The following is a 248,463-nucleotide window of genomic DNA, read 5'->3' as shown; positions in this document are numbered from 1 at the left end:
TGCAAAGAAATTTGTGTACTTGACAGGACGGTTACGTCTTACCATCATTACCCAACAGCTTCCAGTAAATGGTGCTGTAACCACCAGAGCACCATCAACAGTATCCAATGTGAACCCACATTTAGAGTACTCTAACAGCAGAGGCTGCCATGATCCATCAACTAAAAGGAGAGGGGAAAATCCTCACAAACCAGTCAAGTTTAAATTCACTCAAGAATTGAAACCAAAAACTACCTTTGATCTTGACCGTATCAGCCATGAGTCCAAGCGAGATAACCATTCCAGTGGGCAAGCAAGAAAATGTAGGAAGGGGAGAACTCGCAGGGCATGACGCCTGCACTTGTGCCCCCATTAGAATCAGAGACAGAATATAACTTCCACTCTGTCAGAAGAGAGAAACGATTAAGCCCCATTTGCACAAAACAACTGCAGCAAAGTAATTTTAAGCATGGCAGGTGCATGCACTGACCTGTTGTCGGACAGGACAGCCACGGAAAGGAACAGAAAACGATACATCACGACGAACCCTCTTCACAGAGATACCGCAGCTGGCTGGGATTTCAGACAGAGGCACTGGAGAACCCACTCCTATTTAAAAGAAACCATACCATAACGGATCTTATAAAATGTGAAAAGGAAACCAAAAGGTTGGATAGGCTTACCTTTATCAACCAGGAAGTGGGGCATTCTTGGGCCAGGAACACGCAGGGTCATGGCATCATTACCACAGTGCACAGAAGGACCCAGACGTTTCACCTTAGTCTCAGCTAATTGGAATTGTGCTTAATTTAGTTAAATAAGACAAGTCAACCAGTTGCCCATTTATATAAAGCTGCAATTTAAACATTTACAAATTAACATACCTTGTTCACCAGGCCAGTATACATTAGGCTGTTCTCCTTGTCTATCAGCAGAATCATTGGATACACCACTGCCAATAATAAGCTTGCCAAAATTGAGCGTTCTGTTGGCAATGGTGCCATGAGAAAAACCCATTCCTGAAAAAGCAGCATGACCAATCCTTAAACAGCTTGCTGTCACCACAGTCAAGCCAAAAAGTAAAAGATCTCTAAGCCCCAGCATCACAAGGGCAATACTCTAATCTACTCCACTTGTGAGTGCCACTGTAACAACTCAATTCAGTTTTTAAAAAATCCTGCTTAACTACAAACGTCAAAAAACTTATTGAGACAGAGTGTGCTATTTGTACTCAAGTTTTGTATTCAATCACTTGCTAATTTACATGGCTGACCAATCAAATCCGTCATCTGTGTTATCAATCATCACTAAGCCTTTTGTTTTCACCTGTGTCTCATTACGTTGTGAGTTAACACAAGAAATGCAAATATCTGGAAAATTTGAAGCCTGTATTGATAGACATTCTTTTTTATTCTAGTTTTAATGATTAACAATGCAGTTTTATTGGATTTTATTTTTGTTTGGTTTTCTAGTTTGTCAAAACAAAGTTGCTTCACAATACTAGTTGGGCAGGGTGATGTGATGTTACCCTCAAATGCTCCCTCATTTTGGTCCCAAGAGGGTGGTGATTAAATAGATTTAATCATATCATACATCATGTCATGTCATTTTCAATTCATACAGTCCAGAATAGGAATCTTAGTTTTCTAAAAAAATAATTAATGTGAACTGCATATATACATTAACAGTAATATAATCTAATTTTCTATTCTTCAGATGAAAACTGTTAAACATTACAAATTGTTTAAAGACTAGTAACATCATCCCCACTAGCTTTGCTAGCCCAGTCGTCATCACCAATGATTTTTTGAATATCTATATCTCTCTCCCACACTTTTCTAATGGTCTCCGGAGTAAGTGATGCCAGGGGCTCAATCATAGACACATGAGCCTGTTGAACGGCAGTCCCAAAATGATGTGTGGACGATCTAAAGTCCACCTGTAGACTCTGTTAGTTGGGCAGGGTGATGTGATGTTACCCTCAAATGCTCCCTCATTTTGGTCCCAAGAGGGTGGTGATGTTACCTACTCAGAGCAAGTGAGCATGATGGAGGGCACTACCCATACTGTTACTGAGGTTAACATGTCGTCACCTTGGAATTATAAGGGTCTATCTGTGGTCAGAGTAGTTTGAGATTTAAAGTTTTTGCATTTCATATAGGGATGCACCGAAACGAAAATTCTTGACCGAAGCCGAACATGATGTGAAACACTTGGCCGAAGGCCGAATAATACCGAACACCGAAAATTGTTTTTTGCATTTCTTCTATTTATTAAGCTATTTTTTTCACTATTGCACAAACTGAATAGTCAAAATGTGCTTTTTATAATTTGTCTTGCTTTTCAATAAAATACAATACAACTTAATATAAAATTGAGCAAAACAAAGTAAATTCAAACAAAAAATTGAGCCCTCTCCCTTCATGAATAGCCTATATTAATTAGGCCTATAACTGACTGCTAAAAGAATGTAATGTAAGTTACTCTGTACCCCTACAACAAAACAGTTAATTAAAAAGTGTCATTCCACATTAGGCCTATAAGCTAAAAACACGAATAAACTAAAACTGTTGGATTATTATAGGCTACATTGCAAAATGATTTGAGAAAAAAAAAAATCCAATGCAAGCAATTCTGACTGATGCTGACTGACAACCATTTCAGTTCATGTCTCTCCTCCAAACTCCGCCCACAAAAGATCAGAATCAGAATCAGAATCAGAATCAGAAAGAGCTTTATTGCCGAGTATGTTTGCACATACAAGGAATTTGTTTTGGTGACAGGAGCATCCAGTACACAGAAACAGCAACAACAGTACACAGAGACCATAACACAATAGAATACAGTACACAATGATTTAAATAAGGGCCTATGGGTATAAAAAATTAAGAAATACAATACAATAAACATAAGATAAAGATATGTAGAGTAAAGCTATGTATGTATGTAAATATGTACAAGTAAAAAATAAGAATAGACTATTGTAGTACAAGGTATGTGCTATATACAGCAGAATGAATGAAATATAATTTACAGAAAAAGTTGTATATAAAAATAGATAGTGTATTATCTGGAGGATATAATTAATATTGCACTTAATTATTATTGCACAAAGTTATTAATTGCACGGTGTGTAAAAACATTTAACTGTTCAAGAGGTAGATGGCCTGAGGGAAGAAGCTGTTTTTGTGTCTGGTTGTTTTGGTGCTCAGTGCTCTGTAGCGCCGACCAGACAGCAGCATTGTGAAGAGATGATGGCTTGGATGTGAGAGGTCCAGGGTGATTTTCTGAGCCCTTTTCCTCACTCTGGATGTATACAGTTCTTGGAGGGTGGGCAGGGGAGCACCAATGATCTTCTCAGCAGTCCGAACCGTCCTCTGTAGTCTTCTGATGTCTGACTTTGTGGCTGAGCCAAACCAGACAGTGATGGATGTGCAGAGGACAGACTCTATGACAGCTGAGTAAAACTGTTTTAATAGAGTTTGTGGTAGGTTGAACTTCTTCAGCTGATGTAAGAAGTACAACCTTTGCTGGGCTTTTTTAGCAATGGAGCCAATGTGATTGTCCCACTTCAGGTTCTGAGAGATGGTGGTGCCAAGGAACCTGAATGACTCCACTGCTGCCACAGTGCTGTTCATGATGGTGAGAGGAGGGAGTGCAGGGGGGTTTCTCCTGAAGTCCACAATCGTCTCCACTGTTTTAAGCATGTTCAGCTCCAAGTTGTTATGACTGCACCAGACAGCCAGCTGCTCAGCCTCCTGTCTGTACGCAGACTCATCACCATCCTGTATGAGGCCAGTGAGTGTGGTGTCGTCTGCGAACTTCAGAAGTCTGACAGAAGGGTCCTGGGCAGTGCAGTCATTTGTGTACAGGGAGAAGAGCAGTGGGGAGAGAACGCAACCCTGGGGGGCACCAGTGCTGATTGTGCAGGTGCTGGATGTGAGTTTCCCCATTCTCACTAACTGCTGCCTGTCTGTCAGAAAGCTGGTGATCCACTGACAGATAGAGCCAGGAACAGATAGCTGGGTTAACTTTGTCTGGAGCAGTGATGGGATGATGGTGTTGAAAGCAGAGCAGAAGTCCACAAACAGGAAACTCACATAGGTCCCTGGTCTATCCAGATGTTTCAGGACAAAATGCAGCCCCATGTTAACTGCATCCTCAACAGACCTGTTTGCTCTGTAGGCAAACTGCATTGGGTCCAGTAAGGGTTCTGTGATGTCCTTCAGATAAGCCAGTACCAGTCTCTCGAATGACTTCATGACCACAGATGTGAGAGAGACGGGTCTGTAGTCATTCAGTCCTGTGATTTTGGGTTTCTTTGGGATGGGGATTATGGTGGAGCGCTTGAAACAGAAAGGAAATGTGCACAGCTACAGTGATCTGTTGAAGATCTGTGAGAAGATGAACGCCAGTTGAATAGCACAGCTTTTAAGACAGGCTGGGGAGATACCATCTGGGCCTGGTGCTTTTCTTGTCTTTTGTTTCCTAAAGACTCGGCACACATCCTCTTCACTGATCTGAAGTGCAGGAGGTGGGGTGACTGAAGGTGATAGGTGTTGTGTAGAGAGAATGTCAGAGTTGGTGTGAGGTGTAAAGTTAGCATTTTCAAATCTGCAGTAAAAGTCATTCAGATCATTGACCAGGTGTTGATTGCCTGCAAAGATGACTGTTCTCTAAGAAGGTGCACAGAACATACTTTGACAAGTTGTTTAGTACAGGGAACTGTGTGCACGCGACCACTGTATGATGTCAAAGGATTAATGACCAGACAGCCCGCTTCCGTCTGAAGTAAAGTTACCAACCGGTAAAGATGCTTTCATTCGGAAATTTACTTCCGTGCGGCAAGTCCCGTGCTGTGTCTTTCTCTGACACCTTAAAATGCTCCACACACACGCACGCACGCACGCATGCACACCTATGTCTGGTTTATTATCTCTGTGGGGACAGTCCATAAGAGTAATGAGTTGTTTACTGTACAAACTGTATATTTTATCCCCTACCCCTAACCCAACCCCTAAACCTAAAGCTCATAGAAAACGTTTTGCATTTTTAGATTATTAAAAATGATTTTTCTGTACATTTGATAAGCTTTTGTGCTCACGAGGACCTCAATTTTGGTCCCCACAGTGACACGAGTCCCCATGAGTTGGTGTGCATTCAGATTTAGGTCCCCACCGGGATATACAAACATGAACACCTAGACACACACGCACTGCCAAAATGTTTCCGGCAGTAATAAAGCGCACTCTCTCTCTGCGCTGGTTGCTGCTTGATCGTATGACGAGTTGCGTTTTTTGCAATTTTCGGCCGAACATTTTCAGTGGCCGAACATTCGGTGCATCCCTAATTTCATATATCAAAAAAGACATGAGGAACAAATCTCTTTTATACATGGAGACCCTTAATGTATATTCCAAATGTACAATATCAACATTTTTTTTAATTTGTAAATGGGTTTTTTTGGAACCGGTCAAGCGCAGATAGAACCTTCAGATTCTGAAAAACCGAAAGTGATTTTTCAGAATCTGAAGGTTCTATCCGCAATACATTCATTAAAGTAACACATTTTCAAGCAAAACTAACAATTAACTTATAACTTAACATGAAATTAATGTATAATAAAGTAAAAAAGTACATTTACATGGTTTATGACCCCTATTTCATATTTTAGGATGCTTTCTTGTTCAAGTTAAGCTGGATGTTTTATCCACAGAAGGAGGGACAGATAAAATTACTTTTAGAGATGAGTATGGCTGAAAAAAACAATTGTTTATTTTTGTAATTAAGACTCTTGACATTGTTCACTATTTGGCATTAACTGCATAAATATTAACTGCATTATGACAGTCTATGTAAACAGCATAACGTCAGTTTTGTTGTCGTTAAAATTAAGTAAATTTAGTGCCATCCAGGCCTTGATCTCCTCAAGGCAAAGCATAGTGGCGCAAAAAAAGCCACGAGTCAAACTTTAAACAATTCATAGAAAAACTGTAGTCATTCAAGCTTTATTAGGTTTGTTCAAGAACCTGAAAGACACAAAACATGATATTCCAGCATCAATAGAACAACGATTTAAGAACTTCGTGTGGCCCAGGCCCGTGTGGCCCAGATCCAGGGTAAACTTTTAGGGGTACTTGAGGGTCAACAAAAGGTAAGGTGGGGTCAGCTGTTGAATGCCCAAGCCACCCGGGTCCAGGTCTAGGAACAGATGGATACCACCATTGGAAAGTTAGGGGTTTTTGAGGGTCAGCAGAAGGTACGGTCGTGGCAGCTGTTAGCAGAGTCAAAGGACAGGAAAGAATCACTTCTCGGTCATGGTATAGCAAAGGGAGATACCTTTCCATATCCTGAGACAGACAAAATCTCATTAATATAGGCTTTCAGAATATGAAACGATCCGGTTTGTAACATACAAAAAGAGCAGCAAAGAAATTTGTGTAGTTGACAGGACGGTTACGTCTTACCATCATTACCCAACAGCTTCCAGTAAATAAATGGTGCTGTAACCACCAGAGCACCATCAACAGTATCCAATGTGAACCCACATTTAGAGTACTCTAACAGCAGAGGCTGCCATGATCCATCAACTAAAAGGAGAGGGGAAAAGCCTCACAACCCAGTCAAGTTTAAATTCACTCAAGAATTTAAGACAAAAACTACCTTTGATCTTGACCGTATCAGCCATGAGCCCAAGCGAGATACCCGTTCCACTGGGTTCCACTCCATGACGCCTGCACTGTAAAATCAACTCTGAGTTCAAGATTTAACCTAGAGTTGGTTGAACCTCCTTATTGAAATGGGCCCCTGCTCTCGTTGACAAGAGTATAAATAAAACAGTCAACCTTGAGGTTTCTTTTAAACATTGTTTTGTGTTGCACCGTTTCCTCAGATATTCCCGTCACGGAGGAGTCCGGTCACATGACAAAGAATGCTGATCCTGATTGGTCCTCTTGTGTGCATTCAAAGTGCTGATTGGCTCTTGCAGGTTTTCACACATAAGGGTTTGTTTCGAAACCTGGTGCGTTTTCTCTCTTGGTTCGATTCGTTTAGGCATATGTGAACACGGCAATCGCGCTAGGATCCGCCCCAAAACAATCGCTCGAGACCGCCTGAACAAGGTGGTCTCGACCCGATTGCAAACGAACTCTGGAGCGGTTCGGTAGACGTGTGAAAGCCATCCGACCCAACAGACCAACGAACCAGACTGTATCACAATGTATGATGGGTAATTATGTAAAGTTGCGTGACGCAAAAGAGGTTGTTTTGCTAATGGCTGCCTGTAATAATGTTCAAAGTAAGGAAGGAAGGAGGCAGAAACCGGCGAACGTTAAACCAAACTTTTAATAAAATAAACAAACAAAACGAAAGTAAAGTGCTGACAGCTCCCTCACAGTCGACTGCCGGCCACACAAACACAATAAAACATAACAAAAAATCCGGCCTGGTTCTCTCTCGTCCTTCTCCTCCTTTTATGCTTCCCGAGCTCTGCCGTGAGATACGCGAGACAACGCGCAGCTGACGCTCATTATCACTCGCGTTACTGGCCGGAAAATAAACAGATGCACTCTGACCAATCGAATGAGAGTTTACTCGCACGTGACTTATATTAACAAAGTTTGGTCCGTTAGGAAATATTGCCTTGTGAATGCGAACCGAACTAAAATAAATTTAAATATTGTAGCGATTTAACCCCCGGTTTCGGAACAACGCAATCGATACACAGGTGTGAAAACGCTAGAACCTTTTTGTTTTCTTTAAAAAAGTCCCAAAAATGCACACTTAAAAAAAACCATGGCATAATGTAAATGAGCTGTGAAAAGCTCAATTTTTACGAAAATGTCAGATAGAACCTTATAATTCTAAGGCAACGTTATGTTGTTGGATTGCTGTCCCTGTTAGACATGTTGTCTTAAATTATACCTTTGCGGTCATTAGAAGTGATAGGCTCTGCCTACTGAGCAGGAACACTAAAAGGGTCCCTTGTTTGAAAGTGACATGATATTATCACTGCTTTTAAGATTTTAATAGTAAAACACTGATGAGGATTTAAAAGAACTAGGTCACCTGAAAATGATAATTCTGTCATCATTTATTCATACCCATGTTGTGTGACCCACTCTCTAGTTGTTCCAAATCTGTATAAATTTCTTTGTTTGGTTGAACACAGAGAAAGATATTTGGATGGACGATTGTCCCCAAACAGTTCTTGGACCCCACTGAGTCTGAATTCAATTTAGGAAAAAATTACAATTGTTGTTAAAACTGCCCCAGAACTGTTTGCTGTCCTATATTCTTCAAAATATCTTCTTTGTGTTCAACAAAACAAAAAATTATAAAGTAACTACTATTTGGACTACTATGGTAGTCAATGGTGGTCAAGAATTGTTTGGTTATAAGCATTCTTCCAAATACCTTTTTCTGTGTTCATCAGAACATAGACATTTATACAGATTTGAGACATTTATACAGATTTGTAACAACTCCAAGGTGAGTAAATGATGACAGAATTTTCATTTTTGGGTGAACTGTCCCTTTAAACAATGCATGTCTAAACGATGCAGCAAAATATAATTAATGCTATATCATTCCTGACAAATTACTTGCAAACGAATATTTGGTGAAGAGAACCAGCAATGTCTTCTCATTAGTTTTCTCAGTGTTTTTAAGTCTGCCACATATCATTGTCTTCCATTACAAACATTTGTGGTGAGAATGAGCACAAAACATTCCTCATCACTGACTACATTCTGAGAATATGTAGTGTACACATGAAACAATTCACACTTGAATTAGAACGTGGTTTATGGGATTAACCAAATATGCAACCAGGCTGGTTCTGTAACAGTTTAAGAATAGCACAGTTCAATCTATAAAGTCTGAAACCATTTCATAGACATTTTATTGACATGTTTTACGAACATCCTTTATGGTTCATTATTGTGTTGTAGGGATATGAAGAGTACATTATGCTGAAGAGTACACATAGCCGTAGGATGGAATTAAAATGTGCTCTGACTAGTGTGAAGAAAATGTACATGCTGTCCTGAAATGAAAATTGCTTCAAAATGTCCAGTAGTATTCCAGTAGTATTCTAAACAACTTCCCCGTTCCCACGCTTTAGTGAGAAAGTAGCAGCATTATAAAAGACAGTCATACAGATTGACCACTAATTGCTGTTGATTGTCTTCTAATAAGATCATTTAGGTTTAATTACAAACCTAAAACAGCGACTTTAAACTTAATATTCTGTTAATCCAATAAAGCCTAACTCATCCATGCAGAAAGAAATTGTATACCAGCAGAACATTAGTCAACACTTGATTGAAATAAGATTCTTAATACATAAGCATATAGTGTGGATGCTCATGTTGATCTCAATGTAATAGATTTATTATAAAACCTGTCAGTGAACTAAACTGGTCTAACATTATATTTTAATAGAAAGTTGACATGAAAGGTGACTTCTTATGCTTTATTAGTTGACAAGTTCACAGTAATAATTTATATGAAAACCTGTATATTTTATGTACAATTAATTTATAAACTTTGAGATAATATAAATAAGAACCAGAGCTATCCTATACATGTACTGTATGTACTAGTATATGTATGTATATGTTTTTATTGCATTTAAACAACACTGACATGATGTTTCATCATACACATACATCATATTTCAGCTCAAAGAAAAACATGAGGTTACGACACAGACTCCAAACAGATTTTGCAATAGTGGAGTGTAAAAAATGACGCTGCTGCATTATTCAAGATGGTAGGCCTATCTGTGGTTTTGAGCCATATTTTTTTTGCTTTATGATGTTGTTTTGTCTGCATCTTTCTGAGTGTATCAAAAGGCATGTTTTTTGCTCTTGTGGTATAAACTCAGGTGTGAGTCATTTGGTGTGAGCACAGATGACTGGTATTTCCTTAAACTCAGGTTAATTTCAGGTTAAAACTATTCAACAATGCTTCATTCAGCTCAAGCTCAACCTCACCTTGATGTGTTAAAAGACTACAAGATTTAAAACACCAACGCCTATGCATTACTTTATACATCACGGAGACACGGAGAATGGCATGCATGAGACATTAAAAAAGCTTTTCATTGTTAGTTTGTGATGCCTAATGCAAATAAGGTAAGGCATTAATACAGAACATTAGTGTAAGGTTTACAGGAAATTTGACGCTCTTCTTTTGATTCTTTTGAAAACTACGGATTGTAGTTTTCTCTTGGTCTGTGGTGCCATCTACTGGTTTAGATGTGGTAAGCATCCGTTCACTTTGGAATTCATGAGTAGATACATTTGAGTTATACATCGTTTACGTACACATTTCTATTGAACATTGATTCAATCTGCAGTCAGATTTGGAGAAGGGGTGCAGATTCAATTTTACTACATTTTCAACGCAATGACAAGGATTTCTATTTGTTTTTTATTGTTGCTTTTTACATTATTTTTGGGATGTTTGTTTCCTTCATAACTTGAAATGGTCGGAAAAGAAACCGAGCTTGCAATTATTTTTGTTAGAATTGCAATGTTATTATGATTTGGTGAAGTAATGTAGTAACACTAATGCCAAAAGATTTGTTAATTTGTTAATGATTCATATATAAAAACTCATATTTTTTATTTTATTTTATTTTTTCCTTATATATGGTTCTGTTGAGTATACTTTTTTCACTCAAACAAAAAACGTTCTGTCAACCTCATATGGCTCATAAGAAACAACAACAGTTTTACACACAAGCCTAGTAAGAAAAAACGTTGTTTCATCTATTTCGTATTAAATACATTTTTCGGTGTAAACTTTTAAAATATATTTATATTTATAGTGCACTAATATTTACAACGCAACACATGGATTTGAATTATTCTAATAAATGAACAACCATGTTTTCGAGTGCAATGATCATAATGTCATGAGTCATGATAACGCTAGGGGGCTGTCGGGAGCACGCGTTATCCGTCTTTCCCACATTTGGTAGGAAGAAACCGGGATTGCTGGAGAAATCCATATTTATGCAGTACCCTACGCTTCCGTGGGTCGGAGTGTACTGCAGTTTTCTTTAGAAACTTGGGAGCTGCGCGCGATGGATGAATGCTGAAAACGTCGTTTGTTTGTTATTTTACGATTTATTTTCTTTTATGTACAGATAAAAGCGATTTAAACTGTAGTGTCTCAGAAAGTCAACGCTTTACAATCACACGAACATATGTCCTTGCAGAGGTAAGCACACGTTTGTTTGTAGCAACAGTGTTACCGCTTTAATAACAATGTTACGAAGTAGTACGGATTGTGTACTAGGAAGAATGGGTTGAAGGTTTTGTTTGTTTTTGGTGTCCAATTTTCCGATTGAAATGTGTATATACATCATACACTATCACAAAACTCAATACTTACAAGTTTAAAATGTTTAAAAAGTAAAAAGTATGTAGCTGTGTAGGATGCAAATGACGCACCGACAAGATGAAAAAAGTCTGTATTTGTGACGTTTCTATAGTCAAGAAACATCACAAATACAGTAAAACAAATCAAAAGTCTCGAATTAGCAGAGTTTCTTTGTTCTCAGATTTACTGAGGATTAACGAAATCCAGATTAGCGACTCATCGTCCAAACTGTGGCCGAGTTCTCTTTGAAGTAAATCTTAACGTTTTCCTACACTCTTGTTTTGTTTAATTCGGATTCGTATCACATCTGCACATCATGAAACTTTTAAGCCCTATATATGAAGGTCATATTTTATTATTGCGCAAATTTACTCTTGACCCACAGAGCCAGCTGAATGTCTGAACAACAGACATTACTCATTTTTCCCGTTCGGTGTCTTACAAAACTTCAAACTGTGATTTATTCAACACTCTATTTCTTCTGCAGGAAGCCCATCATGAGCGTGCTCCCCCCTGTGCGAAAAGACCGCATCATCGGCCAGCTTCCTAAAGTACATGCTTTACATATAATGCATTCATGCGTAAATTATCCACAGTTCTCCACTGGACCATTTCCTCTCAGTTTTAATGCCTCACGTTGACTCCTCCCAGAGATCATGAATTTAGATGTTCTCTCCTGTTACAGTGTTTCAACAAAAGTGCTGCTTTGCACACAGAAAATGAATTCCACAGCAAGGTTAAGACGGCTTGTCAACAACAGAGAACAGGAACAGTGGGGTGAGATAAATAATCATTTCATATTAACATTAATGCATTTATCAGGCACTTTTACATAAAGTGACCTTAAGTGAACTTAATATTTTAGAATGGCTGGAGGGGATGTGCAGTTTTGCATAATCTGTTGCTCTTTCTCTTGTTTGACTAGTAGGTTTAAAATCTCCAAAGTCATCGTAGTTGGTGATCTGGCTGTCGGGAAAACCTGTTTGATTAATAGGTGAGCAAATTTGCTGAGTTAAATACTTACAGATTAATGTTTAATATTTTGGGGAAAAAAACGTTTGAGGAAAGGCACATTCTTATTTCATGGTCATTTTCACTTTAGATTTTGTAAAGATGCATTTGACAAGAACTACAAGGCTACCATTGGTGTGGACTTTGAGATGGAAAGGTTTGAAGTTCTTGGGGTCCCTTTCAGTCTACAGTTGTGAGTATGACCCACACTTTGTTTTAAGTCTCTTAGCACACTAGTCATTTCCATAGTTATTTTTAAATAATGTTTGTTTTCATTCTTCAGGTGGGACACTGCAGGCCAGGAAAGGTTTAAATGCATCGCCTCTACATACTACAGAGGAGCTCAGGGTAACAAATAATATTGACTAAACCAGAAAATAACGTAATATTCAATACATTTTTAAATAAGCTTTAATAAAAATAACATGACAACTAAATCTAGTTAATAAAGCTTATTTTACCAAATGAAATATTTGTGCGTTCACTTTTGATGAAGCCCATATATTTTATCTCTTCCTGTTTACAGCTGTAATCATTGTGTTTGATTTGACTGATGTTGCATCACTGGATCACACAAGGTAAGTGACATCATCACTTCCATCATCCTCTGGATTAAGAATTACATGGTAGTCTGTGGTTAAAATATCATTGTGCCCTGTAGGCAATGGTTAGAGGATGCAATGAAAGAGAACGACCCTACCAGTGTATTACTTTTCCTGGTTGGCACGAAGAAAGATCTGAGTGTGAGTGGCATTGTTATTGTCAATAAAAAAAATATAAAAAAAATATAAAAAAAACATCAATATCTGTATCTCCTCAGTCTCCTGCACAGTATTCTCTAATTGAGCAGGATGCCATTAAACTGGCAGATCAGATGAAAGCAGAGTACTGGGCTCTATCTGCTTTAACTGGTGAGTACTTTATAAAATAAGGGATCTTTATACGGTATTATTTATTGCAGTGGTTCTCAAACTGGGGGGCCCCAAGATGGATCCAGGGAAGATGGATCCAGGGGGGCCACAGATTTTGTGGTATTTTATGAATTATATGAATTTATCATATATTTTATGCAATCAAAGATCAGTAAAATAAGACCACCAACCAAATTTATGTTCAATTGTTGTATAACTGAATACATTTTTGGTTTGATTAAAATTCTAGGTTTAAGATTATTTAGATTATGAAGTCTTTATGTGAGGGGGACGCAAAGGGGGCCTTACAACAAAAAGTTTGAGAACCACTGCTTTATTGAACAATATTGTAATAATATTACTGTACATGTAACATGTGTCTGTTGCTAAGTTGCAATGCTCCTATTTTGGTGTACATTGTGGTTTTAAAGTCTCTCATATGAATGTCAGTATTTAAAAATCCTATTACTTTTACATTGTTTCATTATTGTTTTTTTGTAACTGTAGGTGAGAACGTCAGAGAGTTTTTCTTCCGAGTTGCATCTTTAACATTTGAGGCAAATGTAATGGCAGAACTGGAGAAAAGTGGATCCAGACGTATTGGGGAAGTTGTTAGTAAGTAGTGAGTCACAACACTGTTGCAATGCAGAAACAAAAGAATATTCATATAGAATTGGTGTTATTTAAATCATGAAGTTTAGAGAGATCTGTGAGTTAAACACAGCGCAAGTACCTTATGAAATGAGATGCATTTCTAAATATAAAAGATGATCTATATGAGAATCTATAATATATGAAATATACAATGCATAGTCAGTCAGTCAATTGCAGTATGAATCCAGACAGGATCATCACCTTTTGTGATAATGACTGGCTTGACTGTGGTAAATTGAGTACTAACTTACTAATTTATTCTTACTTACTCTACCACAACATATATAATATTCTATATACCTAAATCTAAATTTATGGACATAATATTTTAGAATTTGACTGGAATATAAAAAGATGGATATGATATTATTGGCTAATTGTATGTATTATTTACCATTCCTGAGCGATGTGGTTACATTTAGTTTCATTAACCAAGAGGGTTATTACATTTTGATGAACATTTTCTGTGCACAACACGCTGAGGGGTATCATACTTTTTAAGACATTTATGAAGAAAGTAATGTATGATAAAATGAGATAACTCTGTTTTAAATCTTTCAAAAATCATGTTTTTTATTATGTTATCATGTTTTTATTGTGTTAGTTAGCTGTATTCTTTTAGTTATTATGGCTTAAATCAAAACAAACTAACTGCAGTTTGATTGATATTAATTGGAACGCACAATAAAAAAAACATGATTTTTGAAGAAAGAGGTGGGTAGTAACGCGCTACATTTACTTCGTTACTGTAATGATATACCCAGACGAAGAACGATACCACAAAAGACGGAAGTCCAATGTCAATTGTGAGTTTAATAAATACAGGGGGGTTGAGAAAAATCCAAAATAATAATCCACAGAGTCCAACAGAAAAACATCCACGGAAACGAAAAGATCAGGGTAATCCAAGTAAATCCAAGGCAAAGTATAAGCGGCGCAAAATACGTTACTACTGGACCTGGATAAGACAAAACAAAAGGTTTAAATAGAGTCCATGGGATGTGTTCAGGTGGAGTGCAATAAGAATCAGGTGCAGGGTGATCAATGATGTCAGAGGGGTGCAGTGCATGATGGGAAGTGTAGTCCTGGGGTTAAAAGTCCGGTGAAAGTGAACGGGTGAAGCGGGTAGATGACTCTGGTGCGGGGGGCGTGGTCAATGAGGGCGGAGCTGATGTTACAGTTACATTTACTTGAGTAACATTTTGGAAAATATGTACTTTTTAAGTAAAATTAAAAGTGTGAACTTTTACTCTTACTTGAGTAAATTTCTAATAGAAAATCTGTACTTTTACTTCGTTACATTGCGTGACGTTCCTTCATTTTAAAATATGCTTTTTAAAACGCGTTGTTTATTTCGAGGTTGTCGTCTCTTTTTACGGGCATTCCCGAGTGATCGATTCTTTTGAGTCGATTCTTTTCAAAGCATTATTTGAACAATGGGCAAAACCATTTGAATAGGCTAATGAATCCGTTCAAATGATTTGTTCAGTTTGCAGCACGATCTGAATCATCTGAAGCATTCTTGGATTACTCACTCCTCGTAGCGCGAAATTTAAGAACACGCAGAACACAAAGAGCGTTGGATGAAGTGGATATTAATCTATATCTATACAATCAAAACTGCAAATGTGTCATATTGTTTGCCAGCAATGATAAATGCCCGCCATATGCGCGCACCCGTGCAACCTGTTCGTCAGACACAGCAACATGCGCGTTACCTGTCAGACACAGAGACGTGGGCTTGCAGAAATATACATTTGAAGAACAGAAGGAAGAAAACTTGTTGATGGGCGTGTGGTTCACTGTTTACTGTTTGTTTACAAGTAAGAGCGTTTCACAACACACACGTGACACAACATGAGAAAACACGAGCTTTGTTCAAAAAAGGGTATTTCATTTAAGACATTAGTGATGGCCGGTTCGCGAACGAATCGTTCATTTGAACCGGTTCTTTTTAGTGAACCGGTTCACCAAATCGGACTGAATCGTTCGAAACGGTTCGCGTCTACAAAAAGCACTTATCCACAAATTCCTTCAGTTACTCACTTTTGACATGCATGACAACCCATCCGACTCAAAATAAATCAACCAGTATCAACGACTTTTCAGTAAATCCAACAGTACACTACTACATGCTGAACTGAACTGTTAAGCACGAGCGGAGAAGCTATTCAAGTTATAGCTAAGCTAGCTGATATAGTGAGCATGCGTGCAGTGGCGTTCTATCGAACGCTCCGCCTAGAGCGATCCTCGTTCTCGATTCAAGAATCGGTTGCCACAGTTTTCGTATCACCACTGAACCAACCGAGAGCTGTGTTTCGGACACGTCCGATTTGTGAACCGGTTCAACATATAAGAAACTACATTTGCAACATGAACATAAACATTTGAACACAGATCACACTTTTTAATGGTCATAAATATTTGTACAAACATATTCTTTATATTAATGTTGCTTAAAATGCATTACAGAAAACGTTTGTGCAGTTGTGCTTTTATGTTAATTATTGTAAAGGTTAAAAATAATTGTTTGTAAAAATAATAAACTAAACATTTATTTGTTTCATAAGTAATCCATGGTGTTTTCATGAACATCTTATTTCATTTCTAAACAAGATTATATAAATCTAAACGTTTCCTTGAATCGCTCTCGCAGACTAGAAGAATCTAGAGTCACGAGAACCGTTTCTGTCGGACATGTCCGATTTGTGAACCGTCGAACCGGTTGCCGGTTCGCGAATCGCTTCTTCTGACACGAACCGGTTGCAACAGCTTTCGATTCACGAAACGAAGAGCCGCTTCTTCGGACACGTCCGAGTCGGTTGTGAGTGAGAACCGATGAGCTAATGATAGTGAGCATGCGTGATTTTATTGCGTAAGTTTATTTAATAACACATAAATCGTATTGAAATATGCATGGATCATATAGTTTGTGTAAAATGCTGATGAAGATTAATTATTCACTTTTTATCTTTAAGACTTAAAATGTCATAGTTTGCTGCACTTCACTGTGCCTATTTGGGTGCACAAGAAACGTGTCAGATCGTGACAGAAGTTTTGATTACTGGTTGTGGTTTATATTTGAATATGCCGAGTGTATTTTCATCCCAGCCGGTCGGGATGATACTAGAGTCTAGACTTTTTTTTTTTTTTCTTTTTACTGGAGTCTAGACTTGACGCGTTTCGTCAGGGCGAGTGACATCATTACGTCAGAGCGTAAGAGAATCGGTGAACCGGTCTTTTGAACCGGTTCATTGAAACGAACTGTCCGAAAGAACCGATTCGCAGAAAAGAGCCGGACTTCCCATCACTATAAGAGAGCACTGCAGATGTTCTCAATATTATCCGACTGCAATATCGGAGGCTGCACTCTAGGACCCTAATTGGTTTTTACAGCGCCACCTACCGAATCGGAGTTAGGAGAGAACCGTATTTAGGTCCCTAGTTTTTGAGGACCGAAAAAGTGCAACTAAGACAGTATATCCACCCAATTCTAATTACTTAGTTTTTAAAAGGTTTATTACACCATAGGCGTAATTTGCGGGTGGATGGGTGGGTCATGTCCCCACCACTTTTTGCCAAAGTCAATTTTGTCCCCACCACTTATTGTAAGAAATAAAAAATACGGAGCGTCTATTTACCGTGCAAGTAGCCCGCTTTGTAAGCAGAGGCTATTTATACTAACTTCGCCCATCAGTTTCAGATTGGAATAGACAAAATGTAAGAAAGGCACGCGAAGCTTAACTGCACCCGTGGTGTAGAGTGTAAAGCGTAAAGCAAGTGTTACCTGCTTCATGTCGTCGTGGGTTCGCGACTGCAGTTTGCTGAACTTTTTCCCTATCACATATCAGATTGTAAAGGTATTTATTTTTAATAAAATGATGAAAATATTTGAAAATGGCTGTTCAAGTCATACATGTACCAAACATTTTGCGCTTAATTGCACTTTGATGCTATATATTCGTCCTTATTGTTCTCGACATGCGGTTGCTATCGCCTATTGCAAAATTAATTACATTTTGATACTTGATAGAAAACTCCAATAAATGGAAAAAGTCACAACTTTGTAGTTTCATGAGATAGAAAACTCCAATAAATGGAAAAAGTCACAACTTTGTAGTTTCATGAGTTCAAAACAAAATTTAGAAAGTTTGTTGTATATTTGTAGCCTATCAGGCAATGCCCGTAGTAATTAGTGAAAATAAGATTTTTTAAAGATATTATTTTCCATCTGTTTCCCCTGTATAGACTTGAATGTTTGACTGTATAGACTTGAAAATAGACTTGAATGTTTGTCCTTATTAGCAGGGGGTTGTCAAACACCAAATTTTTAACATGGGGAAAACACACATTCGTTTCAGTAGTTTTTGTTTCATCACGAATTAATACGTTTAATTACATACGGCAACAGCCATCCTTACATAAAATAAAGCACAACATGCTTTAAATGATCTAATGATGAAAACATGATATAGTTTAAAAACAAATGGAAGCAGATCTGATATGTGAAAAATTAGAATAGTGAGATCAGCGGATTCGAACCTGCTTCACGGCAGTGTCAATATTACTTGTTATGCGTCTTTCACACTAACGTTACACCACTGAAACCGTCGATAAATCGGCACAGTTTTTATACTGTTTTCTAGAGGAGTCACCTACATGTTTCGCGCTTGTGACGTCCATGAATATTCCCAACGAGTTCTTACAGAAACAATTTATTAAAGTATTGTTTGTGTCGTCTTTGTCCCCACCACTTTTCAAAACAAAGTTACGCCACTGTATTTCACACAAATACTATATTTCATGCAATTAAACATTATTGGTAACAGCTGAATGCTGAGTAATTATTGTGACTAATTAGCATAATATAATAAGTATGAAAATTTAAATAAACAAGAAATCATGGTATTCCCTTTTTAGTCACTAGATCAACCACATTTCAAGTACAGAGTGAAGACACAATGATGACTCTGGGCGCAGATTTATGATAGTGTTTATTTAAAATCACAACTGAACAGTTGAACACACACACAAAAACAAAAAAACAATATAAATAAATAGACTTAAATTAGGCCGAAGCCTAGTACTTGACCAATTTATTTATTCATCTTTTGTTATACTACTGCCTGCACTGAGATGTGTCCTTGAATAGACTACACAGTACATAATCTAGCACATGGTATTTTAACAGTCAATTATTATGATGTCATATGTAACAATCAATATTATAGAAACAGTGTCAAAATGAAGAGACATGCATCGTGGGATTAACAAATTGACTGTGAGCACGAGACAATTACAACATTAAGATTCATTTAAATGACTTAAAATGGAAAAACAATGAGTAATTAACAAGGTTTCACAACGAAGAGTGCTACAGTTTATTGTGCTGGCTAGGTCTAGAATTAATAATCATCCCATAATCACAAAATCAACATACGCTTGCCAGTCGTGCTACAGTTTCGCTAAACGAATATACTTACAACTCGTTTTACAGCATTAGAAGCTTATATTGTGGCTATATATTGCATTCAAGACTATTTAGCAACTCACTTCGGCTACATTAACTTTCCAATAAAATGTCAAATGTTTTTAATGTTGAACTAATAAAAATTAATTTAACACACTCTGATTGTCGTCCATTCTGGAAATGCACTCGACTCGTCACTTCCGTTGTCGCAGGGTCCTAGAAATGCATCCCCAGAAATGCAGTCCTGAGAGTGCAGCCTCCGATATTGCAGTCAGATACTACTCGATGTTCTAGATCATGTTAGGAAATGCTCTGAGTTTAGTTAATGCATTTTAAACGCAAAATTCTGCAGGTTCACTTTAGTTTGACATGGTCTATTATTCTAAATAAGTTGTGTAAACTACATTGACATCAGGACTAGGTGAAATTTACAGAAATGCTTGTCTCTTCTGTGTTTGTCTATTCTTTAGTCTCTCTAGTATATTGCAAAGATATCTGCTTATGATAATTTAAAATATTGATTAAAATGTAATATTAAAATATTGGCATTAATATTAACTTTATGTAGTAGGCCTATATAATCAGATACAAAGTAACTAAGTAACTAGCTACTTGAGTAGTTTTTTCATTGCATACTTTTTTACTTTTACTCAAGTAATTTTTAAAATAGTGACTTTTACTTTTACTTGAGTAACAATTTCTCTAGTTACTTGTACTTTTACTTGAGTAAAGATTTTGGCTACTCTACCCACCTGATCAATGTTCATTCAGATTCAATCTATACATTTCTTTCTCCACAGAAATCAACAGTAACCCAAACAACTTACATGCAGCTTCCAAGAAGAAGCAACCCAACTGTTGTCAGTAAAGACTGATCATGTGGAAACACAAAAAATTTGCACGGACGAAATTGGGACTGACACATTTCATCTAAAAGAATGTACAGCTAAAGCAGTGTGGTTTATTATTATTAGGGTGGAGCTGATTTTCTGCTGGATGAAAGACTACATTCTTTTGTTGCTAAACTCTTCACAAGAGGACTGTGCACAATTTTTGTATTTCCTCCAAATGTATTTTTATCAGTGATTATTATACTGTTATTTACAAATACAGTTTAATTATATTTCACATTATTAGTTTACAGTCAGCAGTGATTTTAAAAGGTACACATGATGACTATGCATGAGTTGCACAAAAGCAATGAACAACAATCATATTTTTATATAAAAAAAAGGGTAAATAAACTTTTCTCATCATACTATATGTGTTGGTCGGACACCCTCTCAGCGGGACCGTCTAGAAGAATACTACAGTATATGTGATGTAAAGTGTAAGTATTAGAACGTAACACAGCTGTATGAATAGTTTCCTTTGCTTAACATTTTTTCGAAATAAAATTGTTTCACAATTTTTCTTCCATTTCTTTTAAAACCAAACCTCCCATTTCCATTTTTCAAGTTGAATTTAGAAATCTCATAGTGACCTCTAGTGGTAGTTTGTGAGCATTTGGCTTAACTTTCAGACATTTGCCATACTTGAAACAAAATCTTACCTAAAATACCCTTTTAAGTTTACAAAACAAAATCAAACTTTCAAATCCATATCTGTACACGTACAAAAACATCACAGCCCCTAAATAATTTTCTAGATTTGCAGAAAATTTTGATTAGCTGATTTCATATTCTTTATGTTCCTACTTTCCTGATTTCCAAATGTTCAGTTGAAGTTCTTAAAAAAATCCAGCTGTTGATTGTCTATTTGAGCTTGAAGGTCATTTGGAATGCAGTGAGAGTACTTATAGTTTTCCTTTAGCCACTTCCCCCCCTCACTGTTCTCAATGGCCACAGCGGCAATGCCTATAAGGAATAAAGACTTTTTTACAACAGTCCATTGAGAACACTGATTGTTTCCAGTAGCTATTTGCTGAAGGAGTCAAAAATGTCCTCAAAGAAGCCACCTGTCCAAATATTGTGTGTTGTAATTTGCATGCATAAACTTGGGTCAACAACCTTACAGTAAAAAGAATGTCAATAAATTTTGATGGTGGCTCTGAAAAAGGATGATCAAAAATCACATAAATATGATTTTGGGTGGAGAGGGAAAAACCTCTCATTGTTTTTATTTTGCTTGATGTGTTTGATGTTTACCTACAACTGTAGCTCCTTGATTTTCCACCAGTTTGATGGCTGCCTTCATAGTTCCTCCAGTCTCAATCCACTGGTCTACTATAAGAACCCGATGACCTGTAAAACATCATAACATACCATTCCATTATCATTTTTTTCATTACTGTACAAAAGGTTGCATAAGAACTAAAACATACTTTTTCTTTACATAGTTAAATATAAATATAAAATGTTTAACAAATTAACAAACACTTCAGTTAACAAAAACAATTGTTTAGGTGCACAAACAGTACAGCATTTACATACATCAGTACCTGGCTTTAACACATCAACACGCACTTCCATGACCTTCTCACATCTGGAGTAATCCGTGTATTCTTGCGTGCGAGTTTGAACACACAAGTGTCCTGCTTTTCGGATGGCCAGAAATCCCTTTCCTAATGTTGTGGCCACAGCTGACCCTAAAAATGTGCAAAAGCTAGTCAAAATAACTACAATGTTTGATCTCATTGTCAAGCATCAAATAAGCAAAGGGACTCTAAGCAAAGGGGAAATGATCTTCATATTGTTCAAAGCAAGAGTGGCAACCACATATGCTCTGCAGAACATGGAGCCTTCCAATTAAATCAAAAAACCATTATGAATGGGGTCCTTTCAAACCCCTCTTGAAAGTCTTACAGTATATGCTGTTCTATATTTAGCATCTTTGCCCTGGAGTTATATTTACTTTTCCAGCAACACATGAACTGAGCTAAAAATATTGCCTCTTAGTCTTTCCTCAGTCTTTCCTGTACAGCACTAGCTACAAAATAAAAGCATTATACCCAGAATGAAGCCCATGGCATCTATTCCAGCCACCAGATCAATCGTCTCATTCTTGAATGGTTTGAGAAGGTCTTTCACACAATCTGGCAGTGCCTGGATCAGTCAAAAAGTGTTCAATTAAAACTATGGCTAAATCCAAGTCTAAAAATACCTCATTCTATCATTCAGACTTCATGATATATGACTGCAATGCTAGATTATTCAATAACGTGCTGTGACGTAACACATGGGCAGCGTAATAAAAAAAGTTTACAGTTTTCAACATGCAAGTCTACAGTAGGCCTACCTGTGCATTACAGTAGAGTCTTGATGGGTCGAGCCAGGCAAACTTTGGTCCTTTTGTGTTCGGTGCCATAAGTGACAAGTACCAGCCATTTCTTCTCTTTTGGGGAATAGCTATCCCATCCATTTTGGAAAGGCAGACTGAGTTATAAAACTCGGTAACCACATATGTGTGGTGTCAAGTGTAGCTAGTCCAAAGGGGGCGTTTCAGTGTCTCTCTCTCTCTCTCAGAGTAATCGCTTAACCATTAGCTGCAAGTCTGTCAGATCAAGAAACCGTTTGTGCTGAATGAGCATAAACGAAATTCAGATTATTTAAGAAAATTTAGTAAACATATTAATATGAGTAATTATTGGATAAATACTAGTAGGCCCAACTACTAGATGTGCATGTAAGCTTTTAAACAGCTTTAATGCCAAACAATAAAGGGGAGACTGAGCGAATTCGGACCAAATCTTTGGTATTAAAAATCTTTTTTTAATCAAATTTGATAGCTAATCATGATAAAATATGAGGATTTAAAAAAAGATTGTTTACATTTACTCACCTTCGAGTTGTTCCAAATCTGTATAAAATTCTTTGTTCTGATGAACACCGAGAAAAATATTTGGAAGAATGCTTATAACCAGACAGATTTTGACCCTGTGGTCAAAGGAAAAAATAAAATGGTAGTCAAAATAAAGTCAAATATATGCAAGTGATACTTTGAGCCCTTTTATTTCGTTCCTTTGTTGCAAGCAAAGACTAATTTTGACTAACTAGCTAACTAGACATATCTGAAATAGTAACAAAATAGGAAATATTGTGTTAACAATCTTAATCAGAATGTTAGTTTTTAAAAGCTGAAGTCAATTGTATAAATTACATAATGTGTTGGGCGAAATGTCAATTCTGTAAATAGGCCTATTTGGAACAAACGGGGATTAAAATCCCTGCAAAAGTTTTTAATGAGCAAAGCATTGAATTAATAAAACATTCAGCGGATTTTCCAACAATGTTGCATGTTGCCTCTGGTGATTTACATCATTTGTTTCCAGCCCCCACCGATCCGATTTCTTTGCAATGCCCATGGGTCGCCCTCAATGGGTGCTCTTTGAAAGCCGACCCTAAATATTTTGCATTTGGGCCTGCACACTCCCTAGTTCCCATTTAGCCTATTTTGTTATCTTCCTAATTTATGTGAGCAATTTTAACCACTAAAAATACAAAATCTGGACCTGAGAGTTTGTACATAATTCTTTCTATCTTTCTTTTTGAATTTACTCCGGTTTTTTGACAAGTGCACAATGCACTAGTAGGCTATAAAACACGTTTGCTTTATCGCGTGCCTGCACATTTTAGTTAAAGCAAATATATTTACATATGGATAAAACGTGCAGTCTCTCCTCAGATGACTCTTTTAATCGTGGTGGCGCCTAAGATACAATTAAAGTCTCCTTTAAAATATCCTGAATTTAAAATCCATGTAACCTAGGAAAAGATGGAGACACTGACTTATGTGCAGAACAAATGCAACTGCACGGTGATCTTCATTCGTCTGCAGTGAAAAAGTCCACTGTTTCAAATTAGGTCACTACCCATTCCCTTTGTGAAATTAGAATGCCCAATCTCGTTGGGTCGTAAGAATCACCCCATCTCTTGTTACTATGGAAAGCGCGACAGGAACCTCCTCCTTGCTGCGTCACCAAAGTAAATCTCTAGGTGTGGGAAGGGATGGAGGTTACTTGCGGTCAAAACGCAGATATTCATTACACCCTAAATCCAGAACTAATGCACGTGCACGGGACAAAAAAAGTTTGATAAAAATACAAATGATATATTTCTTTGTATTTAAAATATATGTAGCTGGAGGTTCGATTTTGTAGATATAGTTATTTGCTCCTTTCTTTCTTTGTTTTCTATAAATAGGCCAATATATCGGTGATACTTATGTCTTTTGTATTTTGCTTCGAATATTAGGCCTATGTCATGTTTTGCGTTGACTAAAGATGTAAAATAAAACTGTGGTGATCCTAAAACGCACGTGTAAATATTTTTCAAGTGAAGTTAACTTTTGGTTTGTTTCCTGCAACATTTACCTTTTGCAAATAAGAGAAAGATAAATTTGCCTTTTGCAAATTTGGCTGCATCGGAAGCGCATGAAAGATTCGCATGTAAAGGCGCTATTGGAAATCACTGCACATTGTTCATGTGTCACGAGACGACAGGAGGAGAGAACAGATGTACACGGGTTATTCCAGTTCATTCGTGGAGGAAAGGGTTAAATAAATAACAAACCCCTCCCATTATTGACCGGCAACATATTAATACCAACAGCAGACTTTGAAGTCGCTGGTCGTTGCGGAGGAGAGGCTGCCGTGCTGTCTGAGACTTCGTGGTGCTGAAAGTGCCGCCCGCCGCGATGTGGTCCGTGTTTTTCGTCTTTCTGTCCTACCTCGACAGAAACTTTGTCAAAGGTGAATTCTTAAGCTCACTGGACGCAGAAAAAGAAAGCAAAGAGTTGTTTTACATGCTCAACAACACTCTCTGCGCCAGAACTTCAGTCGCAGGACGGTATCATCTCCATCACGTCACCGACGGGGTCGAAGAGGTTCGCTCAGTGCATGACTCTCAAGGCCGTCTGGTCGATTGCTCTGTGATCCGAAACGAAATGCAAGTCAAATCCTTCATGCACGTTTGCAGAATTGGTTTAAGAGACCAGAAAACGAACTCCGATTTGAAGCGCAGTTTGACCGGGGTGTCGGAGGCAAAGGCGAGTTGTAATAAGTTGAAATCTAGAAACGTGATCGTGACAACGAAACAACCAAAAGAGGCGAACTCGGATGCTGCAGACAATAACAAGACGCTCCGTCGGTCCAAGCGAGGTTTCACCTATCCCGGGACACTTTGGTGTGGTGCAGGAAATATTGCGGAACACTATGATCAGTTGGGTAAGTGGACTTTAATTCACGTGCTTGAGAATAGTTTGATGTCACTTTAAACTTAAAGTTAAATAAAGAACGTACACGTGATAATTCTGTAACTGTGCGTCTGATTACTCTGCAGGTGAATTCGCAGAAACGGACAAGTGCTGCCGCGTTCACGATCACTGTCCTTATGTCATTCATGCATTTTCCTCCAACTACGGATACACCAATTTTAAATGGCACTCCCTCAGCCACTGCGACTGCGACAACGCGTAAGTTTAATATGTGGTCCAGATATGCAAGTGTGATGCTGACAGACATGCTACATTTCATCTGACTATTTGATACATTTTTTTCTCAATCTTGTGTAATTGCTAGCCTACACGTTGTGATAATAATTAAGCGGTGTCATAAGGAAAATGCATTTGTCACGCTGACTGCAGGAGTAAGGGGAATCACAGGTTGAAAGGTTATGAAATTGGGAAAATTATGAAATGTAACCAGCAGCTACTGTACCTTAAATATAGATTAGATTTTTTAACAAAAGTATACATTTAAATCTAAAACAAACGTAAGATATTAAACTCTAAGAGTTATTTATAATTGTCAACTAGAATTGAAATTTGTATTGAACAGATGTAAGATGCAGATGTGATACACTTGCAATTTATCGAACATCCAAAATCAGCTCTTAAAAAAACTGTTCTCAAAAATCTAACAATGCATTTATTAATAAATTGCCATAAAAATACGAAATATCTTAATATTAGTGTTCCTGTAGTTCAACTGGTAGAGCATTGCATTACTATAAAGTCAATGTAAAATGCATACATTCAATGTGAATTTATTTATGAGCACTTATGTATCGTACAGGTTAAAAGAATGCCTGAGACTAGTCAATGATACATCATCCCGAGTGGTTGGACAAGCCTTCTTCAATGTGATCGAAGTGCCTTGCTTTGAGTTTTCATATGAAGAACAGTGTGTAGAGCGTCACTGGTATGGAATGTAAGTATCAACTCTACATTTATATGGTCATCTCCCAATGAGTGTGAAAGTGGCTGAACAAATTTCATTTTTCTCTTCTTTCTATCAAAGGTGTAAAAGGTATGACAAAGTTCCCATTGCAGTGATCAGAGAATCTATCCCTTATGACTTTGGGGGCATTGATGTCATTGATGTATTGACTATAGCGCCTCCTAAGACCAAGGGGTCGGACGAAGAAAAGCAGGATGAGAATAAGGGCGCCGAGAGCACGACACAATCTACGTTGTCCAAATCGAAGACCACCGCCCCCGAGGAGCCCTCGCTCACAAATGTGGTGACGGCCGCAGAGGATTTCATTAAAGTGCTTGCCACGGTCTCCACTTCGCAAAGCTCATCCGCAGAGGCGGGAAAAGGAGAAACGCTGTCGGAGAGGAAAAAGAAGAAAAATTCAGGCAAGAAGAAGAAAGAGAACAAAAAGAAAAGAGGAAAGGGGAAAGGCAGAAAGAAAAACCGAAAACCCGATGCTGTGTTGAAGGTTGATGAAGGTACGTCAAGTGCGCCCTCCACCAGTCAAACAGAGGAGGTCATGGGTAAGAACATATTGGTAGAGGGTCATGCAAAAATAGAGACATTACGAACAAAAGATGACAATTTCATAAACAGCGAACTCCACACTGTGGGTAACGGTCCGCTTTCTAATAAGATGATGAGAGACGACCCTCCACGGACAGTCAATGAAAGTCAGGAGGTTGTGTCTGCTTCAGCAAGTACAAAGAAAGAAGAGATACTAGAACGAGCAAATAACACAGAATCCATCGCACCAACTACACGTGATATGCCCATTATCCCAAAACTAAGACACAGAAGTCAAAAGAAAAAAACAAGAAAAACCATTGCCGACACCAAGGCTAGTCCAGCCGAAGGTGTTAGCCTGCCAGCGTCAATGACAGAGAGTCCCATTATGGCAGTAAGAAAAGAGATGCTACACAGTACAGAGCACAAGGAAGAAAGGGGACCTGTAGTTGGCACATTCGCTACGCAAAATACACCCATTGTGAGAACCAAGAGGCCAAATTCAAGGCAGAGAGAAGGAAGAAAGAAAATGAAGAAAATCTTCGCTCCCTCTACAGAGCCCTCTCAAGATCTCACCTCGGGAGATTCCCAACCGCTCCCAGGTTCAGACACTAGGGGGGTGACAGACGAGGAAGCTCGGGTGCTTGAGAGATTAGGTTTAGACCGGCTTGAAAATTTAGAGAGTTTAGTGACATCATCAGGTGCACCTGTTGGTACTCCAAAGAACAGACTACAAAGTTTACAGGGCGCTACGGTAAGAAGGAAATTTGAAGAGGAACACTCCAACCCATCCAATGACAGACGTGTTATCAAAATCTGTTATGAAGTCGTTTTGCCCCCTGAAACTGACCAGTCAATGAATCCTGAGACTACTACAGCCCCGACATTTATTCTCGCTCAGACTAACACTCCATCAACGGTGACTCGCACTCCTAGAACCACAAAGATGAAGAGAACCAGGGAGCGAGGAACTAGAGAAAAAAAGAGGAAAAGTTAAGAGAGAGTGACATTCAATAGCTCTGCTGTGATTTAAGTTGCTACATGATACGAAGCTCTTTTTAATAAGAAGCATGTTTTTATCTACTCTGTTTTTTTAGATCCGGTAGATTGGCAGCCAGATCAAATTTATGAAGCATATGTTTCTCAACATGATTTCTGAATAAAGTCAATAAAAGCAGTGTCTGTTCTCCCGTAGCATGATTTAGGAAAACATTCCTGTGCTCCACAGTGTGAGGTTTTGTTTTTATTACACGCTTTTTGTGTACTTAGGTAACCTGATAAATTATGGTATTTCCCTCCTGTAGGTTACTGTTAAGAAAGCAAGCCGAGTACCTGTGGTGCTTTGAGTATTTTATATGGGACTTTGGTCCTTGCCAGGGGTCTGAGTGGAATAGGGTCACATTCTTCACAAGGATAATGTGCTTTAGGTGCCTCACACAATCTCCACAATTAAATAAGCATTGTAACACTCAAATCTCCCATCAGCTGATCCTCACATGATCTTGTTGGAAATTGAGCCTTTTAGAGAAGAAGTTTAACGTATGCATACTGTAACACCGTGTCTACAACGGATGCGACCGGGGCGACACGACAACATCTTGTTCTTGATGGGTTTTGTCATGTTGCGTCGCGCCGCATTCAATGTGGACAAAATTTTAAATTATAATGGGTTCTAATGCGTTCTATTGTCTTATCCTGCCGCGTTGAGCCGCGTCTGGTGTAGACACAGTGTAAGAAAGAAGGGAAAAATGTCAATGATCAAAACCACAAAGTCAGGTGGTATAAATATGCAAATTACATTTTAAATTAGAATATTATTACTTTATTGTAAAACAAAATCACTTCATCATAGTTTTATATAGTACAAATTTATTTCAAAACCTTTAGTATTTTATTTAAAAATTATACAATGTTTGCCTAAATGCACTGGGATATATATATAAAAACATTTGATTAAGTAAAATGGACTTCCAAAGATTGCCCCTCAAAAATGTTAATATATAAAATAATTTCTTGGTCTTCAATCACACACATACACCAAATTGTAGGGTTTAATGTATTTTTATGTGGTACAATATTATTGGTAACACTTTACAACAATTGGTTGTAAATGCATAATAGTAAATAGTAAACCTTACTGTAACATGTTACCAAATGATCTACATTCAACTCTTTCTTATTAAAGCGTAAGACCTACATACTGTACAGAATACAAACTATAATATACTTTAGTTGGTTAAACTATTTCCATTATTTAAATGACGGACCACCCAAATTTATTCAAATTATGGTCTGAGCCGAACATCACACCATTTTACATCACACTGACTTCCTTCTCCGTGACCCCTGCTGTACTCAGCAGATCTAGAATGAGCACATGAAAACAATGTGGAGTCTCACACCACATCTCTGGTTCCCAGACATGCAATAATAATCTAGCATTCAGAGGGTGTAGACGTTATGAAATGAAATGCATTCCAAAACAGTACAATAGTATCACTTTCAAAGCGCTAAAGACAATTCGCGATTGATTTCAATGCGTTCCATGCTGTTACGGTCATGGAAATGGGGTTAAGAGGGCGAGTCTCCGTTCCCATGAGAGTGAGTGGCTTTTGCTGAGTAACCACACGCTTGTGTCCACATGCAGGGTAGAGAAGCGAGGGGTCGCCTCAAGACTGCTGTGAATGCAGAATTAATGAGTTGAAGGAGAAAGTGGCTAGATTAATATCTAAACAACTGTATATCTGAATAACTATCTATGAATTAAAGGTTGGGGTAGGGATTAAAAAAAGGCTCATGTTTTCTATTGGCACGCTGCAACGGTGAAACAATGGGTACTTCATGGAAGAACACATATTTTATCTTCTGCTCTGAACTTTTCAGGTTGCTAGGAAATTTTCCTCAAGCTGCCATTCATGCATGAGAAAACATGGAGCCCCAAGCGGCTGTCAGATCTTATAATTAATTCATATGATTAATGCAAAAATTAGTTTTCGTCATTTATAAAAACACTAACTAGTCATCTCTGGCTGGACAGTGGACACCCACAATATTTGGCCGAGATACAACTAGGCCTATTTGAAAATCTGGAATCTGAGGGAGCAAAAAATCTAAATACTGCATGAGAAAAGGGCCTTTAAAGTTGTCCATCAGAGGAGCTGTAGCAGGCTGTTGCTAAGAAGGAACAGTTTTGTTTTAACGCTCTCTATTGGCTTACCGCTGTAATGACGTTGTGGAAAGTAGATGAGCCTGAAAGCAGAAATTCTAAGCTTTACATAGATACTAAACTTGAGTGGGTAATTCCCAGAGAGCGGGTAGCAGCGAGCGATGTTTGTCGATGTGTTTCTGGCTATTTTTGTTTGCGATTTTGCTGCATCCACTCTCAAAAATGAAATTTTGATATATTTACGGTAGGAAATTTACTAAATATCTAAATGGAACATGATCTTTATTTAATATCCTAATGCTTTTTGGCATAAAAGAAAAATCGATAGTTTTGACCCATACAATGTATTTTGCGATTTTGCTGCATCCACTCTCAAAAATGAAATTTTGATACTGTTGCTACAAATAATACCCATGCAATTTATGACTGGTTTTGTGATCCAGGGTCACATATATTAATGATTTTTTCATCTGGATATTCTATGATTGGCAAACTTGCATGCAATAGGAAAAAGGATATCACTATGAGAAAAAATGTTTGCCCCATCATGTTGTGAAATGTTGGTGCATTTTTACACTTTTACATTTTGCCAAAGCCCATTATTTTTCAGTCCTGTTAGATAGATTCCTGGCCAGCATTTCAGAAATGCTGCGTTTTTAGAGAGTGTTACAAATACATCTGTTCCAGAGGCATCACCTGAAGGTCTCCAATCTACAGAAAAGAAACCCACAATAACTAGCCATCATTCAAATTTTTATTTTTTTCTAATGCACAAAAGGACTCATAAAACAAACGGGCACAAAACAATAACATAACACAACACATAACAGAATATTTAATTTTCTCTTGCTACAGCCTAGATTATTCAAATGACCTCATAACTAGACAAAAGCCTGACAGACAGCAAACATTAAGATCAATGCAATAATACATAATATATTCTCCAACAACGGAGTCTCCTTACCTGGACATGAGAGGGACCACTCAGAACATACACCAATGCATTAGCTATGTCTTCTGCCTGTAGACACTGTAAAAATAACACAGATCATTTGAAAAAGTGGACCTACAGCCATGGAAACATGATACATGGGACTGGAATTGTCACAATATATGCAGAAATGCTAAATAAAGGCAAATTTGGAATGGTCCCTTAATTTTGTGTATACATACATTTTATTTATTGGTTATACAGCCGCAGAAAAAATTAAGAGACCATTTCGGAGACTGATTTTCTGATTTAAAACATACTATTTCTAAGTATATGTTTAGGTAAAATGATCATTTTTGTAAAATATTGTTTCTGTTTGCATTTATTTGCAGAAAATTAAAACTGAGAAACAGGTGAAAATAACAGAAAAGATGCTCTGTATTTTTTTAAACCTCAAATACTGCAAAGAAAACAAGTTCATATTCACTTTTAAGCAATACAACAGTAATATTTCTACATATATTTAGGAAAAGTTAATAAAGTAATTTTTTATGCGATAACCTCGATTTTTATCATTTACATTTAGTCATTTAGCAGACGCTTTTATCCAAAGTGACTTACAGATGAGGGAAGTTTCATGTGTCTTGTCTTGCTGTCAGTCTTTCACATTGCTGTTGGATGACTTAATGTCACTCCTGAGGTTTGATTTTGTTAAAATTCAACAGACACTGGACTGGGAACAATACATCTACAGTAGAAATGCTGATTTGAAATGCAAATTCAGTCTGGTCTCTTAATTGTATATATACCTTTATACTTCTATAGGCAGCAGCTGCAATTTCTGGCTTGTCACTGTAAAACCGGGTGGTAAACGTTGTCTCCACTAAACCAGGTGATATACTCTGTCAATAAATAAGCATTATTAGTGCCACCATAATATTTGGACATGTTTTAAAATCAATAATGAAATCATAAAATTTATATATTACATGAAATGTATTAATAAGTCTTCATAATCATTAGTTCCTATTAGTTTATTGGCAATGGTTGCGGTGGTAGCACTACATTTCATCTCTTACTGTGGCACGTATGTGGCTCTTGGTTTCCCGTAGCTCTTGTCGTAAACCTTCTGTGAGAGCAGTCACAGCATATTTGGTGGCAGTGTAGAAGTGTGCATCAGCGTGATTCATGACTCTGTGTCCGCACATGCTGAAACACATTTTGAGACACATTATGATGCTTTGGTACAGGCAGGAATATGACTGCAGGTAAAAATATCACATAAAACTATTCTGTACCTGTTAATGTTAATGATATGGCCGTCATCAACATTTCTTTCTTTCATAGACTGGTAAGCCTCACGGGCGCACACCGACAGTCCAATCACATTTACCTGCGAAATGTCATGTTCGTACACTTTAAAACGTTGCTGTAATTTTGCAGCAGGTTTGCCAGTAACTTACTGTAGATTTAATTTACAATTTTGTTTTAAACATATACTTTCCTAGTTCTTTTTCTTTCCTAAATATCTTAGGTCACTTTTCTTGCTATGTAAATGTTTTGTAATTTAAGAAGTTTTAAATAGTTTTACAAGAAAACAAGACAAAAATGCTTAGGAAGAATGTCATTTTTTAGTGTTGCTGTGCTAATGCCAGCTCGTTTTGAAAGGAAAGTAGTAATAATTAATTATATTTAAACCTGCTGCAAAACTACAGCAAAGTTTTACAGTGTGCGTCATTCATTCCCTGTTGCATGTCAGCAATAAGTGGTTATCAGTTTTGTGAGTTACTTACATCCAACATAGTCCTCCAGTAACTTGTTTTGCCATGTAATAGAGGCTCTGGGAAAGCCAAGCCAGCGTTGTTGATGCACACCTCAACGCCATGATGTTGATCTTTGATCCAGGCAAACATGGACAAAATCTCCTCCTCTACAGACAGATCGCATTTGTATGGAACCAGAGTGCCACTGAATCCATTACGTACGCATTCTGATGCCAAGTTCTGTGAAAAGAAAAGCGTTCACACTTAATCGCTTAATGAATGCTGTGTTAACTAAACATTATTTGTAGCAATGAAAAGCCAAGATAAAGTCTGCTCTCCTGCATTCTAAGAAGATCAGGACATCCTGATCTTCTTAGAATGCAGGAGAGCGGACTTTATCTTGGCTTAAATTTTCGTAAGGGACTTCTGAAAATTAACCACGGTTTAAAACAACAACAAAAAACATAGTTTTACTATAGCTGAAAGCAAAAAAACATGGTTACTGTATAGGCAAAAATTACCATGGTTTTGAATACCATGGTTTTCCTGAGTGTTTTCTGTCACGGTCCTGCATTCTTTGTTCTGTATTTCTAGTCATGTGGCAGGATCGGGACGGAGCCCTTAGGTTCTATGTGAGAAAGCCATGAGATGTTTATGTTTTTGACATCTCATGTGTTTTCTCGTGTCTTGTCATTGGCCCCGCCCCTCTCGTTTCATGTATTGCTTCCCTGCCGTGTCTAATGTTTCCCACCTGCCCTGTGCAATTATCCCTCGTTTGTCTCACCTTTAAAAAGCTCTCTTATTTCATTGTCTTGTTGCTCGTGTATTACGTTTGGTCAGCGTGCTGTGTTCTTGGTTTTTGTTATACCCTGTGCTCACCTGTTTTCCCGTGTCGTGTTCCTGTTTGGATAGTCCTGTCAAGTCTAGTGTTAGTTTAGTTTGTCAAGTTATGTTAGTTTATTGGTTAGTTTGTTACGTCCCTGTTTACTTGTATTGTTTTCTCGTTCTTGTTTACAACCCCTCGTGGGTTTTTGTTTTGTTTTATTTTGTTAAATAAAATCTCTGTTAACCCCTTCACTGCCGCTGCCTGCATTTGGGTTTCTTCCCACCGTATTCCGTGATAGTTTTCAAAAACCATAGTTAAAACGTGGTTACTATAGTAAATAACAATAGTAATTAATGCACCAAAAAAAAACATGGTTTTACTACACTTTTAACACAAAAAAACATGGTTAATTTTCGTAAGGGATTGCATTCAAATGTTGTCAAATTAATAAGAAAACGATAAATTCCTTGTGCGAGTCATGAGATTCATAACTGCACTTTTGTTGTTATAAACAATTATAATTAATCATGTTATTTTATTGCTGCGTTTCGCTGGAGCGAGGTGCGACACGCGCCATATGACAACATGCCCCAGTAGATGAGTTGAGTTGTCACAAACTGCGTCAACAACGTGCAAATAGTAAAGGTCAGGAGGTATGAAATACAAAACAATAAATGAGACGGCAAAATTGTAAAATAATAATATAAGTGAATAAATAAAGTAACGCCCAAAAAGACCAACTCATTATTTTGGGTCATGTGGCAACAAAGTCTCCAGTGAATTATTATTCAGTAGTAAACTTTGTACTAGGCTAAGTATTTATATTTTAACAAGCACATTTCGAAATGAAGTGTTTCCCTCAACATGTTTGTTACAATATTACACAGGCTGTACAGAGCACGATGCCACATGCGTTAATAAGTTACCAAATAAACATATTATTCAATTTTGGTTAACTTGTTTCTAAAAACATTAACTTTGCATTTCACAGCAGCTTGAGAAGCATCATCCACGAACTTTGATTTCTATATTATAACTGTGCAACTAACTTTGACATAGTTAGCTTACCTCTATTTGTTCTACGTTCCTGGCACATCCAATCACTTTCATGCCATGCTGGGATAATGATTTAGCGATCGCAGCTCCGATGCCCACTGAAGCACCAGTGACAAGAGCAACTCTACCCCTCCATCGATCCATCATCACTATCACAAAACACAGCTGAGCATCTCCTCTTAGCTTTTTACTGCAGTCCCTCCTCTGCCTGACTGTAGGGCCAATAGAAAGGCACGTCCGATACACAAAGCCTCTGTTTTTTTACTAGCCGTGACCAAAAACAATTTAGTTACCTTGCTCGTTTGAAAAAAATGTGGTGGTGCGTGTAGCAATATTTACAAAAATAGCTTTGGTTAGTAGCTTAGTGCAAAAACAATCTTCAAACTGATTTTGTATTGATCATCTCTGTGATGTCAAGCACTATGCAAACTTGATTTTTTTAAACCTACTTTAGTGTTTAGTAGGCTACTTGCAACATTTTCTCAAATGCTTATTTTAGTTTCTCCTATAACATTAACAATAAACTGAAATGTTACAGTAAATAAATTAAGACATTCTACAAATGCAGCATTTATTACAAATAATTACATTTAATTGAAATTCGTTTACAACAAATCGAAACAGATTTTGCCACCAATCGGTCTGTAAGCCTATATACTGTATGTTAGGAATATATGTTTGATTCTGATTCTGAATGATTGATACTTTTATTAACTTTAGTTATGTCAGTTGTTCCACAGGCCTCATCTGAATGTCACCAATCTAAAGAGAATGAGGGATAACACAGTTATAATAAAAAGTAATAATTACTGTCTTTATCTTATTGAAGAAAATTCTACAATGGGGTTCAGAAGTCCACATATAAAATCTTGGATTGAAAATCAAATTTAAACCTGGAAATAAAATGCAGTAACTGGATTATCAGTTTTGGCACAAACATGGGAAGTTCGTGCCAGCATGTTGCTTTTTAAGTGAACTCTGAACTTGCATATAATGCAAAAACAAAGAAGCATTTTTAATGATGTACTCAGACTCAAACTACAGAATGAGTCCAGCTTACCTGAACATGTGGAGGAGCACTTAAAACATACACCACTGCAGTGGCTATATCATCAGCGTGCAGACACTGTAGAAACATCATTTAAATATTCCATAAACACTGAGCTATTATGTATTGTGTAGAAAAGCAATAGGGTTTGTCTATACCTTTATACTTTTAAATAAAGCTGTAGCCTTCTCTGGCTTGTGTTCAAAAAGCCGATAGGCAAACTCAGTCTCCACATAACCAGGAGATATGCACTGATAAAGAAAAAGCACAGGACCACCATAGTGTTTCATTATGTTTTAACAGTCATGCACCTCTTTATTCTTCGTTAGCTTTATCTTACTGTGGCACGTATGTGGGTCTTAGCCTCCCGTAACTCTTGTCGTAAACCTTCTGTGAGAGCAGTCACAGCATATTTGGTAGCAGTGTAGAAGTGTCCATCAGCATTGTGCACAACTTGGTGTCCACACATGCTAAGGCACATATTGGAAGATGTTTAATGCTTTGGAGATATAAATATGTGCAAATAAAACTTTTACTGTACCTGTTAATGTTAATGATATGGCCGTCATCAACATTTCTTTCTTTCATAGACTGGTAAGCCTCACGGGCGCACACCGACAGTCCAATCACAATGCTTTTTGGCATAAAAGAAAAATCGATAGTTTTGACCCATACAATGTATTTTGCGATTTTGCTGCATCCACTCTCAAAAATGAAATTTTGATACTGTTGCTACAAATAATACCCATGCAATTTATGACTGGTTTTGTGATCCAGGGTCACATATATTAATGATTTTTTCATCTGGATATTCTATGATTGGCAAACTTGCATGCAATAGGAAAAAGGATATCACTATGAGAAAAAATGTTTGCCCCATCATGTTGTGAAATGTTGGTGCATTTTTACACTTTTACATTTTGCCAAAGCCCATTATTTTTCAGTCCTGTTAGATAGATTCCTGGCCAGCATTTCAGAAATGCTGCGTTTTTAGAGAGTGTTACAAATACATCTGTTCCAGAGGCATCACCTGAAGGTCTCCAATCTACAGAAAAGAAACCCACAATAACTAGCCATCATTCAAATTTTTATTTTTTTCTAATGCACAAAAGGACTCATAAAACAAACGGGCACAAAACAATAACATAACACAACACATAACAGAATATTTAATTTTCTCTTGCTACAGCCTAGATTATTCAAATGACCTCATAACTAGACAAAAGCCTGACAGACAGCAAACATTAAGATCAATGCAATAATACATAATATATTCTCCAACAACGGAGTCTCCTTACCTGGACATGAGAGGGACCACTCAGAACATACACCAATGCATTAGCTATGTCTTCTGCCTGTAGACACTGTAAAAATAACACAGATCATTTGAAAAAGTGGACCTACAGCCATGGAAACATGATACATGGGACTGGAATTGTCACAATATATGCAGAAATGCTAAATAAAGGCAAATTTGGAATGGTCCCTTAATTTTGTGTATACATACATTTTATTTATTGGTTATACAGCCGCAGAAAAAATTAAGAGACCATTTCGGAGACTGATTTTCTGATTTAAAACATACTATTTCTAAGTATATGTTTAGGTAAAATGATCATTTTTGTAAAATATTGTTTCTGTTTGCATTTATTTGCAGAAAATTAAAACTGAGAAACAGGTGAAAATAACAGAAAAGATGCTCTGTATTTTTTTAAACCTCAAATACTGCAAAGAAAACAAGTTCATATTCACTTTTAAGCAATACAACAGTAATATTTCTACATATATTTAGGAAAAGTTAATAAAGTAATTTTTTATGCGATAACCTCGATTTTTATCATTTACATTTAGTCATTTAGCAGACGCTTTTATCCAAAGTGACTTACAGATGAGGGAAGTTTCATGTGTCTTGTCTTGCTGTCAGTCTTTCACATTGCTGTTGGATGACTTAATGTCACTCCTGAGGTTTGATTTTGTTAAAATTCAACAGACACTGGACTGGGAACAATACATCTACAGTAGAAATGCTGATTTGAAATGCAAATTCAGTCTGGTCTCTTAATTGTATATATACCTTTATACTTCTATAGGCAGCAGCTGCAATTTCTGGCTTGTCACTGTAAAACCGGGTGGTAAACGTTGTCTCCACTAAACCAGGTGATATACTCTGTCAATAAATAAGCATTATTAGTGCCACCATAATATTTGGACATGTTTTAAAATCAATAATGAAATCATAAAATTTATATATTACATGAAATGTATTAATAAGTCTTCATAATCATTAGTTCCTATTAGTTTATTGGCAATGGTTGCGGTGGTAGCACTACATTTCATCTCTTACTGTGGCACGTATGTGGCTCTTGGTTTCCCGTAGCTCTTGTCGTAAACCTTCTGTGAGAGCAGTCACAGCATATTTGGTGGCAGTGTAGAAGTGTGCATCAGCGTGATTCATGACTCTGTGTCCGCACATGCTGAAACACATTTTGAGACACATTATGATGCTTTGGTACAGGCAGGAATATGACTGCAGGTAAAAATATCACATAAAACTATTCTGTACCTGTTAATGTTAATGATATGGCCGTCATCAACATTTCTTTCTTTCATAGACTGGTAAGCCTCACGGGCGCACACCGACAGTCCAATCACATTTACCTGCGAAATGTCATGTTCGTACACTTTAAAACGTTGCTGTAATTTTGCAGCAGGTTTGCCAGTAACTTACTGTAGATTTAATTTACAATTTTGTTTTAAACATATACTTTCCTAGTTCTTTTTCTTTCCTAAATATCTTAGGTCACTTTTCTTGCTATGTAAATGTTTTGTAATTTAAGAAGTTTTAAATAGTTTTACAAGAAAACAAGACAAAAATGCTTAGGAAGAATGTCATTTTTTAGTGTTGCTGTGCTAATGCCAGCTCGTTTTGAAAGGAAAGTAGTAATAATTAATTATATTTAAACCTGCTGCAAAACTACAGCAAAGTTTTACAGTGTGCGTCATTCATTCCCTGTTGCATGTCAGCAATAAGTGGTTATCAGTTTTGTGAGTTACTTACATCCAACATAGTCCTCCAGTAACTTGTTTTGCCATGTAATAGAGGCTCTGGGAAAGCCAAGCCAGCGTTGTTGATGCACACCTCAACGCCATGATGTTGATCTTTGATCCAGGCAAACATGGACAAAATCTCCTCCTCTACAGACAGATCGCATTTGTATGGAACCAGAGTGCCACTGAATCCATTACGTACGCATTCTGATGCCAAGTTCTGTGAAAAGAAAAGCGTTCACACTTAATCGCTTAATGAATGCTGTGTTAACTAAACATTATTTGTAGCAATGAAAAGCCAAGATAAAGTCTGCTCTCCTGCATTCTAAGAAGATCAGGACATCCTGATCTTCTTAGAATGCAGGAGAGCGGACTTTATCTTGGCTTAAATTTTCGTAAGGGACTTCTGAAAATTAACCACGGTTTAAAACAACAACAAAAAACATAGTTTTACTATAGCTGAAAGCAAAAAAACATGGTTACTGTATAGGCAAAAATTACCATGGTTTTGAATACCATGGTTTTCCTGAGTGTTTTCTGTCACGGTCCTGCATTCTTTGTTCTGTATTTCTAGTCATGTGGCAGGATCGGGACGGAGCCCTTAGGTTCTATGTGAGAAAGCCATGAGATGTTTATGTTTTTGACATCTCATGTGTTTTCTCGTGTCTTGTCATTGGCCCCGCCCCTCTCGTTTCATGTATTGCTTCCCTGCCGTGTCTAATGTTTCCCACCTGCCCTGTGCAATTATCCCTCGTTTGTCTCACCTTTAAAAAGCTCTCTTATTTCATTGTCTTGTTGCTCGTGTATTACGTTTGGTCAGCGTGCTGTGTTCTTGGTTTTTGTTATACCCTGTGCTCACCTGTTTTCCCGTGTCGTGTTCCTGTTTGGATAGTCCTGTCAAGTCTAGTGTTAGTTTAGTTTGTCAAGTTATGTTAGTTTATTGGTTAGTTTGTTACGTCCCTGTTTACTTGTATTGTTTTCTCGTTCTTGTTTACAACCCCTCGTGGGTTTTTGTTTTGTTTTATTTTGTTAAATAAAATCTCTGTTAACCCCTTCACTGCCGCTGCCTGCATTTGGGTTTCTTCCCACCGTATTCCGTGATAGTTTTCAAAAACCATAGTTAAAACGTGGTTACTATAGTAAATAACAATAGTAATTAATGCACCAAAAAAAAACATGGTTTTACTACACTTTTAACACAAAAAAACATGGTTAATTTTCGTAAGGGATTGCATTCAAATGTTGTCAAATTAATAAGAAAACGATAAATTCCTTGTGCGAGTCATGAGATTCATAACTGCACTTTTGTTGTTATAAACAATTATAATTAATCATGTTATTTTATTGCTGCGTTTCGCTGGAGCGAGGTGCGACACGCGCCATATGACAACATGCCCCAGTAGATGAGTTGAGTTGTCACAAACTGCGTCAACAACGTGCAAATAGTAAAGGTCAGGAGGTATGAAATACAAAACAATAAATGAGACGGCAAAATTGTAAAATAATAATATAAGTGAATAAATAAAGTAACGCCCAAAAAGACCAACTCATTATTTTGGGTCATGTGGCAACAAAGTCTCCAGTGAATTATTATTCAGTAGTAAACTTTGTACTAGGCTAAGTATTTATATTTTAACAAGCACATTTCGAAATGAAGTGTTTCCCTCAACATGTTTGTTACAATATTACACAGGCTGTACAGAGCACGATGCCACATGCGTTAATAAGTTACCAAATAAACATATTATTCAATTTTGGTTAACTTGTTTCTAAAAACATTAACTTTGCATTTCACAGCAGCTTGAGAAGCATCATCCACGAACTTTGATTTCTATATTATAACTGTGCAACTAACTTTGACATAGTTAGCTTACCTCTATTTGTTCTACGTTCCTGGCACATCCAATCACTTTCATGCCATGCTGGGATAATGATTTAGCGATCGCAGCTCCGATGCCCACTGAAGCACCAGTGACAAGAGCAACTCTACCCCTCCATCGATCCATCATCACTATCACAAAACACAGCTGAGCATCTCCTCTTAGCTTTTTACTGCAGTCCCTCCTCTGCCTGACTGTAGGGCCAATAGAAAGGCACGTCCGATACACAAAGCCTCTGTTTTTTTACTAGCCGTGACCAAAAACAATTTAGTTACCTTGCTCGTTTGAAAAAAATGTGGTGGTGCGTGTAGCAATATTTACAAAAATAGCTTTGGTTAGTAGCTTAGTGCAAAAACAATCTTCAAACTGATTTTGTATTGATCATCTCTGTGATGTCAAGCACTATGCAAACTTGATTTTTTTAAACCTACTTTAGTGTTTAGTAGGCTACTTGCAACATTTTCTCAAATGCTTATTTTAGTTTCTCCTATAACATTAACAATAAACTGAAATGTTACAGTAAATAAATTAAGACATTCTACAAATGCAGCATTTATTACAAATAATTACATTTAATTGAAATTCGTTTACAACAAATCGAAACAGATTTTGCCACCAATCGGTCTGTAAGCCTATATACTGTATGTTAGGAATATATGTTTGATTCTGATTCTGAATGATTGATACTTTTATTAACTTTAGTTATGTCAGTTGTTCCACAGGCCTCATCTGAATGTCACCAATCTAAAGAGAATGAGGGATAACACAGTTATAATAAAAAGTAATAATTACTGTCTTTATCTTATTGAAGAAAATTCTACAATGGGGTTCAGAAGTCCACATATAAAATCTTGGATTGAAAATCAAATTTAAACCTGGAAATAAAATGCAGTAACTGGATTATCAGTTTTGGCACAAACATGGGAAGTTCGTGCCAGCATGTTGCTTTTTAAGTGAACTCTGAACTTGCATATAATGCAAAAACAAAGAAGCATTTTTAATGATGTACTCAGACTCAAACTACAGAATGAGTCCAGCTTACCTGAACATGTGGAGGAGCACTTAAAACATACACCACTGCAGTGGCTATATCATCAGCGTGCAGACACTGTAGAAACATCATTTAAATATTCCATAAACACTGAGCTATTATGTATTGTGTAGAAAAGCAATAGGGTTTGTCTATACCTTTATACTTTTAAATAAAGCTGTAGCCTTCTCTGGCTTGTGTTCAAAAAGCCGATAGGCAAACTCAGTCTCCACATAACCAGGAGATATGCACTGATAAAGAAAAAGCACAGGACCACCATAGTGTTTCATTATGTTTTAACAGTCATGCACCTCTTTATTCTTCGTTAGCTTTATCTTACTGTGGCACGTATGTGGGTCTTAGCCTCCCGTAACTCTTGTCGTAAACCTTCTGTGAGAGCAGTCACAGCATATTTGGTAGCAGTGTAGAAGTGTCCATCAGCATTGTGCACAACTTGGTGTCCACACATGCTAAGGCACATATTGGAAGATGTTTAATGCTTTGGAGATATAAATATGTGCAAATAAAACTTTTACTGTACCTGTTAATGTTAATGATATGGCCGTCATCAACATTTCTTTCTTTCATAGACTGGTAAGCCTCACGGGCGCACACCGACAGTCCAATCACATTCACCTGCAAAATGTCAAATAGTTGTTGAACAGTTCACCCAAAAATGAAAATTCTGTCATCATTTACTCACCCTCGAGTTGTTTCAAACCTGTATACATTTCTTTGTTCTGATGAACTCTGAGAAAGATATTTGGAAGATTGCTTGTTGTAACGAAAACATTTCTTAGCTACCATTGACTACCATAGTGGGTAGTGAAAAGCGCCCTAGAGCTGTTTGCTATCCTACATTCTTCAAAATATCATCTTTTGTGTTCAACAGAACAAAAAAATGTATAAAGCAATTTTTCCTACCATGGTAGTCAATGGGGTCCAAGAACTGTTTGGTTACAAGCATTCTTCCAAATATCTTTCTCTGTGTTCATCAGAACAAAGACATTAACACAGATTTGGAACAACTCAAGGGCGAGTAAATGATGGGAGAATTTTCATTTTTGGTTGAACTTTTCCTTTAAATGTGTCAGTCTAAAAGCGACCATTTTGAGAATGACTAACTAGCGCCTGCTAGCGACCCATACTGGAGTGACATGGCTGTAAGTGAGCGGGGGATTATTTGTTTCTGACAAATTTCAGTTTGTTACACAGGTGTACTATCTGTGAGTTACTTACATCCATCATAGTCTTCCAGCCACTGGTTTTGCCACATAATAGAGGCTCTGGGAAAGCCAAGCCAGCGTTATTGATGCACACGTCGACGCCATGATGTTGATCTTTGATCCATGCAAACATGGACAAAATCTCCTCCTCTACAGACAGATCGCATTTGTATGGAACCAGAGTGCCACTGAATCCACCACGGACGCATTCTGATGCTAATTTCTTTAAGACATAAGAAGATCTTATAAGATATTACATAACTATATCACCATAAAGCAATTTCAGTTTACTTTCTGTCTTGCTCATATTTGGCATAAATACCTCGATTTGTTGCACGTTTCTGGCACAGCCAACCACTTTCATGCCATGCTGGGCGAGAGACTTTGCTATTGCAGCTCCTATTCCCACTGAAGCACCGGTGACAAGAGCAACTCTCCCTTTCCAGCAATCCATTACACAAGTTATACCAAAGATGATAGATATATTAACAAGACGTGCCACTGCTGTTATGGTCTAAAGGAGAAAGTTCCGCCTTCCAGTAAAAAGAGCTAATCGCAAAGCTGACATTCTCTGGGGAGGGGCGTCTAGTGAGGGGTGTTCGACTCCGGGTTTTTTTGGAGTCGACTCCAATTCTCGACTCCCACTTTTGGAGTCGAAGTCGATGGAATCCATTTACTGTCATTCAAAACGGGCTCAGGAAAGCGAATATAAAATAAATGAATGTAACTTCACAAGTTTGGGAACTTTTTTTTGGCAACCAAACCCTGGACCTTTCTGGTCCTTAACACGCAGTGCAAGGACACTTCTAACCGTATCAGACTTCTGGTAAAGCATTTCGTTTCGTTTATTATTTTTTACATTTTTATATTGCATCGATTTTGCAGAGTTACAGTCAAACAAATGAAGTTATGTACTTAAAGACACCGCGTTTCATTGGGCTCTGTAAATGTGCGCTAAACATTTTTTATTTATTTTCGTTTAAGAATTCATTAATATATTCACCCGCTATAAGTTCAACACTTAAAAAAAAGGAGAAAAGACGTTGAGCCTACCTATGTTCTTTTCTTAATGTAACTCATTGCGTTTATGTGTTGGGCATTTAACAATAAAAAGTATTGTAAAAGATCAACTTGTCATTTTAAAACCAACAATATATGCTATAATAATTGCACAGCAACAAAGAACTTAATGTATGATTTGTGACTTCCTTGCTGTTGCTGATTTTTTACGCTTTTAAGATGGATGAAATGCTTTATAATTTGTTTCCACAAACTTGATTTTGATTTGTGTCCAGTTATGCGCACAGACTTAAGCGCGACGCTTTCATTCCAAGCAACTTCCAAGCAAGTCTTAACAGTTGTTTAGAGAAATAAAAGCTTGAAGAGGGACAGACGAAATATAGGAGAATTTTTAACAAGAATGTGAGAATTTAATGTGATCGGATTGAAGGTGAAGAATGAACGGGAAACATTGCGTGCCCGTTTGTGAGAGTACCAGTAGGCGTCGCTCGTGCTCTGATTACAACGGTGTTTGGGATCGGATGTAAACGTGTAGGCTACAGTAAGAGTGGAGGTATGACTTTTACCTTAAACATGATTGTTTTAAAATATTTTTCCGATTTACAATTTAACCTATTTGAGTCAATGACAACATAAAAAATTACGAAATTCGAAATTTAAAGGAGTCGATGAGAGTTTACGTATTCCTGTCTTGGAGTCGAATCCTACTTTAGGACAGTAGTCGACTCCCCATCCCTACGAGGCACTTGCCATCCAGTGCGCATGCACAGTAGCTGAAGCGAGCTCAAAAATGAGGTTTTAGAGCAATTTGAGCTTACGAAACGAAATATATGATACAGTTAATGTCAGGTTTAATTGTTGGTTGGAAATGTGTTATTTAATTGTGATTTTAGACTAAGACTTTAGATATATCGGTATCCCCCCCATTCAAGTACATGACTCAAGGCTATTGCATGATTAAAATAGCTGCCCGGAGTTGTTGCAAACATGGCCGCCGAGTGCCGCGACTTCCCTAAAGGACTTTTAGGTTATACAAGCTTGAACTCATTTATTACTGTAATTAATTAATTCATTTATTTATAAATTCATTAACTTTCTTTTTTGTTTCCAACGTTGTTGTTAGCTATAATAATTCCACAGTAAACCGAACTGTACAATAGGCCTAATACAAATTGGATACCATAAATGAAAACAAAACATTTTCTTGTGCAATAATAACAGATGAACAGGCAGGCAGAGATAGAATCCATAAGTCAATTTGTGTGAACATAGAGGGTTGTTAAAACTGAGCTGACAAATAACATAGTGCTAACATAGAAAATATAACTCCCAGAGTGATACACCTCACGTCCATACCGCGGCTGAACGGGTCGGTAAGTGTTTATCATCGCACTCCGATTGTTAAACCGCAGATTTGAAAATGCAGAAAGCTGAAAGACAAAGATGAGACATCAATCAATGTTATTCTTGCATCTCTGTTTTAAAAAAGATCACAGTATATCATAATTATACCTGTTCTTTGCTGAGCGGTATGGTTTGCTCAAATATTGTCCAGACAACAGCTTCAGAGCAGTCTGGTGTGGTGAGAGACCCCTGGTAGCGAAAGTATTTTTCCAAGGTATCATGGGATGGAATGAGCATATCTACCGACACAGCCTCAAGTGTTGCATTAGTGCCTTTAAAACAATGTTTCATGAATTTGTATAAAAACCTTTATATTATTTCTAAATCTAATCATCTTAAAAATATATTTTTAAACATTGAAGTAAAGTAAATAAACTTACCAGGAAATGTAATATTATTCAGAGAATTTATGAAGGGTTCATATTTTTTATTGGCAGTTTCTGATTCCTGTGAAACATGACATATACTGAGAAGCTATTGTAGCTGTAATAAAACGTGTGTTGTGTATGTATTTACCTCATAAAAAAATCCAAGTACAGCCACCCCAGAAGGGTCACCAACAGCCTCTTCCAGAGATTTGTAATTTTCTCTAACATGGACAATATGAAGCTGTAAAATTGGATGTAGGTTTAGTTCCATATAAACAGGAAAGTGAGTCAATACTTTTAATGCCACATGCCGAATACCTCCATTGGATATTGCTCTCCATCTATAGTATGTTCTGATCCATGTCCACCATTCTTACCCCAATGCAGGTGGCATTGATGGGTTTTGTAAGCAGCTCCTAGGTCAGCCCCGTTTATTACGGCACTGTTGGGCAAATTAACTTGCACTACAGAGACAAAATGCATGACTATAAGAAGCATTGAACCTCAAAAAGAACTAATAGTTATTTTATTATAATAAAACAGAATAATATAACATTTGTAAATGTACCTGTGTGCCCATTGTTTAAAATGACACTACTGAATGTCTCTTGGTAGCCTTTAAACTGTACTGGGGTCAGACGATGGTCTGGAAGGACTTGATTTGTTACAATGTTAATGGGTGATTGTTTTCTTTGTCCACACATTGGGATTATTGTTGCCCATTCTTCTGGTCCTATACAGATTTATTCATGTTATGTCAGTATAAATCATTTACATTAAGTTATTTCATTCAGCATTATTAAGAAATCAATTACTCACCTTTGCATGTGTTGTTGCAAGATACTTGGGACTGATAGCACCAGTCTGAAAGAAAACAAAATAGTCGTAACCTGTTATTTTGTGCATCTATATCAAATAAAAGCACTTTTTGCCCACCTACCTGAGCTTGTTGTAACCGTGCATAAATTAGTGAGCAGAATAAAAAGATGCAACATATTCCTTAACTTATTTGGAGTGAAGAAAAGTTCAACCTGAATGATCGCGACATCACCTAAAGGGCGAATTTTATGATTGGAAACTTTGGTGGTGCATTTTGTATCAGTTTTATCAGTGACCCCTCCTTTCATGTTTTATAGATGACCGCAGTGATGTATTAAACCTGGCGGCTATAAAACCGGTGTTTGTTTTGGAGTGTACAAATACCGCACTGTAAAACTTTGCTGTAATTTCGCAGCAGGTTTGCCAGTAACTCACTGTAGATTTAATGTACAATTTTGTTTTAAGCATAAACTTACGTAGTTTATATATTTTTCTTTCATAAAACAAGACTAAATATCTTGGGTCACTTTTCTTGTTATGTAAATGTATCGTAATTTAAGAAGTTTTAAATATTTGTACAGAAAACAAGAGAAAAATGCTTAGGAAGAATGTCATTTTTTTTGCAGTGTTGCTGTGATAATGCCAGTCTCTTCTTGCTCATTTTGAATCTCAAATGTCAAAGCGTTTTAATTTTGATTAAAGTAATTGAAAACAGCACTAATTGGAAAGTATATTAAGTAGTAATTAAATCTACAGTAATTTACTGGCAAACCTGCTGCAAAAACTACAGCAAAGTTTTACGGTGTGGTTAATTATGGCCAATCAAATGCATTAGAAATCATTCAGCAATGCAGATTTTAAACCAAAAGATTATGTAAATCTAATTGGGTGCTGTTATCATCCTGAAACCGTTGAAACCCATAACCTTTAATGAGCACATGTAATTGGTATCCATGTGACTGAACTAGCATGCAAATGTAGGGTTCAAGGTTTAAACACCATATGGGGAATGTGGCGATACATATACATATTTGATTGTTCTATGGTAGCATAAGTCATTCCTGAAATCATCCACAATCATTCAAATTTTCATGCTTTTCTGTTCGGATGTGGTTCACTGTAGTCTTTTAGACTATAACATATTCCTTAACTTATTTGGAGTGAAGAAAAGTTCAACCTGAATGATCGTGACCTCACCTAAAGGGCAAATTTTATGATTGGAAACCTTGGTGGTGCATTTTGTATCAGTTTTATCAGTGACTCCTCCTTTCATGTTTTATAGATGACCGCAGTGATGTATTAAACCTGGCGGCTATAAAACCGGTGTTTGTTTTGGAGTGTACAAATACTGGCTAATTATGGCTTATCAAATGTATTAGAAATCATTCAGCAATGTAGATTTTAAACCAAAAGATTATGATTATGTAAGTCTAATTGGTTGCTGTTATCATCCTGAAACCGTTGAAACCCATAACCTTTAATGAGCACATGTCATGGTATCCACGTGACTGAACTAGCATGCACATGTAGGGTTCAAGGTTTAAACACCATATGGGGAATGTGGCGATACATATACATATTCGATTGTTCTATGGTAGCATAGAACAGTATATAATAGTCACATTCATAAACTATACACTTTTATAATTATAATTCTATAACCACAAAGTCACATTTTAATTTCCAAAGTACTGTTTTGAGAGTAGAGTTTGACAGCGACAATAATGAATTGTTGAATGATGTAAAATCAATTTGTGACCGGGATTGGTCACATAGGTGTAACGGTCCTGTCTGCCCCCTTGTGTTCCTGCCAGCTTTCCCCGTGTTTTCACTCCATGGACTCTTATTCACCGCACCTTTAACAGTCATGGACTACACTCCCCATAATCCTTTGCACCAGTTCGTCACCATCTTTGATTACACCCGCACCTGAGATTCATGATTGCACCCACACCTGATCGTCATTCCCTGGACTCTTTATATTACTTGCGTTTTGTTCTGTTCTTGGTCAGGTCTAGTTGTACTATGTTTGTTCTAGCTCAGACTACTTTGTATTCCGTGGCTGTTACCGGTTGTCTCTTGGATTATTTACCCGTGGATGTTACCTGTTGTTTTTGGATTTACTTACCCGTGGATGTTACCTGTTGTTTTTTTCAGGATTTACTCACCTGTCTTCTGTTCACCTATTCCCTGCAATAAACTATCACCTGTCCCCTTCAGTTCCCTGTGTGGCATTGTCCTTCCGTCTGCTTATGTGAAAGTGTTATAGAAGACCTGACCTAACTACGATGTTCACTCTACAACCGGACCTGGACACCAGGATGGGAGGTCTCTGTAGACATACGTGGAGGACTTTTTGGAGGCGTGCAGACTGGTGAGTTGGAGCAACCCCGAGTTTAACCATTTGTTCCTGACTGGGCTTGATGATGAGTTGCTCGCTCTCATCATGCTCCCAGACGCAGATGCATACCCCTTGGAGGATTTTCTCAACCTAATCCTCCAGGCTATGGGGTGTGAACTCTGCGTCAGGGAGAGTGATGAGAGTGGGCATAGTAGTTATCCAGTCCCAGTCGCAAATGGGGAGTCTGTTCCAGCTCACATGGGGTGCACGCCTCAGTCCTCCAGTGCCCAGCACTCTTCCAAAGCCTCACCGCCATGGGAAACGGCATGGATGCCGTAGCACGTCCTCAAAGGGCCTTGAGCCGGTCCTGTCTGGCATTCCAGTGTCCTTCAAGCCGGTCCTGTCCGGCCTTCCAGTGTCCTTTGAGCCGGTCCCGTCCGGTCTTCCAGTGTCCTTCGAGCCGGTCCCGTCCGGCCTTCCAGTGTCCTTCGAGCCGGTCCCGTCCGGCCTTCCAGTGTCCTTCGAGCCGGTCCCGTCCGGCCTTCCAGTGTCCTTCGAGCCGGTCCCGTCCGGCCTTCCAGTGTCCTTCGAGCCGGTCCCGTCCGGCCTTCCAGAGGTCTTCGAGCCGGTCCCGTCCGGCCTTCCAGAGGTCTTCGAGCCGGTCCCGTCCGGCCTTCCAGAGGTCTTCGAGCCGGTTCCGTCCGGCCTTCCAGAGGTCTTCGAGCCGGTCCCGTCTGGCCTTCCAGTGTCCTTCCAGCCGGTCCCGTCAGGCTTCCCAGAGTTCTCGGAGCTACTAGTGCCTGTTTTGGAAGTGACTCCAGAGATCACAGCTGTGATCCTCATCTCCATGGCTGTGGCGTGCGTCAGGGCAATACGTGCGACTGAGAAGCTTCTCCCAGAGCTCAGTGCCATAGCCGCTTCCCCAGTGTTCCCCGAGCCGGGTCCGTCCAGCTTTCCAGAGTTCCCCAAGCCGGTCCCGTCCGGCGTTCAAGAGCCCTCGCCTGTGTGTCTCCCAGAGCCCTCGCCTGTGTGTCTCCCGGAGCCCTCGCCTGTGTGTCTCCCGGAGCCCTCGCCTGTGTGTCTCCCGGAGCCCTCGCCTGTGTGTCTCCCGGAGCCCTCGCCTGTGTGCCTCTCGGAGCCCTCGCCTGTGTGCCTCTCGGAGCCCTCGCCTGTGTGCCTCTCGGAGCCCTCGCCTGTGTGCCTCTCGGAGCCCTCGCCTGTGTGCCTCCCGGAGCCCTCGCCAGAGGCATCCCCTGACCCCTCCTCAGGACCCTCCAGCTCAATCCTGGCTGATTTGCCTGAGGTCACTGCTGTGGCGCTTGGCAGTGGCGGTGGCATGCGTCTGGGCGGTACGGACGACCAGGGGGCCTCCCCTGGAATTTTTTGGGGGGTGCAGTACCGGTCTGTAGTGGACGTCCTGGTACTTCTGCTCCAGGCCACCAAACCGGGGAAGCGCAAGCCTGTTGCTATTGCCGTGGTTGTTGTGACGTTAGGCTGCATCCTTGCCATGGCATCCATTAGCCCCTGCTTCCCAGGCAACACTGCCACGGCATCCATTAGCCCCTGCTTCCCCGGCAACACCACAAAGGTAGCCATCAGCTCCTGCTCATCGTCTCCCGATTCCAACATCACTGCCACGGCGCCGTTCCCTGCTCCTCACCTCCCAGCTCTGCTGACTATCTGGCTCCCGGAACGGCCCGCACCTCTGCGGCTGCCCGAGCTGCTGTCACCTCCCTGGACCCCATGAACCCCGGTGCCGATAGCACAGTCCTGGAGGCTCCCTGTCCCTTGTATCCCACAACGAGCCTCCGGGGCAAGGACGTGCCTTCCGGGAGGGGAGTACTGTAACGGTCCTGTCTGCCCCCTTGTGTTCCCCTGCCAGCTTTCCCCGTGTTTTCACTCCATGGACTCTTATTCACTGCACCTTTAACAGTCACAGACTACACTCCCCATAATCCTTTGCACCAGTTTGTCACCATCTTTGATTGCACCCACACCTGATCGTCATTCCCTGGACTGTTTATATTCCTCGTGTTTTGTTCTGTTCTTGGTCAGGTATAGTTGTACTATGTTTGTTCTAGCTCAGACTACTTTGTATTCCGTGGATGTTACCTGGTGTCTCTTGGATCATTTAGCCGTGGATGTTACTTGTTGTTTTTCTGGATTTACTCACCTGTCTTCTGTTCACCTATTCCCTGCAATAAACTATCATCAGTTCCCTGTGTGGCATCGTCCTTCCGTATGCTTATGTGAAAGTGTTACAATAGGCTACAGTTGGGTCAATGTGGCACTGTAACCGCAACACAGCACATTCAATGGCAACTCCACAGAACATGACAGCAGTAATGAAAGTAATACAGACTTTGCAAAAAGTTACATTTATTAATTCTTGTGTCTTCATAAATATTTGATACATTTAGCATAATGTCACAAATACACGAGCCCGTAGAGAATCATGCCGTCTGTGACCTCTCCAATTTTTTAGTGTTGCCACCTAGTGGTAGCTTAATATAATTTTCTGAGGTCATGCAGTTCTTCACCTACTCTGCTAAACTGAATTTAAATGCAGATATTGCTAAATAAAATGTGATGTTGAGATTTTTGTTCAGAAATTGGCATGTTTAAGGGTTGACTGTTGTATAAATGTTTGGCGTAACTAAAGCACGTGCACAGCCATTGCCAACAAAACACAGGCATATGACTCAGTTTCACTTATGGCGTGCGGTTCATGTCCGGCATCATTTAGCGCTATCAGTTTCAAACGAACGCCAAATCCAGCGTTATATCCACCGTTTATATAACATTCCTCACCGAAATGCAGTGAACAAACAAACACAGCTGAACTTTGCTAACGCAGTGCTCTCTCTCTCTTGCTCCATCTGCTTGACGTGTGCGCATGCTCCTTCTCCCGCTCTCCCTGGTTGATGCGTGGGTGTGCTTTTCCAGGAGAATTGTCCAATAAGGGAAAAATAAAAGTTATGAAATGGATTTTCATGTTAGAAAAAAACTTTACGAAACCTATAGGAATGCTGGGGGAGTGTATCGAGCACAGAAATACCACGTCATATGTCCAACTCGTTTTTTGACAAGTTGACCATGTCAAGCATGAGAAGCCAGAACGTTGTTAAGAAGTCAGAATGCATGAAACACTGTGGCACCCCACCTTTAAATTAAGGCAAGTTTAATTTGTGAATATGGTGAAAAATGTTAGATGTGTACTTTCTATTTCCAAACCCAAGATATGTCTTTGTTGTATTTTCAGTGTTTTTATAGGGACTACAGGCACTTTAAATTGAAAGAGGACAATTAAATTAACCCTGATATAAACCTGGATAAAACCCATCTTTTAAGTACCTTAATTGCTGAAGATTATCTTTGCTGTGGTGCTTATTTCTGGAGTTAATCCAATATTGCACAAAAGGTGTAAGTTTATGATGGGGATAACAGCTACATTCACCCCGGGAATGACTCAATGGGCGTTTTATGCCTCTGATAAAAAAGACAAACAATGTCTGTTAGATTTGACCTTTAGATTCAACCTTCAGCTTTTATAAGGTCTGATGTCAGTGCACCAGCCATTAAAATTATATGCAAATGATATGATTACATTTTATTTATTTAACTTTATTGTTTACTTGGTGTTTCTTCAACTTTAGGCACATACTGTATATTGGTCAGATATTTAATTGTATTCAAACAGATTTTAGTATTGTTCTTTTTGTTGTTTAAAAATCACATACAATTATTTTTAAAAAGGTCTTAAAAATGTTGTACCTTCATTAATTATTATTATAAAGTTTTATTTGCTACTTTTTAACTACCTGATTTATATAGTTGTATTTTACCCTTGTCCCAGACTACTTTAAGTAAATTAAGTAAAGAGTAAAATAGACATTTTTATATTTAAATTTGAAAATGATTCATACACAAATTATGATGACAGCCCTTAAGTTAACAATTTTGCCCCTGAAAAATGAAATGTTTTAAATTTAGTGTCCTTGACTACTCCAGAGAGAAAAATGCTGGTGAAAAACATAACTGTTATGAAAGAAAAGTAAGAAAATTAAGGTTAAAAACAATAATAAACAGAATATTTTTATAATTCTCCATTTCCAATTAACATTTTAATTCTGTGTTTGTAAGATAAAGCAAGACAAAGGAGTATACAGTTGAATTCCAAATATGCTAAAGTATCATTTTCATGACAGATTATCACATCAATCCGAAATGATATTTTCATGAAAAATGTCCATAACATTTCAGAAAAACAACAGAAATTACATAATCCCCCTAATGTGTCTAGACATGGTTTAAAATGTGCTTCAAGTGAGTTTGCGATTGAAACTTTCCACAGTTGAGGAAACATTCATTTCTATTGCATTGATATCTACAGGATCTCTGTAAATCATGTTTGACCTGTTTTCATTCTACTATATTATTATTATTATACATGACAGAGAAGTCTCTGCACCCCACCACTTCCTTCTCTGTGTGTGTCAAACAAGAGTTTGAGGTTTGAGTTGTCTAGACAACCAAGTCCATGTCATGTACATTGTTCAAGGAAATTCTGCAGAGAGATGAAATGCCTCCTGCTTATCAAAGTATCGTATGCTCAAGGGAGTCTGAATTCAAGCAGTGAAAAACAATGAAAGAGAGGCAAAATCTTACTGATAGTTGATAGTTTTATAGTTGATTCTTCTCTGTTAATGTTTCAAATGGTCTGTAATATCTTTTACTAGATGCTTTAAAATGAAACAATGTTTAAAAGTATTAATTTAAATCACACAGCACATAATTGTTTATAATAATCTGTAGAATCTCACTACATCATCATATTTGACACAATGTTTATATAATGTGCTGATGAAACTGTGTGGTTTTGCAAATGTAGCAACCACCCCTCCCCCCAGGAACTGAAGTGCTCTACAAGTGGTTCCAACATGAATATGCTTTATAGATTGAAGCTATTTATAATAAAGCATATATTATAGAAAAATAACATAATTCACATAATTTTGTTCATAGAACTCCAGCTCATTTTAAGCAGACATAATCTTGGATTTGCAAAACCAGACTATGTGGAACCCTGATGCAATCTGATCACACGGTTACTAGACTTCCTCTTTATTTCTCGGTCTCATTTTTATGTATATGCTAAACACCGAGGGGTTTTATTCTCTCATTTCTGATGTACCTTTTATCACTTAGAATGCCCTTAAAAGGCAATCAGACATAAAACGAAACTTTCTGGAGTCCGGTAGGCGTGAATTTGTGCATCTTTAAGACAGAATCTATAGGGCCTCTTCCTGTGGTTTGTACCATGTGGCTCAAAAAGTGTTAAAAGGCGACAACTTCTGTCTCTTTTCTCTGTTGTTTCCGGGATCAAGCAGGCAGAGAACGGGTGAGTTACTGCTCTTCGATTTAAACAAATATATGTTGTAGATTTTATGATTTGCTTGCTTGTTTTTATATGGGTTACATTGTGTAACATGATAACCTGTTCACTGTAACACGTTACAACAAATAAATGTATAGTACTCCAAAATAAATACTAAACACATTTATTTTGGATTAAAAGATGTATTCTTTATTGTTTATAGTTATATAAAAAGCAACAGCGATGTGTTCGAAAACATCTATACATCATTTTGATCTTTATTTATTATGTAATCACTATACATATATTTTCATATTAGGAGCATAAAAACTGGAGGTAGTGTACAATATTCATGTGATGGATATCACAAATGTATTGTTTAACTTTAACATAGCACAGACAATAATATTTGTGATTCTAAACCCTTGTGATGCATTTTAGAACAATGAACAACGTTTAAACACAATGCTGCTGAACATTCAAGTATATTGAAAGATTATTTGAATTGCGTTAAAACAAGTGAATTGTTTTTTTTTACAGGTTGAATAAACTGATGTGAAATGAACATTTTGAGCACATGGAGATAAAAGGAAGTGGATGCACAGCAATGATTGGACCACAAAAAGAAAAGGGCGGGAAATTTAGAGGTACAGTGCAGTCACTCATAAAGTAGACAGCACTACTAAAGGTTACTACACAGTGTAGTGTTTCCTACTTTATGGATGAGTGTACTGTTGGCTGCGATGGACAATCTTGTGGATCTCTGTGGATGCTGAAGCCTCTTCAAATGTCTCATTTTTGAAATATTAATAAAGATTGTTTTGTGATACTGTGCTGTATGACTGGTTACAATGCAACATTACAATGTGGAAAAGCATTTGAATCATGAAATATCGAAAGAAAAATGAAAGAATTGACATATAGTGCACCGAAACAGTTAAAACATACCAAATGCAGTTGTTGCCAACTGGAGCACACAAATATAGCAGAATTACATCAGCAGTGAAATGAAGACACATTGTTCAAAATTATTTTACCATTTAAATTACCAAAATTAAATTACCATTATCAGTCATTTTTAAGGCTATAAAAAACTAGCTGTTTTAAAAATCTCTTGTATTAATAAAAAAATTATTCACTTTAATAAATACAATTTGGGTGTGTTCCCATACGAAACAAAAATGTATGGAAATAAGTAAATTAAATAACATATATTCCTTATATCGGAACCAAGCTTGCATTTTTAATATACGAAAAGCAGCAATTTCTAATATTGTAATATATCCTAATATTGTAATTAACAATGTATTGTTTTATATACTGTATATTCAAATATATATTACATTATTTAACATATTAACAGTTAATATATAGGAAAATATATTTTCTTTGCGTAAGGATTATAATCACAATCACAGGTCATTAAACTGTTGATAATTTATGATTATTCGTTTTCTTTAATCCCATGGCAATGGCTGCAAAAAGTTTGATGGCACGAGACCTTGATAGCCATGTAGATCTCCCTAAAACAAAATTCTCAAGATGAAATTTAAGGTAGGCTATGTGTTGGTGGAAAAAGACTACCCTTACAAATATCATCTAAAGAAAATTGTGACAACCAGCCTTAGTTTCCATTATATTAGGACAATAATACTCACACAATAAAATCCATCTCTGTCCGTTTCTCCGAAAACATATATTATATCGCCTGCACGGAAGGGAAGCTCAGCCTGCATAAAATAAGAAATTAAATCATTTGATATTTTGAAATTTGATATTTTATCATTCAGAAAAGCTTTTTTTTCAAACAAATAACTTTAAATTAAATAAGTCACCTCAAAGTCCATATTTGGAGAACTTTCCCAAGGATCATAATCAAAGATGGCCACCATCCTGTGGACCTTCAAACTGTCTTCAAAAGATTCACTAGTTGCTAAATTTAAGAATAAAAAAGTTCAAAATTAATATCACACCAGTGGGTGTAAATACAAGGTTTATTCATGTACTGAATGGTTGCTTGCCTATAGAATTTGTCTCCTCTTGTAAATAGCCCTGCTGTAACAGATACTGTTTAAACTCTTCATCCTCCACAGGAATCTCAGATACCATGTTGCTTGGCACAAAACCAAAGTGACCACCCAACTCCCCACTGTAGAAACCATCAGCATCTTTATCTCCATAGATCTACAAAAAAACACATGCTGCTGTCTTCACACAGTCCCATGACAGCATGAGACAAATGTAGGACAACAATGACGACATGTGAGGTTTTATTGTAATTTATATACATTTCTAACTCATTGAAGAAAATTGACAAGAAAATTTAAATCATCTTTACTTTAATAACCTGTCCTTGTTCGAACGGCAGCTCCTCTTCCATTGTTTCATGGTTTGGTGACATCATGGCTGGATTGTAGGAGAAAAGAGCCACAAAGAGACGTACATTCTGATCGTACATTTCCCTCTCAGATTCCCACCTCTCTATATCTTCTGGTGTAGCGACCCTCAGACCATCTGGATACAGATACACATCCACCCCAATCATTCCAGTCTCCAATGCCCGCAAGTGTCCGAGGTCCATCTGATGTCCTCTCAGGTAGCAGACAGGTGGTTACTGTCTGTAGTATGTGATAGCATTTAGATTGAGAGATGGCCTTGCTAATCTGCCTGAGACTAATCCTCTTGGCGGAAATGGATAAATGGATAATGTCCCCATCTGGAAACTTCCTCACAAGCATTGTAAACAGGTAATAAAGTATATTTTTATAATTGCAAACAAAATCTGTATTGAGTTAATACATTCCCTCTAATGTGTAAGAGGTGGTGAGAAAGCAGAGCTTTGAGGAACAGGAATAATGCTCTGACAGTGTATTTGGTCCAGTCTTGCTGCGCACAGCCTCTCTGATTCGCTGAGCCATCCGTTCTCAACTGTGCCTGTAGAGCTAGCTGTTAACCGCATTACCATCAAGGATCTAACCCTGCATGTCCCTTTCACCTTTTCAAGACAGTCAATTGCGGACAACAAACGTTTTACAGCAGGGTGCAAATAATGAGAAGGAGGCTTTTAGGTAAACCAGTACATAGGAGAGAAATTGTTTCACTTGGTAATGATATTTACTGTATTGGAAAGGTAAAACAACAACTGTATGCATATAATTGCTTTAAATTATATATGTAAAATTCTCATGTCATTTCAAACCTGTAAGACTTTCGTTTTTCTGCAGAACGCAAAACAAGATATTCTGAAGAACATTGGTCACCAAAAAACACTGGCCCAGTTTGACTTTTTATATGAACACAAAACCACTGAACTCAAAACTTCTTTTGTGTTTCAAAAAATAAGAGAGTCATATTCAAGTTTTGAACAACGTGCGAATGCATAAATGACAAAAAAGACAACATTTTAATGTTTGGGTGAACTATCCCTTTAAAGGTCCAATGTGTAATTTTTTGAAGGATCTATTGACAGAAATGCAATATAATATACATAACTATGTCTTCAGAGGTGTATAAAGACCTTACAAGCGCTATGTTTTTAGAATGAGTTATTTCTATCTACAGTACATACACTGCGGGTCCCCTTGCATGGAATTCGCCATGTTGTTTCTATAGTGGTCCTAAACTTTAAAATATACAAATTCCTACAATAGCCTATATATCTAAATATATGAATACTATATTATTATAATAAAACGGTCAGTTCTGGTACTTGATTCTGATTGGCTGAGCGGAGTTCTAAGCCGTTATAAAATACCTCAATATATAAAGGCTGACCGCACCACATAGCCTAAATATCATTTTATTTACTTTATTTTATGAAACCTTGATAAGCATATGGAATAACCGTTTTATAAAAGCAATAAGCCCCGCGAAGCAGTGGTTGTTATAAAATGCACTGTAACCCACTGCTTCTTGGGGCTTATTGCTTTAATATATAATATAAAATTTGACTTTCAAATACTTTCAAATCATATCATTATTTGCCATAAAGAATTTCACCTAAAGAAACATATAAGGTGCTAACATGCTTTTTTGGATGTAATACCATGTATGGTAACTAGAAACTATTAATTTTAGCATCTACATTATGAGTATCTTGGTATTACCAATATTAACCTTAGGAAAATGATACAGTACATTTTATAATAAATACTGACAGATTACAATTGCTTTTTAGAAGCAGCATTAGTAATCTGACACCCTATATAATCTTCGTTTAACAGAGTAAAACATTATACTAACAGGGCTGACACAAAACCTGATCCTAGGGACACTGCAAAATGTCCTATAGGAAAGCACATAATCCTACAATGTTAAAGATGGGATAACACACGCAGTTTCTACCAATCTCAAATTAATCATGAGTACCGATACAGTAATCTTGCATACGTAGTATCTTCGAAGAGTATTTAGTTTGATCAAATTTATAAAAGAGAGATACAGCTGTACAATTATTTCCAGAAAAAAGACAATCTGCTGGAGGCAGGAAGGGGGGACGGAACTACAGCAGGAGCACACAATACATAATCGCATTATCCCTTCATGTTGTTTACATTATGCACGTACGCACCGATTGCCAACAAAACACAGACATATGACTTAGTTTGCCTTACCGCGTGAAGTTCATGTCTGGCATGTTTTAGCACTGGGACCGCGCCATCTATCAGTTTCAAACGATCTCCAAATCCAGCGTTATATCCACCGTCTATAAAACACCCATCACTGAAATCCAGTGAACAAACAAACACACCTCAACTTCTCTCACTATCGCAGGAGTAACGAGCTGCAGCTGCAGGCCCACAGTGCAGCCAATCTTGACGCAGCGCAGGCAATCTTGATAAGCGGATCTTCCTATCGCTTGTCGTAGCCCGAGTGGGTGGGCTATTTCTTTTGCCTTGCTGTGGCTGTGGGCGTGCTTTTCCGAGAGAATTGCCCAATAAAAGGTGTAAGATCTTACGAAACAGGGATCCAGACTTAAAAAAAAAACTTTCCGAATGCTGGGGGAGTGTTTCAAGCACAGAAATACTACGTCATAGGTCCAACTCGTTTTTTAACAAGTTGACCATGTTAAGCATGAGAAGCCAGCACGTTTAAAGAAGTCAGAATGCATGATATAGCATGTTATCCCCTCTTTAACATAACTCTCCCCCCTCAAAAGTCAGCCCGCTGCTCAGCTACAGATGAAGATGCAGTAATAGTGTCTGACTCACTCTCCCATCTCGCATTTGTTCTTTTGAAGACCTCTGATCTACTAGTATCACCCCGTTATGTGGCCTCTGGACTCCCATATATGGACTGTTACATCATGAGTGAGGCGCCCACGTTTATAGAACACTGACGTAGCCCACCAGCGCGTGAGGGGGGGCGAGGGTGGCCCGTCGGCACGAGCGCAGAGACAGCGAAGAACAGCTGCAGAGGAGCTCTCCTTCATTGAATTACACCGCACAGCTAAAATCACCAGTTCTCCCCGAAAAACAAATAATATCGCATAAACCATAACCATCCAACATGGTTGACCGCGAGCAGCTGGTTCAAAAAGCCAGGCTGGCCGAGCAGGCAGAGAGATACGACGATATGGCTGCAGCCATGAAGTCGGTAAGTTTTGTGCTTTGTGTGACTGATATTTTAGATCGCTAAATTGGTATATTTATCCGAAACAATGAGCTTTAGGTGTGTCTTTACACATGACAGGGATTGCATGGCTGTGGGAGGGAAATGGCTCGTTTAAAACGTTCATTTAGGATGATACACAGTAAAACAGGGCATTTGACAAGTGGCTTTAAGGTGTTGTATTTTTGGGGTGTTAATCTATGATAAATCAGTGCTTTATTAATGACAGTGCAGCGGATCGGGTGTAGACAGTCTGGATCTTGGGCGGTGCCTCCTGTCTTAACCGAATCCTCACTGAAATGAATGAGACGACACATCACAAACGTATAGAAATCTCCTTCAACGTCGCTTTTTACCTTTAGTTTAAAATGTCGCAGTTCGTTTTCTTCTTTATTTAACACCACTGCTTTACATGACATGCTGACTGTTTATTGTCACAAACGCAGTGTGTCTATTATTTGATTTAACACTAACGTTAGAAATACGCGTTCATCATTGCTCTTCATATCTCGTGCGTTGTCATAAAAGCGTTATATATTTATTCTTTTACTAATCGATGTGCATCATTTTATGATCTGGTTTTGCCGTGCACCCTGATCTCATTTCAGTATACATTACCTTATTTCCTTTCCACACATGGCTGTTATTTAGATATTTCCTCTAAACCAACGTTAGAGGCAGCAGAATTCCTTCTGGAATCTTCCATCCTTGTCATATTGCAGCAGGGTCCATGATTCAGATTGCACTCAACATCTAGACCCTCATCCTTATGTCTTTTATGATTAAACTGTCTCATGTGTTGCAGTGAATATTTAAAACAGGATTTAAAAAACATCATACATGAAATCATCCAGGGCCTTTTTTGTATAGGGTGAAGGGGAAACATCTGCATTTAAAGCCCCGTCTGCATGGGATTAGGGAGGGTTCCTTCATTTCTGCTTTGTCAAGTGTTGACATCATGCTTTTTTCTGAGGGGAGTCACCGCGACCTTCTCTTGTCTAATGTGATTGAAGGATTCTTACCCATTGCAAATGGAAATGAGATGTGTTTTTCTTACATAAATTCAACATACACAAATATAAGTTCCCAAAAGGTTCTTTGTTCGGCTGTATGCGGCATGAAGAACCTTTAACATTCACAAAACGTTTATGCTGCACAAAAGATAGAACAAGAATGGAAGAAAGAAAAGGTTCCTTTAAGAACTTTTGACTGAAAGGTTCTTTGAGGGACCAAAAGTTCCAGCGCCTTTTTTTAAGAGTGTAGTTATAAATCTAAACTACATTATTAGCATATTGAATTGTCATAAACCTTCTAAAAACATCCAGCCAAAATGTATTTGACATTTCTTGTTAATGTACTGTATAATACGGAGCAGATGTGTTAGCAGTCATTAGCTGTTTTAGCGTATGTACAGACAAGATCCACAAAATCAATTTTGCTGAAATGGATTACAGCCATATTAGCTTGGTCCGAGTCCCAGCTGACTATTAAAATGGAAAGTTCATATATCCTTGAAGGGATTGTTTCGTATCGAAATGCTAGAGAGGCCCTTTTAGCTTCATGGATCGGTGGGTGAGATTTAAAGCAGTTTAACTCTAAAGTTGCTTCAGTCCCTGATAAAAGCCCATTTAGCTACAGACCTGATTGGAAAGTGCCCACGGGTGCCTCCATTATCTTGATGGGTCTGGCCCGAAGAGACGAGCAGCCATTGGCCAGTCTGAAAACTTCAGAATGGAGTGACATCATCGAGTCAGATTTTGCTGCATGCATGCATTATATATGTTGGGATAACTGCTTGGGCACATTACATCACTAAGTGTTTGCGTGTGATTGCATCATGGCTACCAGGGTAACGGGTTTACCACCCCCATCCACACAACCAAGAGTTGCGTACATAAATATGCATTTATTATTTATTTATTTTAAAATTAAACCCTTTCATATCTTCTCGCCAGTGCTTCCAGTTCCCTTTTCCTATTCTTGGACCAGTGTTCCGGTTTTCTACTCTGATCTTTATTGATCTATCAAGCTGTCTTTGAATCAGCTCATCTTTTGTTTTCTCAGAAGGGGGCATCATTAGAGCGTTTGATGGAATAATTTTAGATCACACCACAAGGAGAGCTTGACAGATGAGCCGTGACGCGATTTTAAGCATACTTCACAGAAATATGAAATTAAATTTGTCCAAACACACTGTAGATAAATGTGTCGTGTGGTCTTCTCAGTTTGGCAAAAGAAAAGGTCAACGAGAAGGCCACATGAACTGACGCACAGCGATCATCTTAACTTACACTGCAGCTGCCCCCTCGAGCATGTGGGAACATTTCGCGTCCCGCCCCTGCCCCCTCTGATCACCCTGTCCCCACCGTCCATATCGCTGAAGTGATTTCTCTTCATGTGTATTTTGTATTGGTGGTGAAGCAGTTGTCTGGTTAGATAGAGTGGGACTACTGTACAAAATGAGACGATTGCCATGGCAACTGCACTTGGCATGTAGCTCTCATCCCCATGGCTGCACAATGCATTCAGGCAGCCGATGAAGCTTTGCTTGGATATTATCATCATTATGCAAGTGAAGAACTAAAGCTCACAAACCAAATGATCTGTGTTGTATTTTTATTGTGAATGATGCTGTAACAAATTTCAGCATCTCAGTCTGCCCTGTCTTTACAGGTAACTGAGCTGAACGAGGCCTTGTCCAACGAAGAGAGGAACCTCTTGTCGGTCGCCTACAAGAACGTGGTAGGCGCTCGCCGCTCGTCCTGGAGAGTCATCTCCAGCATCGAGCAGAAGACCTCCGCCGACGGCAACGAGAAGAAAATCGAGATGGTGCGGGCCTACCGCGAGAAGATCGAGAAGGAGCTGGAGGCCGTGTGTCAAGACGTGCTCAACCTGCTGGATAACTTCCTGATCAAGAACTGCAGCGAAACCCAACACGAGAGCAAGGTCTTCTACCTGAAGATGAAGGGAGACTATTACCGCTACCTGGCCGAGGTGGCCACGGGCGAGAAGCGCTCCACCGTGGTGGAGTCTTCGGAAAAGGCCTACAACGAGGCTCACGAGATCAGCAAGGAGCACATGCAGCCCACCCATCCCATCCGACTGGGATTGGCCCTCAACTACTCTGTGTTCTACTACGAGATCCAGAACGCCCCGGAGCAGGCCTGTCATCTCGCCAAGACCGCCTTCGACGACGCCATCGCCGAGCTGGACACCCTCAATGAGGATTCCTACAAAGACTCAACCCTCATCATGCAACTCCTGCGAGACAACTTGACACTGTGGACGAGCGACCAGCAGGACGACGACGGCGGGGAGGGCAACAATTAAACGCAGACCTCTCTATGTAGAAACACGAAATGGCTGGTGGACTTTGGCAGCGGCTTTTGCCATGGTTTCCTCTGCGGCAGCAGTTCTTTATTTTTCCACGAGTTTAAAGAAAAATTATCAAGGGTGGTAAAGGGGGGGCTGAAGTCCTAGTTTGAATATATACAGAAATATATATAGTTGAATGGGCCTCCCTCTCCTTCTTGGTTATCTTTGACATTTGCCAAAAGCACTGAAATGTCAGTCAATCAGCCGGAAGTGGTCGTTGGTTTGGAATGGCAGCCTCACACTGGCATATGGACTGATGTATTTCAAAGAGATGCTGCTTATTTATGTTTTCGGGTAGTAGAAACGCATTTGAAAAAGAGGGTTAGGTGCATATACGGAGGAGGAGATTCTTGCGAATGGTTCCAGTTTTAGTCACGATTTGGTAGAATCGTCTTTTGTTCAGTCATTAAACAAACTGGAAATCCAATTAGCTATGGAGGTGTGGTTTCGATAAATTAAGTGCTTTGACGAAAAGTATTATACAGTTATCGAACCCTGATAATACTGGAACCATTTTTTCAAGAACAGGTCGACGAGAAGGAAGAGACTGGTCTGTTAAAAAAAAAAAAACATAAAAAATGACAATAGGAAGAGATATTGCAGCTTCAAAGTTTGTGGTTTACTTCTGTGTTTAATTTATTTTTGCACTTGCCAAGTATACTGTTTTGTCAGTGTATGATAATTACGAAGATACTATCAATGATTCAATATTGTGCATGCTGGTGATGTATTTATACAATAGCTTGACTTTATTAACTTATATCTTGAATGTTACGTATTACTATCATTGAAACGTAAACTGGCTTCATATTGTTTATTTATAAGTTATCGGTTTTCGTTTTGATTTGCTATTCCAAAATTGTGATTGTTAACAATAAATTGATCTGTTATGGGCGTTGCCGTCGTGACATGGAATGTTTCTTTCTTTAGCTGTGGCTGACTATGGGAAAACACTACCGATCGATTAATTGTACTAGTGTTTCTCTTGGTAAACTGTAACCATGACATTGTTAAGCAATGTTTTTGCTCTCTGAACAATATATGAGTGCTCTTCTTGTCATATTATGCACATTGAACACATGTGGTTTAAGCAACAGAATCAGTGTTTCCGTGACAGATTCAAGAACATGGACCATAAATTGTTATCGGCAGTATTTTTCAATTCAATTATTTGCCTTTTATTATTCTTATTTTTTCCTTTTTTACTTTCAGCTGTCTCCTGGGTGACAAATATCTTGAATGTGAATAATTATGTAGCAGTTGCACAAGAGCCAAAATAATTAAAACAATAAAAAGACAAAAAAACATCACAAGTAGTCACAGATGCGTCATGTTGGTCATGTGTATTGTTCTGCTATTGCTTGATTATCTGAGAATGGAAATCGACACAGAAGCCGGCTAAATATTTATTTCGAACGTTGTAGCCATGTCAGTCGGTTTTTAAATCCCAATTCACGGCTATATCTTTAAAAGCACAGTGCTGAAGCCAAAATGTCAACAGGTTTGCACACCCTGTGGTGAATTCAAGAAGACTAAATGGTTTTTCTCTGCAGTGCACCTACTATCAGTGACTAGTGCTCACCGCTGCATTGCAGAACTCACTTCTCCACGATATAATAAAATGCTTGCTAGATGAAATGTGCCTCAATAACAGTAGTATTATTGGCCTCCAGTATGCATGCGTTCCAAAAATGGCTTGATATGTAGGTTAGCCTTGACAACTGTAGAAAGATGTCTGATTTGCTTCATTTGAAGGTCATGTGACTCGTCTGCATCCATCTGAATTAACTCGGCTTGACCAATTATTTAACCATTTCCTTAACTATCAAATGTTATGGCAAGAAGCATTGCATGAGTAATATCTACTCTCGATTTAGGATTTTGTATACATCTAGCTTTGTTTTTATCCTTCAAACAACTACTGAAGACAGAAATGCAGGAAGATCTCTCAGTATACTGCTGCAGATTACTACGGCAACCTACACCCAGTAGAGCAAGAGATGAATTTCTGTGCTCAAATTGGTCCGCCATACCAGCCAATAGTAGGCGCGGTGAGCTGTCATATCCACCAATACAGCGCGTGTTGCTAGGGCTCGAGAAAAAATATCCCCTTTCCTACTGACACAGACATCTAGAACAACCTGCAAAGAGATAAACATCAGCACATCAGAGACGGCATTAAAATTCAAGGGAAACCTGCGTTCACGTTGAGACTTTATCATGTAGACACAAGCAGCAACACCTCCATTTTCTGCCGCATTATGATCGGATGCAAGATATAAAGCTTGCAATATTTATTAAAACAGCATGGTTTAGTTAAGGTAAACTAACTGAAGATTTTTCTGACCACCTCAGATTATGTTTGCAGCAACATTTATTTCTATTGTAATGGTGTTTTTTTATTATTATTAATCTATTCAAATAAAAACAATTTAATAATGTTATCAGTCAAAGTCTTTAATTTGTTTGTGTTTTCTTTCATTTTTTTCCAATAAATATCATTAAAAAAATACAAGCGTAAGAAGGCAAAGAGAGAGTTTATAACCATTCCGACTCAAAGTCAAAATATTAAAAGGGTGCAAAACTGCCACTTACGTCAACCAGATACTGGCACTGTATTATGTATGATATTATGATACGTGTATAAGATATCAATAATCATAGTTATTAATATCATGATTATTGTCCGTACCTGTACATTGTGACACCTCCCATTGATAAATGAAATTAAAGCAAAATCATTGTTCCATACAATGTACCATACAGACAATTTAAAGGGATAGTTCACCCCACCATAAAAATTCTGTCATCATTTACTCATCCTCTTGACATTTGAAACCTGACTTTCTTTCTTATGCAGAACACGAAAGAAGATATTTTAAAGAATGTCAGTAACAGAAAACCGTTGGTCCCCATTGACATGCAATGGTTTTGTGTCCATACAATAGAAGTGAATGGGGACCAATGGTTTTGGCTGCCGACATTCTTCAAAATATTTTCTTTTGTGTTCTGCAGTAGAAAGAAGGTTATACAGGTTTAAAATGACAAGAAGGTAAGTAAAGGATGACTATAAAACAAAATAAATATTGTCTCTATACATACTGTCATTTAGTCATGTTGTGGTACCCTGTATCTCTGTACAATATTGCACTTATTGATTGAACACAGTTGGGAAGAAAATACCACTGAATGAATACATACCGGTGCATATCATGGTTATAAAAATAATATACTGTTTAGCATAGTAGCAGGTGACTATTATCTTCACAAAAATACTCTCTAGGCCCGTATACTCATTTTAATGTTCCAGTGCACACATTGCAGAGACTCTACTTGTCTATTGTAATCACACAATTTTTTATGCTTGCCAAGATGTTTAAAGAGAATACTTTGAGGAGATACAGGCTAGATATGAACAAAATGCTTGCATCCTGTGTACTGAATACTCTTTAGATGCTTGATATAATTTACCTAAAGTAGGGCCTAATTTTATGCTGTTTGCGTCAGCTAACAATAATACGTAATGTCATCTGAAAATGCATTTTTAATTAAATAAAGATTATTGACCATATATGAAGTCATCATAACATAACAGTGAACTTCATGTAGACATGTCTGTTACTTAATGTAAGGTCATAATGGAGCTCTTGTTCGGTAATACAATCTCTCATAGACTGTCAACTACAAAAATTAAACTTGGGGTTGTTTGTGCTATTCACTGAGCATCCTCAGGCGGTCACTAGAATGCAGTAACGTTTTCAAACAAGGTATCATACAGACTGGCTTCGAGGTTGTTTTACTCGGAATCTGCCATCACTATCCATTTCTTTTTAATATTTAATTTTTCTTTAAGAAAGTCATTTCCTTTTCTGTCGTATTATCAAGGAAAGAAGGAGAATCTCACATAATAGTGCAAAACAACATTAAATATTGAAGAGCTCTTTGCTCTTGCTACATCAACTGAACATGGGTTTATCCAAAAGATATATTGCACAGCCTCAAAAAGAAAAGAAAAGTACATATTTTACACTCCTAATGTTTCTAAAAAGATAATGTAGTATATACTTAGTTAAGATTATTTCTTTTCACCTCAGAATCAATATTTAAAGTTGCTTTCTCATTCCTATATCAGCCTATATAAATATAAAAATAAGTATGAGTTTCTAATCAAAGAAAGAAACTTCAGCAGAAAACACAAAAGAAGATATTTTGAAGGACGTTGGTTGTCGAACAGTGACGGCACCCATTGGCTTGCATTGTTTTTTTGTGTCCATACATTAGAAGTGAATGGTTACCAAGGTTTTTCTCAGTTTTGAGTGTTACAGAAAATTCACATGAATTTCACATGTTTTTCGCATGTGATCACATGTATACAACATGTGTTTAACATGTGCAAAAAAACACGTGTGATCACATGTGAAATGTGTGTTTTTGGAACATTTTGGTGTGAATTCCATGTGAATTCCCACGTGAAACCCATGGGATAACATGTAAAAACCCATGGGATGACATGTGCAACATATGGTGACGTGAAGAACATGTGATCACATGTGGAGACATGTCGCATATGTTATCCCATGGGTTTTTACATGTTATCCCATGGGTTTCACGTGGGAATTCACATGGAATTCACACCAAAATGTTCCAAAAACACACATTTCACATGTGATCACATGTCTTTTCTGTAAGGGAATTGTTAACTTAATTCACAGTTCTATTCACAATTCACAAGATTTGTATGTGTTGGGTTTTAAATAAATCTTGCTATATTTGTTTATCAATCATTTCTAAGTTGTTTTTCATTTATCAAACATTTCTAAGTTATTTTTGTTGAGGGGTCATTTAATGTGATCTGATTCAAATGTGCTTTTCTTGCTAAGTGTCCTCATATACATTTCTAAACATAACAGTTTTTACATTGCATACTTTACATTTGGCACTAAAATGCAAACTTAAATGCAGAAAAAAGACCCTGCAAAGGTGCTTCAAATGTTGTCCGTGTCTATAGCATCTAAATGTTTACACAGCATGGCAATATCATAAATCACATTCATAAGTCATACACTGCAGATGCAGGTCCAAACATTTGTCCAATAACACCATTGGTCTGGTTTACACAAGTATTTACAATCTCACGAAAATGTTTCATCCTCAATAAGATTCTCCAGTTCTCCTTCTCTGCTGCCAACACTGTTACTTCCCCTGTTGTAGGAAACATGGACCAACATAACATGAATATATAGAATCACATAGCTACAAAATGTCCATCATGTTAAAAAAACGGATTATGAGCTGATTATTAACAGTTACCTTAAAGGGCGAAACAGCGATGTATCCCTGCACATATTATTGAGGGGACAAAGAACAAAATATAAAAAATTATGAATGTCAGCATATGGTCGGATAAAGTGGAAGTGATTCATGTGCTTGTATTGTGGACTTACAAGGTCAGACCTCCAGGTGCCGACATGGACCTGCCCTGTCTGCGACCTTCAAAAGGATTACTGAAGGAACGCTTTCGCAACATGGATTTCACCAGGATCTTAACAGGTACAAACAGTGTTAGATGTTCATTTTACAAGAAAACTAAACATGAATTATTGTCAATCTGCATAACAACATATCGTCGCTGTTCTTCTGAAATCTCAGATGTTGTAATTTGCTGTTTTTCAGGAAATGGAAAAACACTGTACTTTTTAAATGATTAAATATTGTGTTGTCAAACTTGACAAGCACTTTTTAATACTTTTTATTGGTTAGATATTTGTAAAACCCAGTGGCAAACATAAAGGGTTACTAATAATAATGATATATGGCAAAAAATAAACATCACAAAATATGGAGAAACAAGGAGGACAGCAGGAATATGTAAATTAGACAATATCAGTATTTATTAAAAATATGCAAACAGAGTTATCTGAAGAAACTGTAATATTGTAGAATTTTGCTTATTTGTTTGGAGTTTGACAGCTCCCAGCATGCATTGCAGAACTGATCATTTATCAAGTTACTGTTACCGGATTATTGCTTTGCTTTTTCCTTAATGTATGATATTGCTGTTGTCTTTTCAACTGTTAGTTATTTCTTGCAACGTGATGTTCATAGAGGTAATAGAGCCCAACTTTGCTAATTGAGCAAAAATTATTTTAGTTGTCAAAAATTTGAACGGGACATTTAGTGAATAATTCAAAGTCATATTACCCACGAGTGCTTTTTTTTATTTTAAGAGCTACTCACCACAGTAGACAGACTGGGAATTAGTTTCACGGAGTTCTGGATATCTTCAGCTGTGACCTCCACCACTGTACAGTGTTCCTCCTCCAGAGGTAACAGATCGGTACCATCAAGTGTTACCCATGGGTGCAACTGGTAGGATTACACAGAATCACTTAAACCTTTTATAAAGTTACACGCAACAAGAACACACCTTTTCAAGCATCATTATCTCACCTTTATTTCTGGTATCGTGATTCGAGTTTCAGGGGCTTTATGTAGCATTCTGGTAAGGAGATCTCTCAACCCCTCATTGATCAATGGACTGTGGTAACAAAAGAAATGACACATTACGTTTCGTATGATGCGAACAGATATGTAGGAAAATTGATGATACATCTTGCACAAAGTTGCATATGAAAACTTGATAAATGAATTTTGTAATGCGATTTAAAGGACCACTGTGTGATTTTTAGTGGCATATAGTGGTGAAGTTGCGAGTTTCGAATCAAAGCACTACAGAGGCTGACACAGGGCTAAGATGGCGTAATGTTTCCGCTTCTTTACCGAATGAGATAACATATTTACGAAATGCGCTCTGTAGAGCAGTTTGTCCGTTTAGGGCCACTGTAGAAACAACATGGTGAATTCCATGTAAGGGGACCCGCGGTGTATGTAGATAGAGATATCAAAGGTAATAAAAACATAACGCTTCATTAATTATGTAATAAACGTGCAAAGTTTTGTAAGAGAGCTTGTGACTGACTTGTCTGGAAACTCCACTGGCATGGTCCTGATTTTCTCATGCAGGCCTAGGATGTAATCATCATGAAAGGGACACTGCACAACAAAATATTCACAAATCTGAATTCGGTATATACAGAGACGCTCATAAACCACTTTTTAAATAGGTCTCACCCTTCCGAAGACAAAACTGTATAGTGTTATTCCCATTGCCCATACGTCTAAAGCCTGAAACCAATGAGAATTGAGAAACTGTTATATGTACATGTGAACGAAACTTTTACTGCATAAAAACAAGAATGTTTTCAGTTTTTGGGGGTCTTCTTACCCTGCCGCTGAATCTCTGATCCTGGTCAGTCAGAGTTTCAGGGGCCATGAAGGCTGGAGTTCCTGCACTGTTTGACAGGAGAGCATCATGACCCTCAAACTCATTACTGACACCAAAATCTGCTATCTTTATGTGGCCATCATCCCCCAGCAACAGATTTGAGGGTTTGATGTCTCTGTGAATGATTTTCTGATAGTGTACTACAAAACAAAGAACAAAAGAATTAGCAGCATACTGTATATGTATAAAACTTACGGTTTAAAATACTCTTCTATACGGTAACTTACAGTATTCAATTCCCAGAATTACGTCTCTAAAGTAGAAACGGGCCATATCCTCCGTCAGTGGATTGTCTGTTGGGATCTCCATTATTGGACTAGGAGTGGGTAAAAATGACAGAAAAACACATACAGAACTAGAGAAAACTCATTGAGTATAGCAGTATAGCAGTGAGTATAGGTACAACTACTCACCCTTTAGGTACCAACTCAAAGACTATGATCAAAACACAATACGAACAGACACAAATAGAATACACTGTAAAAATAAAGCAGTATATAATAGCCGGTATTTTTAACTGGCAAATATATTCACTTACCCATATGCAAGTTATCTTCAACAGGGTCATCAAGAACCTTTAGTTAAATATCATTGGACAGACAATGTTAAGATGCACATTACAAAAATCAAGTAATTCGTAACTTATTTGGTTTAAAGGAACAGTTCACCCAAAAATAAAAATTCCATCATCATTTACTCACCTTCGAGTTCCAAATCTGTAGAAATGTCTTTGTTCTAATGAACACAGAGAACTACAAGCATCTACAAGCATATCCTTCTCTGTGTTCATCAGAACAAAGAAATTTATACAGATCTGGAACAACTCAAGAAAGACAGAATTTTCATTTTTGGGGTGAACTGTGCCTTTAAGGACACTACAGTTCTGACTCACCTCAACTAATTTAACAACGTTAAGATGGTCAAGTTTTTTCAAGATAGCAATTTCTTGATATATTCGGTCCAACAGGCCAAAAGGCTTTGAAAGATTCTCCTGTGATCCATTAGATTCTCTGGAAGGCGGGCGTCCTACAAAACCATCACACAACGTTCACTTACTGCAGTTACAATTTTTTTACTATATTATATTCATATATAGTTCATATTCATTATATGCATATTATGATGCATTTTCTTAATTGCTTACTTGTGAATCCAAACTGCTTCATTAGCTTCTTTTTGGAAACAAGCTTCATAGCCTAAAATATATTATGATGTATATTAAGTATATTATGATGTTGCATTCTGTGTATATGTTACTTATAATTGTAATGACTTAAATGTTTTGCAATAGAGTAAATCTTTACTCACATAGTACTGGTCATCATCTTCATTATATGCTAGTTTGACCACACCGTATGAACCCTGAGAAAACCAAAAGACCACCATCAAAGTCACCATTCAACCAGATTGTATTGATATTTGTCTGATTACAACAACCAACAAAAAGTTGAATTTCTAAGCAAAAGCACTCACTTTTCCTATCGCATTCTTTAATTTATACTGGTTGAGTTGAACACAGTCCTGTGAAAAAAAAGAAGGACATTCTATCACAGCATTAAGAATAAAGCAAGTAAATTAGTTGGTACATAATATGCTATATGCTATATACGCTTTATATGCTAGTATATGCTTTTTTCATTTTATAATTTCTTATGTTGCTATATAACATTAATTAATTTTTATTTGAGTTTTATTTGAGTTTTTGTTTGTTATTATAATTGTAGTGTTTTCAACTTATTTCCGTTTATTTTTGAAGTCTTTCCCATTCATTTTTAGGTCAATATTTTATTTAATTTCAATGAACAGAAACATTTTCAAAGTTTTAATTTTAGTACACTAAAATAACCTTGGTTTGCCATTGTCTATTAAAGGGACAGTTCGCCAAAAAATGTATATTCTTTTATCATTCATTCACACTCTTGTCATTTCAAACCTGTATGACTCTCTTTCTTCTGAAGAAGATATTTTGAAGAATGTTGGTAACCAAACAACATTGAACCCCTTTGACTTCCATTATATGGATACAAAACCACTGAGACATTTCTCAAAATATCTTCTTTTGTGTTCCAGAAAAGTCATACCGGTTTCAAACAACATGAGGGTAAAAAAATGACAACATTTTATTTTTGGGTAAACTATACCTTTAAATAATCTGAATTATAACCATACGCATCAATCTAACTGCATTTTTATAGTAATGTAAAAAGTGTAATGTTCAACTCACATCGCCATCAGAGATAGACACCCGTTTGGATTCAATAGTGGGTCTCCTGGCTGTCCTCGGGGTAGGGCCGTAACTCGATCGCTCCTGCAACGACAGCTTGCGATCCGAGAGATTGAGGCGATGTGGGTGGTCCTGTAGCCATTTGGTGGGGTCAGCCGGTTGGCTGCCACATTCATGGCTGCTACCATATCGGTCAGTTCTGCATGATAATCCGGGTCCAGATCCATTCTGTTGGCTGTGTCAGCACTCATAGCTGTCCTGCTTCTGTCAGAGCTGCTTATACCACAGTAAACATCTCAGCGGACTTTACAGTGTTCAGTGGTGCTGTAAAATTAAAGAAGGATTGTTGTCTTGACTGCACTGTAAAAAAAACTCCTGTGATTAAACAGATAAAGTACTGGCAGAAAATTACCAGTACATTTTCCTTTATTTTACGGACATTTCCATTAATGCTAAAATGCAAATGAATGCAGTGCAAAATGTAAAATACAGGTAAAACAACTGTAAAAATGAACACGGAAAATTCCTTCATATTCATACAGTATATTGTGCCCTATTTTACGTCTTTTTTTTAGAGTGTGTTTTAGAAACACCTCACACTTTCACACAAATTTCTCATAACTTAATTGAAAAATGTCTAATTCAATAAGACTTATGACATTTTCTTTTGATAATGAAAATTGTGTATCCACATTTCAAGGTTTGAGCACACTGCTAAACACAAAAATGCACCAATGCTCAAAACCCATTAAACTCAAAACCCATCATCTCATAAATATGCATGAACAAAACACACAAAACTCTGTTATCATATAGTCCGAAACAGACTATAAAAAAATCCTGTGCAATAACATTGCCACATAAAACCTCATAATTTTGATAAGACCGAATAAACACTTTCACAACATTATGTCTGTTAAATATTAAAAAGAACAAATACTGTGTGTCTGGTTGTAAAACATTAAAAACATTGTCTCACAGGAATAAGCAGCGAGCTGTTACGCAACCCCAGTTGAAGTGTTGCATAACAGGTTGACATTGAACAAGTCAATTTTATTTTGTAATTTCACAGATTTCTTACAGGATTCATGTAAATTTGACAAATACTTACACAGAGCAGCCGGTGTGTGTAGCGCCGGCCATAGTTTCACATCTTTTCTTCTGCTCATCAGGAACAAAACCAATGTGTCTCACAAGAAGCGATGACTGAGGGATCATGGAGGTAAAGAGGATTAACTAGTACAGTTTAGTGAACTGAGGCTATATCTGTAGCAAGAGTCTGTTTACGTTAACTGGATGCACTCAGTGAAAGGACACAAACAGAGATCAATGAGTTGTTGGGTATACACTCACCTAAAGGATTATTAGGAACACCTGTTCAATTTCTCATTAATGCAATTATCTAATCAACCAATCACATGGCAGTTGCTTCAATGCATTTAGGGGTGTGGTCCTGGTCAAGACAATCTCCTGAACTCCAAACTGAATGTCAGAATGGGAAAGAAAGGTGATTTAAGCAATTTTGAGCGTAGCATGGTTGTTGGTGCCAGACGGGCCGGTCTGAGTATTTCACAATCTGCTCAGTTACTGGGATTTTCACGCACAACCATTTCTAGGGTTTACAAAGAATGGTGTGAAAAGGGAAAAACATCCAGTATGCGGCAGTCCTGTGGGCGAAAATGCCTTGTTGATGCTAGAGGTCAGAGGAGAATGGGCCGACTGATTCAAGCTGATAGAAGAGCAACTTTGACTGAAATAACCACTCGTTACAACCGAGGTATGCAGCAAAGCATTTGTGAAGCCACAACACGCACAACCTTGAGGCAGATGGGCTACAACAGCAGAAGACCCCACCGGGTACCACTCATCTCCACTACAAATAGGAAAAAGAGGCTACAATTTGCACGAGCTCACCAAAATTGGACAGTTGAAGACTGGAAAAATGTTGCCTGGTCTGATGAGTCTCGATTTCTGTTGAGACATTCAAATGGTAGAGTCAGAATTTGGCGTAAACAGAATGAGAACATGGATCCATCATGCCTTGTTACCACTGTGCAGGCTGGTGGTGGTGGTGTAATGGTGTGGGGGATGTTTTCTTGGCACACTTTAGGCCCCTTAGTGCCAATTGGGCATCGTTTAAATGCCACGGCCTACCTGAGCATTGTTTCTGACCATGTCCATCCCTTTATGACCACCATGTACCCATCCTCTAATGGCTACTTCCAGCAGGATAATGCACCATGTCACAAAGCTCGAATCATTTCAAATTGGTTTCTTGAACATGACAATGAGTTCACTGTACTAGAATGGCCCCCACAGTCACCAGATCTCAACCCGATAGAACATCTTTGGGATGTGGTGGAACGGGAGCTTCGTGCCCTGGATGTGCATCCCACAAATCTCCATCAACTGCAAGATGCTATCCTATCAATATGGGCCAACATTTCTAAAGAATGCTTTCAGCACCTTGTTGAATCAATGCCACGTAGAATTAAGGCAGTTCTGAAGGCGAAAGGGGGTCAAACACCGTATTAGTATGGTGTTCCTAATAATCCTTTAGGTGAGTGTATGTCACATGGGGTTAAACAGGTAGTTCAAAACCTGGTCTTACTGTATGTTCACAAAAATGTTCCTGATGCAGGATGGGTAGGAAATGATTGGCTAAGTAGTTAAGTGCTTGAATCTTCCCAATTTGAGGTTAAAGTTACAAACTCCTTTGAGACAGTTTATTAGGTGGAAAGATCTTACGTAACTTCTTAAGTGCTTGTAGACAGCGAGGCTGGATTCAAATCAAACCAACCTACCGAAAGCACATTCAGCATAATAAAGGGTAAAGGGATTTTTTTGCATTTATTTGGGTTCCTTTTTATTACAGTTTATTTATAGTGCCATCTTGATCTACATTTACACTACCATTAAGTTTTGGTTCACTCATTCTTTATTTATATATTTTCCACATTTTGCAATAAAAATAGACTAATTAAAACTATTTAATAACGTAAATGTAACTATAGGGATTATGCTGTCACCAAAGAGTTCATCTAAATAATGTAACTAAGGAATTTTACGTTGTTTTATAAGTAACAGCAAGTTATTACTAGTCAGAAATGACTAGTCAGAATTTTAAATAGTAAATTGAAATTGTAATGTCAGTTTGATTAACTTAACAATTTAATTTGATAGTTCACCCAAAAGTGAAAATTATTTCATCATTAACTCACTCTCTTATCATTTTAAACCTTACTTTCTACTGTTCTTCTGCGGAACACAAAAGAAGATATTTTGAAGACCGAACAGTAGCGGCACCCATTCACTTCTATTGTATGGACACAAAACCAATGCAAGTCAATGGTATCGCCTGTGTTCAGTTATACATTTACTCAAAATATCTTCTTTTGTGTTCTGCAGAAGAATTCGAAATGACACGAGGGTGATTAACGATTAAAGAATTGTAATTTTTGGGTGAACTATCACTTTAACAAAAATAATTTACAGTGTACAGGCTGGTGTGTAGCCTAAATTATGTCAGAGCTCTCCAAGGTGCTGAAGGTTCAGGGGCGGATTTAGTGATTTGGGGGCCCTAGGCAAATCCATGTATGGGGGCCCCAACTATGCACCATTTTACTTTACTGCAACCCTTATTTTTCTTCCCCCTCAAAGCACACAACTTTTCACCCCCAGTCAAAGTGACAGGGGAAAACTAAGCTTAATAAACACAGATACTGACTAATTAAAAAATATATAATAATGAATTCCCAAATGAAAAACATGGGATAAGTGTCTTAACAAAACACTTATATTAAAGTTCTAAAAAAATGTATGAAATGAAAACTAATAAGTTATATGAAGCATTAAATTTATTCAATCAAACAGAAAAGTTCTACCACCTTTGAACTGGCCCTCTCCTACCAAGCGCACAGCGCTCTTTGTTTGACAGATGTTTTGGTCGTCACTCATTATAACTGTGTTGTCGGTGTTCATGGAGAAATACTCATCGGCACATTATCATTGCTCGTGGCTGGGAGAGTGCTATGTCTGGCGGGAGAGAGAGGCGCTGCTGCTGTAGGAGCAGCGGTGGAGTTTGTGTGGGGGAAAAGCAGAGACTTTGGCAACAATCTTTTGTAAATCGTCTTTGTTCCTCTCCGCTGGAGTAGCTGCGTTCTTTGTTGTTTTATTTCCCTGCGACTTTTACTTCGTTTTGCAGCTAATGTACCACACAGTGACACTCTCGCTGTGGGCAGTTCTACTAATTCCGCCGCTGCGTTAACTTTCTCTAGCTGGTGTCGAACTCGTCTCGCGCATATACGGTGCTAATGGAATGGTCCACTCTAATCTATAATGGGGGGAGTGCCTTCGTACAGATGTAATAACGTAAAACGTTAACAGGGATATCCTACTATTTCCTACTACAAAATATAACTATTTTGATGATTTCTTGGGGCTCTACGTGGCTGCTGACATGGCTTATTGGTTAAGTCCACCCCTTCCTTTTGGGGGCCCCTGGTAGCTCGGGGCCCCAGGCGATTGCCTACCTTTGCCTAATGGTAAGTCCGCCCCTGTGAAGGTTCACTCACAACTCTTGGTGCACGAGCTTCATGTATTGGTCTCTGTTGTCGGCATGGGGTGAGAGTTTGTCCCATGTAAGTTCGGAAGTCTCTACGTAATCAGTCTCTCTGAAGCGTGTGATCATGTTTCAATGGTTCATGCACCTCGACCTCACATCATCACTGCAGTCAAGTCGTTGCAATGTATCGCGAATGGGAGTCGACGGTAAATTTGGATTATCTAAAATGTCTACACACCGCTCAACTTCTGGATCTCTTGGAGGACGACGAGACGATACGCGACACTGTCAGAGTCAATTCAAAGGTACAGCTCAAGAGCAAATGACAAGAAACTTCTTTAGAAAACGTCATTAAGTACACTTTGAAGTGGTTTTATTTCATAATTTTATTAGTAACGTTATCCAACATCATTTTATGATTACAAATTATTAGTCTCGTTATTAGACATGTCATGAAACGTAAAGGTACATATTTCATATAGATCTAGAAATGGACTAATACACCAGTCACGTGATTTGGCATGAAGGTTCACTTTCTGTGGTGCCTGTTTGCTAACATTTGGGGTTTTGTCTGCAGTCACGGGGTCTTCAGAGATCCAAAATAATGTTACAGGCATCGAACTCTCGGCTTGCAGAACAGAATTTTATATATCAGCCATATCTGACCAAAACAAAACTACTTTTGGCTGAAAAACATCGCGATCTCGGTGAGCTTGTCTCATCTGTTCGACGCAGACAGAGAAAGCTGGGTAAGCTCTGAATGTGACGAGATTGTTTTTATTATGTAAAAGACATGATCATATTATTTAAGCTATTTGAGTTGACATTTCTTGTGCCATATGCAGAGACTTTACAGCAGAGATTCAACCTTCGAGTGATTCATTCATCACTTAAAGAGAAGATCGATTTTTCCCTGAGAGAGTCAAAGGTGATCTTGTAGTAAATTCATAAAAGCCTGATTCAAAAGACTGTAAACTAAAATATATATTTTGCATTACAGAATATTTGGCAAAGATTTGTAGAGGGAAAACTGCTGCCGACTGATTTTGTTGAATCACTTCAAAACACACGAAAATTATACCACACACGTCTGGTTCAGGTTGAGAAGATCCAGAATCTCATCAGACAAACACAGATTTACGAAAAAGATATTGGACATTATCTAACCGTCCTGCAAACACCAACCAATATCACTATTTGCAGTGGCATCTCTCCTGTTATCTTTCTGCCCGATCTTCATTTACAGACATCATATCTGACTCCTCTCCAGCAGCATGGCTGTGTTGATTCCTGTTTGATGTCCCACAATGAACTGCTTCATAAACAAGGTCATTGTAAGTGCAGAGAGAGTCATAAATGGCCACAAAGACATTTTCATTTACAGCCACTTGAGATTTACAAGCCCAAGACTTCAAAGTAAACATTTAGTGGTGATAAATCTAGATTAAAGACATCTTTTCAGCCAAGCATTCACTTAATGATAAATGTGCTAAATAAACCACCGGGAGACTGCATTTATTAGATATTATTTACTAGAATAATCTTGCTTGTTCTATAAACACCATGCACTGTGCTGTGTTTTACCTTTTCTGTGTTTTTCAGTTTTTCTTATTTTCTCCTGTAAAGCTGCTTTGGAACAATGCACATTGTGAAAAGAGCTATATAAATCAAATTGAATTGATCTAGATTATCTTTACAGCTGCTCCGGAGATGTGATATTAAGGTTGTTCTATGGTTATGGCTATATATAAGCTTTATTTGGATCTAACATCAAACTCGTTTTGTATTTTGTGCATGTACAAATATACATTAACACATTGAAACAATACCATAACATTAAATTAATGGTATCTATACAGTTGGCTGGTTAGTAGACTTACTTCTTTTCTGAGTATTTCTAGAGGGTCCGCTGGGGGTCCAGGTCCTTGATCAGACTCATCTCTCTAATTAGAGCTCATTAAACAGGCAGAGAGAGGCTAAAGGAGAGCTTTTGTCTGCCTGTTGGCTTCTTTTGTGTCTGGATAATACTTTGGTTACATCACTGTCAGTATGTGCCATTGTCTGTCACAGCTCAAATTGGGCAATTTTCTCATCTGTCAGCCAAATGTTTAAAGCCCTTTGGGCAGCTCAATTTGACAGACAGCGGATAACATTTATAAACAGTATAACTTCACATTGAGTGTTGCCACATTACCCGTGGATACAATACAAAATGCTTTATTACAAAATAGTTGATTATTGTACATAAACAACTTTTCTAATGCTTACATAATTAAAAATTCCGGAAAAAATCCCAGTATGTACCACATTGTGTCATATAACAAATTAATAAATTAATAACAAATAATGCACATACACCACAGATAAAAATAGAATAAAACGCACACACACACAGTTTTGCATAATACTCTCTAATGTCCTTCTGTAAACTTTGAAACAAATATTTTAGCGATTCTTCTGGTCTCTTCACTCCTCTGTGATGGAGGGATGTTGGGTCTTGATCGCATCATTCTTCGAAATGCATTAGATTGATTTGCAGTCTCCTAAAGCCATTTGCATAACAGTAATTACAATATAGCAACAAATGAAAAAAAAAACGTCAAGACTAGAAAAGTGGAAAAAAATATCTATGTTGACAATTTAAATGAACATTTCTATATCATAACTGTCCAATTTTATGTAGTATGGCAACTGAAAAAAAACAAACCTACAGGTAACAATTACACAAATTGGCAAGAGTCAAATTCGGGCCTTAAACATCTAGGGTATGATATTTAGTGGCATCTAGTGGTGAGGTTGCGACTTGCAACCAACAGCTCACTCCACCGCTCAACCCTCCCTTTCAAAGCACTATGGCGGCTGACACAGAACTAAGATGTCATCACGTTTTCCCTTCTTTGCTGAAGGAGATAACGCATTTACGAAACGCGCTAACTTCACAGTTTGTCCGTGTAGGGCCACTGTAGAAATAACATGGTGAATTCCATGTAAGGGGACCCGCAGTGTGTGTAAATAGAAATAGCTCATTCTAAGGTAATAAATACATAACGCTTCATTATGTAAGGTCTTTATACACCTCTGAAGACATAGTTATGTATATTATATTGCATTTCTGTCAACAGATCCTCTTTAAAATCACACATTGCACCTCTAAGTGTCTTTTATCTATGTTTTCCCTTTTCTTTCATTATTAAACACTACCAGCCCCTGAAGACACTAAATTCTTATAAAATAAAACAAATGAAAGAAAAACTACTTACAGACTCAACTGCAGTTGAAGGAAACACAGGTGCCATCCTTAAAGCTCTCATGGATGCCTCCAGATGGTGGGTCGGCAGGAAGAAATTTGGAATCTCTGCAGGCTCTGAACTGTAAGCAAGTGGTTAAGGTAAACGCACGTAAAACAGATCTGTTTTAAAATGACCAACAAATAAACTGTTCTGTGACATACAAAGCTTGTAAGCATACCGTTTTGGTGTCCTCTCGTCACTTTCATCATCCGGTTCTGCATCAGACTCTGTGGCAGAAGGTACATTCGGTCTATCTTCACTTTCTTCAGTCTCACTGTTACTTATGTTACAACCCTCCACTTCACTAATACTGGAGAGAGAACAGACTCTATCCAGACCATCTGGAGATTGATGCTTCTCCCTGTGAACTTCACTTCTACATGTATCAAGATCACTCCCAGCTTCTGATCGTCCATCGTCGTCTGAACCAGAGTCGATTTCCTGCGATTGTGCTGTCAATGACTGTGGGTTAACCTCTGGTGAGAGCTTTCTTCTGTTCGTCACTTCATCTTGAGCGTGGTAGGGGTTGCTTTGAGTGTGATGTTCCACCAACTCCAGACTCTCCAGGGATCCCATATCTGGGTCAGACAGAAGGCTGGTCCACGGGCTGGTTCTGTCTGTGACTGAGGTGACCTCATTTAGCGTTCGTGGCTGTATTAAAGTCTCCTCAAAGTCTTCCTCTTGATCTTCGAATTTATCTTCATCTCCATCTTCATCGGAAGGGTTTTCGTTGAAGCTGTGGTGTGGTTGGGCATCTTCAGGAAGAATGGATGACTGTCTGGTGTCTCTAGGCGTTGGACTGCAGATTGGTGAGGCATCTTCATTCTCCAACCTTACGTCTTTATGAGCGTGCAGTTCTGTCTCGCAGCTCTCAGACTCTGATAATATCAGCTGATCAACGTCAGATCTTAAATGTTCAACAGCAGGTGAATCTGAGTTTATGTGAAGAGTTGATGTTTCTTCTGTTTGGTGTTCACTTAAACCTAACCAAAAAGCCATAAAATCAAGCACGTTACATTTTTATAATCCCAGATAATGTATATGACTTTATTTCTTAAAAATGGTATTTTAAAACGCCGTGACATTATTTCCTTACACAGGGTCAAGCCAACATGGCGAAGCCCCAAAAGGTCAATCATTAAAGTAATCTAAATAACTTCAGCTTCATAAATTAATGATTCAACTTCAGTTAATACATGTCTTCAGAAGCACAACGTACATGTGTGAGGAATTAATAATATTTTTGTTTTATTTGAATAAAAAAATGTAAATTTTAATTTAATATAAATATATAGTTTAAACTATATTCTATTTTTTATTATAAACTAATTTAATTTATTACTGTTGTGTTTATTTTATTATTTACATAATAGTACATACATGTTATTATTACTAATTTATAATAATATCAAAATATAAGTTATCTTTTCAATTTGTGTTCAGCTACAGAAATCAAGTCAAATACCAGTAAAAGATGAGAATTTAGTTCAATTTGACACAATGTTTAACCAAATCAGAGAAAATCTGCAACATCTCACCCTTAATGATGTTATTGACCTCTCCCACCAGATGATTGGACTTTAACAGCAGTTTTGTGGTGTCTGTCTCCCTGAGGTCTTCCTGCCTGGAGGTTCCTCTCATTTCACTCAGCTTTGGGAATGTTGGAGTGGTCAACTTTCGACTGAAGTATCTCTGAATATCATCCAGCTCGCTGAGGTTTTTTCTTGGAACACAACAAAAAACGTTATAATCACCCTAAAGGCCATTTAAAAAAGTGAATTAGCCATTTCATTGATCTGACATAGAAAACTGTCTAGCGTACCTCAGGGCAGAGAAGACAGCTGAACTGGAAGAGTGGGCGTCTCCAGCCAATGAGGAGTTAGATGTTCTCTCACCCTCATGCAGAGTCTGATGGAACAGCCTCACGTTGTCCATGTGCTCGTCGTGCCTATCCGTCACACTGGACCTGAGAGCAGATGGCCATTGACTTATGCATTTTCACTTAGGCTTCCCATTTTCTTCCCAAACAATCGTTAAACATTTATCTGTACTAAATACCTGTCAGACAGCCGTTTTTCAAGATGTCCAGGAGGCGTGCTGATCCTCTGCTCTGAGAATCGACTGATGTGGCTCGGGAAGCTGCTGTAGGTGGCCGTAGTTTGATAGCAAAGCGGTAGAGCGCTAAAAAGAGCCTGCAACAGATAATAAACACTCTTATAACCTGCAGAAACTATACTCATTTGAGGACAAACGTCAAACTGATGTACACTAGAGTGTGTGGCGCTGGACTCCTGTGCCGGCTGTCTCTGGGCTCGGAGCTCCTGTACCGCCCGCAGAGGAGACACAGACACTTTCAGCTGTCCCTGACACTGCCCGCTGAAATCATTGATGTTGTACCAGCCGCAAACTGATTGAAACCCCGACAGAAGAGGCGACAGGTCTACAGATGCAAATCCAATCACCCGCTCCACCTCTGGAAAAGAAAAAAACAGTTTAAAGCTACAATGCTACGGAAACTAGAATATGAAAATAATGCAATGCAGTCGCACACCAGATAAAAGTCATTACCTCCTTTATGCCACACTTTGAAAACCAAAGATTGATGTGGATCCACAAGAAGCTGTTTTGACAGCCTAACAGATGAAAACAGAGCAAATTTGACAGTGTTCTTTTGTGATTTTTAGGTGGCAGATCAAGTGGAGATGAACGGATGTACCTGCATTCTTGTTGGTGGTCCCAGACAGGGCAGTCAGAGTCTTTGACTAACGCTGTGGTCGCTGTGCCAGGGGCATCGGCAGTGGCGTACGACACACAGCAGCTGGGTAAAGCTCCAGCCCGCTCAGCAAGAGGACAACCTGAAGATGACAACCATGTCACAACATTTAATACAGCCGCAGAAGAAAGTAAAGAGACTTTGTTTAAATTCAACAAACACTGGACTGGAATGGCCACAATACATCTAGAAATGCTGATTTAATGAAAATTTGGAAGGGTCTCAATTTTGTTCCGCAGCTGTATATTCATGAAACTTCCAGGTCAGAAATATGAAGATTTTGTCCCTTTTCAATTGTACTTTTAGAAAAACAACCAGGGTGACAATCTGCTTAACTTCACGTTAACAAAATTGAAGGCGACTAAATGATGGAAACTCCTGTAAGAAATCTGGGCCCGTATTCACGAAACATCTTAAGGCTAAAAGTAGCTCCTAACTTGCTGATTTAGGAGAAACTCTTAAAAATAACGGCCGTGTCAGTCCTAATTTTAGGACTCCTAAATTTTTGTGCCAAGAGTATTTCATAAAGTGTTTTAGCGCTAAAACTAGATCCTAAACCTGTGAGAAGTTAGGAGTAGTGAAGAGGACTCCTAAGTCACTAAGACCAACTCACAACAATCCTAAAATGGCTGTAACACCGGCAGTCTGCCTTGAAACGTAAACATTTTAGAAAGATTTCATGACAATGAGCTTAACCATGAAGACCATGTGCTAACTGTGTTTACGAGACAAGCAAAATGCTTACAATTAGCTGAACATATACTTTACATATATGAACATAGTATAGTTTATTTGCAAAAGATAACTCCTTTTTTTTAATATTTCAAAAATCATGTTTATTGTGTTATCATGCGTTTATTGTGTTTTATTGTATTTGTTAGCTGAATTTTTAAAAGTTATTGTTACTTAATAAAAACAATAAAAAACAAACTGTTTGATTGATATAAATTGGAATGCACAATAAAAACATGAATTTTGAAAATACAAAATTGAGATATCTGTTTTGTAAATGAACTCTTCACTTGTTGAATTAGTAACTTACTAATATTTACTAATTTACCAACTGTATATTTTATCATCTCAATTTGAATATGGCAACAATTATATTTTAAAAGATTTTATTTGAATATGAGTACACTTTTATTTTAAGATCTTCATTTAAATATGTCAGCGTGATACCTCATTCTATAATATTCCTATGAATAAATGACTGACAGAGCCCCATCCTCTATCAGCCAATCACTTTGGTCATAGACAGTAAGCTTGCTGACATCATCCATAGTAACGTGGTCAACCCCGCCCTTTTTCTTAGTTTAAGATTTCTTTCTGTTCCTTAGTAAAAGTTGCTCTCAGCAGCTTTGTGAATAGGTTTTAAGTGGAAACTCTTAACTAAAAACTTTTACTGCTGTTTAGGAGCTCTTAGTGTTAAGATAAAATGTTTTATGAATACGGGCCCAGATATTTAAAGTGAACTGTTCTTTTAGCCCCAAGTGATTTTTAGCACACACAAATGTATCTTTACCCTTCAGACTCAGTCGCATGGCTCTGTCTACAGTAATGTTGGCTAGGAAGGTGTCTTCACTGTTGACTTCTGTGGCTGGATGAGGCTCAGAGTTTACGACCGTGTTCATCCGCTGTCTGCTGGGGGATTGAGATGCTCCAGGCAGCACTGTGGTGGGGAGGTCTCCACACTCTTCATCCTCTCCTGAGCTGTTGAGCTCCTCGCTGTGGGCGGCCTGAGACTCATGTGGAGCAGAATCTTCCGTCGCAGTGATGTGGACTCTCAAAGCAGCACCACCCAGGTTCACGGCCGAGCGATTGAACAACGAATAGACACCTACCATGAGAACGAAAAATTACCTAAATTAGCCAATCAGAAAGTAATATTCAAGCACATTACAACAAAATCCTTTTGGAGGATCAAATCATGTATAAAATGGATGTATGTGCTTTTTGGAGCTTCAATGGCCACTTTAAATATCTCTTACCACTGATGGTTTGGTGGTGCTTCGAGGTCTTAGCAAGAGCAGAAAGATCCACAAAAGCAGAACCCACAAGACGATCAGCGTTATGAGGTCGGACTCTCTTCTCCTTCCCAAAAGCCACCCACATCTGAACCTCCATCCTCTCCTCTCTCAGGTACCATCGCAGAGGCCTAGTTCTCCTTAAAACCACACTCCTGCTCCCCTGAAACGCCACTGTGGCTAAACCCACCTCTATCTCGCTCTCTTCCACAACAGGGTGTCTGAGTTCTGAGCAGATGGTCTGCTGGTCGTACAGTTTGTATCTGTAGTAGCAGTATGTGGAACGCTGTAAGTCTTCATGTCCGGGCAGCAGTAGACAATGGAAGGGTAACCACGCTCTAGGCATGGAAACGGATACATTTAGAGTCTTTGTGTGTTCTTCCAAAGCCTCTTCATCTTCTGTGTCGGCCTCATCATCACTGTCCTGGCCAACATCCCAACCCAGCCCACGGGCTGAAGTGATGACCCGCTCTCTGTCTGCATGGTGGGAGAAATTGATGGAGATTTCAAGCCCACCTGCAGAAGTCAGCCTGTGGGATGATGCTGTTTTCCGAGGCGGGGAGAGACCGTACCAGCCAGATTTCCCTGTGAAATATTCAAACAAAACAGCTTTGAACTAGAACTAGTCATTATGCATGACACAAACAATTAAAAAGATTTCATACCAGTCCTTTTACGAATGAGATCTGCAAGCTTTATTTTCACAGTGCCCAAAACAGTGTCCTTAGATTTTGTGTTGATCACTAAAAAAGGGAAATAGAAACATTTCATAATATAAACTGTAGTACCCTTACAAACGCCACCATTACTTTTAGGTTATTAAACAAAACAAAATAGTGGTCCTACACTCACTTTTACGAGTGTCTCTGTTGTAAATGGTAAAGATGGCCACTGCATCCTGCATGAGTTCAGCCAGACTGACGCTCTCTCCGCTGTCTCTCTGCACCAGCAGGTTACAGCAGAATTCTGTGTGATGCTCAAACTCTGGACAGAAACTTCTGGCAGCTACACGTGTGCTCCGCACCTCGCTGTCCGGCAGGAATGACAACTGCATGGTGACGAAAGAGTTGACTCCTACTTCTGCATAATACTGCAGCGAGCTGTCTGCATCCGCGAGAACCCTGATGAACAATACAATATTATTTTAAAGAGACAGTTCACAGAAAATACATAAATCAGCCGAATCAAATACAGCCATGCCAGAATCTCATTGATTATGTGACACAAGAACCATTAAGATTTGATGTTAGTGACCTGTCATCGTATTTGATCTGGGCTGTTTACATGATAACTAATGTGCTTTGAGATTGAGGAGACATATTTAGTGATAAACAATATGAATACTGGGTTAAAAAGAGGTCACTCACATTGCAGCAGCTTGTAATCCAGCTGCTCTGTGCACCTGCACAGCCAGAATCACGCTCCGAGAGGGCACGACCCCCCCCTTCAATCCCACACTCCTCATTGGCCGAGATTTGTATTGAACGCTCACTACAAGAAGCCCTACAAGCAAGTGCAGATAAAATAAGTTTACCTGTTTTATTAAAATGACTTCAAATTTACTTATTTATTTATTATAAAAACATGAATCCAACTACCTGATGGCTGAGGCTCCACATCAGATGATCTGTCAGTTCTGGGTACCAGAGGGAGGGAGAAGAGCTGTGTATCGGTTTGACCCTGTTTCTGCATAGTGACCATGGCACACAGTTTGGACATGGGCAGAAGTCCTCTGGCTACAAGCTGATCTCTAACGTTTGGATAATAATACCTGCACATAGTTTTGAAGAGCATGTAAATAAAAAAAACGTAAAATAAAAATACAAGAGCCAAATAAAAGATGTAAAACATTAGTATTGTGTTGTTAAAAATAAATATTCGTTTTTTGCAGTATTCAAGACCAATCTAAATAAATTTAGAATTTGGAAAAAAAATGATCAGTGGGTTTTTTGTATTTTTTATTTAAATTATATTTGTACGTGTACAAAGAAAGTATCCAAATATTTATCATTAAAACCGAGTAATATACTACTATTTATATACGGTTTATAACATTTTTGAACCTATGTTTAATATTCACATGTGTCAAAAGATTTGTGCTGGTTTACCTGCACCACACTTCAAACTGCACGCCTCCTCCATTCCTCAAGCCCTGATTGGCCAGCGAACTAAGCAGTATTATCTGTACTGGAACATCAGGTGGAGCCAGCAGAACATGAGTCTCAGTGTGCCCAAACACAGGATCAGGCACACATAGGGTGGTCTCGGTGCGGAAGGCCTTGAGATCCACATCTGTGAGAAGAAAAAAGAACTGAATAAAAAAAGCTAAGTAATTTGATGCAGCCTGGAGGAAAACAACTTACTGCTTTCAACAACACTCAGATCCATATCCTCCCCCGACTCATTTTGTGCAGGGAAGGAATATTGGATGTAGCAGTCGGCTTCTCCCCAAACCGTGGATTGTAGAGGGGTCAGTCCCTTCACTCTCTCCACTCGGAGCAAGAAGACGTGCTCGCGCAGAACGTTTGCTGTCGCAACAGTACTCGCCTACAAGAACACCAAACATACAGCATCATGACGAAAGCTGCATTTTTAGCATCTGTATTGCTTTTTAGGGTTTTAAAGAGAACCGACCTTTGTTTCTGTGTGCGGCCGATGGTCTAACATGTGGACAGGTCGAGGCAGCGGCGACACGTGCACCAGCTCATCATCTCGCATCCGCTGCAATGCTGCGATCTGCTGTGCCAGACCCATCGCCAGACAAACCCTGAGGTTTCCATGAGTATTCCCCGTAAACACATCAACTACAGGCATGTAACTGTCTACCGCAACCACTGGATACTGAGACTGCAATAGCAACTCGGAGATCTTGGGGTCCCTGATGACAATTTCAAATAATTATTTTGAGATTTTAACAAGCTTATACTTAAGGAAGAAAGAAATATTATTTGTACTTTTAAACGTTTAAACCAAAACAGTGACCAGTTACAAATAACACCTAAAGGGGTCATATGGCGCGAATACGTGTTTTTCTGTGTCTTTGGTGTGTTATAAATTGCCCATATTAGACACGTAAAATCGCAAAAATGAAAGTGTGGGAACAAAAGATGCATTCTATCTAAAAGCGAATGCTCACCCAGACCTGCCTGAAATGCCTCGTGTAACCACACCCCCACAAATCTACGACAGTTCGTGGTATGATTTGACAAAGTCCGTCCAAATGTATACGCAAGTAAGGTGGGCGTACCTGTCAGTACAATTGCGTTGGAACCTGATGTTCCAAATATGGTAAGAGGCGTCACATTTCCATCACACGCTTGCAGTGTGAAAAAATTAAGAGACCATTTCAAGTATTTCAGAATTTACTATTTATAGGTAGGGCTGTCACGATTATGAAATTTGGCTGACGATTAATTGTCTAATAAATCATTGCGATTATGACGATTAATTGTCTGTTTAAGAGCTTTGACTTTTAATTCTCATACATTTTTATTCAGCTTTGAAACGACCATATTGTTCTGAATATAAAGACTATGTTCTTTTCCTTGGAAATACATAGGAAAGAATTGGGTCATCATACTTAAGGTTTAGGCTTTTACCTGTCAATAATACAACCGCCAAATACTTGTAAATTAAGTAAATTGATCAGGTGTGAATTGAAGCCACCATTAAAATGCTATCAGTCATAGAAAAGCTTCTAGTCTGTTTTTTTTTTCAATAAAAGTTACAATAAAAGTTTACTTCTATGTTAATGAGATTTTGGTAGACTGGTTTTCACACTGAAATAATATTAAATTGTACTGCTGGTTATTTTTATGGTATATGCTTTAGTTTTTTTTTAAAGTGATTGTGTTGTGGTGGTACATTTTACAAGTATTACCATGCTTTATTTACAATATGTGACCCTGGACNTTTACTTCTATGTTAATGAGATTTTGGTAGACTGGTTTTCACACTGAAATAATATTAAATTGTACTGCAGGTTATTTTTATGGTATATGCTTTAGTTTTTTTTTAAAGTGATTGTGTTGTGGTGGTACATTTTACAAGTATTACCATGCTTTAGTAACTATATGCACTAAAATATGCAATATGCAGATGCACTACAGCTCCCCCTAGTGTCTTCTATAGAGATGTGCAATAATTGCGATGATCTGAAACCATCGCGATGAGACGATTATTTAATAATCGTTTTTATAGGTAAGTGTTTAGGTAAAATTATCATTTGTGTTTTATCCTGTGAACTACTAACAATATTTCTCCCAAATTTCAAAACAAATATATTGTTTCTATTCGCATTATTTGCAGAAAATGCAAACTCTTGAAACAGGTCAAAATAACAGAAAATATGCTCTGTATCTTTTCAGACCTCAAATACTGCAAAGAAAGCAAGTTCATGTTCAGTTTTAAGCAATACAACAGTAATATTTGCCCATGTATTTAGGAAATGTTCAAAAACTATTTTTTTAAGCGATAACCTTGATTTTATAACAGTTTTCATGAGTCTTGTCATGCTGTCAGTCTTTCACATTGATGTTGGATGACATTATGTATTTGTGAACATTGTTATTAAGGTAAAATGTGTGTGACGTATCATTTCTTAGTTCTGGTCAAAGATTTTTTTTATATTTGTTTGCCTACTTGTATATTCTTCACCTTGTATATTTCAGTTCTACTGGAACGTGGCAGCAAGCTCAGAAATGCTATGGTGGTTTCAGCCTTAAAGTCTGATGTAGAGTCAGATGTAATAACTAAACTTTATTGTACAGATCTGTTGTTGTAACATTTACCTGAAGGACATGTAGAACTGGTGGAGAGGTAGTTTCACTAAGCCGAGGAGTTTATCATGATCTGAACTGCTTGCCCTCAACCAAACCTCAATGACCATCATATTGTTCTTCATTCTCTCTAACAATCTGCTGGTAAGTGTGACAGGAGCCACCTACAGAACATCAAAGAAAACATAACATTAACACAAACAAAACATCAGAAAAAAATTCAAGAACATTAAACAAAACATACCATCAAACAAGACATCAGGAACTTCCCCCATCTCTTCTTGCGGTACTAACCTGAACAAAGCTGAATGTTGGATGTTTCTGACCCCAGCTGACTGCCGATCGAGCTGCCTCATCTGATCCCAAGAACTTACAGTTTAGGTACACGTTGGGCTGCAAGGGTGCGCAGTTCAAATCTTTCCCATCCGGCACCATGAGCAAAGTATGAAGCAAAACGCCAGGCTCCTCTGCATCGTGCTGGGTCGACCTATGAGGCGAGGCCTGGTATCTGGCGTGAGGTGATGAAGAGCGTGATCTGCAGTGAGGAAGCTGAAGACTCTGGCCTGGATGAATTCTTTCATTAGGAGATGGGTCTCTCCTGTGGTCCCTCACACACAAACCCCTCTCACCATCAGTCTGTTCAGCCAGGTGAGCTTTTTGTGGTCTCTTTGCTGGCTTTTTGTTGGTGGAAAATCCATTCTTGTCTGATGCTAATTCAAATGTCACCTTAAAAAGTAAAGATTTATCTAATAGACATGTGATGGAAAAACCCCTCAGATCAATAGGAAATATATACATTTGGTGTACATATGACATATATATTACCTTGAGTGGACCAATTCCCTGTTTATCAGTGTTTCCCTCTGGTCTCTGAACAGGTAGAGCGGCCGAGATGCTATGCGACTCACTTTGCATGATGGAGCTCAGAGGAAACATTGCTGTTCCAATGAGGATGGGCTAAAGCATCAAAAGAGACAAGTTCAGTCCTCTAAAAAAATGAGTAAGCCCATTGTTTGATAGCGTTTATATATTACGAGAGTCACACATTGCACTTACTATCTTTTGGAAGCTATTTCTGGTGTAGATCTTGAACGAAACGTTCATTTTACTCCACTGTTTAATAGATGATCTACTAAACCGCACCGGAAACAAACTTTGGTGCTGAAACATCACCGCTAAACCAAAAACAAATCACTAGATTGTTTTACAAGTTCTTGATTAGGTTTTCTAAGTTCATTTGTCAATTTTTTTACAATCAATGGACTCACCGCCCTCTATAACTTTACTAGAGACAGCTTTTGAGATCTCTGAAGGCACAAGCTGAACATCATCGCATCCAGTGGAGACGAGAGGGAAGAGAACCTCGACAATATAAGAGCTATAAAAACATTTATTTTAGTTTATGCAAAAACTTGATGCAGAATTTTCAACGTTATAAACTTTTACACAATATTTTCTTAATGTTCTACCATTTCTTTGTGCCAAGAGGGCGAGGTGGTTTTCCTTTTCCAGAGAGTTTTCCTAAAGTACTGTGACCAGGAGCTTTCAACTCACTGACGGTGACCCTGGCAAAACGAACATCTTCAAGTTCAGCCATCTTATCCGCACCCAGGCCGGAGAAATCATCTGTGACTTCTGAACGCTGCTGGCCACCAGACTTCACCCTTCAAAAAACAAGAAAGCCAATTTACACCACACATGAACAAATGAAAATGATATTTATGTCCTTTACCGTCATGTTAACATTTTTAGCCATTAACTAACTTTTATGTCTACAATAACAGATTCTATTTTCCCTGCTACATGAATTGGGTGACTGACCTGATGTTTTTAACTGGGGATGGCTTCTTCTCAGTACCAGTCTTCTCATCCTCATTCAAACACTCATCTGATATCTGTAATGCATGTATTCAAAAACCATGAAATTTAAAAAACATAATTGGTCATTCTGTGGAAAATACACAATGAAATGTGTTTTAGCTTGGAGTTCTACTTCATGACTTACCGGAGGTTTATAAAAGAGATGCTCCAGAAGACTCTGATCGTACTGAGGATCATTGAGCTCACTGTCCATCAACACACTGCTGTGATCAGAAAGAGACTCTGGAGGAGAACCTTCTCCATTCCAGAACTGCAGCACTGATCCATTAACACTACAAATGAAGCCATTAGGAGTATTTAAGAGACACGAGCAAAGATAACACTTATAAGATTACAGGAATAGATCAATTTATAGCTAATTCTTCCATAATCACAAAAGATGATGTTAAACAGAATTTTAGTGGCAGACCATCTCAGTCACCATTTAGATTCACTGTACATGTAACACCAGTGAATAGTGGCTGAGGCTGTCAGTCCCTAACATTTGGTCTTTCTTCGTTGTTCAATGGAAGAAATAAAAGTTTCAAACAATATGACGGTAAGTAAACAATGACCATATTTTCATTGTTGTGTGGGTTAATTATCCCTTAAAAATAAAGTGATAGTTGCCTTGTCTACCTTCCCAGAAGCAGATCAACGGCCATGTCCTCTGTGTTGACTCTATGTTGACTTGGCTCCTCAAGCAAAGAATGCTGGAGTTCTGTTTGCAGGATGTTCTCCAGAAACTGTCCTGATGAAGGCCTCAGGGGTCTTTAGGAGAAACCACGTTTAACAGAATTGATTGAATGCATACTTCTGTCCTGTAGTCTCCTGTTTAGATTTAATAGAGAGACATTATTAAAACAAAATCATTCTTACAGAGCTTCAGCGTTGTCTCTGAGCAGAGGAGGAGGAATGTCCTTTATAGGAACATCTGACTCTACATCAGACTTTAAGGCTGAAACCACCATAGCATTTCTGAGCTTGCTGCCACGTTCCAGGAGAACTGAAATATACAAGGTGATGAATGTATAAGTAGGCAAACAAATATTTTTAAAAATCTTTGACCAGAACTAAGAAATGATACGTCACACACATTTTCCCTTAATAACAATGTCAACAAATAAAAATAATAAGCCTAAAATATAATAAAAGGTGGAAATGAATAAATAAATGAAATCGTACCTGACAAGACGTCAACAGATGTATGGCTGTTTGTTGGAAGAGCTTGAGCAGATGTAGGGTTTCTAGTTACACACGTTGACATCATGTTACTGCTTTCTTGAAAATACAGATGATCTTTTCCTCTAAAATGAAAATTAAGATTAAAGAAACCTTTACAATAATCCTATACATTTTCCACTTGGAAAAAAAATTGGATGATTTTGTAGCAATTTGTACTTTTTCACTAAAAAATTCTGTTATCATTTACTCACATTTGAGTTGTTCAAAATCTGTATAAATTTCTTTGTTCTGATGAACACAGAGAAAGATATTTGGAAGAATGCTTGTAAGCAGAAAGATTCCCCCCTCCCCATTGACTACTATAGAACTGTTTGCTGTGCTACATTCTTCACAATATATTATTTTGTGTTCAACAGAACAAAAAACATATAAAGCTATTTTTCCTGCTATCGGAGTCAGTGGGAGGCAAAATCTGTCTGGTTAAGCATTCTTCCAAATATCTTTCTCTGTGTTCATCAGAACAAAGAAATTTATACAGATTTGGAACAACTCGAAGGTGAGTAAATGATGACAGTATTTTCAGTTTTGGGTGACGTATATTTAATAATTATAGGAAGCTCACAAGAGGCTTTCCTTAGAAAAATAAACAAATAACAAACCTGGGTATGTGGGCAGAGCTTCTTCCAGTTTTCTCCTTTCCAGTGTTAATGTGGAGAGGATGATCCAGAGATGAAACCACGGGCATGTTCTGATCAGCCTGAGCATCAAGGCTTATATCAGTCGTAGGTACTGAGCTGCTACTGTCATATACGTCAGTCAATGGTTCTAGGGCAAGTGTGACCTGTGAATAAAAAGTGAGAAAAAGACAAATGCAAATCAATCAATAACAAAAATACAGCTGTCAACAAAGAACTTTCAACCGAGCATCTCACCGACCTGAAGTTCTCCAAGTTTCTCTGATGTCGGTGAAACAAGTGTGAAATATCCATTTATGGAGTGAGACAAAGAGAGTCGAGCAATCCCAGGAATCTGAGCTCGAGCTATAGGCAAATGATCAACCTTTGTCAGAACATCCAGCACCAATGAGCCCATATCTGTGAACAAATTTACAACATAATCAGATGTACATCAAAAAATCGAAACATAAAGTGAAATGTCTTCCCATTACGACAACACAACTACATGGCCAGTACAAACAAACTGTACTATTATGATTAAACACAAGGTCATATACAGTTGATAGATCTGAGGAAGCACCTTTACCTGTCAAATAAGACGTCAGCTGCTTTGGTCCACATCGGACAGGAAAGCGGGCTGTAGATTGAACCCCCTTCGGTTCAATGTGTCCATCTCTGGGCCTGAAAAAGGTGCCGTTAGAAGATTCACCCCACCATCTCAGTCGGATCAGAGTCACGGGAGGAGGTTTTATGACTGTCCACAACACTTTACTAACTGTCACCCTGAGGAAACATCTCAGCTGACCCTCCACTAGAGGAGGAATACTCGTGGATGGAGACACATCACTCAGTGCTGCGAAAATAAGAGTATGGACCACTGTTATGTACAATTGACATTTGGATCATACCAGAATATAGTTTATGAAGCTTTATGATTTGCCATAATATAGCTGTTTGCTATTTTTCCAAACAGTTCACTCGGAAAATGTAAACAATAAACATAGCTTTCGCTGCCTCAAACCCTAACTTTACCTACTTCGAGTTGATACTCGAAGTCGTTATGATGCCCAGGTTTTGAAATACAGCCTTTGTCCACACTAAGATTAAGAGGTTTTAAACAGCTTTCGAAAAGACTAACGTTACCCTACAACAAACAACAACATCCTAAACAAATACCTTTTTTTCTGTTGCTTAGCCCCTTTGAGGGTTTCACCTTTTTATTCTTCATCCCTTACATCGAGTTTCCTTTATAAATGTGATCACTGAATCAAAGCTATCATACTTGGTTGACAGTTGCGTTAACAAACATAATACCGCTGAGCAACAGCTCGACCAATCAGATACAAGAACCGTCTTCCTCTCTTTTCCTTGGACAAACGGTCAAAGATTCCTTTAGTGCCTCTAGTGGATTTATGAAGTATTACACGGGGCAAACGAATTTGATCGATAGTAGTACTACAGACAATAATGTTAAACGTTTAGCATTTGCGACCCCAAGACGTTTCAAATTATGCTTCTTGTATTTGTTTTTCCATGCGACAAAACAGCATATTAACAATGTTCAAATTATGTCCGATAAAATTACACTAGATACGTTTTTGATTGTTATTTAAGTTTTTCAAAGTCAATAGACAAAAGGGAGATATGTCTGGAGCCTTGTCTGTAAAAAGTATATTTGCAAATAATTATATTAATTAAAATATTAATATTCATAAAATTTTGAATTAAAAAGGGTACAAATGCCTCTTTGCTAGTGATTATCCATCCTTAACACTTACATGCCGAATTGTCATCCTCATGTCATACGAATATTACAGCATAATGTGCTTTATTTTAGTCATAAAACTGCATGTCATAAAAAGAAGCTGGCTATGTTAATATCTAGAGAAACATATTTCCTGTACTATAAACACTCTAAACCCCGGTTTCACAGACAAGGATTAAAACTAGTCCCAGATTAAAATTGATTTTGAGCTGTTTTAACTGAATATAATTTGCCCGGACATATCTTTAAATATGTCAGTGCCATTGTTTTGTCTCAAGATGCACATCAGTAATGGTTTCTTATAAGGCATTTTAATAAAAGCGACTTAAATAGCCTAAATGAACTAAGGCATAGTCCTGGCATAGGCCAAACCTAGTCTATGAAACCGGGCCAATGTTTAATACAATACATTACACAACTAGTCAGAATACATGCTACCTAAAGAACTTTTAGAGAATACACAACTAAAAACACATTTCAAATCTAGTCACAACAGCTCAAGAAATACACCAATTTAAATATACGTAGAAAATATTTATTCTTCGATCAGCATCACAAAGTTATGGAAAACAATATCAAAAGAAAACTAAATACAATGTTTTAAGTACAAGCTCACTGGCCCTTTCCAGCAATCTTTTTCGAACACTCCAAAAGAGCATTATGGATATCTTTAGCACATGAAATCTGTGATTTTATCATACTGAGGTACTGTGAGTAAGACAATGATTCTGTCTGCACTGTGTCTGGCTTGGTGGCTGTAGGCACGAGATTGGGAGAGTGCTTTGTGCTATCGATGCTCTGTGATAGGCACTCGTGGGCCAGACGCTAAGGGAAAAAAGAATCCGTTAACCACAGGCAGATAAAATAAAGTGATCATTACCTAACGTTATTCAGATTGTAAATAAAGTTTATGTGACAAATTCTATTATAAAAAAACAGAGTGGGACTGATGCAAAATGACATAGTTTCATCAACGTCATTATTTCCAGATATAACAGATGATTGGTGAGTTTCTTACCAGGCAGAGTTCCACTTGATCACAAAGAGCATAAAACTCCTCTAAACTTTTGTCAAACCGCTGCACAGCTGCATCATTGCCCATCCTAAGACAAATATGAATTAAAAGTGTTAAGTAACCAATGAACTGACAGTGGTTTAACAAATTCATGATGTACAAAAAATACTGTGATATATTACCACATTCATACACCATTATTTGCATGGTCCTTAAACGTACTTCAAAGAATCTCACGGTACTACTAGGGTACATTACTACCATGGTGATGCAGTGGCACTGTAAACACACAGTTCTGACTCGCTTGTTTCTGAGATGATTTACTTACAATATCTACGTTTCTACTTAATAAAATGTAAACAGTAACTTACACATTACTTATTATATCTAAACAAAAGTAACTTTATCTGTGGGGTAACTTACTCTGTTGTTCGCTGACCGTTATCGATTGCAGCATTGTACCCAAAATGTTGTGAGGCAATGGTCATGACATTCTGAAAACACACAATTAGAAATGTAAGCTTGTATCAATGAGCGAGCTTTTATGCTCTATGAAATCTAACAGACCTGTAAACTCTCCTTGAGCTGTGGAATCAGCATCTTGAATCTGTGAACGGGGTCAAAGTCTTGTTGCTGACTGAGCTGCTGCTGCTGCTGCTGTTGTTGTTGTTGTAAACCAGCAGGTGGCTGAACGTTCATCTGAGGATTGTTGGTACCCATCTGCTGCTGCTGCGCCGCCATTGTTGATACGGATGAAGCAAAAAATTGTTGATACGGATGAAGACCCGACAACTTCCGCTAGAAGCGACAGCAAGGAATGTCCTTCCTCTAGGGGGCGCTTAACAGCTCAAATATCTAAATAATATAACTTGGTACATTTTACACAAAAATGTAAACTAGTTGTTAGACATAATCCAGAGAAATGTGCAACAAATGATTATAAAGCTTTTCGCCGTAATAACAAACGACATACTGTAGTTCATCCTGACCAGCGCTTAAACTAGGAACGGGTAACACGTGATAATGCCTCGTATCTCGCTGCACCAGCAACTAAATACCGGTAAATAAGTGTCTTATGAAGCCAGGCCAAGGTCATAGTCTTTCTCATTGCCTGTCCACAATCCTTTTGATGTGGACGGTTGGCAAGGGTGATGCTGAGTGGATCTTGTACATCACTCACTAATAAATTCTTTGACGGCAACGCCAGCATCGGGGGCAATGCCAAACGCCAAGGTATTAAATCTTGCATCAAATATTGCTGCCTTTGCTTGCGTCCTTATTGACTCCACTAATCCAAAGTGTTGCTTGTTTGTAGCAAGGTAGTTAATTTATGTGCTGCTGTGCGTTTGCTTATTAAAAGTATCCCAACTGCGGGTGTTGATCTAAGCCCCTGTATAGCCTATGAAGAAATATCCCATCTATTTCTGAATTAATGGAATGTAAATAAATTATTTGATTATTACTGAATCACACAAACCTTCGAAATAAAAAGGAGGACGGAATTATTATGAGGACATAAATCCCTCAATCTTTCACGTTATAGTGAACAGCCGCTACGTAACGTTAGTGCAACAATAGAGCGATTTCGGACGACAAAATGAACACGAGAAGAAGTTTGGAGCGGAAGTCGCTTCGGTAACCCGGATGTATACAAAACCACGTGACGGACTTTTCGCACGTGGGTGAGTCGGACTATACAGCGTGTTGCGTTATGGCATGAATTTATTTAAATGTGTTGGACTAACGTTATATGAGCACAATACGTTTTGAGGATTTATTTTGAACAAATCGTTTAAATAGATCTATCAAGATTACAGGAAACTGTATGCTTTCCCCACATTATCAGCAAGCATGTTTGCTGAAGAGGAATGGGCTGATTCTCCATCTGCAAATGGGTCACATCTGGCTGTTGTCAACGTAGTGTCTTCCGTCCCTGCTAAGGTATGCAGCATATCTACAGCATACTGTATATACAAACGTTTAAAATACGTTTTACTGATTAAATAAAAAAGTTTCTCCCTGTTATTTGTACCTTAACAGGATAAGGTTGTGGGTAAACGAAGCCTGTTGAGGACTTTGCAGACGCTGGGGTCAGTTCCAGAATGGGAGACTGGGAAACCTTTTGGAGAGAGCGACGATGAAGAAGATTCATCATCCAACAAAAGAAAAAAGAAAAAGTGCAAGAAACGCAAGAGAACTTCTAATGCTGATAAGAAGGGGGAACGGAATGGCCAGCCGGATCCATCTGAAACACCTGTGAAGAAGAAGAAACCAATGAAGAAGACCAAGAAAGAACAGAGTAAGAAGATGTGCCAGTCATTTTATATTCCCACATGAATGTCTGTGTCTTTTCTCAAGAGTCTCATTTGTTTACAGGTCCTAAGGTATCACAAGAATCCATTAAGGACGCGGAATCAGTGGAAAAACAAGGCAGTCAAACGGAGCAAAGGCTGAGCAGAAAGCAGTGGAAAACCAAGATGAAGAATAAGAAACGGTGTAAGAACAAATTTCTGCAGAATACAACAGATGTTGATAATGCCAAAGCAAAGGAGGAACCCGTAAGTCGATCAAAAGACATCCCAGCAACCCAGAAAGTGCAGAAAGCTTCAAAGGCATCCAAAAAAAGGAAGAAGTCTCATGTGAAGAATGGCATTGCTGTCAAGGACGATACAGATAATTGCAAAGATTCTGTTAAATCAAGTATAAACACTGATAATTTACAATCTGAAACTCAACCAGCAGGTGATTGTATTAGCAGCCATGAAATCTCACATGAAGTAGTAGATAAAATGAGGAAGAAATCACAAATACAGGCAGAAAATTTGCCCAAAACTTTAAAGCATCATCTTACCGATGAACGCAATAGAGACACAGATGAGAAAGGAAAAAACAATCACAAAACAGTCAATTCAAAGGGTGACACAGAGCAGGCACCTCTTGACCGCTCAGCTGCCTTAAGGTTAAAGATGGAGAAACGGTTAGAAGCCGCTCGATTTCGCTACATCAACGAGCTGCTTTACACGTCGACCAGCGGTGAAGCCAAACGCATGTTTCAACAGGACCCTGATGCCATTGGGATTTACCACAAGGGATACACAGCACAGGTGCAACACTGGCCTGAAAACCCTGTGGATTCTATCATTTCATATATAAGTCAAAGGTGAGAGATTTGCCTCCTTTTGTTGGTTTCCAACTGTTTAGGTTTGCTGTTAGGTAAATTTCACAATTGCTGTTCTTTGTTTTACAGACCAGCATCTTTAGTTGTGGCAGACTTCGGTTGCGGGGACTGTAAAATTGCACGCAGTGTGAAGAATAAAGTTCACTCTTTTGACTTGGCTCCGGTTTGTGAGCTTGCCACTTCATGTGACATGTCAAAAGTGAGTATATAGATATTATTTTAGGATATATTTCTTAAACTGACTTGATTTGATAATTCACTGTGTATTACTTGTATTACAGGTGCCACTCCGAGATTCCAGTGTGGATATTGCTGTTTTTTGCCTTTCTCTTATGGGAACAAACCTTGGTGACTTTTTAAAAGAAGCCAACAGAGTTCTGGTTATGGGGTAATCACGTTTTTATTGAGTTTAGTAATTGCCAAGATAAAGTTTATTTAAAAGCCACTGGATATGACGAGTGCACACTGTACGGTTTTTAAGAGCCTTTTACGATTGTGTATATAATCTCAGTGAGAGCTAACACGCACCTTTAAAGGGATAGTTCAAAAATAGTGAAAAATACCAATTCTGTCAACATTTGACACTTTCTTCATATTTTGAGAAATGTCTCAGTGGTTTTGTGTCCATGCAATGAAAGTTGTTTGGTTACCAACATTCTTCAAAATATCTTTGTGTTCTGCAGAAGAAATAACGTCATACCGGTTTGAAATGACACGAGAGGGAGTAAATGATGAACAAATTGTAATTTTCGGGCGAACTATCCCTTTGCTGTCAGACCGTATGATACACACCATAGTCATACTTTGGAATCATCCTGTTTGATATTCATTTCTCTCTACAGCAAGGGAAATCTTTTGTATTACTTAAAATTAGTCTTGGACATCAGTGGCTGAAATTGTACACTGTTCATCTGGTTTAAGAATAAGGCCTTACCTACTGTATCTTCTTTCTTTGTTCAAAAGGGGTGTTCTTAAAATTGCAGAGGTAGCCAGCAGATTTGCCGACGAGCGTTCATTTGTTGGTGCAATGTCACATCTGGGCTTTAAGTTGTCCAATAAGGTAAATTAATTATTGTACTGAATTATGAAATATGATTTATGATTTGTCTATACAGATTGTCTACCGTGTTTAATGTTTGGCAACATGTTTGAAAATATAGCGAAATACAACTCACAAGAACATTATGTGGACAGGTTTTGTTCTTATACTGGGTTATCTGGCTCTTGTACATTTGTCAGATACAATTGGCTTCTACATTGCAGCCCTGCCATATGTTACATTTTGTAAAGCCGAGAATATGATTTTTGTTTAAACTAAATTACAGATTCATTAATTTTTCAAGTCACCATGAAACGGAAGTTGCGATTGACCTCTTTACCATATCGTGACGTATATCCGAGTGAAACGTCTTCTGAAATTTGTAAAAATGTAGGGCGGGGCAGCCGGGGCTTTATTTTGCCTATTCCTTTGATTGGATTGTTGTAAGTTTGGCCTGGAGAGGAGGGCTAAAAATGCCTGGCCATTGGACAGTCGGTATAGTCCTACCTCTTTTTTGGTTGCTGACGTCATGTGGTGAAGTGTTGTTGTTGAGAGGGAGAGAGGAGCTTAATGTTTTTGATTAAAGATTACAAGTGCAAATGAATAAAAAAAAAACAATGGTGTGCACGGATAAATCATTTATGATAATCACTGCAACACTGTGTAAAACACTTAGAATTTTCCTGTATGATTTCTTGGTGACTTTAATCCTGTGAATTCTGTTTCTGGAGACTATTCAAACCACACTAATTGAGAATCAGAGGCTAAATGTGTTTGCGGTCATGGTGAATTCTTTAAATGATAGATAAATGATAGTGCCAAACTCAATAACATCACATTCTTTACACCTACTGCTAAATATGATTAAGAACTGGTTTAAGACATTAGAGTAATACCTAAAGTACTTAATGATCATAAATGATTGTTTGTTGGTGTGTGGGATGAAAAGTTGGTTCAGTTGCCAGTAGGATAACAATTTAGTTGCAAGTTGTTTTAAACAGCTTGTGTTTTTTTTCCTTAGGATGCAGAAAACAGCCACTTCTACTCTTTTGAATTTATTAAAACGGGAAAGGCACCAGGGAATGCGAAGAGACCTGGACTACAACTTAAACCATGTCTGTACAAGAAACGATAAATCTGTGAAATGTAAATATATTGTTGAATTAGATTTTATATGGCTTTGTCAGACTGTGTAAATCTATATAACAAAAAGTAATTTTATATAAAGCAGCATGTGAGATGATAGAATTCATCATCTTAAAAACTTTGTGAAAAAATGTATTGTTAAAGCATTTTGCGGTTTGACTAAACTTTTGCCAGATAAACACAGACTCGACGCATATTTGTCAAGAATTTTATTATCTTGTTTATGCGAAACAATATTTTCCCTGAAATATAATATTTAGAGAATGAAAAGCAAGATGAAGGGAGTTTGATGAAGGTGGTAATGTTGGAGTAACAGTAAGCAACAAACGGATCAAGAATGCCAGCAATGTGATTATGATTCTAGTCATATGCTGCAGGATCAACAGAGGGCGCTACTGCGTTACATTTTTACTTCAGCAGTTTGTGTGCTGAAAGCACAGTTTGCATAGCAACAAGGTAGAAGACACCAATCTTTATCAAACTTAAAGAAAAGCTCTAAATCTTTGTAAATTAGATGATCAGACTGTAAAGAAGTGAAATAAAAAAATGCTCATCTTTATACAAACATAGCTGCCTTATAATACAACTAAATCATAATGCTGAGAGTGGTCCTAGTACAAAAAGTGGTATTGTGCCTGGAAAAAAGAAAACAAATGTAAACAGATTGCATTGTTTCATATACACAGTGTTGTCAAAAAGTCTAAAACCATAAGTGAGGACTCTTTTATTTTGAATTGAGCTGACATGAACTCAAGTTTGTGCAAAACCTCATCATTTGTTACCCCAGCATGAGTTGAGAATGTTTTCAAATGTTATATAACAGGATTAAACTCGTGTAACAAAATGCAAAAAAAACCTGCAGAGTTTTGAATCCTAAATCTTTCCGGGTTTAAATTTCACAGTCCAACTTTTGGACCCCACAATGCATGTGGGTGAATATATACAGTACATCAAACTCGGAGGCCTCACACAGTGCTTTTAACATCAAGAACAATAGAATAATGCACAAGCTCGGCGTAGTCCGGGCCCGTCCCGCACGGAAGCACCGTCTTCTCCGGGGACCGTGGGTCCTGCATGAGGGCTGCTAGAGACTCACGTTCTCTCCTGTTTTTCTTTTGCAATAAAAAGAAATGAAATGAGATTGTGGTGGTTAAACAAACAATTGAGCTGTTTACAATTCTAATACAATAACATTTGCCTTGTCAGTGTTACCTTGTTTGACGGGTGGCTTTTCCCACTTGGTTTACTGAAAATAAAAAAATACAATAGACATTTATAATGATAAAACAGCCATCACAGATACTTCGAAATCATCTGTCTCCACCACCGAGACAGGAAAGAGTAGTTTAAGTCGCGCGAGTAAGTGAGCTGTGGTCAATGCGGTGGTGTTCTTGCCAGCCTGCACAAGCCACTACGTATCCTGTTTATGAACACTATGCGTGTCGATGGTCTAGGTAAGATACCTCACGTCCTGTTTGCCTCCACTGCGCTCACCTGTATAACAATATTTCAACAAAGCGTTTGGAGAAAATGAGCCTGCTCACCAGAGAACACACAAAACAACAGTCAGGATGAGTGTTATGGCCACGGCCGATGAGAAGCAGGTGGTGACAAATATCACTGTGTAAGATGAAACAAACAACGTGTCAATTCTCTACTTTGCTTCTGTATATTTTGAAGTACTAACAGCTGGAATACTCACTGTGTTGAGTCTCTTCGCTACTCACATCCATTCGGATGGAAACAGTAGCCGTGTGGTGATGGTACGAGACGTGGCAGATGTACAGTCCTGCATCCAGTTCAGAAACTGGTTCTGTAAACACCAATGCCATACCAACAGTGTGTGCAACTGAACCATCTTCCCTGAGAGAAGAAAGAGGCATGTCTTATAATATTTATGCAATTTAAAAGTGCTGTGTCACCGTACCATTACTGGGTGTTCATCTTACAGATTTTATGAGGGTGACTCGGCTTACCTGTAACATTGAGTCTTGTATGACGGTGCATTGCCATGAGCCCTCAGAAGTATCTTCTGATAAGAGAGGTTTTCTTGCAACGTCACTCTGTGCTCATGGTGCCCGGGGGTTCTACGATAAAGAGTGGTTTTGTTTAAGACCTCAATAGATGAGATAGCTGTGTGGAAGATAAAGCAGATTACATTCAGCAAATAAAATCAGCCACACCAATGCATTCAATAACATAATCGCATTAAAAGCATAATAATACCAAATACCAAAGTTAATTTAAAGTTACATTAGCTGTATTTTTAAAATTGACATTGAGAAAATACATTTCCTTACAATATTTTGGAACATGTATTGTTTGTCTCTCATCTTTGCCATGCTTGTTCTGGATCACACATATCAAATCCTTCCCCTCATACTGACTGAGCTGAAACTCGAAAGTGGAATTGACTTGCACATTAATTCCATTGTACGTTGACGGAACGGTTGGCTGAACGATGGTGTCGTCGTCAGGAAGGATCCAGGAGACGTTGGGTTTTACACCGTCACCACTGTACTCACACACTGCATGCCATAGACGGTCATATAACTCTTCCCCTACAAACAGTCGACTCGTAGACAAACCTGAAAAAAGAGAGTTTAAAACGTAGAATAGAATGAAAATGTTGGCATCGTTTATTTATCCTCAGGCCTTTTGTCTGTAAGCAAGTTATATACAGTACAGCAGTGTGTCTGAACTTCTCATTGCATACAATGAAAGTGAATGGTGACCTTATCTGTCAAGCAAGATTTTTGAGACAAAATACCCTCTGTTCCTCACAATGGAATATTTGAAATGTGGTATATGGGTATTACTACAACTTTTATGATGCTTTTGTGGTGCATTTTGTTCCATGAGTCTCTGGTCCCCATTTACTTTCATTGTACGGAAGGAAGCAGCACGAACACTCACGCTTCAAACTTTGTTTCATTTACTCACCTTGTTTCACGCACAAAAAAGATACAGGTTTGGAATGACATGGGAATATGTATGATACAATATCATTTTTGGGTGAACTGCCCCTTTAAGTCTAGCGTTTCCATTATATACAAACAGCACATACTGTAAAAAGCAAGAAATTGCAGAAAACTACTGTAGAAAACAGTATTACTGGCAGCAGTAAAAGCATTCTGGGAACCAAAATTAGAAAAAAAAAAACAGAAAAAGGTTGATGAGGATTTCTGGTCCCCAGAATGCTTTGCATGAGACTGTTATTTTATAGTTTTTTCTGTAAAGACTTATTCATGTTTAATGTTCATTTATCTTTGAACAAACTGTTGCCAATACATGAGATAAATATATATCTACAGTAAGTTACTGGCAACTAGCTGCATAACTACAGCAATTTTTTTTTACAGCAGCTTACAGATCAGTGTAGTTTTGCAGTGATTTAGCAACACTAAAACATACACTAAAACATACCTAATGATGGGAGGTCAATACTCTTTTTCTCTGGTTTCTCCAACCCAAGGTGCTCGACCGCACAGGTCACGGTGCAGCCGCCATACAAGTAAATAGGAATGTGTGCCACGCTCTCTGCGATCACCATATGACTCTTCTGAGACTCAGACTGACTCATTACGAGCTCAGAACTGATGTCAATATCACAGTTCTCTGTACCCCAGCTGATGGTTACAGGCGGTCTTTCACTCTCCACCGAACAAACCAGCCCTGCGTATGCAGTGTCGCTCTCCCATTCAATACTGGAGTGCAGTGTTATATTTGGCCTTGCTGCAAAAAAAAAGAGTAAATTTGATTTAATAGTTTGACTGGAAGCTGTAGATATGCTACATAGCCATGGATAACGTCTGCGTCTCATCAGAAAGATTTTTTTGTCATAATTCACAATTTTGCATAATTCATAATTGCGTAACTCACTATATTTGAAGTGTTTTTATGTTAATGTAGCCATCATTGACTTACCACAAACAGGAAGACTGACTTGTCGTTCCTTTTTGCCGGTTAGAAGAAGATGCTCGACTACACACTCAATTGTGTATTCACTGGGCATGCAGACGGGCACAGTCAACACACTTCTGACAGAATGTGATCCGTTACGGGTAGTGACATCAGAGTGAATCGTACTGTTCAGCTCATGGGGAAAAATCCAGGACACGTTCGCAGCAGGAGATGCGTTTAAAGCCAAACACTCAATGCGTAGGTGGTCTGAATTCTCCTTAAGAGTCAAACTAATGTTTGGGGGAAATGACACTGAAAAACAAAAGCAGATTGAGTTGTTACACTACATGCTTTCTAATTGACAGCTTCGGCTATCATTTTAAAACCTTTTATACCTGGCAATAGGACTTTTGGTTTTGCTTCAACTGTAAACTGCAAGGTGGCCAAATGTTTTCGATATGAGGCCTGACAGACATATTCTCCTGCATGGTGCAGCTGCAGAGGTCCTCTGATAAAAAGATCATCGCCAACCACACTCACATCCTCAGGCAGCGGATGACCGTCCCTTGATGAAGCAGAAACAAAAGTACAGAGTTTTAATACATTTACAGTGTATGCTGTATTTAGCATATTATATATTTTGATATTCCCCTTGATTGATATTGTAGAGTATGGATGGATTTGAAAAAAGCAGTTTCACTTGAGTATGATTTCAATAGATGTGTTTAATGAATCTTACTTAACACAGCTGGTTTTATAACTTGGTAAATCGCCCAAAATTTCCATTCTGATTCTAACGTTTGTGTCCTCCAACTGAAATGCCAGTGACGTTTCATTTTCATTGTTTGTAGTAAGACTGTGATCCTTAAGCTTAAGCGAGGAGAGATCTATAGCAATAAAAACATGATTTACACATTAGAGAGGCTTTCAAAAATATTGCTTGTGCTTTTCTCTCAAGTTTGTACTCACAGTACGTTGGTAAAGTAACAGTCCTCGTGCTCATAAAAGGAAGAAGCGCATATTCAAAAACGCAAGTGATGTTTTCGCCCTCATAAAGCTCTGATGGGAACCGGTATGAACTTGTGACTGTATCCGGTTTTGAGATGTTTCTGTGTAATGGTGGCGTGTTTTTTGGTTCAGGCAGCATCCATGTGATGTTTGGATGAGGTCGTCCCCCAGCTGCTGTGCAGATGACCTCTTGGAAGTCTTCTTCTCCTTCTTGGACCAGGATTGTCTCCATGGTCATAAGAGGAGAAACTGGTAAAGTGGAGGAAAGTGCAAGTAAGGACAGGATATGATACAAATATTTTCTTTTCTGTTTTAAAAGCTGAAAAGGTCACATGGATGTTTAATATAAGCTGATATTCAAGTTGTTTCAGCTCTTCCATTTGTTTACGAAGCTGTTGGAGATTCAATATCTTCAAGATACCTTCAATATTAACTATAGTAAACTGTAGTAAAATATAGTTGTTTTAACATTACCGAACCTGTATGACTTTCTTTCTTAGAACACAAAGAAGATATTTTGAAGAACGTTGGTAACCGAACAAAACTGACCCCCATTGACTTCCATTGTAAGGACACAAAACACAGAGGCATTTCTCAAAATATATTTTTTGTGTTCCACAGAAGAAAGAGTCAAATACAGGTATAGAATGACATGAGGGTGAGTAAATGGTGATAAAAAAATTATTTTAGGGTGAAATGCCCCTTTAAACAAGAGCTTTGGACTTGGAGTCCTTACAACAGAAGCCAAAGCTTTGAGCTTTGAAAATCAAAATCAGAACTAACTGTTGTGATTGTTCTCAAATTGATCTCAAAAGAAGGTCTACTTGGTCTAGCTTCATAATATGTGACTTGTGGTCAGACAGCTGCTTCAAATATGAGGGTGAGACGGGAAACACTCGCAACACCCGCATAGGCCACCTTGAGCAGACAGAAAGTGTACTTTCTGAAAAAAGCCCACTCTTGCTTTTTATGCTTTGACATTCATCTACAGTATTTTTAATGTTTAGCAACACTGTTAAATCAGAACTCACCGAATGTATCCACCTCTATGTTGGCTTCTTTAGGTTCAGTAAAGGCTGGATGTTCAACGACACAGGTAACAGTACTCTCATTATTCAGAATTAGAGGGAAGCGAAGAACACTGATTGAACTGGTTGTGCCATTGGGGTGAACAACATTCATCATATTCACAGAGAAGATGTCATCTCTTGGAGGCGCACCAGAGGTCTTCCATCTAATAGAAGCCTCAGGCTTGGCATTGGAGGCAGCACAAGTGACAGCTTAGTGGAGAGTCCCGTTCACAACTTCTTTCTTGACAGCGATGTCAACATCAGGCCGGGCTTAAAGACAAGAGAACAATTTTTTGGAGGTTGCGTTCCTTTAATATTTCAAACCCCCATTCAAATACACTCATGATCATTTCATCTGGTACTCACCAATAACACTAAGGAACATGGTGCCCTTAGTTTCATCCTCATCCGAGTTGAAGACGCATGTATATTCTCCCTCAACCTCGAGACCTGTTATGCTCATTTTCACAGTGAGGTTGGTAAGCGATGCTGGGATGCCAAAGTTTTCTTTGTTGAGAGGAACGTGACCATATTTGTAGCCTGCCATTTTCTTCGCACGGTTTGAAGAATCCAGACGGTTCCAGGAAGAGAATGAGATTTTACTTTGCCCGGTGTACATACAATGCAGGTAGACGTCTTCCCCCACAATCCCTGTCACAGTTCGGTCGAGAACCAAATCGCTGGACTCTGAATCTATGAAAATGTAGGACAAGATTTCATAAAGTAATCATTATGGCCACAACTAACTTTGTTTGTTGTTTATTGTTTATTTACATGCTGTCCCATGCTAAAACTACATAAAGCAGACATGGGGAAGTGACAACATTGGGCACGTCTAAGAAATTTAATTTCATAATTTGTGATAGGGCAGACAACAAAAGCATTTTTTTAAAGGGATAGTTCACCCAAAAATGAAAATTCTGTCATCATTTACTCCCTCTCAAGTTGTTCCAAATCTGTACGAATTTCTTTGTTCTGCTGAACACAAAAAAAGATATTTGGAAGAATGTTTGTAACCAAACAGTTCTGGGTCACTATTGACTACTAGGAAAGAAATCTACAATGGTAGTCAATAGTGCCCCAAAACTGTTTTTTCCCCACATTCTTTAAAACATATCCTTTTGTGTTATACATAAAGAGATTTATGTAGGTTTGGTACAATGTAAGTAAATATCATATTTGGGTGAACTATTCCTTTAACATACCCATTTAACACTGCCCAGTGTAAAATAAGTCCTGAATTCAAATTCTCATTTTAATTCTCCTTAGCTACACATTGTATGGGTATGTTTAAGCATTTCTTTGGCCAGACCCGACTCAACCTGTGATAACTACATCACATGTAGCGTGTTATAAGTCTGGGATGAGAATTGAGTTGCTTTGCATTCTCAAGAGGAAGCAGATGTTTTAGGTTTTTCAGTCATGTGACGCAAGACTTTCCAAAACAGGTCTTAAACACACGTGTCGCGTGTTGCTGTAAACCGCACGAGTACTACTGTACTCTACCTGATTCACTGTCAGATTTAACCCATTTACATTTAAAGGCTGTTCAAAATCACAGGTGCTATAAGCATCATCACTTCATTGATTTAATGATGTCAGACATATCAAAACCGCTACAATCCAGAATGATGTAAATAACTCAAATCAATACATATAAACTTAGAAAATACCCAAAAGGTCATTTTTAGTCTCCAAAAAAGCAGTCTTGTAATCTGCATTATTCTGTCTGCTGGCCAATTTAAAACCCACCCTGTCTACATTTTTCCCCTAGGGGTGTAATTTCATCAGCTCTGCCGAGTATACAAGCCAGACATTTGTTTCCATGCCCCTGGATTTATTGGGTTCAGGATAACAGGGATGGGTGGTTAAATGCATGCAAGTAATGAAGTCCAGTAGTCCACACAAGAAAAGTGGAAATGCCTAAAGAAGAATCTGTGAGATGATCTTCCTATTTCTATTTGTTGCATGCAGCTTCTTCTCAATGCATTATTTATTAAATGAAATACCACATACTCAAAATTCAGTTGTGCAGTAAGAGGAAAACTTATAAACAAATTATAGGCCTGTGTAAACAAAGAAAAACTATATTTTTTGTGCATCAGAGTCATACTCTGTCAGTACACACTGTCAATATAATGCCATAAACTTTCAGCAGAACCTGAAAAAATGGTTGATGTTATAAATAAATATTAGTTTAGTGCATCCTGTCATGACATTTATTAATAAAATCATGTAAAGTTATGTGTTTAAGGGCTTACTAAAACTCAGAATAATTGTTACATTGTTTTACTGTTGCAGCTTTTAATGTTTATATAACCATTTAGATGAACCCATAAAAAGTCTGTATTGGTCCTGCTTTAAGAATTAAAATAAGCTTCTCAAAAGGGTCAGAAGATACACACAGAAGAAAGGATTAAAACCTGATCGAACATAAACTTACCTTGCATATCCCTGCTGTGAGCAAGATTCAGAAAAATCCCTAAAATAAAAAATATTGGCAGCCCCATGTTGAAGTCATTAAACAAAGCAACTGAAGCAAAACTACCTGAGTGTGTGCGCCAGGTTGTGTGTGTGTGTAATTGAGTCTGTCAGACAGAGGCCAGAGACAGCTGTCATACAAGTGTGTGTGTGTGTGTGTGCGTGTGCGTGTGTGTGTGTGTGTGTGTGTGTGTGTGTGTGTGTGTGTGCGTGCAAAAATAGTCAAGTTTTGAATAACCCACAAACTGCTCATATCTACTGTGTTTAACAAAAAAATCTACAAAACTAATCTCATGCACATTTATTTTAAGTGAAGATATGATATGGCAACTTTCGCATGTAATTTATGCTGTAACAGCCTGTTTCGGTAATGACAAAGATATAACAAACCTGAAAAAGATAAACTACCAATATTTCTGTTTATATACTGATCACATTTTCTCTGGAAATCGTTTAAAGTTATTGGGTTGCACTGGAGAAATGTGTGCGGTTATAATATTGCAAATTGAAATGGGTAAATTCTTGTGAAAATGTTTTTAATTGTAAAAAACACAAGAGAAAGAGAAAAATCTACATTTGGCTATGCAAGTTGTCAGTTAGTCTTAGTCACACATCCACTTTCGATACGTCTCATTTGAGTTGTTCGCCTCTCGGAAGACTACACAAACACTGTTGACTCAGCAGATGATGGAGCACAGAGATGATGTCTGAGGTTTCAACGACATTTTCACTCATTCAACGAACAATGAGAACGAAGTTTCAGTCCACGGCAGACAATTAGCTTGAGGTTTCTCAGTTTCCAACTTCAAACGTGTCAGGTGTTTGCCGCTTGTCCTCTTGAGATGTAGAGACAAATGAGTCAATAACACTCACTGTGGGTTGTTATTACTGTGCATAAAAACGTGTTGCTTTCCGATACAGAAATGAAAGAAAATGTCATATTTTTTGTATTCTCAGACTGGCACAGACACACACGTTCACAATGAAGCACACAGATTTACACCACAGAATGACGGTTTTAAAGGTAAACAGGAAGACCAAGAGCCAAAGCATCAACCTCAGCGTGAGGTTCCTGTCAGTGTGCGTTAAAATCTCCTTTAAAGGCAGTCAGTGGAGCTGGTGCAAAACAGGCCGTCTGTATTCATCACAATTTACAGTCTTCATGTCAGGTTATACCTCATTTCGAATGGATGCTGAAAATGTCATTAGCCCGACTGGTCTGATATTGTCACATCTCAAAATGGAGAGAGGACCATAAATTATTTAGGTAAAATGACTAAAAAGGTATTTTTAGCTTAAAATGATTAAAAAACATTACAGAATGAAATAATGTTTCATTTTCATGTAATTATTGTTGATGCAGAGTCTGCTTATGCTGTTTGTTGTATAAAACAAGCGGTCAAAAAGCTTAATAAACTATTTGATCCCATCTTTAAAAATTACCTTTGGTATAGCAAAATATAGATTACAGATTGATAACACTGAATATTATTTTCACCAATTGTCACATTTTAAAATGACCTGAAAAAAAGATTTTGCAGTGTATATCACACAGGAACACATGTGGTGTATAGCTTCCCTTTGACACAGCTGACAGCTCATAACTATTGTGGAAACTCTTTGTTAGAAGAAACAAAAAAAGAGAAATAATACAAAACGATTACTATAAGATTATGGTCAGAAGTTAGCAGGGAAAAACATACCAATGCCCCTACTGGCATTGATAACAGATGGTAGATGATTTGGTGTCTGCTCATGACTCCTGAGAGGACAGAAGGAGCCAAGCTTCTACCCACCATGCCTGGCAGATCCTACACCTCTCTTGTTCACTGTTCTCTATAGAAAGCAAACTAGGATGCTTTTATCATGCCAACAAAAGCTGATGTCCTAACATTGGGGCGTCCACTTTTTTCTGCCAAAGAATATGAGTCGAAGATCCGTTTCACAGAGACGCTCTTGAGAAGTTGTGAAACTCCGATTGTTTTGGTCTTACGGGACTGGGCCTGCAGTTAGCACATGCTTGGGAAAAGAAGCTGTCACGTAGTCTGCTGGTGCGGGTTCTGATGCTGCGGTATCTCTTTCCTGATGGAAGGAGTGTGAACAGACCGTGACTCGGGTGGATAGTGTCTCTAGTAATCTTCGGAGTTGGATAATAATACGGCTTCGGTGTGAGTGGTCCATGTGAGCTCCTCTGTGATATTGACACCAAGGAACTTGAAACTGTTGACTCTCTCCACTGGTGCTCCGTTGATGGTGATAGGACGGTGTTCTCTGTCTTTCCTCCTAAAGTCCACCACCAGCTCCTTGGTCTTACTGACGTTGAGAGAGAGGTTGTGTTCTTCACACCAACGTGACAGAGCGTGCACCTCTTCTCTGCAGGCTGTTTCGTCAGCGTCAGTGATCGGACCTACCACCGTTGTGTCGTCGGCAAACTTTATGATGGTGTTGGAGCTGCATGTTGCCACGCAGTTGTCTGTGTACATGGTGTACAGGAGTGGGCTGAGAAAACATCCTTGTGGTGCTCCAGTGTTTAGGGTCAGTGATGAGGAGGTATTGTTGCCAATTCTGACTACCTGGCGTCTGCTAGACAGGAAGTCCAGGATCCAGCTGCACAGCAAGCTGTTTAAGCCCAGCACCCGGAGTTTCACATCTTGCTTGGAGGGCACAATGGTGTTGAATGCAGAGCTGTAGTCAATAAACAGCATTCTCACATATGTGTTCTTTTTTTCCAGGTGGGAAAGAGCAATGTGTAGTGTATGTGCAATGGCATCATCAGTGGAGCGGTTGTTGAGGTGAACCTGCGACCACAAAGCACAATGGATTTTGCACAAAGAACAATTGCATGCGATTTGTGTAAAAAAATGCATTTTTAAAGACATAAATTTGAACTACCAAATACACAAAGTATTAGCTTAGGTAGTTAACTTAACAATAAAAAAACTTACCTGTTTGGCTGATGCTAAATAGGCCACACAACCTAGAGGTTAACAAAAAGCCAAACTATTAAGACAATATATTAAGTGTCTTCTGAAAGTATTGCATCCCTTCTAAAATATTTATTGTATCAATATATTAATGTTAATATATAAAATAAAAAATCGGAATACAGAAGATACTGTTGATAATCCAAAGTTCTGGGTTTGTTTTGAATTTAAGAGTATTACACGAGTAAATGAGTTTATGAAGATTGTCTGCCTGGCAGGATGTTAGGATATTCATTACATGGCAAGTAGTTACAATCTCCTTTCAAGCAAGCATTTTTCCATTATTTCTTTGAGCTGACACAGCAGAAAATCCACACGCAACCTGTGAATGAGACTATAAAGTTCTGTATGTAGGTGAAAGGCATGGGAGGGGGAATCGATAAACTTCTTAAAGCTGAATCAAGCTGAATCATACATAAATGCTCAACAAACTGTGTGACGGCCCAGCTATCTCTCTGAGCCCTGGGGAATGCGTTTAAAACAGTCAGCATTCTACCTGACCGGCCAACCAGATTTCATAGATTTTAATGAGGCCAATAAAACTTTATGGTGTGCTGTTTTTAGCGAAACGATGAATCATTTCCAAAATATGTCTATCATAATGAGTACTTTATCAAACCAGTGTCATTTTTAAAAGGAAACTTTCTCAGGAAAGCACATACTGTAAATGTCATCAATCATTCAAAGAGCAAGATACAGCGTATTACTGCCATCTATGGGCAAACTGACACATGTTCATTATTCCAGTGTATCTCAACCTTTGACACTATCCACAACATTATTTTGTCTTGAACTACATTTATTCATTACGCAGCCATAAAAGTAGCGGTTACATTTCTGATTACTTCTAATTAAATATTATTTATGATATTTATACTGTCATTTTAGGTAGAATCACACAGCACACACACATCTTGTTTTATAATGAAAAATGCAACCAAATAGAAACTCTCACTTCACCCTTAAACCGTTGTCCCGTGAGAGCTGCGTGTGTGCTGATCTAATAAATTTAAAGTCTTGCTCATTTAAAATGTTCTGTCACACGGCAACAACCCGATAATTAGCATTATTGATTTGCCTCTTAAGGTGAATGCATAAATGTTTTAAATGCAGAATTTATAGTCTCACATGCAGGCTTTTGATGCTGAAAATAGCTTAAAGGTCCAGTGGAGGATCTGGAGGACAGAAATGCTGAATAATATTCACAACTACAGTATGTCTTCAGAGGTGTATAAAGACCTTACATAACGAAGCATCATGTTTTTATTACATTTAAATGAGCTATTTCTATCCATGCACCGCGGTTTTGGCTAGAAGGGATACAGCTACCGCATCATTTTTGTCACTGTGACAACAGTTAATTACTATTTCTGTATTATTGTAAGGTTAGGTTTAGGGTTGGGGTAGGTGTAGGCATTAGCTAATGTCATTTATTATCATTTTATGGCGAGATTTTGCATCACTTCCGGCCGTAGCTGTATCCATTCGTGCCACAACCATGCACCGCGGGTCCCCTTGCATGGAATTCGCCATGTTGTTTCTACAGTAGCCCTAAACGGACAAAATTCTCTACAGAGAGCGTTTCATAAATACGTTATCTCGCACGTGAAAACGCGATGACATCGTCAGCCACCATAGTGCTCCGAGAAGGAGGAAATGGGGGAATGAGCCATTGGTTTCAATTTACAACCTCACCGCTAGATGCCGCTAAATTTCATTTTTTAATTTTGAATGGACATTTCTATAGCATCCCAACACAACTTTTATTGTGACATAACAATGCCAATACTTTTTTACTCTCTTTTTGTACCGTATATTCTGTCTGTTAGAATTCACATGACTAATAGTAATAGTAAATCAACTACTATTCTGGTTGCGTTCTGGGCTAATACCACAGCTGCAGTAAATCACTGCCAATGGCAGGATCGATTCCTCTAATAGGCCAAAGTTAATTACAAGTAATTAGTCACGTACTGTTAACACTAAATGTGAAGCAGTTGCGGTTAAAGTCCCACAGCATTTGCTCTTTTTGTCATGAAAATGACTTTCTGTAGTTTAGCTGGTACAGCGTTTGCAACTCCACAGGTTGAACACATGTACTAATACCTTGAATGCACTTGGTTGATTTTAGAAAATCAATAACAATCGATATTTAGCAGTTAATTTAACACAATCAAAGGCTATGAGCAGAAATTGTTGTGCTTAAATCTATAATAAATAAAACATCTCTGGTGGTTAATTGTCTTTATACACAGCTTCTTTTTCAGCAGTTCTGATCAATGAACAGATGCTATAATTTGTATTTTTGTACCGTCTGACTGGCCTTTCCTGTTTGCAATTTTGAGATGCAAAAGCCGGCTATAATTCAGTCAGAGCAACCTCACTATACGCCACACTCTCACAAATTTAATTATTAAAAGCAAAGGCACACATTACTTGGGTTGGTTTGCCCACTAAATATATTAATCTCCACAAGGGCATTCTTCTGACTGACTATATATATTATATAGCTGTTGTTTTAATCATGAAGAAAACAAAATACTTATGATTCTTTAAGAAACTTTAAGATTCATATGAGTTATACTTAACAGTGAATCCCAAATGTATTGTATGGGTTATGTGTATCCATGGAAATCACCAATATGTAAGATAAAACTGCAATGACGGGACTTTTGTTTCATAATTTATGGTTCATGAATTAACTTACAGTCTTGTTATAACTACAGCTTCCAACAAACGTCTTAAAAACCTACCAAAGTGGAAACTTTTGTCACCTCTGTGCATTTACATATCAGTCTTTTTTACACAAATAACTTAATAAACTTTTCACAGGTCGAGTCAGTTATACACAAGCATAGAGAGCTCTAACACCCAAGCCGTGATCGCCAAAACAAATATACAGATCTCCAATTTGACATGCAGCCCATCCGTTAAACCAGTGAACTGTAGGTTCTTGTGGTCAGTCATTAAAACATGTGAGCTTTAACTCCTACAGTAGTGACTCACTTGTCCAGCAGCTGTTTAATGGCCTTCCACAGCTAAACCTAAGAGTAAAAGACTTCATTATTCACAATTTTAGAGTCTGACATTTTGCAGCAAACAGTTTGGAGACCTAGAATTTTGGGTCAGTAAAAACAGTCTGACTGGAGCCAGACGGTTTTATTGCATTCTGGCGGTATACAGGCACAGAGAAATGAAATTGCATTGTCACGGTTTCCAGAGCCTTTATGCCTGATAAAGGAGTGACATAATTGTACGAGCCCTCTGGGTAGCGCGGCCGGTGGTGGATTTAATAAAGTGACTGGGCGCCCAGGCAAGACAGAAGGCACTGAGCTGTCAGAGAGCCCTTTGTTATCCAGACACATTGAGACTCAACTAATTTAAGCTCTATATTACTTCATGATTCAGATTTACAACCAGTGGGGTTACAAAAACACAGAGGACTTTCGGTTTCAAAGATAATTGAATTACTTGGTTATTTAAAAAGTTTGCTTACATGGAGAATGCAAATGTCATTTTTAGGCCATCTTATATCGCCAAATTTACTACAAAATTTCACAATCAAACGCAGCACGCTTGCATCGGCCATTAGATAAATAAAACCCCGGGCCAACAGACAATTTTGAGATTAAACAGCATCTGCTTGTCGCTGTAAAGAGTTCTGGCCTCTTTGCTTTTTCAAACAATGCTATGCTTGAACAACACACAAAATGTTATATTGTACTTTAATGATTTAATGGTTTATGTTTTATTCAGAATTCAAACAACTTTTAAAGTAAAATCCTCAACTAAAACATTTTGGCAATACATTAACAGTACGACTCCCTCAATGTGGTATTGATTTGAAAACTGCAACAGCGGCCCAGAGGAGAAATGACTTTGGAGAAAACAAAAACGCCAAGGTTACATGATTACTTCCTCGCTCGCGAGTAATGCTTGAACATTTCTTCTCCGTTTCCTCCACAGTTCATCTTTCTTCCTGTGGAATTTTAGTTGGCACGGGCACATAATAGAGCATTCAGGGTCAATATGGACTTATTTATTGTATGTTTAAAGAGCTGTAGGCACGGTTAAATGCTCCAGTCTACATTTGCATTCTTACCATTTTTCTCCTCCTCATTATGTTTCTTGGCAATGTGATTGAAAATCTTTGCCATGTGGTGCGTCGTACACCAAGCTGCTGGTTGCTCTGACAGGGAGAGTCTATTTTGCTTCCTCTCGCACAGCAGGCCAAAACAGAGCCTGACTTCTGACCGTCACAGCGGGAATGCAGAACAGCCCAATGCTAAGTCCCTATAATTAGGGCGTCAAGCTGCTTGACTTTAATGGCTTTTAAAGGCTGGATTTTCCTCTCACATTTAATCATAAGCAATTTATTACAATGTTTAACCTCATCTCTCCTCCCTGTTATTGTAGAGATGTATTTTGCGGGAAACCAGTTTAATGAGAGAGCAACTGTTTTAAAACAAGGACGTCTTTATCACGGCCTGGTCAATAATAATGGAAAGAAATAACTAATACTATCTAAGATACTGTAAGCCTTATGAAAGTTAACCCAAAAACATGTTTACTACACTTTTTTATAATAAAATGAAACTATGGTAAATGTTTGTAGGGGAATGGCTACCGCAACATGCATTCACATACACTATTTTTTATTATTAGGAGTTGCTGTAAAAAGAGGTTGCGACATGTTAATAAAATTTGAGTTGCTGTACGTTTCTGTAAAAACCTTTAAAAATTCAAACATGGTGACATGATGACTGGCAGCTAAATACATTTACAGTGTAGCTAAATATAGTCTAGTATATAAATAGATTTTCTGAGCAATTGTAATGCATGCACTTAAAGGTCCAGTGTTTGGAATTTAGCAGCATCTAGTGGTGAGGTTGCAAATTGCAACCACCGGCTCACTTCAACCCTCCCTTTCAAAGCACTATGGCAGCTGACACAGGACTAAGATGTCATCATGTTTTCGCTTCTTTGCCGATGGAGATAACCTATTTACCAAACGCGCTCTGTGGAGCAGTTTGTCCGTGTAGGGCCACTGTAGAAACAACATGGTGAATTCCATGTAAGGGGACCCGCGGTGTATGTAGATAGAAATAGCTCATTCTAAGGTCATAACAACATAGCCTAATGCTTCTTTATGTAAGGACTTTATACACAATACCTAGTTATGTATATTATATTGCATTTCTGTCAACAGATCCTCCAAAATATCACACATTGGACCTTTAACTTCTTTCATCACAAATAAGGAAAATATCTCACAGGAAAACGTAACGTTTTATATGAATTTGTACGAAATAAAGAAAAAATCAAGAATGAAGCTCCACCCTTAACCCAACCCCTAAACCCATCGACTTCTAAAATTCCACGAATTCATTCAAATTAGCCGGTAAAATGGTTACAAACTGCCATCAGATTGTGTTAAAATAAGTCGACAGTTATTCTGCACATGCTCAGTAGTGTCTGTCACAGAGGTTAGTTAAGTACACATACTTCCTTAACCCCACACAATACTCCTTCTGAGACCCGGAGGTTCTCGCCCCTTTTACGGTCCACCTGCCCTTCATTGTAAACAACAGAACAGGTGGAACAAACAAATCAAAATGCCTTGACAACACAATGTGCTCTTCATATAACAAAAGCAGCTGATGTCTGTGTACATAGTAACATTGTATCTTACACATGATGTGATTTTAGTTTTTACTGTAATGTTTTTCCAGAAATTGTTGCCCACCCAAACTGTTCACAGGGCTTTACATGCCACGATCCCAAGTAGAGCGCATGTCATGAGAGAAGCTTTAAATCACACATGTTCCCATTACCAAAACCACAAATTACTGAACTGTGTCGATTCTCAACAGATCCCAGGACCTATAGTCAAATGTTTGGAACTAATATGTTAAAGCCTCCAGGCAGTGCAGCAATGAAAAATATGAGTGAAACTCTCACATTGTCTTTGTTCTCTTTTTCCCTGTGAAGATTAAAACACAAATTTCTTGCCATTGCCTTCATTGAGTTTCTGTACTAAACACGGCTCATTTAGAAAGCAATTAGTGTCCACTGCTTCATTCAAACACGCCACCTCTCATCTGAATATCCATGTCAATGTTTAGATTAATTCTTGAAAAAAGACAGAGATTTACACAGGTGGCACTGTAAGGTGCTTTTACAGCATATCTTTAAAGTAACAAAATTAGAATGCGACAGTAAAGACCTTTTCACTTATTTTAAGTAAAATACAAATGTAATTTTACTGTGACATATAATAATGGTTTACGTATAAATAAAACATATACATTAGAAATATAAAGTTTAAAAAAACGTTTTTTTTTCTCTTTTTTTACAGTGTACAGTATGTGCATGTCCTTGCTCCCTGTTTGCCACTTAGTGTGATGAAAGTGTAAACAACAAACAGTAGTGGGAGTCAATTTGTATATACTAGACAGCGGTTGAGTACCCAGGCCTGTCCCACTCAATGACTTTCCTCCATTCATAGAATGGTGCAAGCCAGGTTTCTATGGCGACAGCATTTTTCTGCCGATGTCAGAAGAACCTCTTCAAACCGTCCAACATTTCTCTGTTTTCCTCCAGAGTTGCACTTATGAAGCACTGACCCAAACTAGTAAGGGAGCAAAACTGTTCTAACATAATTTTCCGTCCAAAATAGCATTGTAAACAAACAAAAAAGTTACCACTTTGTGTTTTATTTATATCCTCTCACCCACTGAATTATTTCATTATTTCCAAATCCATGAGTTTAAACAACTGTCTGACCTGTTGTTTCAAACGCGGCCTTTGATGAGAGCCGTCTGGTTCATGGATTGTGTTCTTTGGCCAACAATGCATTGATCTTGTGCTACTTTGACAACAAAAACAAGGGTAGCTTCCTCTAAAACTTTTACTGGAACCCAGCGGAGTCCCTAATTTCTGACCAGGAAAAACATATGAACAACACTTAAATGATATGAGTAGAAAACACTTGGGTGGGCTATAGCTAATCTCATTTTGACATGAGAGAACATTTGGACGAATAAAAACATGAGATTTATAGATTTCATTTTTGATTTGACAAGTGAAAGAAGTATAGAGATGAAGCTCATGAAAGACAGCTGAAATCAGAGAAGCAGAAGGTAACCGAAGCCCACCAGCATTGAGATATTTATACACAAACTGGACAGACCCACTGGTGAAAGCAGTGATGGATGAGATTGGGGCCATTGCGGTGAGACAACACGACAGCACAAAAGCCATCGTGTTGTAGGGGAGATACTAAAGCCACTTGAGTGTTGAAAGCACGACAGCGGGTTGGACATAAGGGGTGGCTGAGGGTCTGGATGCCTTTTGTAACTTATCCTGGACAAAGGCATTGCTGGATTTGGAATCTGCAGATCCAGATACAAGTGTCAAATTCTGTCATCATTTACTTACTGTTGTATTGTTCAAAGTTTTTTATTTTTATTGCTGTAGAGCACAAAAAGAGAAGATGTGAGGAATGCGCCTTGCTCTTTTCCATGCCATTATTAATGAATAGGATCAACTTTCAAACTTCAAAATAATACAATAAAAATATAAATGGTCCATATAATTTTTGGGATATATTCAGAGTCCTCTGAAGTCAAATGACAGCTTGTTAGAGGAACAGACCCAAATTTATGTTGTTATTGAATGATTAGAGGGACAGTTCACACCCCCCAAAAAACTGTAATCACTGAATCACCGTCGAGTTTTTCCAAATCTATAGATTTCTTTGTTCTGATGAACACAGAGAAAGATATTTGGAAGAATGCTTGTAACCAAACAGTTCGTGGTCACCGTTGACTACCATAGTAGGAAAATCAGATATAAGATATAACCATTTTCATGATTTTATCAAGAATTTAAATTTTTGTGAATACTGAGTTTGTTCTGTTCCTCACATTAAGCAGACTTGAAGTCATGGACCACTTTGAATATTTGCTTTTTTGATCCTTCTTGAACTTTAAACACCCCAGTTCATATTCATTATAATAGCATGGATAAGTGTGACCAGTACAATTTTGAGAATAACAATGTAATGACAGAATCCACGTTTTTGGGTGAACTATCCCTTTAAAAACTGTTGAATGCCATTGAAACAAGCCCAACGGTTTCCATTCCTTAATCTAGTGGGGGGTCTCATTTTACCAGGATCATATTGCGGGATCAATCAACAGCAGAGAGAATTACTCAAGACTGTACTAGCGGGACAGATCCCGTGCTGACTTTGTATGTGTGTTGTGTCTGTGTTTTTGTGTGGTTGGTCAATACGAAGGAGAATAGACAGCATGATGTATCAGGGCTGTGCTGATGTGATCGATTACCTCTCATTGCCAAAAATCTATTTCCCTTCCAAATGATGGAGAGGGTGCTGAGTTAGTCCTAATGGAGGGTGATGCGTCGGGTCAGTAGCCAATAATCGCAGGTGCGAGGAATGCTTAGACATGGGTCTTTTGGGGACGTGGCTCCTGAGTCTTAAGTTTCGTTTTATGATCAAGTTTAGTTTTTAAATCTGGTTGGTTCTCACAGATTGCGGGATGCAAAACTTGATGCAAGAAAGTAACTCTGAATGGCATTACTTTCTCTTTTTTGCAAAGATATATAACATTTTACTGGCAGAAATGGTACAAAACTATCGTTTTGAAGAAAGGACCTTGATTTGGTTGTATGGAAATATTGAAAGACTTAACAATAGTATAATATTTCAAGAGCATGATACACATTTCAATAAAAAATATATAGGGTCAGAAGAGATCAAATTATGAATACTTGGTATACTAGATTAAAACAAGACCAAGAAGTATTTTGTTTTGTGTTATTTTATGCAAGTAGTTTTTGAAAGGTGTCCCAGAGGTCACATTTTAACAATGTGTGTGAGTACTTCTGTTCTTTACAATAAAGCTAAGTCCATTGAACCAAATAATCTCATCCAGATAATGTCAGAAACGGTCAGTCACAAACACTCTCAAAGAAAACTGTTTTATTATAAACAGAAGGCATCAAAAACAAAGCAACATCCATCCCTTATGTCCAAAATAAGTCGTACGTACATCTGAATAACTCTAACATAATACAAAATAATCGTTTAAACTCCTGAGAACTAAATATAAAAAAGATCATGAGAAGAAAAAAAGCATAACAAAACATGAACATTTGAATGTTTTCAAGACTCATATAAAAATATGTTTATTTCATAGACAAATATCTCCCAGCAAAATATTTACAAATAGTAATATGTACTGCAACTGGCCAACATGAACACTTGAAAGCGCTAAAAGCTTCAAATTTCCAGAGAGATCTCAAATTTCAGGTGCTTTCAAACTTGCAACAAGAATAAAAAACTTTTGAGACAATGACAAACTCAAACAGCACTTGAGGAATACAAGAGAAGCATGTCTTCACTGAATAGTGACAGACTAAACATCTAATGGTTTTTGTTCTGCCAAAGGCACTATGCTTGTGAATATATACTTTATACAAAAGTAAGCAAGAAAGAAACGCTTGTAGTCAGTTTTTCCGTAACTCCATTATGTAAAGCACTAATAAAGTTACAAGCATGAGTCTGCAATCTATTAAAAACTAAACAAAAACTGTTAAACTCCAGCACACCATGTATGAGATAAGACTACATTTTTGTTAATTGCCCCAAATAATTTAAAGACAAGGAACTGATTTTTTTTTCTTGAACACTATATAGGAAGAACGCAGCTGAGGAAACAACGCAGCAGATTTATGAACAATGAATCAAAGCAATTGCAACTGGCATATCTTGTTCAACAGGCATGTTACACACGTCCATCGGGACCTATAGAGGAAAAACAATCTCGCGTGCTCACGGACAGATGCTCTGGACTTCTCCGAGATCCGGTGAAATGAGCGCCGTTTGCAGGAGGACAGAAAATATTAATTATAAAGTTAGATCTTTGAGCTGAGGCGTGCAGCAGATGCGAGCCAGACAGTTTATTCTGGGAAATCTGAAGCATTGGGAGTAGCAAGGGTGGAGAGATGGAGTGAAATTAGAAATCAGCGTAAAATTAAAAGGGGTGCTCTAAATTGTCAGATGCCGCAAGGCTTCGGTGAAACCTAAGGGGCAGACCGTGGTTATTTTGATCTGTCACAGCGGACGTCAACCGTCCCCTCACCCCACGACAGGTCTTCAATACAGCCACATTAAACCGCCCTTTCAGAAGCAGTCTGATTGCGCTCTAACTTAAACACTGGTGAAAAGGAGATTACTATGAGAAGGGTGTGTGTTGAAATGCGTCAAAATATAGAGCAGCTGGGTTAAAAATAAACCGTAGAGTAATCCGTGCTGTATTTCTACTCATGTACATAAATAAACTGCAAACATGAATTTCTTACTCGGTATGTTTGTCTTGTTTTCCAGTACATGCAGTATATCTAAGAGTTCTTAAAGGGATAGTTCACCCAAAATTGAAAATTCTGTCATCATTTACTCACCCTCTTGACATTTCAAACCTGTATGACTTTCTTTCTTCTGCAGAACACAAAAGAAGATATTTTGAAAAATGCTGGTAACAGAAAACCGTTGGTCCCCTATAGGCGCTTTCAGACCAGATAAGTTCAGGAACAAAGTTTCGAAACGAGTAAAGCTAAGTTTTCCATCAGGCCATTTCCCCGATCACATTCGCACCAGCAAAAGGAACAATTTTGTGACATAAGCCGGTCGACAGCGACGTCATTTAGGCGCATCCGTCGAACAACGACAAACAACATAATGATGGAGGATGCTTTGATCGGTACTGTGTTCGGCCAATCAGCGTTTGCTTACGTCACGGTTCGTTCCTATCCTGCTGGTTTAGACCCTAGCTCAGAGAAGGAGCTAAAGTGTTCCTCCAAAAAGGTTCTCCCCAACTAAAATTCCGGCCGGTTCCTGCGGTGCGAAAACAACAAAAAGCGGGTACTTCCAGCAAATCGTCCAGGGAACTATGAAATCGTTCCTGCGGTGCGAAAGCCCCTATTTACTTGCATTGGTTTTGTGTCCATACAATAGAAGCCAATGGGGACCAGTGGTTTTTGGGTACCAACATTCTTCAAAATATCTTTTGTGTTTTGTGTATAAAATGACAAGAGGGTGAGTAAATGATGACATCATCTTTTTAGGTAAACTCTTCCTTTATATCAAGATACATAGTTGAGAAGCAAAATGACTTAAGATACAATGTGTTGTTTTTTGGTTGTTTTTTACTTAATTCAAAATTAATTAAGTTTTATGCTTATAACAAGAAAATGGGGAAAGAGAAATCAACTTAATTAAAAGGCAATAGTTTATTTTTCGGACCCCACTGGCATTAAGATCGCTTCATTTTTTTGAATTATTTTAAATGGATCTTGATTTAAGGATATTTACATTTTTGTTCTGAAAACCAAGATAAAAATATTGAGTAAGAAATTCATTTTTTGCAATCATGTTCTTAATTTGTATTTTTGCCTTATTTTACAGTACGAATATATATTCTCAAAACAAGATATATTTTATCTTGTTATAATCATAAGCCTCACTAAATTATGATTCATGCCTAAGACAAGAAAAAACATTTGCCAATGTTGTAGAAAAAGTCATGATGTGTTTTTATGCTTACATTTTGTATTTTTTAAGTGATAGAAAAAAATACCTCATTTTGAGAATCTTTAGATATCATGATTAAAAACACAAAAATACCGATTAAGAAAATGATTTCTGCACCGTGTATATCCTATGCAAAAGGATTCCCTGCAGTCAAAACATAAGACTCTGACTATACGCCTTTCAAACTCATATTGACATGAAACTAAAGTGATCCATTGCTCCGATTACTGGAGAAGTCATATGCTGTAAATGTCAAGAAAAACAGCGAGAGAGGACAGGACCAAGAATATACTGCACCTGGTTGTAAAGCTAACAGTCATGTGCAATGTGGTAACTGGAACGGTTACTCACGGAGTGCAGCTTTATTTTTGGCAGACTTCTTTGTGTAAGTCCACCCTGTGATCATAAACCATGTAAACCCCTCTCTTTACATCCTATAGTCTCACAGAAATACACGCGACAAAATCATCCAAAACGTACATGTATTTGCAGTAAATTACAGCCGTTCGCGTCGTATAAAACATGAGGATGAAATCGAAAAACCTGGAGCTCGGAGTAAAATATTTTTTTTTTGTTCATAATGTACACCCGAGTTAAATAATACGTTCTCCGTTCAATTTAAATTACGCATTGTCCAAAGTTCCTTGACCCCCTTGTTTTCAAACATACCACTCCCTGCGTGAAATCACAGAGCCGTCTACGTGCGACACGTAATCGCTGTCCGTGCCATTATCGCAGCACTCGTCCTGCAGGTAGGGGGAGCCGTTGTGCAGAGGTGGCCCGCTGGGGTTCACGTTGTGATGGTTGTGGTGGTCTGAGTAATACGTTCCCTCTCTCTGAAGGCTAAGATTGTCGCTCCAGCCCTCCATGTCTTTATGGTCACTGCCGTAATCGGGATAAATAATGTCTCCGTCGATTTTGGGCTTTAGTTCTTGGCTGCCGTTGCCCGAATCGTCTCCGTACACGTCCCGGAGCTCATGCGGTTCAAGCACATCCAACTGCGACTCTTTCTGCATGTCGGACGGGCCTATGTACTGCTTGGTGTAGTAGTCGCCTCGGAACGTTCGCCGCTGACGCATGTAGACGACTCCCGCCAGTGCCATCAGCAACACCAAAACCAGGATCCCGCCGATGGCACCACCCACAACCGTACCCAGACTGCTGTCTGGTGTGGAAGCTTCACTTGGGAAGGTGAAATGGGCTTGTTGTTTGACAGGAGCTGTGATGGTTAAGCTGCTTTTGGGCAAGTTGGACTGGGTGGTGGGGATCGCAGTGGTTGGTGGTGGTTCTAGGACAAACAGAGGTGGATAAACAGAAATATATGAGAAAACCGTTTCATATGAAAAGACTTGAAAAACAACCTATTTCCTCTTTAAGAGGTATTAGGTATTCTGTTGTAATAAGTCTAAAGTCCATAGGAAAGTCCAGCTGTCTGTGCGCCGCCCGCATGACGTACTTTGCGTCATCAAGAGGGTCCGCGGTCATCCGCACATCCCATCCACGTGCAGCCCAATTTTGGAAACCATGCGGACAGTACGCGAACAACAGTGCATGCGTGAGAAAAATGTTGAGCCGGCCGAGTCCACTAGATGACATACTGTACATGTGCCGAATTTGTCAATCCGCATGTATTTGCGGTTGAGTATGCTTTAAAAGCTATGCATATTATATTATGCCTGTAGCTCAGTGGTAAGAGCATGGCATTAGCAAAGCCAAGGTCATGGGTACGATCCCAGGGATTGCACATACTTAGAAACAAATGTGTAGGATAATGCAATGTAAGTCGCTTTGGATAAAAGCGTCTGGCAAATGGGTAAATGTAAATGAAACGTTACTTGGCTTAACTTGCCTCTCCAATATTTTGAATTTCGACTGTGATACCAAGCTCAACCCCAAGATGTCAATGTCCCATTTGATTTCTTCAAATGCGACAAAACTACAGGACCCATTCAACAAATTGTTTATTTAATCAAATTAACATATAATAAAATAAATTAATATATTGACATAAATTAAATTAAATATAAATAGTCATATTATTAGTGTCACGATTCAGGGTGAGAGACATGGATACATGGACAGAGGACCCAAATGCAGACAGCGGGTAAGGGGTTAACAAGACAGACTTTAATAACTAAAAATACAAAACAAAGACCCACGTGGGGGAACATAACAAAACATAGCAACACGGACAGGGACTAACTAGACTCGAAATAATAACAACACTTGACATAACCACAATAAACTAAACTAAACTAAACTAAACTAAACTAAACTAAACTAAACTAAACTACAGAACGAGAACTCACCACGATGACAAACACGATGCAACAGAACAATGATCCAGCACAGGACAGAAAACACAGGGACATTATAAAGGGGACAAATCAAGAGAGTGCAGGTGCGGGGCATGAACTAGTTAACAAACAATAACGAGGAGACGAAAGGGCGGGAACAGAGACGCCACACCGGAGAGTGGAAGACCAAAAGGGACAAAACGCCACTCTCCACATAAAACAAGAGGTTCTGTCATGGCAACCATGACAATTAGACACTAGCCAGACCGATAAACAAACACAGACCGGAAGTTAGCGTCAATCCAGGAGCGCACGTCCAATAAAACGGTCTATACCCGGGCCTTAAACGTCCTAAAAACAGACAGGGTTTGTTTTGCTCTAATACAAACTTTCCATACTCTCTACCTTTGCTGTCAGAAATGTTAAGAATTTGCACACCATGGAAGTCCAAAAACTCCCTTCTCATCTTCTGTTGCTTAAAGAAGGGCTTAGGTGGCCAAATGTGTATGATGCACAAGAAGAGCTGGCTGAATCGAAACTCCTGCGAGTTTGCTCCAAACTTATTTACGTCATTGCAGAAACCTCACAGGCCAAGTGTGGACATTTGGCACATTCAACTCGCTCTCAGAAAGGCTTTGAGCATCACTGTCAACAGTTTGGGATTTACGTGGAGATGCAGACCAACTCAATGTCAACACGAGATGAAACACAGCCAAACGTGCGTTTTTGTCAATGACCATGTAAACATAATTTGTACCAAAATGCTGTGTACTAAGACACAAGTAATGTTTTACATGTTATGTTGTTGTACTTCTTTGACGCAAAGTAAACCTTTAACGCACTTTGGGCTTCCAGCTGGCGAGAAGTTCAAAAGAAAAAAACTAATATGGAGCATAACATACAGTGTGTTTTATCCTTGGGTGGAGTGTCTCGTCTGCATGAAAGATCTTAAGATGTCAGGCCAAAGATGCTACTGAAGGAAGTAATTAATGAAAAAAGTCATACTGCAGTTTGCCTTATAATTTTCATCCCGAGTCACCAATGTCATGTTAAAATAGCCGTGTGGAACAGTCAGAACATAATCTATCAGCCAGGCCTTTTCCCTTGACCTTCAACCCCCCATGAAGTAAAAACATCATCACAGGCATCCTCTGAGGTTACATACAACTTCTCACCTATTATCAAGACGCGAACATCTTGAAAGCTCTGCCCAACATCGTTCAGAACTTCACACCTGTATTGTCCGGAGTCGTTTTGCTCTAAAGGCCGTGTAAACATTAGGCTGCCATTAGATGTGTCCACACCTGCAGGCATTGGGGCGTCTAACCTGGAGGGTGACAAAAGACAGGATTATCATCAGTTTCGGAAACGTCAACAAGGTCATTTATTCTGCAGGCAACCACCCTAGAAAAAACATGTAGTTGCCATTTCCCCCTTTCTCATGGGAACATCAGTGATATATAGAGTTTCTGTAACACTCCAGTTCATATAGCTGTATTTACACTACACACTGGTGCTGAATATCAAAAGATTATTAGCCTGGATACTTAAAGGGACAGTTCACCCTAAAATAAAAAATTCGGTCATCATTTACTCATCCTCATGTCATTCCAAACCTGTTTGACTTTCTTTCTTCTGCAGAACATAGAAGAAGATATTTTGAAGAATGTTGGTAACCGAATAACACTGACCCTCATTGGCTTCCATTGTATGGACACAAAACCACAGAGACATTTTTCAAAGTATCTTCTTTTGTGTTCCACAGATGAACGAATCATATACAGGTTTTGAACAACACAAGGGCGAATAAATGATGACAGATTTTTATGATACTTTATATTATACTACTGTATATAGAACGTACCGGTTTAACTTCTTCATCTAAATACTGTATACTGTAATGTAGGTGATTGCACAAACCTGGTCCAGAGGAAGACATGAGCAGGTGGGTTGGCAGAGGCTTTACAGTCCAACTTTACATTTTCTTGTCCCACATACCACACCTCCTGAAGGCCCACCACCACAACATCTGGACGAACTGCAACAAGATTTTAGAATTTCATTGACTACATCATTTCATGATTTTAAATAAATAAAACGGATTTATTTTATTTGTAAGCAGTATAGCATATGAAGAGTATATTTTAATGAAGTATAACATAATGTTTTGACATTGCAATTGTCAGGTTGGACTAAAGTTCATCACAATACAACAGAACAGAAACAGCGAGGGGTAATGTGGTTGGCTAACCCAATTAAAAATAAACGCCAGGACACTGAGAATGAGATGGGGCTGAGAAAATAAACCAACGTGCGAGAATCCAGGAGTGAAACAGAGAATGCTGAGATTCAACCCCACCGTTTATCTAAAAACAACAAGATTGAATTCTTATCAGCATGCAGTATTCAACTAACTTGAACCAACCCAAACCACAGTATTCTCGAGAACTGAAGACGTTCAGTGTCAGTGATGTACAATTTTTGGCAATTTACTTTAAATTCTACTCACAAAAGAATCGTTTGTTTTTGACAGAAGTAAGTCACACCCATGTGAGAACACAACAAATGAATACTTTCATTTTTTTGCTGAACAATTCTTTTACTCCTCAAAACTAGTTTTAAAACAGTCTGGAAGGCGTTGTGTGATTTATTGACTGCTAAAGCCTTCCTCTCCCAGTTGTGTTTCCTCTCGTGATGCTGTCCTTGCTGTGCTTGGATCAATATTTCATAAACCACCTCCATTAACCGTTCAAACAGACAGCGGCCAACAATTGAGCATGTCAATGGTTTGTACGTGGAGGATTAGGACGTTAAAACGACTTCTAAATTGACATTTTACGAGTCTGAAAGTCGCAAAAGTGAGTTCCTGAACGACCTGTGCTCAAATAAACTAGAAACCAACAACTGCTGGCAGAGAGTCCATCTCCTATACTGTGAAATACTAAAAGGTCCCAGCAGTAAAGATCTTCCACTTTTTTTTACTTTTCTTTTCATTTTTTACTTTTTGCCTCTATTGATAAATGACAGTGGATATGGAAGACCAAGGCAGCAATAATTAAAAACGAATAAAAAATAAATAAATGTAATTAATGAAAATAAAGGAAATAAAGCTATTTTAATTTTTATATTAAATTTAGTCCTAAATTTAATTATGTATTACCTTTTTTAATGATTATTTGCTGTATTTATTTTAACTTGATATTTTATTCTTTCATTATTTTCATATTTATTTTTATGCATTTATTTACTATTTTCAGACTTTTTGCCTCTATTGATAAAGGACAGTGAATATGGAAGACCAAGGCTGCAATCATTAAAAATAAAGAAAATGTAATCATAAATAAAAAATGAAAAAGATTTTTTTACATGAAATTTTGTCCTACATTTTATAATGTATTACCTTTTTTTCTTATAATCATTATTTGCTGTAGTTATTTTGAACTTATTTTTCTATTTATTTCCAAGCGTTCATTTATTTTTATATTTTTCCTCATTTGTATTTATTTTCATATTGAAATATTCCCACATTTTTATTTATTCATTTAGCATTTCCTTTTTAATTTCTGTCTTTATTTTTACATATCTGTGTGCCACATAGATAGAAAGTTAAGCGCATTTTGTCAAATTATTTTATAATAACCACGATTTTCCAGAAATAGAAACAGTAGTATTGTGTACTTCTGTGTAGAGGAAGTTTGATAAAACAATGACAGAACTAAACCTTACTAAAAATTCTTTAATTGTTAATATCCACATTTGTACTCACACAGTACGTTGAGCTGATATGGGATGCGGAATTCTGTGGATAGGGCCGGGTGACGGACGATGCAGCTGAGGGCACTGCCGAACCCCTCACGGGTGGGGGCCCAGATGAAATGAGCTAAAGTGGTGGTGGTGCCATCGGTCTCCTCGTGCGTCATGACGTCTGTCTGGCCGTCCACTTCTGACAACCAGAGGACCTCCGATGCCGGGCGACCCCGTTCAGCTGTGCAGGTGGCCACTAGAGTTTCACCATCTCCAGCCAGCAGAGACAAAGAGCCGGGAGACACATAGACTTTGGGCTCCACTGAAGAAACCAAGACAGAAGAAACCGAATTGAACAGAGAAATAAGCAGGTCTGAAGATCTTGAGGAATTATAAGTTAGAAAATGAGTTATTGATACAGAATGTACAAGATGATATCACTCAACAGGATAAATAAATGATCTTTTAAAAGAAGAGAGTGGGAAAAGAGGTCTAAGTACACTCAGGAAACAGGAGATGTGATCGATTACCCGAACCCACATATTCACATTAAAAATGAATGATGGCAACAATGTGAAATGAGTCTGAGTGCTGAGGCAGGAGAACTACAAGCACCCACAGAGAGTCAGAACAGTGGTACATTAGTGAGAAACTCCACATGGCTGAAGCTAAGACACATTATATATTACAGTTGAATAAATCATTTTGAAATGTCAACTTTACTGCAATAATTTGTTCTACTGCCCATAGCAACAAAAGCCGCACTGATTGAATTAAAACAAGAGAGTCCATTTTAACCATTGTTCTCATTTCTGAAATGACATTAACTGTGACTGAACTATTTCACCTGTACTGTATTGCATTTTGTGCACCCTGTCACTAAACTAAGTCGGACTTATGAAACTGAAAGTAAAACACGCGGCAACCCATCTTAGAGCAATTTACAGCGCGGGACGTGAGGGTCTCGAGACACGCTTTACATAACAAAAATTGTGAAAAAGTGCCGTGTATCACTAATAACTTCAGTGAAGCAGCACAGTGCAAATTTAAATGACGTGACGGTTTGGAATTAGTAACGGATCTTTGTTTAACTGCTGGTCTGGAATTTGTGGTGAAAGAAAGTAGTTCCCCAGTTCCTTTAAAAAAACCAGAGGGTTTTAAAGACACTCTGTTGTTTCTGATTTATCTACATACTTGTGGCGTCAAACTGTTGTATAAATGCAATATCGCTCTTGTAGTCGTGTTATACGTCTCTATATCAGAATGATATGATTGCCTCCTCTGGCCTAATCACAGCCATGCTGATATAGAGCACTATCACACTCCTACTTGAGCAATATTGCATTAGTATGTGGGTGCATAAAAACATTTATTTTGAACTAATAAATTCAAGACTGCTACATCACATTAAGCATTTTAGAGGCTTATAATGTGTCACATTTAAACTTTGTTTAAAAAAAGTTATATTTTTAAACTATGTAAACATGTATATATATATATATATATAGACTAATTTCTATAACTTTTCTATATAAGAAAATCTCTCTCTATATATGCATCTTGTCTATAAACCCACAACTCTCTCTGTCAAGAACTGGAACAGCTGTGCTCTTGTTTAAGAAACTCTTTTACCATGTGTGTGGGAATGTCAACTTAATCCTAAACACAAGGCCGTCTGCTCCGCACACCTGTTCCGCTCCGTTTTCATGCCGATCTTGTATACGACAAATCTAAATAACCCCCGGGACCCCTAAAGCTAAATATAGCCTCGCAGAAGCAGCGCAGTGGGGAACCACAGTGCATCACTGAGCGATGACATTTAACTGCCAAGATCCGACCCACCCTGAATTCATCTAACCTGAACTCTGTGCCATCTGCATCTCGCTGACTCAGGGCCTACAGGGGCATCTTGGCAACTCATTCACACTCAACCCTCCAGATAAAAGATATAATGGAGAGCGAGTTCATTCGATAGTGTGGGTTTGGGGCAAGGTACTGATTTTTTTCATTAGGGAGTGGAGGAATTAGGGATGGGTTACTGTCACCCGCAAGATCTCAGACGTCAAACGTTCCTGCTGTGGGTCATAGAGCAGGGCTGTCATTAGAGGCAAGTGATGAGGGGGCTCGCTAAATGTATCTTTACACTGCTAAGCGTATAGGGGGCTCAGTTGTCCCAGGACCGTTACTGAAAATAAGAGCCCTGTTACAGACTATATCAACACACAACTCTGAATGTAACTACAATGGACTCAAAGCCATTATGTTAAAAAGGAAAAGAGGGAATTGTGGGTACGAATCACATAGCTGGGCTTGGGTGCCACCTCTGATGTGTTTTATTGTTAAATTCACATGGTCATTGATAATTCCTGCAATGATTCATCATTGTTAAATTTACAGGAATAGGGGATGCGGCTTCAAGCTTGTGTGCAAAAAGCACACAAACTCAACGCAGCTGATTGGCCAGTGAGGCCAGTAAGTAAATTTCTCCCTTTGGTGTGAAAATGCCACACAAAAATAAGGCTTTTCTGTAACAGGAATGACATTTATATGTGGATCAAGTAAAAGTTTGACTTCTGGTGCAGTGTTGTTTTCGCCTTACTGTCACACAGGTTTAACAATAAAGGAAAAATTCGCTTCTGTCTTGTTTTGCAGGAACGCAGGAAGTACACAATAAGGAAGGAACAAAACATCCCACAACATAAAAAAAACAAGGAATGCATTATCATACCAGTGTATGACAAATATCTCTGCAACCGCCTGACACTTTATTTCAAAAGCAGAACAGGGACTCTGTAAAGGGTGTTTCCACAACTTTCTATAATTATAATCTATAAAAATAAGCCATTCCAGCACAAGTCCTGCTAAATCATAACTTCCCTGTAATTTTGGTTTTTTGTTTTAATAACACAATTAGTCACCTAATTTTATAGAGGTGTCACCAAGTATTTTATAGAAATATATAAATAAATGTAACTAATTTTATAATTATTGCAGCTTTTAGCTTTAAATAAAATGTGATACTTTATCAATTAGCACAATGTGGTTGCCAGGGCATTTCTATGCAGTTGCTAGGGTTTTCTGAGTGGTTGTTCGGTGGCTGCCACCTCGTTCCACCTATCCAAGGATTTTGTGGATTAATCACATCCAGAATAAAAATTTGTGTTTACTGCACATAATATACTGTATGTCTGTGTGCTGTGCATATTTATTTAGTATTTATAGACATATACACCTTAATATATATATATATAGTTAAGAAAAATATAAAATGCAGACACAACCTTTTATTCTGGATGAGATTAATAGCGATTAATCAGGCGACAGCCCTAAATTATATATCAATTTTTATATATAATTTAGGGCTGTCAATCGATTATTCGCGATTAATCGCATCCAGAATAAAAGTTTGTGTTTGCATAATATATGTCTGTTTACTGTGCATATTAATTTTGTATTTATAAACACAAAAACATACACATACATGTATATATATTTAGGAAATATTTACATGTATTTATTTATATTTACCAATAATTTAAGTTACATATAAATGTTTTTTACTTTTTATATTTTTCTTAAATATATATTAATGAATACAAAATGAATATGCACAGTGCACAGACATATATTATGTAAACACAAACTTTTATTAATCGTTTGACAGCCCTAATATAATTTAAATTATACATAAATATTAATATTTACATATGTAAATATTTTCTAAACATATGCAGTACATGTATGTCTTTATAAACACAAAATAAATATGCACTGTGCATATATTATGTAAACTTCTATTCTGGATGCGATTAATCATGATTAATCATTGAACAGCCCATTTTATGACATTCTTGTACTTGAATATGTGTAGGGCTCCCAATTCAATATTATGCAATGCCCACGGTGTCATCTACATTGATGTTTCTTAAAGAGTAACTGTTGATGTGACTACAGTATATAGGTCAAGCTGTCCTGTAGCTCAGCTGATAAAGCATTGTGTTTGCAGGACACGCAAGCTGATCAAATGCACAGTATGTCTCTTTGGATAAAAGAATCTGTCAAAAGCATAAATGATGTGATATTGCACCCACCCATAATGTCCACTTTCGTAGAGGCCTGCATGTTTCCAAGTTGGAAGGTCACCACTTTGCATGTGTACATCCCAATGTCTGCAAAGCCCACACCCTCCAGGATAATGGACACATCATGCACTGAAGGCTTGAGGAAGTGCACCCGATTGCTGTACTTGTCAGCTATGGAGATCCCGTACTGTGGGTTGAAGACGGCCAAAGTGAAAGTGCCCGAGGGCAGCCGGCGCTCCCAGGAACTCTGCGTCAGGCTGAGGTTGGTGCTCACCATCACCTTACAGGTCAATGTGACGTTCTTTCCCAGTACAGCGGTCACATGCTCTGGAACCAGGACCTCATTGGCCCCCACACCTGGAGACAAACAACGATAGAGGAAATGATTGAACAGATTTATCAATATCAGATTTTCACAACATGATTATCGTGGCTAAAAATAAATAAATGACATCTCTACAACTGCATGACATTAACCGTCGTTCTTCCCTGCCATTCTAAAGAACATCTCACAAAAAATCCTGCTACATGATCTTGTGAATCAGTTCCAGCATGTGAGCCTAAACCGGTTCCATCTGTCTCTTTCTGCTGACATCACTTCCATCAGAGGAACCCTTGAAAGGTCATAACTAAAGTACAGTAGTGGGAGATCTAGTAAGGGAGATAATGAGGGCTTGTGTTTTCCCCAGCCGTAATTACACCTCACGCAGGAGGCCTCGCTTCTGGACTGCAGCAGGCTGGCAGCGCTGTGCCACACAGCTCGTGCCTCACATTCCTAATGAGATCCATACAGACCCCCGCGTCACGCTGCGGGACGCCCTGACCGCCCTCTCTGTTAACCGTCTAAACACCTTGTCTTTTAAAAGCCGCTGGAACGGGATGAAAACAACAATGCAATTTGGGAGATTTTTGTTTAATGGGCTTCTTTAATCTGCGTCTTTGCCCTTTGCATGTTTATTTGAACACGCTGGAGTTATTTGCTGAGACATGTAGACGTGATTTTTTGGTGAGCTGGCGGTTACGGTTACAATAGAAGAGCCTGATTAAACAAAGATGGTAGGAAGGTGGAGATAGGCTTGGTGACGAGTCAAAAATCAAACAGGGACCCCATGCGAAGACAATGCATTTGATTGACAAACACAGTTTTCTGTTCTTTGTTGATGTATTTCCTATCGAAACTGAAGGTCATCACATCAAAGGGATGGATCGTCCCTGTTTTTATTCAAGAGGCTCTCGTAACGTCATTAATCTAATTGTTAGTCGCAGGTGGTATCAAGCGGAGGGACGTTCACTCAAGAGAGCGTCTGATTGGATAACAATTTGTGTAGTTCAGGATGAATCATCAATATTTTGGGTCATGTAAATTCATTTTATTATGAAAACAAGAAGAAAAGAAGAAAATTAAGAGACCAAAATCATTTTCAGTTGTTCTAAATTTACCATTTATAAGTATGTGTTTTGGTAAAACGATCATTTTTGTTTCTTTCTGTGAACTACTAACAATAGTTCCCTCAAAATTCTATTTGCATTTATTTGGAGAAAATGAAAACTGGAGAAACCGGTCAAAATAACAGAAAAGTGTTAAAAAGGTTGTTTTATTTTGCTCAAATACTGCAAAGAAAACAAGTTCATAATACAACAGTAATATTTGTACATGTACCTAGGAAACATTCGAAAATGATGTATTTCTTTTGTAAATTTGTTGTTTCCATGTGTCCATCAGTCTATATATCTAGAAATGCTGAATATATGAAAATCTTAATTTTTTGCGGCTGTATTTACAGAAAAACTGGCAATTAAAAAATATTAAAAATAAAAATAACTACCAAAAGTAGTAGTATTGTATTATGAGTTAGTTTCTCTATTATATGTTTTCCACACTTTGGGTACAAATACATTTATGAACTTGTATAGAGGTTAACATTAATTCTGTACTCTGTATAGCTCCTGCAGGAAATCATGGTGTTCTCAAAGCAAAACAAAAGAACACGTTTCCATGAAGATTACTGGAAACACAGAAAAATTATAGGTTATAGAAAGAGAGTTGTGCAAAACACATTCTGAAGAAACACTGTACAGTCAAAACTAAAACTCTCCTCAGTCATTAAAGCCCACAAACGGCTCCACTTCAAATGGAAAAACAGTTAATCGGGGCACTATGCTTCCCTCTCCTCAATGACAGCAGTTAATGCAGTCGTACAAATGACTGCGTGCGCTAAGAACTATTAATACCATCAAAACGCTCCAAAGGTAAAACCCCTTCTATTTCAAATGCATAGGCTGGGTATACGAGACCATATCGTAAAAAGTGGCTCTATGGAGGGAATAAATAGTGGCTGATATTTTGAAACTTTGGCAGCCGCAGAAGGGTGGTAAACCTCTGCTATTATATCATGGCTGTATGGGTGCAGGCACTCCCTGTGACTGTTCCCCTGCCCACCCTGTAATTGCAAGAATACACACACACCAAGAGGCAGCGAGGGAGGGTGCGCGTCAGAGAGAGAGAGGACTTCACTGCAATCTGGCTTCTGGAATATTAAATTTGCTGAGACCAGAGGATCACCATTACGTCGCACACTGAAAAGATTGTTAAAGAGTCATTTATGTCAATCAGAGTCTATGGTTTACAAGCTTATGCATGAGACCCAATGGGATTGTTCTGCTGAATTCAAGGGGCTAGGATAAATATAACCTAGTGAGCCAGACTTTTGACCATTAGCATAAAGACTGGTGCAAATGGCGCATAATAGTGGTGGAAGAAGATTTCGACATACAAAGACATTGACAGCCTATACATACTATATAGTCTGATATAGAAATAGAGTTTTTTCATGTCTCCGACTCAGACAAGCTATGCGGTTCCTGACAACAACCCCTGCATGATAGTTTGCTCTTTTGGAGCATTGGAACTCAACACTGCATACTGCAGATCTCTCCCGGCTCAACAAGACTCCAAGTTACTCAACAAGACAAGACTTTGCAATATCTGATCTCTTCCATAGAGCCTTAACATGCACACAACATTCTGTATACACTTTAAGAAGGTACGTTTTGTTTTCTCAGCAGATTTGAGCGTATGATCGACACATATGATCAACTCTGTGCTGTCAGGTCTCTTAACCTGAGCCCAGTCGCATGCAACCGCTCACGCTACAGTGACACGAAATCAGACTTCATTTGTCCCAATGGACAACATGTTTACACTGTCTAAATCAGTCCCTATCTCCTAGTGCACTACGTGTCATTCATTATGTAGGACACAATAAATGTGTGAATTGATTTGAGGCGCCGCTTCAGAGGATTTCGTTTTGAAGGGGGCGGGGCTCTTCGGATTCTTAAGCGCATTTGATCGGAAAAGAAATTTGATGAGAGGTTGAAGTGTAGAATGACGTCATGAAATTTCTAGATTTTTTGAGCGCACATGCAACAGTCCCTGTGTCCGAAATTACTTACTTTTACACTATATAGTAGGCAAAAATAAGTATGAGTCATGAGTACGTCCGAAACCTCAGTATGCAAAAAACAGTAGGCAAGAAATACCCGGACGGTCTACTGCTTCCGTACTGTTTTAACGGTCGATAGGTAGATACTTATTCAAATTCAGTACGTAATGTCACAGTATGCGATTTTGGACACAGCTTGTCACTATCTTCTAAATGCTAATTTTGTCAGCGCTTTGGAGCATATCAGTTTATGTCCTCATTTAAAAAAATAGAAAAAATATATTTTTTTATTCCTGGGTCTTTAAAAAAATCCTATTAGATAATTTAAGAACATTTTGTGTACTCAGAGATGTGTTCATTTCAATGTAATATCAAACTTCAAATCATTTTAATCATTAAATAACTAATTTAATCATAAAAACTAAAATGAATTTAACATTTAAATACCATTGTTGCATCTAATAATGCTAGTTTCTAACTGTTTAATAAATCAACAACTGTTTCTGCTTCTACAAAAATAACACATATCAAGTCACTTCAAGGATTTATTTTTTACCAACACTGTGTCTCTTTTAACCTGGTTATAATGAGCATCTTCATAAGTATGGAGCTTAGAGTTGCGCTCAACTTACAACAACTCTTCAAACCACGCAAACTTCAGATGCAAGCTTACGTTTGATGTTGTGATACCACAACAAAACTCAGGTAAGCACAAGAGGGATTTAGAGTTTTTACAGGATGCATGAATTACCAACATACTGTAAGTCCTGCTCTCTCATTAAATCAGCACTATCCACATGAAACAAAAGCTCTTGGCGGATCATTTGACCTCTGAAATCAGACGTGTGAATTTATTTATTTTAGTTCTAACAAGCACTGTATTGAAATCCCTCTTATTTTCCACAAATGTGTACATCCACAAATGTAGAAAATAATACAAATGTTCTACATGTTAATTCAGAACTTAACTGAATCGTCACTGACATTTTCCTCTTCGAGAACGCTTAATAAATCTCATAGTTAGTAAATGAAATTACATTAATTCCAATACCAATTAAGGTAATACAGTGGCAATCCTGTTACCTTATCATCAATTAAAGCCTTTCAATGCAAGAACATTCGGAAAGTTATTTATGTTTACGGTCGCCCTGTGCGCGTTTGTTGTGTTTAGGGCAGCACAAACACACCCTGCGCTGTCTCCACTTCTCTGCGGTCTGAGCCATAAGAGCAGCTGGCACCTGTCTGCAAGCCAAACCCTCCGCTGACCTCCCAACCTGTCCGTCACGTACGCACACACATTCTACAAACACAACGGTGCCCATCGGGGAAGATGGTGAACACACGCTGACAAAAATATCGGTCTGCAGTCGGCTGCGACAACAAACTGCCGAAACCTATACACGCGCGTGTTGAAATGCATGGTATGCTACGTAGTTTGGACATGCGAAAATGACACATTCATTCAATGAATAGGCCTATACAACTAAAAGGGATAGTTCACCCAAAAAATAATAATCTATCATAATTTACTCACTCTCTTGTCATTTCAAACCTGTATGACTTTCCTTCTGTCATTTCAAACCAGAACACAAAAGAAGATATTTTGAAGATTTTTTGGCAAACGAACAACGCCGGCACCCATTCAAACCGTCGCTCTTCGGTTACCTACAGTACATTCTTCAAAATATCTTCTTTTGTATTCTGGTTTGAAATGACAGAAGGTGAGTAAATGATAACAGAATTTTCATTTTTGGATAAACTATCACTTTAAATAACAGTCCCATAGAGTTCCATTATAAGAGAATTATTATTAGTTTCTATGAACGCATTTTCTGCTGTAATCGACAACATATGTTTTCCACACATGCAGTGAACAGACCTTAAACTGTATTTAACCCATGATATTTCTTTGTGTAGTACCAATTTTTAACTTAATTTATTTTACATAATGTCTACAGTCCCTTTTCATAGAAATGAACAGATGGTCTCCGCTCAGAAATCTGACTCGCGGCCAGAGAGACAAACTGGTGTTCATTGCGTTTGCTGTAAGCGTGTTTAACAACTTTAGTAATAATGACAAAACCCAGGTCTGAAACAAAGCACTTTCATCTGCAATTTAGATTGTTGAAAGGTAATAACATAAACATTTAATCCTGTGGATGCAATTACAGCCATTCCTTCGTGAGCATGTAAACTTTCCTCGAGGATATCCTATTATAATCAGGACGCTTCAATCATGACCTCAACCCAGGCATGGCTCAACAATATGTAAAACTTCAGAAAGCATGCAAATCCCGGCCAAAGTCGCCTGAGAGGAAGCGCAGCTCTACCAATCAGATTTCAAGAATTTCAATAGGAAATGAAAGGCATGGTGTGACTGCATCAAATAATACAAAACAAAAAATTGGCAAAGGTAATGAGGAACAAATCGCAAGGTCGCCGCACGGAACATGAAGATGAGTGAAGAACAAAAAGGAAACGAGGGGAAACAATTCAGAAATGAATTAATGAAAGAGATATGTTCACTCTTTGAAGCGTTCCCCGTGTTTGTTTTTCTTTCTCTTGACATCACTAACTACAACAAGCTGTTCGCCCCGTCCAACTGTATATCCGAGTCCTCCGTTGCGCATTCCCCTCTCATCCGATGAGCCAAACGCCCCAGCATGAACTGAGATCTGGACCTGACCTCACTCTGAAACATCTTAACTTCATTTTGTTGTGGTGAGACTCGTCCCAGAGCCCCTGGTCTTTCTATCAGGTCACTGGGAGGAGAGAACGAGCTGATATATTCCCCATTTTTACATTAAAAAAAAGCAGGAAACAACTGCTGTTTCAAAAGGCCTAACTCGTCTCTTGCACGCGACAGCACACCTGGATCAGAGCTGTTTTTAAAGGCTCACTGATGTGGCAGGACGAGACCAGTGACGGGATTTACTTAAACACTGTGTTAATATCATAATGGCAGTGTCGATGGGATGAAAGGCAAAAGAAGTGCACTATAAGAAAACACAGTGACAGAGCCTTCGTAGAGGACAAAAAACAAAATGTTCTGCCATTTCGTAACTATTTTACACAAATGTTATGAACATGTTTTAGTACAATCTGCTCCAGTGATGCTTAGGTTTAGGGGGTGTGGTTAAGGATGGGGCTTTATTATGTTTTCCAATAATCATATTTTTTTACCACAATACAGTATCTCAAAGATTATGTATTTTTGAATGCAAACCCCGCAAGCGATTAGCACACCCGTTAGCATTTTAACATTAACAAGATGCACCACTGCCATTACAACGAATTGGGAGGAATGCAACGCTCAATATGGCCGCTCTAGCGAAGGAAGTCCCGCCTTCCAGTGAAACGAGCCAATCGTCAATCAGTATTGACTGACGATTCTCTGGGGCGTGGCTCTCGTGAGGTGCTTGCCAGCCTGTGCGCATGCACAGTAGATGAAGCGATCTGGAAAACGATGATTTTTAGGGCAATTTTAGCCTAGCAAATCCAAGTTATGGTACAGTTCATGTCAGGTTTAATTATTAATAGGACATATGCAGTTTAATTGTGATTTTAAAAATATCTGCCTTCCCCCATTCAAGTAGATAGGAATGTGGACTTGCTATTAACTGCCCAGAGGCGTTGCAAACATGGCCGCCGAGTGGCACGACTTCCGTAAAGGGACTTTGCTTCCGGTCAATGGTTTTTTTGAATGGGTTTTTGGTAAATTGCATGAAATAAGATCAGTGGTTAATAAAACCTCAAAATATTTTCACGTTTTTATGTATGACATCGAACACACCAGTTATAACCCGATCGTGTCTTAAAAACGGCGGTTGCTAACAAGTTGCTAAAAGCAATTACATCTAAATGTAGGTATATATCTATATAGACTACTTTCTATGCTTACTTTTAAAAATGTACCTTGTTGTTTTATTATTATTTAATTTAATTTAATTTAATTTAATTTAATTTAATTTAATTTAATTTAATTTAATTTAATTTAATTTAATTTAATTTAATTTAATTTAGGTGATTTTTAATGTAACCTCTTTCTCAATATCTTCCTCTTGTACTATTTTGTTATATGTTAATGATTAAAAAGTAAGTAAATCATCTTTTGGCGGGGACGTCAGCATATAAATCTCACAAATGCAACATGGACACAAATTTCTAAAAACATGGATGGAGATTCATTCACTGAATAATTACTTACCAGGGAACAGGTTTTAAAAAAGTTTGAAAAAGTTGTCGAAGGCTTGGTGGTGGTGACATTAACATCGAGCGACCATAGTGTCTGTTAATAGCCTCATGTTAGCTTTTTATCTCTGGCGATTGTATTTAGGCATCGAACGTAACAAATGTTGTGTTAATATGTAAATATTATCTTGATAGACAAAACGTGTAACCATCATAAACCTTTGTTTATAACAGATCTTACTTTTTGCAATCTAAAAGTCTATGAGAAAAATGCATAGGCTTTCGGTCGAGGGAACCAGCGTGGCGCAAACTGCTGGGTTGGCCTACAAAAATGTCATCTTATGAGTCCATACAAAAATCGTGAAAATAACCAACCAATTCAAATTAATCTTGACCGCTAATCCCCTTAAAATAAAAATACGAAGAATTGGTGGCAGTTAAATACTGATTTAATGGCTGCTGCTAAATGTGCTACAGTCCCTCAGTGTTTTAATGAATGTCAATAGCTAAAAAGACAGGTGGACTTAGAGCCAAGAGTATTTAGCAGCCATTCAGCTGTGCTGTGCTGTTTTGTTGCCGTGTTTTTTGGCCATTGACATTGACTAAGTGTTGAAAGGGCTATGCACTCTAAAAAATCCTGGGTTATTTTAAACCTAGCATTGGGTTAAACTAACCCAGAAACTGTTTATATCTGACCCAACGGCGGGTTAAAACAACCCAGCATTTTGGGTTAAAACAACCAAACGTAGGTTACACAACCCAACGGATTAGGTTTGTCCCTTTCTGACCTCTGGGTTTTAACAACCCAGCATTTTTAGCCATTTAACCCAGACCAGGGTACCCATTCACTTTATACGCTGCCAAAAGAAGAAGAGAAAATAGAGTTATCATAGTTCATGACCCCTGACAGGAACAGACTGCAGGACCGTAGCACATTTTAGTGCAGGGACAGTTTGGCAATAGCCTGTTCACGTGTAACAGATTATTATAATGGCATCCAAAAAGGAGATCATAAATATTCAACTTTGCAGTTGTTCGCCCCAAAGAAAACTCTCTGTTCCCTGATTCAATCTCTGAGTGAGCGAAACTACTAATAAAACGAGAACATTGAGGACATTGGCCTTGTGTAGAAACTAAACGATGACATGCTGTGAAATAATAATAACCTCAGTCCACTGAACCAACAATGCACTATTAAGCTACAAACTATGTTCTTGAAATCTATAATCTAGGCGACACATCTGAAGTGTTTGAGAACTTTTTGCTTTGTGCTTCTGTTACAGAACAGACATACACCCTTGATTGTACGAATTAAGGTTTTCAATAGCTACTTGACTGTGTTTATTTACATTTGCTAGCATATGTTAATCAGTTTTTTCAGCCGTGACATATTTGAAAGCAGATATCTTTACTTCCATGAAAACAATGAAACATCTGTGAAGTAATTAGCAAATCCAAATAAACATTCTGCCTGTCAGGGTACGAGAACGTTTCCTTCTTCCAACGAAACGTTTCCTCCAGCTCTTTTCTCACCCATCACATCTGATTAAACACCAGCTCTTAAAGGGACAGCGCCATCAATAACGTTAGTGTTAAAGTGTTGCCGTACCCGCCCCTTCACACTGAAGTCAACAACCAAACAACCAAACTACAAAATCTTTCCCGAGACTCGTTCGTCCGCGATAAGCACAAGCAACGCTCCACTTATCATCCTGACTTCTTGACATCTTTTGAAACCGAACAAAGGAGGCTTTCCATGAGCGGCTATTAACTGAGAAGCAGGGGGTCACGGGCTTACAATGCGAGGGTAAATTGCTTATTGGTGGTGGAAAATTCTTCCATGCTTGTGCTATTCACCCTTGTGTGTGAACGAAGAGTTGGTCATTTAGAAGCTGGTGACAGAGGTTAGAAAAAGGGCTAATGCTCGGTTCACACTGAGGCTACATTCACACCGCAAAATGCGCAGTGTTCGGTTGTACTTTTTCAGATTTTTGGGGGGAGAGAGAGACAGTTTGTTGATTTTCACTACATGATTATCGTGGCCAAAAGCATTCACAATGACGGTATTATTGCATTATCAATTAAAAATAAATAGTCAAAAATATTTATATAATTTTAATTTTGTGTTTTCTCTTTTTGGCCAATGAATCACACTCAAAATATGAGTGTAGCAAGAGTTTGTAACCATTGTCACTCTTAAAGGGACAGTTCACCCAAAAATAAAAATTCTGTCTTTATATACCCTCGAGTTGTTCCAAATCTGTATAAATGTATTTGTTCTGATGAACACAGAGGAATATATTTGGAAGAATGCTTGTAACCAAACAGTTCTTGGCCACCATTGACTACCATACTAGGAAAAATGACAACGGTAGTCAAAAGTGCCGCTTTCCTACATTCTTCAAAATATATTCTTTTGTGTTCATCAGAACAAAGAAATTTATATTGATTTGGAACAACTTGAGGGTGAGTACATGAAGACAGGGTTTTCATTTTTGGGTTCCTTTAAGACAAAATTTAAACCCGGGGCTGAATTATTTATTTATGCACAGTATTATTATATCAATAATAATCACTAATAATGTTTTTCAATATCACAGTTATTGTCTGTTTCAATCGTATTATTTCATCGCTTCATATGTTAATAATGAATATTGTAAACAAATGTTTTAAACAAAAAAAAAACACTTTGTCCATACAGTCTAATTCAACTTCCTGTTTATAGTCATAAGAGAAATGGATCTGTGTTACATTTGGCCCACATTCAACTGAGGTGTGGACATTCCGTTCTGAACTGCTAACAACAATTTGGCATCTTCCTGGCCTGCAAGACTTCCTTGGGAAGTTTCTAGGAAGCCATTATTCTCTGGCTGTATGGATTACTTCCTTAGAATGTCATGTTGTTATGAAAATGGTTCCTCATTTGAAATCCAAGCTAGAAACTCATTTCAAATGCACTACATTAAGCTGTTTTTCTGGACCGCTGACTGAAATGTGGTTTTTAGAATGAGGTGAATAAAGTAAAGAATGTGAGCTGTTAATGAGGCTTCACAGATCAGCACGCTATCCGAGCTCACGAGGGCTGGGTTTCTGACATCCTTCCCATACTCACCGAGAACTGTTTTCCTTCCCTTCACAGTGTCGGTGTTAATGCAAACACAATAACAGTAAGAAGAGCTCAATTGAAATAAAATGACTGGGCTATTCAAACAAAGCGTGAGTGTTTGCTCGCATTCGTCCGATGAGCAGATACAGGATGGTTTACGCAACATTTATATTTCCTCCAAAAATTCACCAGTTTCAACTGAGGTGCTAGTATATGGAAGAATGATAATGTGTCCGGGTCCTCTCGAGGTTTACAGGGGGTTGCCAGCTGAGAAACAAGATACTCAAGATGTCACAAAAGACAAAACAAACAAACAAGAATTACAAAGCAATGCAGTGGTTTGGTCAACATGAAGCACAATAGAATTAGTTTACTCTCTCCTCACTATGTTTTTTCCTCACACTGTCCGCAAAATGGAAGACGGGGCGTCGATCGGTATTGATGCTCAATACCACCCACATTGAGGGCTTTGTCTTTTGGTTTGTTTGTCAGTCAAATAGGCTGCATTTAATAGGTTTTCCACCTGTGGGACAACATTGCCACAGGTGGGTGAGATTTTACCAGAGGTGACATGCACACCTGTTAGATAAGACACAACCAACAATACTTGTAGGTATAAATGTATGATGAGTTTAATGGTACACAGGGCTGGATTGGTAATCGGACATACCGGGCATTTTCCCGGTAGGCCGATGTACTTTTTGGGCCGAAACGGACGCATGGGCCGGAGAGATGGACGGATTAGAAGCGTGAATCGGGCGCGTATGCACGGAACACGAATGCAATTGCGAATCGGACATGTATGCAGGAAAGGCAATGACAGCAGCACATAACCCCCCCCCCCGTCGATACAAATGGTGGAGGGCCGAAGCTGGTCAAAAATGCCAGGGCCAATGTAATGTCCCATTCCAGCCCTGATGGTACAAGTTCACCCAAAAATGAAAATTCTGTCATCATTTACTCCCTTATGTCATGTCAAAGCTGTATGACTTTCTTACTTCCGCAAAAACACAAACGAAGCTATTTTGAAGAATGTTGGTAACCAAACAACAGCGGTACTCATTTGCTTGTATAGACATTAAATACATAGAAGTCAATGGGTACAACTGTTGTTTGATTTCTAACATTCTTCAAAATATCTTCTTTTGTGTTCTGCAGAAGTCATATTTTTAAAAGGACAAGAGGGTGAGTAAATGATGAAAGAATTTTCACTTTTGGGTAAACTATCCCTTTAAGTCACACTTTGAAAATCGACCTATAAAAACATTTAGCAAAACATCACAGTTCAACAGGAAATCTTCATTAATGCTAATGCTGAATAATCATCAGAAGTTCTAGTACGCAACTGCTTTGTCATACAGAAGTGTAAAGCCATGAACTAGTGTTCTTTAAGGGTTTTGTGCCGTCAGATTAACAACAGAAATACAATGCAGCAAATTCACAAGACCTCACACACTCCTTTCTCGTCTCTGTAATTACATCATACATCAACATCTGAAGAGAACGCAGGGGAACTCTGTGAACTTGGACCTCATCAACATCACAGTACCGGGACTGCTCTCCTGCACGGTATCGCTTGTTAAAACCTTCCACACCGACTAACAATTACAAAGACAGCAGGGGAAGACCATTGCACATAAAATGTCCTCTTTGTTCCGATGCCCAGACAGAGGGATCTTAGAGGAGCTTTGAAAACAGATATTCGCTTTTGTAATGGGCAAACGCATCACTGAGACCTAGGAGACAAATCAGATAAGATGTTGGAAAATCCAAATATGGTGCATGCATGTGTCATGATGGGCCATGTGGTGTCAGAAATAGCGGTGGACATGCAACCACAACAATCGTACCCTAAATGTATGGAATTAATAAAATTAAACAAATTCATGAGTCCTTTCCCACTGGGATTGAAAAATACCAGGGCACGACTCCATAGCTGTTTAATTGCACGCTAAACGCCGATCGAAACAGGAAACAGCACTTTTGCAAGGCATAACACTCTTTAATAGAGAGAGACCTCCAGTTACAAAGCCTCTGATTATCACATTTTCCAGGATGGAAGACGTTCACAGCGAAACGCTTCTCTGCGGTCATGGTTTGTGCACCTCCGTGCTGGCTCAGCTCACAATAAAGTCTAATAGTCATTTCCTGATGGACCTCCTTCAAAAGAATCTTTTAATGTGATTGGCAGATTTCCGCCTGCGGTTATGTAGGCTAAGTGAGATTAAAATCGAGAACAAAGATGGCCTGGATGATGATGCAGCACACATTTTTAATAATAAAGAGTCAGTCTGCTTTCTATTATTGAGCTGAAAAATGAGTCTATGCATTGGACGCATCACCAATGTGCTTCAATACAAAAGTTTATACAAAGCACACAAACATATACTTTGTAGTGATTTGCAGCTGGCTAACATGAAAAACTGTGTAAAATCAGCTAACCAATGACACAGGCTAACCTACATTTTTGTAACGCATTACTTGCGTGAGGCTGCTGTCTGTAAGTGCTGAGCTTGCAAAGCTCTCACCTTGCTCTAATTTGCCCTATCAGGGAGACATTTGCTGACTGTATTTTCATAACATTACAACATTACATCTGTTTCATTCTACAGCAGCGAAACTTATCGCAGACACCCTGTGTGACTTCTCTGTCCCTACGTCCCAGGATTAGCCCATTTGTCCTCTGCAGATGTGACTGCACCAATATGACATTGGACCGTCTATACAGTATAAAGGACCATATGCAACCACTTAACATGAAAAAACACATGACCACTACATGGCTGCTGACTTAACTGTTCTTCAATGGACATAAACAGCTGATTTTACCGCCCACTATGACATAGATGTGGGTTTTATGATACAGTTATCTGTGTAAGACAATCATTAAACTAAACAGTTACCAAATCAATGCATTAGAAGCAACTAAACTGTGCTGGTAAGTTTACTCTGTTCCTCCGTCTTTGTGCCAAGCTATATAGAACTTAATGTAATAAAATGTATAAGTTTATGAGATACTTAGCATCCAATTACAAAGGTCAGATTTTGTAACTCAAAAGGAGAACAATTCAGATCCCCTTGAATTACTCAACACACATGAAAACTCAACACACCAATCCAAATTCTCACCAAACTCAATTCAGTCACTTTGGTTAACAGTTAATCGTACATTAATCTTTACAGTCAGAATTTCTCCCGTCGGACCCACACAAAATTAGCATCAGCCTGTCAAAACTAACTACCGGTGCTTTATGTGCAGTTAAAGTTCGCTCCATCTATTTCCACCCTTCGCATTGGTCTACAAAAGACATGATTATAGTCATTCAGTTAAACAGACCACTTCCTCTTGCAGTATTTTTCTTAGGGCGCAGACGTGGAGTTTCTCCCATTTTAACCTAATATTTAAGGAAACAGGAGGGAACAGTGCCACTGGCAGACTGCCCCAAAACAGGTCAATACCTCCAGACTCTGCGGCTGCAGCGCTTTCCTCCGGAGAGCTCAAAATATGCCCTTGCCTATTATGCCTAAACACACCCAACATTTCACGTGTTCAAGCATTTTACAACCATTTCATTCTGGTTCACCAGTTCAATGCTTCACAGCACTATACATGAGACAGTGGACTGAAACTTCTTGAAGTACAACTTGTGCAAAGAGTTGTGTTACCATAATGGAATATGGAATATAAAACTGTTGACAGTAAAGAAAGTTTCTTTGTCAAAAAAATTTAAAGGTTTGCAATGCAGAAAAAAACAAACGTTTATCTAAATGGTGGAGAAAGTGCTATTGTAAGATGCAAATGTTTCACATGCACATATTCTTTAAAGTGCAGAAAATTAATACTGATACTGAATAATAAAAATTAATGCCCATAATGATATTACTGTACCTACCATACAAATGAACCTTTTTTCACCAAAATAACCGCCATATTTGAAGTAAAACTTAACTTAAAACAACTAAAACAACAAAAACCATGGTTACAACACTTTTGCTATAATAAAACCATATTGTTCAAAGGGTTAGACTGATGATCGTAAACCAAGGTGAGCATCTTAAGGTTAAAACATTACTGTAAATACCAAATCTAATAAATATATTAGTTATAATATAATATTAGTTATTTCTCAAATTTCTTTTCATGCATAGGCTACACGGGGGGACATGACATCACAAGCATTCCATCACACGCGCACTAGGTAAACTTTCATCGCAACTTGCATGTTAACTTCAAGTCCAGTTCATGAACACCAGCGTCTTCATCCCGCAAAAGTACCCACCGGTGCAGACGCAAAACAGAAGACCGAAGAAAGGTAGAAGCCCACGAAAAACGGTGCTATTCCCAAAGATGTCCATTACTTCCTCTGCCATGATTCAGTCCGTAGTTGCAGCACTCACTGAGTTCCTTCTTGTTGAATCAACTCGGCGTCTGATCCACAGCGGCGCGGACCGCGGCACCACGCGAGGGCGGGACCTTTCCAGCAGCGATTTCCCACTAAAAATAAACCCGTCAACAATGCAGAGCATTGCAATGCGGCTTTACGATTTACCCTCATTCAGAGACACGTGATATTGACATGATAATAGCCTTAGATACTGCGTACATAGATCATTCTGTTTGGATATATTTAGGTTTTTAAGATCGCTATTTAATCTTTTTTTAATCTTTTAACTATTTTGTATTGTTTATCTTTATTATTGACTAATTTATACTTTGCGGTTGATCAAATGTTCTGTAATAGTTTATGTAAGCCAACTGGATGAGGGTTGAGTCAAAATTGATAACTCAAGGGCTTGACTCAAATGGGTCCTGGGAGGCTAGATCTCTAGTGAATGTCGCCCAGTTGACTTAGATGAAAGCATGAGCCATGCTGGGCACGCATTCCATAATGCTTTGTTTTATTTATGTCCTCCAAGAGTGATAAATCCCCAGCTGAGTGGTGCCATTTAAGCCAATCAATCATTTTTATTGGCTGCCTTCTGAATGTAGGCTATGTAACTTCTCTCTGAAACGCTAAGCCTCTGAAAGGTGTTGCACACGGTGAAATATTGTGTTCATGACTTTAAGATTGGTCGGTATACAGTCCATATGATGTCCGAATTATGCTGCATCACGTGTTGTTTAATACAGATATCGACCATGCCAAGTGTGAACCAAAATATACAGCACTCATATTTTATTTTACGATTTACTCACCCTCATGCCATTCCAAACCTGGATGCATTTCTGCAGAACAGATGATATTTTGACGACATATGGCCGTTATTGAATTCCGTTGTATATGGACACAAACCCACTTTTTTCATTTTTGACATGATAACTATGGTGAATAAATCATTAAATTTCCAGTTTTTTGCGTGAACTTTTTTTATACATTTTAAAAGCTTTAAGATTTTTTCGCATGCGCAGAGCACATCCTTTCACATTATTTCTCCATAAATGTCGTCACATTGCCTCCTACTGGTTAAAACCAAACGGTAAATATGAAGCCATGTATAACTTGAAAAATACTCTAACCACATTGTGACGGTCCAGGTCCCTCACACACAATTTACGTGAAATGAAATTAACTCAATTTAATGATACACTGAGTTTACTTGCTGGTCGCACGTGCTTTAAAATATTTCAGTACACACCCAACACAGCATTGAACAAGACAACTATTTATTACATTTCACACATTTTCAAAACCTTGACATCAAATCAATGAGGGTAATAAATAACATCTGTTTAAGTATGTGGTCTTATTGCAACATTATTGCAACTACAATTTAATACCTTTAAGGATTGAATACAAAATCGTTTATATTTTAGCATGACAATGACAAATGTACACAAAAGAAAATAAACAAACATAAAATACGAAAAAAATATATACATGTACATAAATATCAAATCAATGTGATTTCCATGCAATCGTTATAGCTGTTTTTCATACATTCTCCATGTATCTTTCAATGCATCTTAAAAGCCGCATGAGCAATTATTTTAACACCTTCAATTTATTCTTCACTAAATGAGTAATGAAATGCACTAGAATATATAAGACCGGTGTATCATTATTAAAGGAAACCATTGTAATGACTCTCACAATTTACAAACCTTTGCTTTGAAAGAAATGGCAATTCATTAAATGATTTAACAGTCTTTAAAGCAGGGATTCCATAACCAATAATCGATGTCATTTCATAAGGTGCATCTTAAATTCACAATGAGCGACTCTCTTTTCATATCAATCTAGTCTTCGCGAAGGTAGGCCTCTGGAACGCCTTCCAGCTCGTGTATGTCAATGCTGGAGGCATATTCAGCCATTCTCTGGATTTCTTCTGCTTTAGTCTCTGCCAATTTTTTCTCCGCTTCTTTTGAGATCTCTCTAACCTCCTCCACTTTGACCTGTGCCACCTGCAGGTTAGTCCTGGTTGCTGTACATGCATGCTCCGCTCCTGTCAAAAATAACAGATCTGAATCGATTCACAGACCAACATCACACATTAGAAGGATAAGGAAAGCTTTTAAAGACTGTATAACTATTAAATCTATAAACACACCTGAATTGTACGCTGCCTCTGCTGACAATTCACAGATGTTGATTGCATTTATCCAGTTTGACTCAAAACGGTTACATTCCTCTAGTCTATCACCAACCTGACAAAAGAAGAGATATTGTGATCTTACCTATAAAATAATTACACAATATCAACAAGATCTGTTTATCATAATCCTGATAATCAGGCTCTATGTCCTTTTGAAGGCCTTGTTCTACAAAAAGCAAACAATTAAACAAATATTTAAAGGAGCAGAATTTACCTCCACTCGCTGGCTAATGATCACCTGCCAAATGCTGTCATCTTCAGCGGGGGAGAGTTTGCCTATTGAGGCTATGTATCGCTTCTGAAGGGCAATGAGAGTATGTAGTGCCTGAAAAAAAGACAAAATGATACATTAGTTTATAAATATACAAAATTACACCTATTAATGGCATGCAACTCAACTATAACACTTATATATATATATATATATATATATATATATCACTTATTTCTTCATGGATTTATGATGTGTTCACATATCTTACTTTGGCATATTGTGTGAGCGCATCCACCAGTGCCAACGTGGTCTGAGAGAGGTGCGTGTTGGCACTGTCTGTGACCAGACAGGAAGCCCGGCGTATGAGCGATTCATGTGAGAGATTTTCCACTTGCTAGAACGACGGGAAAACGAAAGTTAGTTTGACGTTTTCAACAACGATAAAGGAATAAATGTTGTAGCGTCAAAAACGTAGGCGCAAAACTATTTACAATCACTTTACCTGATGTGTAAAGGGAACAGCACAGAGTCCGCTGACGACACTGAAAGCGACCGCGCTGCATCGCGAGACCTGGGGCAGGCGCAGCAGACGCTGCTGCTGCTGAAGGGAACCGCTCCAGAGCACATTTGCTTTGTCCCTTTGATGTGAGAAAATAAATTAGACCGTGGATAACTGGAAAACATGTCTTTAACACTACGTTTTTTTCTTAAAATTAATTACATATAATCTTACTTAAGGAGTTGAACTGCAGCACTCAGCCGCAGCGCCGCCATGTTTCTCCGGGCAACCAGGAAGTCGGTCCGTCCCTTGAGAAGATTCCCACCAGCGCACAAGCTGCAGTTTCTAAAAGCCTGCATGTTGCCGTTTAAGTCCTTACCAAACGAAAAATAATATAAAGATTATCCCTAGTGTGAGATTGTCTTAATGTGTAAGCCTTCAGTTAGTCTTCGATGTGTAATGGCACTACCCATCGGTATTTATATACTGCTGAGGGACTCTGCCCTCCGTGCGCACAGCTCTATTGATCCGTTTATTCGGACCTTTAATCTTGATTTTAGTGGTTTAAGTTCAAGGAAAGATAGGGGTTTGACGCACATTTACATACTGCGTCAGCACAGAGGTTCTAACAGGCTGTGGTAAACACAAAGCTCACAGTAGGCAGCAGGGGGCAAATGGTGACCCCTTCACAACATGCATAAACAATGTGTATTGAGAACATAGCATGCATGGGACTGCTGGACATGTTCTGCACGTTTCAATGGGGGTGTGGCAGAAAAACAAGTCTTCATGATAAGAGAGAAACCCAGTGGACCAAACTCCTGTCCTACTCTTTCCCAGACAATATGAGGTAAAGCCAAGAGGTAGGCCTATACCTTGAGTTTACTTATATGGGAGATAACATACTTAAAAGGGAACTCCTTCATAACTCAAGTCGTTTGTCAAGCCTAGGACCTGTGATGTTGAAGTTTGGTTGCATTGCAGTCTAAAAAGGAGGAAATTTGAAAAATGTTGGTAACTAAAACCGTTGGTCCCCATTCATGTCTATTGTATGGACACAAAACCAATGCCAAGTCAATGAGGATCAACGTTTTTTTTCTTCAAAATCTCTTCTTTTATGTTTTGCAGAAGAAAATCTCACAGGTTTAAAATGACAATAGGATGAGTTAATGATGACAGAATTTTCATTTTGAAAGTGAACTATTGCTTTAAGAATAATTCTGTAAACATTTCGGCATCTTTAGTTTCTTTATAGTTATTGCACCAAACTAAACAAAGATTATAGAGACATACATTCACAAAAATGCATGAGAAATCTTAATGATACAAGATATATGCCCTGTAGATGCTGACTTCTTGTTGCATGAAGTTGCTCATGCAGCAAATATTTCCACTTATATTGCTTTATTTTGCCCGTTTAATTTGTTTATACTTATATATAAGTATAGTCATGTTCCAGAAAAAACAATATGTACATAGAGTACTTATCTGCCTCAGTTGTGAACGTACATACAAACAAAAGAATTTATAGAGCTCAGGGTCCAAATAACAGGAATCACAATACAATACATTTGCATGTAAAGGCCACATAGCAGTGCACACGTTGCTTTTTCATTGATGTTGTTTATTTTTTAAGAGTAATGTCAAATCAAGTAAGACTTTAAGCTGCACTTATATGTTTATGTAAAAGCATCCTTTTTTCCCCAAATTTCAAATAAAAATATTGTTCATTTTTGCATTTATTTGCATTTGCATCCATATTTGTACATGTATTTAGGAAAAGTTCCAAAATTATTTTTTATGTTTGTTTTTTAATATTATTTATTAGCTGTGTAAGTTCCATCAGTTGTGATTATTCCTGTATAATCACCCACAGTGTAGCTGCTATAGTATTTTAGCAACTGTTTTGCGTGATTATATTGTAAATATATAGATACCTGACACTAATTAAAAACATAGATTTCTGTTTTAAACCCAGGGTGAATAATCAAATTCTATAATTACAGTTTATTTGCTACCTGTATCATATACAATAGACAATACACTGGTTGCTCTCCAATTTCTGTCCATTGCAAATTCCAACATTTTACTTATTTTGTAAAAAGTCATACTAAATGTTAATAAATAAGAGAAGACACTTTGTATTCTACCTGTCACGCTCAGTAAAATCAACAGAGGTCGCCCTTAAGCAATTTATTAAACGCAAGACGCACTTGTAGTTTGCAAGACATTCTCTGGATGCTTTGTGGAATATAACAGCCATTACGGCTTATTCACTCCGAAGCATGCATTTGGTCAACCAAAACTGTAGAAAATTATGTAACTGAAAATTTTATGATGTGACAAATTTATGATAGCATATGTAACATGTAACATATCATAATAACATAACACATTTTGACACAAATGTATGCTAAAAAGTTGTTTGTGCACTCCTAGATTGTATCTTTGATCTGTTATGCATTGGATTGAATAGACCAGAAGATAATCAATTGTTTATCTGTGTCAGATGGCATTTAAAACCTTTATTTTGCATATCTGTTGCAAAACCAGAACTGCATAACATTTATCATCTATATAACCATAGACCAGAGTACCTCCTGCTTGTGAAGTGATGCCAAATGCAATGAAATAGACTAAATAGACAGTCAAATATGTTTGGATGTTATTTTGCATTATTTTAACACAGTCCATTTTCCTTTTATTTAAATACTCTTTTTAATTTCAACTTGAGTTGTGTGTTTCACATTTTAGTTCTACACGTAGGCTATGTCAATGGCTCTACACACTGTGTGGATTATAAACAAGAAAACAATGATGATATATTATGGTGATTATTGTGATTCACTCAAAACATCATGAATCTATACAATATGATATTGGTATGTTTCTTTTTTGTTTTTGCTGTAATAACATTTTAAAACATGTTTTATTGTGACAACTTGCCCCTCTAATGCGGCAACTAAACTAAAGTAAAGTAATAATAGTCATAATAATAATTGACTGAACATTTTTACATTGTTTAGTTTTGTGTAATTATGTATTCTGAATGCATTTGTTCACCAACATTATAGAGAGGTTGTGTAGACACATATATTTACAAGAATGCATAAGTAAAGATAAATGACATAATATATTAAGATGCCCACGCATCAAATGTTGCCACTTATATTGCCTCGTATTGGTCTGTTTACGTCTTTGTTTCTTTGTGTATATATTGTACATGAGTACTTATCAGCCACAGTGGAAAAAACATACATACAAACAAAGAGATTTATAGAGGTCAGGGTCCAAATAACAGGAAACACGGGCTATTTGAGGATTGCATCGTGTCACATGTACAGTAAAGGTCACATAACATTTTACACATACTGTAGCTGTATGATCATAGTTGCACATATATGGATTATAACTGTGCTAATGTCTAAAGTGAACTTCTAGTATTTTTGAGCCTTTATGAGCCTTTTGTTTATATTTTATACATTATAGAGTTTCAATAACTGTACAATGGATTCCAGTGCATTTTGATCTTTTGAGTTTCATGTTCTGACTAAACACATCACAGGCTTCACCAGTTGATTATCATGTTTATCTATCTGTGTCAGATGAGATCACATTTATTTTACATCCCAGGTAATAAACCATAGCTGCATAGAATTTCTCATCTCTAAAACCATACACAAGAGGACTTACTGCTCGTGATGTGATACTAAACACCAGGAAATTGACAAAACGCACAGTCAGATATGTTTGAATGTCATATTGCATTACTACGTTCTCAATGTACGGACACACAATCTCCACAGAACACAGAAAAAACTGAATGATGTGCAGGGAAATTGTGCGTTGTCCTTTAGATGAAGATTTTTTGTCACTAGAGGCCGCAAGTGCGGCGAGGAATATCATTACATAACAAATCACCTCGATGATGAGGATAATCAACATCCCCACAATAAACAAGAGACCCCTGCCAAAAAAGCGAATCCCTTCAGGGATCATAATCTCATAGTGACAGTGTGTTTTTTGAGACAGGTATTCACGAGAAGCGGTGGAAACCAGGATGAGCATATCGACAAATGGGATTATGAAGCTCAAAATCCAAATCATGAGAATGACCATCAGTGCTCTTCTAGAGGTGGAGATGGCATTATGTCGCAGTGGCATGCAAATGGCCACATAGCGCTCCAGACACATGGCCATGATGGTTAATGGTGCACATGCTGTTATAGTATCAATTAACATACAAACAGGGACACAGAAGTGCAGTGGTATTAACACAACATTGTATGAAAGTATAACTACTAAATCTGTCAGCAAAAGAAACATTAGATCTACAAGGAGAGAGTGACCGAACAGTATATAACGTGTGTCTGTTCTGAACGCTTCTTTCCTGGAGAATGTTAACAGCATGAAGAAGATGAGGTAAATGAACGGCCACACAAAGATCTGGGTCAGTGACAATGATATATTCCTCCGGACCAGGTCAACTTGGATCAGGTGCATCTGCTCAACTTCACTTGCATTCTGGATGGCCATTGGCGCCACATCTAAGAAAAGCATTCAGACAACAAAACAATTATTAATTCAAGTATCATAACTTTACAAAATATCAGCACTACGATTTCCATGTTGATGTTGAAAACAAGACTAAACCACTTACTGAATGTATTGATGACACTGGATGGTCTGAGCTCTTGCTATGTGAGCCAAAGTATGAAGTGAGCTGATAACAAACATTTATATAGCGTTTAACTTGAATGAATGACAGCAGCTTAGAGCTAAATTTAAACTTGTCTCTGTTGAGACAGGGATGTGGATAGAGACGTAGAGCGCAATGTGACAAGTTTAAATTATTAAAATCATGTCATTAACTACGGTGGCGTATTGCTGCCAAGTATATTTTATTTTTTCCGCTCAATTATGTCATTAAAACGAGATAACATGTCGTTTTAACGAGATAATATGTCATTTTAACGAGATAATATGTTGTTAAAACGATATAATATGTCGTTTTAACGAGATAATATCTCATTAAAACGAGATAATATGTTGTTAAAACGAAATAATTTTCTTGTGTAAACGGCCGTTTCCAAGCATCTGAGTCACTCGTTTGCCTAAAACTATGTCTGACTCAAATTCTTCACGGTCCCCAGACGAGACGGATCACTCTCAGACAAACCGCCTCCATCTGCCGGACCCAAAACAACGTCTGCTCCGCCAACTTCCGACGCAGAGCCGCAGGCTTCTTCACGAGGCCGCAGGCTTCTTCACGAGGCCGCCATTCTACCTGCCGAACTACACGCACGCCAAGACGCCGAAACCCTGACTCGCCGACGAGACCAACAACTGCTTCTCCGGCATCATCCTCCCGCTCGGCAACAACAGCGGTTCCCCGATCCAAAAATGGACGGTCGTGAGTTTGAGGCAGGCATTGATGAACAACGACATAACGTTTTCCCGGAGATTGAGCAAAGCAGAACTATACGCTCTCTACACATCAGCAAAAGAAACCTACCACTCACCCAAATCCTCAGCACCTCGCAAGGCGGCCAGTAAATCGAGCAAAGCCCACAAGACCCCCAGCTCGTCTCGCTCGACACCGCCTCGCACAAGATCCGGGCCTTCTCACACAGCACATCGCCGTGACGGACCATCAGCGAGCTTGGGGGCGCCACAGGCAAACGGGCCCACACCAGCTCCCCAATGTCGCCTACCCTATACATCTACTCATTTCCCTTTTCAATGGCCCCCAGCCCCCGTAGCAGATGCTAGTCCAAGGCTGCCTCTGCTAGCCACTCAAGCTACACAAGCTCTCCAGCACTCACTTCCTCCATTCACAAACCCCTCCCCCTTTCCATGGAACCCAGCTCCAACAGCCGACGCTAGCGTGAGGCTGCGTCCGCTCACAGCACAGGATCATTCTTCACTTTCCTTTCCCCCTTTTTCTTCCCATGCTGCTGCTTTCTTTCCCTCTCTAGCCACGGGGGGCGATTCAAGCGTGAGGCTGCCTCCGCCATCAATCGCAGCCCTCGGCACTAACGTCAATACATCTTTTCTGCAGTCTATATCTCCATACTCTCTATTCACAGCAACCCCGCTCCCGCCCCAGCCAACGCCACTGCACTCGAGCCGCCCCCAGTAGCCCAGAACATCAGGGCTCAAATTCTAGCAGAAATTCAAGATGTTGGCTCCAGAAGTGGCCAATTCCCAATGCCAGTACCTCACTATTCCGAACTAATATTCTCATAAACCACCCGTTAAAGCCCCTCCTTGATGCATCACTCAACTCCATCCTCCAAGCAGTCTCTCCCAGAACCCTTCAAACCTATGCAACCGCTTGGAAGTGCTTTAAAGCCTTTCACCTTTCCTACAACCTACTGTTCCCCGATTTTTCCCTTCTCTCCACATCCTCATTTATCTCCTACCTCAACAACATCAAAGGCCTCCAAGCCGGATCCATCAAAGGCTATCTAAGCGGCATCCAGTTTTTCCACAAACTCATTTTCGGCTATCAATCCCCCGAAATAAACAATTCCCAAATTTCCCTCCTGATCAGAGGAGTTCAACGATCCCAACCCACCCGCCCTGATGCCAGACAACCAATAACACTAGATATTCCGCACTAGCTATCTGCCCATCAATACTGCCCGCACACTCGATGCCATGTTCATCTTGGCCTTCTTTGGTTTTCTTATGTTCCGAAATCACCATCACATCAAATTTCGACCGAAAAATTCACCCCACCATTTCAGATTTATCCATTCTCGATAGAGAAACCATCTCCTTCCTAATCAAACAAAGTAAGACAGACCAGGAAAAAATGGGCCATTTCATTCACATATTCAACCTACCGTCACCAATCCAACCATACCAAACCATTCTTGCTTATCTCCATCAGAGAAACACTCAAGCTAAATCTCAACTCGAACCTCTATTCATAGACGACTCTAACAAACCAATCACCCGCTTCTGGTTCCAGAAACACCTGAAATCCGTTCTCCAGCAATCAGGCTTCCCAGCAGACGGTTTCTCTAGCCATTCATTTAGCATCGGAGCAGCAACCTCAGCAGCCCAGAAAGGTCTCTCCCAGAACCAAATTCAAACTCTTGGGCGATGGTCTTCAGATGCTTTCAAAACCTATATCCGAACTAGTCGACTCCATATTAAAAAGGCCCACCAAATCCTCATCAGCGAAACCACCCAAAATTCCACCAAGGAGGCTCAGCCGCCCGATGCAGTGAGTATTGAACCCCCGTCGGATGCTGCATGAGCCCTCTCTGTCTAACAACTCTGCAGTGAGTATTGAACTCCCGCCGGAGGCTGCAAGAGCCCTCTCAGTACAAAAACTCTTCATTCTACCCAACTACTGGCGTGGCCCAACCATCCGACGCAGTGAGTATTGAACTCCCACCAGATGCTGCAAGAGCCCTCTCAGTACAAAACTCTTCATTCTACCCAACTACTGGCGAGGCCCAACCATCCGACGCTGTGAGTATTGAACTCCCATCGGACGATGCAAGAGCCCTCTCAGTACAAAAACTCTTAATTCTACCCAACTACTGGCGATGCCACGAGTATTGAACTCTTGTTGGATATCACAACCTCCCGGTCGAGCACACGGCCAAGCACCCTCACTTTCCTTGCACAAACCAAGGTTTAGCCTTCTCACGCCGTGAGTATTGAAGTCCCGTCGGATATCACAAACCCTCCCGGTCGAGCACAACCACTCTTCCCACCCAACAAGGCTTTCCCGTTCGACGCCATGAGTATTGAACTCCAGTCGGAAGCGCAAAAGTACTCCTCCCTTTGCACTAACTCCCTGCTTTGCACTTTCCCCCTCGGGCCAAATCCCGGACTCGGAGCCCTCCCCTCGGTCAGCTCGCCAAATACGCATATCTTTTCATATCCTTTTTATGTAAGTGTGAACTAGTGAAATGAAGTTTTATTAACCAAGTTCGGGAGGAACACGTCAGATAATCAAACGAATCTACCACAGGTGATACTCATTCCGTAACCATCCAACCAGGGATATAAATACACAAAGTCTTACCTCCATTCCTCGACAGTTTCCAGGCATCCCTCCACCACCCCTTCTCCACACTTACAACCTCTTAGTCTCAACCGGGGGGATGCTCTGGGTTCGGGCCTAATCCCGGGCGCGGGGTCCGATCCCGGGAGTGAGGCCGGATCCCGGGCTCGGGCCAAATCCTGGACTCAGAGCCCTCCCCTCGGTCAGCTCGCCAAATACGCATATCTTTTCATATCCTTTATATGTAAGTGTGAACTAGTGAACGAGATGTTATATCATTTTAAACCTATTTTTCTCACTTAGGTTTTCATTAATAGACAATTCAAAAGGAATTGCATGAATTCAATAAATGAATTCAGTTTTTTGACGAGATGGTTCATTTAACTGAACTGATGCTATTAACTGAGCTATTAAACTGGATTTTACTAAGATAAAACAATTAAAACTGCTTGCATTTATTTGATGCTCGCGCTTGTCCAGCACGCGCATTCTCTGTTCTGCAAAGAGCCACACTCTGGCATCATTAAAACATTAATGGTTATTTCGTTTTACCTCACTGCATGATATTACTTAAGCGGTTTATTAATATTCTTTTCTTTATACCTCACAGATGTGAGAGTAAACATATATTTGAATGATTTTCGATCGATTTGGCGCATTTAAATGAACGGACCCTGATGTTTGCGAGTGTGACTGAAGAAGCTTTTGATAGTTGTATCTAAAAAATGGACGTCCTGCTAAACATGGTAAGACAAGAATATAATATTAAGCTTAAAGATAATATTTATTCATCTCCGTCAATAAATATCTGTTTGAATCCTCTTGTGTTGAAGTCTTTGGTTATTTATGTCATTCACTTCAGTATCTGAATAAAGTGTCTGATGCTGATGTACAGTGCTGTGCTAAGTTTTATTAATCGTCATATTTTGTATAATACATTTAACTAGAAAATTATTTAAATTATGCATCAAATTTATTCTTTAATGCACAGGTTAAAGCACAAATTAATTTAATCCTCCATGCGAGGGACGATGTGTTTAAATACAATTATAAAAACTATTTTAACTGTTTGGTTGTTGGTTGCTGCGACGAATATGGTCCGTTCCATTTACGTCTTCAGGAGGAAACATCACGTCCCAGCAATGTCCAATGTTACATCATCCCGACGAATATGGGAATCACAAAGTTAAATCGCTGGAACGTTATTTGGTACGTCGTGGCAATGAATATGGTCCAGTCGTCACTGTGGTAGCTGAGCGGACCCATTAGTGGCATTATTCCTTGTTGATGAACTAGACCGTTATGGGAAGCTTCGTGGATATAAACTACTACATCTGAAATGTATTCAGGCTAGATTTGTTGTCAGTCAAACATGTATTAAATATTCTGGATCCATAAGTGCAACTCAGAAGAGAAATCGCTGTCTTGATTTTGGCTACACTGTAAATAAGAAATCCCGTAAAAAACGGATAAAGTACTGGCAGAAAATTACCAGTACATTTTCCTTTATTTTATGGACATTTCCGTTAATTCTAAAATGCAATTTAATGCAGTGCAAATTTTAAAATACAGGTTGAACAACTGTAAAAATGATATTAATACAGTAGGCCATGTTGTGCCCTATTTTTACGGATTTTTTAGAGTGTACCGTACAGCGGGCCGTGGTTCGAAAACATGACATTTTACCTGTCCATCTAGAAAACATGTCGCTTTCACGTAATAGGTTAATGTGTAATTATTATGAGAGGTCATATTATCCCTTTATAACAAGAAAATTATTTCGTTTTAACGACATATTATCTCGTTAAAACGACACATTATCTCGTTTTAACGACATATTATCTCATTTTAATCACATATGATCTCGTTTTAATGACATAATTGAGTGGAAAAAATTAAATGTAGATGGCAGCAATACACCAGCGTAATTAACTTTGCAAAATCTACATTATTTTTTCACCTTAATCATGTTTTTTTAATAGGTTGCTTTAAAGTGGAAAATCACTTTAGCCACGCTGGGCCATCAGGATGAAATTTGTATACCTGATTGTGAAATATGTGATCAAATTGTAATAAAACTTTCTATACCTGAAAGGATATTATTCAGCGAGGTTTAAGGAAAGCTGTATATAATCAAAATAACATTTAAAGTTTCTTGAGTTATTATTTGGGGTTTTCAGTCGCATCATTTCAGTTTCACGGTTCCGTCAGTGACAACATCATTAGATAAAGGTTTCAGAGAACTTAAAGTGCCTTGATTACAAAAACAGGATCTTTAGGAATCATTTGATAAAGAGTTCATAGCACTGGGTAATGGACAATGGGTGACATTGTGTGTGTTCTTATTAGCTTTAACCACATAATAAAACAGACTTGCTTTGAAAATGTACAGCACTGTTTTGATTGCACCATATGAGCTTCAGGGCCTCTAAGTGCACCATGTACAACACTGAATTAGGATTAGGAAACAATAAAGAATTTCTCAAACAGCATTGACCAGGCCATTATTCAGGATCAGCTGTGGCACGAACCCAACTGTTGGGTTATAAATATACCTATGCTGGTTGGTTTATCTCATTGTTGGGTCAAATATGAACATTTTCTGGGTTGATTTAACCCAACAACTTGGTTTGTCCCTTTTTGACACAACGCTGGGTTGGAAATAACCCAGCATATTTTAGAGTGCCGTTACATTGCATTACATTTATGCATTTTACAAATTCACCCTTGAAAATAAGTATAATATAGTGAATATAGTGAATAAGTGTATTTGGCGCGCTGTCCAGTGAGTGGGCTCCTGGCTTGGTAATTTGGCCCAAACCAAGAGTACTCCCCCCATGTTTCAGGCTGAAGTAAAACGGGCCGACGGTGCAGAGTTGGGGTGGTGGAAGGATGCTGAAACAGTTGAGAGAACGAAGGTAAGATGGCTTTGTCTTCATTTATAGGGGCTTCCTCTTATGCTGATAGGATAGATGATGTAATTGCTGATGACATATTGCCCGGATAAATTATTTGCAAGTGCTACTCCTGAACTTTGTTAATAAAACATCATTTGGCTGACGCTTTTATCCAAAGTGACCTACAGTGCATTAAAGGTAAACATTTTATCAGTATACTGTATGTGTCCCCCTGGAATCATACCCACAACTTTTTGCCCATTGCGCAGCTAACGCAATGTTCTGACCACTGAGCTACAGGAACTTTCTTTGTTGGAAATGACCTCCAGGACTAAAGATTTGGGCTTGGAAATGAGCAGAGATGTGAAGGAAGCTGTATTGATGCTGTAATTTTTGATGAAGCCATAGAAAGACTGAGTCTGTTGTATGTGTAAGGCCTGTGCACATTTATGAGTCCAGTGAAAGATGATCTAGTTTTAATGACATTTTTATTAAGGCATGTCAGTAACAAACGACTTTTCTATTTTGTTCTACACAATAATGTAAATGATGTTCTAAATAGTGAATTATACTATATATTACCTAATTACATAAAGGTATAGTAGCACTTTGTCTGAATATTATTAGTAATTTTAGCAGATTTTTATTTGCTAAAAACAAATTGCCCTGCTAATGCGGCAACTAAAGTAAAAAATAATAGTCATAATAATAATTGACTGAACATTTTTACATTGTTTAGTTTTGTGTAATTATGTATTCTGAATGCATTTGTTCACCAACATTATAGAGAGGTTGTGTAGACACATATATTTACAAGAATGCATAAGTAAAGATAAATGACATAATATATTAAAATGCCCACGCAGCAAATGTTGCCACTTATATTGCCTCGTATTGGTCTGTTTACATCTTTGTTTCTTTGTGTATATATTGTACATGAGTACTTATCAGCCACAGTGGAAAAAACATACATACAAACAAAGAGATTTATAGAGGTCAGGGTCCAAATAACAGGAAACACGGGCTGTTTGAGGATTGCATCGTGTCACATGTACAGTAAAGGTCACATAACATTTTACACATACTGTAGCTGTATGATCATGGTTGCACATATATGGATTATAACTGTGCTAATGTCTAAAGTGAACTTCTAGTATTTTTGAGCCTTTCTGAGCCTTTTGTTTATATTTTATACATTATAGAGTTTCAATAACTGTACAATGGATTCCAGTGCATTTTGATCTTTTGAGTTTCATGTTCTGACTAAACACATCACAGGCTTCACCAGTTGATTATCATGTTTATCTATCTGTGTCAGATGAGATCACATTTATTTTACATCCCAGGTAATAAACCATAGCTGCATAGAATTTCTCATCTCTAAAACCATACACAAGAGGACTTACTGCTCGTGATGTGATACTAAACACCAGGAAATTGACCAAACGCACAGTCAGATATGTTTGAATGTCATATTGCATTACTACGTTCTCAATGTACGGACACACAATCTCCACAGAACACAGAAAAATCTGAATGATGTGCAGGGAAATTGTGCGTTGTCCTTTAGATGAAGATTTTTTGTCACTAGAGGCCGCACGTGCGGCGAGGAATATCATTACATAACAGATCGCCTCGATGATGAGGATAATCAACATCCCCACAATAAACAAGAGACCCCTGCCAAAACGGCGAATCCCTTCCGGGATCATAATCTCATAGTGACAGTGTGTTTTTTGAGACAGGTATTCACGAGAAGCGGTGGAAACCAGGATGAGCATATCGACAAATGGGCTTATGAAGCTCAAAATCCAAATCATGAGAATGACCATCAGTGCTCTTCTAGAGGTGGAGATGGCATTATGTCGCAGTGGCATGCAAATGGCCACATAGCGCTCCAGACACATGGCCATGATGGTTAATGGTGCACATGCTGTTATAGTATCCATTAACATACAAACAGGGACACAGAAGTGCAGTGGTATTAACACAACATTGTATGAAAGTATAACTACTAAATCTGTCAGCAAAAGAAACATTAGATCTACAAGGAGAGAGTGACCGAACAGTATATAACGTGTGTCTGTTCTGAACGCTTCTTTCCTGGAGAATGTTAACAGCATGAAGAAGATGAGGTAAATGAACGGCCACACAAAGATCTGGGTCAGTGCCAATGATATATTCCTCCGGACCGGGTCAACTTGGATCAGGTGCATCTGCTCATCTTCACTTGCATTCTGGATGGCCATTGGCGCCACATCTAAGAAAAGCGTTCAGACAACAAAACAATTATTAATTCAAGTATCATAACTTTACAAAATATCAGCACTACGATTTCCATGTTGATGTTGAAAACAAGACTAAACCACTTACTGAATTAATTGATGACACTGGATGGTCTGAGCTCTTGCTATGTGAGCCAAAGTATGAAGTGAGCTGATAACAAACATTTATATAGCGTTTAACTTGAATGAATGACAGCAGCTTAGAGCTAAATTTAAACTTGTCTCTGTTGAGACAGGGATGTGGATAGAGACGTAGAGCGCAATTGTCATGGCTCTGCTTCCTTAGTCATGTCTTTCTTGGTCCTGTAGCAGAGCCATGGCAAAGCCTTTGGTTATGTGTGGAGAGAAACATATTATTGTCCTTCTGACAATAATATACGTTCTCTCCAGTGTCTCGTCTCTGTTCCCGCCATCTCGTTTCCTTGTTATCCTTCCCTGAGTGTTTCATTACCCACACCTGCCCTGTGTCGTTATCCCTCGTTTGTCTTACCCTATATAATACCCTCATGTTTCATTGTCCTGTGTCGGTCATTGTATGTGTATAGTGCCAGTCATTGTTCCTGTGATCTGTTTATAGAACCCAGTCTTGTCTTAGTAAGTGTTAGTTTAGTTTCTGTCAAAGTATTGTCTAGTTTATAGTTTAGTTAGTCTTGGTCCTGTTGCTCGTTGTATTATTTCGTTACTTTTTGTTTACCCCCTCGTGGGTGTTTAGTTTCTGTTTTTTGTTAAAAATAAAGTCCTGTCTGTTAACCCCTTCACTGCCTGCCTGCGCTTGGGTTCTTCACCTCGTATTCATGACAGCAATGTGACAAGTTTAAATTATTAAAATCATGTCATTAACTACGGTGGCGTATTGCTGCCAAGTATATTTTATTTTTTCCACTCAATTATGTTGTTAAAACGAGATATGTCATTTTAACGAGATAATATGTTGTTAAAACGAGATATGTCGTTTTAACGAGATAATATTTTGTTAAAATGAGATATGTCATTTTAACGAGATAATATGTTGTTAAAACGATATAATATGTCATTTTAACGAGATAATATGTTGTTAAAACGATATAATATGTCATTTTAACGAGATAATATGTTGTTAAAACGAGATATGTCATTTTAACGAGATAATATGTTGTTAAAACGAGATATGTCGTTTTAACGAGATAATATTTTGTTAAAATGAGATATGTCATTTTAACGAGATAATATGTTGTTAAAACGATATAATATGTCATTTTAACGAGATAATATGTTGTTAAAACGATATAATATGTCATTTTAACGAGATAATATGTTGTTAAAACGAGATATGTCATTTTAACGAGATAATATGTTGTTAAAACGAGATATGTCGTTTTAACGAGATAATATTTTGTTAAAATGAGATATGTCATTTTAACGAGATAATATGTTGTTAAAACGATATAATATGTCATTTTAACGAGATAATATGTTGTTAAAACGAGATAATATGTCATTTTAACGAGATAATATGTTGTTAAAACGAGATATGTCATTTTAACGAGATAATATGTTGTTAAAACGAGATATGTCGTTTTAACGAGATAATATTTTGTTAAAATGAGATATGTCATTTTAACGAGATAATATGTTGTTAAAACGATATAATATGTCATTTTAACGAGATAATATGTTGTTAAAACGAGATAATATGTCATTAAAACGAGATAATATGTTGTTAAAACGAAATAATTTTCTTGTGTAAACGGCATATTTTTCTCGTTTTAAATGAAGTTTTATTAACCAAGTTCGGGAGGAACACGTCAGATAATCAAACTAATCTATCACAGGTGATACTCATTCAGTAACCAGCCTAATCTACCACAGGTGATACTCATTCCGTAACCATCCAACTAGGGATATAAATACACAAAGTCTTACCTCCATTCCTCGACAGTTTCCAAGCATCTGAGTCACTCGTTTGCCTAAAACTATGTCTGACTCAAATTCTTCACGGTCCCCAGACGAGACGGATCACTCTCAGACAAACCGCCTCCATCTGCCGGACCCAAAACAACGTCTGCTCCGCCAACTTCCGACGCAGAGCCGCAGGCTTCTTCACGAGGCCGCAGGCTTCTTCACGAGGCCGCCATTCTACCTGCCGAACTACACGCACGCCAAGACGCCGAAACCCTGACTCGCCGACGAGACCAACAACTGCTTCTCCGGCATCATCCTCCCGCTCGGCAACAACAGCGGTTCCCCGATCCAAAAATGGACGGTCGTGAGTTTGAGGCAGGCATTGATGAACAACGACATAACGTTTTCCCGGAGATTGAGCAAAGCAGAACTATACGCTCTCTACACATCAGCAAAAGAAACCTACCACTCACCCAAATCCTCAGCACCTCGCAAGGCGGCCAGTAAATCGAGCAAAGCCCACAAGACCCCCAGCTCGTCTCGCTCGACACCGCCTCGCACAAGATCCGGGCCTTCTCACACAGCACATCACCGTGACGGACCATCAGCGAGCTTGGGGGCGCCACAGGCAAACGGGCCCGCACCAGCTCCCCAATGTCGCCTACCCTATACATCTACTCATTTCCCTTTTCAATGGCCCCCAGCCCCCGTAGCAGATGCTAGTCCAAGGCTGCCTCTGCTAGCCACTCAAGCTACACAAGCTCTCCAGCACTCACTTCCTCCATTCACAAACCCCTCCCCCTTTCCATGGAACCCAGCTCCAACAGCCGAGGCTAGCGTGAGGCTGCGTCCGCTCACAGCACAGGCTCACTCTTCACTTTCCTTTCCCCCTTTTTCTTCCCATGCTGCTGCTTTCTTTCCCTCTCTAGCCACGAGGGGCGATTCAAGCATGAGGCTGCCTCCGCCATCAATCGCAGCCCTCGGCACTAACGTCAATACATCTTTTCTGCAGTCTATATCTCCATACTCTCTTTTCACAGCAACCCCGCTCCCGCCCCAGCCAACGCCACTGCACTCGAGCCGCCCCCAGTAGCCCAGAACATCAGGGCTCAAATTCTAACAGAAATTCAAGATGTTGGCTCCAGAAGTGGCCAATTCCCAATGCCAGTACCTCACTATTCCGAACTAATATTCTCATAAACCACCCGTTAAAGCCCCTCCTTGATGCATCACTCAACTCCATCCTCCAAGCAGTCTCTCCCAGAACCCTTCAAACCTATGCAACCGCTTGGATGTGCTTTAAAGCCTTTCACCTTTCCTACAACCTACTGTTCCCCGATTTTTCCCTTCTCTCCACATCCTCATTTATCTCCTACCTCAACAACATCAAAGGCCTCCAAGCCGGATCCATCAAAGGCTATCTAAGCGGCATCCAGTTTTTCCACAAACTCATTTTCGGCTATCAATCCCCCGAAATAAACAATTCCCAAATTTCCCTCCTGATCAGAGGAGTTCAACGATCCCAACCCACCCGCCCTGATGCCAGACAACCAATAACACTAGATATTCCGCACTAGCTATCTGCCCATCAATACTGCCCGCACACTCGATGCCATGTTCATCTTGGCCTTCTTTGGTTTTCTTATGTTCCGAAGTCACCATCACATCAAATTTCGACCGAAAAATTCACCCCACCATTTCAGATTTATCCATTCTCGATAGAGAAACCATCTCCTTCCTAATCAAACAAAGTAAGACAGACCAGGAAAAAATGGGCCATTTCATTCACATATTCAACCTACCGTCACCAATCCAACCATACCAAACCATTCTTGCTTATCTCCATCAGAGAAACACTCAAGCTAAATCTCAACTCGAACCTCTATTCATAGACGACTCTAACAAACCAATCACCCGCTTCTGGTTCCAGAAACACCTGAAATCCGTTCTCCAGCAATCAGGCTTCCCAGCAGACGGTTTCTCTAGCCATTCATTTCGCATCGGAGCAGCAACCTCAGCAGCCCAGAAAGGTCTCTCCCAGAACCAAATTCAAACTCTTGGGCGATGGTCTTCAGATGCTTTCAAAACCTATATCCGAACTAGTCGACTTCATATTAAAAAGGCCCACCAAATCCTCATCAGCTAAACCACCCAAAATTCCACCAAGGAGGCTCAGCCGCCCGATGCAGTGAGTATTGAACCCCCGTCGGATGCTGCATGAGCCCTCTCAGTCTAACAACTCTGCAGTGAGTATTGAACTCCCGCCGGAGGCTGCAAGAGCCCTCTCAGTACAAAAACTCTTCATTCTACCCAACTACTGGCGAGGCCCAACCGTCCGACGCAGTGAGTATTGAACTCCCACCGGATGCTGCAAGAGCCCTCTGAGTACAAAACTCCTCATTCTACCCTACTACTGGCGAGGCCAAACCGTCCGACGCTGTGAGTATTGAACTCCCATCGGACGATGCAAGAGCCCTCTCAGTACAAAAACTCTTCATTCTACCCAACTACTGGCGATGCCACGAGTATTGAACTCTTGTTGGATATCACAACCTCCCGGTCGAGCACACGGCCAAGCACCCTCACTTTCCTTGCACAAACCTTTCCTTGCACAAACCAAGGTTTAGCCTTCTGACGCCGTGAGTATTGAACTCCCGTCAGATATCACAAACCCTCCCGGTCGAGCACAACCACTCTTCCCACCCAACAAGGCTTTCCCGTTCGACGCCATGAGTATTGAACTCCAGTCGGACGCGCAAAAGTACTCCTCCCTTTGCACTTACTCCCTGCTTTGCACTTTCCCCCATCCCTTCTTTCGGTCAGTGGGGTTCTCCTTCCGTCGATGCGAGCTGCTCCCGTCCAGAGACATCATGAGACCCCCACTGATCGAACTAAATTTCCTGGCCGGTAGGGTCCGTCCACTTGGCACCATGAGATGCTCCCGTCGAAATATTGCACGAACCCTCCCGACCAGGATCAGGCTCATTCCCACGCCATCCTGCCAAATCCCAATGCTATTTGGGGGTAAATCGCTTGGCGGTTGTCCGATGATGAAGTTATTTTGGGGATGCTCTGGGTTCGGGCATAATCCCGGGCGCGGGGTCCGATCCCGGGAGCGAAGCCGGATCCCGGGCTTAGGCCAAATCCCGGACTCGGAGCCCTCCCCTCAGTCAGCTAGCCAAATACGCATATCTTTTCATATCCTTTATATGTAAGTGTGAACTAGTGAAATTAAGTTTTATTAACCAAGTTCGGGAGGAACACGTCAGATAATCAAACGAATCTACCACAGGTGATACTCATTCCGTAACCATCCAACCAGGGATATAAATACACAAAGTCTTACCTCCATTCCTCGACAGTTTCCAGGCATCCCTCCACCACCCCTTCTCCACACTTACAACCTCTTAGTCTCAACCGGGGGGATGCTCTGGGTTCGGGCCTAATCCCGGGCGCGGGGTCCGATCCCGGGAGTGAGGCCGGATCCCGGGCTCGGGCCAAATCCTGGACTCAGAGCCCTCCCCTCGGTCAGCTCGCCAAATACGCATATCTTTTCATATCCTTTATATGTAAGTGTGAACTAGTGAACGAGATGTTATATCATTTTAAACCTATTTTTCTCACTTAGGTTTTCATTAATAGACAATTCAAAAGGAATTGCATGAATTCAATAAATGAATTCAGTTTTTTGACGAGATGGTTCATTTAACTGAACTGATGCTATTAACTGAGCTATTAAACTGGAATTTACTAAGATAAAACAATTAAAACTGCTTGCATTTATTTGATGCTCGCGCTTGTCCAGCACGCGCATTCTCTGTTCTGCAAAGAGCCACACTCTGGCATCATTAAAACATTAATGGTTATTTCGTTTTACCTCACTGCATGATATTACTTAAGCGGTTTATTAATATTCTTTTCTTTATACCTCACAGATGTGAGAGTAAACATATATTTGAATGATTTTCGATCGATTTGGCGCATTTAAATGAACGGACCCTGATGTTTGCGAGTGTGACTGAAGAAGCTTTTGATAGTTGTATCTAAAAAATGGACGTCCTGCTAAACATGGTAAGACAAGAATATAATATTAAGCTTAAAGATAATATTTATTCATCTCCGTCAATAAATATCTGTTTGAATCCTCTTGTGTTGAAGTCTTTGGTTATTTATGTCATTCACTTCAGTATCTGAATAAAGTGTCTGATGCTGATGTACAGTGCTGTGCTAAGTTTTATTAATCGTCATATTTTGTATAATACATTTAACTAGAAAATTATTTAAATTATGCATCAAATTTAATCTTTAATGCACAGGTTAAAGCACAAATTAATTTAATCCTCCATGCGAGGGACGATGTGTTTAAATACAATTATAAAAACTATTTTAACTGTTTGGTTGTTGGTTGCTGCGACGAATATGGTCCGTTCCATTTACGTCTTCAGGAGGAAACATCACGTCCCAGCAATGTCCAATGTTACATCATCCCGACGAATATGGGAATCACAAAGTTAAATCGCTGGAACGTTATTTGGTACGTCGTGGCAATGAATATGGTCCAGTCGTCACTGTGGTAGCTGAGCGGACCCATTAGTGGCATTATTCCTTGTTGATGAACTAGACCGTTATGGGAAGCTTCGTGGATATAAACTACTACATCTGAAATGTATTCAGGCTAGATTTGTTGTCAGTCAAACATGTATTAAATATTCTGGATCCATAAGTGCAACTCAGAAGAGAAATCGCTGTCTTGATTTTGGCTACACTGTAAATAAGAAATCCCGTAAAAAACGGATAAAGTACTGGCAGAAAATTACCAGTACATTTTCCTTTATTTTATGGACATTTCCGTTAATTCTAAAATGCAATTTAATGCAGTGCAAAATTTAAAATACAGGTTGAACAACTGTAAAAATGATATTAATACAGTAGGCCATGTTGTGCCCTATTTTTACGGATTTTTTAGAGTGTACCGTACAGCGGGCCGTGGTTCGAAAACATGACATTTTACCTGTCCATCTAGAAAACATGTCGCTTTCACGTAATAGGTTAATGTGTAATTATTATGAGAGGTCATATTATCCCTTCATAACAAGAAAATTATTTCGTTTTAACGACATATTATCTCGTTAAAATGACATATTATCGAGATAATACATCGTTTTAACGAGATATGTCGTTAAAACGATGTATTATCTCGTTTTAACGACATATTATCTCGTTTTAATGACATAATTGAGTGGAAAAAATTAAATGTACATGGCAGCAATAGGCCACCTTAATTAACTTTGCAAAATCTACAGTATTTTTTCACCTTAATCATGTTTTTTTAATAGGTTGCTTTAAAGTGGAAAATCACTTTAGCCACGCTGGGCCATCAGGATGAAATTTGTATACCTGATTGTGAAATATGTGATCAAATTGTAATAAAACTTTCTATACCTGAAAGGATATTATTCAGCGAGGTTTAAGGAAAGCTGTATATAATCAAAATAACATTTAAAGTTTCTTGAGTTATTATTTGGGGTTTTCAGTCGCATCATTTCAGTTTCACGGTTCCGTCAGTGACAACATCATTAGATAAAGGTTTCAGAGAACTTAAAGTGCCTTGATTACAAAAACAGGATCTTTAGGAATCATTTGATAAAGAGTTCATAGCACTGGGTAATGGACAATGGGTGACATTGTGTGTGTTCTTATTAGCTTTAACCACATAATAAAACAGACTTGCTTTGAAAATGTACAGCACTGTTTTGATTACACCATATGAGCTTCAGGGCCTCTAAGTGCACCATGTACAACACTGATAGGAAACAATAAAGAATTTCTCAAACAGCATTGACCAGGCCTTTATTCAGGATCAGCTGTGGCACGAACCCAACTGTTGGGTTATAAATATACCTATGCTGGTTGGTTTATCTCATTGTTGGGTCAAATATGAACATTTTCTGGGTTGATTTAACCCAACAACTGGGTTTGTCCCTTTTTGACACAACGCTGGGTTGGAAATAACCCAGCATATTTTAGAGTGCCGTTACATTGCATTACATTTATGCATTTTACAAATTCGCCCTTGAAAATAAGTATAATATAGTGAATATAGTGAATAAGTGTATTTGGCGCGCTGTCCAGTGAGTGGGCTCCTGGCTTGGTAATTTGGCCCAAACCAAGAGTACTCCCCCCATGTTTCAGGCTGAAGTAAAACGGGCCGACGGTGCAGAGTTGGGGTGGTGGAAGGATGCTGAAACAGTTGAGAGAACGAAGGTAAGATGGCTTTGTCTTCATTTATAGGGGCTTATAGGATAGATGATGTAATTGCTGATGACATATTGCCCGGATAAATTATTTGCAAGTGCTACTCCTGAACTTTTGTTAATAAAACATCATTTGGCTGACGCTTTTATCCAAAGTGACCTACAGTGCATTAAAGGTAAACATTTTATCAGTATACTGTATGTGTCCCCCTGGAATCATACCCACAACTTTTTGCCCATTGCGCTGCTAACGCAATGTTCTGACCACTGAGCTACAGGAACTTTCTTTGTTGGAAATGACCTCCAGGACTAAAGATTTGGGCTTGGTAATGAGCAGAGATGTGAAGGAAGCTGTATTGATGCTGTAATTTTTGATGAAGCCATAGAAAGACTGAGTCTGTTGTATGTGTAAGGCCTGTGCACATTTATGAGTCCAGTGAAAGATGATCTAGTTTTAATGACATTTTTATTAAGGCATGTCAGTAACAAACGACTTTTCTATTTTGTTCTACACAATAATGTAAATGATGTTCTAAATAGTGAATTATACTATATATTACCTAATTACATAAAGGTATAGTAGCACTTTGTCTGAATATTATTAGTAATTTTAGCAGATTTTTATTTGCTAAAAACAATTTGCCCTGCTAATGCGGCAACTAAAGTAAAAAATAATAGTCATAATAATAATTGACTGAACATTTTTACATTGTTTAGTTTTGTGTAATTATGTATTCTGAATGCATTTGTTCACCAACATTATAGAGAGGTTGTGTAGACACATATATTTACAAGAATGCATAAGTAAAGATAAATGACATAATATATTAAAATGCCCACGCATCAAATGTTGCCACTTATATTGCCTCGTATTGGTCTGTTTACGTCTTTGTTTCTTTGTGTATATATTGTACATGAGTACTTATCAGCCACAGTGGAAAAAACATACATACAAACAAAGAGATTTATAGAGGTCAGGGTCCAAATAACAGGAAACACGGGCTGTTTGAGGATTGCATCGTGTCACATGTACAGTAAAGGTCACATAACATTTTACACATACTGTAGCTGTATGATCATGGTTGCACATATATGGATTATAACTGTGCTAATGTCTAAAGTGAACTTCTAGTATTTTTGAGCCTTTCTGAGCCTTTTGTTTATATTTTATACATTATAGAGTTTCAATAACTGTACAATGGATTCCAGTGCATTTTGATCTTTTGAGTTTCATGTTCTGACTAAACACATCACAGGCTTCACCAGTTGATTATCATGTTTATCTATCTGTGTCAGATGAGATCACATTTATTTTACATCCCAGGTAATAAACCATAGCTGCATAGAATTTCTCATCTCTAAAACCATACACAAGAGGACTTACTGCTCGTGATGTGATACTAAACACCAGGAAATTGACAAAACGCACAGTCAGATATGTTTGAATGTCATATTGCATTACTACGTTCTCAATGTACGGACACACAATCTCCACTGAACACAGAAAAAGCTGAATGATGTGCAGGGAAATTGTGCGTTGTCCTTTAGATGCAGATTTTTTGTCACTAGAGGCCGCACGTGCGGCGAGGAATATCATTACATAACAGATCACCTCAACGATGAGGATAATCAACATCCTCACAATAAACAAGAGACCCCTGCCAAAACGGCGAATCCCTTCCGGGATCATAATCTCATAGTGACAGTGTGTTTTTTGAGACAGGTATTCACGAGAAGCGGTGGAAACCAGGATGAGCATATCGACAAATGGGCTTATGAAGCTCAAAATCCAAATCATGAGAATGACCATCAGTGCTCTTCTAGAGGTGGAGATGGCATTATGTCGCAGTGGCATGCAAATGGCCACATAGCGCTCCAGACACATGGCCATGATGGTTAATGGTGCACATGCTGTTATAGTATCAATTAACATACAAACAGGGACACAGAAGTGCAGTGGTATTAACACAACATTGTATGAAAGTATAACTACTAAATCTGTCAGCAAAAGAAACATTAGATCTACAAGGAGAGAGTGACCGAACAGTATATAACGTGTGTCTGTTCTGAACGCTTCTTTCCTGGAGAATGTTAACAGCATGAAGAAGATGAGGTAAATGAACGGCCACACAAAGATCTGGGTCAGTGCCAATGATATATTCCTCCGGACCGGGTCAACTTGGATCAGGTGCATCTGCTCAGCTTCACTTGCATTCTGGATGGCCATTGGCGCCACATCTAAGAAAAGCGTTCAGACAACAAAACAATTATTAATTCAAGTATCATAACTTTACAAAATATCAGCACTACGATTTCCATGTTGATGTTGAAAACAAGACTAAACCACTTACTGAATGTATTGATGACACTGGATGGTCTGAGCTCCTCTTGCTATGTGAGCCAAAGTATGAAGTGAGCTGATAACAAACATTTATATAGCGTTTAACTTGAATGAATGACAGCAGCTTAGAGCTAAATTTAAACTTGTCTCTGTTGAGACAGGGATGTGGATAGAGACATAGAGCGCCATGTGACAAGTTTTTTAAACTTTTAAAACGTCATTAACTTTACAAAATCTACATTATTTTTTCACCTTATTCATGTTTTTTGAATAGGTTGCTTTAAAGTGGAAAATCACTTTAGCCACACTGGGGCTATCAGGAGGAAATTTGTATACCTGATTGTGAAATACGTGATCAAATTGTAATAAAACTTTCTATACCTGAAAGGATATTATTCAGCGAGGTTTAAGGAAAGCTGTATATAATCAAAATAACATTTAAAGATTCTTGAGTTATTATTTGGGGTTTTCCGTCGCATCATTTCAGTTTCACGGTTCCATCAGTGACAACATTCAAGTTTTTCACCTACTTTTGCACTTGTGTATATGGTTGAGTGACAATAATGGGATTTGATTTTGATTTGATTTGAACATCATTAGATAAAGGTTTCAGAGAACTTAAAGTGCCTTGATTACAAAAACAGGATCTTTAGGAATCATTTGATAAAGAGTTCATAGCACTTGGTAATGGACAATGGGTGACATTGTGTGTGTTCTTATTAGCTTTAACCACATAATAAAACAGACTTGCTTTGAAAATGTACAGCACTGTTTTGATTACACCATATGAGCTTCAGGGCCTCTAAGTGCACCATGTACAACACTGATAGGAAACAATAAAGAATTTCTCAAACAGCATTGACCAGGCCTTTATTCAGGATCAGCTGTGGCACGAACCCAACTGTTGGGTTATAAATATACCTATGCTGGTTGGTTTATCTCATTGTTGGGTCAAATATGAACATTTTCTGGGTTGATTTAACCCAACAACTGGGTTTGTCCCTTTTTGACACAACGCTGGGTTGGAAATAACCCAGCGTATTTTGAGATGTAACTCATATTTTTATTTGCAGTGACAAAACCAAAAATATTATACATTTTATCATTTTTAGTTATTTTAAAAATGTATCACATAAATTAAGAAACCTGTGGAAGCATCATGGCACTGAACAAACATCAATATGTGACGAGTAGGGACTAGGGAATTAGAGTAAATTTTCTCTGATGGCCAGTGTTTATTCCAAATATTTAAACATCATAATGAGGCATTATGTGTAAAGGGATTGTGTTGTCCTCTTGGGGTCTAATCAGGGCAGCCAGTGAGTTGCTCAAAACACATAATTAGCCATTAAGGATGGCAAGCAAGACTGCAAATAAAGAAAAGATGAAAGTAAAGATGCTCATTTGGTTACCTTGTTTTCAATACGGCATGTGTAAGCTTCAGGGCCCTCAGTGATTCAGTAATCCAACAGAGAACCACATGTTTTTGTTTTGTGATTTGGATGCACTAGCAGAAAATGAATTGTCAAAAGATAACATACACTTCTAAAAAAAGTTTGTTTTGCAAAAAAATAATGGTCTACATATAATCAAATTTACCCAGATCTACCTTTATTTTAAAATTAAATAAAACTAAATTATTGTTAAACTAATTTCAGTTTTAAACATCAAGGCAAAGTGATGCATTGAGTTGTCTTAATAATTGTCACAAATAATATTACTTTGTAATGCCTATTTCAATTTGCAAAATGTCTTGTCCATCCAACTTAATTTCACAAATAACCAATCAGTAACATGATGAAAATATTTGATTATTTTTTAAAGAATAGTTGTTTTATAGCACTCTTGACAAAAACATGTTAGTTCCAAAGAAATCAAGCGCACAATATGTACATAAAGTACTTATCTGCCACAGTATATACATACATGTCATGATTCTGTCCTTGTCATGAGTTTTCTAGTCTCCTGTTCTTTGCCCCCCTTGTGGGAAGTGTTTGGTTCATTGTTTAAGTTTATTTTGGCAGTTATTATTATTTCCTGTTTAAAGATTTTTTGTTAACCCTTTACCTGCTGTCTGCATCTGGGTTCTGTCCGCTAACCGTGACACATACAAACAAAGGGATTTATAGAGCTCAGGGTCCAAATAACTGGAATCACATTAAGGGCAGTGTAAAAGTGACACATAACATTTTATCCAAAACATTTACTCAAAATCGTTGAGCTGCACTCACTATGACCCAGTGCTTACGTGCTAATGACCCCTGTGTTTTATATATATTTATTTATTTTCTGTGATTATGTTTTAATAACCTAGCTGAATGTTTGTATTATGAATATACTTACACAGACACTTGATATTAACCAGGGCCCGTATTCACAAAACATCTTAAGGCTAAAAGTAGCTCCTAACTTGCTGATTTAGGAGAAACTCTTAAAAAATAATGGGCGTGTCTGTCCTAATTTTAGGACTCCTTAATTTTTGTGCTAAGAGTATTTCACAAAGCGTTTTAGCGCTAAAACTAGCTCCTAAACCTGTGAGATGTTAGGGGTAGTGAAGAGGACTCCTAAGTCACTAAGACCAACTCACAACAATCCTAAAATGGCTGTAACACAGGCAGTCTGCCTTGAAACGTAAACATTTTAGAAAGATTTCATGACAATGAGCTTAACCATAAATTAATTTTGAATTTTGAAAAAATCTGTTTTTGTAAAAAACTGACTGATGTACAGCACCGGCCACTCCTCACACTCTACCTCCTGGGACAGGACCGCCCCCAGGACCCTGTCCGATGCATCGGTCTGCAACAGAAAGGGAAGAGTAAAGTCAGGAGAGTGCAATAACGGGCCACCACACAGAGCAGCCTTCACTTGGGTGAAAGCCTGCTGGCACGGCTCCATCCACTGGATGGGATCTGGAGCCACCTTTTTAGTGAGGTCAGTCAGTGGGCTGGTGAGGTCCGAATAATTAGGTACAAACCTTCTGTAATATCCCGCCAGCCCCAGGAACTGCCTCACCTCCTTTTTGGTCTTGGGTCTCGGCGAGGTCGCAACCGCTGCCGTCCTACGCACCTGACCGTGACCCAAGTGGAAGCCCAGATACCTTACCTCCACACGCCCAATTGCAGCCCGGCTCATCTCAACGAGCCCAGAACCGCCCTCAGATGCTGCATATGCCGCTGCCAGTCATTACTATAGATGATGATATCATCCAAGTAAGCAGCGGCATATGCCGTGTGCGGCCGAAGTAGGCGGTCCATGAGATGCTGAAAGCTGGCCGGAGCTCCGAATAAGCCGAACGGAAGTGTGACGAATTGGTAGGGCTGTAGTCAAGTCCACCATTGTCGAGTCCAAGACAAGTCCAAGACCAGGACTAGTCGAGACCGAGTCAAGTCCAAGTCCAAAGAGGTTCGAGTCCAAGTCAAGTCCAAGTCCAGAGAGGTTCGAGTCCAAGTCAAGACCGAGTCCAATTGAGACAGTCAAGACAGAGACAGAAAAAAATCATGACTACAAGACCACATACTTAACTATTGATAATTTATGTGATGCAAGAGACAGCATATCTTCTATTCTAAGATAATCATTTTCATTATTGTTTGTAATGATCAAAAAGCAGATCAAATAAGGTCATTTTATTTTTACTATACAGTATAGGTATAGCACTAAAGTCACAAAGCCGAAGTGTAACTTTTTATTACTTTTTTAAGGAACTTTTTATCAGCCCTCCTAACAGCAAGGTTGTGCAGCAATGAAAACTTTAGTGCATGTGTGTGTGTGCGTGTGCACGCCTGCCCGTGCACGTGCGTGTTTGATAGAGTAGCCGCTAGAAAGAGCAAAGGCTCCACGGGTCGTTTATAAGCACGTTCATAAGCACGTCGGTGCCCATCCTTAAATAACATGTTCATCACAATGACAATAAAAATACGATCAATCTTATCTTTAAGCCCTACTTTCTAAACTTTCTAAAATACTCAAATGCAATGCTAACTCTGAAACATGGCATTAACTTACCTCTCTTTGTGATGCCTTTGCAGGTGTCTTACGAAATTGGATGTTGTCCCAAAAGTTTCAGGGAAAGTTTTGTTGCAAAAAGTTTCCTTTTAAGCGCACTGTCCATACATTCATTATGGTTTGTAAAACCAATCTGTATTATGCCGCTGCTCGCTAACATCGTGCCTGATGAATGACTGATGCTGGTTCGCGCCGCGGACGAATCATTCATTCGAACCGGTTCTTTCTTTTTAGTGAACCGGTCGAACCAGTTCAGCTCACTTTCTGGCATGCATGACAGTCCCGCGGACTTGAACCAATATACCGGAGTTATTTAATTACAACAACAGCACACACTGAACTGAACTGCTGTGTGAAAAGAGAACTTATGAGCACGCGCAGCTCTCGTTCTAGAGTCGAGAGTTGGCAACAGTTTTCGGATCATTAGTTTTCGGATCACAAGAATATTGCTCTATCAATGTTTTGTTTTGAAGGAGAAAATAAAACATATATCGCTGGACTCGGACGAGACCGACTAGAACATTTGCGAGACCAATGACCAAGTCCGAGACAAGTCCAAGTTCAAATACCAACGAGTCCAAGACAAGTCCGAGACCATAAAAAACATCTCAGCACTAGAGTACTACAGCACTACGAATTGGTGTAAACCGAACGGCGTGGTGAAAGCAGTTTTTTTCTTTGGATAAGGGAGATAAGGGGATCTGCCAATATCCTTTGGTCAAATCCAGTGTCGAATAAAAACGAGCCGCACCTAGCCGATCAAGCAACTCGTCAATCCGCGGCATTGGATATGCGTCGAACTTCGACACAGCATTCACCTTTCGATAGTCCACGCAGAATCGTACTGAGCCGTCTGTTTCAGGGACTAAAACTATCGGGCTCGCCCAATCACTGCTGGACTCTTCTATTACCCCCATATCTAGCATAGCGCTTAATTCCTTCTGAACAACTTTTTTTTGTTCAGGTAACCTATACGGCCGGCTGCGCACTACCACGCCCGGCTTAGTCTCAATATGGTGCTCGATGAGGTTAGTGCGGCCAGGCAGGGGCGAGAACACATCCGCAACCTGGCAACGTCAGTGATCTGGGAGGGGGAGAGGTTATCTCCACCAGGGGCCAGAGCGAGAGATTGACTTTTGGTGGTCACTTCTTGCCCGAGATCTTCCTCTCTACTCATCGCCAGCATCACTGCGTATGCCTCACTCCATTTTTTGAGGAGGTTGAGGTGGTATATCTGATGTTCCCCACTCCTGTCTGATCGAACCACCTCATAATTGAGATCTCCAATTCGCCGTGTGACCTCAAAGGGCCCTTGCCACTTGGCGAGTAATTTAGAGCTTGATGTTGGGAGTAATACAAGCACCTTCTCTCCCGGAGCAAATTTGCGCAATCTGACACCCCTGTTATATTGCTGGCTTTATCTGTCCTGGGCCTGTAACAATTCTCCATTGAGAGCCGCCCCAAAGTGTGGAGATTTGTTCTCAAGTCATGGAAATACTGAATTTGGTTTTTACTGTCTGATGATCCGTCCTCCCAAGCTTCCCTTAGGACGTCCAACACCCTGCGGGGCTGACGTCCATAGAGCAGCTCGAAGGGGGAAAACCCTGTGGAGGCTTGGGGGACCACGTGCACAACAAATAACAGGGGCTCCAGCCATCGATCCCAATTCTTGGCGTCATTGTTTCAGATCATTGTTTTCAATGTGCGGTTAAAACATTCGACCAGACCGTCCGTTTGTGGGTGATAGACGCTGGTACGGATCACTTTACGGAGGGTCTTCATGCATGAACGCCGTGCCTTGGTCCGTGAGAACCTCTTTAGGGATTCCCACGCTGGAGATTAATCGAAACAGGGTGGAAATATTGCGGAGCGCCACTGCTTCGGGGTATCGCGTTGCATAGTCCACTTTGACTAATGCAAAGCAATTCCCCCGTGCAGATCGTTCTAACGGCCCGACCAGGTCAATACCAATTCTCTCGAAGGGTCCTGTACGAGAGGAAGAGGGCAAAATGGTGCTTTTAGGGTGGCCGGTGGGTTTACCAACTGACATTCAGGACAAGACACGCACCACCTGCGCACATTCTCATGAATGCCGGGGTCATTAGACGATTTAATGTTGCTGCCTGTCCTAAATGTCCGGCCATCGTCCGCCCCCTTTCACTGCCCTCGGTTCCGCCAAAAGACATCCGCACATAAATGCCCCAATAAAACAGAAAACATTGGCCAATTCGTCCCCAAAATTAGCGGATGTCGGAGGTGCGGGTTAACGGCCACCTCTACGTAGAGTTGTGTACCGAAACCCGGTATGCACCTACTGTATGTAACTGGACCGAATACACAGATTTCAGTGCCACTTAAATGCTGACTGAGCAGTTGATTGAGACATTTGCCCTCATTAACGTGAACGAAAGTGATAATACAAATTCATCACATCTTATACAATGATTAAACGGATCGCGAATGATCTGTGATCCGCACGGAACGCGCATGACCAGTTGATTCATCATAGTGAAAGACAGTTTTAACACGCACTCTCTCTCTCCCTCCCTCCATCTCGGCGAGTTCAGCATTCATAACCGAGCACAGTCTTTAACTTCAACCGTCGCATAGGCAAGTTTTAAAGTGAAACTAACGTAAATTCTAAAAGCACATGACGCCTTTGTAACGCAAGCGATCACAATAAAACTGTAGCACGCGTTTAAAATCAATGGGAGCTCGTTCTTAACACAGTAACGCATTTGACAAGAAAGACAAGTGAGACACAGCAGTTAAAGTGCTAAAACCTTATAGCATATATCTGTCAGTCTGATAGACATGCAGTCTGTCAAGAGTTTTACTCTGACTGCATGTATAGGCATACTTATTCATTATAATGTCTGTTTTTAAATAATGCACATATAATGTAGCCAAGAAGGCTCTCTGTAAATGGATTTAATCTGTTGATATATTCAACGCATTTTCTGCCCCTATTCAATACAACTATGGTGAGCAATTAGTTGTAGCTGGAGGGTAAACAGTAAACACTATAACATCTTTCTAGCAATGTTAGTGTCTAGCAATGTTTGTGTCCATGCTCATTTCACATTCACTTAAAACTTTAATTGTGAATTTGTTGTGTATTTTTTTATTACTTAATAAATATTTTTTAATTGAACATTTTGTTCTTTAATGTCATCCACCGGTGTTTTGTGGCTATTTTTTAAAAGTATCGATTAAGGCACCGGTACCGTTTTAAAAGTATCGATTTGGCACCGGTATCGGAAAAAAGCCAAACGATACACAACCCTACCGCTATGTTTTTGGCCCCGGAATTGTATAGCCAGCGACACTAAGGATATTCCACCACCTCCCTGTGCACGCACCGTACCTTAACCATGCAGCTCGTATCCAATGCCGTGGACTGAATCAGGCATTGCTGGATTGAGGTTTGGTTACATCCTGAATCCACCAAAGCCTGATACGTACCCCCTTTATACTCACAGGTATTTGGTACAGACCGGCTTGATCGAGGGCGGCCTGTGGGGCATCCGGGATCAGGATCACTGTAGCGATCTCCACTAATGGACACTGATCGATAAAATGACCTGGATCCCCACACCGCCAACAGACCGGCCCAGGCCTCTCCGCCACCCTAGTGGCAGGAAGTCGACATCGCTCTGGTCGGCCATCAGCCATTTGCGCAGGCGTCCTGGAGCTGTTGGGTCATCGCGAACGGTTGGCCACACTCCCCAAGCTCCAGCGTATTCCATCAGGTATTTCTCGCTTTCGCGTTGAGCCTTGTTCCACAGCCAGAAGCTGTCAATCTATACTGGACGTGTCAATACAACCATTTCAAATCGCGCCTAAATAATTTAAATGCCTTTATACGAACAAGAGAGTGATTGTAGAATGTAACGCTAGACAATGAGGACAGAAAAAACAGATGTTGCGTTAATGGCGTTAAATATTTTTAACGAGTTAATCTGAAAAAATGTATCGCATGCATTAACGCGTTAACGTTGACAGCCCTAATTAAAATATTTTATTTTAATATGACTACATTTTATTTTAAGATCTAAATTTAAATATGTCAGCATGAGACCTCATTCTGTAATATTTCTATGATTAAATGACTGACAGAGACCCATCCTCTATTAGCCAATCACTGTGGTCATAGTCAGTAAACTTGCTGACATCATCCATAGCAATGAGGTCAACCCCGCCCTTTTTCTTATCGTAAAGTCCCTGTGAACCGGAAGTTGCAATCATTTTTACTCCCATATTCTAATGATTTTCCAAGTGAAATGGAATTTTGAATGAGAAAAATGGTGGCCGTGGCTTTCGTCTTTCTCTGCGATTTGATTTGATATATAAAAACAGCTATTGCGTTTTGAAATGGAACTGGCAGCAGACTGACAGTTGAAGGGGAGGAGTTAACGGATGCTCCGCCCAAGCCGTCTAACATACGTCATTTAGGATGGATAGTCATTACAGTAAGGAAGTGCATTTTCAGATTTTAACTAAAGATTATGAGGGCACAAGAATTTTAAAAAGAGAATGACCCACATTGATAAACTATTTACAATAAATGCTACAATATTTCATGAAAAAATAGGCATTGTCAATTTTTATTTCACTGGGACTTTAATATTTCTTTCTGTTCCTTAGTAAAGGTTGCTCTCAGCAGCGTTGTGAATAGGTTTTAAGTGGAAATTCTTAACTAAAAACTTTTACTGCTGTTTAGGAGAGCTAAAATGTTTTGTGAATACGGGCCCAAAGCTGCAAATCCTTAAAAAAAATAAAAAATCATTTTCTTTATATATTATTATATTATTTCATTAACTCCCTGTCATCATATCATTCCAACACATTGTTTCTTTGTTGTAAAGTCCATGGTATCTGCCTCTGTACTGTCATCTTGTTACTAGGGGCATTTGCCAAATGGCATTTATGCGTCATTGAAGGGCCCTTCGAGAAGGGGACGCCATTTGTAGGGGCATTACAAACTAAAGTGTACACCTGAATCCCTTCATGAAGGGCCCTTTCAGAAGTCTGTTAACGAAGGGTACATGCCATGGTCACTTCAAAGAAGTGAGTTCCGTTTGTGATCACGTGATTGGATGACGAGTTCTCGCGACACATTTTGAAGTAAATATGGAGCGGGATTTTGATGCTACCTATACGTAAGCACAATAATTTCGTTTGTATGTGTTTTACACTATTTTTGTCAATGATAAATATGATTTAAGATGGTTAAAATATAGTATAAGATAATTTAGTTTATAGGAAAGTATGTTTAATATGTTTAATAGCTACTCGTTCCTTTATCATATATTTCCATTTTAAATACCAAGTGGAGTGAAAAAACAAGGTGAAATAAGACATAATTAGACAATATTCAACAAGAAATATTAAATATATTGTTTATTTTACATTTACACATTTACTTTTACATTTAGTCATTTAGCAGTCGCTTTTATCCAAACAGGACAACAAAAAGCATAAGCGCAGTAAAACTGTTCTCATAAATAGCCTACCACAGTATGCAAAGCAAAGTTTTTTTTTTTTTAAGGATAGATAGAGATAGAAGTCAGAACTAATTGGTCAGGTGTTGACGGAAGAGATGTTTTTTCAGCTGATTCTTAAAGATGGCTACAGGATCTGCTGATCTTGTAGCAGCGTGCAGATCATGCCACAAATGTGTGACAGATCCAGAGAACGTACGTGAGAATGATTTTTTCCCTTTTTGGGATGGCACTACAAGACGTCATTCGTTTGCAGAGCGTAGGGATCTGGCGGGTACATAAATCTGTATTAGCGAGTGAAGATATGGGGTGCTGAACCAGTGGTGGTCTTGTAGGCCAAGAGCAGAGGTTTGAATTTGATGCAAGCGACTACAATTTTCAACAACTGAGCGCTGGATTCAGAGTGCACGTGCAGCGTTGTCAAGGAAACATTTGGCCAGTCATTCCCTTTGTGAAGGGAGTTCCAAACGCATACACGATAGACAGTAATGCCCTATACCCTTCAAACAGTTCACCTCAAGGGCTCAGCCCTTCGAAGGGAGTAGGGCATAGGGATGCTCACTTCCGTTTGGAAAATGCCCTGGGTTTGGAGACCTCTTCAGCTCTTAAATAATTTAGGAGCTGAGACCTGGTCTTAAATGTCTCCTCAGAAGAGCACTTTCAACAAGTTGGTATGATTTATTAGGGTCTTCATGAAATGTCTGGAACATATTTTGCTTAAAAACACTCAATGGCTGTGTAAACAAAACCCTTCTTGCCTCGTCAAAAACAGCTATGCTCACAGCAACTTGTTTTGGTGCATGTCTCTTTAATTGATAATGAGTTACAGCAAACCCCACCCCCCTTCTGTCCGGCGTGTCAACACAACACACGTGTAGTGGCAATGGTTTAGCTAAATGATATTTCCTGAATTCCTCTGCGGTTAGTTTCGTCTTAAACGTCTCAAATCATTCGTCCGGAGACAAAAAAAATCAGTCACAGCAAGCAGCGCATCCTAATGCGCTTACATTGTGCGTGTTTGCTTATCTAAAATCCACGGAATCCACTGCAGATCTCAGCGGAATTACATGGATTTTAGCGCTTGTCATTGACAAGTTATAACGTTACACACACAACGTGAGAGCTAGTTTGCTTTGACAGATTTTTCAGCCTAAGCACGAATGATTTGAGACGTTAAAACTAAATTAACCCCAGTGTTCGCCCCTGTTCATTAGCAAAACAAACAGCTTGCTGCAGCTGAACATATTAACGCACATAATGTATTAACATTCATACAGCTAAACTCCAAGTGTCCATCTGCACTTATATACAGTAAGTCTAACACTGGCTTTGAATGTTCTATTTAGCCCGTGTCTGACTTAGCTCCCTTCGCTATCATGTGCTAACGTTATCCTCCTATATATACGGTACATTTACGTCAATTCAGACTGTTGATAAATATTACTTACATTGGCAGTTTTGTCTCGTTCAGTCGGTCTCGATCCCTCTTGAGGAACAATTTTGAAGCTAATCCTGCTTGTACTGTCCCAGGTTGATAAAGCACTCCGGTTTGAAGTGATTCGCGCAAACAAGCAGGTTTTTACTTTTGGTTTCTGATGGATTTCCACTAAAAATAAAATAAATCCACTCCTGTCTCTTCCGAGGTTAGGACTACATTGCATGTTGTCCACGAACTTTAGCCATGGCATCACGTACACTGCTGTCGCTTGTGAAAACAACAATGGCGGAGCCCGGTGGGTGGAACTGTGTAGATTAAGGGGCGGTAACATTATAATGAAATCCGTTTTGGACGTCACAATCGGAGCGAAATCTGAATGGCTCGATTTCTCACATGCTTGCAGGGAAAGGCACACCAAAACAAACTCACTGGGTTCTTATTTTTCACGTTTTCTGGGTTGCTAGATGCACCGGGGACCCGATTATAAAACCTAAACACAGAAAAAGTGGGGTTTTTCATCTGATGTCTCCTTTAACACTTATGAACCTTTATGAATTACTCTTATTCTTAAGTGTAAGAATACGAGTAAAATTACGTCATTCTTAGAATTTTGACACACTTAAAAGTAACATTAACAAAGTAAAATTTTACTTCCCCACATTTTAAAGCATAACCTATTTTATACTTTTGACTCAACTACATTTGATAAATACATGTCTGTGACAAGCAGAGCGGGACGAGGGCCTTGAGGGAACGGCATGAGCTGCGCGTTGCACCGGTCTTGCATCTCTCACGGAGGAGCTCCGGAAGCATAAAAGGAGGAGCGACAGCAGTGAAGGATAAAAGAGGCCTCGATTTCTTTTACAGGCCTGGATTGTATGTTATGTTTTATTATGTTTGTGTGGCCGGCAGTCGACCGTGAGGGAATACTTTCGTTTTGTTGTTCATGTTATTAAAGGTTGGTTATCGTTCGCCGGTTCCCGCCTTCTTCTTCCCGTTTACTTCGAACTTTGTTACATTGGTGCCGAAACCCGGGAGGAAGGAGGGACATGCTAGGGGGTGGAGGAGGATCGAGCCGTCCACCGAGCGTCCAGTACCATCGCATGGCACCGTGAGGAAGAGCTTCTCGGCTGGCTGAGGACCGAGCGGCAGTGTGTCTGGGAACCGGACAAAGATTATCTCTCCCTCTCTCATCTCTGTCGCTCCTGGTGTTTCCATCTCCTTTTCTCTCGTCTCGTCTGTCCTTACCCCCAGGTGCTGCGGCCGCCGAGACTGGCCCCCGGGGGGAGTAGAGCGCAGTCTCAGGAGTACCCCCCGGCCTGCGAGGGGCGATGGGGGTATGTAACAAGCAGAGAAGGACGAGGGCCGCGAGGGAACGGCGCGAGGCTGGGGACGTGAGTGATAATGAGTGTCAGCTGCGCGTTGCACCGGTCTCGCATCTCTCATGGAGGAGCTCCAGAAGCATAAAAGGAGGAGCGACAGCAGTGAAGGACGAGAGAGAACCAGGCCTGGATTTCATGTTATGTTTTATTATGGGTGTGTGGCCGGCAGTCGACAGTGAGGGAGCTGTCGGCACTTTACTTAAGTTTTGTTGTTTGTTTATTTTAATAAAAAGTTTGGTTGAACGTTCGCCGGTTCTTACCTCCTTCTTCCCGTTTATAGGAACTTTGTAAGGAATTTTACATTTAAAATCATAGTAATTTCTTCATTTAACTCACTGTAAAGAAACTGAACTTAATTACAGTGAACTGTCTTAAACATTTTTTTAAGTCAGTTCAATATAATTTACGTTTAATTGACTCATAAAGCTAATTTAATTTAACTTAAAATTTTAAGGCAGCTGAAATTGGTGATTTTTTACAGCATTAATTGAGTAAATGGAAGAAATTACTATGAAATTACTTTTTAAATGTAAAATTGACATGTATTTATCAAATGTAGTTGATAAATAGCCCCACCTAAAGTTAAATTAAAATGAAAATTGTTCAACTTGAGTACAAGTATGATGGTAGATGTTTAATGTACCTAAATATTAAAGGTAAAAAATACATAAAAAATGTATTTTATGAAATGCAGTGGAGTAAAAAATGTAACATATGTTTTATAATGTACATGTCATGATCCTGCCTTTCTTTGTCATGCTTTTCTAGTCTTGTGGCAGAGTCATGACAGACCCACTGTCATGATTCTGCCCGCTCTTGTCACACTTTTTGAGCCTTGAGGCAGAATCATGACAGACCCACGTGTTTCATGTGGAGAGAGGTATTTTTGTCCTTATGGCTTTCCATACACTCTCTCCGATCTCGTCTCTGTTCCTGCCCTCTCGTCTCCTCGTTATTGCTGTTTATTGTTTCATGCCCTTCACCTATTACCTTCTTTATTTTAACCCTTACTTAGTGCCCCTGTGTCTTCTGTCTTGTGCCAGATCATTTTGTGATGTTGTCCTTAACCCACCTTGTCTTGTATTGCTACGTAAGTCTAGTTTAGTTATTTGAAGTCCTGTCTAGTGTTGTATTTAGTCTTGTCTAGTTTAGTGTAGTCGGTCCATGTTCCTGTATACCCTTCCTGTTCTTACCTTGCTGTTCTTTTGTTTTATCCCCTCGTGGGTTATTGTTTCGTGTTTGTATTTATTATTAAAATCCTTGTTTACCCCTTACCCGCTGTCTGCGCTTGGGTCCTCTTACCTTGTTCCCTCATCGTTCCTGACACCTACGTGTTTAGTGTGGAGAGAGACATGGCATTGTTTGTTTTGGCATGCCATGCGCTCTCTCCGGTCTCGTCTATGTTCCCGCCCACTCGTTTCCTCATTATGGATTGTTAATGATTTCATCCACCGCACCTGTTCCCCTCTTGATTTGGTTCCCCATTTAATGCCCCTGTGTTTTGATTTTGATTAGTTTGGTTCATGTTGAATCCTTGTTTGTATCGCTGTATTCCTCTGAAAAGACTTGCGTCAATTCAGTGTTTCAAGGAAATTGTGTTAGTCTAGTCTAGTTTTTTGTAGTTTATGTCAAGTGTTGTCTTTAGTCTAGTCTAGTGCAGTTAGTCAATGTTCCTGTTGACCCATCGTGTATTATACCCTTGTACTGTTGTTTTACCCCCTCGTAGGTTTTTGTTTTTGTGTTTACAATTAAAGTTTTTTGTTTATCCCCACTGCTGTCTGCACCTGGGTTCTCTGTCCTTGCTATTCCTGACAGAATGAACCAGCCTACGATGAACCCAGCAGACAGCAGCTCAATCCCCGGCGAGGCGGAAGTCGGCTGACCACCAGCATTGGTGGCACTCGACTTCCGCCATGGTCCAGAAGGGCGATGGACTTTTCCCCCCTCAGGGCAATCGGGCCCTGGACGAGTATGCCTGGGCATCGGTGGCAAGGCGGGGCTTTCTCCCTGAGACTCTCTCCACCTCTGGAAGTACATGAGAGGATGATCCGGGGTTCCTTCCAGGAGCTGGTAAACGGCCTCTCCTCCAGCTGCCTTTGGGACACCTCACGTTCCGGTCTGCCTTCCATCCCGGAGAATTGCGTGGTGGCTGTCGCTACTCTGGGGAACTCGGCTTCGTCCACCTCGACTCCCGGAGGTCCTCCCCCGCTGGTTAGCCTTGGAAGGCATGGGAGAAGGGAGTCGTGGGATTCTGTTGCACTCCCCACTGCGTCTCCTCAGCCAGCCATGAACCCAGTGGTCCGGTCCCGAAGGAAGAAGCGGAGGAAGGGGTTGTTGACACCTCCGACTTCCAGTCCTGTACAGTCGGAACCCAGCCCAGTCCAGCCGGCACTCCAGCCTCGCCCTTGTTTGGTGCCCCCCCGAGATTGTTCCCTCACCCTCTTCCTCAGCCAGGCCTGCCCCCACCAAGTCCCCAGTCAAGTCCCCTCGGACTCCACGCTCTCCCCCCTCTGGAACAGCCCCCCGGACAAAGACTGTCCCATTTGACTTCCCCCCATGGACTCTTGTGTTCCCGCACCCCTTCTCCCATGTTTATTATTTTTATTGTGTCACCCCAACCCTTTGATTATTCTTGCTTGTCTGCCACTGTTGATGTTTTCCATGTTTTGTTGGTTTTTGTCTTCGTCCCAGTCGGTCTTATCACGTTAGTGCACCCCCTTAAGGGGGGGGGGGTACTGTCATGATCCTGCCTCTCCTTGTCATGCTTTTCTAGTCTTGTGGCAGGGTCATGACAGCCCCACGTGTTTAGTGTGGAGAGAGACATGGCATTGTTTGTTTTGGCATGCCATGCGCTCTCTCCGGTCTCGTTCTATGTCCTTGCTATTCCTGACAGTACAGTAGTGAAGTATCTTTCCCAAAGTAATCTTTCCCAAAGTAAAAACACTAAAAAAAGAACAAATGTACAAAAAGTAAAAAAAACTCAAGTATTTTTGGGCTGGAAGCATGATGCCAGTTTTGCGACAGATTGTTCAAATTCTATTCCATAGCATTAACATTATCATTTAACTAGATAATGTGATAATATTGTTACAGTGAATTGTGACTTTTCATATCGCCCTACAGCTACAGACAGTCTTTTTAAGCACTTTATATGTTTATTTATGACACCGACAGCAAGTCATTTTAATTTTGTTAAACAGAGGTTTGCATTAGTGGATTTATTCAGCAACCACTGAGATTATGCAAGAGTGTTCTTGCATAAAGCTACATAAACCCTCATAGATTACCTTCCAGCATAATGCAACATAATAACTCTAAACTTCATTTATTTTATATTTATTTAACTTCATTTCAAATATTCATTTATACAATATTTGTTGAATTAACTGTGGACGTTAAATGTAATTTGTGAATAGAACCTATGTGTAATTTTTTTAAGTGGGGCTATTATGTCCACTTTTTATCTGAAAGGCCTTTCAGCTTTTTTTAAGTGTCTCAATAAAGTTAAATGTCTTGGGCTCTGTATTCTCAGTGGGCCAGTGTTTGTTATACATATTTACATCATTAAAACTAGTGAAAGGATCTCTTAGGTGCCTAATCACAACAGAAACTCATTAAATAAACATTTGCTTTGCATCCTGTTCCATGTACTGTAATGAGCAAAGGGATCAGACAACCTGGCAACCAGCTTGCATCATTTTCCAAATCAGCTGCTCCAAACAATTAGTAAACACATTAAATTACATCGACATACAATGCTGTGGCTATCCCCTGATGGCCTTTTAGACAACATAACTAGTCACATTTAGATTTTAAAACACTCTGTGAAGGCCCGGGCCCGTATTTATCACAAGAACACTGCTAAGAATTGACTTAAGAGTAATAAAAAATATTGTCTCAAAGCTGCGCTTAAAAGTTAGCTATAAAGCATCTCACTCGTAATTTAAGTGAAGTGTTGGACTAAATCTTAAGTGTCAGGCTTAGCGATGATTTACGACACTTTGGTGTGTCGCAAATGGGATTTTGGATGACGACATTGGCATGGACCAATCACTGAATGGATTTCCTTATTTAAGAATATTCTCCAATACATTCACATTTAATGGTGAAATTTATAAAAGGAGTTTATATTCAACACACATATGACAATAAAGGCTTTTCAAGAGAATACATTATGATATAGACATTGGAAATAAAAGATAAACACGTTTCCACCATTTATAAATTACCCATTTTAAACCGGTGCTGAAATTTGTTTTTATTTGCTTTAGTCGAGTAGTTTTGCTTTAAATACAATGTTATGTTATTTTCGGTATAAATCTTTTCTTGCGTGTGAAATCACACATACCATTGAGAACAATACAGCATAACAAGAACGCACAAAAATAATGCAAATCCATTGGAATAGAGCATAACAAGATGACGATCTATAGCAATACAGTGTAACAAGAACATGCAATAGTACTGATGATTCATAGAGCATAACTCGAATGCGCGCATCAGTAATGATATGTACGGACTGAATGCCTTTTATCTTGCACTCAAAGAAGTTTGTTAAATGTATAAATTAGATTATGAAAAATTATGTGTAGAGCTTGTTTCATTAATAAATGCCTTTACTGCCATAGCAGGGAAACTATGGGATACTATGGGAGTCAATGGGGAATGAGATCTGACATTCTTTCTCAATATAATAGGTTTGGAACAATCTGAGGCTGAGTAAACTCAATTCAATTCAATTCAATTTTATTTATATAGCGCTTTTCACAATGTGCATTGTTCCAAAGCAGCTTTACAGGAGCAAATAAGAAAAACACAGAAAGGTAAAACACAGCACAGTGCATGGTGTTTATAGACCAAGCAAGATCATTATAATAAATAATATCTAATAAATAAATGAATAAATAAATAAATAAATGCAGTCTCCCGGTGAGCAAGCCAACACTGCACTGCTCTGCTGTGGCGAGGAACCCAAACTCCAATGCTGAATAATGGAGAAAAAAAAACCTCGGGAGAAACCAGGCTCAGCCGGGAGGGCCAGATCTCCTCTGACGTGTCATGGCTGCACTCAGTGACCCCGACCAAAGCCACCGAGCAACGTCCACGAAGAACAGGGAGAGCCCACGAGCCGCGACCCAGGAAGCCCCACCCGCCGAAACCGTGCAGGTCCAACCCGGTCCCATTCCGCGATCAACAACAGACAACAGAGGAACAACCAGGGAAAAGTAGTAATGGCATAATTAACTTTATTCCTCTGTTGTCCGACATCGACCACAAAACAAGACCAACCAGACCAGACCCACACAGTCCCAACAAATGAAACGCCCCGAACCACAACCAACAAGCCCCCCCACTCCCTACAACACCCACCCAGCTACCTCCAATCAAAGTCACTGAGTGCAGCCATAACTTCAAACTGCTGTCGTGTGATGTAAGTTTAGCATTAAATACCAAGTATTGTAAATTTAGCATTTATGTGACAGGTAGTCCGTCTTTGCTCTCGGTTGGGGATGGAATTGTCTGAGCTGGGCCGGCCAGATGGTCGCCTTTTTCTTGGGTGGTGATGGAATTGCCTTGGATGGAGCTGGATGGTCAGTCAGTCCGCAGGCTCTCGCAGGAGGATGGCACGGGATTTTCAGATGTAGCTGGCGTAATCTCTAGTTGTGGATGGGCATATGACGTTCATCTGGGTCTGGCGGAATCTCTCCCTACCTCGGGATGGGCATCCCGAGGCGAGGGCAGAAACAGAAAGAGAATAATTAGCGTAGCTGCTGTTCATTAGCTATGTATTAGTGAATGCTTGGCTGAAAAGATGTGTCTTTAATCTAGATTTAAATTGGGAGAGTGTGTCTGACCCTCGAATAGTATCGGGAAGGCTATTCCAGAGTTTAGGTGCTACGTATGAGAAAGCTCTACCCCCTTTGGTGGATTTAGTTATTCTAGGTGTTATCAAAAGTCTGGAGTTTTGAGATCTTAGAGAGCGTGATGGGTTGTAGTGTGGTAGAAGCTCTGTTATGTAGGTAGGGGCTAAACCGTTTAAGGCTTTATAAGTAATTAAAAGAACTTTAAAGTCAATACGATACTTAATGGGTAACCAGTGAAGGGTTGATAACATTGGGGTTATGTGATCGTATTTTCTGGACCTGGTTAGAACTCTGGCAGCTGCATTCTGAACTAACTGTAGTTTGTTTATTGATGCTGCAGGACAACCACTAAGCAGTGCATTACAGTAGTCAAGTCTTGAGGTCACAAATGCATGAATAAGCTTCTCTGCATCAGCCACACATAAAATATTTCGCAATTTGGCAACATTTCTAAGGTGGAAGAAGGCTGTTTTTGTGACATTTGAGATGTGATTTTTAAATGACAGGTTGCTGTCTAATATAACGCCAAGGTCTTTAACTGTATTTGTTGGAGTAACAGTGCAGCCTTCAATTTGCAGGTCATAATCCGAAATATTCTGCTCACGTGTCTTTGGTCCGATAAGTAATATTTCTGTTTTATTAGAATTTAAAAGAAGGAAATTACAAGTCATCCAATGCTTTATATCGTCGATGCACTCTGCCAATTTGGATAGTTGGAAGGAATCATCTGGTCTTGATGAGATATATAGCTGAGTATCATCTGCATAACAGTGGAAGCTAATTCCATGTTTTCTAATAATGTTTCCAAGGGGCAGCATGTATATGGAGAATAGCAAGGGTCCTAAAACCGATCCCTGAGGTAATCCATAATTTACTTGCGTTAGATTTGATGATTCCCCATTTAAATGGACAAATTGATGTCTGTCTGATAAGTAAGATCTGAACCATTGTAGTGCCTGTCCCTGAATACCGGTATAATTGTGTAAGCGATCTAGAAGTATTTTATGTTCTACAGTATCGAACGCAGCACTAAGGTCGAGCAGGACTAGGAGTGAGATGTTACCTTTATCCGATGCTATAAGCAGGTCGTTTGTAATTTTAACGAGCGCAGTTTCAGTACTATGATGCAGTCTAAAGCCTGACTGGAATTTTTCGTGTATGTCATTATTTTGTAAGAAAGAGCACAACTGAGTGGACACTACTTTTTCTAGTATTTTAGACAGGTAAGGTCTAAAATACTAAAATAAGGGAGATTTGAAATCGGTCTATAGTTTCCTAGTTCATTGGGGTCTAAGTTTGGTTTCTTGATAAGAGGCTTAATGACGGCCAGTTTAAAGGCTCCTGGGACATGGCCTAGATCAGGGGTGTCCAATGTCAGTCCTGGAGGGCCGGTGTCCTGCAAAGTTTAGCTTCAACCCTAATCAAACACGCGTGAACAGCTAATCAAGGTCTCACACAGCAGACTAGAAACTTCCAAACAGGTGTGTTGAGCCAAGTTGGAGCTAAACTCTGCAGGACAGTGGCCCTCCAGGACCGACATTGGACACCCCTGGCCTAGATTAATTGACGAGTTGATAATGTTATAAATGGGCTCAATTGCAACGGGTAATAACTCTTTTAATAATTTAGTTGGTATGGGATCTAATAAGCAAGTTGTAGGTTTAGATGTTGCAATAAGTTTAATTAAATCTTCCTGTTTTATAGGTGAAAAACACTGTAGCCTTTCTTTTGGGGCGATGGTTGGTACTAATTTATAGGACAGACTTGGAGGTTGAGTTTTTACTATTTTGTCTCGTATGTTTTCGATTTTCTCTGTAAAAAAAATCATGAAATCATTGCTACCAAGGTGCGGCGGAATACCCAGGTCAGGTGAAGTCTGTTTATTTGTTAGTTTAGCAACTGTACTAAATAAAAACCTTGGATTGTTTTTCTTAGTTTCTATGAGGTTACGGAGGTGCTCAGCCTTTGCTGCTTTTAGTGCCTTTTTATAACAGTTTGCACTCTCTTTCCACGCAATTTTAAAGACCTATAATTGGGTTTGTTTCCATTTGCGCTCCAGTTTACGTGTTTCTCTTTTAAGGGCGCGAGTGGTGCTATTGTACCATGGTGATGCGTTTTTCTCATTAATCTTTTTTGACTTCATAGGTGCGACAGCTTCTAATGTATTAGAGAAAATAGTGGCCAATTTGCTGGTCATGTCATCGAGCGATTCTGTATTTATTGGTATGGTTATTAAAGGAGTCAGATCTGGCAAGCTCTTTGCGAAACTATCTTTAGTAGTCGAGGTAATTGTTCTACCCTGTCGATAACGAGTTAAACGGCTGATTTCTGAAGTGCGCAGTGTACATGTTATAAGATAGTGATCAGTGACATCGTCGCTTTGAGGTATAATATCTATATTGGTTAGATCGGCTCCGTGAGATGTAATCAAGTCTAGTGTATGATTAAATCGATGAGTGGGTCCATTGATGTGTTGTGTTACTCCAAAAGAGTGTAATAGCTCTGTAAACGCCACTGCTAATGCATCGTTAGCACTATCTACATGGATATTAAAGTCTCCGACAATTAGTACTTTATCAACGTTAACCAATAGGTCCGATAGGAAGTCCGCAAACTCTTTCAGGAAATCAGTGTAGGGACCAGGGGGTCTATACACTGTAGCCAACGTACAAAAAAGCAATGTTTTTTTACATTGCTTTAAATCATGACAGAATTTTCATTATTGGGTGAAGTATCCCTTTAAACTGCTGAAAATATTTAAGAAGATAATATTTTAAGGCATATTTAAGTTTACCTTTAATAAATCTAGAAGTTATTGTTACTTGTATTTTAATTAAATAAATTTTTTCACAGCAGTATTTTGTAGACTGACAAAAATGATTGTGTGCCTTAGTAGATGTTATGAAAAGAAATGATCAAAATACACTTAATAGAATTATGTTCCTGTAAAAAAATTACTGTTTACAGAAACATCTTCTGATGCATGACCTTGGACACATCATCAGTGTTGTTTCCAGGAGTCACTGGGTGTTTCGGGTCTTACAACAGACACCCTCGTCCTGGCGACCCGACCGAGGCTGATCAGACCCCGGCTTGTGTCCAAGTAGCATTCTACTGCCCCCACTGCTCTCCCCTCTTCAACCAGAGCCATCTGGATGCTTTCTCCGCTGCCTCCACATTGTTACCTGTTACCAAATCCCCTGCTGCCCACCTCTACTGGCATACACCTGGTCCTCCATCCGTTCCCCCGACAATCCTCCACCAGTTCTTGGTATTTCTCCCTCTTTCTCTCTTGAGCCTCCTCCATCCTCTCCTCCCAGGGCACTGTCAGCTCCACCAAGATCAGTTGTTTTGTGGCCTCTATAGGACCAAAATGATGTCAGGTCTCAAATTGGACTGGGTGATGTATGATGGAATTTTCAGCTGCCTTTCCAGGTCGACTGTCATTGCCCAGTCCCAGGCTGTGGAAAGCAAACCTACAGAGCAGTTTTTCAATGCTTTCTCTGGCTTTTGTCCTTCCCTGATGAAGTGAATGGCCTTGGCTGTAGCTTGGGTGTGTCGGCTGTCCTTGATCCTCTTGCTGATTGCCTCAGCGATGGATTTGAGGACCTGGTCGTGCCTCCATCGATACCAGCCCTCACCCAGCGCCTTGGAGCAGCTGCTCAGGATGTGTTCTAATGTCCCTATTTTGGAACAAAGGGGGCATGCAGGTGTTTCTATTTTGTCCCATGTGCACAGGTTGGATGGACTTGGGAGGACATCATAAACCCCCTGAATCAAGAACTTGATCCTCTCGGGATTCCACTTCCAGATGTCCTTCCAAGTGACACTCCGCTCCATCGCCTGCTCCCACCTCATCCAGGCGCCTTGCTGCCACATGGCAGCAATACTTAATATTTTAACAAATACTAAATGTATTTAATAAATAGAATTTACTTTATTCTGGTTAGTAAGTTCCATTTGAATTATAGCAGCACGTTTTACTTAAAAAATATTTGTGCAAATTGTTTCGAGGAATTTATTAATGAATAAAAAAATATTTTTTCAGTGTATTTTATTTAAATACATTTTATGAGTAAGTATTTGTAATTTGTAACTAAATACTTTTTGATGTATTTGCCCATCTCTGCCCGCAATTACACCTATGCAGGGGAGTACTGAATTTATGCGCATATAATGTGGAATGATATGGTTCCATTGGCCAGCTCCTCAGGAAGTAGGAGTAAATTTCATGAATTCTCAGCACTTAAGACTAAAAGGGCACTTTGAGAAGCTTGATAAATACAGGCCCTATCTTACCATTGTAATGGTACAACATGTGCACAGTCTGATGTTTGACTCCTGCAAAACTGCATAGAGGCCTATGGTGGTTTGTGAGCCCTTAGAATTTCTATATTTCTAAACAATTGACCTACATTTTCAGTCTATTTAATTTAGGTTGTCAACATGAGAACCGTTAAGCATTATCATAAGCTATTAACAATAAAGAGTACAACAGTTTATGATCTTGATGTATGCTGGATATTTGCCTTATGACATTACATCATATCTGGGCGAATTAAAATGCAAACATATATTTCTAAACCATAATAGAACAAAAGGATAAATGCTTCAAGTTAATATGACAAAAATCTTTTTCACATTACCCCAGTCAGCTAAAGTATGTCAGAGAGCTGCGTCACAACTTCGATTTGTTGACTTAAATCATGCAGCTGGGCTTTCACTGCTGCAGATTATGTTAAAACATAATCTTTGCTATTGACTAGTCGATGTTTCCCTCAACATTTCACAAGCAGTTGTGGGTTACGTGTCTTGCTGCCCTTAGATTAAGCTGACAATGTACTTTCCTCTCTGAGTACAACCTTTACTGTCAATAACCGACAGCTCTGTTAATGACTAGCCATGAGACAACACACAAACACAAAAGCCCGTTTTGGCTGTGAATATTTGACAGCTTATATAACCTCAGCATAAATAGCAGGGAAGTATTTAAAAATTGAATGCACATGTAAGATGTTTGCAAAATATCCAAAAACTACTAGACAGTGTTGTATATGTAGTTTACTTGTGTACCTACATTACCCCAAATGTTTCCAATGGTTGACAATGTTTGAATCCAGAGAAATCTTCCATTTTAACCACTGTAATGTCCCTCCTCATTGCATCATCTGTCAATGGTAACATGTCTGTGCTGTCCTTGGTTTACACTTTTACTTCCATAAAGCATGGCAAAACAGTGAGCCTTGTAAAAAGTACATATTTTATCAGGCTTTCTGTCAATGTTGTGTGTATGTTAAAATGTACTTTAAGACAGAACAGGCAAAACTGTTTGCAAAAAAATCTACCATTTAATTCAACAAATAAAGTGAAAACATTTAGTAATTTAGCATTAAACATTATTTTCAAATGCATTATAATGAAATCACAAAATTAACTTTATTTCATTATGTCATCCATGAACATGATTTGTGAGTAGGCAGTGGAGGTGGAGATGACAACTCCCATCATTCCACACTTCTTTACAGCATCATCAACTTTCACTTTTGTTATTGTGTTTTTTTGTCACTGTCATTCCAAAACCTCAGATGTCCAAAATCACTTTTATTTCAGGAAATGGAAAAACACAACATTTTAAATGATTAATACTGTGTTGTCGAAGTTGACAAGCACTTTTTAATACTTTTTATTGGTTATATTTTTGCAAAACCCAGTGACAAACATAAAGGGTGACTAATAATGAAGATGTATGGCAAAAAATAAAACTCACGAAATGGAGATACGAGGTTTTAGAAGGACAGCAGCGATATGCTATTTTTAGTAACGAAAATTACAACTCTGTATAAGAGGCAATTACAATTTAGACAATAACCCTACATTCAAACCTTTTTATTAAACCCCTAAAAAGAGACACATTATCTATTAAAATTGTTCTGGTTTACAATATGCCAGTTTCACAAAAGTTAAAAGATTGAACTTGTGAGCAAATCTGGTTAGCTAGTTAGCAGTCAAATGTCTAATTACTATAATGATGTCTTGTGACTATATAGCGTGAAATTAATTTTTCCCATTGGAATCAAGTCCCATAAGCAACACACCTCAAATTGTTCTTTACACTTTTCCAATGAAAAACATTGGCGAAACACAACGTATAAAAGTGGGCTAGCCATGTCAAGTCATCTTTTGATTTCTCTACCAACAGAGGCAGTGCGGTGAGTGAATATTGATATTGATTTGTAAAGAAACATGTTTCTCGATTTTTGGAATAGAAATCACATCAGATGATCATTCGGTCAGCATTTATTCACCCTCACATCACTCGAAACCTGTATTTGACTATTTGTTCTGTCGAGCATAAAAGAAGATATTTTGACAAATGTCCATACAATGGAAGTCAATGGGGGTCAGTGTTGTTCGGTTACCAACGTTCTTTTATGTTTTGCAATAGAAAGAAAGTCATACAGGTTTGGAATGACACAAGGGTGAGTGATGAAATCATTTTTATTTCTGTATTTTATGCATTTTATTTTTTTGCATTTCAGCCTTTAAAATCATGCAGAATCTGACCGAGCTCCCAAGCAACACAACATCCAGCACAAACCTGTCCATGATCGTGAAGGTGTGTGTGGTTATCCCTCTCTTCCTTGTCTTCCTGTGCTTCATCATCCTCACGCTCTACACGTTTGCATCTCACAGGCAGTTCTTTGACAGCTCACGTTACGTCCTCTTCACCTACATGCTGATTAACGACGCCCTTCAGCTTCTCTCCTCAGTACTGCTTTTCCTGTTAGTTATGGGCAGCGTGCACTTCGCCATCGTATTTTGCGCGCCTCTTCTGTTCGTGTCCACCGCCACCTTCCTTAACACCCCGCTCATCCTCTCCACCATGTCCCTGGAGCGCTACGTGGCCATCTTCTACCCCCTCCACCGTCCCGCCATCTGGAGGCCGGAATGGATCTGGGTCATCATTCTGAGCTTGTGGGTCATCAGCTGCATTCTGCCCGCAGTGGACTTCATGCTCATGCGGCTCAAACCGGGCGTGGATGTCTACTCCACACCCGTTTTGTGTAAAACCGCAGTGATCAATGCCTCGCCCATCCAAGCCCTTTTTAAAGTGAGCCTGAACGGGATCTTCTTCGCCGTGGTGGCCGTGGTGATCCTCTTCACATACATCCGGATCCTGCTGGAGACCCGGAGGATGAGGCAGGACCGTGCGTCGGTGAGCAAAGCTCTCCACACGGTGCTGCTGCATGGGTTTCAGCTGCTACTCAGCGTGATGGCCTTTTCCCAGCCTGTCGCAGAGCTCTTGCTTGCCCAGCGTGTTAGCTTGTCTCCAGCAGATATGTCTTTCATCTATTATTTCTGCTTTATTTTGCTTCCCCGGTTTCTGAGTCCACTCATTTATGGTCTTAGAGATGAAACCCTGAGGAGCTACATGGTGAAAACCATTCCTTGTTATGGTGCCCGAGTTGTGCCGAAGAAAGAAATAAAAACGACTAAATGAGACAAAAGGGGTTCCTGTGGTACGTACATTGACATTTACATTTACGCTTTTAGCCAAAGCAAAATCAAATAAGTGATTTATCTTAAGGTTACAATAATATGAGAAGTGCTAAAGTTTCTGTTGAGCAAGGAGAAAGATAAGAGGAGAGGAGAGAGTTACATTTGAGACAGACTCAGATAGTCTCTGTTGTGATTTGTTTTGCTCAGTTCTTGTTTTTCATCTGTGCTCAATTTACAGATCATTGCAAATTCACTTGATATTTATTTAAATGTTTCCTTTTCTATTTTATTTGACTTAAATTTATGCAAATATTTGTCCTGAAATACAGTGGGCCCTATTGTACGCAAGGCGCAGCGCGCAGTTCTCATTTTACCGCCCTGCGCCGCGTTGTTTAAATAACAAATGCATTTGCGCTCATTTGTGCGTGTTGGTCTAAAAGAAAGGTGTGCTCAGGCGCATTGTTGGCGCGTTGTTATTTTGAGGAACTGAAAATAGACTGCGCCATAGGCCAACTCAAACCTGATCTAAAGTCTAAAGTCAATGGTTCAATGTTTTTTTTTTTGTTTAAAAAAAGAGCGCATTAGTAGAAAATGCGCCTCTGGGCGGGTCCACATACAACGCGCTTTCACTTTACTTATTACACAGAGGGAAGTGTAGCACACAAACATGCCAAATATAAAAAGATAAATGAATTACAATGTAAAAGATTATTATTGTGTGAGCGAGCGCAACTGGCTCTTAAAGGGAATGAGAGATGAGACTCTGATTGGTTTACTCCACATTACGCCCAAAAAACACCCATTAGCCTTAAATTAGCAAAAGTGGATTCGGACACGCCCTGAGTGCACCTGCGCCATGCGCTTTAAACCATGCGTTTAGATCGTGAAAATAGGGCCCAGCATGTTTAATTCTACATGTGAAATAATTGAGCACAAAATATTGGGAAAATGTGGGCTGACTACAGCCGTGGAAAAATAAGATACCATTTCAAAACCTTTTATTTTTATTTTTAAATGTACAGATAAGTGTTTAGGAAAAATGTTTATTTTTGTTTCATTCTATACTAGCAATATTTCTCCCAAATTACAAATGAAAATATTGCTTTTGCATTCATTTGCAGCAAATGAAAACTGGAGAAACAGGTCAAGTAACAGAAAATATGATCTGTATTTTTTCAGACCTCAAAGAAAAAGTTCATATTCACTTTTAAGCAATATAACAGTAATATTTGTACATGTATTTAGGAAACGTTCAAAAAATATTTTTTTTATGAGATGTTTTGTCATGCTGTCAGTCTTTCACATTGCTGTTGGATGACTTTGTCACTCCTGAGGTTTGATTTTTTCGAATTTAACACATTGGACTGGAATGACCCCAATACATCTAGAAGTTTAGATTAAATTAAATTTTGGTATGGTCTCTTAATTTTTTCCGCAGCTGTAAAACAATTGCTACACAAACTACAAATATGCATGAACAGTGAGTTTGTGAAATATATATTTTTTCATAAAACAAGTAGATTCCCAAAAGGCAAACTTATACTGCTTATATCTGCTTGTTTCACTGCTAAAAAAAAGTGTACTGCATGCTATTTGTGTATAAATATATGATTTTTTTGTATATAAATATTTAGATTTTTGTACATAATTTTCAAACAAACATTTTAGAAGAGTCATTTGGACTCACCTGTATGCTGTCTGTCATGTGTGACATTAGAGTGCTCTAACTCCAAAAGTACACTGAAAATAGTACACTGAACAGTCTGCCAAACCTGGGGCTTTATTTGAGTTTTGTATCTTGGAATTTGGAGTATGCTTTTTGGGCTAATATTACCCACAATCCCCTGAGTAATGAAAATGGCATGAAGATGATGAAGCGTTGTTTGTAATTGTATGAAACTAAAGTAATTGTGCAAATGATAAATTATGCTACACTGTAAACCCGAATGTTCAAAGAAATTAAACAGTTTAAGTAAGTTTTTGTAAACTTAATTTTATATAAAAAAATCCTAACTTAAATGTTTTGAGTTCCTGTAACTAATTCTTACTTTTGAGTTAGTTTAACTTAATTTCAACAAGTTAATTCAAGATGATTTGTTGAGAATGAAATTCAGTTCCCAGCATGCTTTGCGTGAGACTGCATTAGGAAAGTAAATTTTGAAATGAAGTGTTATTTTATGAGTTTTTAGAAAGGAAAAAGCCTTGTTAATGATGAATGTTCAATTATCTTGGATATTTAGAAGAGTTTGTTGAATTTTTGACTTTTGGGGTTACCATCGTTCAGAAGAGTGGTGCTTATGCTTAGGTTGTGGGAGGTGCAATAGCAGTCGTGTGTGTTGCATCACTCTCTGTGAAGGCTGTTTGTTAATTGTTGATGCAGCTGAACTGTTTAGGTTGTCTTAAGACCTTTCATTTATTTAGCTGTAAATAAAAAAAGTTACTTTGCTAAATGTTCAAAATTAAAAGGAGTCAACAACAGTACAACAAACTCAAAACTTATTCGGGTTTACAGTGTAGATGTTAAACAAATAGAACATGACAACCATGTGGTATTAAGAGGAAAATTTGTTAAAATTCACAGTGCCTGGGATAAAATCTTACTTCTTGCTCAATAAATAATTACAATTTCTAAAACATATTTACTGTCAGTGGTGATGCGCTTTGCTGTTTCTGTATGTTGCCTTTGCATCGTGTCACTTATCATACTGTAATGCTTATGAAGTGAAATAAACACTTCTCTTTTCTAAACTGATGAACTAGGACTAAAAAGACATCAAACAACATACATATTTCTGGTGATGTTTCTCTCAGACCATAGACACAAACTGGCCCGGCTCCAAGGGGGACCAGAGAGGCTATGCCCACCTTATCAGAAGCTTTGCCTATCCTGCCTCCACCCGGATCCGTGAACCGCCGTTGCGGTGATAAAACTGTTGTTCCATCGCAGTGAACGGACTTGGCGCGTCTCTGCATCAGAGTTCTGCAAGCTATTTGATTAGTGATTTATGAAATGTGTTTTGATTTATGCAAAAATTGTTAAAATTAGCCAATATTGTTCATGTGATATTAACAAGTTTCCTTACCTTTTTCATGTAAAATTATACCAAAGCCGCTATAGCTGCCAATGCCATCAAGGCTAAATAAAGCTTAATGCAGAAAGCAGGAGCATGATGAGCTAAAACGTTTATTTAAATTGTGATAAGAATGAGTCACAGCTGTCCATCAGTTGCACGCGATTGGCTACAATGCTCAACGCTGCAATTAGAAATCAGCTCTTCAGACAGAGCTTGAACACAAATAAGCACAGGACCATGTAAAAGCAGCTTCGCATCAGCTGAGTAAAATAAATGTAAATGTTAAAAAAAGGAAATATAAGAATGTAAAAATAAAAATGTTATACAATATTAATACGAGACGAAGGAATAATTCAAAAAGCTAAATAGTTCTTTTCTAAACAGTTCGTTTATAGTAAATAGTTTGCGCGAAAATATATATAGGCCTAGTTGGAAAAATCACTTGGCCCACCTTTCATCTCATATCTGGAGCCGGGCCTGGACACAAATCATAATATTCCCCATCAAATGAACAGGGTAATTTAAGATAAGAGGAGGCAATGGACATTATCATTTATTTTTTCCCAACATTTTCATTTTTTCCTTGCTGAAGCTCCATTTGTAAAGTAATAAGTAGTAAAAGCACAGCACTAGCAACACTTTGTCACTTTTGCATGTTCACATCTATATTGTTTTGAAATATATCGTTTTTTTTACTTAAGTTCAATTTGCACATTTACACAAATACTAAATAATATTTAAGGTGTTACAGTACAACAGTTCGAACCTCTCTCACACTCTTGTGTCCTATATCATCACCTGCTGGTTAAAATGAAATTACAAGGCCTCTATTGAACTTTGCTGTTAAACCTGAGGTCAGATTGACAGCTCTTGCATTCTTTATAGAGAAAATAATGAAAATGTGACATCATAAACTAAACTGTCCCAATTACCAGGATGACTTGTTTTTGTGTTTTCACCATCAAACAATGACGTTGGTATTGTGCAGTAGTGAAGTTGATCATTTTGATTGTCAACTGTCAAGTTCCAGTTGTTATAAAAAATCATGTTTTTGTGAATTGTCATTTAACGACATCCGTTTAATGATATACCAAAAAAAGATTGTGATTGTGTTTTGATTGTTAGAAGGGTTTTGACTGGGATAAATTATCTCCCTTCAGGCCCAATTAGAGCAGAAAGTCATTAAATAAACATGTGTTGTCATCCCGTTGGTAAAGATAACAAGCCCATCATCTCATGTTGTCTCACAGTCCTTAGTGACGATTTCTATATACCAAATGCTCTTTAAAAACTAAACGATGTCTGCTGAGCATTCAATGTATGCAGATTTCTTTTACTCTGTTTATTAAAATATCAGCAATTCAGTATATTTGATGATAATAAAACAATAAAAAAATAACAAGCCATATTTTATCACATTATGACCTCATTATTCCACCCTGATCAAGAAAAAAGTTTAAGAAACGTAGGACTTGAACACACACATAGAGATTAATGCTATTCTGCCACAATAATGACACACATTTTTTCACAAAATACACCAATGCTCTTCAGTCCTCTGCAAAAATATCACATCCCTTATGAGCTCAGATACAAATGTATAATATAATGCAATGTAAGTCGCTTTGGATAAAAAATCTTTATTTTTTTATTAAAATCTTTAATCTGCCAAATCCATAAATGTAATGAGCTGGTGTGAGATACGATGTGTGCATTTGTTACAGTCTACTCCACTACTCGGGGTTTTAAACAATACAATTTGTTGTCGTCTGAAGCAGCAAAATCCTTAACATTCACAATGGATAGACCTGTCCTTTTTGTGAGCTAGACAGATTAGACAAATATTTTTCTTTTCCATCAGTTAGCTGTCTTAACAATGTAAAAAAAATCCATCCTACCTACTTTAATTAGTGCCAGGCCTGGGGGAGACTTCAGATTCTTATTGAGCCCTTCCAAAAATATCCAGCTGACAATTAAAATACTTCAAAATGTAATATTTACAGTTTTTTTCAACTGCTTACACACATTTTCAAAAAGTTGCCTCTTTTTTTTCAAAACTTTACGCACAAATCCAAGAATTGCACACACAAAATGCAAAATGCCTCACATCTCTTGCAAAATGAAGCACTACATTAAAAATATCACAAACACATTTCAAAAGCAAACATTTGTCTTCTGTTGCAAACACTTTTTTACCGTAATGTTATATTTTGGGATATATCATGTACACACAGTTATTCAAAACCTAAAGCTCTTCTTTCATGAGCTCCTTTGTACATTTCTGTACAAGATTGAAAGAAATTGGCAGAGAGATGTTTAAAATTCACTGTAAAAACAAAAGCCAAACTTTTTATTTCTTGTGTTTATTTATGTTTTTGCTGGTTGTGAATACAGTATTACTGTACACGGTACGGGAAAAAAAATTCTGGAGGACACAATGTATTGTTGAGGGACTCACAACATTTATGTTCGCAAAAATTGTGGCATCATTAAGGATATGGTTGCGTATATTTTACGAATTCTAATAGCATTATTGGCCAAAACCAAATTCATGATAGCCGTCTCTTGCTCTTCAGTGAACATGTGACCTCGCCCACCATGAAACCTTCGCCTTTCCACTCTGTAGAAGATTCAGGAACAGTGCGAGTGTGTGCCATAAACTGTAACATAATATACTATTTTATACAATATGGTCAGAATGTCTTCTTACAGTTGGCTGTACTGTTGTACAGTGTGATACCTCACCAGACTGTGACCAATGCAGTGCACTGTAGTACAGTAAATGAATGCAAGGGTACTACTGTAAAACACTGTATATGTATTATAGCCTACTGTTTGTGTGCATTAGAACATGTGTACATAACAGTAGATTGTTACATACCTGTTCTCATTTCTAAAGGTTCAAATTATACCTGCCATTGTAAATCGACTCAAATTGGGCTGGACTCTCTGTACAGCCTCTCTTGTTGTTACAGTAAACCGTGGTTTATCACATGATCAATGACTGTATCCCTGATCTCATTCGAGACCACACTTCTTGTTCCTTGTCCTCCTCCTCTTCCGACTCGTCCTCCTCTAATTCGAACTCTGCCTCGTCCTCTGGCTCTCCCTCCAACTCCCCTTACTCTGTCTACATTGTTTACATCCATTGTTCAAAACCTATAACTTGACCCTTGGCCTCTTCTAAAGCCATGATTGGTTGGTGTTAAGTAAAGCACTGTGTGAGGAGTTAGTGTGAGGCACTGAGGAATTAGTGTGGCATTTTGATTGGTTGTGTTTGAAAAAGGAAATCAATATACTTCCTGTAAGATTTTTGTGTGTTACATAGAGAATCATAGAGTCAAAGGTCGAGAATTAGTGTATGGTTTTGCCGATTTGGTGTGTGGTTCTGGTGTTTGAGTGTCAGGTTTCAGAAATTGTGTGACAAGTAACCATTTTGTGTGTAAGCAGTTGAAAAAAACTGTATTATTAAATACGTATTTGTAATATATATTAAATAATAATCAGTCAATGTAATCATAGAAAAATGTAAAAAATGATGCATGCAATGAACTTTGATTATATATCTGCCCAACCAGAATATTGCCCCCCAGTTGAGCCAGCCTAGTACCGCGCCTGACTTTAATCATAAGTTAACATAAGATAAAAGATTTTATCAGGAATATGTTTGAAAAAAAAGTGAATAATGACCAGAACTACAGTCCCATGCCATATTTAATACCTGTGAGCCAAAATGTACTATGGTGCTCTGTATAACCTTTGGATGCTTTGGATGAAAACAAATTCTGTAAATGTTTATCATATTTTCTGATGACATCACCAACGTGTCAATAAGGGTGTTGTCAGTTAGTTCTCATGAGCACATCTAAGACCTAGAGAGAGTGTATAAACCCGACCCACACCTCCCTTCATTTCACAACATATCTTGTATTCATTGTAGACTGACTTCTTCATTGCAGGTTTTGTTTGTTTCATCATTGTTAAAGGTTTTTTCATACGCGTTGGGATGAAGTAATACTTGGCATATGTGAATTTACAAATGCTTGACATGTAGATATTTGTTTATGTAAGTTCTTTATTTGGTTTTCTTGCAATGTGTATTTCTAGAAACTTGCATTAATACCTTTGAATTTTGAAGCATGGTACAAAACAACTCAACACACTACAGCGCGGGCTTCTCGATTCCACGAGGAAGGGAGAAAGTCATAATCGTATTCGTACTGTCAACATTCTTCCTTTACGTGAACAGTCTATTAATATTCACGTTTTTCAAAAAGGACTATTTTCGCACCACAATGCGTTATATATTTTTCGTCCACGCCATGTTTTGCGATTGCCTGTTTTTGTTCTTGGCCATTTTTTTCCTGATCTTGATTTTCTTCAACTTTACAATGCCTATAGGAATATGTCTCATTGTTTGCTATATGATGGAAGTCATGACATTCACTTCCCCACTAACTCTCACTGCCATGAGTCTGGAGCGCTACGTTGCCATCTGCATGCCCCTGCGTCACTCAGAGATCTCTTATGTACGCAGAGCATTCAACTGCATCATCATAATCCACGCCGTCTCCTCCGTAGAGCCCATCACAATGACTGTCATCTATATCGCATCTGTTCCTCACCACATTTACACCTCAAATGCTTTATGTCAGGTAGAAGTATTCATCATTCACACCTGGCAGCAACATCTGAGGGTGGTAATGACTAATGTGTACTTTCTGGTGATGTTTAGTGCCATTTTATTTAGTTATGGCAAAATCATGCAGGCTGCAAATCGTGCAACCTCTAGCAACGGTAAATCAGCGGCACGAGGTTTAAAGACCGTCATATTGCATGGACTGCAGCTGCTGCCCTCTCTCATCCAGCTGTGGTGTCCATTTGTAGAGCAGGCCTTTCTAAATGTCGATGTTTACATGTACATGGAGGTCAGATATTTTAACTATATTGTTTTTATGTTGTCCCCTCGGTGCTTATGTCCACTTGTATATGGGTTGAGGGATGAGAAGTTTTTTATGGCTTTGAAACAATATGCATTCTGTGGGGTTAAGAAGGTTTCGCCAACAAAAACATAAATTAGGTTTATATACTGTAAATATAATCAGAATGTAAAATTTCATTGTTTTCACATATTTATAATATCAAATATTTACATTAGATATGCTATTGGTAACTAATATACTTATTGTACTATTATTTTATTTATTGAGATTTTATCACAAAAATCATCTGGGGGTGTACTGACCAAAAAGAAAAAGGAAAGAAAAGGCTTTGAAGCACAGCTGCATTTTGGACTCACAAAGAGATGCCTTAAAGGGATAGTTCACCCAAAACTTAAAATCATTTACCCCCCCCCTCAAGTTGTTCCAAACCTGTATAAATGTCTTTGTTCTGATGAACACAGAGAAAGATATTTGGAAGAAATGCTTGTAACCAAACAGTTCTTGGCCACCATTGACTACCATAGTAGGAGAAAATACAATGGTCAAAACTTCCCCAGAACTGTTTGCTTTATACATTCTTCAAAATATCTTATTTTGTGTTCAACAGAACAAAGAAATTTATACAGATCTGGAACATCTTGAGTATTTTCATTTTTGCGTGAACTGTTTCTTTGAGAGGATCTGACAAGAATAAATAAGGGATATTATCACGTGTACACAAAAGCAATAAGCATACGTGATTCTACTTTACAGTAATATGAATTAAAATGTTATCTGATAATGTCACAACAAAATGCACATTTATCTGTTGAAATTGCTATGGAAAATCAAAGTATATATTTAACATTGCTACTTTGTGGCTTTTTTCCAGTTTTATTATACACTCACCTAAAGGATTATTAGGAACACCTGTTCAATTTCTCATTAATGCAATTATCTAATCAACCAATCACATGGCAGTTGCTTCAATGCATTTAGGGGTGTGGTCCTGGTCAAGACAATCTCCTGAACTCCAAACTGAATGTCAGAATGGGAAAGAAAGGTGATTTAAGCAATTTTGAGCGTGGCATGGTTGTTGGTGCCAGACGGGCCGGTCTGAGTATTTCACAATCTGCTCAGTTACTGGGATTTTCACGCACAACCATTTCTAGGGTTTACAAAGAATGGTGTGAAAAGGGAAAAACATCCAGTATGCGGCAGTCCTGTGGGCGAAAATGCCTTGTTGATGCTAGAGGTCAGAGGAGAATGGGCCGACTGATTCAAGCTGATAGAAGAGCAACTTTGACTGAAATAACCACTCGTTACAACCGAGGTATGCAGCAAAGCATTTGTGAAGCCACAACACGCACAACCTTGAGGCAGATGGGCTACAACAGCAGAAGACCCCACCGGGTACCACTCATCTCCACTACAAATAGGAAAAAGAGGCTACAATTTGCACGAGCTCACCAAAATTGGACAGTTGAAGACTGGAAAAATGTTGCCTGGTCTGATGAGTCTCGATTTCTGTTGAGACATTCAAATGGTAGAGTCAGAATTTGGCGTAAACAGAATGAGAACATGGATCCATCATGCCTTGTTACCACTGTGCAGGCTGGTGGTGGTGGTGTAATGGTGTGGGGGATGTTTTCTTGGCACACTTTAGGCCCCTTAGTGCCAATTGGGCATCGTTTAAATGCCACGGCCTACCTGAGCATTGTTTCTGACCATGTCCATCCCTTTATGACCACCATGTACCCATCCTCTAATGGCTACTTCCAGCAGGATAATGCACCATGTCACAAAGCTCGAATCATTTCAAATTGGTTTCTTGAACATGACAATGAGTTCACTGTACTAGAATGGCCCCCACAGTCACCAGATCTCAACCCGATAGAACATCTTTGGGATGTGGTGGAACGGGAGCTTCGTGCCCTGGATGTGCATCCCACAAATCTCCATCAACTGCAAGATGCTATCCTATCAATATGGGCCAACATTTCTAAAGAATGCTTTCAGCACCTTGTTGAATCAATGCCACGTAGAATTAAGGCAGTTCTGAAGGCGAAAGGGGGTCAAACACCGTATTAGTATGGTGTTCCTAATAATCCTTTAGGTGAGTGTATGTGACCCTGGATCACAAAACCAGTCTTAAGTAGCACGGGAACATTTTTAGTAAAAGACCAAATACATTGTGTGGGTCAAAATTATTGATTTTTCTTTTATGCCAAAAGTCATTAGGATATTAAGTAAAGATCATGTTCCATGAAGATATTTTGTAAATTTCCTACATTAAATATATAAAAACTTTATTTTTGTGAGTGGATGGTCTGCCACAGTGCCCCTGATTAACAACTTCAAAGGCGATTTTCTCAATATTTTGATTTTTTTGCGCTCTCAGATTCCAGAGTTTTAAACGGTTGTATCTCAGCCAGATATTGTCCTATTTTACCAACTCATATATCTATAGAAAGTTTATTTATTCAGCTTTCAGATTATGTAAAAATCTCAATTTCGAAAAATTGACCCATAAAACTGGTTTTGTTGTCCAGGGTCACATATGGCATATTCTGGCGACTGTACAGTATTTAGGCCTCAAAATGTTTAAATGTTGTGTTAATCTGTAAAGATATCTATTGTTCTTGTTTGACACCCTGATGAAGGCCTGCTAGGATACACTTTGTTTTTATGTGGCGCTGGAAATAAAGTGTCATGGGTCTGCACCACCTTGTCTTGCTTTTCTTGACCTAGTAGCAGAACCATGATAGAACCTCTTGTTTTATGTGGAGAGAGTCAGTTTTGGCATTCCATATACTCCCTCTCTCCGGTGTGGCGTCTCTGTTCCCGCTCTTTCGTCTCCTCGTTATTGTTTGTTAATTAGTTCATGTCCTGCACCTGTCCCCTCTTGATTTATCCCCTTTATAATGCCCTTGTGTCTTCTGTCTCGTGCTGGTTCATTGTACTCTGTTGTGTTTCGTGTGGGTGAGTTCTTGTCCTGTTAAGTGTAGCGTAGTCCTGTGTAATATGTTTGTTAATGTTATTTTTAGTCTTGTTTAGTGTAGTTAGTCTTTGTTCTTATTATACCCTTGTTTTCCCCCTCGTGGGTTTTTGTTTTGTGTGTTCTATTATTTATTAAAAAGCCTTGTTTAACCCCTTACCCGCTGTCTGCACCTGGGTTCTCTGTACTGTGTCCTTGTTCCCTCACCAGTCATGACATAAAGGCTTTTCAATACTAAAAATCTATGTCAGTGTCTGGATGTGGAATCTTTTGCTTCGTCAATGAGGAAAAATATATTTATCATTCTTTGTATTTTGTACCATTTATGGGGCACCGCTCGTATTTTTTGAGTACAATGGACTATTTTTGGACTCTTGAGCTATCTTTTAATTTTTTGTTTGTTTGTTTATTTGCTGTCTTTTATAAAACATTTTTTTTAATGGAAAATAACTGTAAGTACCCAAAACATGAAGGAATAGGATAAAGAAGTAGAAACCCCTTTCAACTTTAGAGTATGTAACTATAAGGAAATAAGAACTAAGGGAAAGAAAATATAGAAGAGAGAAAAATACCTTTTAAACTTTTTTATTTTCTTTCATCACTTTATTTAATTCACCTTACTTGATTTCTGTATTCAATACATCATCAGCATTGTAAACGCAGCACTGTAACCGTTACAAAATAACTCAACATAGCTTTATTGGCATAAAGAGGTGCTGAATATACGGCCGTAAGACCATTAAGGCTCAGCAACAGTCAATATTACATCCATCAAGCAAACAGTAATGCAACAATCTACTTTTACAATCGCACCTGAAGTGTGATTTGATTGGTTGACGAATACAAAATAAGCCTATGTATGCATCAAGGCTCATGATAAAGGTTTTGAACACTTTTGGTCACTATATACCATTATCTTAAAACATGCAAAAGTAACAATTAAACATGTGTAGGTGTGTCCTTATGACTGGTAGTGCATTTGGGATCAGTCATGGCATATTTTAAATATTATAGCATAGTTCATGCTTGTCTCACATTAACACTGCTGACACCACAACAAGTATGAACTAATCGCTGGACCACTGGGCCTTTTTTCCTGGTTAGATGAAAGATTTAATGACTTGAAGCTGAAACTTTGAGAACCTACTTGTTGTGGTGTTAAAAGTCAGCAGTGGTAATGTGAGACATGTATGAACTTTTTATCTAATGGAACACAGGGGGAACGGTATCTGACAGTAATATTCTCAGCTATCAGACAATCTTTCCCCTGCTATACTGTAGACAATAGACATGCTAAAATTTCAAGACCAAACACACTACTTGTTACACTTGAAAGGAAAATATTTCAATGTAATATTGGGGCAGGATCTGTTTTGCCCACCTGCCAGGATTCTACCCCCCTTAAAGCTATGCATGGATGAACATTAAGTCAAAAACAATTAGTTTGTTGCATGAACAGAAGCAACACTGTCTCATTAAAGGGGATGTGCAAAGGTGTTTCATGCATTCTGACTTCTATACAATGTTAAATGTGCTGTCTTCTCATGCTTGACATGGTCAACTTGTCAAAAACTGAGTTGGATGTGTGACGTAGTATTTCTGTGCTCGATACACTCCTCCAGCGTTCGTATAGGTTTCAGAATTTTTTTTTTTCGAAAATGAAAATCCGTTGCGTAACAACTTTTCATAGTCCCTTATTGGACAATTCTCCCTGAAAAGCACGCCCGCGCGTCAACCCGCCAGAGCGAGAAGAAAGCGCATGCCCACGCGTCAACCAGGGAGAGCGGGAGAAGGAGCATGCATACACGTCAAACAGCTGGAGCAAGAGAGAGCGAGAGCACTGGGTTCACGAAGTTCAGCTGTGTTTGTTTCTTCACTGCATTTCGGTGATGAATGATATAACGCTGGATTTTGAGATAGTTTGAAACTGATAGATGGTGCAGTCCAGCGCTAAAAGATGTCGGACATGCGGTTTCATATATGTGTTTTGTTGGCAATAAGTGCGCACGCATGTGCTTTAGTTCATTCATGCTTCATTCAATCATTATTAGTCAGGAAACAAAAATGTTGTGATATTAGGCTGAAACTCTGAGAACCTACTTGTTGTGGTGTTCAAAGTCAGCAATGTTATTGTGAGACAAGTATGAACTTTCTATCTAATTAATGGAAAACAGGGGTAACTGTATCTGACAGTAACATTCCCAGCCATCAGATAACATTTCCCCTGCTATAACTAGCAAAATATAACCTTTAAAGACTCAACATTCAAGCCCATTCCAAGCAAAATCCCAGTGTTCCAGTGGTTAGTGTATTGGGTTTGTGTGCTGAAGGTTGTTGTTTTGAGGCTCTTTATTTCCCTCCCTTTCAACACAGGGGAACCTTATCTGAAAGCAGCATTCTTAGTCAGGATACATTATCCTGCTTTAATGGATAATTTAGTGATATCAGGCTGAAAATCTGGGAACCTACTTGTTGTGGTTTTCAAAGTCAGCGGTGTTAATGTGAGACAAGAGTGAACTTTTTATTTAATGGTGTCACGATCGGTGAAGAGAAGAACCCAGATGCAGGCAGCGGGAGATGAAGGGGTTAACAGGAAGCTTTATTTTAACAAGAAACGCAAAACAAAAACCCACAGTGGGGAAAACAAGACACGATAATAATGGAAATCATAAAACAGGAACATAAACTGACTAAACTAATCTACAAAGACTAAATACCACACTAGACAAAACTACAATGAACTAACAATAACTAGACTCACGGAACCACCAGGAACAAGAACAAGTATGGGTCAGGAAACACATTGTGCATTGACAACATGAGGACTATTTAAAGGGAAGACAAACGAGGGATGATAACACAGGGCAGGTGGGGAACATGAGAAACGGCCGGGAAGTAATACAGGAAATGAGAGGGGCGGGGCCAATGACGAGACACGAGAAAGCACATGGGATGTCAAAAGATAAACACCCCATGGCTTTCTCACACTAAACCAAAGGCTTTGTCACGACTCTGCCACAAGACCAAGAAAACCATGACAAGATAAGGCAGAGTCATGACAAATGGAACATTGGGGGAACATTATCTGACAGTAACATTCAGCCGTCAGATAATTTCCCCCCTGCTATAACTAGCAAAGAAAAAATATAGCCTTTAAAGGCTCAACATTCAAGCAGGTTCTAAGCCAAATCCCAATGGTCCAGTGGTTAGTGCGTTGGGTTTGTGTGGTGCTGTTGTTTATTTTGGGACTCTTTATTTCCCTCCCCTTTAACACAGGGGAACCTTATCTGACAGCAACATTCTTAGTCAGGATACATTGTCCTGCTTTAATGGATAATTTAGTGATATCAGGCTGAAACTCTGGGAACCTACTTATTGTGGTGTTCAAAGTCAGCAGTGTTAATGTGAGACAAGTATGAACTCTATCTAATGGAACACAAGGGGAATAGTATCTGACAGTAACATTCTCAGCCGTCAGATATATTCTCCCTGCTGTAACTAGCAGCCTCACATTCAATCTGATGCCAACCGAAAAGCAGAGTGTTCCATTGATTAGTGCATTGGGTTTGCGTGGTGCAGGTTGTTGGATTGATGCTCAGCTTCTATTTTCCCACCCTTCAATACATGGGGAACCTTATCTGACAGCAGAATTCTTAGTTGTCAGGATACATTATCTTGCTTTAATGGTAAAATTTAGTGACTGTGGAACTTGTTGTGGTGTTCAAAGTCAGCAGTGTCAATGTGAGACAAGTATGAACTTTCTATCTAATGGAACAGAGCGGGAACGGTATATGACAGTTAAATTCTCAGCCGTCAGATATTGTTCGCCCTGTTATAACTAGCAAAATATATCCTTCAAAGGCTCCACTTTCAGCCTTGTGCTAATCAAATGACAAGAACATATTTCAAGGGGGTAATCTTGGGGTAGCATCTATTTTGCCCAACAGCCAGGATTCTAGCACTTCAGACTGCTCAAAAACAATTAAATTTAATGTATGCACACCAGCAACACTGTTTGTCTCTTGTAGCAGTTACTCATAATAGCATTACATGTTACACATAACCGGATAATGATAATAAGGGCAGTAGTGGCCTAATGGTTAGAGAGTCGGCCTCGTGACCAGAAGGTTGCTGGTTCGATTCCCAGTGCCGGCGGGTAACTACTGATGTGCCCTTGAGCAAGGCACCTTACCCCTACTTGCTCCCCAGGCGCTGCAGTGATAGCTGCCCACTGCTCCGGGTGTACGTGTGTTCACCACTTGCTGTGCATGTGTTCACTAATCTCTGGATGGGTTAAAAGCAGAAGTCACATTTCAGGTATGGGTCACCATATCTGACTAATAGGTCACTTTCACTTCACTTCATAATATTTAAAGGGGGTAATTTTGAGGCAGAATCTGTTTTACCCAACTGCCACGATTCTTCCCCCTTACTGTATAAGTTATGCATATATGCATGCACTGATGCATGCACTCAAGCAACACTGTATACTGTACTATATCTCATGGATAATTTCTTCATATTTACATATTGTAACTGGGTTTGTGAGGTGCAAGTTGTTGGACTGAGGCCTGGCTTTTTGATACAGACAAGACATCTCAGGACAACAATGCTAAAATAATCAGTGACATGACATCTAAACCGTACGTTTGTCCCCTACAAATACTCACCTGCCAATGACCACTGTGGGATCATATTTCTAATAAAACTCTTTGCTCCTACCAAGATCACGAGTCTTACACAGCCTAAACAAGACAAAACTGCATGATTTTAGTAAGTCTCATGTTGAAGAGAGGTCATGTGTGTTGACTTCTAGTATACTAGGACAGGGGTTTTCAAACTGGAGGCCTCCAGAGTTGCAAGAGGTCCCCAGAAAATTTTCAGATGAAAAAGTGGTAAAAGTCTACTGAACCTTATTACTGTTTCAATTCTAAGTGTTTATCTCTTTACTTACATGCAAAGTTTCCAGAATTGTATATATTTGTTTCTTTCTTGTGTGTTTCACTACAGTTCCGCACTACAGTTGATACAAATACACTGAAAATGTTTCTCTTCAGCGTTGTATACATCCAACAAGTGTGGTCAATTATTAGGGCAAATAATTTCCTTTAATGTGGTCTTTACAAAGCGGCCACCTCATTTGTCCCAAAGAGGAGATCGACCACAATCTCCGCAATACCTACAGTGATGCGGCTTGGGAGGAAGACCTAGGTCCCTATAGACCTTTGATAGATCCCCCAGAACCCACCACGGACTTCAACAGCAAGGAGCCCAGTTGGAAGGAGGTTCAGGAGGTCCTCAAGGCAGCCAGAGCAAGTCCTGCTCCTGGACCAAGCGGAGTGCCATACAAAGTGTACAAGAGGTGTCCCAGACTCCTTCACTGGCTTTGGAAGACCCTGAGGGTTATCTGGAGGAGGGGAAGGGTAGCCCAACAATGGAGATTTGCAGAAGGTGTCTGGATTCCCAAGGAGGAGAATGCTAAGAACATCGAGCAGTTCCGAACCATCTTGCTGCTTAGCGTTGAAAGGAAAATATTCTTCGCCATCCTATCCCGTAGGTTGACGGAGTTCCTCCTGAAGAATGAGTACATCGATACCGCTGTACAGAAGGGTGGAATCCCAAAGGTTCCAGGATGCCTTGAGCATACTGGTGTGGTCACGCAGTTGATCAGAGAGGCAAGAGAAGGGAAAGGAGACCTAGCAGTGCTGTGGCTCGACCTCACTAATGCATATGGATCCATTCCCCATAAGCTGGTGGAAACAGCACTGGATCGGCACCATGTCCCAAGTAAAATCAAGGACCTCATCTTGGACTACTACAAGAGTTTCAAGCTGAGAGTCACCTCTGGGACAGTCACATCCGAGTGGCATAGGCTGGAGAAAGGGATCATCACTGGATGCACGATTTCAGTGATCCTCTTTGCCTTGTCCATGAACATGCTGGTCGAGTCAGCTGAAGTCGAGTGTAGAGGTCCGCTCACCAAGTCTGGAGTCCGCCAGCCCCCCATCAGAGCCTTTATGGATGACCTGACTGTTACAACGACATCAGTGCCGGGGTGTTGATGGATTCTTCAGGGCTTGGAGAAGATCATCACCTGGGCTCGGATGTGTTTCAAGCCTGCAAAATCTAGGTCCCTGTTGCTCAAGAGAGGGACGGACGGCACTCGCTGGACGGCACCCAGATTCCATCGGTCACCAAGAAACCCATCAAGAGCTTCGGCAAAACCTTTGATTGCACCCTGAAGGACGCTGCCTCCATTAAGGCTGCAAATCGGGAGTTGGAGGCGTGGCTGACAGCAGTGGACAAATCGGGTCTGCCTGGGAAATTCAAGGCCTGGATCTACCAGCACGGTGTTCTCCCCAGGATCCTGTGGCCCCTGCTTGTGTACGAGTTCCCAATAACATCAGTAGAGGGCTTCGAAAGGAGGATCAGCCGTTACCGCCGTAGATGGCTGGGCCTGCCACAAAGCCTGAGTAGTATCGCTCTGTACGGGAACAACAAACTGAAGCTTCCCATAAGCAGCCTGAATGAGGAGTTCATGGTTACCCGTGCAAGAGAGGTGCTGCAGTACAGGGAATCCAGTGACCCGAATGTCTCCCGAGCTGGCATCGTAGTCAGGACTGGGAGGAAGTGGAGGGCAGAGGAAGCAGTCGAGCAGGCTGAGTCACGCTTGCGTCACAATGTGCTGGTCGGCCCAGTGGCATCTGGTCGAGCAGGGCTTGGTAGCGTTCCAACCACGCGCTACGACAAGGCCCGCGGCAAAGACAGACGCCGACTGGTCCAAGAGGAGGTGAGAGCTGGTGTGGAGGAACTGCGCGCTAGCCAGATGGTGGGGATGCGACAGCAAGGTGCATGGATGAGATGGGAACAGGCGGTGGAACAGGCTTTGGCGAGCTGAGCCTTACCGGATCAAGTTCCTGATTGCATCCGTCTATGACGTCTTACCCAGCCCATCCAACCTCTTCTGCTGGGGCAAGGTCGACACACCATTATGTCCCTTGTGCCTCAGAAGAGGAACGCTAGAGCATATCCTCAGCTGTTGCCCAAAAGCCCTGGGAGAAGGACGCTACACTTGGCACCTCGACCAAGTGCTGAAGGCGATAGCAGAAGCCATCTTCACCAGCATCACCCAGAACAAGCCTCTCCGACCAGCCAGGCAGGCGATTGCTTTCGTCCGAGCAGGGGAGAAGCCTAAGCCCCAGCCAAGGGGGGCAGTGGGACTCCTTGGAACCGCGCCGGACTGGCAGATGAAGGCCGACCTGGGGAAGCAGCTCAGATTCCCAGAGCACATTGTGGAAACCACCCTGAGACCAGACATAGTTCTGATCTCAGATTCAACAAAACAGGTGGTTCTTCTGGAGCTGACAGTCCCCTGGGAGGAGCGTATGGAAGAGGCCAATGAGATGAAGCGTGCCAAGTACGCCGACTTAGTGGAGGAGTGCCGCATACGGGGGTGGCGCGCCCAATGTGCGCCAATCTAGGTGGGCTGTAGTGGCTTTGCAGCGCGATCTCTCTGCAAAGCATACAGTCTGCTTGGTATCACAGGGGCACGCCAGAGGAAGGCCATCAAGAACACAACAGAGGCAGCTGAGAAGGCCTCTAGATGGCTGTGGATCAAGAGGGGTGATCAACACTCAATGACCTCAGGTTCCATCACTGATGATGTGTCTAAGTGCATCAACAAATGTATATTTAATTACAATATCACCGTTACTATTTATCTAACAAAGTTTAAGTGTTTCTTAAATGTATAGATTTATACGTATTTTTGGAAAGGGGTCCTTCACAAAAGGTTTGTCCTATTTGAAGACGTCATAAAGTTTGAAAATCACTGTACTAGTGGTCCTGATTGAACTAATCAGTCATGTTTGTGCCAACACGGTTGAGCAACATGCGAGCATGCAGTGTAATACATCTAAAACAAGTAAGTAGCTAAGCCAAAGAAACAGTCATACAGTTCTGAGATTTAAGTCATTCTACCAAATGGGTGACATTTGCTAAATGAAACTAAATCTAATATCACATATGTTTTACTATTCAAAATGTGTATTGGTCAATCTCAGAAAACTATTTTATTTTTACGTGGTTTATAAATGGAAGATTGATGCATTTTCGTATAGGACTAAGTTTTTAGCATAAAATTATCAAATACATGAAATATAGGCACATGGCGAACATGACAATAGCACGAGGACATGCTAGACAATAGCAAATTGTAGTGATTTGCCATTATTTTATATTAACAAGTAACTTCCATGAAGTAATTTAGGTAACAGGACTGTGTGTTGAGACTGACCCTCTCCAGTCATAGCTAAAATATCATAATATACTAAATTAAAACGAGTAATACAGTAGTAAAACGATCCGGTCGCTCCTGGTAGTTATTTTTATGAAATACTGCTTTACAGAAGCTAATTAAGAATACAAATGTAATGTAAACGTAAATGGCAATGTCACCAAAAAAGGGTGAGGACCATCACAACCTCTTAAGGTTCATAGTGGGCAATTTATATTCTTGGGCAAATATTACTGTTTTAATGAAGCATGTTGATTGTCTCGTAGTGTTGTTTTTATTTTACGTCAGATGACACATTTTTCCTTCATAATAATAATAATGGTTTTATAGCCTATTATATTTATTTATACATTAAATCAGTAAAATCAGTTAAATCAACCACTTACACCCATATAGTATTACATTACCTGTGCATTTAAATGTTTCTGTTACTTGTGTTTATTGGTGACACTTTACTTTCTTGCCACCTACATGTGAAAACGCCAAACACACAATTACTATCACTTTCCTGATTAAATTAGTCTAATTAATTATTACACTTTAATTAATTATACATTATACGTTGTCATTAAAAAGTCATAGTTTTCACAGAATGTTCTTTAGGCCTATGTAGGATGATTCTATGTAGAAAACAGTAAATCACAAAAAATGTAGCTGTGTTTTCACAGGCAGGGTCTAATATATATTTTTATGTTGCATTATTTTATGCTTATTTATGCTTGCTTTTATGCCTCTTAAAGTATGCTAATTTTTTTCTTCCGAAAAAAAATTCACTTCTGCCATCTGAAATAATATGCTCACATTTCCTCTTAGTGCAACTAAAGCGTCCAGCATCACTTTGATGAATGATAATACATAATGCATTAAAGATGCAACATAAGTAACTGAATAACATGACAAATGTGCCACACAGGTGGGTTTGGGCTCAGTTAATGAAGCTTCACAATATTCTGAGCTATAAACACAACAAACCTTCTTCATAGGCCTAAATTGACGAGCTGGACTCGAGCTGGGTAATGAAAATAAGTATTATATTAGATTTTAATTTAATATTAAGCATAATTTAAGCAAATTCTTTACACTATTATAATGTGTGTAATTAAAAAAAAACATAAGATCAAGATGTGTGTTCAAGAAAAATATCTGACATACTGTATGCTTTAATACACTCTTTTTATAATAAACGGATTCTTTTTTGCTTGTTAAAAGAAATACAAATGAAACACTTCAGTCATTTTGAATTAAATACAGATTTTTATTAAAGGTACAAAAGTTTTTCAGTCAAGAGAAATGATTAATTAAATAGTAATATTATTTATTATAAATGCATAGTAATTTATATGGATAAAAAATTATGTCATGTCATGTATCTAATGATCATAAATATGAATGTACTCATCTGGAATTTGATAAAAACGGCATCTCATGTTAATGCTGCATGTATTGTTGCTTTCACATGGATAAGGGTCAATGACGTATAATGACCACTTATCATGGGATGTGATCAATAATATCAATAATTGTATTAAATTAAAAAATAAAATATATCTCATTTTTGTGGCTGAAATATGAATGTCTGATACAGTATGCTTAAGTGAATGGTATTTTATTTATTATATCAAGGTTATAGAACAAACATGAGATGATTACCGAAACTCAAAGAAGTGCCGATACTTTGTTTCGAAATACTTTAAATACTAAATATTTGTATAAAAAATTCTAGGCATGTTAAGGAAATGAATTATATCTTGATGTTGTGATGTTGTTAAGTTGTTGGTTACTCCTGTTATCACGCTTGTTTTGAACAGTTGGAAAATTCCTAGAGTTTGATTCTTACCTGTTCGATACCTACCCGTTTGTATATACCTGTGGACTGTCTTCTGGTTCTTGTGGATTATTTGATTTCCCTGTGGATAGTTGCCCGTTTGACCGGTGGATGTTACTCATCTGTCATACTTACCAGGCCTCCAAGCCGTGGTTTCACTCATGTGTTGTCACAATAAACTGTCTGTGCACTTCACCTCAGTCTCATCGTTGCTCAGTTTATAACAGAAGATCTGACTGCCCATATGGAGGAAAGGGCCATTTTTTCCCTCATAATCTTCAATTAAAATCTGAAAATGTGTGTGCGTGCGTGCGTGCGTGCGTGTGTGTTTTACAGTATGAATAAACTGTGTGTGATCCTTTTTGTCAAGTAAATGATTTAAATGTTACAATCTCAGCATGTACCTATAAAATGATTTGTTGAAATATATGTACTATTTTTTGTATATAATATTTTAGTCTTGTTTTCCAATACAAATATCTAAAAAACATAATCCTAAATCAAGATACATCATTTACTTGAAAAGCAAAATAACCTAAGATATTATTTTGTGGGAAAAATTACTGAAATAAATGAATGCTTCTTAAGATATGCCATTTTGTAATTTCATGCAGTGGAGTTGTCATTGTATTGATGCACATGATGAATAATGCAAAATAAACAAGTAAAAAAATGTGTCTTTAAAACCGGTGGTTTACTTTACATTATTGTTACAAAAATAGGTTGATATTTCACATTTTATTTGCGATATCAAATCCATCTGAACGTGTTTGACAGTTTTTCAACATTTTTCATGTTCTTGATCTTTTTTTCAATCTTCTCTGGTAACACAAACAACAACTTGATTCATAAGCAGAACTCATTTCAGTCACATTGACATTCAAACTATGAGCAAAGCGTTGATTTTCACAATGCTGAATATTTATACTACAACTTACATGAAAATGTGTCATCTTCATATAAAAGTAAACAAAACACGAATATATAAAAATAGTTCTTTTTGGGGAGTGTACAAGTATTACAGTTAGCCTATGTGTAACTGCGTGCTTTTGATATTGATATTTGGCGTAGGTAGCCTACAGAAAAAATACGGACTACTTCAAAAGTGAACTCTTGTTATATTGACAAAATATGTTCGTTGATGTAAAAATTGTTTCGAGAAACGTATTATTTTTCTCATTTTTTAAGGATGATTCGAGAAGTGCACCAAAACTGCAAGTGAGGAAAATAATACACCACAAGATGGCAGCACAAATCTATAGAATCGTTGTCTGCTCCTTGCAAGCGTTTTTCTGGTCGGTAACAGATATTACGCACAGATATTGTCGTTTTGAGACGCACGTGCAGAACCTCTCTCTCTCGCGTGCGCGCGCTCTCTCTCTCTCTCTCTCTCTCTCTCCCTGTGGGCGTGTGTGTTTCCCATGTGCTGTGTGAAGTCATGCTGCGCAAGCTGGAGACGCTTTTCTATATGTAAAATAAAATCAACATCATTCATTAGAATGACTTCATGTTTTAACCTCTTTGTGTTCTTGTATTTAATCCACATATCGGATAAATCATTTGGTGAGGTGTTCACTTCCATGATGAGCGTGAATCAAGCTGTTTTCGCAGAAACACAACTCATCGATCACTTAAGAATATACATAGAGCGCGAAACGCAAAGACTTCACGACATTAAAAGGTAAGAGACAAACAAACTGCACATAGTTACTGCTTTGTTTGCTACTAAAAAAACTTTGATAAGAACTTTTACTTTTTGACATTATCCTCACCACTGTCATATACTAAATGATGCCGGTTGCTTTAAAAAAACATGGTTTGCAGTGACTTTGTGATGTACAGTAATTATAGTGTTTGTAGTAAAACCATAGTCATCACAAATTTACAATTGTCTCACTATTGTACTGTCACGGTTGTGGTGCAGAGAAGAACCCAAATGCAGGCAGGCGGTGGTGAAGGGGTTAACAGATGTTTATTTTACAAAATAATAAACAAAACAAAACAAAAACCCACGATGGGGAAAACAAGACACGATGAACGGGAACCACAGGAACAAAGACTGAATACACTAACTAAATAAACAGAGACTAATACAACACTGGACAAGATTACAATAGACTAACACTAAACTAGACTTACTTACTTAGACAAGGGTGATACATCCATGAAGACACAAGCATGAACCACACACGAGATACGGTACACACATACGTACAGAACGCAATCCAAAGGCACAAGACAAAGAAACATGAGGGTATAAATAGAGAAGACAAACAGGGATAACAAGCAGGGGCAGGTGTAGAACATAAGACACAAGAGGGAGACAATACAGGAAAGGAGAGGGGTGGCCAATGACAAGACCTGAGAAAACACATGAGATGTCAAAAAACAAACATCTCATGGTCTTCTCACATAAAACCTAAGGCTTTGCCATGGCTCTGCTACAGGACCAAGAAAAACATGACTAAGGAAGCAGAGCCATGACATGTACCCTACCACGATATTTGTAGTAAATCAATTATAATGGTTAACCATGTGTACTACATGTTTACTATAATATAACCATGGTACATTTTCCTTTAAGGCTGGATCACACTACAAGACTTTTGCTCAGATTTTGCCCAGATTTTCAGTCTGGCGTTGTTGCAGAAAGTCTGCGCCAGTCTGCAGATTTTATTACGTGTTGTGATGCCCAGTAAACTTTCAAAAAGTCTGCAAGTGTGTGATGTCTAGTCTTTTTTTAATCTGTTCAGATTTTAAAAGTCTTGTAGTGTGACACAGTCTTAAGAGTTCCAGAGGTTTTTCAAATTCCGATTTGCAAATTTTTAATTTGCTTATATTCATGATTTACACGCGGTTTTGGAATATCAATGTAATAGATGGTTATCGATATATAAATTGTTTTAAATTGGCTTTTTTATGTAATATTTTGTTAATACGTCAAAGCATGCTGAAATATACAACAGTGAAACTTTTCTCCAACCATGTTTAGGTTCTTTTCAAGAGTCACAGCACAGCACGGTGGGATATGCAATGAATCATCGGCTACCATAGCCAATCCTCTTGTTGCATTCAAACTGGTCAAAAGACTTCAGTCTGAATGGCTTAATGTAGTTTATAGCAGTGAAGCTGAAGAAAACCTTCAAGGTAATTTCTTGACTTTTTCTTGGAAAATCCTTCATCTCATGTACTGTATAACCTCAAATATTTGTCATCCGCCATTCCTCTGCTTACTAGTGTCCAGCTTTCTACCTTTCTGTCCTTCCCCCCATTGTATTGTTTTGCTTTAGCCCTTAGGGAGGGCTATAGGATGATGGAAGGCAGCTTGCCGAAGCTGGAGGACCTTCAGGGGGCAGCGCAGGGGCTGATGAGACTTCAGGACGTGTATGATCTCCGCGTGGAGGGGCTCGTGAGAGGACATTTCCAGCAGATCACAAATGGGAATGCTGTTGATATTTACAAACCCTCTGTGTCTGATACTTTGTCTGGGGACGATTGCTTTCTTGTTGGAAAGGTAAGATGTGTGTCCACAATTGTGTCGAAACTAATATGAGTGTGCTGTTAAATAAAACTAGTCATTTCTTTTATTTTTACAAGCTTAACACATTGAAAAGATGTGTGACACTCGCCCACTCTCCCACATGTGTTGGGAATATCTGGAAAAGCCTCTGGAAAAATATGTTCAGACTGTGTCTCACTCGGCACTGTTGCTTCCTGATTCAGATTCCGTACTGCTCAATTTGTCCTTCTTTTGTGGTGAATGACTGGCCTAACAAATACCAAATGGCTTAAACACTCTTATACAGAAAGAAGAGCTCTGTTTTTCTTGTCTGTGTCCTTTCTATTTTTAATAAGCACCATCTTTTCTCCTTTCCACCATCCTTGCGAACAAACTAATGCCAGCTTCTCAGATTGAATTATCATTCATTAAATGTTTGTAACCAAAACCATGAATTTATATTGTTTCATGTCGTTCATTGTACTGTGCCACATTGTACGAAGAAAGAAGGGCAACTGTAACCTATTTTTAATGTAATTGAACCCTTAATTAACTCACAGATTTGGATAATTTGTTTAATATTATATTTTTTTGACATATACACTACATAAAACCTTTGTTTAAAAAAACATATGTAGCACAATGTAGGTTACTTGACATTTTTTACAGTGTTTATGTGTCAGAGCTTTGTACATGTAGTATGAAAGCAGATTCATAACACTTCTACTGTATTTGTAGGTTTTTTTTCTCTCATTTGTGCTCATGTCATGAAAACCTTTGCAGGTGGCATATGATTTGGAGGATTACTATCATTCAATGCAGTGGTTTGAGGAGGCAGTTCGGCTCTTTCGGGGCACTGAGTGGAGTCCAGAAAACGAAGGCACACTTGAAGATGCTCTTGATCATTTAGCGTTCTCCCATTTCAAGGTACAGTATCTATTGCTATGAATAGGCAAACAGCTTCACATATGTACAGTATGTGCATTTTGAAATCTTGTGAAGAACTTACAATTGCTAACTTTTCAACATGTGTTTGTTTTAGACAGGAAACATTTCCTATGCCCTCCGTTTGTCCCAGGAACTACTGCTTCATGGTAAACCTATAGTCAAAACAGTCTACTGCCAACCAATAACAATGATTAAACCAGTGAGAGGAAACTACTTGACCAATAAAAATCATTATTTATATTGTTAATGGCTCAAGAATGATTGTTCTATCTATAATTTGTTAAGAACAATTAAGACTGACTAATCATATCTCTGACATTCTCAAAGCATATCGCTGTTGTCCTTCTGAAACCTTTTTATTTTTTGCCATAAATCATTATTATTATTAGTCATCCTTTATGTTTGTCACTGGGTTTTGCAAATATCGAAAAGTATTAGAAAGTGCTTGTCAACTTTGACAACACAGTATTTAATCATATCTATTTCCTGAAAAACAGCAAATTTGGACGTCCGAGGTGTCGGAAGGACAGCAACGATATTCAAGCTTGATATTTTGAATGGATTTGTACTGTACATAGTTAATCCCAATGCTACTCTCTTTTTCATCTTTAAGATCCCATAAACAGCAGGATTCTTCTTAATGTGGAGAAGTATGAGAAGCTCCTTGTTAAAAGTCCTCCTGTCATTGGACATGGCTTGGTTTTAAAAAGGCCTGACACAACATATCTGAGAACCAGGGATGTCTATGAGAAGCTCTGCCAAACAAAAGGATCTCAGGTACCTTTTCACACTATACTAAAATGCAGTACTTGTGATCCAGATCATGTAATATTCACCTTTTAAAGGATTCAGTGTATTGTTAAAAGAGCAATGTGGAGATATAGCAGCATCTAGTGGTGATGTTTGCGAATTGCAACCAACGGCTCACTCCACCCCTCCCTTTCAAAGCACTACAGTAGCTGACACAGGACTAAGATGTTATTGCATTTCGCTTCTTTGCATTTTTACGAAGCGCGCTCTGTGGAGCAGTGTGTGTAGATAGAAATAGCTCATTGAAGGTAATAATAACATAACGCTTCATTGTGTAAGGTTTTTCTACACCTCTGAACACATAGTTATGTATATTATATTGCATTTCTGTCAAGAGAGGGTATGCACGTGTCGTCACTTTCCCACGTGAGCACGCCGGAGCGCCCCCCCGTGGGTGGCAAAACACTCATACAATATCAGGAAACGCAATTCCGCACAACATTTCAGTGACCAGGAACACCTGATTCCTTTGTAAGTCGTAGTAAAGCCATAAGGATCACCGTCGAGTCCAGCTGCTTGTAAGTTCAGCAAATAATTGCGTGTTTTAGTCCCGGTTTCTTTGTTTCTCCTGTTCTCCTCAGCCATTTTGCTGGGTGTTTTGCCACCCAGGGGAGCGTGTCCCAGGGCGTGTCCCGACATGTTCACGTGGGAGAGTGACGTCAATGCATACCCTCTATTGAAAGCAGCCATTTTGCTGAGTGTTTTACCACTCAAGGGAGCGTGTCCCGGGGCGTCCCGACATGTTCACGTGGGAAAGTGATGTCAATGCATACCCTCTATAGATCCTCAAAAAACGACACACTGGCCCTTTAAAGCTTAACACGTTATTAAAAAAAAGCGTTATAGTATATGTCATACAAATATGTGCATATGTATTTAGACATTGCTCATTGAAAGAAATATACATTTCGAAAAAGCGTAAAGCCATCAACTAATAAACAGCTCTTATCTTTACTTTTCATGAAAAATAGCGTAACAAAGTACATTGTTTGTTTAAATATATTTATAAAACATAGTATCACAGTTTACAACATTACGTGACTGTTATCATATTCCCACAAAAGGGCTTCAATGACAAATACATTAACTGAAGCATTTGTTCATTTTCCTTTATTAAATAAGTTCGTTTTGATAAAGGATATACATTCAGACCAGTGTAACAACTATCCTGAGGAGTGATGTGAGGTGAATGGCCAGTACTGTGTCAAAGTGTATAGCTTTGGTGTAATTGAAGCTTTGTGGGATAACTTGGACCAAGAAAATACAAAAGCAGCCAACATTGAAAGAAAAGTTGACTGAATAAATATTAATTATATTTATTCATATAGATATGAATGATGATACACTTTTTGTCACAGCCAACGCATTACCAGAACCCCAAGTTATTTTGTGACTATTTCACCAATGGTAACCCTGGACTGCTCCTGCAACCGATGAAGCGAGAAGTGATCAGTCAGCAGCCGTATGTTGTGCTCTACCATGATTTCATCACCCATGCTGAGGCTAAAAGCATCAGAGACAGCGCGGTGCCAGGGGTGAGTGCACTCTTCGCAATAAACCTTGATGTGGAATAGCAAAGCGCTGTGAGCATTTCGTTCACAAAAATTTCGATGTTATTGAGCAAAAAGAAAAGTAAAAAAAATCCAGTTTGGCAAAGATTAAAGCACAGGTTTGCCAATATTTGGCTGAAGTTTCCTAAAGTCTTCTATTGTATAAGACCTATTCTTAAATCTCATCTCACTGTTACACCTCATGGAAACTACGCCTGCCAGTTACTGGCTGTTGGTAACGTAGAGGAACTCTGCAGGGAGACACAAAATATTATGTGCTAGTCTTGGTTTCTTTTCCAGACCACATGATCCAGCTGCAGTCAGAGCTGAAGAGAGCACATTATGTGAATACGTCATGTGGTCGGGATGAACCAGACTTTTATTTTTGTGTGGGCAGCCTGGACATTAAATCATACGTTTCCATGGTCGCTTTTTTGTGGTGTATTAGAAGTATTTGTCTTTGCCAGTGGTTCTTTCTTTTTCTTCTTTCTAGTGTGATTCCCATATAAAAGAAAATGCCAGTGATGTTTTTTAACTGACTTTTTAGTTTGTTACTCATTAAAAAGAAAAAAATCACAGATGAGATTTTAATACTACATTAATATAATGAATAATACGATTTTTAATTTTAATCTCATTTGTTCCTGATTAAATGGAGGGCAAATTGAAACTTTTGGGGCGGTTTACCAGACAAGGATTAGCTAGGGCATTTCGATTCTGAATTTTTTGGAGTTGATTCCGATTCCTGGTTTGGGAATCGAAAGAATCAATTCCTAGCTGCTGTTTTCGATTCCTGCTCAATTCCCTGTTTTACTACAGATTTTTATTTATTATAAATTTTTTTACACATTTTTAATTCAATACAATTTTCTAAGCTGTCACTTTTTTTACATTTATGAATTGTTTATTGTTTCTATAACAAAAACCTTAACCAAATATGTTGATCTTGTCCTGCAATTCCAATGCATCATTAATAATCTAATTTACTAGCTGTTTTCAAAAATAAAGCACAGGTCAAATTACTATTTTTTTGTTATTCAGCAGTGTACACAAAAATACTTGAGGAATATAGATAGACAGATCGATAATCAGTGAATTGTATTAAAAATATGTAAGAACTGTGCATATTGATATTACTGTTAAATGCAAGTGGTGCGGACAGGTGTTGAAAAAATTCTGTCCAGCTTTAACGGCTTAAAACAGACGTCCAAGTAAATATGTTGTGAGACTGTGCTTTATATACATGTAATTCTCTTCACGCACACACTGAGCTCATTGGTAGAGAGTAAGAGAAGACGGTCCCTTTACAGTCCGTCTGAAAAGCAAACGTACTTATATGATTTGTTAAATGTGTGGATAGGATACATGTAATTATATCTACACTGTGTGTGCAAACAAAGCTTTTGCTTTTATGGATCCATCAGTTTTTTCTGAAGTCTGCACTGTTTTAGACAAGAAACTAACGTGATTTGGTTGACCAATGATGCAGCTAAGGGGCGGGGCTTGTGCTTGTGCTTATGAAGGCTCTTAAAGAGGAGTCGATTCCAAGCTTTGGAAACGCCTTGGAATCGATTCCCAGCCCTAGGATTATTTTAAACCAGGACTAGGCCTTAGTTAAATTAGGATAATTACGTTGTTTTAAAAAACATACTTTACAAAAAACATTACTGTGTGCATGTTGAGACAAAACAATCACAGTGATATATTTTAAGATATGTCAGTGCAAGTTGTTTTCGATTAAGGCATCTCTCACATTTAAGTTAGTCTAAGACTAGGCTTAAGCCCTGTCCGGGAAACCGCCCCTTTGTCATGGGTTTTGGTTCTTGTTTGGTTCGTGGTTATTGTAGTTCTTTCATGTTGTCTTGTTCTCCATGTCTTGTTCTGATTGGTTTATTGTTTCATTGTCATCAGGTGTACCTTGTTAGTCTTGAGTCATTGTGTGTTTTTATACCAAGTGTTTCATGTGTTTAGTTGTTGGTTATTGAAAGTAAAATGGGTTGCTTTGTCATGTTTTCTGGTTAGTATTTCATTTCATGTCATGTCATGGATTCTCGTTCACGTTTTGATTTATTCAAGACTTTGATCTGCACTTAGATACTTCTCCAAGTTTCATGTTTTGGGCAACGTCCTTACACTTTTGCTTGAGTCTCCTGCATCTCAGAAAATTTGCCTGAGAAAAAGACCCACAAATCTCTTAAAGGAACATTTTACCCCAAAGTAAAAATTATAAGGGAACTCCACCAAAAAAATGATATCATGAATTACTCACCCTCAAGTCGTTCGTGAACCCTAGGACCTCCGTTTATCTTCAGAACGCAAATTAAGATCGTTGAAATAGTCCATGTCACTCCAGTGGTTCAGTTTCAATTATATAAAGTGACGTTGGAATGTTGCAATTGGCCAATCAGAATCAAGTATTCCAGAGCGCTGTGTTATAAAAGATTTTCATGCCTGTGTTCATGTCTCTCTCAGCTGAGAAGATCTGTTGTAGCATCTGGAGTAAATCAGGCCACTGCAGAATATCGCATCAGCAAGAGGTACAAATCATTTTGTTTTAAGATCATACAATTCAATTAAAGTGAAAAGCAATAGCACACTTTGTAACTGTCTGTACAGTTCCTACACATATTGTAATGATGAATAATGGTATAATAATATAATATAATTATACAAATAAATTTACGAATATATAATATCATATTTGATAGTAAGGCGGCTTTCACATAAAGATTTTATTGTGATCTTTTAGCGCATGGCTAAAAGAATCAGTTCACGCAGTTGTGGGAAAGATGGATCAGCGGATCACTATGGTCAGCGGGTTAAATGTACATTCTCCTTATGCCGAATTTCTCCAAGTGGTGAATTATGGCATTGGAGGACATTATGAACCTCACTTTGATCATGCCACAGTAAGTATAAAGTGTGCTTTGCAAAGTGAAAGTATCACAAATAAATGCAACGTGAGGTTGTCTTTGTAGTGTTCCATAATACTCCCACACATGTACTAGTATATCCTAATGATTATTCATATTTTACGCATAAACCCAAATTGCAAACACAAGAACAATATAACTAATGTGCCATTTTACTTTTTTATCATTTCCGTTACCAACAGTCTGACTCCAGCCCATTGTACAGACTTAAAACAGGAAACCGAGTGGCCACGTTCATGATATATGTAAGTAAATACTTTCAATCTTTCGGGATTTTTTAATAATCCAAAGAAAATGCTGTGTTAATGTAGTGTGAGAATGTGATTTTAGTAACCGTGTAGCAGTAACAGTGATTCACTGGTTCACATCCTCTCTTGTCCTCTCTAGCTAAGCTCTGTGGAGGCAGGGGGGTGCACGGCTTTCATTTACGCCAATTTCAGCGTTCCTGTAGTGGAGGTATGAGATACCACGGGTTATTTTCACTGACAGATTAACTCAAGACAGAACACATCCATGGATGTATCAACACAGCTTGTAAAAGTCTGTGCTAACAGATAACAGATGAGGTCAGGCATTTCACAGCTATCCTGTTACATGTGAAAGGGTTTGGATGGGGATTAAAGGGATAGTTCACCCAGAAATGAAAATTCTGTCATCATTTATTCACCCTCTTCTCATTTCAAACCTGTATGACTTTCTTTTCTCTGCAGAACACATAAGAAGATATTTTGAAGAATGTTGGTAACTGAACAGCACTGGCCCCCATTCACCTCTATTGTATGGACACAAAACCAGTGCATGGGTGCCGGTTAACAACACACTTTTGTGTTCTGCATAAGAAAAAAAGTCATACAGGTTTGAAATGACAAGAGGGTGAGTATATGATGACAGAATTTTCATTTTGGGGTGAAATATCACTATAAAGGCATACTTCACCCAAAAATTTAAATTCTGTCATCATTTACTCACCTTCGAGTTGTTCCAAATCTGTATACATTTCTTTGTTCTGATGAACACAGAGAGAGATATTTGGAAGAATGTGTATAACCAAACAGATTTTTCCCCCCATTGACTACCTTTTTCATTTTGGGATGAAGTATCCCTTTAACTAACCAATAGTTTAGTTCAACTTTTGTAATTTTACAGAATTTTACGGTTTCATTTTACAGAATTTTCACATATTAGTCAAATTACACCAAAAGACTGCAAATTTAGATGTTGGGTGTAGCATAACATGAAAAACATGTTGATTTTGTTATACATAATGTTGTTTTAAAGTTTATTTTTTCTGGCGCTCCAGCTGCTGGACTATTTTTTTGTACTTTTATTGTTTTTTACAGGAATTTTGTTAAACTATGTGTATAGTTACAGAAGTGTCATTCTCAAGATTAAGAAAATGACTAGTTTGGGAGTTTTGTGTCATTTGTGTAAATGTATTTGTAAATACTGCTTTTTCATCTGATTCGTTTTTTTTTTAAGAATGCTGCTCTCTTCTGGTGGAATCTTCACAGAAATGGCCGAGGAGACGGTGATACTCTTCACGCTGGTTGCCCTGTCATTGTTGGTGATAAATGGGGTATGATGACGCATCACATGACTAACCTGATGTAGTTTTTACAAACAACAAAAAAAATTTGTGAGCGATGAATTAAAAATAGATAACTCATATATTTACATACATAGATGTTGTGTATCTCAGCTTGGATCAGCTAAACATTTCTCAATTGTTCACGTTACTTATTCCCGCGGAAAATATTAATCATGTCAAGTAGAGACAGGATGTCGTAGATCATAAATATGTGATGCAGATGGCCTGGCAAATCATAACTGTTGCTCAATCAGCTGAGATATCCTTAGCTTTTGTGCCCTGTGTGGTATGCTGGCTTTAGATCCACAAACATCAGATGTTGATCTAGGAACATTTCGTCTTTCACAGTTGCTAATAAGTGGGTCCATGAGTACGGGCAGGAGTTCCAGAGACCCTGCAGCCTCAATCCTGAAGAGTGAACATACAGTAGCGGCGGAAAGGTCTAGTAGGACTACAAGGACTTCAAGAGTCAACGCTCGTGAAGGAGCAACAGAGGACATATGGGAAAGACTGAAAAACAAGGGGTTGAAAACGGAGGACTCCAGCCTTAGAAAGAGGCACATGGAGGTCTGGAGGCACAAAGGAAAGATGGACTGCTGTGATGCTTGTGTGTGTCAGGAAGTCATTTAGCATGAACTTAAAAGGCAGATCTCCTGCTTTTCAATGTTCAATGTGGAAAATGTTGTTGTTTACATACTTGATGTTACATACTTGATGATCTGTTTGGTGTAATTTGGTTCTGATAATTACAACGAACCTAAACCTTTATTTTGCACATGATGGGTTGTTATTATATTTCATGGGCCCTGGGAGAATGTTTAGTTGTCTTTCTCTAACAGCACCCTGCACAAACAATATAAACAGGGACTTATTATTATACAGTCAATGTTATTAACTTAAGCTAATAATGATAACTATAAACTAATTTAACTGAAGTTAATCCACACTGAACCCAACTAAAAATGTTGTCTCTATTTGTCTTTTTTTAAGTACTTTTGATTTTTTTGGAAGGTTTTGTTTTTAGAAACAATGCCCCAGTTTTATATTTATAAATATCAACTGCTAAATATCTTTGCATTGTAATTATAAATAAAAGTTGAATGTATTAACAATGTATTACTTAGTAGTGCAGAGCAATAGTGTCCTCTGCTGGTGGACTTACTGTATATAAGTGATTCCACCAGCTCTACTTTATATAAGGGTGATCATTCACCTAAAAAGTAAATATTCTGTCATCATTTATACACCCTCATGTGGTTCAAAACCTGTATGAGTCTTTCTTCTGTGAAACAAAGAAGTTATTTAGAGAAATGTGTCAATGGTGTTGTGTCCACACAATGGAAGTCAATGGGGTCAGATAGGAGGTGTCACTACACTGCATTTTATTGAACCTTTTGCATAGGCCAAAAAATTATACCTATAGCAAAATCAACTGGATTGGACACCGTTTGATAAACACCCTCATACACTCCCATCCCACTGTCTAGAATACAGTAAAAAATAAAACTTCATTGAAGTCTGATATATTATTGTTTTGAGGTATGACTCTTGGGTTGGTTTGGTCCAATATATTTAAGAGGAGTGTATTTAGGTTTCTCAATCACTTCCAACCCGAGGTACTGCTGCAGGACGTCAGGAACCCGAACTGTCCCTTCCTAAAGAAGAAACAGACATTGCATGATGAAAAAAGGCAAGAATTACAAAACAAAGGTCTGTTCAAGAGAGTAAAGAAGGCTGAATGATAAGTGATTTAGTTTTAATTCTACCTTGGTCTGATGCGTCTCCAAAATGGCAATGATGGTACGTGGAATAGCACAAGCTGTTGCATTTACCTTAAGTAGGAAAAATAACGTAATAGATGACAACAGACATTTTGATGCTGTAAAAATTGGCTAATAAGTCTGTTATAACAACCAGCCACTCACCGTATGTGCATACTTAAGGCTTCCATCATTTTTTTCGTAGAGAATGTTAAGACGTCGACTCTGGTAGTCTGTGCAGTTTGAGGCACTGGAAATCTATTAAAAGATTGAGTGAGTCTATTGCTGAGTCCCAATTCGCCTACTTATACTATATGCACTAAAAGTATGTACTGTTTTTGCTATGGAAAAGTATATACATTTCAGTGTGTAGTAAAACAATATGCACACACTGGGACATACTAACAGGAAACGGAAGTGGCCGTTGTTGCCTAGACAACATTGTGGCCATTAACTGTCACACACATCAAAATACAGCTCTTCTTTCTGTTTAAGTATTTATTCATTCATTGTTTCATATGTAATGTTAACTCTGTGCTTATATTTATTAATTTACTGACGCATCAGATATTTAATTTTATTAATGCAGTGGAGCGTCACTTAACTCCGCCTACTCGCGGTGAGTTGTTAGTGTGCATCATTCTGCACTTAGAATTTCTACCGGAAGTAGTAGACCATCCGGGAATCTTTGGAATAATCTTTTCAAACATACTACGATTTGGGACACACTAATTCTACTTTCGAATACTATTTAGGACGGATAGTATGCGAATTGGGACGCAGCAGATATTCAACACAAGGACACAAATGCACTTTTTTATGTGAAGTTATCAAGCTAAATCAAATTAAAATAGCAAATTTGTATGTAAAAAAAAGACAAAAACTTAAAATGCAATCTTTAGGATCTTAAAATATAAGATACATTCAAATATAATTCCAACCTCTCCGAAGCTGCCGCGGCCTGGCATCCATGCTTCAATATCATACTTTCTTAAAGCAGGGGGTCCCAGTTCTTGAGTGGGCATATCCAACACCCTACAATGAATGTTGTGCCACATTCACATTTGTCAAGATTACCACAACAAGGAACAAATAAAATGCCACGAACCGTTCTGTCATACCTGTAATGAAGCTGAAGGGATGAGAAAATCTCCTTTTGTAGTGCGACAAATTCATCCAACAGTTGAGCACTCTCCTCTCCCGTCTCATTTGCGGTCACACCAAACATTTCAACCTGCAAGAATGCAAACAATGTTAGGATCCTTGTTATCATGTGTAAGAATCAGTATTTGCATTCAAATGTTCTTATCACCTTATTAAAATGATGAACTCTGTAAAGGCCCCAGGGCTCTCTGCCAGTGTCTGTCTCTGCTCGATAGCATGTGCTACTACAAACTGTACTGAGACGGTGAAACAATACAAATCTCAACATTTTATCCCATCAATCAATGCTCTGTCAATCAATCATGGATTTTTTGAATACCTAACAGGCATATCCTTTAAATTTACAGCATGATCCATGAAGTAGCCTGCGAGAGAAAATCAAGGTAAAGTCTTAATTGTGTTACTCATCAGTCATCATTTCATTGCAAGGTGTTTGTGAAATTGTACGATTTAGCATTATGTTGTAATTTATATTGTAAATCTAAAATGAAATACAATTAGGTCAACTATAATTCAACAGTATTACTTATCACAGACAGTACTCTATCATTTATTTTTTATTTTCAAAGGATGTATCACAGGATTAAATAATACATTACATAAATAATATATTCTCACCTGCCACCCCCACTTCTCCTGTACCAGCGAGATTAAGATCAGGAAAGCGTGTGGGATCCAGAGAGTACACCTGTGATCTATGAGCATGTGGCTGCATCCCACAACCCTCCTGAATAACACATCCAAAAACAGCACAAAATCACCTTTTATAAGTCTAACGACCAGATGTCACTAAATAAACTTGTTAATAAACTGCCAAATGTATAAATGAAAATGTTGGTAATGTACACTCAAACACAAACATTAAAGCGATACTCACAAAAACCACTCCCTTTAACATATCAGGAACAACCATGGGAACAAAGCCCTGCAAGATGATGAGTATTCAAAGCTTTTTAGGATAAGCAGAAACCGTGCTTGTTCATCTGAAGGATTTTACACAGAAGCATGAATAGAAACACATGAACTAACCCGTTTCTGAAGAAGATCCAGAGAAAATTTTTGCAAGGCAAGCTGCAGTCTGGCTCCTGCCCCTATCAAGTAGTATGATCTGTGCCCTGACACATGTGCTAGCCGCCTGAGAAAGAAGAGATTGAAGTGAAAAGCAAGTAAAAATAAATAAAATGACAAATGAAAACATCTAACCTTTGTCTTATGATGTCAAGACTCTCTCCAATTTCCAAATGGCCTTTAGGCTTGAAATCAAATTCTGTGATGGATACACACAAAACACCATACAACAATCAATCTAATTTAAGTAAAAAGTATCCAAATATAAAGTCAAAGAGCAGAAAGAGCTAACTACTTTTGAAACTTTTTTAATATGAATTTACCTTGCCTACGACCGACCATTTCAACTACTCTTGCCTGGCTCTCATCTCCTATGGGCTACAAGAATAAAGAAAAACATTACATTCCTGTTTAATAAAATCACATCTTTGCTTTTTAACTTTTAATTTAGTTTTTTATACAAATTCACAGAGTAAGCTGTGATTTCACACACTTGTGACTTTCAATTGAATAATGGGAGTATAAAGTTTATAAACTGTTTATTGATCTTTTATTTTATCTCAATATCGCATCGCAATATCTGAAAATGTTTGCTTTGGATTTTATGTATGGAATAATGAATAACCATTTCTTAACACAAGTTCTTTCATTATTATTTGACATGACAATTCATTTTCCATTATCATTGAGACTATTTCACAGTTTACCAGTCATTTAACAGTGTTTATATTAGAGCTGTCAAATAATTAATCGTGATTAATTGCATCCAGAATAAAATGTTTGTTTTTACAGAATACGTGTCTATGTAATGTGCATATTAATTTTGTATTTATAAACACAAAAACATACACATACATGTAACTATATTATATAAAATGTTATATTAAATAGCTATATTAAAATATTTAGATGTATTTATATATTTATATTTACCAACAATTGAAATGATATACAGTATAAATGTTTGTAATTGTTTTTATTTTTCTTCAATTTATACATGTATGTGTTTATAAATACAAAACAAATATGCACAGTCCACAGACATATATTATGTAAACACAAACTTTTATTCTGGATGCGATTAATCGCGATTAATCATTTGACAGCTCTAGTTTATATGTATACCACACTAGGATGGGTTCTGTTGGGCAGCCTCAGAGCACGACAGTAATGTTCCTTCTCCAGCTCATTCTCTTCCAAATACATCTGACTGAGTTTCTCTCGGAGCGCTCTGCCCTCCTCTCTAAAAGAATTGTACTCCAAAAGCTGTTAAATACACAACAGAGAAAGAAGGGATCATACAAAATCTTGAAAGCACATCATTCTTGTACACACTGCAAAGTATTAACGTAAGTCAAATATAGTATATACTGACAACATTTATTCATTTTCATCCATTGTACATTTATTTGTAATTCTTCCAGCACGGAACAGGTAAATATGCTACGCAAGAAAAGAAGAACTTACACTGGACAAAGTTGATTTTTCATGTGCATCCTGTAAAGAAAAACAGCATGGAAAAATATAACAAACCAGAGTTTAATCTAAAAGAAAAACGTTGTGATTTTGTACATCACACGACACACTTCTGGACAGCTTGCTGTTGTATCAACAACACAAATGACAACAGTATTATATAGCTTTAACCATAAATATTGTAATGTAGGTATTTTTGAAAGTGCTTGCTGTGTAATGCACAATGCACTTACCACAAGAGCTCTGACTTTGGCACTGATCACATTTTTTCTTTCCTCCAATTCGGATATTTCTTTTTGCAAATTCTGTAATTTCGTCCACACTGAGATCTGTGGGGATGGCAGCACACATATTGACAAACATTCAAATGCTTTCCATTACAAATAACATTATGAGCCATCAACTGTTTCCTATTTGAAACCATAACAAAATTCCTTCACGCAGTGTGTTTATTTAACTAGATGGTGTTGCATTGGATAACAGAACCCAACACAGAGAACCAAAAACACACATATGTATAGTTTCCATTAAAACCAATAGAATTTATATTATAACTCATAAATTCAATTCATTCGAATTGAACAGTTTAGCACGATACTGTTAGAAGAAATCTCGTAATATGAAAACTCTTACTATAAGCCCGACATCAGCTGGCCGCAGATCTCCTTTACGATTCTCCACCTCGGCTAGGACAGCATCAGTTTCCTCGCATACACGCCTCATGTCCAGCTCAGGTTTGTGACTGTATCCTTCTCGTATATGCTCATAAAGACTGCTCCTGACCGGTCGAGAGGAGCATGGCCGACAGGACCATCTAAATAAACTGCTAACATTGTGTCTTCTAGATTTGAGAAGAACAAGTGTGCAAAAACGCGTACATGCCCTTACAGAAGACGCCATGCTGGAACATTTGACAGCTTAGTACGGAAGCCGATTGGAGTCCTCTCGTCCAAACGCGATTGTATTGGCAAGGTGAAGAGAACAATTATTTTGTTTTATTGATTCATTTTATTTAAATGATTCTATAAATATTGTACATACACGTTTTGTTTAGAAGCCTACATTTTGTATTTAATAAAAAACGACCCATCTTTTTATTAAATAACACATTAACAAAAATTACATGACACACAAACTTTATAAAGTATATTTAATTAACACAAATAAAAAATAAAAATATTCGGACGTAATATTATTTTCTTTGATAGTAAAGGTACCTGATACATTTTAAACTTCAGTCACTTTTTAAAATAATTTCGTCAAATGAAAGCTTTATACAATGAAGGCGTTTTTACCAAAACAGTGGTATACATAACTTCAAAAAAATACTAATTTTCGCCTACTATACAGTATGGAAGTAGGCGATTTCGAACGCAGCCAGATCTGTCTGTCTTTATTCTCCTGACGGATGTAAATAAATCGTCATATCCGATAAAGTCGCGAGCCATGAGCAAAGCGGAAGTTTCGTCTGTTGTTCCGGCAAGCCGGAAAATCCTTCGCCTACAGTAAAGCAATGAGAGCTGTGAGCAGTTGTTCATTTGATTCATGTTATTTATGATATTTCCTTCTCTGGTACAACATTTTTAAGGCCAGTCCGGAGTACCAACTGTAGTAACGTGTACGAAGCTGTGGTCGTCACAGTGGACATATCACGCGTGCGTTTGTATTTTTGTGCTGAGAGGCTAATAGGATGGACATTAAACCGTGATGAGCCGACCAATTTGCGCTGAATCTACCCAGGAAAGTCAAGCCGTTGCGAGTGGCCGGAAGCGTGTCAGACAGTGTTTGCATCCTGACAGCCTTGATGCCCAAACTCGAACTCGAGACACCCCAAAAAACTGTGAATATTCACCCTACTGCTGGGGTCAGCTCAGATAGAAACCTTCAACTGTTATGGTAATGTTTACAAAATTGCAGTGGTCGAGATTGTTTTTAGTGGTCTGTCTTAAATTTGCATTAAATAAAAGATGCAAATACAATACGTCATAGGGCAGACGACACTTTTGGCCATTACTGTGTACTTAATGGCAGGTATGTGAACTATCTAACGTCATTGACAGATGAATGCAGGCATAGGTGGTACGGTTACCTGGCGACCGCAGCCATGGCAGGATGCTGATAGAGGAGGTGGAGAACCTCTCTCAGATAGTGACTCAGAAGAGGAGGATTTTCCAGATGATCACACTACACCATTGGGGGACTATATAACTCAGGGTGAGTCACACTAATTCACATCTGCTGTATTTTTTATTTAACACCTGTACCAGTCTGTCTACCTTGCATCTTTCCACATCTTTTCCATTGTAATAATTAACAAACATGTCATCATAAATTACAAAATGCTAAACAGAGGAATATTTACTGCCCTTTTCACACATTGGAACCCAAGTCCCAACAACCGTTTAAAACTACACCGTCACACACTCCGTTTGTGACAATATATATTTTCTTAACCAACAAAATGTGATTATACTACGTCTCTCTTCACTATTCTCTTTGTCATTTCATTCAGGCTTAAAGCAGCTGCTTGATGCTCAACAGCTGTGTGATGTCACTCTTTTGGTGGAGGGAAAGAAGTTAATGTGTCACAGGTGAGTTTTCAGCATTCAGAGCCATGAGATTCTCATGTTCTGCATTTGTTCAGATTATCGTTGCATGTCTTTTAACGGAACACTTTTTTGTCATCTCTTTTAGAGTCCTTCTAGCAGCGGTCAGTCCATATTTCCGCGCCATGTTCACCAGCCCTCTTGTAGAGTCCCGTCTCACTGAGATCCGCCTGGAAGAAGTGACACCCTCCATTATGGAGACAGTCATCCAATTTGTATATACAGGACATGCAGATCTTAGTCTGGACACAGCTGAGGATTTGTTCGTGGCAGCCAATCGTCTTCAAGTGATGCCCTTGCAGGACCTTTGCTCTAGGTAGGATTTCTTTTTGTGCTTAACATTCCGTAATGCCGCGTAATGCTTACTAATAATCACAACTTTGTTTTCCAATATATCAGATTCCTTTTTGAACACCTCTCTGTGGAGAATTGCCTGGGTATGTACTCGCTGGCTCGTTCCCATCATGACCAGCTCCTTCTCCGGGCGTCTTTGAGACTAGTGGGTCAGCACTTCCCTCGAGTGGCTCGGCAGCGGGACTTCCTCCTTTTGGATCCAGGAACTCTAGGCAGTTTGTTAGAGTCGGATCGGTTGGGTGTGGAGGCTGAGATGGAAGTGTACAACGCGGCGAGACGCTGGGCGGAGTACCAACCTGCCGATCGTTACGCTCACATGCCCAGTCTGCTACGGCATTTACGCCCTGGTCTTCTGGGCCCCGATGCAAGCAACCGTCTGAATAAAGAACTCGGACCGCTGGCCAGCACGGAGTGCATGGGAGGCCCGCTAAAACCACGAGAAGGCATGTTCGAGAAGAAAATAGTCTGCGTGGATCTAAGGCCGAGAGAGCATGAGTCTTTACAAAACCGGGACTTCACGGTGGATTGCTTTGACCCGCCTACCGGGAAGTGGAAGAAGCTTGCAGCCATAGGCTCGTTGCTCTGCCCCGGCTGCACCGCTGTTGGAGGTCGACTCTATGTGGCGGGTGGCATTCTGAGGAGCGGCCAAGTGTCAGCTTCACTTCATGAGTACGATGTAGTTTTGAACCGCTGGATTACACGGCCAGTGTTGACTGAACCGCGGGCTATGTTAGGGCTGCTTGGATGCAAAGGCTTCTTGTACGCTTTGGGTGGCTGTAACCGATCTGCGTTTCTAGACACCTGTGAAAGATTTGACCTTAACGCACTGACCTGGGAATCAGGACCACGTTTGCCGTTGCCGTTACGTTCTTTCGCTTGTGCCTCCCTCCGTTGTCGCCTTTACCTGCTTGGAGGTACCACACTGGAGCACAGTAGGGCTGTGGTGCATTCTGGCGTGCTTATATACGACACCGTTACAAAGAACTGGAGCCGCGTTGCTCTAGACTCTGGCGCCACCTGTCTGGCTGGAGGAGTAGCTGTACGTGGAGGTGTCTGCGCTGTTGGTGGTTACCTGCGTGATGCCGCTATGTTCATGGATGGCAACTACACCCAGGCCGAACCACTGGACGCAACAGGACGAGTGCTGTTCTTCCGAGAAGGAAGGGGATCGGTACCAGAGCAGGAGGTGGTGGTTGCAGTAGACAGAGAGGCTGGCGATCGCGCTCCTAGTCCCGTGGTTTTTCCAGGACTCCCAAGACGCATCGCCGCTGGAGGTGTGGCCAGGTGGAAGCGTAGGATTTACGTGTTGGGTGGTGAGAACGGATCGAGGTTTTATGATAGCATATACTGCTGGAAACCTGGCTGGCGTAGCTGGGTGCAGAGACGGGAGAAGTTACCGGTAGATACGGGCGGAGTTAGTCAGTTCGGATGCACTACTTTGAAGTTCCCCAAAAAACAGATCCTAGCGCGGCTTAGGGCTGCGCAGCAGAGACGGGGGAGAGAGAAAAGGCCGACCCGCTCGTGCAGGGTCTTGAGGATTGATAAAGTGAGTCAGGATATTTGAGGAGACAAATATGAATTTCTCACATCTTTATGCATTTGTTTTTACCGCATTTCTTTTGGTTGATATCAGGATGTTTTGGAATCTATAAATAAACCTAATAAAAGAATTCGATCAAATGTGACCCTGCCTGTGAAAACCCAGCTCAAGTCATTTTCTACATAAAATCACCCTACATAATCCAAAGATCATTCTTTGAAAATATAACCTTGATGTTTTTAATGTTTACATTTACATTTAAGACCATGATTGACTGAGTAAGACCATGTCAAAAAATGAAATCATAAGAAAATTAATGATTAAAATTGGCTGCTCATTATCTCATAGTTCGTTTGCGAGACTGTAACCTGGATTTCACAGACAAGGTCGCAAACGTGAAAAGTGAAGAAGGTTTATTTATTTGATTTGCTCAGTGTTATTCCTGCTCTGCAAGTCCACATATTTTCTAAGGGTACCGTAGTCAGTTTTTGTTAGGGTTGCAGTTTAAATATTCTGCCAAAATACCATATTTACTAGTTATTTTGACTACTGTAAACTCATACTAAAGAAACATGAGATCATTTTAGGAACAGTGGGAATGTATTTTTTATTGTAAAAAGAATCCCTTTAGTAACGATGGTATTTTGACAGAAACCAGGCTTGCCATAGGACAATTTTCTTAAGGGTAAAATTCAGAATCACTGTTTTCTTGATGTTGCTTATCAGCTCTTATCTGGGTTGACTTGAAGATTAAAATGAATTATGTTGAAAATTTAGCTGTATCTGAAATGTTTTAACTCTTATTAACAAGATAAAACGCAGGTAGCTGAATCCACCTGGTCTTTCACATACACAATGCTTTTTAGGTATATTTTAAAACAATGAACATGGATACTTGGAAATAAATTCCATCCTTCATGGCTTAACTAACAATGAACAAATATGTACAAACAACTAAAACAAGCAGCAAAAAGTAACTTTTAAAATGACTGCATCTTGTTGCACATCTGTGAATGTTGTTATTGAGACATAAAAGGGCCCAGCAAAGTTGCTGACCACCTGGAGGACAAAAATCCAGTTTTCCCAATGACGTGGAACAGTGCGTGTATGTCACCTTATTGGGTTTAGCCGGTCATCTCATTTGAATTCAAATAAGGAGCCAAATTACTGCTTTTTATGTTTTCATTGTATTTCTGTCATATGGTACAATTATCGAGACAAAAGGACTCGTATTTTCATCTGATGTCAAACAGGTCTTTTTTAACACCCTGAAACTGTCAAATATTGAAAGCTGTTTGAAAGAAAAATGATCTGTGATCCGGTTTGAAGTTACAATAAATTGAATCAAGTCTGATGGTTTGCTTTTTGCAGCTGCATTTTTGTCCTGTAACAATAGGTGAGATATTGTTGCATCAAAAGTTGTAGTGATGCTTTTAGATGCCAAAGTACAAGTTTATTAACCAGATCTCGGGGACACAATTGCTTGCATGCATGTCCTGGTCATATATAAAATAATTACCACCTTATTTCACACTTTATCTTTTCTATTTTTTTAGTAATTTTAGACCATTGTATTGTAACATATCAGTAGTTCATTTATGTAATACACACTTTTAATTCTATTCAGTGAATAGTGATTCAAGTAATACATTATTTTGGTGTCTCTTATTTTGATTCACTTTAATTGTATGACCTGTTGTGACAGTAACAGAAATATCAAACTGAGATGCTATAATAAAAAAGATCCTATTTTCTCAGCTAAGTTGACTTTTGATAAACATTTAATGCTCAACCCGTTAAAGTATTTCTTGAAAGTCTAGTTAATTATTATGGTTAGTAATAGTCCTTCATCAGCCTTTTTGTCATGTGGGCAAAGATCATGGATTTTACACTCAAATCCTGTATGAAGTAATTTGCGTCAACCCTGCCATTTGCTCCGAGTCCTGCCATCTCATTAATGAACTTGACATCGTGCGGATCTCCACTGAAAAATGAAAAACGCTACAGAGAAACATGTCACCGTCAACAATCCTGCTGACATCAGCGTGATCATCTGCTATTTTGTGGTGGTTATTGCCGTAGGAATATGGGTTAGTGAAAAACCTCAAGTGTAACTTTCTAATGCTATATTGTGCCCGGCCTAATGAATGTTATGTTGAAAATTTGTAGAATGAATGATATTTTAATACTAGTTAATAGCAACACAGGTTTATTGTCTATATGTCAGTCTACGTTTAGGACTAATCGTGGCACAGTGGGGGGGTACTTTCTTGCTGGTCGGACGATGGTGTGGTGGCCTGTGAGTATTCACTTGTAATTTGGTTTATTGAATGTTTTTGTAGTTGAAATCACCCACTAGTTTTGTTCATATTTTTATATATTGAGTATGCAAATGTATAGATTTTAATGGATTTTAAGATGCTTATTTGCAGCACATGCATTTATTTTCCTAGCACTGCACACGCAGGTGGGAACATCTCTTTTCGCCAGCAACATTGGCAGTGGCCATTTTGTTGGCCTTGCTGGTACAGCGGCAGCTAGTGGAATAGCCGTTGGGGGGTTTGAATGGAATGTAAGCAGGACATTCGTAATATATACAAATAATGTATTTTCTCATTGATATCATTTCAGTGAGTTCATAAATTCAGCTTGTTCTGTTTTGCAGGCATTGTTTATTGTTTTGCTGTTGGGCTGGGTGTTCGTCCCTGTTTATTTAACCGCAGGGGTATGTTCGTTTTTATTTCTATTTTAGATTTCTAAAGTTTATTTGAATAATGTTTGTGAGTGACTATTTCCCCCACTTTTCATTTTCCCAAAAGGTGATTACAATGCCCCAGTACATCAAGAAAAGATTCGGAGGGACTAGAATTAGTCTGTACCTCTCTGTCATTTCACTTTTTCTTTACATTTTCACAAAGATTTCTGTAAGTATTAGTATATCCGGATGATGTAAATCACTATGATGAATCATATTAGATAGAAAGGATATACATATTCTGTAAATGTTCTACTTTTTCTGAATATAGGTGGATATGTTCTCAGGAGCGGTGTTTATACAACAGGCTCTTGGATGGAATATCTATGTTGCAGTAATTGCTTTACTCTGTATAACAGCACTCTATACTGTAACAGGTAAAAAAAAAAACTCCATGCCTAGTAAAGAAGTC

At 38.7% G+C, this 248,463-nt stretch overlaps 27 protein-coding genes, 1 long non-coding RNA gene and 3 pseudogenes across 42 annotated transcripts in view; 14 read left to right on the top strand and 17 right to left on the bottom strand.

The window, feature by feature from the left end:
• Positions 1-1,160, bottom strand: part of LOC130564460 (uncharacterized) — a 7,127-nt gene extending 5,967 nt beyond the window's left edge. Inside the window, exons 1-5 of the mRNA XM_057350539.1 lie at positions 864-1,160; positions 663-767; positions 470-588; positions 235-382; positions 43-161 (exon numbers count right to left, since the gene is read on the bottom strand). Coding sequence (XP_057206522.1) covers positions 43-161; positions 235-382; positions 470-588; positions 663-767; positions 864-1,083 — 711 coding nt within the window. The 5' untranslated portion in view covers positions 1,084-1,160. The remainder of the gene's footprint in view (positions 1-42; positions 162-234; positions 383-469; positions 589-662; positions 768-863) is intronic.
• A 9,842-nt stretch (positions 1,161-11,002) lies between these two features.
• Positions 11,003-20,334, top strand: rab34a (RAB34, member RAS oncogene family a). Of its 3 annotated transcripts, none has more exons than XM_057351643.1 (11): positions 11,003-11,211; positions 11,861-11,924; positions 12,059-12,150; positions 12,299-12,367; positions 12,476-12,577; positions 12,668-12,732; positions 12,911-12,962; positions 13,046-13,127; positions 13,217-13,295; positions 13,803-13,910; positions 20,220-20,334. In XM_057351643.1, exons 1-11 carry the CDS (start codon positions 11,198-11,200, stop codon positions 20,285-20,287), a joined length of 795 nt encoding a protein of 264 aa, XP_057207626.1. In that variant the 5' UTR covers positions 11,003-11,197; the 3' UTR covers positions 20,288-20,334. The 3 variants fall into 3 exon arrangements, with proteins under 3 accessions (XP_057207626.1, XP_057207625.1, XP_057207624.1); XM_057351642.1 differs by having other exon boundaries at positions 11,006-11,211; positions 12,302-12,367; positions 13,205-13,295; XM_057351641.1 differs by having other exon boundaries at positions 11,006-11,211; positions 13,205-13,295.
• Positions 20,335-21,123: 789 nt separating this feature from the next.
• zgc:174895 (uncharacterized protein LOC100126024 homolog) lies at positions 21,124-24,318 on the bottom strand. Of its 2 annotated transcripts, XM_057351644.1 has the most exons (7): positions 24,013-24,318; positions 23,200-23,294; positions 22,657-22,936; positions 22,370-22,463; positions 21,860-22,006; positions 21,567-21,662; positions 21,124-21,275 (listed from the first exon to the last, which is right to left on the bottom strand). In XM_057351644.1, exons 3-7 carry the CDS (start codon positions 22,777-22,779, stop codon positions 21,136-21,138), a joined length of 600 nt encoding a protein of 199 aa, XP_057207627.1. In that variant the 5' UTR covers positions 22,780-22,936; positions 23,200-23,294; positions 24,013-24,318; the 3' UTR covers positions 21,124-21,135. The 2 variants fall into 2 exon arrangements, with proteins under 2 accessions (XP_057207627.1, XP_057207628.1); XM_057351645.1 differs by lacking the exon at positions 24,013-24,318 and having other exon boundaries at positions 22,657-22,911; positions 23,200-23,284.
• A 528-nt stretch (positions 24,319-24,846) lies between these two features.
• On the top strand, positions 24,847-28,290 carry proca1 (protein interacting with cyclin A1). Its single transcript, XM_057351639.1, has 4 exons — positions 24,847-25,582; positions 25,698-25,830; positions 26,432-26,566; positions 26,657-28,290. Exons 1-4 carry the CDS (start codon positions 25,054-25,056, stop codon positions 28,113-28,115), a joined length of 2,256 nt encoding a protein of 751 aa, XP_057207622.1. The 5' UTR covers positions 24,847-25,053; the 3' UTR covers positions 28,116-28,290.
• A 742-nt stretch (positions 28,291-29,032) lies between these two features.
• LOC130564979 (dehydrogenase/reductase SDR family member 11-like) lies at positions 29,033-35,127 on the bottom strand. 3 transcript variants are annotated; one of them, XR_008964317.1, is made up of 8 exons: positions 34,873-35,127; positions 33,009-33,218; positions 32,514-32,608; positions 32,295-32,424; positions 32,025-32,117; positions 31,837-31,886; positions 31,249-31,314; positions 30,979-30,995 (listed from the first exon to the last, which is right to left on the bottom strand). XR_008964317.1 is itself a non-coding variant. In XM_057351473.1 (7 exons), exons 1-7 carry the CDS (start codon positions 35,005-35,007, stop codon positions 30,951-30,953), a joined length of 774 nt encoding a protein of 257 aa, XP_057207456.1. In that variant the 5' UTR covers positions 35,008-35,127; the 3' UTR covers positions 29,033-30,950. The 3 variants fall into 3 exon arrangements, 2 of the variants coding, with proteins under 2 accessions (XP_057207456.1, XP_057207457.1); XM_057351473.1 differs by lacking the exon at positions 31,837-31,886 and having other exon boundaries at positions 29,033-30,995; XM_057351474.1 differs by lacking the exons at positions 30,979-30,995; positions 31,249-31,314 and having other exon boundaries at positions 31,837-31,910.
• A 334-nt stretch (positions 35,128-35,461) lies between these two features.
• On the bottom strand, positions 35,462-41,085 carry LOC130564980 (dehydrogenase/reductase SDR family member 11-like). 4 transcript variants are annotated; one of them, XR_008964318.1, is made up of 8 exons: positions 40,831-41,085; positions 38,967-39,176; positions 38,472-38,566; positions 38,253-38,382; positions 37,983-38,075; positions 37,795-37,844; positions 37,207-37,272; positions 36,937-36,953 (listed from the first exon to the last, which is right to left on the bottom strand). XR_008964318.1 is itself a non-coding variant. In XM_057351478.1 (7 exons), the coding sequence occupies exons 1-7, from the start codon at positions 40,963-40,965 to the stop codon at positions 35,581-35,583; spliced, it is 771 nt and encodes a 256-aa protein (XP_057207461.1). In that variant the 5' UTR covers positions 40,966-41,064; the 3' UTR covers positions 35,462-35,580. The 4 variants fall into 4 exon arrangements, 3 of the variants coding, with proteins under 3 accessions (XP_057207461.1, XP_057207458.1, XP_057207460.1); XM_057351478.1 differs by lacking the exons at positions 36,937-36,953; positions 37,207-37,272; positions 37,795-37,844; positions 37,983-38,075; positions 38,253-38,382 and adding exons at positions 35,462-35,622; positions 35,921-35,986; positions 36,067-36,159; positions 36,249-36,378 and having other exon boundaries at positions 40,831-41,064; XM_057351475.1 differs by lacking the exon at positions 37,795-37,844 and having other exon boundaries at positions 36,552-36,953.
• Positions 41,086-41,413: 328 nt separating this feature from the next.
• Positions 41,414-43,668, bottom strand: dhrs11b.1 (dehydrogenase/reductase 11b, tandem duplicate 1). The gene is made up of 7 exons (XM_057351479.1): positions 43,415-43,668; positions 43,106-43,315; positions 42,408-42,502; positions 42,207-42,336; positions 42,025-42,117; positions 41,879-41,944; positions 41,414-41,580 (listed from the first exon to the last, which is right to left on the bottom strand). The coding sequence occupies exons 1-7, from the start codon at positions 43,544-43,546 to the stop codon at positions 41,539-41,541; spliced, it is 768 nt and encodes a 255-aa protein (XP_057207462.1). The 5' UTR covers positions 43,547-43,668; the 3' UTR covers positions 41,414-41,538.
• A 1,674-nt stretch (positions 43,669-45,342) lies between these two features.
• On the bottom strand, positions 45,343-51,199 carry ca4b (carbonic anhydrase IV b). Its single transcript, XM_057351211.1, has 8 exons — positions 51,157-51,199; positions 46,704-46,748; positions 46,453-46,617; positions 46,203-46,348; positions 46,033-46,125; positions 45,897-45,963; positions 45,625-45,788; positions 45,343-45,542 (listed from the first exon to the last, which is right to left on the bottom strand). The coding sequence occupies exons 1-8, from the start codon at positions 51,173-51,175 to the stop codon at positions 45,366-45,368; spliced, it is 876 nt and encodes a 291-aa protein (XP_057207194.1). The 5' UTR covers positions 51,176-51,199; the 3' UTR covers positions 45,343-45,365.
• Positions 51,200-54,205: 3,006 nt separating this feature from the next.
• Positions 54,206-55,248, top strand: LOC130564819 (uncharacterized). Its single transcript, XR_008964303.1, has 2 exons — positions 54,206-54,445; positions 54,962-55,248. It is a non-coding gene; the product is annotated as an uncharacterized LOC130564819 (long non-coding RNA).
• Positions 55,249-55,758: 510 nt separating this feature from the next.
• Positions 55,759-59,714, bottom strand: si:ch211-105f12.2 (RIMS-binding protein 2-like). 3 transcript variants are annotated; one of them, XM_057351216.1, is made up of 6 exons: positions 59,632-59,714; positions 56,760-56,935; positions 56,443-56,605; positions 56,257-56,354; positions 56,080-56,151; positions 55,759-55,944 (listed from the first exon to the last, which is right to left on the bottom strand). In XM_057351216.1, exons 2-6 carry the CDS (start codon positions 56,877-56,879, stop codon positions 55,879-55,881), a joined length of 519 nt encoding a protein of 172 aa, XP_057207199.1. In that variant the 5' UTR covers positions 56,880-56,935; positions 59,632-59,714; the 3' UTR covers positions 55,759-55,878. The 3 variants fall into 3 exon arrangements, with proteins under 3 accessions (XP_057207199.1, XP_057207198.1, XP_057207197.1); XM_057351215.1 differs by having other exon boundaries at positions 59,035-59,655; XM_057351214.1 differs by lacking the exon at positions 59,632-59,714 and having other exon boundaries at positions 56,760-57,722.
• Positions 59,715-59,792: 78 nt separating this feature from the next.
• On the top strand, positions 59,793-64,311 carry ywhag2 (3-monooxygenase/tryptophan 5-monooxygenase activation protein, gamma polypeptide 2). Its single transcript, XM_057351213.1, has 2 exons — positions 59,793-60,016; positions 62,705-64,311. Exons 1-2 carry the CDS (start codon positions 59,930-59,932, stop codon positions 63,359-63,361), a joined length of 744 nt encoding a protein of 247 aa, XP_057207196.1. The 5' UTR covers positions 59,793-59,929; the 3' UTR covers positions 63,362-64,311.
• A 2,115-nt stretch (positions 64,312-66,426) lies between these two features.
• On the bottom strand, positions 66,427-79,518 carry camkk1b (calcium/calmodulin-dependent protein kinase kinase 1, alpha b). The gene is given in 19 exon segments (XM_057351231.1): positions 66,427-68,608; positions 68,717-68,743; positions 68,851-68,948; positions 69,644-69,772; positions 69,857-69,944; positions 70,386-70,459; positions 70,538-70,591; positions 70,692-70,891; positions 70,979-71,067; positions 71,165-71,186; positions 71,290-71,326; positions 71,644-71,777; positions 71,896-71,947; positions 72,060-72,113; positions 72,225-72,272; positions 72,976-73,103; positions 73,106-73,299; positions 74,087-74,181; positions 79,420-79,518. Coding segments are annotated over 17 exon segments (1,425 nt in total). The 5' UTR covers positions 73,227-73,299; positions 74,087-74,181; positions 79,420-79,518; the 3' UTR covers positions 66,427-68,538.
• LOC130564829 (vacuolar protein sorting-associated protein 37B-like) lies at positions 77,584-78,959 on the top strand. Of its 2 annotated transcripts, XM_057351232.1 has the most exons (4): positions 77,584-77,844; positions 78,117-78,288; positions 78,385-78,467; positions 78,540-78,959. In XM_057351232.1, the coding sequence occupies exons 1-4, from the start codon at positions 77,722-77,724 to the stop codon at positions 78,957-78,959; spliced, it is 798 nt and encodes a 265-aa protein (XP_057207215.1). In that variant the 5' UTR covers positions 77,584-77,721. The 2 variants fall into 2 exon arrangements, with proteins under 2 accessions (XP_057207215.1, XP_057207217.1); XM_057351234.1 differs by lacking the exon at positions 78,540-78,959 and having other exon boundaries at positions 78,385-78,479.
• On the bottom strand, positions 78,560-95,472 carry c2cd3 (C2 domain containing 3 centriole elongation regulator). 2 transcript variants are annotated; one of them, XM_057351230.1, is made up of 33 exons: positions 95,303-95,472; positions 94,713-94,979; positions 94,386-94,543; positions 94,109-94,290; positions 93,450-93,571; positions 93,144-93,270; positions 92,904-93,035; positions 92,410-92,557; positions 92,226-92,299; positions 91,874-92,068; positions 91,673-91,782; positions 91,461-91,579; positions 91,230-91,361; positions 90,699-91,130; positions 90,417-90,568; positions 88,261-88,504; positions 87,990-88,173; positions 87,735-87,918; positions 87,225-87,397; positions 86,994-87,129; positions 86,479-86,747; positions 86,292-86,369; positions 85,591-86,211; positions 85,125-85,439; positions 83,546-83,684; positions 83,398-83,462; positions 83,097-83,302; positions 82,888-83,021; positions 82,652-82,795; positions 82,368-82,552; positions 81,008-81,812; positions 80,800-80,908; positions 78,560-80,082 (listed from the first exon to the last, which is right to left on the bottom strand). In XM_057351230.1, the coding sequence occupies exons 1-33, from the start codon at positions 95,352-95,354 to the stop codon at positions 79,951-79,953; spliced, it is 6,525 nt and encodes a 2,174-aa protein (XP_057207213.1). In that variant the 5' UTR covers positions 95,355-95,472; the 3' UTR covers positions 78,560-79,950. The 2 variants fall into 2 exon arrangements, with proteins under 2 accessions (XP_057207213.1, XP_057207212.1); XM_057351229.1 differs by having other exon boundaries at positions 82,888-83,302.
• Positions 95,473-96,392: 920 nt separating this feature from the next.
• med29 (mediator complex subunit 29) lies at positions 96,393-98,530 on the bottom strand. Its single transcript, XM_057351587.1, has 4 exons — positions 97,474-98,530; positions 97,330-97,400; positions 96,910-96,994; positions 96,393-96,716 (listed from the first exon to the last, which is right to left on the bottom strand). Exons 1-4 carry the CDS (start codon positions 97,645-97,647, stop codon positions 96,504-96,506), a joined length of 543 nt encoding a protein of 180 aa, XP_057207570.1. The 5' UTR covers positions 97,648-98,530; the 3' UTR covers positions 96,393-96,503.
• Positions 98,531-98,574: 44 nt separating this feature from the next.
• On the top strand, positions 98,575-102,337 carry rrp8 (ribosomal RNA processing 8). The gene is made up of 7 exons (XM_057351585.1): positions 98,575-98,847; positions 98,947-99,205; positions 99,283-100,066; positions 100,154-100,283; positions 100,366-100,472; positions 101,048-101,144; positions 102,145-102,337. Exons 1-7 carry the CDS (start codon positions 98,758-98,760, stop codon positions 102,256-102,258), a joined length of 1,581 nt encoding a protein of 526 aa, XP_057207568.1. The 5' UTR covers positions 98,575-98,757; the 3' UTR covers positions 102,259-102,337.
• Positions 102,338-102,463: 126 nt separating this feature from the next.
• si:ch211-149e23.4 (uncharacterized) lies at positions 102,464-110,854 on the bottom strand. Its single transcript, XM_057351584.1, has 14 exons — positions 110,694-110,854; positions 108,617-108,943; positions 108,212-108,520; positions 107,142-107,429; positions 106,912-107,059; positions 106,568-106,737; positions 106,197-106,484; positions 105,696-106,004; positions 104,570-104,857; positions 104,246-104,402; positions 103,972-104,132; positions 103,814-103,889; positions 103,482-103,515; positions 102,464-103,381 (listed from the first exon to the last, which is right to left on the bottom strand). The coding sequence occupies exons 3-14, from the start codon at positions 108,363-108,365 to the stop codon at positions 103,235-103,237; spliced, it is 2,220 nt and encodes a 739-aa protein (XP_057207567.1). The 5' UTR covers positions 108,366-108,520; positions 108,617-108,943; positions 110,694-110,854; the 3' UTR covers positions 102,464-103,234.
• Positions 110,855-122,725: 11,871 nt separating this feature from the next.
• Positions 122,726-150,660, bottom strand: nectin3a (nectin cell adhesion molecule 3a). The gene is made up of 6 exons (XM_057351902.1): positions 150,476-150,660; positions 135,465-135,812; positions 131,396-131,695; positions 129,550-129,667; positions 128,805-128,956; positions 122,726-126,620 (listed from the first exon to the last, which is right to left on the bottom strand). The coding sequence occupies exons 1-6, from the start codon at positions 150,564-150,566 to the stop codon at positions 125,992-125,994; spliced, it is 1,638 nt and encodes a 545-aa protein (XP_057207885.1). The 5' UTR covers positions 150,567-150,660; the 3' UTR covers positions 122,726-125,991.
• Positions 150,661-151,850: 1,190 nt separating this feature from the next.
• diabloa (diablo, IAP-binding mitochondrial protein a) lies at positions 151,851-153,861 on the bottom strand. Of its 2 annotated transcripts, none has more exons than XM_057351438.1 (6): positions 153,737-153,861; positions 153,506-153,641; positions 153,272-153,397; positions 153,004-153,114; positions 152,745-152,841; positions 151,851-152,639 (listed from the first exon to the last, which is right to left on the bottom strand). In XM_057351438.1, the coding sequence occupies exons 1-6, from the start codon at positions 153,859-153,861 to the stop codon at positions 152,434-152,436; spliced, it is 801 nt and encodes a 266-aa protein (XP_057207421.1). In that variant the 3' UTR covers positions 151,851-152,433. The 2 variants fall into 2 exon arrangements, with proteins under 2 accessions (XP_057207421.1, XP_057207422.1); XM_057351439.1 differs by having other exon boundaries at positions 153,028-153,114; positions 153,737-153,844.
• Positions 153,862-157,090: 3,229 nt separating this feature from the next.
• LOC130564459 (odorant receptor 131-2-like) lies at positions 157,091-158,038 on the bottom strand. The gene has a single exon (XM_057350538.1). The coding sequence runs from the start codon at positions 158,036-158,038 to the stop codon at positions 157,091-157,093; it is 948 nt and encodes a 315-aa protein (XP_057206521.1).
• Positions 158,039-158,936: 898 nt separating this feature from the next.
• Positions 158,937-160,772, top strand: LOC130564458 (uncharacterized; annotated as a pseudogene).
• Positions 160,773-165,071: 4,299 nt separating this feature from the next.
• LOC130565272 (odorant receptor 131-2-like) lies at positions 165,072-169,086 on the bottom strand. The gene is made up of 3 exons (XM_057351881.1): positions 169,068-169,086; positions 166,802-166,838; positions 165,072-166,688 (listed from the first exon to the last, which is right to left on the bottom strand). Exon 3 carries the CDS (start codon positions 166,675-166,677, stop codon positions 165,730-165,732), a length of 948 nt encoding a protein of 315 aa, XP_057207864.1. The 5' UTR covers positions 166,678-166,688; positions 166,802-166,838; positions 169,068-169,086; the 3' UTR covers positions 165,072-165,729.
• On the top strand, positions 168,980-170,740 carry LOC130564457 (uncharacterized; annotated as a pseudogene).
• Positions 170,741-175,826: 5,086 nt separating this feature from the next.
• Positions 175,827-178,648, bottom strand: LOC130565081 (odorant receptor 131-2-like). Its single transcript, XM_057351632.1, has 3 exons — positions 178,602-178,648; positions 177,200-177,265; positions 175,827-177,086 (listed from the first exon to the last, which is right to left on the bottom strand). Exon 3 carries the CDS (start codon positions 177,073-177,075, stop codon positions 176,128-176,130), a length of 948 nt encoding a protein of 315 aa, XP_057207615.1. The 5' UTR covers positions 177,076-177,086; positions 177,200-177,265; positions 178,602-178,648; the 3' UTR covers positions 175,827-176,127.
• Positions 178,649-201,137: 22,489 nt separating this feature from the next.
• or95a1 (odorant receptor, family 95, subfamily A, member 1) lies at positions 201,138-203,016 on the top strand. Its single transcript, XM_057351646.1, has one exon. The coding sequence runs from the start codon at positions 201,936-201,938 to the stop codon at positions 202,884-202,886; it is 951 nt and encodes a 316-aa protein (XP_057207629.1). The 5' UTR covers positions 201,138-201,935; the 3' UTR covers positions 202,887-203,016.
• A 7,379-nt stretch (positions 203,017-210,395) lies between these two features.
• Positions 210,396-211,034, top strand: LOC130564456 (odorant receptor 131-2-like). The gene has a single exon (XM_057350536.1). The coding sequence runs from the start codon at positions 210,396-210,398 to the stop codon at positions 211,032-211,034; it is 639 nt and encodes a 212-aa protein (XP_057206519.1).
• A 7,956-nt stretch (positions 211,035-218,990) lies between these two features.
• Positions 218,991-221,633, top strand: LOC130564454 (uncharacterized; annotated as a pseudogene).
• Positions 221,634-225,348: 3,715 nt separating this feature from the next.
• Positions 225,349-236,388, top strand: p4ha3 (prolyl 4-hydroxylase, alpha polypeptide III). The gene is made up of 13 exons (XM_057351888.1): positions 225,349-225,681; positions 226,993-227,147; positions 227,291-227,514; positions 228,283-228,426; positions 228,542-228,593; positions 229,061-229,224; positions 230,616-230,792; positions 233,280-233,344; positions 233,557-233,716; positions 233,923-233,985; positions 234,128-234,196; positions 235,220-235,316; positions 235,677-236,388. Exons 1-13 carry the CDS (start codon positions 225,422-225,424, stop codon positions 235,745-235,747), a joined length of 1,701 nt encoding a protein of 566 aa, XP_057207871.1. The 5' UTR covers positions 225,349-225,421; the 3' UTR covers positions 235,748-236,388.
• A 298-nt stretch (positions 236,389-236,686) lies between these two features.
• On the bottom strand, positions 236,687-241,763 carry sars2 (seryl-tRNA synthetase 2, mitochondrial). Its single transcript, XM_057351889.1, has 16 exons — positions 241,430-241,763; positions 241,030-241,125; positions 240,788-240,817; positions 240,446-240,586; positions 239,644-239,698; positions 239,456-239,519; positions 239,282-239,387; positions 239,130-239,177; positions 238,871-238,979; positions 238,572-238,617; positions 238,401-238,488; positions 238,210-238,322; positions 238,030-238,123; positions 237,254-237,346; positions 237,095-237,160; positions 236,687-236,983 (listed from the first exon to the last, which is right to left on the bottom strand). Exons 1-16 carry the CDS (start codon positions 241,694-241,696, stop codon positions 236,855-236,857), a joined length of 1,545 nt encoding a protein of 514 aa, XP_057207872.1. The 5' UTR covers positions 241,697-241,763; the 3' UTR covers positions 236,687-236,854.
• A 465-nt stretch (positions 241,764-242,228) lies between these two features.
• si:dkey-260j18.2 (uncharacterized protein LOC325231 homolog) lies at positions 242,229-246,650 on the top strand. Of its 2 annotated transcripts, none has more exons than XM_057351885.1 (5): positions 242,229-242,692; positions 242,857-243,010; positions 243,309-243,387; positions 243,491-243,718; positions 243,802-246,650. In XM_057351885.1, the coding sequence occupies exons 1-5, from the start codon at positions 242,690-242,692 to the stop codon at positions 245,318-245,320; spliced, it is 1,983 nt and encodes a 660-aa protein (XP_057207868.1). In that variant the 5' UTR covers positions 242,229-242,689; the 3' UTR covers positions 245,321-246,650. The 2 variants fall into 2 exon arrangements, with proteins under 2 accessions (XP_057207868.1, XP_057207869.1); XM_057351886.1 differs by having other exon boundaries at positions 242,828-243,010.
• A 555-nt stretch (positions 246,651-247,205) lies between these two features.
• Positions 247,206-248,463, top strand: part of slc5a2 (solute carrier family 5 member 2) — a 5,131-nt gene continuing 3,873 nt past the window's right edge. The window contains exons 1-6 of the mRNA XM_057351887.1: positions 247,206-247,386; positions 247,524-247,595; positions 247,764-247,868; positions 247,962-248,021; positions 248,116-248,220; positions 248,323-248,428. Coding sequence (XP_057207870.1) covers positions 247,288-247,386; positions 247,524-247,595; positions 247,764-247,868; positions 247,962-248,021; positions 248,116-248,220; positions 248,323-248,428 — 547 coding nt within the window. The 5' untranslated portion in view covers positions 247,206-247,287. The remainder of the gene's footprint in view (positions 247,387-247,523; positions 247,596-247,763; positions 247,869-247,961; positions 248,022-248,115; positions 248,221-248,322; positions 248,429-248,463) is intronic.

This window comes from Triplophysa rosa, linkage group LG14, assembly GCF_024868665.1.
Source record: "Triplophysa rosa linkage group LG14, Trosa_1v2, whole genome shotgun sequence".
Lineage (NCBI taxonomy): Eukaryota > Metazoa > Chordata > Actinopteri > Cypriniformes > Nemacheilidae > Triplophysa > Triplophysa rosa.
Note: the sequence above shows the minus strand (reverse complement) of the source record. Positions and strands in the feature narration are given on the sequence as shown.

Bases quoted from the DNA above. Each gene is read 5' to 3' on its own strand.
- rab34a (XM_057351641.1), top strand. The intron at 11,925-12,058 runs GTACATGCTTTA...CTCCTGTTACAG, and splicing joins TCATCGGCCAGCTTCCTAAA to TGTTTCAACAAAAGTGCTGC. The intron at 12,578-12,667 runs GTGAGTATGACC...TTCATTCTTCAG, and splicing joins GTCCCTTTCAGTCTACAGTT to GTGGGACACTGCAGGCCAGG.
- zgc:174895 (XM_057351644.1), bottom strand. From the start codon at position 22,779: ATGGATGGGATAGCTATTCCCCAAAAGAGAAGAAATGGCTGGTACTTG. The intron at 22,007-22,369 runs GTATAATGCTTT...GCACATTTTTAG, and splicing joins TGCCATGGGCTTCATTCTGG to GGTCAGCTGTGGCCACAACA. The intron at 21,276-21,566 runs GTAAACATCAAA...TATTCCTTATAG, and splicing joins TCAAGGAGCTACAGTTGTAG to GCATTGCCGCTGTGGCCATT.
- proca1 (XM_057351639.1), top strand. From the start codon at position 25,054: ATGTGGTCCGTGTTTTTCGTCTTTCTGTCCTACCTCGACAGAAACTTT. The intron at 25,583-25,697 runs GTAAGTGGACTT...ATTACTCTGCAG, and splicing joins GGAACACTATGATCAGTTGG to GTGAATTCGCAGAAACGGAC. The intron at 25,831-26,431 runs GTAAGTTTAATA...TGTATCGTACAG, and splicing joins CACTGCGACTGCGACAACGC to GTTAAAAGAATGCCTGAGAC.
- LOC130564979 (XM_057351473.1), bottom strand. From the start codon at position 35,007: ATGATGGATCGATGGAGGGGTAGAGTTGCTCTTGTCACTGGTGCTTCA. The intron at 33,219-34,872 runs GTAAGCTAACTA...TTCTTTTCACAG, and splicing joins GGAACGTAGAACAAATAGAG to AACTTGGCATCAGAATGCGT. The intron at 30,996-31,248 runs GTAAGGAGACTC...TCTTTTCTGTAG, and splicing joins GTGGTCCCTCTCATGTCCAG to ATTGGAGACCTTCAGGTGAT.
- LOC130564980 (XM_057351475.1), bottom strand. From the start codon at position 40,965: ATGATGGATCGATGGAGGGGTAGAGTTGCTCTTGTCACTGGTGCTTCA. The intron at 38,567-38,966 runs GTAAGTAACTCA...GACATTTCGCAG, and splicing joins ACTGGAGGACTATGTTGGAT to GTAAATGTGATTGGACTGTC. The intron at 37,273-37,982 runs GTATATATACAA...TTATTTTTACAG, and splicing joins CTGCCTATAGAAGTATAAAG to TGTCTACAGGCAGAAGACAT.
- dhrs11b.1 (XM_057351479.1), bottom strand. From the start codon at position 43,546: ATGGATTGCTGGAAAGGGAGAGTTGCTCTTGTCACCGGTGCTTCAGTG. The intron at 42,118-42,206 runs GTAAGATAAAGC...TTTCTTTATCAG, and splicing joins AGACCCACATACGTGCCACA to TGCATATCTCCTGGTTATGT. The intron at 41,581-41,878 runs GTAAGCTGGACT...CATTCTCTTTAG, and splicing joins GTGCTCCTCCACATGTTCAG to ATTGGTGACATTCAGATGAG.
- ca4b (XM_057351211.1), bottom strand. The intron at 46,349-46,452 runs GTACATTTACAA...TTGTCTCTGTAG, and splicing joins TTTAAACAATGGGCACACAG to TGCAAGTTAATTTGCCCAAC. The intron at 46,126-46,202 runs GTATTCGGCATG...CCAATTTTACAG, and splicing joins GAGAGCAATATCCAATGGAG to CTTCATATTGTCCATGTTAG.
- si:ch211-105f12.2 (XM_057351214.1), bottom strand. From the start codon at position 57,002: ATGGACCTCGGACACTTGCGGGCATTGGAGACTGGAATGATTGGGGTG. The intron at 56,355-56,442 runs GCAAGCAACCAT...TCTTAAATTTAG, and splicing joins AGAGGAGACAAATTCTATAG to CAACTAGTGAATCTTTTGAA. The intron at 56,152-56,256 runs GTGACTTATTTA...TATTTTATGCAG, and splicing joins CTCCAAATATGGACTTTGAG to GCTGAGCTTCCCTTCCGTGC.
- ywhag2 (XM_057351213.1), top strand. From the start codon at position 59,930: ATGGTTGACCGCGAGCAGCTGGTTCAAAAAGCCAGGCTGGCCGAGCAG. The intron at 60,017-62,704 runs GTAAGTTTTGTG...CTGTCTTTACAG, and splicing joins TGGCTGCAGCCATGAAGTCG to GTAACTGAGCTGAACGAGGC.
- LOC130564829 (XM_057351232.1), top strand. From the start codon at position 77,722: ATGTATCGCGAATGGGAGTCGACGGTAAATTTGGATTATCTAAAATGT. The intron at 77,845-78,116 runs GTACAGCTCAAG...TTTTGTCTGCAG, and splicing joins CTGTCAGAGTCAATTCAAAG to TCACGGGGTCTTCAGAGATC. The intron at 78,468-78,539 runs GTGATCTTGTAG...TTTGCATTACAG, and splicing joins TTTCCCTGAGAGAGTCAAAG to AATATTTGGCAAAGATTTGT.
- c2cd3 (XM_057351229.1), bottom strand. From the start codon at position 95,354: ATGAAGAATAAAAAGGTGAAACCCTCAAAGGGGCTAAGCAACAGAAAA. The intron at 93,271-93,449 runs GTACGATTTCAT...TGTATATTTCAG, and splicing joins ATCTGTTGACGTCTTGTCAG to TTCTCCTGGAACGTGGCAGC. The intron at 82,553-82,651 runs GTACGCTAGACA...TTGTGTTCCAAG, and splicing joins GCTGTCTTCTCTGCCCTGAG to AAAAAACCTCAGCGAGCTGG.
- med29 (XM_057351587.1), bottom strand. From the start codon at position 97,647: ATGGCGGCGCAGCAGCAGCAGATGGGTACCAACAATCCTCAGATGAAC. The intron at 96,995-97,329 runs GTAAGTTACCCC...TATTTGTCTTAG, and splicing joins AACGGTCAGCGAACAACAGA to GATGGGCAATGATGCAGCTG. The intron at 96,717-96,909 runs GTAAGAAACTCA...TTTTTCCCTTAG, and splicing joins ATCAAGTGGAACTCTGCCTG to CGTCTGGCCCACGAGTGCCT.
- rrp8 (XM_057351585.1), top strand. From the start codon at position 98,758: ATGTTTGCTGAAGAGGAATGGGCTGATTCTCCATCTGCAAATGGGTCA. The intron at 98,848-98,946 runs GTATGCAGCATA...GTACCTTAACAG, and splicing joins TGTCTTCCGTCCCTGCTAAG to GATAAGGTTGTGGGTAAACG. The intron at 99,206-99,282 runs GTAAGAAGATGT...ATTTGTTTACAG, and splicing joins GAAGACCAAGAAAGAACAGA to GTCCTAAGGTATCACAAGAA.
- si:ch211-149e23.4 (XM_057351584.1), bottom strand. From the start codon at position 108,365: ATGATGAATGTTGTTCACCCCAATGGCACAACCAGTTCAATCAGTGTT. The intron at 104,133-104,245 runs GTAAGCCGAGTC...TTCTTCTCTCAG, and splicing joins TACAAGACTCAATGTTACAG to GGAAGATGGTTCAGTTGCAC. The intron at 103,890-103,971 runs GTGAGTATTCCA...CATCTTACACAG, and splicing joins TAGCGAAGAGACTCAACACA to TGATATTTGTCACCACCTGC.
- nectin3a (XM_057351902.1), bottom strand. From the start codon at position 150,566: ATGGCAGAGGAAGTAATGGACATCTTTGGGAATAGCACCGTTTTTCGT. The intron at 131,696-135,464 runs GTGGGTGCAATA...TGGTTTCTTCAG, and splicing joins TACGAAAGTGGACATTATGG to TGGAGCCCAAAGTCTATGTG. The intron at 128,957-129,549 runs GTTTGTGCAATC...GTCACCCTCCAG, and splicing joins CATGTCTTCCTCTGGACCAG to GTTAGACGCCCCAATGCCTG.
- diabloa (XM_057351438.1), bottom strand. From the start codon at position 153,861: ATGCAGGCTTTTAGAAACTGCAGCTTGTGCGCTGGTGGGAATCTTCTC. The intron at 153,642-153,736 runs GTAAGATTATAT...CTCACATCAAAG, and splicing joins GCTGCAGTTCAACTCCTTAA to GGACAAAGCAAATGTGCTCT. The intron at 153,115-153,271 runs GTAAGATATGTG...TCTTTTTTTCAG, and splicing joins CGCTCACACAATATGCCAAA to GCACTACATACTCTCATTGC.
- LOC130564459 (XM_057350538.1), bottom strand. From the start codon at position 158,038: ATGGCCATCCAGAATGCAAGTGAAGTTGAGCAGATGCACCTGATCCAA.
- LOC130565272 (XM_057351881.1), bottom strand. From the start codon at position 166,677: ATGGCCATCCAGAATGCAAGTGAAGATGAGCAGATGCACCTGATCCAA.
- LOC130565081 (XM_057351632.1), bottom strand. From the start codon at position 177,075: ATGGCCATCCAGAATGCAAGTGAAGCTGAGCAGATGCACCTGATCCAA.
- or95a1 (XM_057351646.1), top strand. From the start codon at position 201,936: ATGCAGAATCTGACCGAGCTCCCAAGCAACACAACATCCAGCACAAAC.
- LOC130564456 (XM_057350536.1), top strand. From the start codon at position 210,396: ATGACATTCACTTCCCCACTAACTCTCACTGCCATGAGTCTGGAGCGC.
- p4ha3 (XM_057351888.1), top strand. From the start codon at position 225,422: ATGTGCTGTGTGAAGTCATGCTGCGCAAGCTGGAGACGCTTTTCTATA. The intron at 228,427-228,541 runs GTACAGTATCTA...TGTTTGTTTTAG, and splicing joins TAGCGTTCTCCCATTTCAAG to ACAGGAAACATTTCCTATGC. The intron at 233,717-233,922 runs GTAAGTATAAAG...CGTTACCAACAG, and splicing joins CTCACTTTGATCATGCCACA to TCTGACTCCAGCCCATTGTA.
- sars2 (XM_057351889.1), bottom strand. From the start codon at position 241,696: ATGGCGTCTTCTGTAAGGGCATGTACGCGTTTTTGCACACTTGTTCTT. The intron at 240,818-241,029 runs GTAAGTGCATTG...TTTTCTTTACAG, and splicing joins CCAAAGTCAGAGCTCTTGTG to GATGCACATGAAAAATCAAC. The intron at 238,618-238,870 runs GTGAGAATATAT...TTTCTCTCGCAG, and splicing joins AGGAGAAGTGGGGGTGGCAG to GCTACTTCATGGATCATGCT.
- si:dkey-260j18.2 (XM_057351885.1), top strand. The intron at 243,011-243,308 runs GTGAGTCACACT...CATTTCATTCAG, and splicing joins GGGGGACTATATAACTCAGG to GCTTAAAGCAGCTGCTTGAT. The intron at 243,388-243,490 runs GTGAGTTTTCAG...CATCTCTTTTAG, and splicing joins AAGAAGTTAATGTGTCACAG to AGTCCTTCTAGCAGCGGTCA.